The sequence below is a fragment of the Serinus canaria genome, chromosome 3, assembly GCF_022539315.1.
Source record: "Serinus canaria isolate serCan28SL12 chromosome 3, serCan2020, whole genome shotgun sequence".
NCBI lineage: Eukaryota > Metazoa > Chordata > Aves > Passeriformes > Fringillidae > Serinus > Serinus canaria.
This window is the reverse complement of record NC_066316.1, coordinates 33203289-33439410: the sequence shown is the minus strand read 5'-3', so window position 1 is coordinate 33439410 and position 236122 is coordinate 33203289. Positions and strand designations below refer to the sequence as shown.

The 236122-nt window shown below is 39.3% G+C and overlaps 1 protein-coding gene across 7 annotated transcripts; it reads left to right on the top strand.

The window, feature by feature from the left end:
• The first annotated feature begins 34429 nt into the window (after nt 1-34429).
• Nucleotides 34430-223003, top strand: LTBP1 (latent transforming growth factor beta binding protein 1). Of its 7 annotated transcripts, none has more exons than XM_030236100.2 (33): nt 34430-35028; nt 35442-35512; nt 50909-51197; nt 83002-83177; nt 101211-101378; nt 118990-119214; nt 122548-122825; nt 133762-133864; nt 139799-139870; nt 152469-152591; nt 154101-154268; nt 157290-157358; nt 158231-158253; nt 159240-159342; nt 159923-160021; nt 162101-162226; nt 163374-163499; nt 164181-164303; nt 167144-167263; nt 171392-171514; nt 173549-173671; nt 178396-178518; nt 181048-181173; nt 187437-187562; nt 189757-189900; nt 199452-199634; nt 200925-201011; nt 203377-203505; nt 204864-205004; nt 207295-207465; nt 217389-217511; nt 220798-220947; nt 222181-223003. In XM_030236100.2, exons 1-33 carry the CDS (start codon nt 34571-34573, stop codon nt 222348-222350), a joined length of 4839 nt encoding a protein of 1612 aa, XP_030091960.1. In that variant the 5' UTR covers nt 34430-34570; the 3' UTR covers nt 222351-223003. The 7 variants fall into 7 exon arrangements, with proteins under 7 accessions (XP_030091960.1, XP_030091959.1, XP_030091957.1 ...); XM_030236097.2 differs by having other exon boundaries at nt 34441-35028; nt 157125-157358; XM_030236098.2 differs by having other exon boundaries at nt 34883-35028; nt 157125-157358; nt 159926-160021.
• The last annotated feature ends 13119 nt before the right edge of the window (nt 223004-236122 follow it).

Below are 236122 nucleotides of genomic sequence, written 5' to 3'. Positions count from 1 at the left end.
TTTCACATGCTAGCAGTGAATACCAGAGATTTTGACCTTCAGAAATGGGAGCCACTTCACCTCTGTGGTTCATAAAAAAGGGTGTCTGAACAGTAGAAGGAGCTGGAGATTGGCACCTTCTGAAATTCAGACAGCTTGCACCAGTGTGCTGGCAGTGTGCTGCTCGTGTGTCTGCCTCTATTAGGAGGAGGCATGCATCCATGCCTAAGTCCATCTTCACGTGGTTTTTTTTCTCTCACTCAATGAAAAAATGCTTTTGAGGGTACAGAATGTGGTTGTACTGTTTTCTTCTGTGTTCAGCTGTGATGGAAGCTCTCATGGGAGAATGAATTACCCTCCCTTTCCTTCTGTGCAGACACCTCATGTTCCTTTAGATACTGTCTGGTCTCATATTTTACTAGATGAGTCATGACATCATCCTAATCATAACCTAAACAAGCTGGTTTTGTCCATGTGTACCACAGTAAGAGCCTGGGCATAACAGACCAAATTTTGAACTTCTGCCCTGGATTGTGCTGTCTTACCTGTGTAACCAGAGGTGGGAGAAGTATTTGTGTTGTTCTTCCTACATCCAGTGCCTCAAATCACACCTTTTCAGCAACCAGAGGTTGAACATATCCCATAGGTTTTTTGCTTCTCTCACAGGCTTCCTCAGACAGAGAGGTAGGCAAAATAACAGCTTTACATATTCTTCTGCAAAAGGGGAGGAACAGCAAGAAACTATAGTGGGACTTGATGAGAAACTCCAGACAGAGAAACTCAGTTCTGATATATTTTTAAGTGATTCTTTTTAGCTTATGGCATTCAGAATGCCAGTGGCACCCATTATATAACATGGTCACAGCATAGGAACTGAAATGTGAACTCCAAACAAACAGTAGGGAAGGAGGGGATCTGTTTACATCTGTTTTAAAGGAGAGCACTGTAAACATAGCACTGAAATCTTCCAGTGGAATTTTCTTAACAGCAGTGAAGGGGTAAGTCTGTATAAGGAATATTGCCCAACAACAGCTCCTACATGTCCCCATGTCCTAAAGCTGTGTACTGTTGTTTTGTGCTGATAAACCCTCTTGTGTGTCTACTCAATTATTTTTTTCCAATAACATCCCAAACTGTGGGCCAGGGGAGATCAAAATCAGGTTTTTATTTCATTCAGAGCTCTGGAGTCCAGCCCACTGGAACTTGTATCTTTTGAAGCTCTAATAATTAACATTCCTACATTCCTTAAACTGCAGCACTCACCAAAATGTGCTTCCTGCAGAGCTGAATGAGGGCAAGGACATTGTTCCACCAGCAGGCAGAAAAGCATGGCAGCCCTTCCTGGAAGGAGTCCTGCTGGTATGGCGTTGATGGAAGAAGAGGATTCACCTGAGCTGGGAGTGTCCAGAAGGCTCCTGGCTCCTTTACAAATACAGGAGGTATGTGTGATATGGCTCTCTTTAGTCCTCTTTTTTTGACTTATCTAAGAAATAGTCTATTTCTTATCCCAGGCCTCTGCATATTGTAGACATGCTCGGTGTCCCTGTTAATCTAAATTTGGAAGCAGATTTAAGAGATTTGTCTCGACCCTCCAAACAAGCTGTGATTTCTAACAACTATTGTGAGGATATGACTTTTTTTTCCCAGACCACTTCCTCCCTCGTGGGAAAGGAGGCCAAGTGAGGCCCTAACAGTGACCTAACAAAGACTGTCCTCTGAATCAGCTCCCAGATAAGCAGAAATCACTTGGAAATTGCAAAGGGAAGGGAGTGTCAATAGGTAATGTTTCACACACATTAGAAGAATGTGACCAAAAGAAGTACCCACAGTCTTCTGCAGAAGTGCCAAGGAATCCATTTGGCCTTTTGGTAGGGCATAGTCCTTGCTGACTTTCATTCACACGTGGTGTCTCGGGGTCTGTAGTGTGACCATGACACACAGTTTACCTCATTTAGAGTTTTCTCAAGCTATGATCTCAGAAAAGTTGTGAAGTCCACTCCCTGTCCCAAGGAAGGATCCGTTAAACCAACGTCACTCTGTCATACAAATCTGTCTGCTCTGTTCCTAAATACCACCCATAATGAGCTCTCCAGACTAACTTGCCAGTGTCTAGTTTTCTTTTTTGTTAGAGGATTCCTTTCCCCAGATTTCTCATTCTGCAAATGAAGCATATTGCTCGTTATCCTGTCTACACTGGACCTGGAAAATAGTTTGTTCCTCCTTTTCTTTTTGCAACCTTACACACCAAAGATTGTTCTCAAGTCTCTTCTCAGCTTTTTTGTGTTAACACCTTGTTTATTCTGTCTTTCCCTGTATGTCAGGTTTTCTGAACCTCAGATTAGTTTTCATCGCTCCCCTCAGGGCTATCTCCTTTTGGCTCCATCTCTCAAGTGTGTAGTCCAAATGGGGCAGAGTACTTCAGCTGAGCTCTTTCCCATGCTGAGAAGGAAAAGCATCTAACATTTCTATGTGTTTCACAGTCCTACCAGCATTTGCCATTTCAGCACTTAGGCCAACAACTATTCCCCAGTTTGAGGCTGAAGCAGAAATCTCTAACCTATAAGCAAAGCAAAGCAGGTATCAAACATCACATTTCAGATACTGCTGGCTCCAGGTGGACTGGTGGCTGAACCCACAGAGGGATCTCTCTTGGCTCCCCTTCTTTCTTTTCTGTCTGCTCAGAAAGGGTGACAAGGTGTGGCTTGCCAAGGCAGGCTGCCAACAGCTGAAATTTCCTGTACAGCTGTAGAAATAAATAGCTATTGAGCATGCCTGGTTCCCATCACTCCCTTTCCCTGGCTCTGCTTTGCCCTTTCTAGCTGAAGTATCCTGCTTTGCCAGCTACTTGTGGAGGGAGGCACCTCGGATCACAGAGTGTGCACCCAATCTCTTCCATCTCTCTTCTCATGCCCACCTTTGTTTTTGGAAGAAACAGATGAGATTTTTGGGATGTTTGGTGCTGCATGGCTAGTGCCCACCTCTTGATATGCTGGGCTTTTTCTGGTATGACCTGCTTAGAATCACAAAAACTATGGCTTGCATACATATCTAGGGCTTCCCAATGCCAGAGATGGCTTTTCCTATGTCATCTTAACTAATCAAGAAAAGAAGGAAAGTGATGGCAGGATTAATGCTTTGACTGTCCATGCTCTAGATGCTATTAGAGACTTTAATTCCATTCCAATTGATAGCAAATATCCAGTGACTATTGATGCAAATATGCCATGATTTACTCTCACCATGGGCTTCATTTAGGTACCTAATGTCAGTCTGTGGTACCATACACAGTCTTTGAAATGCAGCTTTTATAACTATTCTTTGCTGTAATGAAAACCAGAATTCTTTCAAGAGCTGAACAATAAAATTTTTAGGCATTTGTTTTTCTAGCTAAACTTCTAGTGACAAAATATTTAAGGCATATAGTGCAATTGGTTTTCATCTGAGAGATGGGATGGATGATCTCAGGGTATAAAATATACATTATTCTTTGCACATACAATTTTGTATTATGTAAGTAAATGTATTTTTAAAAATATAGTGGGAAATCTTTCAGTCAAAACAAATATTATGTTCTATGTGTTTACAGAATCTAAGGATCTGCTCTTTCTGCCGTTTTATTTTAAATCTCTGTGGCTTGAGCTTGATTTTCTAAGTTTCCATAAGACTGTCCAAATTGGTTTGCTCTTAGAGCCATATTTTAAAGTTTATTTTCAATTTCTCTTGCAGTCTATCTAGTATTTATCAGTTCCAGGAAAAATCTTGACAGAGAGACTGTGATTTTTCAATTCAGTGTGTTTTGAGTGGCTTTTTAGTTCTTATAGATAAAGCATAATTGTATGTTTTTTAGCTGGCAGATGAGAACTTCACTTACAAGAAAAGAAGGTAGAGACACAGAATTCCAGTAGCCAACCAAAGCTATAACAATGTAATGAAATAATGCAAATATAATTGTGATTAAATTACTGCATGAGATTTTATGGCTCATGTGATTAGCTGTCCAGCTGTTTTTGGGAGGCAGGGCTGGAGACCAGCTGTGGGACCTGCTCACAGAGTGTGACATAGTGATAAAGGCTTCTGGGTTGAAGTGCCTCACAGCAGTAGAACTCCAGGTCCTCTCCTAAATAAGTGGGGAAGATGGAATGGCAGCAGTGATTCCCAGGTGGCAGAGGCAATATTTTCTCTGGAATTAGCAGGCAGCCTGGATGGCAGATGCAGGCAGCCATTTGGTGTGCAGCAGATTGGGACTACTCAAACACTTTTGTCTTAAAAAAAAATGTAAAAATATATCAGTCATTGTACAGAAAACAGTTTTGTGGGCAGCAACATTACTGAGGTCTAATCCATAACTTTCTATCTTGTGGGTAGATCTCGTCTGATCTACAGTGCAAATGCCAACAAAACCTGTCCCAGACCTAGGATTCCCACAATATTTCACATTTACTGATGTCTAAAACTGTTGCCATTTTCCAGTGGAGCTTCTCCTCATTTCAGTTTAACAGCCTTGTGGAACTGAATACATTTGACATCTCTGTTCCTCTTAAAAGGTGATTGAAATTGGCCATGTCCATAGAAGTTATGAGGGGAAGACACATGCAATGATTACACTTTTTCAATAGCTTAGGAAACTAGGCCCAGAATAATAATGGGATGAGTTTGCTGGATAAACTCACATCAGGATGTTTTTAGGTACAAACTCTCCAGGTCTGGCAGGATCTTGTTTGGAAAATGAATTATGCATTTTAGGGGTTTGCTGTAAAGTCAGTTGTCTGCAGATTCCTTTGTAGGACAGATCTTTACCTTCTGCTCTTCCCCATATGAAGGAAGTGATGAAAAAGATATGCATTTACTTCTTTAGATTATAGGACGTCAAAGGGGAAATTAGTTCAGATGGTTTATTTACTTTGAACATTAAATACAGAGTGTTATATGTCCCATGTCAGAGGGAGCTGATTCACTATTTGTAAAATTAAGAATAAAAACAGTAAAAAGTAGAATAGGTGTCTACTTTTTCAAATATTGAGTAAATCCTTAACACAGTAAGCAATGCCTGCAGAGATGTTTAGCACATGCTCCCGTTGAAGGATCTTTTTACTGCTGAAATAAGTCACCTGAAAATCTTTGAAAAAAGATACTTAATTGCCTTTCAGAACAAAATCAAAGTTAAGCAATAGTAAGAAATTCTTTGTACTATTTTAGAATGAATGCATAAAACCCAGGGTAGCATCCAAAGTAGACAAAGTTGTGTAGTAGTTTAAGCAGATATTTTGGGGAAAGTTGGGGGTTTTTAATTTCATGTCCTTCCCTCTCCCTCCCCTGTCCCTCCCCACTGCCCCCCACCCCCACCCCCCCAGAAAAAAAAAAAAAAAAGGAAAGGAAAAGTGGAGCAAACACTAAAAAACAGGCGCATGTTTTCAAAATTACACAATTTTAATAGTCTGAAAACAATAGGTTGGAGAGAACTCTTCCAAAAAACTTGCTGGCACTCTGATCACAGGTCAAAGATCTGGTAGATTTTAAAACCAGGAGAGGTTATAAATATTCATCTCTTTCAGCTTTCCTTATAGGACAAACCATAGAATATCACCCGGCAGTTCTTGGTTTGTGCCTAGAACATTTGAGATAGGTGTAAAAAAATCAGTATTGACACAAACTTGAATTAAATGCTTCATTTCCTCACAGTAGAAATATGCATGCTTTACAGTTTGAACTTACCTAAATCTCTTTCTTAGCCATGGGATCTTGTTATGTCATTATGTCCAGCATTAAAGCATCTGTCTTTAAAATGTGATCACCAGTGCCTGCACTGAGGTGAGGATATGAGCTCAGCAAAATGAGATTAACACCAAAATGTGTGTCACAAGCTCAGAGTACAGGAACATTTTCCAAAAGCTGAAGTATCTCATGAAGCCTGGAAATGGGGGATCTGTTGAGTTACCAGCAAGAGGGATGACGGATCAAGTTTTGGTACCAATTACTGGTTTTCCATGTGCCTCTCTTTAATGATAATATCCTGTGAGAGACTGTGATTTAACATAGCCACCACACTGACACATGAGAATTACATCTAAGGAGAGAGAAAACAGTGGTTCAGCTGTTTGTCTCTGCTTTCCAGAGCTGAGAGAGCTGACTGTGACCAAGTATGTCTGGTCACTTTTATCACCAGAAACATCATCTGTCATTTTTGCTGAGGTTACAAAGGTAACTAACATGATTCTGTATCTTATGTGATTGAAAATATATTTTGAAAAATATGCTTCATATCTCTCATCTCCTTTCTAGCATACAGAGCCAGCATAAATATGAAGTCTGAGGTAAGCAACAAATTTTTGATGAAAATTCTCCATCTAGAAAGAGGGAAAAGGCAGAAAAGTATTCAAGAAATAGTTCCAGCGACATTTTGATTTTGAAGCTCAGGATATCAGAGGACATCAGTGATCTTCAAATACTGCAATTAAAAACATTGGGCACACAGAATTCATTAATATTTTCTCTGTGAAGTCTCCAATTGATTGGTCTTCAGTGCTTTGCCATTTTCATTTACGTGGTATGCTTCCTATCTGGTAACACATGCAAGATTAACTGTGAGCTTTGAGCTTCAGGTTCAGCCCCATGAAGGCATAGGTGTTCAAACTGGAAATACCAAAATACAAAGCCACAAAGCCCACACTTTGCTCCTCCCATCCTTTAGTCATCAAGCCCATCTCTTTTTGAGGTCTGGATTTCTATTCTGCACACCTCTGACTGGAGCTTCAGAAGCACTTGCTTTTCTGATAGTGCTTGACGTGGTCCTGCAGCCCTCAGAAGGGCCCAGTGCAATCTGAGCACCTTTAACACAAAGCCAGTTGGATCAGGCCAAACATGGATTTGACTCCCTCAGATGGTGCTCATTGGGACCATGTGCCACTTCTCACATTAGGCTGAGGGTACCCACCCTCAGCAGATTTTAGACCAAAGCTCAGGCAGTTAAGTGAGTAAAAGAAGCTACAAATGATCTCTGGTACAGATACCAAGAGCAGAACTCTCCTCCCAAATGACTGCCCTGACCATTAGACAAAGGTAAGCTCTGTTCTGCACTTACTGTATATAGCTTGACCTGAAGAAAAGCCTGAGCTTGTGTCTGGCCTCCTTGGCCAGTGCTCCCAGTGGAAACTTGGCAGGAGGTGTGTATCAGTGCAGCACTCCATGGGCATCTGATGTCCTGTTCCCCCAGGTTCATGGGTAAAAGCCTCTGGAAGCCAGGATAGCTGCAGGATGATATGGGACACGTGGCTCTGAAGACACCAGGTCAAGTCATGCTGGGCTTGATAGCTGTCCTAACAGGCTGGTCCATAGTGCAGCTCTGGTCACTGCCTGGACCTCGGCAGTGGCTCCCAGGATGTGTTAGCTGGGGTATCTTGCTGTCCAGGGTCTAAATGTGGTCAAGCATTCCATTCCAAAAAGGAAAGAATAAATTGTGCAGTTTCGTCATCTGAAAGTAGGGAAGAAAGGGAATGTAATGAAAATTGGGGAAATTAGGGTCTTGTTGCATGTGTGGGTCAGTCTGCTTGTTTGTTTTCAACCACTTAATTAAAATTGTTTAATGGTTCCAAGACAATGTGTTCTTCTGTGTTCAGGGGGAGTTTGGGAAAGTTCAGGTGACAAGTAAAATTTGAGTTGTACCCGTGTGGCTGTGACTGAAATAGGAGGGTTCTGCCTCCTACAAGGTGAGTTAACACACACAGCATAGTGTCATCATTCCTCTGGTGCAGATGGAGCCATTCACCTGGGGAGCTCGGCTCTGTGTCTGTGTTTGCCCTGTCACATAGCCAATGTTTGTCTCTACAATTGCTTTTCACTCGTTTTGGTTTCTCAGTAGTTTTGGTTTAACCCATCCGCTGACAGCTATGGCATCCTCTATCCTGGAGCAGGAAAACAGGGAATGCTTTTCAGTTTGCTCAATCTGTCTCCTCCTGTATATATTGCTTGTTCTGTAGATCCTTTGGTGCAGCAGCAGTCATGTCAGTAAAAATAGGAAAGCATCAAAATTTCCTACTGCAGGCAGGGACTCGCACGCAATGACTAAACTGGATTTGTCCAAGCTTCTGCCTTTTCATTCTTTCTCAGATGTTTTGTGGGGAAGTTGTTTGTGTTCTGACAAGCAAACTATTGTGTTTGTTTGTTTGTTTGCTTTTTAAGCGTTAGGTATTTTAAAAAGTTCATTTTTTTATGCTCCAATGACTACCCAAATTGCTACAATCCGTTAGTATTTGCCTGGAGGATTAGGACTAACATTTAGAATAAAGTGCCTGGAGTGTCTCTTTGATTATTACAGAACTACCACATGAAGTATTATTTGGTGGCAATTTTATGATGTGCCTAAGTGGAATAAAATGTCAATTTTATTAAAAAAGGAATGCACCCAAGGATACTGCAATGGGACCCTGATACAAATGTTTTGCAATAGGACACATTCTCATGAAGTGATTTAGTGTCTCAGCTGGGACTTGACTCCCAAGGAGAATTCCAGAATTGTCACTTACTGACACTGGTTTATTTTCAGTGGAGAATGCTGACTTCTCAGAAAAGGAGGAGGGGCAAGAACCATCTCATTTGTTTTATCGTTGTGTTTGGTGGGTCAGGGCAAAGTTATTTGGGGGCAATTGTGCTGCATTCCTTGTCAGATACTCATTCCTCAAGTGCTGAGCAGGGAATTTTAGTGCTTTCACTTGGGCTAGTTAAAAATAAATTGTGTCAGAGGCTAGGAGATGCATTTTATATGTCTCTTGTAAACCTTACAGTCAAAAATCTCCATGAGCTGTGCAAATGTGCTGCAATCCTGTTAACATCTGGCAAGCAACAAACGGGGAAAAAAAAACAGTTAAAAAAAAATCTTTACCATAGTATTGCAAGGCAAGTTTTTAATTAGCTGGGGTTGTTTTTTCCCCCTTATTTTGCTTAGGCCTGAAGTGATCAGCAGTTTCTTAGTTGAAAAATATGCTGCTTCCACTGACAGTTCTGGTTACAGTGTAACTCCAACTGCTGGACTGTCTTGTTTGAAATGAATTGTTATTTTGGAAACCAGTTCTTGAGACTGCTGGGAGTGGTGGAAGCTTGCAGGACTGTGTCGGCAGTCAGCACGTGCCAGTAGGTGATGCAAAGATGAATGACTCCTTGAATTTCAAGTGACATAGAATGTAAATCAGGTAAGTCACAGGCAGAAACACTCATTTCTGAAGAGCTATGTCAAAACTGGAAACCATTTGAGTTCTAATTAGTCAAATGAGAAAAGCCACTTTTGGCATTATTTTCCCAGAGAAGGATGCTTTTTAAATGATAAAACTTGTGTTACGGCTGCTGGTCTTGTATGTAGGTGTGTCCATGTATACACAGACCTTAGCACAGAGGAAACTGATCAATTTCTTCTGGTTTTGACTCATGCCTAAGAAAAAGACAAATTCTAATTTTTAAACCAGTCATGTTTCTTTATGATAAATTCAACTTAGAGTTAAAACATGCTTTGGAATTTTTCAGTATTTGTATCTTTTTGACTGAAGATGTCCATGCTTCATGCTCAGAAAATTCAGATATCATTTAAGTGTACTTTCTCATATGATAGAAAAGACTTTCCAGGTGGGTGATCTGTTGCACCTCAGGAGCTCTGAAGATTGTCAGTACCTATTTTACTTAACAAGTGTGTGTCTCCTCAGTATCCAGAACTGCCCATTCTCTTCTTTTCAGTGAATTAATGTTTAACTTTAAGCCCAGCATGAATCTAGCAGGGCTCAGGCTGGACACTTCCTGAGTGCTGTGCACATGCCTGTGTGAGCTAACACACTGACTCCAGCAGGAGTCACTGCCTGGGACGTGCAGGTGGGTATTTCTGGCAATCCTGACTCCACATCAGTGTGTAAAGTTTGTGACAATTTCTCTTTAGATAGCAGTACTTTCTCATTAGTTTAAAAGAATTTACTGACAACGTGGAGCTCGGTTACTAGCATTTAAAAGTAATAAGCTTGCTAAAAGTGCTGGGCAGGATGTTTCTTGCATTGTTAACTGAAGGGGGTCCACAGAAGAGAATTATTTTGGTTTCCCCATGCCCATTGTCTTCCCTTTCCTGCCCCGCAGACAGACTCTCTTGCTGTACAGGGATGGCAGGGGGGAAGTGCAGAAAAGTTTGGGCAGAAGGGCAAAAGAAGAAGGGGTGGAGATTGAAAGGTACTGAGCATTATTTCCACTGCCTACATTCTTCCATGAGACAGCAAGAGTTTTGAGAGAATCCCAGCTGCTTGAAGATATTTGACTTCTTAAAAGGCTGCTGAGAAAGAAAGGGAGAACTAGAGAGGATGTGCACATCCTTACCTAATGGAATGTCCGACCCTGATGTTGGGGGAAAGTCTCAGTTTTGAGTCTCCCTTAAGCAGCTTCAAAATACTGGAAACTTCAGTTGAGGGGCATTAGGGTTTATGGGTTTTGGAGCAGGTAAACCCCAAACTAAACTCCAACTAAGTAAGCCACTTGGGTGTGTAAATGAGATCCTTCTATCTTGAAGGTGAATATGTAACTAAACGCTGGTGAATCAGGAGATGAATTATCATAAAATTAGTCAGTGATGCTCTTGTTTCACTGGAATGGAATGTGGTGTGACCAGTTCAATGTATAGTGTGATACACTGAGGGACTGGAACTGCTTAAAGTCCAAAGAGTCATCTGCAGAGCTTAAAGTAGCAAAATGCAACAAAAGTGTTTGGGAGCTGCAGTTCTTGAAAGAAAGCACTCTCCAGTGTGTCTGTGCTTAGGCAATTTCTTCTTTCTTTTCCCTCACTATCTTCAAGGTCCTGCTGGCATAACTGTGAGGTGTCGCTGTCCTTCATGGTCCGCTGCCTCTGCAAAGCCTTCTGAGCATGGAGATCAGGCAGGTGTATCTGTGTCAAGTCACAAAGGATGGGGGAGTTAAATCAGGACATTCTAAAGGTCTTAGCAGATGCCAAGCAGCCATATTCAGAATTACCAGCACCTTTATTTTTATCTTACTCAGTTTGTTTTCAAGCTTGAACATGTGTGTACACTAAGATTAGAACTATTTGCATGCCAGGTTCTAAAGTTCAGTTATTTTTGAGTTAACTCTATAAAAATAAATATTTTTTTTTTTGAAAGTGTGTGGCATTTGATCAGGAGAAGAAAGGGAGATGTTTTATTTAAAGCAGAAATAAATTTCTTTGTTTAATTAATCGATTTTTTCTTTCAAATTGGTTAATTAAACAAAGAAAAAGGAAAGCTGTGCATGGACATCAAGCACAAAAAAGAAAGTGGCATTCTATGTTGCCTTCCTCCCTTCTCCAAAGATAAAAATTAATCTAATTTCTGGATCAATGAGAGCTGCTCCTCATAGCCATTATGTGATGTCTGCTATACAAGGAATCTGCAGCACTTCAAGGGAAGCAGTGGCCCAATGCACTAGTGCCCTATGCTTCTATACCAACATTTATCTATTTTATTTTTTATAGTTTTCCAGTTCCCAGACAGATTGAAGTACACTTGAATCAAATATCTAACCAAACTTTTCTGATATGTAAGATATTTAAGGGGTAGATTCCATATGCCTTGCAGTTAACGCCTACTTGCAGATGTAGCTCGTGTTTGTGCATGTAAAAACAGAGCTTTCCACTCAACTAATAGATTTCTTAATAGGGTTTCTGATGGGATAATCTATCTTTATAAAGTCCAATGGCTATGAATTCTTCTTGGGGCTAATCCTGAATTTATAGCATATGAAGGTCAGAAACAGGAAGAAATGCTATGTGGATTCAGGGAAGTAGTAGAGCCACTCACTGTGGCTGCTACTGTGTTGGACTGGCTGCAGTTACAGCCAAGCCCCTGTAGAAGAGGATCTCAATTTCTATTTGATTATTAAAAACAGTGGTCCAGATGCGACATCTGGCTCAGGAAATCCCTAAACTCCTGATTGTTGGAAACACAGAGGATATTAGAAGAGGGGGGTGTGTGGAGAGGGAATCTCTCTGAATGCACATATTCTTATGTTCTTATATTCTTCTCCTAAGCATCTGCCTTTGTCTGCTGTCTCAGGCAGGATATTGGGCTGCATGGACCTTTCATCTAGCCCGGGGTGGCAGGGTTCCGTGTCTGGGGGGTGGAGTGAGCTGTGCCTGTGAAACCCCATCATCCAGGATCTGATGATCCCAAATGTGACTTTCCTCTCCTGCCTAAATCTTTATGGCTGTAGTGCTTCATCTGCTTTCCCCAAATCCTGCTCACAGCAGAAGTGCAGCATAGGGGGAGGGAAAGAGTTGCCCCCCTCCTGAAGGGCTGTGTATTTTTATGTATTTATTTTGGCTTGGATGGAGATTTTTTTTTCCCCCACTCTGAATAGGAAATTCAGAAAAGTGACATCATTTTTAATCCCTGACAGTTTATGGGCTTTGAAAAAGATTCTGGATAATACTGAGCAATTAAGATGCCATTTTAATAGTTCTTTCAAGTGAAATCAAGTGAGTAATTAAATAAAATTGAATGAGGACCATGTCAGGCCACCCACAAGGTCTCATATCCGCTACAAATAGATGAATAAGTTAGAGTGTGGGACAAATGCTGTGTCTAAGTGGTCCTGTTTATGTGTTATTGGATGGCTCTAGGAACGAGGCTTTCAGCTGGAAGATTTGTTTCCTTTGAACAATGTTTCCAAGCAAGAACATGCAAGATTGTCAATTTCTATTCAAACAGCACTAACTTTCCCATTTTTTAAAGTTTTTTGTGGTAGTGTTAATGCCATTGTTTTGTATAGATGGTCTGCTGTAAAAGTCACAGAACATAAACAGGATTATTTGCATTAATTGCTGGATTAGAATTTCTGCTGCCTAGTTATTAGTATGATGGTATATGAATGAGTTTTGAAAGTTGCTTTGGACTGCAAGCGTGGGGTATGGCATTACACAAGGTTTGTATTCATTCTACACAGATTAAAAAAAGCAAAATGGAGACAAAGGGAAAACAAATACGTTTGAGATAGTACAATAACTAAGTAGGTACTGGAAAATGGTATCTCTCAGTTGTAGATAAGTTCATTTTCTTAGGGTGAAAAAACCTTCTTTTAGGCTTTTCCAGTCTTACATGTTAAATTTTGTGCTAGGATTTCTCACTATAATTAGAAGTATTTACTGGAAACTGTATTTCTGAAGTCTGTTCTTTGTACTTTGACTGGAATACCTAACCCTGTCTTAAATCTATGTGAAATATTGATAAAATATTGATGTTTTTAAAATGTCCCATTTGAGGTTAAGACAGAGCTATTAATACCATGACATATGATAGATAAGAACCTTGAAGGCTTGACTTGGATCTACAGCATTGTTTGTACTGAAATGTGCGTGGAGGAGGCAGCGGTTAAAAGCAACAGCCAAAATAATCTCATTGTATCACACATACAGATTCACAGAAAAGCTCGTGTTATTCCTCAAGAATTTCCTCTGTAGGATACCTTCTGAGCACAGCTGATGGAGTGGATACCAGATAGCACTCCCTGCTCACCCCACACAAACTTGCTTTCCCGTCATCTCAGGGAATGAATGGATCATTGCTTCATGCCTGTAGGTGCTACCCTGGTACAAACACATACTTGCTGCTTTCTTTCTCTCCTAAAACATGCTTTTCTGGTTTTACTTTAAATTTGGGACAATACAGGCCCCCTCTGGTGGTCAAAATATCTTCTGTACATTTCTAGAGTATTTGACTCTAAAGATGTTTCGCTGAGGGGCCAAAATGTCTGCTTTACATTTTAAAGTAATTCGACCATAGTTTGTTCGTTTTTCTAAGAAAACCACTGGAATGAGCCAAAACTGGAGGAGAAGAATGCGTAGGAGAGGTGTTCCAGTGTGTGTCAGGTCCCAGGAATGTGGTCAGTGGCACTGACGGGTGCACACAGAGAGGAGCTGCAAAATTCATTGCACCAACTCTCCCTGCCCGAGAGTAGGGATGGTGCTTGAATGCCACGGCTGGGTCTGCTTCTGGAGGCAGGACAGTGCCTTAGGGGAAATGGGAAACAAAAGGCTACTGCTGAGTTAAAAATACCTGTTTAATTTCACAGGTTGCCCCTTCTCTGATCGCTGGAAACCACAGGCATATTGGATGTGGCATGGTGAGGTACAGAAAGCAAGCATAGGTTGATTTACTGGTTTCAATCCCTCCTCTTAATTTGGTAGAGTGGTGCTAAAAATACCCAAACATTTGGACTTACAAGAGGGTTATGATATGCAACATTTTAATTTAGAGGAAGATTTTTCTAATCACTTTTCCTCTAATAGGTTTGCATGTGAAAAAGTGGCATTTCCCTTTGCTGTTGTGTTGGTGTTGTACTCTGTGGCAAGGTATTTAAGCAGCATCTGATTTCCAGGAGGGTGAGATAGTTTCTGAAACTGCTGGGGAAATCAAACATTTGAAATCACTATGGCATCTTTAAAAGCAAGTGTGTCATGAGGAAGATAATCCCATAGGCTATCCCAAATCAGTCTCCACAGACACTAGACAGGGCTTCTCCTTCCCTTCTGAATCTGGCTGGTTCTTGCACAAGCTTCCACTGGCATTTCTTAGCCTGTTCCCTAAGCCCTGGCCTTGACTTTCTGTCTGCTGTCTCCCAGCAGCCACACATACCATGTGCCACTCCAAGGATAAAAGAGTCCTGTCAGCACAACAGCTGACCAAGAAAAAGAGTCATTCACCAATGTGTTTATTCGCTGAAGAGCACTCCATCAATTCCATCAAGGGTGACAAAGAGGATTTAATAGGAACATACAATAATTCTGTTGTTGTTTTAAAACCCCACTAGTCACAATAATGGTTGCTGAAGCACTTATCATTGTCATGTGATTCCTATTAGCCTATTCTCAAGAAAGCCAAGGAAGAGGGATTGTGCTGTTTCGTAAAAATGCATTTAATGTTATTTAAAAGTTTGTAATGCAAGAGTTGGCTTCCCAGAATCCCCTGTTTTTCTTCATCTCCTAGTAGCTCTTCTGCATACCTCTGGACTGCAAAAACAATTACTGTGTGCCTCAATCCACTGTGACATTTTAAAACTGCTAGTAGGGGTCATCCTGTCCAAAGGCTTCTGAACAGTTGGGTTTTTTTCTGTAGTAAGTCTGAAGGCCCTGCACAATTTTCTGGTAGGTTTGTACTGTCAGTAGCTGTGTGCTACCATCAGAAAAGAGACAAGCTGCCAGAGTAGCTGGACTGCTTAGAGTTTAGGGTATGGGGGTTTTATTCCAGTTTAATTAATTTCTATGTCATAAATAGGTCATTCCAAAGTAGAAAGTTAGAAATGGGCATGAAAATTTTTATTTTCGTGCCCATTTTTATTTTCATTCTTTCCAATGTAGGATTAAGAAAATAATATTTTTAATGAAATTTCTTTTAGGTATACAGCTACAGCCATTTACCATGTGAATAAGCAATACTTGCTCACAGGGCTGTGAAGAGGATAATGACTTTAAGAAAGAAAATGGAAATGAGATTATGTCTGCTTTTATGGAACTTTCTTTTTCAAAATTTCAAACGCTGTATTATGTTCAAAAAGTTTTTTCACCTTAAGAAATGAAGACAATATTCATATTCAACCTTCAGAGTCCTTCTCCTTTACTGAGTTGAAACAGTTGTTTTCAAAGTCTTTTCTATGTATCAGACTCTAAACTCAGTCCTTAACCTCCTTTTGGTGAGCTAAATAGTCATAACTAATGGGCTTTCTCATAGATGATGATTTTCCAGGTAACTGATTAGCAATGCTCCAGCTACATGGAATGGAAGTGTTAAGGTGCAGCTCATGCCAGGACTGTGGCCTGGTTATGGAAGAGGTGAGTGCCCAGCCCATCTTCTATCATGGCCTTGTTTCATCTTCCATGCAGTGAGCAGTAGGATTCCTAAGGCACCACATTTGTCTTCTTCCGATTATTCCTGGCCTTCCCCTTTGCTGGCTTTTGTTCAAACAATGATTTTGTATGGAGCTTATAGGACAAGGAAGATTGGTCACGTCCATGTTAAACACTCTTGTGGCTTTTCTCTGAAGTTACTATAATTTATCAGCATCCCCTTTGAACTGCAGGCACTGGGCCAGGACAGTATTCCAGCAGTATTTGCTCAGGACTGCGTGCAGACATCCGATATCCTACTGGATACAAGCCCTGGCTATCTGCTCCTGTATCCAAGAGCAGCATTGTCTCTCCTAGCAGTGTGTCACACTGGGAGCTCCTGTTCAGCTGACAGAGCAGCATGACTCCAATATGTCTCCAGCAACCTAAGGCTCATGAAAGAGATCCCTTTTTTTCCCAACTTCAGTTAATCATGAAGGGAAACAAGATTACATTGAGGTCTTTTTAACCTTTTTTTTTTTTTTCTGGGGACTAGCTTCATTCCTGTGCCCCAGAAACAAAGACCTTAGGTATGAATGGCTATATGGCTGAAAAGATCCATTCTCTTTCTTTGTTCAGGCAATATATAACAGATGCCAGCAAAGGTATTGAAAGAACTTCTGGAATGGGCATATGCATTCCTTTGACTGGGTGCTTGCATGCAAGAAAGTTTGTGTAATTTTGATAGTAAGAGCTGATATTTTAATACTATCCTTGCTGCAAACTACTAATTAAAGTTGAATAGGACTACCCTGTTTATCCTACTGCTGGTACTGAGAGCTGTTCAAAAGATCAGTGAAAAAAAAATGCTAAGAAAATACAGGATGTAAGTGAGTAGTGAGCAGAGTGTAAAGGGCATGTATATCCAAGCTGCTGTGAGGTTCCTAATTACTGTAAGATAGTGTATTCATGTGACAGAATCTGGCTGAGATTCACCATCCTTCTTCCTCATTACTGCTGTTGGCAGCTCCCCAGGCTCCTGCCAGGGAAATCCAGCCCCAAGGTGCTGTGTGCTGCATGCCCAGCAACCTGAACATCAGAGGCTGATAAAGATGTCAGGTCATGATCAAGGGACAGAAAGAATTAAGTAAGGAATTTCAGAATTTCACAGCCACACACGAGGGTGGTGCTGAGGAAGAGAGAATAGAGACAAAAAGGATTTTTCAGTAGAAGTGCCCAGGTTACGAGCAAGATCAGCTGAGGAGAGAAAAGGAAGTTGAGTTGAGCTGCTAGATCTAAACAAAACAAGCCAGGAGCTGGGCTGTAACATAAGGATGATCCTCCATAGCAGCAAGCAAAGGAAGGCAGAAGCATGCACAGGCTTCATTGCTTCTTTATAAACTCCCTTGTAGTGCTCTGTACTTGGCAGGCTCCTGACTCACCCTCTGTGCCAGAGGATTTTCCTGGCAAAAGCAGTCTGCTGGCAGATGCTCCCCCACCTCAGACCCAGAGATACCATCTCCCAAACAGCCTTGTGACTAAGAGGAGGATGACTATATTATCATTAGGGTATCCTTAAAAATGTAGGTAGGAACGCTGGTCACAGAAAAAGCTTTGAACATTGCCATGCTCACAGGAACAGAGAGCTTTAGTGTGTGAGGTTACTCACAGTGAGATTTTCCCTTAAAGACAGGGCTTGCTTCAGACCATCAGTCTGTAATACCAAGGTAGGAAAAAGTAAAAAAACCCTCCCTATTAAAGCTACATTTGGAAAACATCCTCTTCAAAGCCTTCATGGGCTCATGATGCTGCAGGCTGCAGTATCCCAGCTGTGGTGTGCAGTGTGGGCACTCAGAGACATTGTCTGGGCTTTTCAGCCTAGGCAGAACCCCTGCCTTGGTAGAGACAGCTTTTCCCAGCCAGGATGGCAGGACTGCTCTCTTTCTGCCTGCCTGTCCCCTTTTTAAGGGCACTGGAATATCACATGGTACTAAGGGGATTATGTCATGTCTTCCCCCCTTCCTCCTCCCTGCTTCCCACCCTTAAGTTCACTTGATTAATATTTCTATTGTATACTTTAATTAACACAATCCTGGCTGCAGGCTGCCTTTCCCTGTTCCTGGCCTCTTTTAATCACAGCAGTTTATATAATATACATTATTTTTAAAATGTTAATTGTGCAAGGACCTGTTAGGATTTTTAATGTTTAGCTTGCTGTGACCTTTGCACAGAATCTGCCTGTGACATAAATTCAGCATACACCAGTTTGTGGTGGCAGGCTGCCAAAACTACCCTGCCTCTTATCACCTCTTCCCCTCACAGTTGGTTAGATTTCTGGGAAACACTGCCACAGGTGTTAATGCAGTGAAACCCTGTCTGTATCTGTTCCTAAACACCTATCCTGTGCTGTGCCAAATTAAAAGGTTGCCTTTGACTGGCATCTGAGCGGGTCTGCATTTGTGCCACAGCAGAGGCTGAGAACACAGACTAGCCCAGTGAGCTGGAGTAGAGGTCTCCATGTCTCAGGAAAGGTGCAAAGAGGGGCTCCTGTACCCAGAGGGATTTGCCAGCCCCTCGAGGTGAGAAGTGCCTCCAGTGACTTTGTGCTGCTGTAAACTCTGCACTCCTGCAGCAGCCTGGGCCACAGTGGTGGGTGCAGGTGTTAGCAAGCCCTGGCCAAGTCAGTCCACTCTGTTCTTCCCTGTCTGTAATGTGAGTGCCTGCTGAGAGCTACCAATGATAAAGCAATCATGACGGTGACAAGGATGTCATTTCACAGTGCCAACCTAAGCATGCAGTGACAGAGGCAGATCTCAAAAGAGGGTAACCTCTGGCAGTGAAAAAGACAAGAAGCAACAGTGAGCAGCTGGGAGGGTGCCCAGGAGCTTCAGTCTCTGACCCAGTTCAGCTGCAGATACAGCAACACACCCAGGCAAAGCCTCATTACCATCTTTATAAATTTCTGCAATAGCTGGGTGTTGTCTGAAGGTTCGCCTTGAGCACGCCCACGCAACTGAGCCTCAGCTGAGCTGGGCTCTAGAACATACAGGGAAAAGTAACAATGCTTCTTTTTAAGAAACAGTTCAGCATCTGAAATAAGTCACTGTGCTTGACTTAGCCAAACCAAATTCCTGGTGTCTGGAGTTTTGTCTATCTGGTGATAGCAGGATTAGCTACAGTATGCATGAATATACTGCGTGACCATGCAAAACCAAATAGGGCCACAAAGTTAATTGGGGTTTAATTAATACAGTCTGCTGCTCCACCAAGTTTTTGATTATTTGTCCATCTTTAGATTTTCAACAAAGCATTCCTGCACTGTTGGATGCCTTCAGAAAATGAAGAAAAAAAAAATGTATCTTCCTTTCCATTTTGGAAGTTTGGCTTGATTTCAAGCCGTTTTATTCAATAAAATGATTTTTTTTGGTTTATTAACAACATATTTGGCATGTCTATTTTTCAGGACTTTTTAAAGATTCTAATTTTTTGTGAATTTCGAACTGAAGAACATGACATATTTTTTACACATAGCATAAAAAAACTAAAGCAGTTTGAAAACATGTTTTAGTTAAAGACACAAACATGTCCCTGAAATATTAAATTGACTTATAAAGTTTGTTGAACAATTTCAATTTCATGTCTCAAACTCCAGCTTTTAAAAACAGATCTGTCGTAACTACAAGATGGTACTTTTGCCCACTCACAACATTTGACACTGGGTATTTTTTTCCTCGTGGTTATTTGGTAGAAAAGGCTAAAAATAAAAGCATATTGTTCTGAGCATTGTGGACAGCTTTTCCAGACGGGGAAAACTGAGGGTTTTATGACTTAGGAAAGCGGAGTTCCCAGAGGGCTGGTCTGCTTTTTTTTCCATTCTTCCCTTTAGGATTTTCTGAAAACATTTCACTCACTGTTGACTCTGCAGTACATTTACAGTCTCGTATTTTTAGGGTTTTGTGGGTCCCACGCACAGAGAGGTATTGCAGCACTTCTGTACCATCACTCACTCAGACATGGCCAAGGATTCAGACTGCTGCAGGCGCCTGGTTTTGGTTTTCTCCTTTCCAACCAGTAGGCAGAAATTTGCTCTCTGCTTAGAATGGGTTAGGGGGAATGTTCAGGGGGCAGCAGCCCTGGCAAGGAGGGCAGCTCTTGGAGGTGTCTGCTCCAGCCTGGGGTGTCCCCTCATCCAGCTCCCAGGGCTGTGTCCCAGCCAAAAGCCTATGCCCTCCCAGCTTTTCCCAGAGCAAAAGCTAGGCAGAAGCAGTGCAGCAAGGTTTGAAAGGGTGAGATGTGCCTTTGTCTGCTCCCTTGTTATCCCGAACAGCTGGGTTAGAGCTGCACACAGCCCACGGCCATGAATGGCAATATTAACTTTAAAAAGAAAATCCTAGTTTTGATTGGCTGAGCCAGCTGTCTGATGGCACAGCTTTCCATCAACTTAGAATTTCTTTGTAATTAGGGAATTGTTACAAAATAGGGAACAATAACATTATATGGAGACTGATACTTAAACTGGTATAGCCAAATTTACCTTCTAGTTGTATCTAAATTAATAATCTAATTTTGAAAGGAAATCAGAACCTAACAGCTGCTGTGACTTTTCTTAAACTGTTTTAGAAAGAGTCAGATTATGATTTTTTCCAGTATTTGGATACCTGATAGCTTATTCTTAAAGTATACTTGTGCTCATTGTTAATTTTTTTTTAACCTAGCAGTTTAACTGGTAAATGTGCAAATCCCTTAAAACTTAAACCACATAAAAAGCATTTTATTTTCAATAGAGGGGTCCAGTGTGAATTTCATGTTCTATACATGAGCCAGAATGTGATTACTTGTCAAGTAACTGTATGGCAATATTTCATGAGTTCTTAAACTGATAAGCTTCACCATCAGACTAAACATTCTAATATTTGGTGTTTTCTAAAATGTTATTGAAGTGTGTTTTCTCTAATATATCTAATTATAAAAGTCTTGATGTTAAGGCTATTTTGTTTAAATATTTTTTTAAGGCAAAAGCTTTGTTGTTTAAGTGATAAATCTCTTAGTCTAGTTAATAATTCTTAAACATCACACCCTCTTTAGTGATTTAAGACAAGACCATTGTCTACACCTCTGTAAAAGAAATTTATATTAACAATTACAAGGTACTAGGAAGTACACTGGATATAAAGTCCTGTATAAACATAGAAATTGTTATTAATCTGTAAGTGAAGTGCTAATAGACTTGCAGATAACTCGACTTACATGTTATCCACTCAGGAAAGGCCTGGACTTTGCAAAGGTGGAAGGAAAATTGTCACACAGAAAGCAGGGAGTGGGTATAAAGTGGTGGTGCATAAATGGAGGCTGGGAATGAAAAGAGTGTCAGCTTCACAAAGAAGTGGTGGGGCAGTGAAAATGAGGCTATGAAAATGACATTGGTATGCCTGTGCCCCAGGGCTGATTGAGTTGCTCCTGACAATAAGGACTGCACTGCTGGCAGTCTCACCCTGGGATCTTGCTTTATGGTCCTTCTTGTTCTTGTATAATGAATGGGGCTGGCTTCCTGTCCTGTTAAGCTTCCATTTACACGGGCATGGTACTCAGGAGAACTGGACTATAATTCTGGGAATGTTTCCAGCACAGGGCAAGAAAAGAGACAGACATATGGGTGGAAAAGTGTTAAGACTGCAAAGCTCAGGCATCTTTGTATTCCAGCTGCTTGAATGTGAAAGGACACCTAAGCAGTGCTTATGTTCTTTGCTGGATCAAATCTCTCATGGACGAGGTGCAGCGTGTCCCACCTCTTCTTCCCTGAATGTGTTTTCTCACTTTGTCCTGGAAGTTTCTGCTCCTTCCCCTTCTCTTTTCACAGTCTTCCCTCCACGTTCCCTCTGATCCCATGCCACCAACATTTCCGAGGCTGTGTGTCTCTCCCCTCTGTGTTTCTGCTTGTCCTTGTAAGGTGGGAGCAGGCAGTGGTTGGGTGCAGCAGATGTGCTGTGCCCAGAGCTGTGGCAGCAGGGGGTTTTCACACTTCAGGCTGAGCCCCTGCCCCCAAAACACAACCAGCTGTGCCTGCGAGACACAGGAACCCTGTTGAGCCTTCAGCCCCATAAATGGCTGCACACTTGAAGTCCACTGTGCCTAATTAAATCCTTTTCCAGCACACCAGGGAAAAAAACCAAGTAATATCCGACATCCTTTTGCCACCCAAACTGCTGTGTGCGTTAGAAAGTCCAGTGCTGGCCTTGCTTTCCTTGACTTGTCCCCTGTGTAAAATGGGGGTACAGCTGTGCCAGTGTGTTGAAGTCTATAAATGAAAAGTATTGCATAGGTGTGAGGATTATTAGCTGCTTAATAGAACTAGACAGTGTTACAAATGAACCTGATACAATGAGCCACAGCAGTGTCAGCTTAAACCCAGATAAGGTGACATTTTTGCTGAGAACTGCTAAAATAAAAGAAAAAAAATGCTGTAGTGTTCCTGTAACTCCATCAAAATTTCTGTCTACCTGAGTCAATGCATCAATTGCAGCAGAGACCAAGGCTGAAAATATCACCTTTTGGCTCACAGTTTTTCAGTGTCTCTTTCAAAAAAAAAAGTAATTTTGACATTTAAGGATCTTTTCTTTCCCTTAAAGCCTTACAGAGATTTCCTGACAGGTTAGTACATCCTGTCATACATGCTGGCAGCTGTGTGCTCAGTGCCTTAGTCCTACACAGGTGCTTTCCTTGAGCTGGGATGACAAAATCAGTTTTGGAGACCAACAAAGCAGAAGTGTGATTTGCCATCAAGAAATAAGCTTGGAATGAAGCAAAACACACCAAAACCTTTCTGTTTCACAGCTGCTCACTGAGAGTGGCCATGTGCAGAAGTGACCAGACTGTAATCCATGTAGAGTTATGGAAGGGAAAACTGTGAGGCTAAGCTGGGAAAATGTGGGGTTTTCCAAGTCAGCCTCTCTGGGCTGAGGAGCACCAGGCTGTGTTTGTACAGTGTGTATCACAGTCTATCACAACTGCAACCAGCACAGGGAACTGGCTTCTAACAGGGACAAATGTGGGGGTTTTTCTCCATTACTTTGCACTGTTGCTTTTTGGTACAGTCCCCTAACCCCTTTTCCTCTGACTCTGTAACACCTCATAAAACAAAGTGCTTGGTTGACTTGCTGGCTTGTAACAATGAAACTGGTATTTGTAACTTAGAGATTTTTCTTAGCCTTTTTTATTTGTTTGTGTTCCACCTGCCACTTCTGAATCCACAGGCTACTAAAGCATTTCCACTGAATTTCAAAGATTTTTCCCTAAGTGCCAGTTGTACCTAAGCTTTAATTTGAAGATTTTTTTTTAGAGTATAATGAGTAACAGCTAATTGAGAAATAATACACTGAATACTTTTCTATAGTATCTAGAGAGGTACTATGGTACCAAAAAAAAAAAAAAATAGTGATTTTTCCTAAAGAACTTGGAAACAAAACAGTGTAGTCATTGTATTTCAAACATTAGAGCAATTGTTCAGTAAGTGTGGTGCAACCCTAAATTTCTGTGTCAGAACACGGTGCCAGCTCTTTTTCTGTAAATTGTGGTGCTGTGGGCATGCACATGTTTAAACAAGTGCTTTCCTATCTCCAGGTTATCCAGTCATATTTATGTATATGGTTTGGAAAAGCCAGACAGCACTCTAAAGCAATAAAAGGGAACCTTAACCATGTCCTTGGCTTTCACACCATTGTAATTTTAAAACAAAGCAAAACCTGTTATGGGGCTTTGATTTTTCCTCTAAGTACATTAGAATGTCTTATATAAAAACCCTAATGAATTTATTCTTGCATACCATAAAACATATAGGTAGAAAAAAGACCTAGTAAAACAAAGAGATAATCAGAGAATGATTTGCAGTTGAAAGTGTTTTGTGACATAGTTTCTGCTACTTCAGCATGCTCGTAATCCTGTGACTTCAAACATCTTTAAATTACAGGCTTATATTGGTGTAACTTGTAGTTTATATTGTAGCCAGAATATTGGTGTAACTCCTTTTGGACTCAACAGGCTACACAGTGGCTTAACCTACTACTGAAGGTCAGGAGAATATCATTCATCTTCCACAATGCCTGTACATCACCAGCTACACTTCTGGAGATATCCTGGAAAGCGAAACTGTGAGAACATCCCAAGCAGTTCAGTGGGATTATTACCTTTGACAAGATTCTCTTGACAACACACAAACCTTTGTGTATGCATCACCATCATACCCAATAAAAATCAAAACTCCCCCTTGGGACTGCTCTGCTTGCTGTGCACAGTATTTCAGATAGGCTAGCAATATGAGGATTCAGCACTACAGTGAAAACTAACTCATGGTTTCTCACCCACATTTTCAGTTTAAGCAGTCTCTGTTACTTTGAATGTTATTTTCTTACTTTTGAAGAAAGGTTTCTCATGTAGCCTCCTAAAATAACACCTAGGTCTGGAAGATGCTAATCATTGTACTGATCATCCCTCTTTGGATAAAACAGATTATTCCCCAAGTCAGCATTTCTGGTTTAGTAAGTCACAAAAGCAAAAACATTTTCTTATTTATAGTTCTTGCTGGAATTGTGCTATGGAAACAATGGTTGTGTGTAATAGTTAAGACAATTGTTAAGACTATGCAAGACTAGTTGATGATAGGATCAGACAGTACACTCACAGCATTAGGTTTTCCCCAATATAAGAACCTTTATTCAAATTAGAAGTGGGCTTTAGCAGGCAGTGCTAGCCCTTGAAACCAGGTTCTGTGTCCTCCAGCACACTGCTGTGGTTTATGTCTAAGCCTTGTACACTGGAGTGCTGTGAGGAATGACCACATGCCACAAGCATAATTTCCTAATGGAGACATGATCAGAAAGTATAAGAAAAGAAGAGCATCTCCTTGACTGAAAAACATTAAGAAGATTAATGGCTGCTTTAGAAATAATCAATGTGAGAAGGTAAGCATGTTGTTTTGATTAGAGAGCCAGACCTAGGAAAAACAGCAAGAAGAATAAGAGAGTGAAGAAAGCTGCAGAAGGAAAGGAGAAGAAATTTTGGGTTGTTACTGCAGAGGGCTTTTATTCTCATTAGTTTTAGGGTTTAGTATTGTTTTCAGCTACGAAGGGTAATTTAGATTATGCTGATCTTATATCACTGAGACAAGGAGCTGGACAGATTCTGCAGAACAGAAGTGTGTGACTCATGGAAAGAGTAGCTAGAGAAGAACTTGCTCAACTTGAACTCTTGCTTATAGGGATTTTATTTACCCCTGGGGGAGGGTGAAGTTTTCCAGCTTGGCATAGAGCTAAACTACTTTACCAGTGAGAGAGAACTTGAAGCCTCATTTGCTGAGAAGATAAGCTTTCATGATACAGGCTAACATGTACTGAAGATTATTGCACAGTCAGAGAGGAAAAAGATGCTTTAAAGCATGGGGATTTTTAGCTGTGAAAATTAGCTAATGAAGTATTCAACACATACACCTAACTAGATGATCACATTAACTCTTTTTTATTCAATACACAAGACAAACCATCAAACATTTATTTACAGCAGGCACACTTAACAAAAGAGGAGAAATTCTCCCTGCTTTGAGGATCTGTAGGAGCTCTTCCAACAATATGATACCCATATTCTCCTTCACAAAATGCCCCTTAGAGAATTCACTCAAAACCATTTTATTATTTTTATTTGTAATGGGAATAATAAGCTACCTGTCTAGTGACATCATTATGGGTACTTGAAAAAAATTAGCTGTGGAAGCATTTGGAAAGTGTTATATGCAAGAAAATTACTTACTAAAGAGCATTGTTTAGTTTGAAGGCAAATTCAGCCTCAGCTCATCTGTACAAACAAGTTTTAAAAGAAAGAGAAACTGCTCCCCACCCCACTTCCCTGATGTGCTGATCAGAGCTCTTAACAGCAACCTAAAACATGCATAAGTTAAGAAAACTCTCCAGTTTCTCCAGAACAGGGTAGAACTTAATCCTCAGGCACAGCATGCCTGAAAAGTTGGAGATGACAGAGACAAGATGAGATTTAGATGCAGGGTCAAAACAAAGACTTTTTAAAGGTAAGTTATGACTATGAATCCTCTTTTTTTTTTCCTTGACAAACCCTACATCAAATTGTGAGGAAATACTGAAGCTGCTTTTGTTAATATTTTGTTCAGCATAACTATTTGTAAAAAGACTTTGTTCTACCGAATTGCATTGTCAGGTAACTGAGATCCTCTCTGCAATAAAAACGAGCCCTAAATTCTTTCAGAGGGAAAGGGCCCACCTCATTTTAAGACTAAGAAAGCCTAAGAAAAGGTAGCAGGTGTGAAAATTCAATTTATTAGCCCAATCTTTGAGAAGAGCTAAATCAATTAGTATAAATCTATTCTAGTCTTTGAAAGATACATGATAGTAGATGACAAGAGAAGACTGAAGAGCTGTACAATTTTGGCTTGGAAAAGCTGCTTTAAATGCTGCAGCACTGAAGATGAAAATGTCATAGTACTTGATGAGTTGAACTGTAAAGAATCACAAGAGATTCCTGCAGACCCTAAAAATGTTATGTATTGTATCTTTCACAAAACTGGCAAACACTCAAAAAAACTACTGGTGGTTTTGCCAGTCAGCATGAAAAACTTACATATGGCCTTCGTTCAGGTTTTCTTGACTGGAGAGGCTTTCTCTCAATTTAAATTGTTGGCAGTCATAATTTCTGATTTTCATAATTGCAGTTGCCTTTAAATCAGCTCTGGAAATCATCAAACTTACAGTCCTGGAGCAGAATCCTGATCCTTGTCAGCCATGGCTACAACCCCATAGAAAATGAAGGGCAACAAAGGTTAGTTCAGCTTTGAAGGAGTAAAGGTACTACTTGATTTTAGGTCAGTGATGGACATCAATGTGCTTTGAACAGGAACAGATGAGAAGCTTCTGTGCAGAGGTAGATCATTCTTTTTGTGTTCAGATTACTTCTTTTCAGTTCAAGATTGTACGTACACTGATAGGTCAAAACTGTGGTCCTTGAAAATTCTACACTTAGTTTTGGAAGAAAAGAACAGGAATCTGCTCCCTTTGCTTTTTTCTTCTTTTCATCAAATTTTAAACTGTAATGTGAACAAAACACTAGGATCCTGAATCTAGAGAATTTGAAATTTTTGTCTGCTGCTGGCTAAAAGTCAACACAACCAAAATGAGAAAAAGAGGCTGCGTGAGCTGAAACTTCATGCTGCAAATGCCTGCTTTCCTGGATGACCCTGTTCTGGACAGATAATTGTTCTTTGCAGCCCACCTACATGTGACTCAGAGACAGGCTCTTTAGCGCTGAGGCACATCCTTCAGACCTTTTTTTCTCTGGAATGCTGATGTGTAGAGCTGAAAGACTGTCTGCCTGCTGCTCGTGTGTGCCGGGCGTGATCCGCTGTTGCCCGCAGATGTGCGCGTTCGAACGAAGCAGCTGTGCAGCCCTGGGGCCCGCCTGCTGCTAGGCGCGGAAAGCTCTGCCGGGACACGGAGACAGCGCCGGCCGGAGCCCCGCCGGGAGGGGAGGGACTGGAGGCTCGGGCTGCCCCCCGGGTGGCTCCGGTGCCAGCAGAGGAGCTGCGGTTCGTGACTCAGGGGCACGGCGGTGTCTGCCAGCAGCACGGCGGTGTGGCCTTGCTGGGCACGGAGCACAAGCCCTCTGCTGTTTAGGTGCATCTGCTGCTGCTTTAGGGAAGCATGGTGAATTACAATGGCAGGTTTGAAACAGTCTGACGGTCGTAGAGAGTTTTTTAAAATACAGCTGTTAAGGGAGGATAAAAATTATTATTTTCATAAAATAATAATTTGGAATTATTATGTTCATAAAATAATAATTTTGGAATAATGCCTTTTCTTTTTTTCTTTGGCTCAGGTGAACACTGCAAAACTGACTATAACCAGAGAAGGATTCTAGTCAAGTAGTCACTCACATCACTTTGATCTGGCTAATTAGAGACCATGTTTAGATTTTCTGGTGCAGTCAGCCCCTACCTCCTCAGCTACAAGGCCAGACTGAAAAAAAGTTAAAAAAAAGCCTCTTTTCTACAAGGCCAGACTGAATTTGTATTTTCTCAATGCAGGTGCTTGGCTGGTGTGTCTCTCTACAGTACTGCTATGTTACAACCTGCCTGGTGGCCAGATCAGTTCAGGCTGTGCCTGGCGTCATCTGTAAGCCCAGGTGTTGAGCCTTTTCCTGAGGTCTGCTCATCCCATCCAACTCTTCCAGTCCTCAGTCTCCTTCTCACCTGTAGCCTACACCAGGAAGTTTTCTACATTATTACCCTGCAGGCTTGCTTCTTGAAACTGGTTTCTGACCCAGATGGGCGGCAGCTGGACCTGTTTCCACCTGAGGCTGCTTGTTAGGCATGATGCCACACCTCATCACAAATGCTAATAGTAATTAAGGGTGAATTAAGGGTGGAGGGGACCCTCAAAGGTTCTCCTGCTCAGACCAGGGTCAGTGTTCAAGCATGCTGATGCAAAACACAGACATGCTACAATCTGACATTAAATAGCTCTGCAGACACATTTTGCTATTGGAGGAAAAGTGCTGGAAATGAAAGTCCAGCATTTTATTACCTACCGACTTTAAAAAGTGAAAAAAAAAAAAAAAAAGAAGCTTGTAATTTTCATTTTGTCATCTTATTCCACAAACCTTGAAGGAGCACCAGACAGAGAACCTATACACAGTCTCCCAACCTCTAACATTGGTGTTCTGGGAGTTGCTCCAAGTGCATCATGAGAAGTAGTATTCTGCCCTTTTTTTAATTCAGAGAGCCAGGATCTGCTGCTTCGTGTGCCCAGCTGGTTTTTAAACAATTTTTTACCCTGACAGTCAAGCTCAGGTGCTAAGCAGGGCTGGGTTCCTGTCTCTGTGACATGCAAAGCAAGGTTAAACTGGACAGTAGATACCCCAGCTGTCCACCCAACTTCATCCTAGGCTGTCAGAGGGGGAGACCAAACAGACAAGGCTGTGAAAACATCACCTTTCAGGTTATTCAGCAGCTGCTGCGGGGTAATCGTGGCTGGTGCTCCCACGAGCCATGGCTCCTCTTCCCATAGTTTCATACCACTTCTGTCTGCTTCACTTCCACTTCCACATTTGCTGGTCTGCCTAGGTTATGTACAATTATGAAAACTTTAGGACATTCTTCAATGCTAATTGCAGTCAGAAGCAACTTTATTTTACACAGACTCTTTTTCCTTCAGCTTTTAAAAATGCGAGCAGCACATGGTGCAACACTGAAAAATCAGGATCCATTGCTGAAGTTTATTTTTGTAGAGATTAGTATTCTTGGCATACAACATAGTCATACTGTGAGAGTTCTCAAATATTAGTTATAATATTTACTTTGCTTTTGTGAATAATGTTAGTTTGAACATGTCTTCTCCTAAGGTAAAGTGAAATAATTGTATGTATTTTCTTATTTTTGTGGTCCTTTCCACCTAATTTCCTCTGCAGTTTATTTATTTTCAGTGTACATAGGATTGTACAAAGAAACAAACAATTGTAAGGAATAGTGTAATAAAAAAGTTCTATAGATATTTTAATTGTTTTGTAGACAACATATATTTATTTCCTTGAGGGGAAGAATAATTGCAGCAACACAGTGAGGATATTTTCATAACTTGAAAAAAATCTTGTATTTCTGAATCAGTTATTTTCCATATGTGAGAATGACTGTGAAACTGCCAAATATTCTAGAAGAGATTTCTGCTAGTTTGGTAAAATGGAATTTAAGACTATACAAATCCACACAACTTCTTTTATTACAGCTATTGTCAGTAACTTATAAAGGAACCTACTCCTACTTGCCTTAAGTGTGTATTTTGTTGGATATGGTGGTGGTCAGTGGTGACAGACTGGCATCAGACTTTTGCAAAAAAGGATCCAACTTTCAGTGTGACTTAATGCAAGGGAAAAAATAAAGTCCCTATTGCAATCTTTTTTGTAGTAGAGTGGGAATGATGACCCCCCCTAGCCCCTCTATCATGACTTTGTTTTCTTTTCCCATCCAGACTTGTGGCTCTGGAATACCTGCATGCTAATCTGTCTGCTTCAGAAACTGAGTGCCACACAGGATCTGTACTGCTCCAAAGTGTGAATTCATGTCATGGACCAAGATCATCATAAAAGTTCCTTGGCCCCTGAAGAGCTACTCTGCTTCAGGACCCTGTGACTGCAGTCAGAAGAGCCGGCAGGATTTGTCACCTGGGGTGTGTGGACAGTGCCTAATGCAGCAGTCCCCAATTGCAGTGCCAGGGGGAGTGTGGCCTTGGGAGATGATGAGTTCTTTCAGAGAAGGTGTTTGGGAAAGCACATCCATGCATCTTGGATTCAGCAAATCCAGCAAGGGGGAGGCTAAAGGTCGGTTACCCAAGGTAATGTAGTGTGAGACTGGAATTACTGGGATGTGCCAAGTGCAGTCATTAGAGACCTCCAAATCACAAGGAAGGTCACCAGGAGTGAATGGATACAGCAAAGCTCAGCTGCTTCCTTCCAAAGCCTCACACATCCATCCAGGCCTAGTCTGTGTTCCTTGGAAGTAAGTGCCTACATTAATAGAGTGAGCAGGACTTGTCCTTTTCTGAAACATTATTAATGATGTATATACTGTGGTAACACTCAGGAACAGTTGAGGCTTCAGGATATTAGACAAACTGTAGAGTAATTGCAGTTTCTGCCTGAAGGAACAAACAACAATCAGGGTTGGAAGGTACAATTCTGTTTGTAAAATAGCATGCAGAAATTATATCTATATGGTCTTCCTCTGCAAATCACATTCAGAGTCATGTGTGACTTACTTTAGTGACATTATAAACACCAATTACTTCTTTTTCCTGCTCTGATGACAGTTAGACTAAGCTGTTTTCTTTTGTTCAAAAGAAATACTCTCCACATTAGAGTCATGTTACCTGTACAGAGCTATGGCTAAAGTGTAATTTAGACTGCAAAATACAGGACTTTTTTTTCAGATAATTGTATAGTACAGAAAAGGAAAAGAGCAAATACAGGTCTCCAGCTGATTCTCAGCTTACAAGAAATTATAGACTGCTTTTCCTCCTTTAGCTCAAAAGAAGTTTGAAGTAATATTACTCAAGCTAATCGAAGTACAGTAAGAGTTTTCTTAAATAGCCAAAATTGAGGCTAAATACAGCATTTAGCCTTGTCAAACTCTAATGTTAAATGTGAGCTTCCAACCCAGCTCTGCTTACAAGCCAAGACTTGCTGATCTACCAGATCACCAGGGCTGCTTACTGACCCCCTAGCTGGACACATCCAGCATTGCTGATCATTCAACTTACTGCCTGGCTAATGTGGACATGGAGTCACAGGGACATGTGGTGGCACTGTGGTGCTTATTGCTGGCTCAGCGATCACCTGTGCTCAGATGGCTTCACCCTCTGCAAAACACAGAGCACATCCTCACTGAAGCATCCTGCAAAGGTCCCTGCACTGCCCTGCGAGCCAAGGCACCAAACACATCCTCCATGAGACAGGGCAGCAGCTGTTTGATGAAAAGAACAGTGGAGGTCTGAGTGCTGCCAGCTTTGACCGCTCAAAACTATTGTCCTTCCTCATTCAACTCAAGGGACTGACCCCAAAGTTACAAAACTTGAGCAAAAACATATATGGCAGCTTAGTTCTTCTTTTGGTTTGACTAATGCTATTTTGCTTCTTCTTATAGATACTCACACTCTCAAACTGGCTTCTCCCCTGTCCATTAAGCCTTCAAACCTTGAGGCAGTCATGCCATCTCATCAGGGCAGCAGTTCTGCCTCCTGGATCTGTACTGCTCCCAGTCTTCCAGCCAGCTCTGCCCTTCTCAGCCTCACCCTTACAGCAGAGCATCCAGAGGTCTGCCCCTCTGGTGGGTGGTGTACAGACTTAGGAACTTTATGTTCCTTATGTCCACCCTTTAGTCACAAACCACAGGGGACAAGAACAGAAACAGTGCAAACTGCTTTCCCAACTCTTCTTCAAAGAGGGCTGCTCCTGAAAGGTGGTGTGAGATACTAATTCCTGTTTGTCACTGTTTACTCAAGTCAGTGTCTTTTCCACAGGAGCTGGGCAGGCAGCCAGGGCAGGTTTCCCACAAGCAGTGACACCATTTACTAAAGAATCCTCAGAACTTTAGTAGTCACCTGGCTTGATTTTAAAAGGTCAGCATCTGGCTGATGCTGATCTGTGCTGGATGAACTTCTTGTCCTTTGAAAGCAGAAACTTCTACATGTGAAGAAATTTTGAGCTGAGATTTAGTCTGCAGTGGTGATTCACTGAAATCCTCTTTTAGCTGTTAAAACTTAATGCAGCCAACCTGATGTGTTACTGCAGCCAAACCTGACATCCAAGACCTTGTGGAGAAGGAAGGAGAGGGAGGAAGGAAGCAAAACCAGATAGCAGACAAATCAAAAAGTGTGGATTTCCTTGCTAGAGGGGAGAAAATAAAAAGAGACCACTGAAAATCAGATCTGGCATATAAATATGTGTAGAGTGCTTGACCTCTAGCAATTGATTTCAGATAATACTAAATGTTTTTTCAAGAATGGTTTTTTACCTCAGTGATTCTATGCAAGGCATCCACCATTGTGGCTATATTTCCCTTGAGGTTCCTTACCATTTGCTGTACAGTAGCCAGTAATACACCACATTTGCCCCCTGCTTGACATGACTTAAACCTCACATTTCTTAAAATGCAACTGACTTCTGCTATGGAATGATGCAGTTTTTGCCCTCTGTTCAACAAACCCAGCCACACACAGAGTTGTGATCTCATTCTGGAAAACTTCTGAAGGACTGCGGCCTTGTGCAGGAGTACCATGTCAGTTTCTCACCACTTACTCAGTCCTCACCTCCCCACACTGGTATCAAGGTGTTTTTCTGTTCCCTAAACACTGTAAAAACAGTTAGCATAGTTGGGATTCACAATAATTAGCTTTTGGACGGCTGAGCAGTTCACTTGCTGGGAATGTCTTCCAAGTTAAAAAGACAATAGATGTACATATTTGCTATGAGAAGAGGCAGTGGTCTCACAGTTATCTTCCCTGCAAACTTCAACCTGGGGCTTGGAAACTTTTAGGGTTTATCTCAGGTTTTCTCTGAAGCACCACAGAGTTTCATTCTCATTTAACCTACTGTGTTTAGAATACCTAAGTACTTGTGGCATTTTCTTTTCAAACACTGGGTTTCAATTCAGACCATTGGAGGCACAGGAGCAGAAGCCTTTAACATTGATGTGGATCCCTTACACTGTGACTATAGCAAGCTCCAAACTCTCATCTATTTAAAACATCTATTTATTTTTGAGCAGTTTTAAATAGATGAGAACTAAAGAAGAAGGGACCGTTGTGCTCTCAACACTGGCTTTTGCCTAGAATCGAGTCCACGTAAAACCCTCCTGCTCCCCTTGCCGGCTGTGTAGCTGTGCCAAGAGCATTTAAGAGCAAAATCTCGTCAGTTTGGAGCTGGGGTCAGTGTCCTTAAAGCTTTGGAAAAGAGCAGAGGAGAATCCTGGGAGGAGGACCTGAATTCCAAGCTATTGGATTTACAAACTGATTCTCCACAAAGTTTCTTGGAAAGAACACGGACACATCAGCATCTGAGTATTTTAAAAGATGTACCTTCGGGTTATTTTGTGAACTTTGTTTTTTTGTTTACAGCGCTAAAGGGTGAGATTAGTGAAGACACACTGGAGAAAAACGTGGGCAGTTTTGCTTATACCTTAATTATGAGTATACAGTTGTGGTTTGTATTTCATTCTTTATTAATACATACTGCTTTATGAACATAAAGAAAAACAAGGAACAATACAGTCCCTCCTAATTCTGCTAAGATTTCTGCTAAGAGCAACCTCTGGCTCTCATCAGGCTGAGACGGAGGGATGTGCTTACCTTTAACGCGTATAGGCGCTTTTATCGAGTCCCCACCTAGAGAGTGAAGCACGTCTATTACACTTTTGGGGCTTTAAAGCCTCACCTCCACTGAAATACAACAGAAAGGTTCAGCTGTTGCCGAAGCACAGGTACGCTGCCCCAGCAGCTCGGGCGGCTGTGCGGGCCGGGTCCCGGGCAGTCGGCAGGTCGAGCAGGTATTTCCGAAGCTCGCTTAGCGAGCTCCGGACCCCGCGGCCGCCCCCTGCCTGCCCGCGGTCACCTGGCCCGGCCGGGCCCCCTCCCCGGCCGGGAGCGCCCCTGACGTCACGGCGGCCCCAGATTGGCTGCGTGGGGCCGGCACCGGGGCAGGGGCACCCTCCGCCCGCCCCCTCCCCTCCGCACACGCTCACTCGCGGAGAAACTCTTAAAGAGGGGCTTGGGAACAGCCCGCACCGGCTCCAGGGCCGTTCCTTACACACGCAGGCAGACCCCTGGCAGCTCCGGCACCGAGACATCTGCTCTCCATTGCGACCACCCCCCTCCAGCAAACACCCTTCCCCTGCTGCTCCTCCTCCCTTTCCCGCTCCGGCTCGCAGCTCGGCTCGCACCCGCCGCTTCCTTTCTTCCAACGATGTTTTCCTGCTCTACGGAGCGACGAGTTTGCTGAACTTTCCTAACAGTTTGGGGGGCGGGCGGGAGGATCCTGAGGCTTTTTTCCTCCTCCGCCCCGCCCGGAGCAGGTTGGGGGGCAGCGAGCGGAGGAGGGATCCGCGCCCCGGGCGCAGGTCGCACGCACACCCGCGTCCTTTGGCGGAGAGGAAACCCTTGCGCCACGGCTCCGCGAAGTTCGCCGGCTGTAGGGGGTCCCGCTTTGGAAATGGGTCGGATCAGATGGGGCTTCCTCCTCCTCCTCGCTGCCTGTGCGCTTTTGTCACCAGGACTCGCAGCTTCCGAAAAGGGCAGGCTAAGGAGGATCACGTACGTCCTGCAGCCCGGCCGGGGGAGCTCCTCTGGCAGCCGGCAGCAGCGCCCGACCCTCCTCGGGGGGGAGCAGCAACAGCAGCGCACGTTCAATGTGCAGCTGAACACGCGCTACGGCGGCGGCGGCGGCGGCCCCCCGGAGCGGACCCGGCGGATGAGCAAGCCGGGCAGCGCCGCCGTCCAGCTCCGCTTGGGCCCCGCCGGCCAGGTCCACCCCAACTCCGCCGCTCACGCCTCCTCCTTCGCCAAGCCGGCCCGCTTCAGCCCGCGGCTCAAGGCGCCGCCGGGCCCCCACGGCAACAGCAGCGCCGCCCTGCCCCTCCGCCAGAAGCACCAGCTGCCGCCGCTGCCGGGGTAAGGCGCCCTCCTGTCCCGCACGTCCCCGCTCCACCACCGCAGCTCCCGACCACTGCCAGCATCCCCGTCGCGGCCGCTGTCGCCCCCTCGGGAGCGGGGAGAAGGCGGGGGGCTGTCCCGGGCTCCGGGGCACCGCGGCGTTACCTGCCCGGCCCGGCGCTACCTGCGCAGCCCCGGGGCCCGGCGCGCCCGGAACGCCAGCGGCGCGTGAGGTCGGGCGCGGGGCCAGCTCCCCTCGTGCCGGCAGCCCGCGGCGGCCCCGCGCCCGGCGTGAGGCGTCGAGTTCCGTCGGGAGGGTTCATCCTTCCCGCCTTTTGTCTCCCCGGCCCAGCGCCCGCCCCGCGGCCCGGCTCGGGATGGGGAGCGGGGGTGCCCCGCCGGACACTGGTCCTTGTTTGCTGTTCCCGCAGGGTCAATGTGTGCGGGGGACAGTGCTGCCATGGCTGGAGCAAGGCCACGGGCTCCCAGCGGTGCATCAAACGTGAGTAGCCGTGCGGTCGGGGAGGGGCGTGTGGTAGGAGATGTGGTGGGACCCGAGGGGACCGGGCTGGCACCTGGCGAGGTGGCGGGTGCTGGGATCGTCTGTGGGCAAAGTGGTGCTGGCTGAGCTACAGAACCCACGGGAGAGATCTAACATTCTTCCATCCTTAAAGCCCTCCTTCCTAACCTTCACCTTTGCTGAGGGTGAATCGTGGGGGTCTCTTGCGTTTATTCGTAGCACACATTTTTGGAGAGGGCTTTGTGGAGGCTTTGTACCTGTGAACATGCCCTCCCCATCAGTTCTTGGGTTTCAGGAGTCTTTAGAATGGGGGGCTTAACAGGGTAAAGAATCTACCAGAGGAGCACAGGTGGGAAGCAAGGAATCACCATCTACCCACCCTGTCCCTTCACCAGTATGACACATGAATGATCCTGTGCTTACCACATGGAATTTTTGAAGCACTGAACAATGTGAAAGAAGTGGGTTTGGTGATGGTAGAGTGATGTACCTTTACTGGGATAACTAGAAACACAAAATAGGTGCATAAAATAACACTGATTGAGCCAATCCTGCTATGCTCCTGTAGTTCTTTCTCATGGGAAAGCAGAAGAATTTCTGCTCCTTTAGGCAAGACTCAGAATGATTGCTGGTGGCTAAAATGGAGTGATGTCATGAGGTCAGGAAAGACTGGAAGGGCCTAAGTCTTCAGGAAACTCCTGTGAGCATCAGTGAGATTGGGCAGATTTGGGAGTATTGCTGTAGTTCAGCAGGACAGATTGCTGTCCCTGAGAGAGCTGGAATAAACACTGCTTTTGAGATTTATTTTTTTCCCCCCAATGGCTTTTGTCCCTGTGTGGGATTTTTCACAATGGGGAGCAATCACTTTTGTAATCCTGACTAAGGTCAAGTACCTTTGACCTGCGTGGACCTGTTGCTAAGAAGCAAAGACTTTATGACAGTAGTTAAAGACAAAACTTCACCATTTCCCTACTAATTTAGACATGTATTTAAGATATTCTTCTAAATTAACATTTTCAAACACATGCTGCTGTGTTAGGTTAGTCACGTTTGCTTAATACCTTACAAGTACTAGAATATTTTCCTTCAGCTTACAGTGGTATTTTGAGGATAACTGCAGAGCTTAATAAAAACCTACCTTAGCTTTAAGACTAATAAAAAAACCCCCACCTCTTATTACTAAATTTCAGGACATTAAGTGAAAAATGTATTTTAACTGTGCTACTGTCAACCAATTTTATTTTCACTATTTTGAACAAAACTCAAACAATATTTTGGTTTTTTTCTCAATGTCTTTTTCTCTGTCTTCTAGTAACTTTCATTTCCAGGCAACTTTTTTGTTTGTAAATTAAGTCATTTTCTTTGCTTTTTTCCTTTATGCTTTGTCTTTTTCACTTCTCTGTTTATCACTTATCTTTTCTTTTTTATTCCCTTTTATTTTTAGAGTCCTCAGTAAGGACCAAGTTAGACAATTGGATTTGTATGTGATAGCTGTGTAGAATTTAATTTAAATCCATTAATTATTTGGCTAGTTCATACAGTTTTTGGAGGAATGGAGCAGCAGAGACAAAAGAAAGAAAGGTTGGGGGGATTTTCTCATTTTTGTGCCTCTGATATTAGACTCTCCTTAACATTAAATATTTTTATTCCCTTCTCTGATGCTTCTCTAATTCCTCCTAGCAGTGGTATAATAGACTTGGCTTGGATTTGCTCAGTTTCACCCCTCTCTTGGCAGGCCAAGGGAAGCACTGAATGTACTGAAGTTGTCTGTTTTGTAACTTAGGCAAACCATGAGATAGCACTGACTTGATTCAGCTCACAGTCATAAAAGCCAGATATCACCTTTTCTGGAAGCTCCTGATGTTCCTTTCAGAAGAAAAGAAAATCTATAACTGAACAACAGTTAACCCCTTTGTCTCCTGTAAAATTATAAGTGAGTTTTTAAAATTCAGATAGCAGGCTCTGTTGGTTTTGAGTGCCTTATTGCAGCAGTGGATTAACTGTGCCACAGATGCTGGCACACCTGAGCTGACTTGATGCAAAATAGGTTTGATTCTGTCAGGGTTTATTAGTTCAGGCTCAGTATCACTTTAAAAAGCTATTTAGTCTCTAGGGCCAGATTTTATTCTTTTGCATGGTGCAAAGCCTGAGTTAATAAACCCCAGACCCATACTGGCTCTTTCCAGAGCCAACTTCCATTTGTCTGCATCATGCTTCCAGAACCAGAGTGCTGAGAGCCAGCTCTGATCAGCGAGGTTTATTAGCTCAGGTGTAATCCCAGGCTGGAACAAGCAGCATGTGTTTCTGCTCTGCTGCACCTGTGTGAATAAGCCTGCCTGGAATCCTCAGAGAGAGGGGGTGAAGGGTAGAGGTTTGGTCTTGCAGCCAGGCTCCTTTCCCTTTGCCTTGCTGGGTGGTGTTTGCCAGCCCTGCTTTCTCGTGGGGGAGGCTGTGGCTGCCGTTCCCTTGGGTGACTTCTGTCTGGGCAGTCTGGCTGGGAGCAGTAGCAGCCACATCACTTTTCCCTCAGTAGCAGCAACAGGAGGTGTTTGAAATGTCTCTGTGCAGGTCAGAGGGCAGCATCTGTACAGAAGAGGCAAGGGAACTTTGTAAGTTCTTTTATTTAAACTTTAGTCTGAAGCTGAACTGCCTGTTGTGTTTACATTTGTTCATGTTCTCTTGGAAGCCTGACAGTCCTCAGAAGGTGAACTTCTGTCTTTCTGTGAACTGTATGAGAGTGTCTACCATATCCAATTTAGACATCTAGGGTTTTCCCCCCTCTGTCCCTAATATTTTGGTTCTACATTGTAAAGTTTTAAGAACTTTTTTCAAACTCAGAGTGACTTAAATTATGAAGAGCTGCATCATTCTAATTAAAAAGATGAAACGATAACACTCAGTGTTAGAAGTATTCAGAATTGCTTTATGCTGGGCATATGATGCCTAACAATCAAAACCAACATTTTTGAAGCTTTCAGAACATCCACCTTTGGGTAAAGACAAAGGTGGGAAAAATTGAACCACAACAGTAAACATCTTGGAAAGTCAGAAGCACGTGACAATATTTAGGACAAGGATTGTCTTCCAGTCATAGTTATCTTAGGTTATGATCTGTGCAAGTGCAGTAATGAGATACCACTGAGGCTGGAGACACCATGTTTTGTTAGTACTTGTTGCATAACAGTGCTTTTTAGAAACATTAATTAGCTCTGTAACATGTCTGTAAGGCAAGTAAAGCTTAGACTGTGGGGTTTCTATTATTTCATTTAGGGAAATTAAACCATAGGTTAAATGTGGTCTTGGACAAGTTACAACAACTGTCAGGAAGGCCTGTGCTGGAAATCAGGAGTTCCCACCACCCAAATGCGTGTTTATCCTGTTGAAATCTGTTGTCTCCTACTTCATTACTTACTACTAAATTTCTGTTAGTTAAAACTGCTTCTACAAAATTTGCTCTTCTGCTTGTTCTGATTTTGTTTGCTAAATGGTACAATGAGTTGTTTTTCATGTTGGGAATGTAAGAGAAAATTACCTATTGTATGGAAAATCTGATGTCTTAAAAAGATAAATGAGAAGAACCACCTTGTAGTAGTAGTAAACCCCTTGTAAAATGTGTAATATGTTTTATTTGGAGTATTAATAGCAGTTGTTTGCAAGTGATCTCGATGTAAACTGGATGATTAAAAAAATGGAAAGGAGAGAGCTTGCAGTTTTTAATGGCATGAGTTTCTTACTGCAAAGGTGGAAGAAAGGCTCATAGGTCAAAGAGGTGAGGAAGTGGATTTTGGAGGAACACATTCAGAATAGATTTCCTCTAGGGAGAGAAATTGCTGTGTATGTAGAACCCAGGTGTGCCATCATTGTCAATTAAGATTAAAAGGGAATTAAGTCTTTCTTAGCTGAAGGTGTTGTGTGTTTGCATGCATGTATTCTGTGCATAGGGCTAGTACTTTGGTGTTGTAACTGGACTGAATTCTATGAGTTTGATCTGTCATGTGCTTGGGCACTTTGGGAAGGTCATCAGAAAATAGGAAAGCAGTCTGTTGGCTTTTTCTTCATATTAAAAGATTGTCTTGAAAGTTGTCTTTTAAGAAAGACTGCCTGACTCAGTGTTAAATAAAGACTTACAGAGGCTTAATTTATTTTTCAGAATAAGAAAATATACAACAGTAGATCCTTGCTGCTGTAGAGGCAGGAGGCTAGAAAGTTGTGTGAATACTTGCCCCGAGGAAACATCCCTTTTGTTCAGTTTCTGAATCTGCTTGGCCTCTGCCTGTGCACTGCTGTTCAATTTGAGCCACCTCCTCCCTAAAGTTCCAGAGCTGCACTTCTTGCTGTGGCTGAGTAAGCATGCTACAGCTTTGTATCTCCTCCAGGACATGGGCACCTGACAGTGTGACCAGTGGCTCCAGATCACCTGGATGGAGTGTGCCCTAAGTTGCTTCCAGCTTGTGCTTCTCAATTTCTTGGGGGAAGGTGAGGGCAAGATTGCATGCTTAGGTCTTGTCCTGGAATAGGTTAGGATCCAGACCTGGAAACTTAGAAATATACATGAGTCCTCCAGTTTAGATGTAAAACTCTGGATCACTAAACATATTAGTATGCTTGAAATCTGCTCTTTTTCTGCCTTCAGTTCAGCTCTTAGAAGGGGGTATCCAGAAGAACTGTACTCTTCATCATTGGAACTGAGTACTTCAAATGTTTGCAGCTGTGCTTCTTGGTGGTTTTCTGGTCACAACCGGTTTCTGAGGCTTGTGCTTAATCAGTTTTGTGGCTTTGAGTTTTACCAAGTTCTGTTTATTTACATTGTGTATACAAAGCCTAACTATAACATACTGTCCCCAGATGTTGTTTCTTCTCATTCTAAGACCATCATCTCAGTAAAAGCAATATCAATCTCCTTCAAATTATGTCTAAATCAAAATTTAATATCTGAGTTTTAAAGAGGCAAACTACTTTGACCCATGTGACTGACCTATACATTAGTCCTTTTTGATCTATCCATCTTTTGATGTGGTTTTTAAACAATTCAGAGTTGAAAAACTAAAAGTTTGAGAAGCTTGGTTTTGCCTTTGCTATGCTTGCTACTGTACTATGTAAATAAAACTTTTGAATTTCATGTTAATGAAATTCAGGGAATGGGCTTTGGTAGTGAGAAAGCGCTTATTAGGCCTTGGTAGTAATTCTTCTCTGCTTTATTTTTCACTTACTGCCCCCTTGGGAAGTGGGTACAACGACAGGGTCCAAATTCTTGTAGTCTTTATCTACAGTAGCAAGCAGCATGGAGCTGACCTATAGACAAAACCCTTTGGGTTTGATGACCTGAGGCCCAGGCCATGTGTGTTTCAGGGCTTAGTGTTTTATTTTGGGCAAGGTGTAGTCTGGTCTTGTGGTATGAACACCAATATGAGGCTGAAATAGATTAGGTGCGTTCTTGGAGTGCTCATGTTTTGAGTTTTGCTTTTTATTATTTAGATATATTTTTTCTTTGCATCTTAAAAGAAATAGAGTGCCCACACCTAAAGATAGTCCCACAGCACAAACCGTACCTCTGTAGGCACAGTTGGTACGACAGCTTCAGGAGAGGCTGACCTGAATCAGCAGTAATGCAGACTTTGAGCACAGTGCCTGTCTCCTGGCCATGCCTCCCTCCTGTGAGACCCGGCTGTAAAAGAGCTGTGAGCAGATGGGGGAGCTGTTAGCTGCTGCCTGCTCTACACATGACTGTGCCATGTGCCATTCCCTCATTTTGGTGAGGAAACTTAACTCCACAATTAGTATGAAGTGAAACCTAGCCGGCCTTCTCTTTGTGAGACACTGGGGACTTCACTGGAAACAAGCTCATAATGGTACATAGTCTGCTTCATACAAATACTACAAGTGTGTATGGAATTAAGATGGAAGAAAAAAAAAAAGAACCTTAGAAGAAATTTGTCAAGATGGAGCAGATGGCAGATTGATAGTGAACTTGTTCAGCTCATTGCAGCAGTTAGTGTTAACAAAAGAAGTAGGACCTGCAGTAAAATTGTGGTAAATCTACAGTAGATAAAAAGTCCTGAACACTTTCCTTCTTAATAGAGAATCAGAATGAACATGGAAAACTGAGGTGTTTTGGTTTAATTTTTTTTAACTCCCTTTCAGTTTGTTGGCTGTTTGTTTTCAGTGTGTAACTCGGAAGCGGAGTAGAAAGCTGTGCATGTGCCAGGGAAAGCTGTGGTTCATCCCTCAGTTGTGCATTGCCTGGTTGTGCACATGTGTAGGAGCAAAATGATGTATTGACAGAGAAGTGATGCTTTGATTCTCACAGTAGGAGTCTTACACCTCTCTCCTTACAGCCACTCTTCCTGAGCATGGAGAAGGGAAGAGCTGGAAGGGAGCATGCTCCCCTCTCCTTCCTGTCCTGCAAAGTGGCTTTGTGTTTGGGATCAGTGAGCCTCTCAACCTTGGGAAAAGCAGGGCTGTAGCGAGGGGTGGGGTTCTGCTCTCTGTGAGGCCTTCACCACGAAGGGCAGCTTGTGCCAACTGATCCTGCCTTAAAGGAAGCTTGGATTGCCTGGGAGCTCTAGGATTTGTGGAGGGTAGATGAAAACTAAAAACTCCCTAAACTGTCTCCCTGTTCAAACTCTGGAGTAGTGTGTGTTAACAGATTATTGATGGTTCGGGTGGCCGAGTCAGTCCATGCTCTGTAACTGATATGTTAGTTGTTAGACTGATGTTGGGCTGGGTTTGAGGTTTCTTTCTAGTTGGCTTTTTATTCTGCCTTTAAAAGAAGCAGTACATGGGTAGCCTAATTTGTTCCTAGAAAATAGATCCTATGCATTGACTAAAGAAAGAAAACAAATCTTGAGCATTTCTCCACATCTGTGGCTGCACACACAGTGGGTAAGAAGCATTTTACATTTAGTAAGGCAAGATGTTCATTTAAATACAGAGCTAAAAATAGGTCTGCTTGGGCATGTTCTTTTTTTTTTTTTTTTTGTGAAGTGCATATAGTAATCCCTGCATGTGGGAAATTGTTTTGTGTCCTATGGCAAGATTTGCTTTTTTTATAATTGAGATCAGGTTTTTATTATCCCTTTATGGCAGTTTAGGCCTGGAATTTCAGAGAAGCTCAACCAAATTGGGAACTTTTATTGAGAATTGGTTGAATTTAGGGAAAAATTTATCGTACTTACTGTTTTGCTACTCTATTTTAATTAATAGTTTTTTCTCTAGTCTTTCTCTTTTTTGTAACACTTCAGTTGTCTGAATCCTACATCCAGTTAAATATTTCCAGTTGCCTTTTTACTGAGCTTGTCTTAGTTTGTTCAGTTTGCTGCAAATTTATGATGAAGGATTTTGTAACAAAATAAGTAAGCGCTTGTGGAGAAATGTTAGGAGAATGAAAAAGGATTGCATACTGGAGTGTTAACCACTCAAGCAGCAAGAACAGTGTGTAACATGTGAATCTGCTGGTTTCCTTGGCTTAGTCCATTCTGTAATGAACAATTTTCATTTTTATTTGTGGGCACTGGAATGATAAAGGGATTTGTAGCATGTGAAATGTTTGTGTTGTCAGAATATGCATAGTTATGATCTCCTATAATTAAATACTTTAAAATGCCTCTCAGATTGTACAGGCTTAAATATTTATGTTATATAAACTCCAGTAAACACAACATGAATGAAAATGCCAAGTATGAAACAGCGTGTTATATTCTTGTTGCTGATAGACTAATGCATCCTTTTGCTGAAGTTAAGCTTTTGAAGTATTTGAGTACAGTTGCTATTCAATTCTACTGAGTCTTGGCATTTAGAGATTATACTATGGAGATACATAGAATATAATATTAGTAAAGTACATTATGTTGCCACAAGGTTAAGAGAAAAACTGTGTTTTTGTGTGTTTGCATTAAAAGAAATATGTATGCTAAAAGCATTGTTTTTTGTTTCCCTCCCTTCCTGGAGGTCATGTTTACATGCCATTGTGGGAATGAATCTGATGGTTTGAAGTGGACAGCAAAGAATTCCAACTCATGCTTTTATTTGAAGTGTATTTAGGGAAAGAATTTCCTAAGACCGTAGAGTTATGATAAAAACAAGTTCCTTTGTAGAAAGACACAGATGGTTGTAATGCTACCTCCATTAGTAGTGTAGAGGTCACACAGGTTTTCTGCAGTTAATGTAATTGCTTAGGATTGTATAAAAGGAATTTTAACTTTTTTTTTTTAATAGAATGGTTTTACAACAAGGTTGTATCAAGGTTGCAACCCTTGGTTGCAAATTCCTCTCTCCTTCATTCTCAATGAATAGTTAGAGTTATTGGATAAATTTCTGGTAAACTTCTCAATTTTTGAAACCCCTTTGGTGTGAGATACCTAGACAGAGAACTAGGTCCCCAGAAAAACATTAGCTTCAGTGAACTTTTGGGTTTCTGGACTCCAGTTGCATCCTCAGTCCTGACAATGACTTGATACTCAGAAGGGTTTTCAGAGTAAAAGGGAAAAATTAAGTGGTGAGTTAAGCAGTAGGGTAGTTCAGAGAACAGGAAATTCTTAAAAAACATGGCACTTCTTCAGGATGTCAGCACCATATTCAGATTTTTCTGAGGCAAACTGGAGTATGCCTCTTTGCTTTCAGAACCCACAGCTTTTTGCCTTCCAAGGAAAGCACTTCACTGCTTTTCTTCTGGAATCGGTGGGGGATCATCACTCTGTCTTTCAACCCAGCAGGAGTTAAAGGTGCCTTTGTATTGCAGCTTTTTGTTTAGGATGTGCACTCAACCAAGATGAGCTTTGGTTTGGTTTCCTTGTGTGCTCGAGGAGTAAAAATCTTGCATTCATGGAAGAAGGCAGTATTTGTTATGCCTTTAACAGTGTTCCTATGTTGCATGTAAAGAAACATGGATAGGTCTGTGCTGAGGGCAGAGTTTTCATGTCCTAGCGTTGGTTTTTCCCCTTTGTGTAAACTTGATACATGTGTCATTTCTCAGCCATTTTGTGCTGGAATCTGAAACAGCTCTGTGCTTAAAATCCTCTTTCTAATTGCTGTATTTTCTATTATTTGCCCTCTGGCTTGTATTGTGCCTGACAGAATTTACACACTCCTGTGGAAGGAGTTGATACATACTGTGCCAATGTGCACGGTGATGAAATTTGTTTAAACTGGTGCTGAACTATTATGTGTGCTCAAGAGGAGAAAAAAAAAAGGTAAGTTTCACGTGGGAAAAGAAAGAAACCTTGGTAGATGGGTGCATTAGAGATAGCATAAGACTCACAGCACTGTTATAACAATTGTGTTGAAGTATTAGAAGTTCAGGAATGACACTGAAAAATATTTGTGGACATTCAAGTACAAACCAACAGCAGTTGCTTGTTAAAGGAAATACGTGAAGGTGGAGCTGAGGCTAAAAGGCTAGAAACTTGAGTGCCGAAAACTTTTGGGATATTTAAATTTGTTTATTTTGAGTTTCTCACTGAAAAAAAGATTTTTTTGTGGATTTCTGTTCCCCACAGGGAATTAAACTTGTAAATGTGTTGCTACTTTTCAGGAAGTTAAAGGAAGTGATTAGCATAGGAATGAGATTGTAATGATCTTAATCCAAGAATTAGTGTTAGTTTAATTTTACTTTAATAGAAACATTTTTAGGACAAGTGGAGTCGGTTATATTTGTATTTTGATTCATTTGAAAGGAAAAAATATAAATTTTTATCTAAACTTCCACAAATGACGTTTTATACTTACTGATTCAAGATAATAAATGGTGCTTAATTTGGAATGTAGTGAAACAAATTACATTCTGTATACGTAGAAATTTTAAAATATTTATGTGGTTTGAAACTATTATAAATCCTTTATTTTAGGTCTTGCTTCTGCAAATATTTATATACAATTAAACTGTAATGACATGAGCACACGGACTGAAAAGTGTGTATGTATAGATCAGTCCCAAACCAACATAAGATGTTTTGGAAGGAGTGTGTATAAACCTAATGTTAATGTTATTTTACCCTTGCTATTCTGAAAGAATGTCCCCATTACAACCATGCTGGGCCTGATATACATTTGTAAAAGCTGGGACTAGTCTGTCTTAGAGAGTGGTGAGCAGTAGTTGATTAGGGAAAGATGTATAAAAAGGATGAGCATTTTGGGATACAGTTTTGGCCTTTTTGTGACTTATGTACTTCCGAAGCGAATGTGTCCCTTGACTTTATTTTTAGTAGATACAGATTACATGATTTTAAAACATAAACTAACCCAAGACAATCCTTGTCCCTTCCCCACTGTATTGGGTCTGGCTGAGCTGGAGCAGTGCTTTGCAATTGTACCTAGAAAGGTGTTGGTAACACTCCAGGGTTTTGGCTACTGCTGAGCAGCGCTGGCACAGCACCAGCAATGTTTCTCAATGTTCCCTTCCCCCCATCAATAGGCTGGGGGTGGACAAGATCCTGGGAGGGGACATAACTGGGATAGCTGACCCAAACTGACCAAAGGGATGTTGCATACCATAGGACATCAGCTCAGATAGAAAAGCTAAGGAAAGGTGAAGAAACAGAGGGCATTTGTTATTTACAAGGCTTGCCTTTTGATGCAACCCCTACACATGCTGAAGCCCTGCTTCCTGGGAAGTGGCTGAACATCACTTGCTGATGGGAAGTAAAGAATAAACCTGGGTTTTTTTCTCTTTACTTGTGTGCACACAAACTTTTTCTTTAGTAAATTGCCTTATCTCAACCTGTGAGTTGGTTTTGATCTAATTTTCTTTCCCCTGTCTAGCTGGAGACTGATAGAGCAGCTTAGTGGATGTGGGAACTCAGCACATTGCTCCTGATGTCCAGAGCTACCGAGAGAACCCTTGGGGGGGGGCTCAGGAGTCCTGGAATGTTGCCAGAAGCACTTGGTGGCTTGATTTTGATCCATCTAGGGATGTGCCACCTATGTATGAGGAGATGAAACCTGTGAGAATCACTCAGGTGTGAATGGTGAAGGGAAGACATAATTATAGGGTGAAACACAGATTTTGGGGTTTTGGTACAGGGGGGTTATGGAGACAAGATGGAGGAATCAGGGCGTGTCACAGGGCTCTTCTTTCTTCTTCTTGTCATCCGTCTTCTGTGGTGATGTTGGCACTTGTGGATTGGTCTGGGGTGAAGGTGTACTTGGTGACGAGGGTGATAGGTATTGGGAATTAAACATAAATATCATGTACGTAGTTTTTTCTATAAAAAGACGCAACCGCCTCATGGGCGGTCAGAGTGCCTTTGGCTGCCGTGGTGGTCAGATCCAGGTCGGGCAGAGAAGGGACTTTGTAGATAAGAAACAATAAACAATTTTGAAGACCAAAAAACCTAGAGTCCAGACTCCTCTTTTGAGGCCCAGCGTGCAAAGAACCGTCCTACGCATGTGTGGGAGCAGAGACGGACATCCCCCATAGGTGGACACCTGGCATCCAGCCCAGGTCAACCTTACCACAAACCATATTTTGGAAAGTGAGGGAAGATTGGCTATGTTGTCTATGCCTGGCCTTTCAATGTGGCCGACTTCCATGGCACAGCAAGTTTTGGATGTTGCAGCAAAGTAGCTCAAAGAGCAGATCAATCAACCTCTGACAGAAAAATCTGTTGAGACTTATTAAACACAAAACCAGCAGTCTTGCTCAGGAAGTTGCTGAGCCTCTAATTCTTAAAAGCTGTAGTGGTATAAACTTTTATTGTGTCTCACCCTGTCCTTAAGCATCCACCTCAGTAATGGAGGGAGAACAATCCACTTAAGCGAATCTTTAATCTGACGCACTAAGCTTAGTCTCATTATTTGCATCTTTGCCAAGCTCCATTTTGAATTTCCAGTCATGACCTCCTTGAATTGAATAGGATGAAGCCAATTGCCTTTAACAGCAGTATATTGGCCTGCTTTTCAGTTTTGAACTTAATACTTCCACGCTGCAGGTTTTGGAAGCCTAGCTTTATGGAAAATACTGGTGTTTTCAGTTTTATGGGCCATTATTGTTGTCTTCAAACAAAATAATTAGGTCATTCATTTGGCACACTACAGCTGTCTTGAACATTTTAGAAACTAAACTCCTGTATTATGTCAATTAAAATGTTCATTTTAATTCTTTCCTAAAAAGGTGATCTTCTATTATGCAACATTAATGAAGGACTTCAGTGAAAAGGTTCATTGCTGTGAGGATTTAATGGGTGGGGTTTTCAACCTGTTGTCACGGGTCTTAAAACATGGTTGCTGGATCTCTTGATGGTTCTTTTGTTAAAGGCCAGTTAGAGTAATGCAGTTTGTCCTGCAGGGCATTTGCTTCGTGTACATGTCATGTATTTCAGGGTTTTCTTTACTGCCAGTGAAGTAAGAATGTTCAAGTCTGTGTGGGCAAAAAAGATTAGGTAATTTCAAAACAGGTTCTGGTTTTAGCTTTATAGTTTTAGATTCACTGCAGCCTTCACTTTAATCGGTAGAAGCTCAAGTTTTTGTAGGCTTCTGAAGCACAACTTTGGTTCTTAACTAGAGGAAAAAGAGTTGCAGTCTTTCCAAGGTTGTAGTTTGTGTATGTATACATTGTTACTTCACCTTTGATGGGAGGTAGGCCATAATCAGTGTCCTAGCAGAGTGGGTGTTTTTTCCTGCTGACTTTTGGTGTGGTCTTCTTAGCTTACTTCTGTGTTGAGCCATTAGTTTTTAAATAATTTCTTGAGAAACTTAGAGGTTAATATAGGCACATGTCCATAAATCTCCACAAGTATATGAATGCTTTCTTAATGTAAAAATGGGACTTTTGAAAGTCTTACTTTTTTTAAAGAATTTTTTGAGTTTTTTTTCTAAAACACTCTCAACTGGGCCCTAATTGTTTACTGTGATTTTTGCACATTTCATACAGATTACCCAGGTGATGGGGTCACTCTTCTGGTCTTAAGAGTCTCTCCAAAGCTGGTGAAATTTAATTAGAATTTAAGGCTCCTGAATTTATTTTCCACTATATGATTTCAGTCATGTGCATATAATTGAATTTTCACTGTTTCTAGCAAAATCTAAGTTTTAAAATAAGGCACAGGGAAGACTTGGCTTATCTTTTACAGCATATGCTTGTTGCAAATCCCTTCTCAAGTTTATAGTGAAAATGGTCTTCAGTCTTCCAGCAAAGACAAGACAGTCTCAAAAATAAACCAGTAGAAGTGAGCAGATGATACTTTTGTGTTGCCAGGGAGGTGCATAATATTCATTTAAGGTAGCCTAGCTAAATATATGAGAAAGAAGATAACTTGCACATGGTGGGGAAAGTGTATGTGAAGTAATTCCATGCAAAACTCAGGTTTAAGTTGTAGGGCAATTCTGATGCTGTGTGCAGTTGGTATATATGATACGTTTGCCAGTGGATAACATAGGCCTCCAAACTAACACAGTCCCATCCTAATTAGTTAATTTATATATATTCTTGTGCATTTAATTTATTTTTATGTATAGAAGAATGTATTAGAACTTGATTGAAGTGTCAAGTACTCTATTTGGGCCAGGGTTGTGGACTGATTTTTTAAAAATAATATAATTGTTCAGTTGGATGTATGTGAATATGGTGCAGAATCCCATGTTATAGTTCAAGATACTATCTAGTAAAAAAATTAACACCTGACATATAATTTTGTTGATGTTAAAAGATCAATAACAATATTAAAAATTTGCTTAGTTTGTAGGAACAAAGTAGCTCAACCATGTTTTTTTCTTATACATGCTTCATTGTATACCACCTTTAATGTGAATAATGATTAAATTTTTTTTCTTTAATATTAGAATAAAATCCCAATATTGCTGGGTGGAACGTGCCTGGGCTCGTCCGGCCCTGGTGCTGGACCAAAGGCGGCAGCTGTGGTGTTTCACCTCAGAGACACCTTTGGCTGGCTGGAAGTTGCAGTTAGGCACTCGGAACAAGTCCAGGCATGGTAGAAACTCAGTTTACCTCTGGTGGAAAGGGTGCAGGCAACAGTGAAGAGTAAAGAGAGCGGATTCCGACAGAGGGTTAAATCCAGAGTTTTATTCCAGGGTCACAGAGCTCTACATCTTGGTAACAACTCTCAACAGAATACCGACTGTATGGTCTCCGTGATTTTTAAGCTCACAGGGAGGGGGGAGGGAAAGGATAGGTGAGCCACCAACCAGGTGGGAGGGGAAGGGTCTCAGGGGACAATGACACCTGGACAGGCCAATGACCCCAGGTCTGAGAAGCATCTTTTTAATTTCTGCCAATCACACAACGCCCTTGCTGGAATATGGAGCTTGACGGACAGCATTTAGGAAGGGGCCAAGGGGGAGGAGAAGGGACAGGTTGGCACACCTGAAGGGGGACAGGATATTGCTTCGCACTGCAACACTTTAATATTAAATTGTGTCCTTTAGATAATTAATTTGTTTTGCCATCTTTAGGTGATGTAAATTTCAAAATAAATCCTCAAGGTAGACACGCCTTTGCAGTATTATCTATATACATAATCCAGAGTTGCTTTTGCTTTACTTCCTCCCTTCCTCCAGGTTTTTGATGGGATTTGCTGCTCCTCCAAGTTTCTTGTTCATTCAGAGTGGAGTTGGTACTGCAATATCTGGGTGTACAAGCTGGGTGTTGAGTCTAGGCTGGTTATTCAGACTCCCTCTGTAGTCACTGGATAGAGCAAGGCAAAGCAGTGTAATCAATCCTCTCAGAAGGCGAAGTGTATTTTAAAGAATCTGATCTCTTTTCACTCATGGCGCAAAGAATCTATAGAAGCTGGTCTGGGATAATCACAAGCACCTGTATGTTTCTTCCTAGGTGTGGCAATGTCTTGGTAGCAGCAGCTCACATCTCCTGTGTTGTTACAGGGGGGGTACTGCAGGGAATGTCATTTGGGATTTAGAGGAGGAAGAGTTGAATTGCTTCACGCTTCTCTGCTGCGTTTTGGTGATCTATAATGTGGCTGTAGGGATTCATTCTAGGCACCTATGCAGCATCTGATTTTAAAATAGTAGTAAAATGAATCCCAGCCCCAATCAGTAGTAGAGTTGTGTACCTGTGTAGTATTGTTTCATCAGATGCAGTTTGGGTTTTTAAAGCATGAGAAGGGATGCTGAGCAGAAAGGAGGAAGAGTTGAAATAATGCTATATTTCACAATTTAATTAGTGTATTTCCTAGTTTTTAGATCCAGCATTTTACTTTTTGAAGTTGTTCAAATGTTGTGCACATCTGTTGTGCTAGAAATCAATAAAAGCTGTACCAACTTGTATATTATCTTTTGTAGAGCTTAGCAATGTTGCTCTCTCCTACTCCAATTAACATTAACAATTAATGCCTTTTTTTATTGTGGGGAGGGTTTGCATTTCCCTTCCTGCTTTGTTTCACAGGTACTTTTTAAAATGTCTTTCCTTAGCTAACTGTGCACCACCGTGCCAGAATGGAGGGATGTGCGTGCGACCTCAGCTTTGTGTGTGTAAGCCAGGAACAAAAGGTAACTCCTGTGAGGATACAGTCGTGCAAGACACATCTTCCACTGGCAGCCGGAGCCCCGTTGTTCCCCCGTGGCCCATACCCCAGCAGGCTGCCCGGCAGACCTTCTCTCAGAAGGTGCAGGTCCCACCCAAGGTTGGCCCTATGGCTCAGATGGCATTCACAATCAAGCAGAAGCCTCCTGTTGGGTTAACTCAGCAAATGCAACCACAGTAAGTGTTTTCTTTGCTCTCAAAGAAGTTCAGTATGTCAGATTTATAAAATGTTGTTCCTTGCAAAAAATTGTACTTGGGAACGGTCACAAATTTTTTAAAACAGCTTCTTGTTTTAACTGTAAGATTTCAGTGGATGTTTAGACTGTTATTACTTATGAGCTGGATTTCCTTACCTGAAGAGAATATGATATCAGTCCTATAATATCAGTCAGCTTCTGTTTTCCTTAGAATGATAGTGCTGTACTAATTTTGGAGGAATTATTCTTAATTTACAGTGGTAACCTTTTGAGTTTATCCTTGAACAAAGTCTGACATGGAATTCTGACACATTGTGTAAGTGAGGAGAGTAAGGTTTGGTACTTCTGTTCTGGTTTCTTCTATTTGCATTATGTTTTCTTTTTAACAGAAGTGTGTGTGGCTGTGCTACAATGAATACCTCTGCTTGTTTGTGTGTGAGGTTCAGGATTGTATCTGACTGCCATAAGCAGCGAGGAAACACCCATCTTGTTAGAGAATTTTTTCTCTGCCTCTTAGTAGCTGGTGACTTAGCCAGCCTTTGATATTATTTCTCTGAGCTTTAAATACTTTATGTGAGTCTGAAATTTCTCTAATTGTACTGTTGTTTCTATTGATGTGTGTGACCTTAATTTATTTCAAGACCCCATTTGATATGGGGGGAGGGAGGAGCACAGGAGGGTGGCAATTAAGTGGAATGTGAACAGTTTTAGGTGTTTTCAGTTACTGCTGTCCTTCCACTTTCAGGTGAAGACATTGACAAAAGGTGTTTCTGTCCTGTAAGAGGTGTTGCTTTTGGAGAGGTTGCTTTTGCTTTTAAGGAAGGTTTAGTCTGTCTTGCTTCTAGTCTCCAGAGCAAGATAATCAGGACTAGGAAATAAATTGTGTTTTCCTGTGTTGAAAACTGTGAAAATGAATGTGGAAGGGTAGTGTGATTATAGAGTTCCGCACCTGAATCATCATAGGCTCCTGGCAACAAAGTGCCACTTCCTTTCCAAAGCTACATCTGAGAGCAGAGATCATTGGACACTCCTCCGGTGTTATTTGCCATCTTATAACCCCTTTATAAGGTTTTTTTTCCATCCTAAACCCTTCTAATTCTTTGTACTAACTGTGGATCCACAAGTTCAACTAGTTTCCTACATGTCATGTGTAGTAAGAGAAATTTACATTAATTCCCTTGGAGCTCTAAGCCTTAAGCCAGTATCTTCTTTGAGAAGGTAGCACACTGAGGGCTTTATGAACAAATACATCCACAGTCTTGAAAGACAGAGAAATTGCTACCCAGTTTTAGTATTTCCTCGTACTCTGAGTCCAGTTTTGTCCTACCAGTGAAGCAAGGCTTATTGAAGTGACTAATATGAAGGGGAAATTTCCAGTGAAATCATCAGGCTTTTTTCCTGTTCCTTCCTCTCCAGGTCAGCTGGACTCATCACCTGGTGTCTGTGCTTGGCCCCATAAACAGCAGTGCAACAGATCAGTGCGAAATGGCCAGACAGTTCCTGTCATATCAGTACTGATTCCTGTAGAGTGTACTTTCTTTTTTCTCCCTCCCTCTATACAAAAGCATTCTCAAGGAATTTTTCTTTATGTTGCAATAAAGGCCAGTTGTCAAAATTGGGTAGTAAAATATACTTAAAAAAAAAAAAGAGAGGGGGAAGGAAGATAAAAAATGTAATTTGTTCTTGCCTGAAAAAAAATTGTCATCTTTTAAGCACTCTAAAACTGTACTCAGAAGGCTTGTGACGGCCTGTAGAAAAGCCTTACTTTCCATTATTCCTGGAATAATGTCATGGATAAAGGGTTCCTCTTGTTAAAAAAAAAAAAAAAAGGGAGAAGATAAGTTGATTTTTTTCTGTGCTACTATGATAGTTGTTAGGCTATGATGCTCAAAGTATTTCTAGACAATACCTACAGCATTTTATGCTTCACCAAAATCTCTTTACCTGCTTGCATGAGACATCATCACAGATGTAGAGGAAGCAAATTCAGACTGACAAAACCAGTCACCTGTTACCTGCTGTCCAAAGAGCCTCTGCATGCTTTCATGTGCAGTGGGCTTTCTTGTTCATGTCAGCCTTCTCAGCCTAGGATTTTCTCCTAACTGTGGAGAGACTTTTTCAGGTAGAACTGTTACTCTTTGGGGATCATGTGAAGAGAAATCTATTTCAGTCAGCTTAATATTGGCATGGTAAAGTGGGAAACTGAGTCTCTGGGGTCCTGAGAATGCCAGCCTACAACCTTGGCTGAAGCCAGGTGTAAGAGCTGGAGATGGGAGAGGAAGAGCACTGTTGCAAAAACCAAAGCTGTTATATCAAGTGCAGCAGAAGGTGGATGATTAGATACAGCTGTTGAAATGAGTGGCAGTGATAGTTCTCATGTATGACTATTAGGACAATTTACAGGGCTGAAAGATCCTTCTGAGGTCAGGTCTCTAACACTGAGAGGGGCAGACAGGCTAGTTCCTGTTTCAGTTCCTTTTTGGATATGTTGTGATCTCGTGTATTGTGTGAGGCTGCCCAGACAGTTTTGGAATGGCTTTTCCAGTTCCCACTCCTGGAAAGTGGAGTCATCCACACTGTCAGTGTAGTGGGTGTACTGATCTGGATACTGCTGCTGCGCAGTCAAGGACTGGACTGGTGAGAGCCAGGGCAGAACCCAACCTGGAACACCTAAATTAGCTCCTAGAGGAGGCTTGCCTCCACAGAGCTTCTGTTTTGCCATTCTCTGACAATTTTTTCTCTTTTTTATAGCAATGCAACTTTTCCAACTTCAGTCATCAAGATGTGTTCATGCATGCTTTCTTAGGATCATGGTGGCAATGATATTTAGGAAAGCAGGGAATTCATGTATTTCTTTCCAGATACCATTTTTTGAAGAATAAGGTGATGAACAGAAGGAAAGCTGGAGAGAGATTAATTTCCTGGAATATACTGGGTTCAGCAAGTCTGTCATAGCTGTGCTCTGGAGATGGATATGCTGTCAGGTACAAGGTCTCATCTCAGAAAAATGTTAGCAGAAGGTATAGACGACTGTAATTGAAAACAAGTGGTGTTTCAGAAACAAAAATCTGCTTCTTATTGGAACCTGTAGGGAATTCTGATCTCAGTAACAGGCATGCTTTGTGGGCCTGAATTCCTGTGATAGCTCTCCAGTAACTCTGGGTGTTCCTTTCACATCTCGTGTTCTCACTTGTTGGCAGCAGGATAGCTCCAACAGCTTGATTTTGTGCATTTACCATCTGTGTGAGCAGAACTTTTTTTATTAAGGGATCTTTCTACTACAGTTTTGGAAATTATCACCAGAAAGAGTATAGCATCAACCAACTGGAGCTCAGTAACACACTGAAGTGTCACAGGATTGCTCCTTCAGCCTCCTTTGGAGGCAGGTGGTGATGAAATGGGAAAATCTGCTTTAATGTTGGACAAAGCAAAGCTCATCAAAGGAGTGGTGAACTCACAGACTCCAGGTGACAGGTTTGGGCTTACTGGTGTGCCTTATGTGCCCAGAAATCTCTGCTGAGAGATTGCTTCCAAACTTGTGTTCCTGGGTCACTGCCTCTAGTCCTGTGCTATGACAGGCAGATGTATTTCCTGCTAATTTTAGTAAGCCTATCAACTGATGTAAAGCTGTTCTTTGACTTCCGTTCAAAGATGTAGTGTTTCTTCCAGTTTAAACTATTTTTTCCCAATTTTAACTAGTTGATGGCAAATCAGTGTGAATGTAGATTGGAAAAAACATGCCTGACAGAAGAACTGGGCATACTGTTGTGACCCTACTGAAATCAACAACATAGGACAGTCATAACAGAAAATTGAATATGTGTTTGGTATAATATATGATTGTAAGTTAAATGTTTACATATATATTTTAAATCTGTAGAGATTATTGACTTTCTGTTGTGCAGACTCCTGTAGTCTGAGGATCACTGTAAAGCATAAGAGACTGATCTTTTGGCTATTTCGTCTCTTGCATGCCAGTTCTTTTTTGTATCTTTGACTGCATGTAATTTATTTTTTAGAACTTCTGGTTCTATGATTGGTTATATGATGATGTATCAGCTGATGGTCTAAAAAAGATTATAGAAAGGCTTTTTGAAGCTAGAGTGAAAGTAGCATCTGGAGGAAATCCTTTTTCACTACCATTATGATGATTTTGTACTAAAGATGTACAAAGCAAGAGAAACTCTTTATTTTCAAGAGCCCTGCACTTGAACTTAAGTGTGAAGTCTGTTTGAAAATAATTTATGGAAGCTCTTGATAATATTGAACTTCTGTCCAAAAAGACCTTGACTTTTTTTTTTTTTTTAAGGAAACCTTTTTAAGTACGGCAGGGATAAAACTTATGTTGGAAGTACAAAGCAATCGGATCCAAACCTTTGCTTATAGCAGGATGACTTACAAGAGGTTGCTCTGGGCTTTGTGTGGTTGAGCTTTGAATGCTTTCAAGATTGCAGGGTTGGAGATCTCCAGTATTTACAGGCTTCTGTTGCAGTGTTTGACTACCCTCAGGAGAAAAAAGTACTCTCCTTTCATAGTTGAAGTTTCCATTGTTGCACATTTATTGTTATCTGTGTCTTTTTGCTGTATTCCTCTAAGTCTGGCTTAGTCTCCTCTACAGATTCTCAAGAGGCAGTTGTAGATTTCAGTATCAACCCCTTGAGCTATTATTTTTTTTTAAGAATTGGGAAATCTTCCTCCTCTTATGTTGTGAGTCCAGTCTCTTACAGTCTTGGTGGCCCTCTACTGGCCTTGGTCCACCGTGCTGCTGTCTTGCTTTGGGGAGTCCAAAACTGGTCTCAGTATTTGAGATGCAGTTTCACGAGTGCGTGATGGAGGCAGTAATCCTCCCTTGACCTGTATGGCTATGCAGCTGCCCAGTATGAGATTGGTGTTCTTCATGTGAGGATATGTGCTGACATGTGTTCAGCTCATCCACTAGGACCTCCCCTTTTTGTAGGACTGCTTTCCAGCCATTTTGGTGCCAAATCTACACTCTTGCACAGGGATGTGTACATGGATTGCTACCTGGTGCTTCAAAGCTTTGGTCTATGGGCTTCTGGTTCTGCCCTCCTAGAGCCCAGTGACAGAGCTGTTTGAGCTTATATTAGCACCGTGTGTTACTGTTCACAGACTGGAAAATTTAGCTCTAGTGGCTGGAGGTGAGATTTTCCCAGCAGTTCTTGAGCTCACTGCTCTGTGTTAGGGAGATGAAAAACTGGTGTTCTGTCTGCAGGTTATGCTGACGACTACATCCCTTCAGTGTAGACTTCTAACATGTAATGAATTCATTGCTTGTCTTAGGATTCCTAGGTGGCTCCAGGGCAAATCAGGAAAGTGATTTTTACATTGTGAGCTCTTTAGGGTGGATTCTGAGATGCCTTTTGCACAGTGTTTTCAACAAGAGACTTGCTGCAAGGAAGCACAGTGTACCCTATTAGCCATCAACTTATTCATGCTCTTCCTAATTGTAAAGAGTTTGTAGAGAGTTTTTCAAGTTTGTAAGACTTGTAAAGAGTTTATGCAGATCAGTTATCCATATTATCCTGTAAGGCACGTTATTTTTGAGAATGCCAATGTACACTTCCCTCTCACAATCCCAGCAACTTGAACACACTCTATGAGGTAAAGTTAACTTTTAATTAACTTGTCATTACATTTGGAGGGGTTTTTTTTGACTGCTGATGGAATATGTTTATGCTCCTGTATGTCAATACAGCAAAATGAGACTGTGATTTAGGCAAATTCCATGTATGTAGAAATCATTGTCTTGCTTTCATGGTATTTTTTTTCCTGTAAAGCTTTCATGCTTTTCAGGAAAAAAAAATGCCTCTATAGGGGCAATTGCCTTTTTTTTGGCAATTACCAAAAAAAATTGCCTCTGTAAGCTGTACTGGTGCTGTCAGCTCAGTTGAAAAGCAGACAGTAAGCCACTATTTCAAGCCATAGCATTTAAATTTTTTTTTTCTAGTTTAAAAACGTATGTGCCTGACCATTCAGTGTTTGAATGCATAGGTGGGGAAGGCTTTAATGAGGAGTTCTTAAAGTTACTTGTTACTATGTTGCAATATGGTCTGTTCTCTTCCGAAGTGGCTTTTTCAGGTTGTGGTTTGGGTTTTTGGTTTGTTTTGCTTTTTTTTCCTATAACTATTGGAACTTACACTATTTATCATTAAGCAATTATTTCAGGAGATGTTGGGAAACTATCAGAAGAACTTCTTTCCTGGGGCTTGGTGGGGCTGAAGGAGCACAGCTTTTCTTGGAAAGCATGACAGTATGTTTTCAGTTTCACAAAAATATATTTGAATTGTTAAAGTTTGGTTTGATATATTACTGTTGTGTCATTCACAACATTGTGGCATTCAGAACCTTTGCTATTAAAAAGGTTTCTCTGTTAGCAAGTGTTTTTGATTGTAAAACAATTATGCAACAATTTTATACTTAACTGAGATTTTTTTAGCCAAATAGATAAGAATAACCCATTCAGGTTACTCTAAGCAAACTACTGTGCAGCAGTAATTATTTTGGGGTGTGACTCAAATAAAATCAATGCTGCAAATACTATTTTCCCCTGCAGCAAGTGGGAATCGTTTTCATGTGATTTTTCATTCCCTTCTTTAGAGCTGTGACTAGAGCTCAGTAGCTTGATTGGGAAAACTGTCTCCTGTCAAAATACATCTGTACCTTTAACTTGCAAAGGAAGAAAAACAATGTGAGAATAATGATCAAGTGATCACTGAAACAGGGACATTTACCTCTGTTTCAGCTATTTTGAACTTGAAAATGTTTGTAGATATCTTTGGTCTTTGTATCATAAATCTTGCTTAATATTTGATCTAAAGCCCTTTAAATTATTAGCCCTTCCAATTATTAGCTGCTCCTATTAGCTGATTTTTGTGTCTTGTGTATCAATATAACTTTTGATATTGTCTTAATTTCCAGTTGCCAGTGAGACTGTGTTGTTATGAATCTTATTAAACTGATAACAAAGACACAAAGAAGCCCTCTTCAGGGGTTTTACTTACTCTTATCTGCTACACTAGCAAAATGTTAACTAGATGGATTAACAGTCTTCATTATGATGATGGGGACTGGCCTTAGACAAAGGCAGATGTATCTTCAGGCAGATGTATCAGACAGTATCTTAATCAGTCTGTCTGATTAATTACAAATGCCTCATTGATTTCATTGTTATGAATAGCCTGTTCTGCTCATGATTTAGGAGCCCTGAGGGACACATATTTCATCTCCAGTGAGCTTATTTTCTTCAGTGCTAGAGTCCAAGTACTTGACTGAGAAGCAGTTTCCACTTCACCTAAGCTCCATAACGCTTACTTATGCCTTGTACCCTTGTACTTTGATCAATTTTGCCCAGGAATCCAAAATTACTGTTTTATACAAAGTGTAATCAGTTGCTAATCTGACCACTTCTAAGGAGGTTTATTGCTCATGTCATCTTGTGCTGAAGTTTAGGGGTTACTGTTCATCAGTACCTGTTGAGACTGGTATTTCTTTTTTGTGTAACTGGTGAAGAGCGCTAGGCAGATGGAGGAAGTGGGCTCTTCCCCTGGTGTTATTGTTCAAGTACACATTGAGACTGTAACTAGCCAGCAGTCTATTAGAGACACTGCAGTAAATCCTTGTTTGTTTCCCCTTCATCTAATTTTCCCTGAATTATCCATGGCCTTAGAGAGTGGTGCTGGAGGGCCAGAATGTGAACCAATTTCAGTGTGCAGCACAGTGTTGTTGCTGAAGATAAGTCTGCAGGTGTACTCAGAAGTGTTGTAGGCAACTGAGTTATGGCTACTTGACATTGAGTTAAGCAACTTCCTATGCTAGGGAAAGGACCTATTGTTGTTCAGAAATGACTTTTTATATGTGATATACTAGGAAAATTAATACTTTTGGAGTAATATCTCAACAAAGCATTGTAGTTACTGAAGAGAATTTCTCTGTACTTGAAAACATAACAAAGCATCATTTCTGATGCTGAGACATGAAGTTTGTAGAACAAATAAAGTAACTGCAATAAGCCAATGTTTGCTACAGCCCTGTTTTTTAGTAGTGTAGTCTATAAGTTTGAAAATATCTCCTCCAGATGTGTGCAGAAAAAAAAATCTTTTCTGGTAGACTTTATCTATTGTAATTTTTTTTTTTTTTTTAAAGTTTAAAGTACGGTTTTTAAAACTTACCATGCAGCTGGGGGATAGACTTTATTAAAGGCTCTAGCACCACTGGAGGATATTAATAGGAATTCTTTGTCAGCTTGGATGCTCTGAGAAATTAAGCTTCAGGCTTGTCAGGGATTTTTATAAGTGGTTTTATAGAAAAGACTGCTTTTGGATATTCCATGTGCTGGTTTTGTATTTTTTGTTTCATTAAAGAAACAACTGAAGATACAGTTCTGTATGTTCTGTGTCAGGAAACGAGATTTTTGTTAAACGGAGATACAGACAGTATTAGTAGATACTATTATGTCATTGGGCAGTAGGTGGCAAGCTTTGCTTTTCCTTCTACTTAGGGTTTATTTTCATGTTGCAGAATGCCAGAATTTTTAGAGGAGTGGTTTAAATTCGCTGGATTATGTCATTTATTGGCAGCACATTTCTTTAACAATCCTCTTTTGTTCATTGTGGATAATTGTCTTGCTCTTGAATACTGAAGGAAAGCCTCTTTTCAAATGATGGATGCAAATCAAGAAATGTGAGCTCTCTTGTATTGTCTCTTGACTTCTGTGGCAGATGACTAATAGACATTATACAAATGAGGTGAAATCACAGGCAATCTGAAATTATTTGGGATCTTCCTGTTCAATTCTGTGGTGGACTGCAGTACAGTTAGGGGCAAAGAGGAACAACACCCTCTTTTAGTACAATATTTTCCTGTATTCTATACCTGTATTGTATCTTTTAGTACAATATTTTCCTGTATTCTATACCTGTAACTAGTAAATCTAAAGAAAAAATAATAGAATATTTATTTGTCTTTCTTATGATGTGTCATATCCTGTTCCATTCTGTCTCACACCCTCCCTTCCATTCCCCCTGAACTGCTGTAGCTGTCCTCACAAACTCAGCCTGCTCTGCTGATGTTTTGGATTCAGCATGGGGACGATAAAACAGCAGCAGCAAACTGTCCAGCTAAAAGTAAGGTTGTGTAGAAAGGGCAATGCTGGAGTGCTTGTCTTTAGGAACTTTCTGTTGGGGGTAACTGACAGTAGCCTTTCTCTGCTTATACTTCTTGCCTAGAGCAAATGGCCTGGCAGCTGATGAATTAGTGACCAGCTCTGTATCTTTACCAAGGATACCAGGGATGTTGAACCTGTGCTTCTATGCCATTCATCTCAGCTGTTTTCCACCTTAGACATTCTAAGCTGTTCTCTAGAACAATTTTTACTCATTAGCCAAATTAATTATTTGAGTTTCCTCATAATGAATGAGTTGGAGTTCTTCTTGCTTTGCTTTTGAAGTTTTGGGAAAATTTGTTCTGGATTAAAAAATTTACATGCCTCTCTTTCTCAGTCACTCCGTCCTAGATGTACTTTATAATAATTGCTCTGAAGAAGATCAGCTGTTTTGGATATCCTTGATCCCAAACATCAACATAGTCATTCAATTATGCTGTTCTAGAAATTCTAAAACAATAATTAGCCTTTTCTTCTTATTATGGTATGGCATTCTGCAAGGAGAGGTCTCCTCCTGTACATAGAGACTCCATATGAATTTACATTTTCACTGCTGAAGCTTTCTGTCCTCATGAGAAGGACTATTCTTAATGAAGATCAGAACTGTCTGGGAGCTGATAATGCAGACCTGAGCTGTCAGTTGAGGCCATGGTTAATTTCATCACTGCAGGAGCACTAGGCTAAAAGGTTCTTTGGCATCAACTATTGGTAAATTGAGACCAGTGTTTTGAGATCCTGATACTGTGGTTAACTCTCGCTTCTGTAGTCTTTGGCAGCGCTGTGATCTATGTGTGCTAGAACAAAAACTGGTTCAAAGGTAGTTACTCATCTCTTTGTGCTGCCAGGCACTGAGTCAGCCTTCAAGAGCACCTCCATTCATCATTCTAGGGAAATGGAGTCATCAGGCTGCAGGAGCTGAAGTCACTGTTTAGTTCAAATGGCTGGTCTCGCTCAGGACTGGGATCATTTGTGTTGGCAGAGAAAGTGGAGATGATTTTTTGATGACAATAATGTCGGTCTTGTCTTGGTGTCCTTTTTGAACACTGCTAGTGCACATTTTAGTGCTAATCCATTGAACTAACAGGTAATTTGTTGTTACCTCTGTTGGACTGAATACTTTCTGTTAATTGGGTTGTAGTGGACTTGGGTCTAAAAGGCAAAAACCTCTGGGACTATTACAAAATGGGCTAATAATTTGATAGGTCTTGTTAGCTCACAATGGTGTGAGAAGTGGGCAGATTATGGCAAACAGCCTTGAGGAAGCCTTTAGTATTTAGTGTTTTAGTGGATCAAGTCCACTCTGTTCTAATGACTGGTTTATAAGGCCTTTTGAATGTGAACATTTGTGGTATCTACCATTGTTTCTTCAGATTTCTTCAACTGTTTGGGTTGAAATCTTTGAGGCTGCAAGTGTCCACTTTACTTCTGTTGAGAGTTCCACACAGATTCTTTTCAATGGACTGGACCCAGATAGCATCTGGCCATGTCAGGTACTGTGTGTGTGCAGTGAACTTGTGTCCACCAGAAAAGCAGAGGTGTCTTGAAAGAATGTTGAAAATATAAAGTATCAGTACTGCAGCAGCGTGCAAGGCACTCAGGGGATGCAGCTGCAGTCCTATACGTCAAACTATTGTTATTCCTGAGATGACATAGCCTGCCTTTGCAGGAATGTCTTGTTTTATCCACACTTTAGCTATCCTCTAGTTAAGTGAGCATCTCTCAAACAGCTGTTAGAGGATATTCAGTCTTTTCATTATTATCTTCGACAGGAAAAGGATTCTCAGAAATAAAATCTTCTTGATACAGAGACTTAAATTATAGGGATCCAACAGGGATCTCAACCCAGCCAGAGCTTATTCCAGACAAAAGAAGGTTATTCTGTGTGATGGCAACAGCCAGTTTTATGGTTTTATGTGTCTGTGTGACATCACTGGCCTGAGTGAAGTTTTGGTGCAAGAAAAGGGTGGTCAGTGTACTGGCAGGGAAACTGTTGCCTGCCCATGCTGTTGAACAATTTCCACTACTAATTTTATTTGAGTGTGAGGGAAGGATCAACTAAATGCTTGTGGGAGAATCCTCCTCCCCTTCCCCTGTCATTCATGACTCCTCTGTCAGGAAGCCAGCACAGACAAGCTTCATTACAGTAAGAGAGAGAAGACAGCTCTGTTGAGATTCCAGTCAGTCTCTTAAGAGTTTACTGTGTTTGATTAACCTCTCCAGGCACTGTGCATGAATTGTAACAAACTATACGAAAAACCTGTGTTGCACATGAACACTAAGGAAAGTTAAAGCCCATCTAATTTTGTTGTGGGTTTTTTTGTTGTTGAAAGTTACTGTATTCTTCTCTATTGGGTTTGTTGTGCCCAGAGTACTACAAAATAGAGTGAATAGGTAGAATCTTGTTTAAGTTCTACAAGTTTTGTATGAGAATTATCTGATCTAATGATCTATTGGTGTTGCCTGTCTGTTCTGCCACCTTCTCTTGTGCTTCAGTCTGAAATAGATCCTGAGAATCCCTCAGAAAGAAAGGTGTAAGAATCTTTCTAAGTGCATTTGTGAACTTAGATGAGAATAATTAATTGAGACTGTCTTTTTGTCTTTTCTACTGAGTGTGTTCCTTTAATAGATTTCTTAATTGAATTGAAATACTTTTGGACAGTTTTTCAGTTCATTAAACGTTTTGAACTAGCTTCCATTTTATGTTCGTTCTTCTATTTTGGAACTCTGAAGTGCTGTAGAGAATCTTAGGCTTTTTTCCCCTTCAAGATTGTTAGCTCTGTTTTGCTTACTTTTGAAAGCACCTCTTCAGTGGTAATATCTGAGCTGGATCCTGTACACAGGTTAGGCCAAACCAAGATTTTACTATTTTCTTCAGCATTCCTGAATAAGCTGATCCCTGAAGATGGTGTAAATTACATCTAAATCTGTTTAAGTGTTGTGCTGCTCTTTGGGGTGGTAACTGAAATTTCATACTGCCATTGTTTCCTGACTCTCTACCTTCAGTGAGGTAGAGAGGTGGCACCATCTACGATAGCCCTGCAATCGCTGACACCATCTTAGGCAGCTAGTAACATAGTCCTAATGCTGTGTTTTCTGTCCTTATTGAAATTACAGATCACAGAGATGTTCTGTTAGTGACTGGTACAGTTAACTTGCTGTTCTAATTTGACATGCTGTTCTTTGAGAAGTAGCATCACTCCTTCACCAGGTGATCTGTTTCATATCCAGGATACTACATGGACTTTTCCCAGCCCTCCTGTTAATTTTACTTTCCTAAGATAGGAATGATTCCTTCCTGGTAAGTCTGGTCATTCTTTCTCAATTCTAATTCTTGAACTTATAATGCTTCATGTAGAAGCACAGACACATCTGATTTGGTTGCCTCCCCTGTTTAAAAGCACACTGTTTAAATAGTTTTCAGTTTTTTCCGTTTCTCACTGTTACCAACTGTTTGTTATCAACTGTTGCTTTGTTCTTTACTTGAGTGTGCTGACTTGACTAAAAGTTGTGGCTGCATCATTCAGAGCTGTACACTTTCTTTCCCAGTTTCTGACTTTAAAATTCTTCTGTGGTACTTGTAGTTTCCATCAAGCTTTAAGCAGAATTTTTTCTTCCGTAGAGAAGCATTCTGTTTCAGTTTCTGACAATTCTGAAGTGCCCCCTATGTTTATACCATTTTCTGAGCCATGCAGCAAAACTGTCAACCTCTCTGGCACCTTGTTTGTTCAGACTTAGAAAAAAGTGTTAAATGTTTAGTACGTGGGACAAATGCGCTGTAATTTGGCACTTTCCCATAATCCCAGAATGGTTTGAAAGGGACCTTTAAAGACCATCTTGTTCCAACTTCCCTGTCATAGACAGGGAGCCTTTCACTAGAACAGGTTGCCCAAAGCCCTGTCTGCCCTTAAACTCTTCTAGGAATGGGGCATCTACAACTTTCCTGGGCAACCAGGTATGCTGCCTTAACACCCTCATTGTAAGATGTTGTTCTTTATGTCCCTGTTTCAGTTCAGTTTCCCTCTGCCCGTTCAATGTTTAAGATCATTATAACGCATGAGAAGTAAATGCCTTTATATAATATACATGATTCCAAAATATTTAATAACACAACATGTTACAAATGCCGAGTTCTTAAAAAGTAGTCTAAAGTTGTGGTAGGGGGAGCATTCAACCAGTAAGTACTTCTGTTCTTAAATCAGCTTCCTAGTTATAAAATTTATAGTCTTAATACGTTTATATATTTTTAAAAAAAATTTCGTTGTGATTCCCAACACACACATTCCCTAACAGGATACTGCTCAACTGCTTTCTGAACCACACTCCCAGATTGCTTTGGAGCAAAGTTAATACTTTGGTGATCTTCAGTAATTGCCTCTGGGTAGCAATATCTGAGTCTAGAATCCCTTTAGCTTCAAGCGCTTTTTAAAGTACTTTTAGAACATGACAGTTTTTGGGAGCTTAAAATTCTTACCTTTTATGGGTTTTACACGGGGTGAGCTCTTTCTTTAGGCCATTTTGTGTTTTATAACCTCTATATGCTTCTGGAAAAGGTAGCAAACAGACTTAAACTGTGTTCAATTGATATATAATCTGATCTTAAATACTACTATAAAATGGAGGCTGTTCTAGTTTCTGCATGATGGACAAGGATAGTTATAGAATCGATGTCACTGCCAAATTAATAATGATGGTGAAGCAGAAATACATATATACATTTGTGTACCGGAGCAAAAGCTTTGGTGTCTGTCTTGCTTCCTGAACTGGAACCTCAAAACTGAACTGAAGGACAACTGGTCACTGGAGTCCCAGCTGTGCCTCCTTACTGCTTCGAACAGCTTCTGTTGCTATTATGTAATGCCTGTTTGGGCATTCCAGCTGTTGCACACATGCAGATCCTTAGGAAGCCAACTCCCCCCATTCCCCCTTTTGCTATTCCAGTGGCTTATAGCGGCTTTTCACTGTAGAGTACGCTTTGAATCCTGAAGAGTTTTCCTTCTGTTATACCCTGGAGGGCTGTATCTTTAAACTTTTTTTGTTCCAATATTCTATTTAGAAATCCAGTGAATTCCTAAATTGGATTGTCTTTTGATGTGCTTCTGGAAGTGATATTAGGAATAAATATAACCCACAGCTGTAGAGTCAGAACATTTCTAATGGGAATTCAGATGATGAAGACTGAACAACTTCAGACTGTAAAAGGAAAAAGAGGTGTCTAAATTCAGCAATGTAATTATTTAATTTTTTTCCCTTTCCCTCCTTCCGTTCTTCTCTGTCATTGCCAATTTCCAGAATAATTGAAAGAGTAGAGGGTAATTCTATGTGCTCCTTGTAAAGGAGCTCATTTTGGGCTGATTCCAGAGTAGTCGGTTAGTCCTTTCTATAACAGTCTCCTTGAAGGGATGGCATCACATAGGTTTTCAGGTTATCCTTGGAGGAGAGGGAGACACACAGTCTTCCTATCCAGCCAAGTGAGTGGAAAGTCCCAGGCTTGCTGTCCCTGAGGTGAATAGAAGTCGATGGAAGCCCTGAGTTCTGTGAAGTTACACACTGTCAGGATTGCTCTGTACAGTGCAGCAGCACATTGTTGTGTGTAGTCTTGTACTGTGTTGCTTTTTCTACATGATGCATAGTTTATTCATGCCAGGATGAGACTTTATAGCTGCCATCTGCTTAATTGATAGTTCCTTGTATTGTGTTGAAAATGAAGCAAACACAAAAAATTACCTGAGAGAGCTCTGGTGACAAATTTTCACTTTGAGATGTTTCTTATGCTCTTGAAGCGTCTCTTCTTTAATTCCCACCTGTTGTAGTGACAGTGTGTCCTGTATGATCCTCGCACTGTAATTTCAGAAACACTTCTGGGTGTTTCTGAAGTGTTTCCTGTAGCAAGATTGGAATCCAGGTTGAGATGCCTGAGGCTTATACTCTATACAAATAATATTATGGAAAAGGTAGATGCATTATTGACTGTTCTTTTGTATTTTAACACTATTAGTCTTCTTTAAAAGTTTAAAGCAGCTGCTGATGATGATGATTGTACTTTTTCTACATGCTTTTAAGTAGCTCTTTCTGGGAACGGCCGTTTTAATGTTGTTCATAGTAAACAAGGTCGTTCTAAGAAATGATAAGAGCATGCAATTGTTTAAAAAGTAGCTATGGGAACTAGATTATTCTCAATTTAAAATGAACATTCATTGCTTTCATTGGCTGTGCTCCCTTCTTGAAACTGACATGCTTCACAGGCACTCTACAACATTTCTAATTAATTTAATTTTCTTTAAATGGGCAAAATATTCTTCCTGATTAAGACAGAGTTTTAAAACATAGGACAGCTGTTTGCTTAGCTTGCTGTTTGTTTTTTTTAAGTCATAAATAGAATCTTTTTTCTCTTCCAAGCTGGAAATATCTGGTGAAGAAACTTTTCTTCTTGAAATGAGACCACGAGTGCCAAATTACAGCTTTAAGTCATTTGATACAAAAGACTTGTCTTGTGTATGTTACAAAACATGTCCTGAAGACTACAGGAGTTGTGTACCTAGATTTGAAGGCTCAGAGTTTAGTGGGCATAACTTCCAGTTTCTTAGATTACGTTATTTATGCTGCATGTCTAACACAAGGGTTAAAAAGTAGCATTTTACTTAGGTAATGACATTTAAAAAAATACTTGAGTAGTTACTTTCTCATTAAACGGGTGGGGGGAGGGTAGATTCTTCCAGTCTAAAAGAATGAAACTGAAGAGACAATAAAAGCTGCTGATTGCCACACATTTCTTTCTGTTAAGTCTGTGTTGGCTGCGCAGTTCTGGATAGAAAATACCGTGGGAAGGCTCGTTAAATATTTCTATTTCTGCAAGTTTGCTTCAAAGCTGGAATTGGTTTTTGACGCTGAGAGGGGTAGATCATAAGCTCTGAACATACTATTTGTCAGGTTCCATGACATGTTGAATTTGGTGTGGCTCTCCTAGATTTGTGTCTCTTGAATGTAGTTGTGAAGTTCTAAAATACCAGTGGCTCACATTGGAAGTTGTTGCTGTTCTGATTCAACATCCTCCTGGTACATTGAGTATAATGCAGTTCAAGTCATTCAAAACAGATTTATTAGCTTTCCTAACTGTATAGAAAACAGTATGCATGTGTTCTTAAAATCTTTTTGACATGGTAGTGCTTGCTAGAAAAGGCTTATTTGTCAACTTTTAGCATGCTTGACACAAGCTTCCAGAGCTATTACTTGTGCTCTGTTCTTAAACACGTGCTATGAGGAACCATAGCTGCTTTTGGCTGGGGCTATGAAACTCACATAAATAGTTTTAGGTTCAGTTAAACTATGAATTACAGTGGTTGTCTTCTGAAAACATTTAATTTTAATTGTCATACTTGTTACAGAGAACTGAAGAAGTACTATGTGCCTCAATTGTAAAATTCAAATGTCAGCTCTTGGCTTTTTGGATCCTTTCTGCTTCCCTTCCTCCCATCCCCTCCTGTGTTACTGGGGGAAAAACCAAATGAAACCAGAAAACCCCAATATCCTATATAGTTTAAATCACTTGCAGTTGTTGTACACTATATGTATTGTAATTGTTTGTTTAAATTGTTTTATAATTTAATAAAATTAAATTATTGCAGTTTGCATGCAGTACTCTGTGTGTCAGACTCACACAGAATGTTTTGGCATTCACAGAAGCTGTAGTTAAGAACTGAAGTTCTTAACTACACTAGGCAGGAAAAGTAGTAATGGCTAGAAGTACAGCCCAAATTTTACCCTTTGGTATGTTGTTATAAAATACTGTTCTCTTTACTGTTGTGTGTTATTTCACAGCTATTAATATAGCACTGAGAACTGGGAAACTGCAGAGCTTCGTATAGTACAGAACAAGAGCAGCTTGTAAGAATTACAGCAGCTGGTGGTTTGAGCTACAGAACAGAGAGCATGAACAAATTTAAGGGTACTTTGAAAATCAAAATACTCTCAGCATCCAGCTGATTAATTACAGTAGGAAATTGCTGTGTGTCCTGTAGTTTGAAATCAGGTATTTTTTCAGATGCTTGGTGCATTTTATATTCATTTCTGTCAAGGAAGATAGTTGGGATATTTCTTGGCTAATTCGTAAGTGTATTTGGGCTGTATCAAGAGTCAAGCTGAACTAAAAAAAGCTACTCTTTGATAACAAGTATGCACAGGAGATATTTTGCTGTAACTAGGTTGCTTTAATTGTGAAAACAAGACTCTACTATTACAGTTTCTACTTCCATGTATGTAGAACTCTGTGTATGAGATAAAACTTCTTACAAGCTAAGAAGCAGCCGGCTGTAAGGATTCCAAAAGGTCAGAAAGTCAGCTCTGCTTATGAACATCTAAAGCCAAATAACCATAGGTATGTTGTGGCTCCTATGTGGAGCCTTTTGCCTTTTTCCCCCCTCCCAACCTTGTGTTTCATTTCCAGACCCCAGTCCCAGGCTGATACTGGCAGCAGAGGGTTGTCATCTGCCTACCTAACATTATCAGTAGTTGCCTATCATTATCCTGAGCAGGGTAGTTGGGCAAGCACTGTGTGCAGATCTCTGTGTGCAGGATGCTTCTGGGATCTCCCCATGGCTGGAAGGAAGTGGATTTTTGGACCAATGCATTTCTGGGTATCTCCCCAGGCTACGGGTTTAAGAAGTGCCTGTGGGTGATTCAGCCATGTCCCACCTCTGAACAGGAGCCAATCTCTGCGTGGCAGGCTGCAGGAGGGAGTGCAGGACTTCAGTCACTTCTAGTCAGCTGGAACGGCAGAGCCAGGGCCTTCATCCCCCGAGCCCCTTGTCTCTGACTGTGCACAGTGGCGCTGAGAATGTTTGCTCTTTGGTCATGGATGTGATCAGCTGGGAGAATGAAGGCAATTGAACAAGCTGAGTCCAAAGTAGTGTTTAAAGTATTGGAGATGATTAGCAACCCCTCCATCTTTCACTCTTTGTTTAGAAGTAGTGTGTTAAGCCCGGGGATTCTGAACAGCTACTTCTTTTCATCATTAAATTATGTATAAGAGTAGGTACCTATGGTATTTATTGCTGGAGTTTCCAAAAATAGCACTGAGCAGTAAGTCCTGCCAAAAAACTCAAAGTGTTGAGAAATACTAGCCAATTACAGGAACATTCAAGTGCTGGAAACAGGAAGAATGTGCTCAGTGTCATCGTGATTAAAATTAGTGAAGTGGCCTGGGAATGTGTAATGTCGGTTTCATAGAAGTATCCAGATTTTTCTGACATCCTGGTTGCTTTACCAAGGTAGAGGTGGATTTGCCTCAGGCAGAACCAACAGTTCTCTTTGGCAGGAATACCAGTTTCCAAAAGTTCAGAGGAACAAGTTCAGCCAGGCTGCTGAGGTTGTGTAATTCACAAACCAGCTGGCACCACAGAATATTTCCAAAATACAGCCTACTATCAGTGATCCTGAGATGGTACCATGTTATTTATATTCCTACCATCTCAGTAGATTTTGTTTGCAGGTTGTCTGTTTTAGTATGTTCATGAGGTTGTTTGATCAGTTTTGTGATTCAACATATATTAATCTATGCAAATATTGTGAATAGTAAGTTTTCTGTTTGTTTTGGCAGGACGTTGTCAGCGTCAATCATATTATTTAAAAATACAAATTCTTATCTTGTTTATAATTAAGATGCCTCTTTTAGTAACAGAATAATTTTATCCTTTTCTATAGCGCCCAGAATATGGCCAAATAAAGGATGGCTTTTCAGTTCTGTTGAAACCATGTTTTCAGAATTCTATATTAGAATTCTAGAGGGTAATGCTGTACTTAAATTTTTCAAGCTAATAAACTTAGTTTTAACACATGGTCTTTCAAATTATACCATAAACAAATGAGTTTCTAGAGGTGAATTGTACATCTGAATTGTTTCTTTGTGAAAGGGCATAATTGTTTGCTTTTTCTTTTATTTTCCTCCCTAGCAAATAAAAAGCACAAATAGTATTTAATGAAAACATTTAAAAATAATTAAGAAATAGGTACTTTCAGTTTTTAAATTTACTTTTAAATTTCTATGTTACTGTGATGAATAAGCAGCTTTAAAATATTGAAATTATATGAAATATTTATTGATGGTATTCTCTAATTAGATGTGTTTATTTTGTGATTCATTATGCATGCAGTTCCCTAGCTAAATGGTGTGCTATTTCCAGAAGTGCAGTCTGCTTTTTCTGATTTGATGAGCAGTCACTGGATGTTTTAGGATAATTTAAATTAAGTTTAATATATTTAGGAGTTCAAGCATGTATTTCTTTGAACTCATTAATGAGATAGAAAAAAGAACTCTAGCAGACAATTTCAGTAACGAAGCACACAAATCAAAAGAATGTGAGGAGAAGATTCTAAATTGAGCCCTAAGGATGTAATTTCAAACACTTTATAACATGTCCTTTTATAGTTTAGACTTGTTGGAATGACAGCATTCAGCTGATGTTTAAAAACCATCCCTTATGCAACAGGGATAAAAAGAAATAAGTATTGTGAAATGTGGTTTACTGTTATGCCTGTGTATAACATGAGCCTGTAAGTCACAAGCTTCAGCAACTTAAAATAAATGCCTGGTATTGTGTATATGTATTTGGTATATTGTACCAAAACTGAGGACTGGGACAGTACCAAAAAGAAGGAATGTATTGAATTATGTTTTCTCAAAAGTCACTCTGAAAAATATTTCATAATACAAAGCCTGTAGTTCTAAGGAGATCAAAATTTTACATGTAGAGAAAGAAGCAGAGTGAATTTTTGAGGAGAAATCAGAGACATCCTTAAAAACCAGAGGAATGCCTCACAGACTTCAAATTTACCAACTGCAAATAGGAAAACAAGCTATTCCTAGACCTCTGGAATGCAGTCTGGGCTTTTGGTCACAGTATTTTTTTTTTTTTTTAAGTAGGCAGTGGTTTGGAATAGGAGATCCAAGTTCTTCCAGACATTATTGGTTCAGCCGTGTGTTAGAAATGCTTCATAGCTGCTTTCTTGCAAGCTGAATTTGAACTGTAGGTGGACTTATTTTTATAATAATGAATTAGATGGCTTTCACATACTTCATCCCTGTGTTGATCATGGGTTGAAGTCAGGGATACAGTGTTCTTTAAGTTTGTTTGCATTTCACTGCCTTCCAGGGTGACAAATGTGGGTTTCAGGAACTAGAGCTAGGAACCACGAGGAGTCTCTGCTTTGGCATTCCAAGGCTGGGTAAAGACCACTGAACGTAGCTTTTAAAGTCCAAGGATGCAAAGCTGTGTTTGACAAGCAACGAAGTCCTGGGATGAAATCATGGCCAGCAATGAAATAAATGAGAGTTCTGCTGTTGACTTCACTGAAATCAGGATTTTATGTTAGTGTCTGGGAAAACAGCTTGTATGAAAACCAGTTTTAATTGTTTGGTTTTCTTTTATGTATGAACCAAACAGTGCACCAACATTTCAGTGTTAAAATCTTTGCAGTCTCTTATGAGATGGTGATGTAGATCTTTATTTTACAGATGGGGAAGTGAAAAAGAAAAAATGTGTGCCTATTCTCTGCAAACTTCTCTGTCTCTGGAGCAATCTGTATAGCTCAGTAGAGCACTATCAGTAGGAAAAATGAGAATTTCATAGAGTTTAACTTTTGTCCTTGACCTCAATGCCCTAGAAAATCTTACATTTTTACCTAATTATTTTAGAAATAAAGCTAGGGCATAATTATGATAGTAATTATAATTATAGCATTTGTGGGGCCCATTGACAGTGGTGGGCGGGGGAAGGGTGAGGCACTAGTGAGTGCCTCACTTTCAGCCCTGTAATTTTTGCTGAAAATCTTGAACATTTCTCAGACAAAAATATTACTGTCTTTATATTATCTAGGTTTGCTTTCTGAATGATTATTTTAAGACAGTTTTCAAGCAACCAGTCTTTTTATGGCAGTATTAAATTAAGCAAGTAAATGAGGAAAACCAGGCTATTTTTAAATCTAGATTCCTTGCATGCTGTTTTTAGATTTGCTAGCTGTATGAAATGTTGCAGTCATCTATGTAAGCTAACAGCTACTGTTGATATACTAAACTTATTTTTTCCTTTCTTTAGTGTCTGAAATGAAAAGGAATATATTTTATCTCTCCTGATGCTGGGACACTAAGACAATACAGAAATACTCCTAAAGTGCTCCTATTAAGCCTTGAAGTGATTAGTCATGTAGCTAAAATTTACCCTAACTGGTCTCCATTATCAAACAAGCTCGATAAGCTGATAAATAGCATTGTGGTGGAGTTTGATTTTATTTTTTTTTTTTGGTATCTCTAATAGAAATAAATAAAGCATGTGGGTTTTTGTTAATCTGTTGTCAAGGTTCTTAGTCAAGGTTCTCTCTGCAGATAAATTTCTTAGGTCATGACAGTGAATAAATACTTTATCAGTTCTGTTAGCTTTAGTCTGTTCTTTAGCTCTACTGAAGTGACCCTTTTACATCAGGGATGTTGATGTAGGCAAAACCACTCTATTTCTCTGGATGTTATTTTTCTGAAAATACATGATGATGAGCACATAGTTATAATGCATCATTTATATGTATTTTTAGTGAACAAAATGTTATTTAGCTGAATTTCAACAAACTACAATTCACTAACAATTTTTCAAAATGCTGCCCTCTGATCCTGCATAAGTTTACTCTCTTAGTTAATTAGAAAATCTTTTTCTGTGTGATGTTATGTTCAGACTATTAGTGTATATATGTCTCAAGGTTTTGGAAGCTCCTTTACCCCAAAATTAGGCTTCTGGTAAGTGTAACTGCTTGCTGCTGGCTCCCCTTTCTCTGGTTCTGCCCACAGTTGGAAGCATTTCATTTTGGTGGTGATTTAATATGAAGGACAGTCTTTATTGCTCAATTATGTGGTATGAAGAAATAGATCATATGAGTTATTTATCTAGTTCAGCTAAGAAAGTAATTATACATTTAAAAACTTAGATGTTAAAAGTATTCTTGGCTTAATGCAAATATTGTTTCTATGTCCAAAACTTTTCACCACTTATCTTTTCACCCTCTGGAGTACAGCACTACGTATCTCTGTTCTTGTTGCCCATCATTTCCAGACTTCCCAGATGTGGTAGGAAGCTTGCAATTGTTTCATCTCTTGACTTTAGGTGACTGCTGTGGAGGACTTGGGTAAACCTTGGGGTTTGGGGTTTTTCTGACCCTCCATCTTTAGGATTGCTAAATTTTATGGTGTAACTTAGGAAGAGCAGCCCCTATGGTGTTTCAAGGAGCATATCCTGTAGCCAGTACAATCTGTTAGAACTTCTTACTGCTGATTTCATATACCAGAAAAAGCTTCTGCTGATGAATACACATACTGAAGATGGAGTCTGGATTTAATCTTGAAATTTTCAAGGCTTGCTCATAATAAATTATGCTTCCTGTCAAGTAAATTTAGAAAGCGTTCAGTAAATGTGGTAAAGATTCTTAATGTGCAGCAACCATTTTCCCACTCAAACATGAAGACGTAATTTGTTCTCCTGTGAACACTTCTTGTCTCTAGTACTTGGGCAAAGTCAGTATTGTATACATCTGCTAGTCATTGCTTATGTAAGAAACCAGTATGTATTACAGAGGGATCAAGTGCTGCAACTTGCACACCTGGCACTTCTTTAGCAGGAGAAAAGTAAGGTCTATTTACATTTTTTGTGATGTTAGGAAACTGATAGCCTTGAGCATAAGGATTTCTGACTTTTTTTTTTCTGTGATCTCAATCAAATTTGAGGTTTTCTCATCAGCCATTACACTGGCATTCTTGAAAGCAATAATGATCAATTATATCTTGTCATAGTTCTGATTATGCATTATGTGGAAAAATGTTTCTTTTATTAGTCTAAAACTTACTGAATTTTCAATTTCAGTTTTATGTCCTTCTCTCATGTATTCCCTAAAGAATTCTCTCTGGAATCAGAGTTGGGCTCTTCTCTGCTTGTGCACTTTCTGACACTCTTAGCTTTGTGAATATCAATGTGTTTCAAAAGCCTTCATTGTTATTTTGCCTCAGCTCTTTGCACCTCAGTAATGCTTTGAGTTTTATCTTTTGATCCAGTTTTGTATGCTGGAAAATTTGGGGTGATGTGTTTGGCTGGAGTCATCATAGACGTCACTTATGTGTGTGACACGTGCTGGTTGATTCTGATGCACACTGTCCTGTTCATCTGTGCTCTGGTTCCTCTGCAGTCCAGGTTCTCAGAGTCTTTGTCTTTTCTTGTCTAGCCACCATTGATTGTCTTGGGTATTTGTATATTTTCCCACTTGTCCATGGGTCTAATTTATAAAAAGGTTATAAACCAATGATGTGTTTTTTTATATCTGACTCCTTCAGAGAAAATTGGTTTATACCAGCAAGATCATACTTGTAAAACATTTTCTAGACATAACAAGCAGTAGTGAGAAAACATTTTTTGCTAATCCATCTTTGCAAAAACTTGATGGTGTTGTTACTTGCTCTTTGCATTTATGTTTTTTGTAATCATGAATTAACCTGTCAGAATATCAAAGATAGGCCAAGGTTTTCAGTTCTTTACTAGCATTTTTACTTTTATTTAGGTATTATATTCCTAAATGACAGATTTCTGCTTAATTCAGACAGAGATGTAAATGTATTCCCAGAGAGCATTTATCTTGTGTGAATATAATTGCTAATCCAGAAGACAAAATAATAATGGAGGGTTTCCTGAACTACTGTAACAAAATTGCATATAGTTTTAAGTTACTTATTAACCTGAACTGAGGTATAATAAAACCATATATGTGTTAATAGACTTCAAAAGGATATATTATAATTAATATATATTCAAGAAAATTAATCTGTTATGTTCCGTATATTTGCCCAGTTTAAGCTTACAGCACTGTTTAATAATCTAAGATTTCTTAGTAGTCTTAGTTGTAATATAATTCCTCAAAATTATTTTCGAATTTCAAATAAATTACATCAACCTACTGGGCTCTGTGTCTCCTTTGTCTCTTGTTTAACATGCTGAAGAATTTGAGTAGATTAGTGATGCGTGGTTTTGCTTCGCAGCAGCTGTGCTCACTTGCCTTTATCGTATAACATCCATTGTGGGAGTTTGTTTCTATTTTTAGTTGTCATTTCAACATGATTTCTAATACCAAAGTCTGTCTCACGAGTTGACAGATTAGAAATTATCACTAGTTAATATGTCTTGATCCAAGTAATTTTTTTTATGACACGGTGTCAGTGTGACATGCTACTAGTTCTATGGAAACAAAAGCAATTTTTCTGTAGAAAATAAAGGGAAAAACATACATAAATTTACTGAAGACAGTATATTGAACTGACCAAGTGCTGTGGTTAAGTAAGTCTGCTGCTAACTAGCTAATTTAATCTTGACTCAGTGCTGCAACACAGTGAATGCTTGGAGGGCAATTTCTTACTACAGGTGTTGGTGACATTAGCAGCCACTCTTTTAAAAGATGAATTTGATAGTGGCAAAATATCTTACCTGACTGCAGTATTACCAATGTAGCATCCTGGAAAACAACAACAAAAAACCCCAAAATGAAGAGTTAACCAGTAAAAGCAGAGGAACAAGAACAAGTCAGCAATCCATGTAGGTTTTCTGTTGTGGAGTTTTTTCTTTTTTTGCCTCCTTAAACTTTATTAATAAGAGGTGTCTGGAAAGATGAAGATATATGTATGGCTGGCAACCTCTACAGAATAATCCATGTGTCAAATTAATTCGTCTGTCTTTGTGAAGAGCTTCATTGGTTAAGTGTTAGTGAAAATATGCATGAGGTAACAAATAATTTGTAGCGCCTAGTTGTTCATTTGGTGCGTGGTGAAATGGAAAGTTTATGAATTGCTGTTACTGGGAGACTTAGACGCAGCTGGTTTGTGTTCATTGTTGTCTCAGACTTCTCTAGCCTTCATGCATACTGTTTCTTTAATGGAGGTTTAGGATACTTAAGACTTAATGCTGTAAGAAGATTTTTTAAAAATTGGTGTCACTTGTATCTTGACGGCACTTTGGGAGTAGGGTGGGGCAAACTTTTTATATCTCTTTTAATGAAAAGATGCAGTAGGCAAACGTTGCCCTTTTTTTTACTGATAGAATTACCATTTATAGCTTAAGTTTTTACAGATGTTTTTCAAATTTAATATTTGAATGCTGCATTACATGAAGAATGCTTGCCTGCTGCTGTATAACTTGCAAGAACTGTAGTTTCCTTCAGCATGTGTGACTGAGCATCTGTAGTGTTGCTCTGCATCTGAATATTTAACCAAGAGATACATTTCTCCAGCTTTAAGAGCTCTTTCTGCTTTTTGACATCTAGGAAACGAATCATTGCTCTTGTGATTCTGGAAAACTCAGTGTATTTCTTTAGAGACCTAGAAGAATATTTGTAGTCTACACATTTCTGTTTGTGTTGAACATGAAAAATGAAGTGCATCAATGGAGTCATAGTTGGGCTCGTCTCAGAAAGTTTTGTTTCACAGAGCTTTAGTTCATCTCTTACACCAGGTTATGCTGGCAAATGGGATCCAACCAATGAACAATTCAGTTGACCCTGCAAATACAGGACTAGCTTTCTGAGAAACACTAAGGAGTTAGATAATCCTTGAAAGTGTCTTGGACAAGGCTTTTATCACAGAAATTATATATAAGAGGGGCAAAACTGGTGCTTGTGAATAAAAGTTAATGTTTCACATTTCTGTGTGAACCTTGATAAACAACTTTGAATTGCTTTTTACCCTTTATAGCTTGGTGTAGATTAAATATATATATTAAGATTTGTTGTATTTGTTGTATCTCATTTACAAACTAAATCAATTTGATGATAGTTGAAGAAGATTTTTTTTATATTGTAAATAATATTCTAACTCCTTAAGTGGTAAAAAAATATGAATTAATAACTTGATGGTATTATTTGAAAACTATTTAATCATATCCAAACTATGTCTTTGCAAAGTTTTGCCTGGGGAAAAAATGCATTGCAAAGATATAAATCAAGGCAGTTGTATAAAGAAGATATTAATGCAACATTGTAGGGTTGTTATTGTAAGACAGGCAGGTCTCAGTGTTTGTTTTGCAGTGTTTGCACTGTATTTCAGGGATAGGACTTTTAAATATGCACAAAAAAATACATGTTTGCACATAAAATCAATTTTTGCAGATCTCTTGCAATGGTGAAAGTAAAGAAAAGCTGAATGCTTCTCTCTTTCATCTTTGGTTACTGGTAGGACATGGTGAAACAGGCCATCCGTGACTGATGATGGGTATGATATTGTAAAGGGCATTGGAGAAATCCCATCTGTTCAACATCAGCTGAGAAGTTAAACTTTTTCATGTACCTTAAAAAAAAATTTAAAAAATATATATCAGAGAAGCAGTGTAAGTAATTAGGAAACAGCTGGCAAAGGTCAGGCCGAACTAGCAACTGAATTTTAGCAATTTATGTGGGGGTAGGGGGTTAGTTCTATTTCCATGCCTTTTGACCTGGCCTGCATATTTTCTTTACTATCTCATACTTCTAAAAAATACTGGTTTTCTTCTCCTTTTGATTTTTCATTGTGGCTTTGGGAGGAGGTAATTAAGAAGGAATTAATTTGTACGTTTGCATGAAGCAATAGTTAATGATGAATATTTTCTGAAATGTTGCTACCTAGGAACCAGGCATGGAAGCATCAGGCTTACAGTAAATAAAAAAAAGAAAGCAACCTGAATGAGATTTGTCTTAGTTTAGTCTAGACAGTACTTTTCATGCCACAGTACTTTTCAGTAGTCATGACAGTACTTTTCAGTACTTTTCATTTTCAACTTTTCAGATGTTGTCAATCTTATTTCTGCTTGCCAGAGTTATTCTAATACATCACATTCTTTCTCTGGTTTATCAAGCAAGAGAGCTTTCTTTTGCATGATAGCTGAAAATGTTTCTTCTTCCTCTGCAGTGCTCTTGTAACCTTATTAGTATTTATCATATCGTTTGCTTGTGGAAGGTGCAGTTAAACATTTGTTTTTCTGCCTGGTGTATGCTTCGGCAATGGAAAGTTTTTGTCAAGTTTATTAAGTTAATGTCAGTTATATACCAAGTTCATCCAAACTGAGCAGAAGTATTTAAGAAAAATGGTCTAGACAAGTCTTAACTTTGGTTTTTTGTGATTATTGTAAGCAGATAACTTGGTGATTTAGATTAGGTGGTTTAATCTGCATTGAAACAAAAATTAACAACTTGTACATTGTGTGGAGGTGTTTCCACTTTAAAGAATTGGATTGATAACGTTTACAGCTTTCCTGTGTAGTACTGAGTAAGCCACTCTTGGAAAACAAAGCCATCTTAGCAGTAATTTATTAACATTAATATTTAATGCAAACTAAATTAAGGAAGAAAATTATAATACCTGAGAAGGATGGAAAAGGCACATTTTGTAAATTCTAGTTGCTGAGATTTTGGCCTCTAGCATAGGGCGTTCATGGTTTTGGTGTGGCATGGTGTGTTGTTGGGTTTTTTACATGATTTAAAAAATGTGGTTTTTTTATTATTGCAAGTGTTATGATGGACTTTGATAGGCTGACAGTTGGGCTTCAGTGTGGCTGGATGGGTGGCAAGATAAATGGTAAATAAAAATAAAATTACCTAATACGAACAAACAAGTAAGGTCTTGTTGAACATGTGAAGATTGGGGCATCCTTGGCTACAGTGACCAGGACATTGTGGAACTCAGTATCTTACATGAAGGAAGAGGGACAGCAATTAAGATTGCAACCCTGGACTTCCAGAGAGTTAACTTTAGCCTATCCAGAGACTTTTTTTTTTGACAAATATCCTTGGAATGTACCTTCAGGGAAGAGGGATCCAAGACAGCTGGTCAGTATTCAAGGATTATTTTTTTCGGGCTCCAAAATGGTGTATCCTGATGAGAAAGAAATTGAGCAAAGTGGGAAGAGACTTGCGCGGATAAAAACGGAGCTCCTGTCAATACCCAAGCACAAGTGAGAGATAAGCAGGGACAGATCACTTAAAACATAAACAGAGGTGTTGTCAGAGTATGCAGAAATGCAACAAGAAAGGCTGAGGCCCATCTGGAATTAAAAACCTGACCAAGGATATCAAGTACAGGAAGCAAATACATCAATAACAAATAGGCAATTAAGGAAAATGTGGGCCTGTTTTTAAATGAAGTGGGAACTCTGGTAACAGAGACTACAAAGAAGGCAGAATTACTGAATGCCTTCTGTCCATCAGTCTTAGTCACTGACAAGAGCAGCCCTTATGAATCTCTGACCTGGAACATCAGGGAAAAGGAATGGTGGAAGGAAGACTTCCACTTTGTCAAGGAGGATTGGGTTAGAGATCACCTAGGCAAATTTGACATCCAGAAGTCCATGGACCACAAGGGGATGCATCCATGAGGGCTGAGAGAGATGGCAGACATCACAGCTAGGCCACTCATGGTCATATTTGAAAGGTCATGGCAGTCAGAAGTGGTGCTTGAGTACTAGAGGAAAGCAAATGTCACCCCAGCCTTCAAAAAAGGCAAGAAGGAGTCCCCAGGCAACTACTGCCTCAATCTCTGGAAATGTAATGGAGTGCTTTGTTCTGGAGGCCATCTTTAAGTGTGTGGAAGACCAGAAAGTGACCAGTTGTAGTCAGCGTGGATTCACTAAAGGTAAATCATGCTCCACCAACCCAATTGTCTTCTACAGTGACAAAACTGCCTGGATGGATAAGGGGAGAGATGTGAATATTTTCTACCTGGGCTTCACCAAGCTCTTCAACACGGTCTCTAACAACATCCTCATAGACAAACTTGGGACGTGCAGGCTGGAGGAGTGGACAGTGAAGTGGTTTGAGAACTGTCTGAATGGCAGAACATTTGATCAGGTCTCATATTGTTCACTCATTCATCAATGGCCTGGATAAAGGGGTGGTTGCCTCCTCAGCAAGTTCACTGATGACACAAAACTGGGAAGATATCTCTGGCTGATACCCCAGGGTGCTGTGCAGTAGGAGCCTGACAGGCTGGAGGATGGGCAGAGAAGAACTGTCTGAAGTTCAAAGGCAAATGAAGGGTCCTCTACCAGTACAGGCTGGGGTCTGACCTGCTGGAAAGCAGCTCTGTGGAGAAGGACATGGATGTCCTGGTGGACAACAAGCCATCCATGAGCCAGCAGTGAGCCCTTGTGCCCAAGAAGACCAATTGAATCCTGGGGTGCATTAGGAAGAGCAGTGCCAGTTAGATCAATGGAGGTGATCCTGCCCCTGTGCCCAGTCCTGGTGAGGCACATCTGGAGCACTGAGTCCAGTCCTGGTCTCCTCAGGACAATAGATGTGGAGCTCCAGGTTTGAGCAGGGGGCAGCAAAGGTAATTAGGGGACTGCAAATCAGAAATGATTAGGAAGACCCTGCTTGAGCTGAGTTTGACCCCACCAGTGGTCCCTTCCAATCTTAACCATTCTGGGATTCTCTAATGCTTTACAATTGATTTTAACCTTAACAGAAAACACTCAGTCACTTAAATGGCAGCATCTCTATCTGGTATTTTGGTCTCCGCTGTCAAGTCCTGCTTCTGCATTCAGTATAGACACTCTTTTATGTGCAAAACCAGAGGTGGATGTCTTTATGTGTAGGCATCAAATGGGGTCCATTAGAAAAATCAGGTTGTGCAGGAGTGATTGCAGTGCTTCTTCAAAGAAATTAAATTCATATGTAAGCAGTACTGAAGGCAACAACTTCAGTTTTATCTCAGTCTGAGGGTGGTCATTCTTCATACCAAACTGTGTTGGATTCCAAGCCTGACCTCTAATACCAGTGAAGGCTCTCTTTTATCTTCTAGTAGGAACCCTAAAGACAACATAGAAAATACAGTATTTTCTCTTAGTCTGGCAAAAAGACTTGTACTGAATGTAATGAGACTGTGTAAGTACTGTTTTAGAAATACTGACTTTCAGACAGCCTGAGCAGTTATGTTTCTGTTCTACATAGGAGGCTTAGAACGTCACTATTAATGAATGCTCTTGTTAACTTGGATCAGCTTGAGAAAAAGAGCATCTGTGTAGGACAAAACCCCATTGTTTGTTCTAACCACAAATCCATTGGCTACAGCAGTTACTAAGCATCTTGAATAACATGACCAAGGAGTTAGGCATTGCTTTGGAGATAGGGGCTGGCTCAGGCTCCACATGTCAGAAAACAATGCAGTAGTAGTCTAATTTCTTAGCTGAAACTCTGCAGTGTCACCTCTGTGGGGAAGTGCTGCTCAGCTGTCCTTTATAATATAGGGTTCATGACGTATTTTCAGAGGACAGTTATGTACCCTGCAGAACTGTGGCTCTGAGGGATGGTTGTTTCAAATCCCATAACTTTTTTCCCATTTTTCAAGACTGAACTAGTTACAGACTCTCAGCTGAGAATGAAGTAAAGGAGGCTTACAGCATCCCACTCTATGCCTTCATTTGAGCAAAGGATGATGTGGTCCTGATAGCCACTGTTATATTAGGCTAGTAATTGATTTTACTCTCCAAGGTGTGTGTGTCATTACAGTCTGATCTGCACTAGCTATGACTGCTTGAAGGCATGTTATTAGTAGGTCTGTTACTTGAAAGTGTGTAATTACTTGCTGGATGGTGGGATTCTTCAGCCTTGGGGCCCCAAAGCAGCTTGCAGTTTCATTGCATGTAGCTAAGAGCTGCCCAATCTGCTGCCTTATAAATTGCTGGAAGAATGAAGGCCAGTTTGTTAGTGAAGAAATTATTCCTACTGCTGATGGTTGCTAAATAACCAAGGACTTTTTGATAGGGAGAGGAGGGAATTGTTATTGAAAGTTGGTGAGGCCTTGTGCAGTGAAAAGCTGAGGTCATAGGGAGGAATCTAAACATATGAGTCAGAGTAGCAGTGAGAGAATCCTGAGCTTGAAGGAATCTTCTTGTTTAACAGGAAGGGAAAATGGTTTTGGTGTTAAGGGAGGCCATGTGGTTATGGGACATTTGTGATTAGGGGACATTTGTCAGAGATATTCAATAGTGCAGGCAAAGAGGAAGTGGATGGGCAAAGTAATGTGACTCTGGGACACAAACCTTGTGATCAGGTGGGAAACATCCGAAAAAGGGGAAGAGGAGCAGTGCTTTGCTCTTTTGCTAGAGGGATATGGTGAAGAAGAAAATGATTTCTGGGAACAGAAGGGGAAAGTCAGATGGGTTTAGGTTCTACTTAATATACCTTCTCTGGAATGAGAGTTGTAAGAAATAGAAGAAGGTTTGAATGCATTATTGCTTCTCTGACCTGTCTGGAAAGCTCTGTATGTTAAAAAATTTGAGCTGCAACTCATTTTGATCAGGACTTTTCCCCGTTCTTCCCTGTTTTCTGAGCTGTCCGTGATATTTCTCTTGCCTGTAGTCTGTCTTTCTTAGGAGTCTGAGCTGACAAGACAATGAGGGTGCTAAATGCTTGGAAAATTAGGTGTTTACTTCTAAGGTAGTAGGTTTCCCAAACTGTATTTTGAGAATTTGGAGTACAGTTGAATTTGTCTTCAATTTTTTTACAAGTAGTTTCTAAGTCTAATTTATTAATTCTTACATTGTTCTGTCTTTTCTACCTCTTTCCATAACAGGATGATACCCCTTTCATCTCAGACATTAATGATGAATCTTCATCATGGCCAAACACAGGAATATGTGATTAAGCCCAAATATTATCCAGTAAAAAAAGTGATTTCAGGAGAGCAGTCCACTGAGGGCTCATTACCACTGAGGCTGGGCCAGGATCAACCTGCATCCCCTTTGCGATGTGAGTACAAAAAGCATATTCCCTTCCCTCCCCCCACAAAGCCCCCACTCCCGGTTGTTTTTTAAGATCTTTAAATTTTCTGCAGTAATATTGAAGAGAGAGAAAGGTTAAAACCACTATATGTGAGATTTCTTAGGTTAGAAAATGCTCCAGTATTCTGCATTTTGTGCAGAAACAAAACAGATTTCCTGGATGAGAAAAAAAAATTGAATCTGATTTGCTGTTGAAAATTTATCATGTTGTTTCTAGATAATAGTTTTTTCTTCAGAAAAGGGTGCTTTGTGAATGCTTTGCTAGAATAGGCACATCTATGAGTGTAGTCAGTGTCAGTATGATGGATACCATTTTGGAAAGCTGGAGTTCAGGACTGTGGTCTCATTGGTGACTATTTTTCTCTATATTTAATTTATTACGTGTTTATGAACTTTTGCACAGTATGGAGCTGCCTGAGAGTTTCTGCTTCATATTTATAAAAAAAAGATTGTGTAGGTGCCCAGCTTGTGGCCTTGGCTCATGCCCCATTGTGTGCAGAGCTTGAGGACAAGTTTTGGCTTAGAAGATTAAGAGCTTGATGAATTATGGGTTAGGTATTACAGAACGTCTGCTGGCTTGATTTGGAGAAAAGTTCCTGCAGCTGAATAATGGACTTATTAACATTGAGACCTTAAGGTACTTGCAGTCTCCTGACAGACTTCCTTTGCTGTAGCACAAAGAATTATGTTCTGCTGAGGTTTTAGGGAAGAGCCTTTTCTTCTAAATCTTTACCTAGAATTCCTTTGTGTATATTTGCATTTCTGCATTGCACATCTTTATTGTCTGTCCATTTACACTTAAGTACAACTCCCTGCTTCCTTTTCTTCAAGTGTAAGTTTGTTGATGGTAAATTAGAGTATTGGCTCTAATGGGAAGAACAGTGGGCAGCTGGAGTTCTTTCAATTAACATTTTCAGAGTGGTGAAGTATACTTCTTGCAAAGCACTATCTCCCTTTCTTAGAAGTTTCAGAAAGATTTATTTTTCTTTAGTCACGCTGTCAACATCAAGCAGTAGTCTCTTTAGTAAATAAGATAATACTGCTTTTTTTCCAGTCAGCAGTTGTTTTCCTTCAAATAAAATATTAATGGCCACTGGGATTGGATTGTGACCATCTCTCATGACTCTTACTAGTCAAAGAGTTTACAAATTCCAGGTTTTATAGTTCTCCAGTATTTGGTGTGACTGTTTCAGGTTGGATTCTGACCAAAAAAAAAAAAAATCTTTCTTTTTGGCTACATTTTTCAGGCTAAGTCATTCTACCTTCAGTACACTCAGTGGTACTCACAAGTATCAAGCTGCCACTAAATGGATGGATTCTGTGAGTTGGGTTTTTTCCTTCTATGGTAGCATAAGGAGAAGACTATATGCAGCTATTAGACGAGGGAGCCAGTACTTCTAGCTCTTTCTAGCTTATTTGAGTCCCACTGTTACTTACAGTGCTCTGAGGGACATGACTAGGTGAAGGAAAACCAGGAGCTGAAGACTGGAGTGTTTTTTATCATATTCTAAGCCCCTTATTGAACAGTGCATAAGTAAAACATTCTACCCTTATTGAAAAGCTCGTGAGTCCTAAAACAGCTAGAGGACAAGTAGAAAAAAGAGTTTCTATGGCCCGATAAGGTCAGCCTCAGCCATGATTTAAGTGTTGACTCAGAGGTAAAATGCAAGCTATTTGGATGGTGTCAAAATTTCTGATTCTGAGCTCTCTGTCAGCCTAAAAACTAGTTCCATTACCTGTTTTACCTGTTTTCTACATCTGTGAGGTGGGAGTTGGGGACAGCAACTTCTGATGAAGCAGTTTAGATATCTGCTAGTACAGAGTGCAGCTCGAGCTGTGTGTTGTTAGTCAAGGACTATGTACTGCTAGCCTCTACAGGAGACCTAGAATGTGGCCAGCCATATCTGTTTGGGTTTTCTGGTTTCTGGAGGTACTGGGATTAACTTGAAGATTAGAAGACTGCTTGTTTACATAAAAATGGAGTTCTAAATTTCAGCTGTCGGGCTGAAATTTAATGTTAGGGATGTTTGAATTAACTATTGTGAGGTAAGATTAGGATTTGAAACCTCATGTCAGGTGTCCTGTGATAACCACAAGTATGCAATTCTTAGTCCTGTCTTGACCAGAGATGGACTGTGTGAATTAGTTCATGCTTATGGTTGATGTTCATTGTCTAGCTAGTTTATGAGTGTGGCTGATGATCTCATGGTGTTTTGTTATTGCTCTTAAATGTATAATTTTATTTAATGGGACAGGCTCTTACTTTATTGCGCAGAGGAATTGGTAATGGCCATATGGAGATACTTGAAAAGGAAGAGGGGGGAAATGTAATAATTTTATTAAAAAGCAGAGGCCAGAAAGTTAGTACCGAATGCTTCACAACTTTTTTTTTATGATAACAATAAATAAAATTTCTTTAGAGATGAGAAGAAAGAGTAGCCAGGTGATGCTTGGTAGCATTGCCAAAGAGTTCATAGCTATCAATAAACATGGAGTGCAAAGCTATTCATTCTGTTGGGTTTTATTAGCATTTCTATGCATTTTACTTGAAAACATTAACACTGTGCTGTTGCAGTGAGGGAGGCTCGAACGCTCAATATGAGTAATCAGCAAGCTTATTTTATTGATTAGAGCATCAGACATTTAAGCACAACACGTAATAAGCTCATGCATATTCTGTAAGCTAAGCAATCTATTGGTTATTCTTACTTCCTCATTCTTTACAACTTACATCTCCTTTTTCTTATGTCTCCTTCTTAGCTCAGTATCTTGTTATCATACTTCAGCTATACCCAAGGCCACAGCGGCCTTGCAGGTGCAGGGACTCAGATTAGCTGGGTCCGGTACTTTTCCAGTTCTCAGCTATCCAGAGCATGTCTATGTGGCTTTTGTCATGTAACTATCATCTCTCCACACTGTGCCAGAGACTGGAAATTGTGAATAATATACCCCATAGAATAAATTTACTTCTCTAGCTGTAGCTGCAGTTGGTTTTGATTTTTGTGGACTTCTGTAGATTGTTTAAATCCAGCGATATAAAATGGGTAGTCTTGAACTTGGAACAAGTGTCAGTCTTTTGTTACCTTTAGAGACAGGTCTGTCATGGTAGAAATAAGTGAGATGTGGGGTACTGGAAGAAAACTGCCAAACATGACCAAGTGCTTCTGAGCATCTTCTGATTTATAGGAAGTCAGTCATGTTTAAATGCCCCATCACAGTGTTGTCAAATGAGCTTTTGATATACTGGGGTAAAAAAACTTGATGTTTTAGTCCCTTAAACATTTTTCAACTAAAATAATTCAAGATGCCTTCTGGAATTTTTACTCTGGTGCATTTGTAAGCAGTTTCACTTCTCTGATAATGTTCAGAACATGCAGTAGAGTACTTTTATTAAAAATTTTGGCTTTTAAGCTGAATTTTACTGTAAGGTTACATATAACATCAACTTGAAAGAGCTTGAAAATTCAGCAAGCCACTGGAGTTGCAATTATAGCATTTAAAGTCACCCTGGGATGTGAAATTGAGTTACCTGCCAGTAGCAGGTAGCATTTCTGCTGTCAAGCATTTTGAACTTTTGCTTTAGAGTACATAATGTCACACTTCTCCTGTAATCTGCTTGAATACTTGGAACCTCAGAGTGAAAAATTCTCTAGTAGTAGCAATGGCAGCAGCACAGAAATTTCAGCTGTAAAATTCTATTTGCAACCTGGTAGTCCATAAAACAGTAGGAATATTTTTTTAGTAATTCAGGTACATCTACCTCAGACATTTCCCACTAGTCCCTTAATGGCACTGTTAAATAGTAACCACCAGTCATCTGAGAATGAATCCTCTGAATACCAGTGCTTGTATCTCTGGATTTATAAATGTGGTGCTGAAGAAAATTAGTTAAAGGAATTTTTTGTGGTTTCTATTGGTCTAAAATGTATATGATAGTAAACAAATTCTAAATGTAGTCTTTTTGGAATTCCTTTCAACATAGCTATTGTGAGAACTGCTTATTACAGTAGGAGAGGCTAGGAAGTTTTTCACTCTATCCACTTCTGCTTGCTGTATGGTTCTTCAGAAATGCATTTAAATACACACTTCATTTTCCAGCCTGAGATATCTGTAGGCTAGTGTTTAGTGGGACTATGCATTTTGCCCATTGAGCTGAAAATAGTGAAATTTCAGCTTCTGAAATCAATTGTCCGGTGTTGCCTGCATGTGGAAGACAGTTTTGTACACCCTCTCACCAGGATACAGTTCCTCATAAGCACAGTGATGATGTCACTACTTCCCTGGTTTTGAGGCATGTTGAGAAAATGTATTAATTAGGGACTGAGGCAACCACAGAATGCACTGAAAGCAGAAGAAAAACTCAAGAGTACTTTACCTACATCTGGAATTGTATTATGTGAAGTAAATAAGGCATGTGTTTGTATAATGAAGTTATCCCAAGGAAGAATATAGGATAAGAAAGAAATGAGACTACTCTCTCTATTCAGGAAGACAATGTGAGAAGTATGTGAATTTTGGAATTAAAAGTTACGTGTAAAGTTGATAAAATTAGGTACTATACAAAACTATTTTCTTCTAGGTTGTTTTGTTCTAGGTTGAGTTGTTTTGGTCTTCACCAAAATTCTTCATAAAATTCATTAAAAAGAACTTGTCTCTACTTTAGGTAGTAAATGAAAATATGTCTTGAATTTAAGTAGTAAAGGTTAAATAAGGTTTAGTGAATTTGGGCTTGCAGCACCTTACTATGTCTTAGTTGTATGTGTTGTGGCTGGAAGTTGGACAACTGTGCCTCTATGGCTTTTGGACTCTTAGGATCTGGCCATGGTTCTGTGGACATGGTTCTGTTCTCTTAAATTCTTGTGTAAGAATGAAGCTGAAACAATATGAAAGTTGCTTAACGCCTCTAACTGTGGCTACATTATATTACATCATATTTTGCATAAGTTTATACACATGAAATAAGCTTAATGTGGAAGAAAATGAACCAGCACTTAAAGTTGTGATGTGCTGAACAGAATACCCTGTTCCAAATTTGGCATAACAAGAGCTTTCCTCTATTGGCAGCACAATACACTGGTAACTTTGTGAAGCTCTTCTGTAAGTTAATATGTAATTGCATGTGCTGGCTTCACTGATGACTTCAGAGATTGATTTGAGCAAATCCCAGGTGTCACTTTGAAATTCCAATTTAAACTATTTTTGTGGAACTGCACCATCCTGACTTCATTAAGTGACACTTACTTCATAATAATAGTATTTCCCTGCCAGGAAGTGTGGGTAAAGAGCTGCAAAAGGCATAAATATTTTACTGCTTAAAAAGGCGCACACAGAGATATGATATGTGTTGCATATAAATGCATCTGTATGATTTGACATTCTACCCAAGTTCAGACTTTGGAGGAAAAACTCCCTGTGATCTTCACTGGGTCAGATACTCTTTCCACCATTCTTGTTATTGATTTGTGGAACTGCTCTTCATGAGCAGCAAAATAATTCTCTCTCTGGCATGTCTTAACTAGATCATTGCATTGTGATCCTTGTATCTTGTGCCTATGAATGCATTTATGGATATGAGAGTTAACCAGTGGTAATATTCCCAACTAGAAGTTTTGGGAAATTTGGAGATGAGGGAGGATCTTATGGCTACACTCTGAACCAGGTACAGCCAGCAGAATGGGGTGAGTGAAACCAGAATGAGCACTTAGAAGATTAACATTAAGGAATAACTGAACGATTACAACATAGTCTGTTTGGTGGGAATGTAGAGTCAAATTGGCTTCAGTCACTCATGGCAACTGACATTCATCCATTGCTCCTAAAATTGTACATAGTCAGTTGCAAGGGAATGGGGTAAGTGTATAAATGTTGGGGACTTCTTTGTTTCATTTTCGTGTGTTCAAAGCTGTGCTCTCATTCCAGAGCAGAAGGGATTTTTAAGAGAGAAGCTAAAAAGTTTAAGATAAAATTTGTTCCTGTCAGCATCAGGGTCAAACAACACTGGAGCTTTTCAGAGAACAATTTTAGTGTGAAGCATTCTTTTCCTCTTTACCATTTCAGAGCATTATTCTTCCTGCTATTGAACAATATGGTGATTCATAACAGCCAGTTAAAGTTTACTTTTGATTCCAGAAAGACATGGAAACAACAGGCTAAATTCTAGGCATAAATTGAGTTATGTAGATTCACATTAATGCAGCTAACTCTAGCAAACCAAGCAGCACATTTACTTTTCTTTTGCGTCAAAAAAGAGTGACAAATTCTGAAAAAATAACTAACAAATGAATGCAGTTTATTTAGCAATTATAAAAGACTATGGAGTACTTTGGAAACCTTGGAGACAGAATAGCTCTGTATAAATACAAGCTATTTCACTCAGTATACTGTTGCTGTAGGCATTCTAACAATACCCTTGCTAAGCTGTCTTCATGATTGTTTGTGTGTCTATTAAGGGCTCACAATTGAGGAGGCCAGAAAATCAGCACCCCCCCCAAAACATACTGTATTTTTCTCTCTGGACTCTGAAAAGATTTTATAGCCCTGAGCTCACTAGAAAATAAATGTCTGCCTGACAGGCAAAGGCTGCTGGTGCTTTTATAGAAACTATTTTAAATGTTGCATTCACCCAAAAATGAATTCTCATCTCCATGCTTTAAAGTACAGAGACTGCTATACAGCAGAATGAAGACGAATGTTGGAAAAAAATGGTGATCTGGCAAACAGAATTAAAATCAGTTCAAAGCATGTAATTGCTGGGGGAAAACACAGACTGAGACAAATGCATCTGAGCTTCTGAGATGAAAGAGTATTGGCTCCAAAAGCAAAAATTTCTCAAGAAGAGAAGAGATTTTCCAGAAAATTCTGTAGGGGAAAGCCTTTATGATGTTTAAAAAATGTTAATTTAGGTAGATATAGAGACCTACTGAACCCACACAATTAAAGATTAAAAGTCCTTTAGCCTGGCTAACTCCAGAGTTGCTGTAATACAAATCTTTGATATCAAGAATTGATTCTGATTGTTGCAAGTAGCTGAGTCTGGTTTTCTTCATAGGAGATATGAAAGTGCTCTTCTGTCAATGCCATTGCCTATGCTAGAAGGAATGAACAAATGTTGACAAAAGAATTACTGTACAAAGGTTCATACCCTGTGAAGCTGAGATTTCAGAATTAGTGACATCCTTATGTCTGTTGTCATTTTTTCCCCTCTTCAGAAAATTAAGGGGAAAAAAGATCTTGGCTTCATGTACTGCTAAGAGAGAAGATTTTTAATGGTGATTCAGCATGCAGAGGCGGCTGTATTCATTTATAACTTAATTCCATGATGTCCTGTCCTTTGTCACTGTTTACAGTTTGTTGATTTCCCTAGTGCTTTTTGGTTGTTTCTGTTCAGGAAATGAAATGTCAAGTGGATATACTTTAGTAAGGTAATATTAATTAAATTTTTATTCCCTATTCTTCCTAGAAATGATGAACATTGACTGTTGCAATTTAGACTTTTTTCTCATTTGAGGGAGTTGTATATGTTGGGAGGGGGAAACTCTATCTCAAGAATTTATTTTCTTGAGAAGTGCTCTTCCAGCTTGAGACTTGTAATGCTATTGTCTAATATTTGTATTATTGTTGTGGAAGAAGCCTAAATAATAACCTTAGGCAAAAGGCATAATTTGAGAGTAGTACATAATTTCAGGTGGCAATGAGTCTCATTCTCAGTGTCTAAGACCAAATTCAGACCACCTTGTGAAAGAGTCCTGTTGATAAAGTGGGCAATGGCATAGTATTTAGCTGGTAATATTAAAGCTCCTGTATGGTTGTAAGTTTGTGTGTAAAGATGTTGACTTCATTATCAGAGTGTGCATTGCAGCGGCTTTCATCAGTGGAAAATTTCTTGTGATGGGCTGTAAAGTTACTTGAAATCTGAAGTATGAGAATTGTGACCCTAACTCTGTGCCTTAGATGATGTCTGATGTCTGTGTCTAAATGCGGCTTTTGGGCCTTTGTTACCCTATCACTCAAGTGAAAGCCTTTTGGGTCCAGGTATGCTTAGGTACCTAGGAAGCTGGATAATTTGAATGGAAGCTTAAAAAGGCTTATTCACCTGAATGCTGTGCTTACAGCTGGAGTAATATCTGACCCCAAACCTGAAGCGCTGATGTGAACTCAAGCATGAGTCTCTTGAAGAGCTTGAAGTTTTGTTTCAGGACAAGTACTTCACTCTGGGAAGGACAGGCCATCTGGGTGCTCATATTTTGTGTAATTCATATTTGAAATTGCAGCTGAAGCACTTGACTGCCTGCCTATCCTTAGAAGTACACTCAGCTGAACTCTCCTGCAGGATTAAGCTCCCCAAGGACTGCTATAGCAGTCATAGTGGTGTCTGGAATGCAGCTGCAGTGAAGTCACATAGTTCTTCAAAGAAAAGTGGCTGAGCCCTAAACTAGGCAGTCTTGAACTAAGGATTTGAAATGAGCAATGTTAGGTCATCAGCGTTTACTTCTGGATGGGTTGGGCACACTCCTGTTCAGTGTTCTGCTTGCTCCATGTAATTAATTTCTCTCATCCCTTGGAAAAGAGACCTAGGACTGGTAAGTGAGTATAACTCGAGGCTAAAATTTAGCTCTTTATCATCATAACCATTTGTGGGTCTAGTTTAAATATAATTTACTTAAACAAAATAAAAGCAGTACAGATTAAAAGAATTATTGCCCAGTAAGTTTATTGAAATGAGTTGAAGCCATTCCATCAGATATCAAACCCACACTGCATGCTCTATTTGGGTTGGGTACCTTTTTCTGGATCACTCTCAACTATGGGAAGGGAAACAATAGTTATGTATCTCATTACCAGGGAGAATGGCTGTAGTTTAAGATAGGATGTAATTGCCTGAGGATTGTATATAAAGAATCCTTGTAGTGGTCAAAAAGACAAGGAAGACAAAAGGTCATTCATAAAACCTGCTGGCAGAGATTTCAGATTTCAAATCTATTTGTGATTTGTACATTATGGGTTTCCACAGGACAAAAATGAATGTAATTTCTGTGAATTTCTCTCTTGCTCTAAAAGACTGTCAAGGAGAGAGTTTATCAGCAAAGGGTTTGTGGCATGTAAACACAGTTAGGTCTTTCTAAATAATCTCAGCACTTGTGCCTGCATATGCTCCTTTGGTACTTTTGAGTGAAGCCATCCATACAAAACACAAAAAAACCTGTTGCAGATAGTAGAGATCTTTTTGGAATTTATTAAAATTAATAGAGGAAACCTACTTGAATGAAACAAGTGTTGCTGTAGTAAATGACTTCAAACAGTACACTCTTCACACTCATCTCTATTGTCAACTGAGATTAAGATAATTGAAGAGTGGTTATTTGCCTCTCCTAGAATAGACTGCTAAAAATTTTGAAGTGTTTTGGAGGGTGGTGAAGGTGGTGATGAGGAAGATAGTGGAATTCTCTGTTCTATTCCTTGACAGGGAGCACGGAAGAGATTGTATCCCTGGGATAATCAGGAAGAGGAAAAGACTTTCCCAGTTGTTTTCTTTTCAGTTACCTTCTCCCTTCCTGGAAGCTTCCTACCTGATGCTTCCTGGAAGCTTTAAACTTTCTTTTGAAATTATTTCTTTTCCTGTTTGTCGAGCATGCTAAAGAAGCAAGCAGGGCTTAAAAAGAGGGTAGAGAAACAAGGGCAAGATAGAAGCAGGAAGTCTGAAAGCTCGGTTCTTACTGCAGGGAGAAGATTGTGGTGGAGCTTCTGAGCAAGACAGAAGTAAGAAGTGATGTGAAGATTAGAGACATGGCTAGTCAGAAATAGGTATCTAGAGAAGTGCAATAGTGGCAATAAGAATGCAATAGTGGCAATAAGAATGGCAACAAAAATATCAGTGCATGTCTCTTCAGTTACTGTCATATTAGATAGGTGGGTTGTGTTTTGATTTTTTTTTGGAAGCCTTTTAGTTTGCTTTAAGACAATAAAACTGAGTACTTTTTGAAAAGTGATGAAATATCAAAGGTTAAGTTTTATTAATTCATGAAATACATGAATAGCATCATACAAATGCAGCAAAAATATGAAGTACAGAAATAACAAAAAGCAGGAATGCTAAACTAATTACATTTCAATAATGTGTTCCTACAGCTGTCTAGACATGTTAAATCAAGTACAGCTTGCCACGCTGTCATGTCGCTCAAAATGTGTGACTGGGTGGATGTGTGCACATAGACCTCACCTCATGCACAACTGGGGGTGTACTCTTAAGCATTAGAGAAGGCATTGGATCTTGGATGAAATAAATCTGGATCATCTTATTTTTAATTTTATTGACATGTCTAATTTCTCCCAATGCTTGTGAAAAGGGAACTGGCTGTGAGGTGATCTAGGGAACAGTAACCAAGTTTCTGCAAAGAGCAAAGGTAGGCATTTTATATTGAAGCCAAAAGTCAAATTACTCAACAGCTGTGTATTGCCTTTATTTAATCCATGTAGTTTTCAGACTTGTCTGTTCTTGTGACTTTTACAGAAAGATTAAGACTTATATTTTGCATGATTTTTAGATGGGCAAGATTTCAATGCAGGAGATTTTACTCCAGTACTCCAAGCAGAGTAAGGGTTGAGTTCGGTCCTGCTACGGTTGTGCAAGGGATGTTCTACGTTTCTTTTATTGGGATGATATCTGTATCAACAGATCAGAAAAGGATTTGGGAGATGTGTGCCCCTTTGGCCTACCTACAGATTGGTTCTGGGTGTGAAGTATCAGTGCATTGTTGGGAGACAAAAATAAATTTAAATCATAGAAGCATTTTATGTAAGGCTGTGTTAAGTAATTCTGCTGCTCTCCCCACCATTGATCAGCCCTCAGCTGCAGTAAAGTGTGGTTTTGGACAGGGTTTGTGAAGAAAGATGAGGACCAAGTGACTGGTATCAAAAGCAAAACAAAAAAGATGTAGATCTGCAAAAGATGGGCTGTTAGACGGTGTTTTGAGGTTTTGGTCTGGTCAAAATGAGACTGAGGGAGGTTGATGGCAGTGGTCTTCAAGCTTCAAGTTTGTTAGAAAATAATCCAGAGAGGAATAATGTTTTGGTAAGTTTGCTGTAGATAAAGCAGAGCAATAGTTTGCTTGAGTTGCTTGAGAAGAAACATGGGTTACATGTTAGGAATACCTTTACAATAAGAGAGGCTGAAGTTCTGGAATAAATTTTTCAGGGAGACTGTGGAATCTGCATGATAGAAGGGGTTTGAGGATAGTCTGAACAAACCTTTTGTTTAATGTTGCTGTTTTATCCTGGGAAAATGAAGATTGGGGAGATTAAGTGATCTCTCAGAATCTCTTTCAGCCATTTCTGTGCCTTTTAAAGCCTGTATTTCTCTCCATGTGTAATCAAAAATTTAGGGAAGATCTGCCTGTGGCCTATATGCCAATCTAGTGTGTCTTTATCTTTTTATTTTCTTTTTTTAAAATTTATTTTCTTTTTTTTTCTGGTTATTTTTTTCTTCTTCTTTAGCTCCTAGCATTATAAATCTTCTAGATGATGCTATTTCTAAGTTGTATGACAACTAAGTTCAATTTGTTTTGATCTTTGTAAACTAGGTTTTTATTGGTTGGTTAGGTTTTTTTTAATTTTATTTTAAATTGATGACTAAGTGGTGACAAGACAGAACTTCCTCATATATTGTCAAAAGTGTGAAAAGGTCATTTGACAATAGTTCTAAGTGCTTAACTATCTTACTTGTGTGATTGATTTTTATACAATGTCATCTTTTCTTCTAGCTGAACAAAACTTGTTTAGTGTAAGGACTAAACCAGGTGGATTAGTGAAATAACTGGGAGACATCTTTATTAGGAAATAAGTAATTTCCTTCTGCTTTTTTTTTTTTTTTTTTTTTTTTTTGGTTTTGGTTTTGTGTCAGCATTTAGCTAAGAAATAAGAGAGACGGTGTTGGTCATATAAGAATTTAAATGTTGTATGTATTAGCTGCTTAAAAGCTAATTTGGTTGAGTTTGGAAGATTCAATTTTAAATGCTCTCCTCATGCATCACGATTATAATTTGAAAATGTAAAATAGCCTGAAATAATCTATTCTCATTGTGAAGAGAATGTAATTTTAAAATAGTCTTCCGGTCTGATGACACACTGTGTAGATAAACATATGAAAACATTCTGGGATCAGTGCAGAAGTAGAATGTCATGGAAAGACATGACAGTAGTATATATCATTACTGGAGGCACTGATGGAATGTCTATAGTTCTGCTAGTTCTGTTTCCTTAGATTTGCCTCGGGATATTTGTCATAAATGAAGGCATGTTAAAAAAAAAAAACAACAAAACAACAAAACCAAAACCATGAGAACAATACCCACCGCCCCCACAAAAGCTGACTTCTTAAAATAGTTTTAGAAATCTGTGTACAAGGAATATGGGAGATGTGTCCATAAGCTACACTATGTACCAGTGTACTCAGCTAGTAGAAGCCACTGCTTGTGTTTTTTTTTTTTTTTTAAATTGTGAATCCTTTTGGTTAGATCACTGTGAAGCACCAAACCATCACACAAATAACATCAATCTGTTTGACACATTAAAAGATTTTATTCTCTTTGCCCCCTTGACCAATGTAGTTATCTATTTAACTGAATACCAATCCTGCTTTCACTAGTGTTGCTAGCTCATTGTTTTCCTGCAAAACAGGGACATACCACACATCATCTGAGCTCCACTGCAGCTATTGAATACTGTCAGAATGTTGGAGCTGTGAGAGCAGCCATAAACCCAAGGAAAAGAAATGTTTATAGAACTTCTTCTAGGAAGAAACAAAGTCTGAATTGCATTACACAGCAACTCAGGAGGTTGAGGAGGAATCCTTCCCCTTACACAATTCTTTCCAGGCATGGCTGTGTATTATGGCCACCTGAACATAAAACCTGCCACCTGCCCTGTCTTAACTACTTCACCTGTTTTGTTAATGCAGGGGGGAAAAAATTGTCATAATGAATAGTGGGGGCAGAAAGGGTTCTATTAAGAAATCCTTTTGCTTGCATTTTCCAGTTCTCCTGCAGTTGTTGCTAAATCATAAATTTTTCACAGCAGGAGTTTCCTGTGTTCATGATTTTATATCATAGTGACTTACGGAGATGGAAAAAAAATCACATGCATATCATGCCAACTTTCAACTAAAATCTCAGCACTTCACCCAGACATCTTTTTTTTTTTTTTTAATCTGGCTCAAGAGTTTTACAGATTTTGGAAATTATGGGTACATTCTTCCACGGATCTCTTTTGACAAATGTATCACAGAGCTCTTAAGTATAAGTGAGCCTGGAGTAGGAGGCAGGATGATGGCGCTGTTGGCTGAATCTCGTTGTGAGTTTGCTGTCTAGCTGAGGGATGAAGTTTTATCCACTATTATTCATCTTGACCATCCTGTCTTTATTAAAACAACAATCTGTCTCTAATTTGGACATTTTCTTCAGTATTTTTTCTATTTATTTGGTGTTTGCATCTTCTACTTTTTTTTTTTTTCATTAGGCTTGTTTGTTTATCTGGTCTCATATTTGTATTTCTTCAGTCTGCTCTTATACTTAGGAGCGTAGTGAGGTGTTTCATTTCCACATGTTTAAAATTGGTCTAGAAGAGTTTGATTTACATTTATATATATATAAAAATTATTCCAGGTGTGTTGTTGTAGCACTATCAATTTTTTTCCAAAAATGGATTTGAGGTAATCTAAGTTGCAGATTTTGTTATGCATGTGTCACAGTGGCATCATCAGTAGAGGCTCTGGAGTTTGAAGAAAATACTCTGTATGCTTCCTTAAAAATATACTGTCCTTTAATAGGAGCTGGTCCAAAGTCAAAAGAGGTCAAGGCTGTAGCAGTACCGGTCATTTCCTGGTGTGAAATTGTGGGGTTTAGCATTAATACTGCAAAATCCGCTAACAGATATTGAAGCGTAGTTTCTCATTTAGAATTGACTTTTCCTCTCTGGAGAAGAGGAGGGAGGAAAAAATACAGAAGAGGAGATTCAAAGAAGTCCTAGAGCCTAAACTTGAAGTTTCTGCTAAAAGCTTTCTTTCAGGAGAGGAGCTTGTGGTCTTTTTTCCAAATTGAACCTATGTGTATTAAGCTCATTGTTAAGGTCCCTAACCCTCAGAATCTGTGAGAATAGTACTGTTTACTTCTCTGTAACTGCAGAAAAGAATGGTAGTGGCATCTCTGCCTTGAATCACCTCGTCAAATGCTGATCAGTTTTTAAGCTCAGAGGCTGTAATTAGCTTTGTATTCGAACTAAATGTCTTCAAAAGAATTGAAGTTAAAAGCTGTGACCTGCTAGGGAGGGAGAACAAACTAAGTGTTTTTACAGTCTTCATAAATCTAAGAAAGATGGAGAAAATCTTCCCATGTCTAAAGAATATGAAGGTGTCTTATTTCTGTCTCTTTGCAACTATCAAAACAGGAATATCTGAGAGTTTGCTTTATAGCAGAATAACTAGCAGACAGCTAGATAAACACATAATGTAATGGTTCACCAACCAGCTGGCAGGTCAAGCACAAAGGGTTGTAGTAGATGGGGTTACATCAGGCTGGTCACTGGTGACTACTGGGTGTCTATAGGGCTACATTTTAGGGTCAGTGCTCTTCAATGCAGTTTTGGGTGCCACACTATAAGATGCCTATAAAGCAGTTAGATAGTGTCCATAGAAGGGCCATGAAAACAGGAAGGGCCTTGAGGAAAAGCTATATAAGGAGCAGCATACTTGGTCTGTTCAGCCTGGAGGAGACTGAGGGGAGACTTCACTGCAGTTACAGCTTCCTTTTGAGGGGAACAGGAGGGGCAGGCACTGATCTCTGCTCTGTGATAACCAGTGACAGGACCCAAGGGAATGGTCTGAAGCTGTGTCAGAAGAGGTTTAGGTTGGATATTAGGAAAAGGTTCTTCCCCCAGAGGGTAGTTGGGCACCAGGGAAGTGGTCACAGCACCAGCCTGACAGAGTTGAAGAAGCGTTTGGACAAAGATCTCAGGCACACGGTGTGACTCATGGGTTGGTCCTGTGCAGGGCCAGGAACTGGACTCTGTATAAGTACCTTCTAACTCAGGAGATTCTATGAAAAACTTTGCTGAATAATCACTTGAATATTTGTAGGGGCTAGAGCTTCCATCATGTTTTTTTTAAGACTTCTTCCTGAAAAACTCCATTTAAACATTGTTTATTATTCTTTATCTCTCTAGGTATTGATCTGTGTTTTTGAAAGTACTGTTTGACTACTAGTACTCCCAAATTTAGATACCTGTATTTTCTTATCTGAAAGCATTGAAAAGCAAGTATTGCAATTTCTGTGGACTCTGATACTAAGGTATTTCTTCTACTAGAATAATTGTGCTACAGGATTTTCTGCTAAAATCTATACTATGTGATAAAAATTATTTTAAAATTTTTGTTGTTGGGAACACTGTGCCCAAGTGTTCCTACTATAGCTCAGCACTCAGCAACATAATACAGAATATTGTGAAGGAGAATTAAATGATGATTTAATGTCATCTTTACTATTTCAAAAACATAACTATGGGGCTGATGCTGGGTGTGCAGACAATCTATTGCTCTTTAAGTTGGGTCACATTCAAAAGAGCTGCTTGGGTTCACAAACAGCACATTTTATTGAATGCAACACATATGGATGTTTCTTCTGGATTGCTGTTGCCAAATGTATTAACTGCAGAGTAGGTGTATTTAGCACTAATGACACTATTGTTTTCATGAGCTTCGTGTCCCAAGTCAACACTCAGCAGAGCTGAGGGGACAAGACTTACTGAAAGGTGTCCCTGTAGGGGGGTGAGGACAACAATACCTGTCAGTCTGTCCCTGTCATGTTGAATTCGCATCTCCTGGGTAGACAGAAAATGGCAGTACTTCTTATAACTCACTAACCATGTTTGTGCCAGGTGCTGTGGTGGGAATATGGTCAAACCTGCTATTCCTTGTGGACATGTTTTACAGAATATTTCTTGGTAGGATGTGTACTTGGTTTGTACAAAACATCTCTGGGTGTCAGGTAGAAGAATCAGACCCTCATGGCCTTCACTTTTCTCCCATGTTCCTTCCTGATGCCACAGCAACACAAACCATGTGACCATTCAGTTTCAGTGTTTTCTCTCCATCTCCTATTGAGCTCTGCATTTTCTGCCCTTCCAACACTGACAAAGTGGAGTTGGTTTTTTTTTTCAGCTAAGCCAGGAAGCTTGTCTGGGTCCCCCAATACTGGTTTCTATAGTGTAGGCAGGACCGACTTTTCTGACTCAACTATTCCTGTTTTTTTAATTAGATCACATCCTAAAGGAAAAGTATTGCTAAAATGTCTGAAAATATAATACATAAAAAGGACTTTATAGGAAAAAATATATATAAAAAACTTTGCAAGTAAAATACAAAGATGGCAATCTTGCTTTTGAAGCTATGCTTTAAAAAAGCAAAGCTTCAAAGTTATACCCTCAGCAGTTCATAAGTCCCTTATATCTGTTTAAGGTGTATTCATTTTTGTAAGAAATGCATGGCATCTTAGAACCCAAGACGTCTTCTAAATCACAATATTAGCCATTGCTCGAAGTATCTTATTCTTGTATCTGCCAGGGCTCTTCCTTTTCTAAGCATTGTTTATGGAGAATAAGGTGAGAGCATCTGTACTACAGCTGCTGTTCAAATAGAGTAATGCCTTTACTGTAGACAAAACAATCAGCACAATTGCTTAAATTTGTTTGTTTATGAAGAGCCAGAAATAAGGAGGTTTTATATTCTTTCGAAATAGGAAGATTTGTAAGATTTTCTTGATATTTTCAGAAAAGTGTTTGTCTGGAAGGTATTTCATGAACTAGGTTAGGCAACTATCCAGCAACTTTTTCATTTCTATGGCATCAGGAAGAAGGAGATTCTTCTCTTTCTGTGTGTCATATCTTGGCATTCTTAGGTTTGATATGAAAGTACTTATTATTAGTGTCCACAAAGATGCTCTGATATATTTTCAAGAACTTGCTTAATTTATTAGTAGTATGCAGAGGACAAAATATTTTCTTTTTAAACAATTGCAACTGGAATAATTGCAAACTGTTATTTTCCCCGTTTTTCCTAATAAGTAGTTTTAATACAGTTTTTGTCTTCAGCTGTTTAGATGTAGGCTCAAATACATCTGGTTTTATATATAATTCTCTAACAAGAAATTGTTATAACTAGCTTAATAACAAATTAGTGCTTGTGCAGTCTTTATTACATTCAAGTTTTTTAAAATGACTATAGGGAAGTATATAAAAAAGGAGAATCTAGCCATTTTTTATCTTTGATCTCAGTACCTTAAAGCACTGATACTTCTCACTCCTTTCTCTGAGCTATTTATTAATAAAACAAAGGCTGACAGTAGAGCTCAGTCTAAAATATGCAAATTCTTGTGGAAAAATAGTGCCAAAAAACCGTGAAGAAAAAATGGGTCCAGGCAGCTGCGTCACAAGGTTTGACCACTTCAGGCTGGGGTGCCAGGAGATTTGAGACAGATGTTTTCAGACATGCCGCATGCCTAAAACGTTTCCAGGGGTTGAGCTACAAATAGTGACTTAATAAGTGCAGAAACAGGAAAAGTATGTAGGAGTACACAAGAGTTTATTCACCTCTAGGTGCAGAGCCAGCTCTTTACATTACATCTGCCTGTCAGGGTTGGCTATTTAAGCTGTCATGCCCTTGGTATTGCTCTTTGTCTGCCTGTGAATAAAGTGCAGCATTGTGATTACTAATCCCACTCCAGTGACTTGACTTTAAATGTGGTTTTGGAGCAGATCCCGGAGTTCTGTTTGCTAAGCTTCCTACTCCTGTTTCAGAGACACCACTGGAGATCTATGAGAGAGCACTGCAGACTGCCCTCCTGTAGACCTGTCGCCTTCCCCCCCGTGCCTTTTTTTTTCCTAAGAACTTTTTGAAGGAAATCAATGGATACCAAAGTGATCTGTTTATTTTTCTTTTTTTCTTTGCCTCCGCTGACAGTGGGAAATCACACTGGTCGCATCAAGGTGGTCTTTACACCCAGCATCTGTAAAGTGACTTGTACCAAAGGCAACTGTCAGAACAACTGTGAGAAGGGAAATACAACCACCCTCATCAGTGAAAACGGCCATGCTGCTGACACTCTGACAGCCACTAACTTCCGAGTAGGTAAGTACCCTGAAACTGTGTTTGTCCTTAGCTGTCCTCTCTTGACTAACAGAGGGAGGAGATATTTTGTTATTAATACCAGTTGTGCATCTGTTACTCTTTGTTTGGAGGGCTCTGCTGAGTAGGAACCATTGTATGCTAGACAAGCTTTCTGGTGTCCTTCGGAAATGTTCCCAAAAGTTCCTTTTGTGTCAGAGAAAAAAAGCTCCCATATTTTTCATCTGAATTTTCAGCTGCAGGGATGCACATGCTGAACTGAAGCTTTCAGTAAAATTCCTCCCTCAGAGTTTCTGTTAGTAAATAGGGAAAATGACAGATTACACATAAGGTTGTGTTTCCTCTTTTTTACGTGTTTCATATGTATCAAATGGACATAAAACCTAGTGAACAGCTAACAGTGACTGTGTCTTCTAAAATTTGATAAGCAGCTCCTTAAAACTACAGCACTTCTTAAATATGCAGTAGCTTAAATCTTTTCTTACTTCTGAAAGTAAGTCGGGCTTCATATTTGGCATTTTTAGAAACTGAAATAATGTTAAGCCTAATTAAAGTTATTGAAGCCAGTAATTTCTTTGTTAATGTTTATTCTTTCTGCTTGCTCAGTAAGAGTATCAACAGAATGCTAGACTAAACCCCACAAGTCTTTGACTCTGTTGAAACAAATCCTGAAAGCTACTGAGGATAATGATTAGCATATTTTAACTGTATACTAATGTGTGTGCAATTATTTACCTTGTAAGTTAAGATATACAGCTATATGGGGTACATACCTAAACACTTCAGATTTGTCATTTCACATTTGATACCCTGAGCTGCTCTTGGAAAGTAATTTTGTAGTTGTCCTGAAAATATCCTAGTGTTGTTTTCTGGGAAAAAAAAATTTGTGAATTTCTAGTCAAAGAATGCCAAATATGAACACTGTAATTTTAGTCTCTGTCTAGAATAAACATAGAGTTCAGGCAGTGCTGAGGCTGGCCAATATTGCCATTTTTCAAGTGCAGTGTATTTCATGCTCTGAGGGTGGGGGGAAAGCCGTTTGAAATTATTATTTTTCTGGACAAATGATACAAAGAGCAGTTCCCTATTTTAATGCTCCTACTAGGCTGTCGGGGAAAGCCCTTGAAGTTACTAACTCATTCCTTCATAGTATGCGTGTCTGTAAAAATGTATGCCCTTTGGACTAATAATAAAACCAATGTTTTAAAACAAGAATAGAACAAATTTTGGGGTTTGTTTGTGGTCGTTTGGAGGCACCAAAAAAAAAAAGTATTTTGTAAAGGAATGGTGAATCTTATACTTTTAATTTGTGTTTACTGCCAGTGCAGATTTTTACCAAGGTTTTGGCAAGAACCCCAGCTAAATAAGTTTGTTGTTTCATTTTTCTGACTAGCATGAAAGGATAGGGTTATTCTTCCCCCCTTTCATTTGACCTAATTTTTCTATTGAAATTATGCAATGCTGGGAACAGGCAGTCATGTAATTTGTCTGCTATGTAAATCTGTGCTGTAACATGACCTTCTCTCAAATACTTGAAAACTTGGAGAGTGGAAATTGACCTGTGAAGACGTGTTCCACACCTTCCTTCCTGGCCTCAGGCCACGCAGCTCTGGTGCACTGGGTACAATGGGCTGCTAGAAACGTTCAACAAAAGCAGCCTATTGTGGTACTCGATAGAAAGATAAGGGAATCTTCTGCTGAAAAATGTATAAAAGCAAGTTGCTACACATGGATGAGGATTTTTAGCTTGCCTGTTAGCTGTCTTCCCTAATACATTTAGAAGACAAGAAGTGTTTAGTGCAGTTATTGTCATTTTATTTAGTTATCTAGTTATTGTCATTTTCACAGAAGAATAAGAAGGTCTGAACTAGCACTTAAAGGCTCTCCAAATAAAAATGCTGCATGAACTTCTCTAATAACTAGAGACGAGGAATCCTATACCTGTAGATTGAATTCTTTCACCACTCACAGTTTTCAGAAGCTTTTGAATCAGAGTTTAAAATACATACTACTGAAATATTTTTTCATATATGTTCTCTAACTAGTGCCTCTCACTAGCTTAGGCTTGTCCTGGTATCTCCTGACACATAAAGCAGAAGTAATTTGTGTCTTCCAAGATCATTAACTTTTGTTATATTTTTAACCGTTGAATTATGTTTAACTTGTTTATAATTTTCCTTTGAAGTCCCTGTTCTAAACTTCTTTACTTACTGTTAATCCAAAATGTGTGGAAATTCTTATTTAGATGACTTGGTATTTAAAAATGCAACCATGAAACAGAATGTCATGTCAGGAAATACATATTTAAAGCAGTGAACAGCAGTTTTTTAGTATGTTTTTTAAAACTATTTGTTCTTTCTAAAACCAGAGAAAATAGTCACATGCTCTACTTGGAAAAGTTTAAAATGCATTTCTGTAACAGGAGCAACATTTTAGTACACAAGGCTGAATTCAGGTTCTCAGATGACAGAGTAGTTAGACATCAGTTTGCTTTGTTCTTAATAATAACTTATTTCTAATAATGAGCCAGAGTAAAATTTTTTGTTTCTTTTCAACTTTAAGCTGAACTTTGGAAGCACTGCATTTTCAGAGAGAATAAGTTGCAATACCTGTACTACAGCTACTCAAGCTTTGTCATGGATTATTTCAGATTCTTAATATGGGCTCAGTTTGTCAGTTCAGCTGAAGTTTGGTAGCAGCGAGCCCAGGCAAGGAACAAATCCTGTTTCCTGAAAATTTTCTGCAATGTGGATAAGCCATTAAAAACAAAAACCCACAATAGGGGATGGACTGTGGGGATTGCTGCTTTTCAGGTAGCTGAGATTTTTGGCTGTGATGAAGAATAGCTCCTAGCACAGCAATTTAAGGTGATGAAAGCTTGGTATTTAAAAGGAATGACCTCTTTGATTGCCAGGCTGCTTCAGTGAAACTTGGGGGTTTTTTGCAGTTTCATTTTGTGAATGGGATATGTTGCAATTAAACTAACCAACCTCCAATATTTCATTGACTTGGAGAATGAAAGCATTTAATCTTGAGTGGAAACTTCTGCTGAATAGATGAATCTTATCATTCTGTTGGATTGAAGCATATGCAGTTTGTGTGGTGTTCAGTCCTGCTGAGGCTTGTAAAACAGGGTCGATATGTGTGCATAGGAAAGGATGGGAATAGAGTAGCACATGAGTTTTCTCTCTTTCTCAGTGTTGAAGTTAGTCAATGAAGTGTCCTGTTTCTACTCAAAATTATTCCACATTCCAATTTTGAAATGAATTCTCTTCCTGTAAGGAGTGGGAGGACAATGACTAATTTGTAACTGTAAATGAAGCAATAAGGAATTAGTAAATGCCCAATTTAATATTTTCATGCCTTCTCCTCCCCCCCCCCCCCCCCGGTTGTGTATATTTATGTAATTATAGGTTTACATTCTATTTTTTCCCAATGGGTCTGTGCTTCATTGATTGAACAGGAATGGCAGAATTTAGTAAAGGAAGCAGTTATTTAATACTTAGGTTCATAGTCACTGTTCGCTTGCAGCCCTGCACCTCCTTTAAAGCAGTTCATTCAAACTGTTATTAATGAGAAGTCAAAGTCCCATGCTTGCCAGTGAAAGTGCATATCTTGCTGTAAAAATTTTGTCTCTGAGCACTTGGCAGTATCTGTGTCAAATAAGGAATTATAGAAGGGTTTACCATAGAATTATAGAAGGGTTTAGGTTGGAAGGGACCTTTAAAATCTTAGAGTTCCAACCCTAGCCATGGGCAAGGACTCCTTCCACTAGACCAGGTTCCGCAAAGCCCCATGCAACATGGCCTTGAACATTTCCAGGGATGGGACATCTACTGCCCAGCTTCTCTGGGCAACTTGTGCCAGGGCCTCACCACCCTCACACTAAAGAATTTCTTCCCCCGTCTAATCTAAATCTACCCTCTTTCAATTTAAAGCCACTCCCCCTTACCCTGTCCATGCCCATGTAAAAAGTCCCTCTCCAGCTCTCTTGTAGGCCCCTTTAGATGCTGGAAGACTGCTATGAGGTCACCCTGAAGCCTTCTCCAGGTGAACATGGTGTCTTAAGTAAAAATGTGTCTGGTCCTTCATTTTTAATCATAAATTCTGAAACTTTCAGCATGGATCACATTGACCTGGATATTCTTTACTCTATTACAATAATGCCCAAATTATGTAGCCTCTTGAATTTTGGTGTTTTTCCTATTGTAATTTTATATCAAAAAAATTTCCAGCTTTACTGTGTTGACTCTTGTAAATATTTTTAGATAATGGAGATTGTCCAGAAGTTTCCAATTACATATAGACTGAAACTTCCAAGAAGCAGCAGAAGCATTTTGCTCAAATTTTATTTGGTCTTCTGTTGAAAGCAGTGAAAGAAATTTTGACCAATATATTTTAAAATAATAGGTTATTCCAAGGAACTTTAGTAAGAAGACCCACTACGTAATTATTATTCTAACAGAATTTCCTATCTAGGATAGAGTTTCATAAGCATAATTATTTAGAATGGTGAAAATTTAAAGCAGTTATTTTATAGAATGTTGACAGAATTCCTGAATTTTATTCAGACCTATGTGATCACGAATTACTGTTAGTGTTGTAGGAGTTGGCATTGCCTTTTCTTCAAGCACTTCAGGCATTATTGAAGAGTGGTGTTGGTTAAAAATTGCAATTGCTTGCAAGCAAGGCAGCCTGTTGGCAAGCCAGCCAACTGCCTTTATCTGTAGTTTGCATATGACAGAAAGTCCAAGAGAAATGATTGGTGCTTTCTTGCCACCATTTGGTGTTAAAGTTGTCAATTCTCTGTTCCTTATGATACATACCATGCGTGTCCTACTACACTGAAGAGGAACTGTAAGACTGATATTTGAGCAGGATTTTCTAGTATCCTTTTGCTGAAAAAGAGTATTTTAAATAGTATTGGAAAGCTAATTTGATGACATGTAAAGGCATATAAAAGACCAACATCTTGTGGAAGTGTTTGTGTAGATTTATTGGAATTTACCATCACAGTCTCTTCTGGCAGCTTGTGAGTTACACACTGTTCACTTTTTTACCCATCACATTTTGCTCTTTTGGTTTGCTGGGTTTAGTAAGAGTTGCTGGAAAGGTAACATGTTAGAAGAGACACTTTCTGTTTTGAAGTGATGTTTACTATTTGGTGAATGGTGTCAGCCTGTAACTCATCATGTCTGCCCTGTGTAACTCTGCCCCAGCAAAACACTATTCCTGTGGCTTCATCTGAGACATAGCAGACAAACATGTGGAGGATTTAAAATAATTGCTAACACATGTCATGCAGAGACCTTAAAAATCTCTTTTTGGTAACATAAGTGAGAAGTGATTTTATTTCAATTTTTTAAAATGCTTTTATTTTCAACTTTGTGTTCCATCAGACAACCTAATTGAAGCTTATTTCTGGAATAACTACATAGCTCAAGAACAGCATGTGATATAATTAATGGGGTATTTTTAGTAAATGTTCCCTTTAGTAAATATTATTCACAAAAGAGTGAAGTGTTACTTTGAAATATCCGTGAGTTTGTGCTTGAACTTGCAAATATGAAGAAGTTGTGATGCAATAACTTCATTATTCCTTTAGCATTATCACTTTTGTCCTTTTACTGTCTCTGGTAGCTACCTTGTAGCCTTATTTGGTAAAAGTTTTGGTTTTGTTTCTTCTGTTCTTGCAGTAATTATAATTTGTGCCTCATCAGGCTTTGTTGGTTTATGCTTTTTTTACTGCCAGATTAAATATTATTTCCTGTAATATGCACATGAAAACTTCAGAATTCTTGGACAACTTAGCGAAAAGAATAAATTTTTTAACTTTCTTCAACAGTAGTCAAAGAAGTTGGTCAATCTGCCAGTGTATGTGTCTCAAGAAAAAAAAATACTAAAAGACATTAGGATTTATCCACTGCTTTATCTGGTAGTTTGAAGTTCAATCTGCACAAATGATGACTATGCTGGAAATATTCTTGCAGCAAGATTGTAACAGCTGTAGCAAAATGAAGGCCACTGTCTTTTTCCTCAGACAGTGAACTGAGTAGCTAAAAGAATGACAATGGTGGGATTATTATTTTAAGTTATTCTATGCCTTATGGAAGATAGCAGGAAAAAGGTGTTTCCTAGCCTGAAGAGCCATTGCAAAATTATTTGGGAGGAACCAATTATGACCATGAATTCAAAAGACTTTTCTTTTCCAGTCTCTCTTTGTTCTATAAATAAATCTGAGCTGACAGCAGAATGAATTAATTTACTTACTGTCCAGGTAATGTGGTATAGGCTTTTCTAATCTGAGATACTGGTGCACTACAATTCTATCCTGTAATGTAAGAGTACCATTCTATAGGCTGAGCAAAGCTCAGGGTTTTAATGCATTTTCAATTAAGGGCCTCCAGTGCTCAAGTTACTACGAAAAATTGTATTTTAATGATTTTGTTGGGTTTGATATCCACATCTGTTCAAAAAGAATTATTGCTTTCCCCCATGTATTTATCAGAACTTGTCATCAAGAAATAATTCTGGTTTCTGCCATAGAACTTCCAGCATCTGTGAGTTCTTTCTTAAAAATCTTAAAAAAATAATTTAAAATTGACATCTTTGAGGTCAGATGCTAATTGATAGAAAAGAGTCAGATGATTTTAATGAGGTTGAACTCATACAAGTCTGTTAGCAACTTGTTTCTGCTCCCTTGCTCACCTTAAAGACTTCAGACCATCACCATGAAGCAAAAGTACATCTGCTCTCAGAGTACTCCCGAACTGTCTATTACAGAGAACACAGTTTTGGACATGCAGTCATAGGAAAAACCACAAATGGAAATGGTACAAAATCCACACCTGCAGCCATTCAAAAACATGTGGAGTATGTTTCCCTCAAAGTTAAACCAAACCAGAACACAAAGTTAAAATGCATAATGTTTTATTTTGCTGTATATGGTTTTAATTTATAGAGATTAGTTTACGTACATCTGACTTGAAGTACTGTAAAAAGAGAACTGAGTGCATTTATTTGAATGATTACATTGTTGCATATTCATGTAGACACACTACCTAGTACAGCTATAACTATGTTATTGCTATACCAAATGTCTTTGCACACACCTCACTGAAGATCAAGTATATGCCAACTTTGACTTAAAAAAGAAATTGCCTCTAAATTGTGCATGTACAGAAGAAAGAGTTTGGAAATTTTCTCTACATGTTAAAATATGGCATTTATCATTAATAAATGATATTATTAATATCATTAGCAAAAGGGTTTGTAGTTGATGTGTCCTTGTGGGCTTATCACAGTCAGAAGGAAGCGAGCAGCCATTGCTGCTCTGTTGATCAGTCTTTGCCCATTCAGCCTTTCTACTGTTTTTTTTGGTTTGTTATTCTGCTCCAGATACTTCTCATCTCTGTGCCTGTAAAGTGTGTATAATGTTCATCTATCCATTCCACCTGTAATTCCACCTTAGATTTGAGTATCACTGTAATTGAGAGTCCTGTTTTGTAGATGCACTGGGATTCCTGGATTTTTCTTTTGGAACATGAACTTTATCTTCATTGTGTACACACTTAAATTTAGTGAGTTTTCTATATATCCATAAAAACATGTTAAGAGGGTGGACCATGAACTTTCAACCAGGGATTTGTGAATGTGAATCAAGTTGAAGTCCATGGGAGATGCAAACATTTTTTTTTTGCCCACGTAATCTCTTGAGGGATTCTAGTCAATGAAAAGAAGGACAATCGGATTTTTTCTGGTTACACAAGAAGAGGACTGAGTTTTACCCAAACAGACTATATTTTATTCATCCAAATAATTTGTTGATTTCTCATTCTGGTTGGATTTTCAGTTTAATTTAAAGATGTTAAGATGTTAAGATTAAATCAAATTTTTGATATTACTCAGGTATTTCAAGTTTAGGGGAACTCTTAGCAGCTGTTCATCTCATAATTTAGAAATTACTTCTTTGAATTCTTCCTGAGAAGACTGCCTCTGTCTGTAGGATGTATAGGGCAGTGGTGCCCAAATGACTTGTACATTCCTATCAGTAAAATATTTTCTAACACTCTCTCCAATATGTATATATTTATAAATTATATACACCTACTACTGTATATATCATCTACTTGTCCCTTATAAACCATAAACAAAATACAAAGTAAAAGTGGGTGAGGAAAAGACTACGTGAACTCTTTTGAGAATTCATTTTGTTTATTTATGGTACAAAATATAGTTCTTTCCTGCATCCCAGTGCATTTTCTGGCACACTGTGTGGGATGAGCACACCCTGCTTTGGAAACTGCTGGTATAGTTAAACAGGGGAGACCAGCTTCATAACATAAGTTGTAATACTACCTTTCTGCAGTGAATATGTCCATTGTATCTCTCTTATTTATTGTTTGAATGTATTCACTCTGTTATGTTGGAAGCTATAAATGTAGGTGCTATAACATCTTCTGTCTAACCAGAGTTACACAGAGAGCCTTTTGTGACAAAGGGAAAAAGGGATTTTTTCGTACTTGTACGCATTTCAGCACAGAGGGTTGGGTACAAGACTGTGGTGTGAAGCTTCTCAATGAGGTTGTACACAGCTCAGGGGAATTTGGTGCATGGTTAAGTTGCTTAGAACGGGACATGACCAGCATTGATTGTGTTTCAGGTTTGCACAATTTGTGCAACAATTTATACATCTATTTTGGTTATAAGAACCACAATGGATGGTGAAGTTGTGGTTTTTTAAAATGAATTTCCAACTGTACATTCTCTGCAGAGTAACCTTTGTCCTTCCTATTCACTAGCAGTGACTTTTCTCCTTTCCTCTCTCAGAATTACAGGATTTGAGTCTCTAGCTTTTCACTGGTCTCCGATGACCTAATTTATGACTCAAACTCTGAACAATATCCATCCCGTTCTCACATTGTGTCACCACCACAAGGTCAACTCCCTAGAAAACTTTCCAATTTCTTGTGATGTAGCCAGTGCCAGAAAGTCATAGCCTATATTTTTCATGTTTTTTAACTCTTCCATGAATGCCTGGATTATGAGCTGCTATTTGTATGCTAATGAATATCCACTTAAAAGAGTCTGTTCTCATTTTATACTTCTTGTAGATGTTTTTACACCAAAATGAGCACTGTGGTAATGCTACAGTAATCAGAGGCCAGTCTCTTGATGTTTGGAAATTTTTGTAATGACTACGGTTTCCGTGGCTTTTCTTTTTCTATTTTAAACATAACTTTGTTATTGGAGGATGTCTTGTGGTATGGTGGGATGAGTGGATCAGTGTTCATAGACCATTTGGGTCTAAGTTTAAAGGTTCATCTGGCTCACCAAGCCATACCAAGATAGCACAGTCAGGAGCCTACTTGTGAGTGGGTGATGAGCTGCACCTGTATGGCAAGTTGGCTTGTGGATGTCCTTACTGGCCTGCTGGGCCAGTCTGTCTTCACTGTCAGACAAGGAAACCTCAGATAACAGCACTCCTAACTTGTGTGGCTCAAGAAGGCACAAAAGGTTAAATAGGAATGAATCTCAGCTGTTGTGGTTTAACCCCAGCCAGCAACCAATTACCATGCAGCCGCTCACTTCCTCATCAGTGGGACTGGGGAGAGAATCAGGAGGGTAAAAGCTGGAAAACTCTTGGATTGGGATGAAGGACTTTAATAGAGAAAGCAGAAAGCCATGCATGCAAACAGTGTAAAACTAGGAATTAATTCACTGCTTCCCGTGGGCAGGCAGGTGTTCAGTCACTCCCAAAAGAGCAGGACTTCGTCACATGTTGTAGCAGTGACTTGGGAAGACAAATACCATCATCCTGCATGTCCCTCCCTTCCTCCTTCTTCTCCCCAGCGTTTTACATTGAACATGATGTTGTTATATGGTCCGGAATACCCCTCTGGTCATTTGGGGTCACCAGTCCTGCCTGTGTCTCCTCTCAGTTTCCTGTGCATCCCCAGCCTCTTTGCCCATGTGGAAGTGCACAAAGAAGAAAAGCCCTTGGCTCTGTGTGAGCTCTGTTCAGCAATAACCATCTCTACATTATCAACACTCTGGTCAGCACAAACCCAAAACACAACCCAATACCAGACACTGTGAAGAAAATCAACTCTACCCCAGCTGAAGCCAGCACATCAGCTTAAATATCTATTATTCACTTGCCAGAAATTGCAAGGATGCTGATGTCCCTGGCCAGTGTCAGCTTTACTACACTACTTCTGTGGTCTTCAGAGCCTTTGCAGAACAGAAGCATGGCCAGTGTTTCTCAGAAGGTGTTGCTGTGTTGTCTGATGATAATCAAGTAGTCAGATGTCTAGGAAGAGCTCTTTTCTCAGCCTCATGCTACTGGCTGTTATTCCATATGCGAGTCCAATCTGCTTTTTGGAAATAGCCTAATAGGACAATAGGTGTCAGAGCAGAGAAATCATTTACACTGATGTCTTCAGATTGTAACAGTGCATGAGCAATGACAGCGCAGTGTCATGGTCAAATTACTCATTAATCCTGTTGTCCTTAGAGGTGGGTAGGGCTGCTCAGCTGATACCTGAAGGGAAAAATATAGTCTAGAAGGATCCTGTAGCAATAAAGATGCTTGCTGTTTGTTTTTACCTGACCTTCTCTTGAGTTCTTGTTCCATTGAAAATGGGTATGTTTCAACAGCATTAACTAATACATGTTAGTATTACACATGCTCAGGCACATGAAACACTATACAGAATAGTAAGCCTTAAAAACTTTGGGAATGTAGGAAGGGTGGTTTTCATCTGACACCATGCACCTTGCTGTCAGTATTCCTATTTTGACAATGACAAGAAGTTATTCAGGACTTCTTAAATTGATACCTATGAAGTTTTTATACTGCAGTACGTTTGTTTTAAGCAAGGGTGCTAACTTGTTACCCTTCCAAAGCCAGCTTTTCCTAGTTATTTTATTTCTGAGGAAAATAAATATCAATACACTAGAAATCCAAAAAAGTGTCTGGAATAGTTTTTTTGTATGTGTTAGCATCTTTCTCAAAGGTCTGATCCTGACCATTTGTAAGGCATTAATTCCTGATAAACAGCAACTGGTGGGGGTTTTTGTTTTTCTTAGTATACTGAGTCTAAGCCTAACTGTTGTGTTATACTCAGTATATCAGGGTGATGTCCAATAAAGTCAATAAATTTGCCGCCTATGATCAGTGTAGGAGTGACTCAGATGACTCCCTAGCAGTGTCTCCTTGCCTGCCAAAATAGTGTCTGAATCATCTCAGATATTGAGAATATTAGAAGCAGGGCTAGCTAGGATTGATTAAGCATCGTGCTTGTTTGTAAGAATCCTCCTGTCAATCATTTTGCAGCTACCATAATTTTTGTTATACCCTTTCTATATTGAGTAAGTACAGCTTTAGGCCATTTTCCATGCCACAGCATACATTGAATTTTTCTGATAGTATTTGAATATTCCAAGACTGTTTTTCATCCATCCTGTTCTTTCCAGACTGTAACAATAAGAGTTTTATTGGCAGCTGTTGGTCAGATGGTGATCAGGCACCTACACAACAGGCCTATGATGCATTTGACACATCTGAGGATAGTTGACTTATCACATGAGTTTGGAAGGATGTGATACAGGGCCAATGAGACTCCTATCCCATTGGTACCTACAATGAGAGATGAATGAAATACCTGGGGACATATTGGATGTCTCTTGGTTGAAGTTTTGTACACATCTTCAAGTTGTGTACTTGAAGATGTACATCCAGCTTTTCTTCCTGAGTTGTTTTAAAGCAGTGAGTTTAAAATGGAGGAACACAGATAAGTAGTGCAGTGAAATTATCTAGTGCCTGTTCATTCTGGATTTCTTGCTGATGATGTTGCTCACTCAAAAGTATATATCTCTATAACATATTGTAGCCTTGTTCTTTATGATCTGAACTTGCTCCCCAAATTTCAGTATCAGGATGTTCCATAGTTGACAGTGTAGCCTCCATTAGCTCCAAAAAACATGCATGATCCAGACTGGAATAGCACCATAAAGCTTGCTTATTTTGGCAGTAATTTGTTTTGCTTATCTGGTTAAATAGCAGTATTTATGATCCCATACCCAAGTGGGGATGCATTACTTTTTTTTAAGATCTCTTGGTAAGATTAGTTTAAAAATAAGGCAAATTCTAATGAAGTCAGCTGTGTTAATTTGCAATAGCTGAGAACCCAGTTTAGCTGTGTATATTGTAATCATGCAATTAGATTTCAGCTAGGTTCTTGGTCGAAGTTTTTCCCTGCAATATTGCAGATTTTACCTCTTTCCAGAAGAAACATCTCAAGTGCCTTCAGAATCATGGTTATGTAACTAGGCCAGTCACAAGAGCAGGGCATCTCTTTACTATTTTTAGTGGTGTTATAGAGATATTTCAGTGGTTTAGGAGCAGAAAAAGTCATATCTGGTGCTGGAGCTCTTGCTATCAGATCTACTTTTTAAAATTGCTTTTCCTTGTTGCAATGGGATGTTTATATTAAAAGGCAAACTACAAACATTAGGATAAATTCAAAAGTGAATGCAGATGTATCATAGTCTTAAGGCCATTTGAAGATTTTCTTTTCTCCCTTTGCATCCCCAAGCAGAAGTTTGTGATATCAAGATTATCTGAATCCTACTAAAGTAATGAAATTATTTATTTTTAAACTTGCAACTTCTTTACATAATACCTCTGAATTGCAACCAGAAATCTGAAGAGAAAAGAGTTTAGGATCAATTAGTTAGAAAGTTGAGGTACCACAAGTTAAGAAAAAAAAAGGGAAAAAAGGTAGGGAAGAGTCTGAACCAGAGAGATAGCATCGCTGCTGTAGTTCACGCCTCTGTGCCTTTTCTGAATTACTGTAAGAGCTGGTGCAATTAGAAAGTGGAAATAAGTTTAGAACAATTGTGCAGATCCCTATGTGGCACCTCTGGGTTTCAACTTTTACCTAAAGCTTGTGGTGTTTCAGAGCACTGTGTTATAAGAATGTTGCATATGGCAGTGTGACCATTTGTACTCAGTAGGTCTGCGTAGGAGTCCCTGTGCTTTCTGTGTGCTTAGTAACAGGATGGATGAAAGATGCCCAAACAGCTGGGGGGCATGTAGTAATGCTGGATAACTGCAGTACTCAGAGACAAAATTAGTCTGTTCTTTGTGATGCATCCAGTGGAAATACTGTAATCTACATGAGCAGTTCAAGGTTTTCCTTGGCAAGCCTATTGGTGTGATTGAATAGTGCTTACGCTCGAATTGTTGATAGCATGTAAGTAGAAAAGGCAAAGAGTGGTGAGGGAAACTCATATGTTCCCTGAGGTGTAAAAGAAAAGGAATTTAGCGAGTCTGATGAGGAACATTTCAAAACCCATCTTTATTTTCCCTAACACTGGTTACAGGAAGGGAGTTTCCTTCCATCCTGAGGGCTTGTTTGGGTAAGCATGGGCTATTTTTTAAGGATTAGGAGGCTTTAGGTGCTTGGAATTTGTTTTGTTACACATTGTTTTGATTAAATGAAAACATTTGGACTTGATTAAATTAGTTTATCTGGAGCTGTTTGAGGTTGTTTAAGTATCGAAAACAAATTAGATTATGTAATTACATGAACAAACTGTATTTATCAGTGGTTTCCTAGCTGCTTTGTTGATGATTTCATGCCGTGTACTCATGTTTCTAACCCATAGCTGTGGCAACTTTATTGGAATTGATCTTGCAAATGTTCTTTTTCTATGCATTGAGCTGTTCAGAGACTCCTTGTTTAGGCATCTTGATGCACCTTCTCTGCCTGACTCATTTCAAACAGTGCAGGCTGTGCCAGACTGGAAGATTTAAGGCTTTTGGATGCCAAAGGAATCAAAGCTTGCTATTACCAATTAAATGCCCAAGGATGGGAAGAATACTTAAAGTGTTCGTGTTTTCTTAAACCTGTCTCCACATTTCTAAAGGATGTGTGTTCATTTATCGTAAAAAAAATAATTCAGCTAGTTCAATCATATGTTCCTTAAGAGACCATTGAGAGATTTAGCTTACAGGAGACCTCAGTGAGAAAACTGTTGCCTTTCTTAGATCCATTAATACTTCCTTTTCTTAGTTTGTAAGATACCTACGTGTGAACTGAAATTTCTTCCTAGCATATGCAGACCTATCTTCACATTTTTATCAAGGTCTGAGCTAGAGAGTTTCACTCTATAATGGATATTTTCATTTCTTCTATTTTCATATTTTCAGAGGAAATGGTAACAGCCCAGTGAGAATCAGGCTTCAGTGTACCCTTTTTCTGAATGTCAGTTGAGAACTTACCTGCAAACCCAGCATCTTCAAATGGTCTCTACCAAAAAGCATGGGTCTGGCTTTTGTCAGGAATGTCTCTTATGCCTCTGGCAGTATTCTGCCATTCTGTTTAGGTTTTTTGGCCTCAATGACAAGACAAAACAAAGCAAAAAACTTAGAGGAGGGGTTGAGCTGTTCAAGCTGTCCTGGCTTTATGACCTGTTTCTATCTTAAGTGGTCCTTTCCCTGGGGCTCTTTGGTCTTAGTTAAACAGAGATCCCCAGAGCCTTGTCAAGGAGAAGCAGTGGTTCCGTCCTCTGCCTTTTTGAAGGCTTATGCTCCTCCAGCTCACTTTTCTCAGAATGGTCTGTGTGTATGTTCCACTTCCAGTGAAGTTATGTACCTGTGATTTCCAGCACCAGTGTCATAATCAAATGCAGCCCCTTCTCCTGGCCATAAACTATCTGAAGAAGTCATGCAGCAAGAGTGTGGGCTGCTTATACCTATTTAAAATAATCAGAAATTTTATTTCAGTGCTGTGGTTTTGGGTTATTTTATTATTTTTTATTTGGTCTTTTGTTTTGAGTTTTTTTTTTTTTAAGTTCTCATAATATTTGCCATTTGAGATTGTCAAGTTTTCAGTTTAGCCTGGAGATTACGTCCTATTTGGTTTTGCATGGCTAATTTGGACTTAAAATTGTATATTTCAGAATTTAGAATTTTTATTACAGAACTTTATATTTTCAGAATAGATTTCACGTATTCTCACTTGAACTTCCTTCATTATTTGTTAGGCCGGAGATGCAAATCAGTATCAGTTAACTGAGTGATTTACACCACATGTTGGAAGCTTGGTAGTTTATCTCCTGTTATGTTTAAATTCTGAGGCATTAAATATTCTTAATTATTTATGTCATGCTAGACCTTTTAGTGTCATTTGTTCACACTTATTTGCACAAATTATTTGGGTGGCTATCTGAAGCAAACTGTTACGAGAAGGAATATGAACCAACTCTTTTCTGTTGGCATCTTCCTTCCCGGTACTTTTTAGGACAAACTTGCTCAAAAACAAAGCTTTTCATGTGCCTATTCATTCATTACCACCAGATTCCTGAAGGAGAGGAACATGTGAAAAGTGCCTGGTGGTGTAGCGATACCCAGGCAACTTGGCCTTCTAGATGTCAATTGCTTTATGGGAACAGGAGCACAGAAGAAATTATTTTAATTGGGTGAAATTCTGGATACATTTATGTTATTTATGAGGTGGATTTTTCAATGTTACCTTGTTGCCTCCACCCTGGAGAGAGGGAGAAGAAAATCTATAGCGTAGACCTCTTGCACTGAAGGAATTCCATGGTGAAACTACTTTTGTTAACCTTTGTTTCACTGTACTTCCTTCAAACACTAAACTGCTCCCCCCTTAATGCTATTTCATATTGTTTCATTGTGTGATTTTATTTTGCATGAAAACCACCTTGGTGTTCAACCTTGCTCAGGCACATCTTAAAAAGCACTAAAATTCTTTGTATGTTGTCTCTATTACAGCTGCTTTTTTGTGGCTGCTCAGGAAGAAATGATACCAGAGTGATAGAGAGGTGTCTGTCATGCTTTAGTTACTGCTGTGGTCAACCCTCCATCACTTTGCTCTGAAGTAACAGCAGTACTGTAAGGATGTCTTTTATACCCTCAGGTGAAGTCCCAACAAGGGTTGGGACCCAGTAAAGTAATGCTTGTGCTGTTGTGGGTAGCCTTCCAAGGTTGACTTAGTACCATTAGCACAATGCTACAGCTTGAAGTGCTTTCAGTCAGTTTATATTAAATGTAAATATAAGATAAGACAAGAAAAATATGAAATATACTTTTGCAGAGCACAGTGAAGAAACAATTCTGGCACTTTGCATTGTGGACCTATCCGGCAATCAGGCAGTGGTGTTCCAGACCCTCTCTGGAACACCTCTCTGGACCCTCCACAGAGGCTGCTCTGTGCTGAGCCTGGCTGAGTGGGTGTTGCTTGAGCATTTCCTGGGCCAAGGGAATCATACAGCTGGCTTGTAGAACTCCTTGGGCTGCTGAGTGTTTTGCTTTGTCTTCTTGCAGCACACAACACACAGGTTCCTTTTCCAACACTAGAACCAACACTGGGATGATATTCATAATACCAATAGCCTGTGATTGTCCAGAGGTCACAGCAATTGGAATAATGAACACTAGGTTCTTCATTACTTTGATTTACCTACAGTTTGTTATTTTTATTGTAATTCATTACAGACCAAGCAATACCAATCCAGCAAAATGCCATGATTAATGTAAAGGTTCTTATTTTTTTAAGTCAGAAACGTATCTTAAATATGACAAATGGATACTGAACTCTATTTCTCAAATACTATTTGATTCCTGACAAAAATGACCTTTGTTTGTCTTGAACAAAATCTTATGATATTATTCCTGTTGTTTTCACATCATTTAGTTCTTGGAAATTCTGACAGCTCTTTTACATTGTGATTGATTATAGCATCCTACATTATATTTTCAGAAAGTGCTGAACCATGCCTATTACTGCCTCTATCTCTGAGTTGAGAAATATTTTTCATTTGATAATTTCATGTTTCATGATATTATGTTTCATGTTTTATCTGATAATTTATATTGCTGTAAATGTGCAAGTGCTAGCTAGCACAGAAATAATTACCCTTGTTTTTATATTGGACTTACAAGGTTTTAATGCTTTGGAGTTTGTCTATGAAATAATTTCAGTAAAATCTCTTATTTTTATGATCTTTATGGGTTGGATACAACAATATCTGAGAAATAAATGTTAAGCAAAAATCTAGATCCTCTGCAAGAAATAGTTTTCTAGAGAACAGCCAAGACTTAAAGTCAAAATGGAAAATTTGTCCCAGTACTTTGTATTCTCGGGTGAGTTTTTTCACAGACTTCCAGGAAAGGGTAAGTAATCCAAGATTTTCAGAAACAGCAGGCTGACAAATAAGAGTATCTGTACTGAAGTGTGAATAAGAGTTGTAGCCAGGCACCATATTAGTTTAATGTCTTGCTTAATAGCATCATGAAATAAAATAGCTGGGATAGCTAAGGAAAGAATTGCTTTCTGTTTGTCATGGAGAGAAGATGAGAACGAGGCAGAGCTCAGAGACCACAAGGAGGGGAAAGGGAAGTGGTTCTACCACAAGGCACTTAAAAGTTCATGTCAGATGGATAGTCCTTCCTCAGATGTCTGAATGAAGAACGAAGCTTTCCAACCCTATTCCTTTCCACTTCAACTTGTGCATGATATGTGATCAGCTAATACTAAAGCTAAAGTCATTAACAAAATTTTTATTTCTGTTTTTATTTCAGTTATTTGCCACCTTCCATGCATGAATGGAGGCCAGTGTAGTTCTAGAGATAAATGCCAGTGCCCTCCTAATTACACTGGTAAACTTTGTCAGATTCCTGTGCAGACTGCCAATTCTCCAAAACTCTACCATCACCCGCAACAGGTGAACAAGGCTGTAGGATCACAAGTTATCCACTCTACTCATACTTTACCACTGACAATGTCTGGACAGCAAGGTGTAAAAGGTAACTTCTTTCTTAATAGGTATTTTTAACTTGTTGGTTTTAGCAATTTATTTTGAGTATTCAACCAGTAACAATAGTGCTATATCTCCATATATCAAATATTGACACCACAAGTTGAATCATGAGCTCACCAGAATGCGAACATGTTTCCTCAATGACTGAAAGAATAAGAAATAACAGTGTTATTGAAAAGAGTTTACCTACAAACTCTTTGTAGGTAATTTGCTTTATGGCACAATCTAATGCGAATTGCAGAGTCAAGGGATAATGCAGGGGGTTTCTTCCAGAAGTGTAGACCTGTTCAAAAAAACAATGATCGTGGTTGAACAGAGTCCATAAGCTGCAGTGTACCTAGACAGAGAATTGCAAGTGGTTACTACTGGAGGGAAGAGACCATGCTTTTTAACATAAAAAATCTTAAATCTAATGCAAAACTAAAAATACAAGCTGTGTTTATCTTGAATGACTTAGTAGAGTCTAGTAAGTTAGTTTTGTGGTGAACTATTTAGCGTAGATAGGCCATGATATGACTCAAATAGAACATTCCTTCCAGGTCAAATAACAATATCATTAAAAAAAAAAAAAAAAAAGTAGGGTTTTCCTCTTGCTAATGCTGTGAAGAAGACAGCATTAAAGTCTGAAATGCATGAAAGTTCATTCAGCTTTGGATTACTGTTTCCTCTCATACTTTTGTTGTGAGGTGAAAACTTCTGATTACTTTGAAGAAAAGTGTTGAATTTATTTTTTATGTGTCTAGGTAGTATTTTATCTGGGTGAGATCTTGTCCATATAAAGTGATTTTCAAGCATCAAATATGTATGTATTTCCAGTATATTTCACAAATGCTTGTTAGATGTTGGCAGCAAAATTATCCAAAGAATTCACTAGCACAGAGCATGCCTTCCCCTGCAGCTCAGATTCTCAACCTAGGACCTAATGTGAATTTTGTTTGCTCGTTTGAATTGCCAGATTGATTTTTGGTCAAGGGTCATTTTAAAATTACTTCTTCAAGGTTGGTATCTTTGAATAAAAAGAAAATATATGGGAAAGATGTGAGGAGGCTCACTTACTGGCAAATAGTTTCTGAAAAACATTGCTAAAAGATATTTGTGATAAATTTAATCTACCATAGTAATTCTGTATTCAGAAAAGGACAGAACTGTGAAGGAACTGTTGACAGTATCCTGGAAATGCAATGTTTTATAAGTACTTTTGAGTATCTCCTCCATCCGAAGAAGAGACTATAATTACCTAAACATTTAGCAGAGTGTCAGTTTATTTGTATGCCTATGTAATTCCAGCTGAAATAATTTTAGACAATATAGTGGACCACAACCCCCAAATTTTTAATACACAGTTATTCTTCAGATTGTCTCCTAAAATGCACAATAGGTTTCTCATTGCTAAAGAGTCTGACCTCTTGAATATTTTTCCCCAACCTTCAAATCCTCATAGGAATCATTAGCAGTCACAATGCCTTTTCTTCTCTTTACGTGTCCAAATGAGGATATTGGATTGTTGAGAGATGAATATTTTATTTCTTTAAAGGAAAGAATAAAACAATTCATCCTGAAATGGCTGGCAAAAATAAAAATGAGCACATCTAGGCAGTGACCCAAGACCTGGAGAGGATTGTGATAATAATACTGCATGGGAGAACCCAGCCTAAATTTGATGTTTTCAGCATCTGAACATCTCTGGATGGATTGAGACACTAAAGCAGAGAAATTCTGTGATTTCTTTTGAGAAACTATATTTTTGAATCACTATTTCTTTTGAATCACTATATTTTTTAGATTTAGCAGCTAGATAAACTAGTTGAAGGGATCCCTCTTCATACATAAAAATATTGGCGCAAGTTTTGTTCTTTTTACAGACAGACTAGGCTGTCTTGTCTTGCCCTCCAAACCCAGTCTAACAGCCTGAAAAGGACCTCACTGCTGCTGCTTGTAACACTGAAGCTTTCCCCTGTGGGTTTGCCTCTGGCAGACCTCATGTAGCATACATTTTGCTTGTGGGTTGTTTTCAGCTACAGGCAAGATCTTTACCCTGCAGCCATATTCTGCTGACCTTCTGCCATCTTCTTCCTGATGTTTCTGTCTGAGTATGTTGAAAATTTTCATAAATGAAACAATGCAGTCAGTGTAAAAAGAAGTCTGTTTAAGGAAGTCCTGTGTGAGACCAATTAATACTGATAGTGTTCCTAGAGAAATGAAAATAATGTCAAAAAGCAAAAGCACATTCTCCAAAATATTATAATTTTACAGTAGCTCCAATAAATTAAATATGCCTCCTGAGGAGTGGAGCTGAAAATACCTAATCAAGTTCTAAAGAACAGTTCAAACTTCAGGAGACAAGGAGATAATCCAGAAGACTGAACAATGCAGTGTGCATCATAGAGAAAGCTGTGTCAAATGGTGTTTTTGGTTCTTGATGTTTGGAAGGGGTGCTGCCTCTGGTGGATTGTGTGGCCTCAAGCAGCCTGTGTAGTACTTGCTGATGAGAGAGGCCCAGCCAGACACAGGAAATGCTAACTTAGTTCTGCAGCTTACCAACTCCACGGCTTGTTACACACCTCTCCTCCCTGCCCAATAATAATTTGAATTACTCTAAAGGGCATTCTGTATTGCAGTGAAAAGAGGCTTAAGGGTCACAAGCAGTTCTGTGCAGATTGCATTGACTGGAGGGTCTCGGTCTACATACCCAGACTTCAAACTGCAACCATGTTTAAAAACGGAAGTGTCTGAAAGTAATTTCCTCCCCCTTTATCTGCCAAACCCTGAATTCAAAGTTCAGCAAAGGGAGTGGTGATTTTAGATGGTTGAGATGCTGGCAGCTCTTGCAGGGGCGAACTTGGGACTTGGCAGGTATAGAAAGATGAAGGGATGAAATCTGAAGCTTTTTCTGTGTTCCAGAGAAAGATGATGGATCTGAAAATGAAAATAAAGCTTACTATATATCCAAAAATAACCTAGTAGAGTATGAATTCTGGAACTTTGAATGGGATTCTTATTACACAGTATGACCACAAATATTAATGTCATACCAGCCAATTTAGACATCCATGTTTATCTAGCAGTCTTTACAATCCTATAATGTTGTTCTTTCTTTCATGAAGATTTTTCATTTTCTTGCTTTGTTAATGAGACTCAATGTGTTCTTTAGCCTTCCCTCTAACCCCCAAATTTAGGCTTCATTTATATTTCATTCACTTCAAGGCACTCTGTAAAAATTCTGATTTACAAAAAGAAATGTCTTAGAGGTGCCTAAGATGTCTTTTTCACATATTTTATTACCAATTTCTCTTATGTGTTTTTCCTTCAATTATTTTAGTGAAGTTCCCTCCTAACATAGTGAATATCCATGTGAAACATCCCCCAGAAGCCTCAGTTCAGATCCATCAAGTGTCAAGGATTGACAGCACATCAACAGGACAAAAAGCGAAAGTACCTCAGCCAGTACATCCACAGGTCTCTTACCAAGGTCTTCCGTATCAGAAGACCCAGAAAGGACATACAGCTTACACAAATCAACAACCCATTCCTCATATGTTTCCTGTTTCAGTTAAAACTCAGCTTGGGCGCTGCTTTCAGGAGACTGTTGGGACACAGGTAAGAAATGTTTGCTAAGGCTTGCTGCGACAGGTAGCTTTAAAACTCTATTATAAAGGAATGAAAAAATCCAACAATTAGAGGGAAAGGACACATTTGACATTCTTTTCTGCAAGAAAATTATTTTGAGAATGTAACATTCTTATTAAGTAACATTTTTCTTAACCTCTTTCTCTTTTAAGATAATGTCTTTTAGTTTCTGTGGAGTTGGGTCCCTGACATTTTGGTTTCAATTATTTTTTCCATAGCTTTTCCTTTTTCTCCTGGAAATTCCTATTCAGCAACTTTATATGTTTTACAGTATTTCAGACTAATATTTTGAGTCTGTTGAAATGTGACCATTGAATGGAGTAGAAAAATCATGAAAGCCAACTGATTGTTCACTAGAATATTAAAACCTTAGTTCACTTTAAAATAGTATGTTCACATAATGTTTTTCACATGACTATTCAAAATTGTGTGTCTTCTTTCCATCCTGAAAGCATTTAAATAGCAACACATGGTTTTATATTTGCATATATATATATATATATATTTATATATATATATATAAATGGAGATTATAAGGATATGTGAAAAGATGATTAAGTCAGTAAAATCTTGTTATTTATTGCTTATTGCCTTTCTGAAATTTGGCTTTTCAGATCAAATGTCTTTAAGGTGAATGCATGCCTCAGACTGAAATAATGTGTGAGGTTTCAGGAAAAATCACTCGTTTTGGGACGTAATGTTAGAGAATAAGGATGTTGTTTTTCAGGTTAAAAAATACTTGACAACTCTATCATTGAAGATGTGAATTTTAAGTTTATCACAAGGGTTGCTTTGCTTTTGGTCCTTCCAGTAATATGCACCTAAAGCTAGCCAATTTTCAAGCATCAAATATTGTATGTATTTCCAGTATATTTCACAAATGCTTGTTAGATGTTGGCAGCAAAATTATCCAAAGAATTCACTGGCACAGAGCATGCCTTCCACTCAAAGGGTATCACCCATCGCTCCTGAGATGTAGGACTGGAGCAAAATGCCCTTTACAAGTGTTTATTGTGGCTGTTTCTTCCAGCTGAGAGTGAATTTTTTTAAAGGCTCTTAAGTTGTGTGCAACCCCTGCCTTCACCCCACAGAAAAAAGAGGGAAGAGACCCCAATCCCTTACTCACAGATGGGCAAGGAGTTTGGAAAGGATCAGTAATGGGGAACAGACAGGAGCAGGAGTAGGATGCAGTCAGAAGTAGGGTAAAGGTGACAGGGTGAAGCTGTCAGGTCCTAAGGTACTGAACTCCACCTGCTAAGGGCAGAATGTTGAAATCAAAGTTGCTTAGTCTCAGTCTCCTGCCATCTCCAACAAGTTGACAGTTAGAAGTAAAAGTAATCCATTCTGCAAAATGCAATGGAAGAAGTTAATTTAAATGTCACACCCAAGATTTTTTTAGAAGACCAGAGATAAGTTTGCGTATGGAACAATAAAGGCTAGACTTTACTGATTTTAGAATGATTGGTTTGGGATCTACAGCTTTAATTTACACTGGTGAGTTCTTTGTGTTTGTCTGTTTCAAGTGTATTAAAATCTTCTCTTTTTTTGTTTCAACAAGTGTTAAAGCACATGGTCAAATGAAAATTCATGGATTTTACAGGAAAAAAATGAAACAGGGCCTGTGCTTATGACCATTTCTCTCTATTTCCTAAAATTATCAATCTAAGAAGCATGGCATCATAATGTGCAGTCCTAAAATCTGGAAATAAGTGTGATAATTAATAGTTGTTTATTATTTTTTTATATTTCTCTTTGTACTCATATATAAAGGAATACAAATTTGCTTCCTTGGTTTTACACTTTGCAGTGGGTGCTGTTTTATCTCTTATCTCCTTTTAAAGGGGGAGAAAAGTGAAAATAAGCTTGCATTACCCTCATGTCTGACTTGGAATCCTACTAAATGCTTAGTCCCCAGTTTTTATAACTTTTTTCCAGTATTTCCCTGGAAATACTCAAGAAAGCGTAGTGTCCCCTAGTTTAGAACAGTGCATGTTTTCAGTTTTTACAGATTGCATTGATCAGTGTCAGCCTTGAAGAAGAGCATGGTAAGGATTTCAGAGGCATTCTGCTGCAGTGATGGTTCAATTTAAAACTGGAGTTGTAGAATGGCATGTTGTAGAACATTCATTTAAGACCTTGCCATAAATACAGATCTAAGTGACTCATTTGCCTTTCAATTTTGAATTTGAAATGTTATTGTTTTTCTTGCAGCCAGTCAATACTTATTATTTATGTTAAATATGCCTTGAACTGGGAAAGACAGCTTTCTTTTTTTAAGTGCTTAATAGACCTACTCTTAAAGAATTAGCTTTACAGTTTCTTTCATATCTGCTTTGCTGTGTCTGTGGGTTCTCTCTGTTGGTTCAGATGCCAAACTAAAATGAGCTTTCCCTATTAGTAGCAATGTATTGCAAGTCCTTTCTGGAGTTGATTCTGGATAATTTTGATACCCATACTTAGTTCAACAATCATCAGTGTTTAAACATTTTTTTGCAGGGTGGATTGTGTATTTGGCTTCAGAAATGTTTTATTAAACATCCTGGGATCCTGAGACGACTTTACTGTCTGTAGAGCAGATTGGTTGAAGGATTTGTGTGTGGCCTCTTGTAGACAAGTCAACGAAGTTGATTAGGGCTTTGCTGAACTTACTCTTGGTCCACACTAAAAGCACAGGATTAAAACTGTATCAGGATCTCTTTTGTGGTTTTGTGTGCATGTGTAACTTCTACCATTCTGTGTTTCTCCCCATCCCTTGTTCTCTCCTCTTTCTTCCTTGAATTTCAGCTGCTCTTCTGTTACAGGTCCTTTGATTTTAGTGCTCTGAGGTTTTTTTCATAATCTTCAGGGGAATATTTTTCATCTCCCAGCACATTCTTCCTTGCCCCACCTTAGTTAAATTCCCTTAATGTATCTCATTCAAAACCAGTAGGATATTCAATTTCCAAGACAGAGAGAGTGCATTTTCTGCAGTGAATTTCCAAGCAAGTGCATACTGTTACAGTTAGCAACTGTGGAGCTACCTTGAACTGAACTTCAGAGGACATTATGGCACAGACAGTTGAAAATCTGGTCATAATGCCAGGCCTACGATCACTTTTCATTAATGACATAGGAATGCTTTCAGACCTTCTCTTCCTAGCTGTCTGTAGTATCATAAGTGACTGTAACCAAAGACAGCAACCATGAGAAAAAGCTAATAAAAGGTGAATGGAAAGATGTCAGTCTACCAGCTCAGAAGGACAGGGAGAGTCGAGGGACAAGAGGAATGAAATCTCCCAGTTTAAGAATAAATAAAGACATAAAATTTGTAAATACATGTATACATGTACGTATGTGTTGTTTAATTGTGATTGTTTTTTGAAGTGTCCTCACCACTGTGAAGTAAAGTGGAAAGAAAACTACGAAGCAACTTTACTATTTGAATTTTTAAAAGATATTATAGGAAGCAAATAGTGTTTTGGATGGTTCTGTTTTGTTCTCAAGTCAATTCACTTTTCCTGGCTGTCTCTCTTTTCTCCGAGTGGAACACTCAGCATTTATTTCTCCTCTGGGAGATGTTAATGGTGATTGCTCCAGGATAACTTATCATGTTACATGGTAGCCCACAATGATAAGACCCACAAAAAAATTGTGGCTCATCAAACTCTTTCCTAGTACCGCAAACAGTTTTGCAGGGTATATCATAAACCATGTTAAGCTGCAGCCCATAAACTTGCTGTTGACATGATGATATAGGAAACAAACCTTTACCTAAACTTACCCATTGTTGATGTAGAGGAAATAGAGACTTGAAATTGGGAAACAGACATAATGGAAGCAGTAGGACAAAAATCCCAGTTAAAATGGAGAGCAGTAAACTTTTGAAGAGCACTCTATAATGGTGCCTTCAAAAGCTGGAGACTGGATGTAGTGTCCTGCAGAATATTTTACAGCCATGTAGTCCTTTATTCCTGAAATCCAAGGAGTTGGTCATCTTAGACCACTGATTCACTAAGTCCTATTTAGAAAGCAAGCAAATAAGGATGATTTTGTTTCTCTTTCATTCCTCCTCTTCAGATGATTTTAATTTTAATTCTGATAAAAATGCCTTTATTATGACACAGGATATCTTATTTCCCAAAATCCTTCTACAGCATCAGTGGTGTACCTAGTAAAGTTTGTGTGGTATTCTTGAGTCCTGTCGAATTTGCATATAATTTTTTTGCATTTAAATCAAGAAAAGAATGCACTTGCCTGCTGTCCATGAAAATCCATATAAAGATAATTGAGCACTACTTTTTTCACCCCTTAAGATCATTTTGAAGTGTTTACTAAGTATATTCATGTGTTTTCTGTTTTCCTATGGTTACTGCTTTGCAGTATTATCACTAAAAAATGGGGGTTTTCCTCAAAGTTGTTTGGGTCTCTTCATTGCTTCAATGTAAAAAAATTTGCAAAGCAGCAAGAAATTGGAGAAGCTGTTACTGGAAAAAGTTCATCTAAATCAGGCTCTTTCTGTCTAGATTTACATGTAATGCTGTGCTCTTCAAGAGATATTTTTGGGTATAAGGTTTACAGAAGGAGACTTGTAGTTATCCCAGCATCTGTAGTTTAAAAACAAAATTAAAAACCATTGTTATTCTAGAGAGAGACAGATACTTAAGTTCCTTACCTTGATGAAAGGAACACATGGCAAAATGTCCAGAAGAGAAGCTGGCTATGAAGTAATGTTTGCCTATGCTTGTTCATTCCTCCTCTTGTAACTGCTGAGAGGAGTTGGACTGCTCTCTGAAATGATCACTGCAAGAATTTCAGAAATACTGTCTTCTGATCCCCTCTTCTTGTTGTGGTACTTCAAGTCCGTTCCAGGTTGCTTTGTTGGGGTATGTGTTCCATTCCTCAATTTCCAGTGGTTTGCTGCATGATGCTTTGTGCTTCGCTTGCAAAGTGCTTTTAAAGGTGTTGCAGAAAAGGTCCATACTTGTTACAGCTCTGTTCAAAAGGACACCTGAATTAGAGTTGTTTTGGTATCATGAAGTGAAGTTTGGTGCATTATAGTGATTCTTTAACAAATCATCTTAAAGAAAATCACAATATAGCATCTATAGCAGATAAAAGAAGCATCTTTTGATAGATGAATGCTTTTAATTAATTGATTTTAATTATTTAAATGGTTTAATAAATACCATTAATGATGAACACTAGGAAAAACTTTTGAAAATTATAAGGATTGTCCATTTTTCAGTGCAATCAAAACACTCACATATGCATTCAAATGTGTTTCAAACACTGCTTAGTATGTCTGATCAACAGATATAAGTTAACCAGCATCTTAAGTGGGATAAATTTCTATGGAGACAGTTTATTTAATACTTTGTTTCAGCAATGTCTTTTACAGGAAATGTTTGTTTTGGCTTTAGCAACACATTTCTGTCTGCTGTCAGACTTAATAGAATACAAAATAAAGCCAAGTGATAGGTGGCAGCTGGAAAAGGTCAGAAATTATCAACATTGTATGAGGATCAAGATTCTGACTGCAAATCCTTAAGCATTTCCTTCATTCAGATATGGGCATACACTGACTGGGTATTTAAGAATATGCATACAGTTTTTAAAAACTGGGCCTAGATAGTTGATGAGTTTTTCATGATGTAAAATATTAAACAAAGACATCAAAGTTTTTGAGTTAGAAATCAGAACAGCACAATATTTGATAGCCCTTAAAGTCCAACCCAACGTATTGATGCTACTGTGTGCAATACAATCATAGTGTAGTGTGGAAGTGATGACAGCAGTGATATGCCTGTTGAAGTTATTCATTCAACTGTATAAACATCCCTGTTGAACTTCAGATTTAAGAAAACATTTCCTGGGGAGGTAAATTTCAGGTATTTTCTTTTTTTGACAACTGTATGAAATGAACTTTAGTATTTATCTTCTTTAGGAAGGAGAAGTGAGACAATTTTGTGCTTCATACTGGTACTTTTTCTCTTAGAGCACTTTTAAAACCTCTTTTCTTTAGAATAGTCTTAAAAATACCATCTCATAAAGTAAAATAGCTGTCTGGAATTCCTTGAAGCTCATGGTTTGGCTTCTGAAGTTCTTAAACAAATAGACTGTCAGAAATTGGTGTGGATTCATTTGCAGGATTAATATTTCATTTGCAGTAGTTTCTTTGCAAGATCAATACTCTGAAATATCAAGATTAAAGATGTATCAGATACCAAAAACACTAAACATTGTTTTAATTACTCAAATAGAAGAAAGCTGGATAATTTTACTTGCTTATGAAGAATGTTCTGCTTAAGCCAAAACAAATTCTTTACCAGTTCTTCTGGAAAGTCTGGAAGTATTTAAGTTTCTCTCCTGTGCTTATGAGACAATGCCTGTTAGTGAGCCAGTGCTACATGGGATAATACTCTTCATTTGTAACAACCTGTCATTCAGCTGGTCAGTGAGCTAATTATGTATGTCTGTTAATCGTTTCAGTAATAGAGTGTATTAAGTTTGAGGTTTCTTGCTCTGCTTGTCATTCCTATAGGAAAAAAAAAGAAGCAACAATCCAAGGTCTGTGCCTGTTGAATAGTTTGCAGAAAGTTAAACAGTGTATCCATTCACTTCTGCTATTGTGGTATGTGAAATGCAGCCTTTTGAGCTGAATCCCAGAGTCATTAGCTCAGGCAAAGCACCTATCAATTTCAATCATAGCTAATCATGTGACACTCCTTTATTTATGTCTGTATTGTGGTTTTAACTAACAGCTTGTGACAGGGATTTGTAGATGGGTCACGCAGGAGTGGGAGTCCCAGGAAACCTTGAGGTCCCTTGGCCAGAATCCCCTGCGGTTGCCTTGAGAGTAATTGCCAGACTGGGCTCCCTACTGCACTTTACAGGGAGCTGAATAAATTTCCTTTACTGCCTTAGCAGATGAGTTGCAAGGATATAATCCTTCCTTTTTTCTGCCATTGGAAATGCGTGCAGCACTGGTGGCAATACACAGCTTAGCACTCTAGGACTGTGGAGATATGGCAGAGGCTGGAGTCTGGACAGGGTAACAAGGGGATGATGTGGCTTGGGGTGGCTTTTGTGCACCAGCACAGGGTCAGCCAGAATTTCAGTCTTCCAGTGGGAATATTCAGTACTTCCTTCAGTTATATAAAATATTGGCATAGGAGGCCAGGCACGCATGAGGAAAAATATGTGGATTTGAAACAATACTTTCAGTGTCTCTGAGCGCTTTACCCAGGAAGAACTTTGTTTTATAGCAGTACCATGTGTGCATCATACTGCTACTACTGCTGAGCCTCTTTCAGCACAGTTGAGCTCTTTTATACCAAACCTTCATGACTTCTTTGCCTTCTGAACTAGTCAGACTTATTTCCAAATCATAAGCTTATGACAGAGATATCATTCATGAAGATCTGTATTCTTTTCCAGGAGCCCTCAGGAATACCGACTGGATTAGTTTAAAATATATGTAGATGATGGATAGAAAAGTGTAAACCTAAGCTTAAAGAATGGCATTATCTTCATGCATAGTCCAGCATGCCTGTGTTTAGCTTTCCTGCTTATTTTAGGCCTATAAGTCTGTGTTGGAGTTGTGTAGAATAGTGAAACAAACTAAAAATTAGTTATGAATTTCTCCAAGTGACTTTTCCAGTCACTTGTGAGTCAGAGACTGAAAAAGACTGTCTGAAGAGCTAATGAGTTCGTCTTGGTAGTAGGAAGTGTGTTAAGACTTCTGAAGTGGAAAGGAATTACATGTAAAAGTTTTTGAGACCTGTAAAAATAGAGCTTCAGTATCTATATGCTTAAGGCTGCTGAAAGGAGTGAGCATCTTAAGAAAACATTGGCCAGGGAACAGTTTGTGCAGTGCCATGAATGTTTAGAGTATCTGAAGCACCACTAGATGTACCAGAGAAATCAGGGTTTAGTAGCCACAGAAGAACTCTGTTTCTGCTTGGATTAGGACTTTGCAGAGCACTCATGTTTTCTGATGCATATCTCCAAAATTACACAGATCCTAAGGCAGTAGGAGCCCCACGTGGGAGTTGCTTTTCCTTGTTGCCCAGTTTCTACAATTATCTGGATGTTAACCAAATTATCATTGATTCTTCAAGCTTTAATTCACTATAGAGGCAGTGGGAGCAGCAGCTTTAATCATTGCCAGCTTTTACTGACAGAACTGCAAATCGCAGTTGCCAGATGACTCAGACTTTGGCATCCTTATTTTTGCTCATGATTTTTATATGGAAATTTGAAAAAGTTATGACCACAAAGATCATGATTTTCAGTAGAGTGCAAATACTGTAGCACCACACCTAAATTATAAGTGGGCTTTAGTCCATCTTCCTCCTTCTCCCCTCCCTTTTTTTTGCCCTTCTTCTCTTTTAGTTTGTTACAATTAGGTGACACGTTTTCTATTTTGGGTAGAAGGGAAAAAAAAGTCGGGGGGGGGGGCAGTTCATGGTGATATGTTGGCTCTCATGTTAGTGGAATCTTGCCTTGACACATGCGAGCTCCTGGGATGTGTCCTTGAGGTTTTGACCCTGAAGAGAAACACTGGGTGTTAGGTAATGTGCCTCACTGCCCAAATGCTCCATTTCTGAGATCATAAGGGGAGATGCAACCCTAGCCTTGATTCCTCCCATTTCTTTTTGCAGAGTGGAGAGTTGTAAAACTGAGGTACAGTGGGGGGAGAAAAGCTGGATGCAAAATGCTTTAGCTGACTCTTCATAAGAGCCACAGTGTACAACTTTAGCAAGTGGCTTCTCTGTCTTTGAAGAAGCTCTAGAAAAGGGGTGGAGCATTTGTAACTATAAAGCAAAGGTAGCTGTGGTTATAAAGTAAAATGGTCCTTCCTGAAGCATGCCTGCTTGGGATGCAGGTTGAGAAAACCAGCATTGTGTAAAGATGTTGCTTGAACTCTCTAAGGTTTTAGGGTAACATAGAGGAGGCATTATGAGTACTCTCCAGCTGAAAGATTTTTTTGAGCTTCTGAGATGTGCAGCACAATCTGTGTATCCTCTAGCTTGGGCAGTTAGAAGAGTTTATTTCAGTTTTGAAAACAGCAGAGCTGCTATGGCAGAGGAAATTGTACAGAATTCCCCATTTATTCATCTTGATGGTATTTCTGAAGTACCAGGCTGGGAGTTGCTTATGGAAGCAGAACTCAGTGGACTCTGACTGATGGTCAGATGGTCAGTGGTCTGCCTTGTATTAATCCTAGCAATGCCTAAGCCAGAGGAGTGCAAGACAGCTGAAAGATAAGCATTCACCTAGGGTAAGCCTGGGCCGTCATCTGAAAGGTAGGACTTGCTGAGATACTCCACTGTTTTGACACAGCCAAATACCATCCAGGCAAGGACTATTTCCCATCCCTTGCAACATAGGAAAATTTGTCATCAGACCCACTCCAGACAGTAATGTGAAAATATACTCCTAAAGTTGCACAATAACTGAGCAGTCTATTTGAACCTGTTTGGCCACTCTGTTCTTTTTGCTGTTCATGTGCCATGCCAAACTGAGGCTCAAAGCACAGGTGGTGCTAACCTACCTGTACATGGGTAGTGGGCAGAGGCACACCATAGCCATACCAAGTTGCCCTGGTGCTAAAAACTTGGACATGTGTGGCTGGCTGTCACTGAGACGGGGGACACTTCAGACTTCTCACATATCCCTTGACACAGATCTAAGCTTCACGTGCTGCACATGCTGAGCTGCAGTCTGATGTTTAAATAGTGAGCTGGAGCTGCTTTTAGTTTGTTGAGATACTTCAGGATGTGTCTGGGGAGTATCTGTGAGAGAAAATGGCTGGGATGATGCTTTGCTGGGCCTCCTCCCCATGCAGAGGGGACCCTCTGATGAGTCAGAACCCTTGTAGAGTAGCTTGCTATCCTGTTAGTAGTCACACTATAAAGCTACACAGGGAAACTTTGCTTTAGAAATATCATTGGCTTATGTATGACAGTATGATTAAGAACACATTGGAAAAATTTTGGGAAAGCTGGAGGAAGCTGTCAGTGCCTGTGCATTCAGCATGTTTGTGTACTGCAGAGTGACTGTGTTACCAGCTAAGTGAGAGTCACCACAAGGCCACAGCCTGTGGCATAGGATGAGCCAGCTATCTTGAGCTGAAAGCTATGTGACAATGAACATTTGGGTCAGAGTCAGAAAGCAGAGTTAGATTATGGAAAGTCTATTCACGCCATACTGAGGATTCACACTTCAGCACATTAGAATTGTTTGCTGCAGTGCCTATTTATACCACATTTGCTTTGAAAGTATGCTAAGTGCAGCTGTTGTGGTCTTCTCCTGGGCTTTATGTGTTCCATTGTATACCTAATTGGCAGGTTTAGATGTTTGGGGGGGTCTTTTTAATGTCTGCAACTGAAATACATTTAAGCTTTCTTTAAAATGGAAGAAAATTGCAAAAGAACATAACCAGTATGTTGTAAGCTTCCAAATATTAATAGTCTTATCATTATAAAGCAGAATAAGTATGTTATTGATTGGTGGGGAAATGGAAATTGACCTCAGAAATAATAAGGCATTTGAGATAATTCATATAGCTTTTGAAAAAGTGGACAAGCATGTTTTTATGATGAAAACGGTAGCTGCCAGTGGTGAGTTACTACCTTAGAAATATGCTCATTCATTCCTATGACATACTGTTTTCTTCTGGTTTTTTCTCCTTGTCAAGGTGGCATGGGGTAAGATAACAATGTCACTTAATTTATTCATGCCTGTGTAGAGAGCCTCTGGAATGTGTGAGCACCATTTTAGTTTAGTTAGGAGCTCCATTGAATCCTCAGTCTCTCAGCAAGAGGTTGACCCAAAATGACTGAAAAAGAACATTGCACTGGAAATGAGTGTTGTCAGTAACACAGTATCACTAACCAGAGTATTCTTTACCTGACTATTTCAGTGTGGCAAAGCACTTCCTGGCCTTTCCAAGCAAGAAGACTGCTGTGGAACCGTGGGTACTTCCTGGGGTTTTAACAAATGCCAGAAATGTCCCAAGAAGCCGTGTAAGTGCTATTTTATTGTTATTCTCGTGGCTTTTCCCCTCAAGTAGTATTTTCTTTTTTTTCAAAGGGGAAAAATACCAAAGGAGCCTAGTAGAAAAAAAGTGCTATGATTTGATTAGGGACAGGTTGTAGAAACTGGAATTCCCTTGCATGCCAGCAGAGTTACAATATGCAGGCACTTGGTGCAGCCAGCAAAGTTGACGTCATGGGGTTTTTTCCCCTGCTTCTTCCTCCTTTGAGTCAGTGATGGACTGTTGCATTTACTCAGTGCAGGAAGAGTAATCACATTGATTTTCCAGCTGGACTTTTTTTTTTTTTTTAAGTTTGCACAGAAATCTTGAATTATAGAGGCGCCAGTTTCTGCTTGGAGAGAATGCAGTGACCTCTCGGGACTGCAGATGAAATTTCATGTTTGGAGCCAAGGTCTTCCAGGCTCTTAAATGCTGGTTGCTTTTTTTTCCTCTGCTTTTGAAATATCTTCCCAACAATTAGACAATGACAAAGACTTTCTTCAGCATTTTATTATGATTTGACATCATATTATAATGAGAAAAGAATTCAGAATTATTTGCATGATTGGTGAGGATAATCTCTTGAACTTTCTGTGAATTATATTATTGTTGTGCAGGAATAATAATAGTTCTGTGTCATATCATATTTTCGACATTAAATGAAAGATGGGAAAAGATAATGTGATCTCTGTTTTTGCAGATGGAGTGGACCTGCATTTACTGGGCCAAAAATAGGTCATCAAATTGCAGTCATTGTTACCTAGTTCTCCTAGGACCCTGTTATTCAGATAGCAATGCTGGCAATATGTTCAGTGTTTGATTTTTTTGGAAGCGTTTGTTTCTCTGAAAGTCTTAATGTGGATGTAAATACAATTCCAGCAGAAAATATGCTATTACTCCTATTTCTCTGACTCCTTCTTCCATCGGAGACTCTATTTGTCAAATCAGTCTGATTTGCTAGTTTCTGAAACATTTTGTGTGTTTGAGTATGTCTATCTTCTGACATGCTTTAGAAAGAGAGCCTCCTTGGGTATTTGAAGGTCATAGTTGATAAGACTCAGGTATCTATTTTATTCCTGTAACATGTAAACACAGTTTCTAAAAGGAGCATACATGCCACCTGTATAAAATTTAACAAAGACAAGTGACAGATTCTGCACCTGGCCCTGGGCAGCCCTGGATGTATGTACAGACTGCAGAGCGCGAGGCTGGAGAGCAGTGCCAGTCAGAAAGTTGAACCTGAGCCAGCAGTGCCCTGGCAGCCAGGGAGGCCAGCCCTGTCCTGGAGGGCATCAGGCACAGCATCACCAGCTGGGCAAGGGAGGGGATTGTCCTGCTCTGCTCTGCACTGCACTGGGGCAGCCTCACCTCGAGTGCTGGGGGCAGTTTTGGGTGCCATAATATAAGAAAGACATTGAACTGTTAGAGAGTGTCCTAAGGAGAGCAACGAGGATGGTGAAGGGCCTTGAGGGGAAACTGTATGGGGAATGGCTGAGGTCACTTGATCTGGTCAGCCTGGAGGAGACTGAGGGGAGACCTCACTGCAGTTACAGCTTCCTCATCAGGGAAGAGGAGGGGCAGGCACTGATCTCTTATCTCTGCTCTGTGATAACCAGTGACAGGACCCAAGGGAATGACTTCAGACCCCAGGCCTGAAGTTGTGTCAGGGAAGGTTTAGGTTGGATGTTAGGAAAAGGTTCTTCACCCAGAGGGTGAGTGGGCACTGGAACAACTCCCCAGGGAAGTGGTCAGAGCAGCAGCCTGGCAGAGTGCAAGAAGCATTCGGGCAATGCAATTGAGCTACAACTGAAGTCTAGTTCATCAGAATCATAGTGACGAGTGAAATGTTGCTTATTTGGGAGGTGGGTGTGCTATGAGAAAAATCACAAAAGCCTGAAATGTGTTTCAACCAAAAATTGGTTGGAACTACTAATACAAATTTTTGGTGCCAGGTTTGAAAGGAATCGCACTCGCTAGTTTTTCACAGTTTAGGTAAAATATTGATTGTCTCAGCCTGGAATCCACTGTAGATGTGTAGATGAGGCAAGCTGCTTAAGGGCATGGTGCTCAGCACAGTGTTAAAAGGAAGCAAACAGGAAACTGTGACAAACTTCTGATCCATAGGTGCTACCTAAGTGGGTACAGAGAAGTGCTTGAACTCAACCTAAAAACCTCTACTAAAGGGAAGTCCACCACTCTTTTTTCAAAACACTGAATAATTTGTTTAAATGGTAATGAGATGAACAATGTCCTTTTGTTATAAAAAAGTTTAATGACTAGCATGCTTGCTCAAGATGGGTCACTTCAGAGTTCCTTTATCTGCCAGAATAATTTCTAATCTACATTTTATACCTATGAGGAGATGCCCGAACCCATAAAATGTAGAAGCAATTCTTGGAACAGGTCTAGGAACTCAGTCTCTTTCCCAGAGCCCTTAATTACTCACAGTATGAGTCATGCTCACTCCTGCTTTCTGGTTCAATTTGGAATTGTTTTTTTGAATGTAACTGTATGATTTCAAGAAGAGACAGAGAATGGTGCCACTTGGAATAATCCTCTTCTTCTGATTAAAGCATTCCTGGAAAGTAAGGATTTGTGTCTCCTAGACATAATAGGACACATTTCTCATCTTTCGAGGTGGGAGTTCTCACTGTATGTTAGTGTTTTGAGAAGGGTGCACTATATATTTTATCCAGATGAAAATACAGTGTCACTATATCAAGAGTGTCATTTGGTAGTATGAGAGTAAATATTCATTGAATCTGTCAAGAAGGTTTAGTAACAGTGTATGTATTTTCTCTAGGCTACATTTGATTTAGGAATGATTCTAAGCATGATGCTATTTAATCATGCCGTGTCTTATGGCAATTCTATGTGGATGCAAATGGTGAATTTTTAGATTTTTAAGAATTGAAGATGATACATTTAGTGTGTTGCAGGTGTTTAAGTGCTCTTACAGCATCTTAAAATGTTATAGGTGTTCAGTTTGAACTTTGGCACAAAACCTGAAAACCAGAAATCTCTTCTGGATCTGGGTCAAAGTATCTTTTGAGCATAGGTGTCAAACTAAGACTTGTGACAGTATTGAAATGTTATGGTTCTGCAGAGTAAACAATTTTCAAAGATAAATTTAAATTTGTTAGAAGATTTAATAGAAGTCTAGAGTGGATGCTGAAGGATTTATATTCACAAGTGTTTTTATTTTTACAACACTGAGAATGCTTCAGTGATAAAAAGGATATGCATATATTATATACATAAATTTATATGATATTGGATGGAAAAGCTTGGTGTCAAATAAATAAATAGTAAGTTGTCAGTTAAGTGATATCTATACCTTTTGAGATGTGTCTCAAAAGGTTAAGTTAGTCCCACATTCTTCCCATATAATTCTGACCTGTTCTGATATTTCATTAAATTGGTATTACCCTTTTTATTGTAGATATTTTGGAAGCAAACAGAGTTCCTTTTACTTTTATGGTTTTATGCCTCATAAACTTCGTTAAAAGTGGACATGCTTTTATAATAATATGTAGTCAGGTTGTGATCTTCTGCCTAACCCACTTCAGCAAAATATTTAAGCCTATACTTTAGTGTCACTAGCAGGTAGTTCTCTCTTCAATCAACTACTTAAGGACATGCATAAGTTTGCATATATTTTGTTCCCATGGTCTTACAGAGGGCTCTGTCATCTCTGTAAGGACTTGAGTATTTTGGGTAACAGCCACTGCTCAGTCAGGGCTCCTGACCTGTTGCAAATTTAAGTGCCTTGGCCTGAGACAGCTTTCATGTCTGTAAGTTTATGGGTTGTTCAGTATTACTGAAAACCAAAAGAAGGTTTGGAACACATCTCCATTTTTAAGGGCTTCTAACAGAAGACAGCTCTTAAGAAGAAGGGTCTTTCTGTGTTACATGGGAGATGTTGTGATTGGTCAGGCTTCTTGCTAACTTAGTAATTACAAACATGTTGTTTAGGTGAGTAAAGGGTAAGTAATGTTTGACTCCATCCAGCTCCCACAAGGATCACCAGCCATCACTGAGCAAGCTTCTTCTCTACTGTGACTTGCTTACATTTCTGCTCTTTGTTGAAAGGAAAAAACCAGCTGCTAGTAAGCTGCCAGTTTCCTGTTTGTTGTGGGAGCAGGAGGATGAGGAAGGAGGGAGAGGTTAAAATCTCTGACTTCAGTCCAGCACCGCACTTTGTAGAGCAGCTGAGTCACCCTGGGAGGGAAAATGTGTTGCAGCACTGGAAATGAGCTGGCATAGGTTACGGGCTGGTCTCCATCTACAACTGGAAGCTGTTTTCATTCAGCAGGCTGCCCTGCAGGGTACCATTCCTGCCCACAGAAAGTTACAGACTCTCCTGGTTTTAGTGTGGATTCAGTCAGGTCTATTATGGCAAGCACAAATCAGTTAGGACATAATGAGTGCAATTATGAGTTTCAGTCTGCCATCATGTGTACTAGGAGTTTCATTGACACTTTTGGGGACCAGAAGTAGACTAATGCATTGTGCTTTTGGAAGTCTCCTTAAATTTCAACCAGTTCTAATATTAATATTAGGAAAAGACTGAAAAATCTGCCTTGGAAACTAAATCTGTAGCTGACAGTTGAGTAGACAGACAAAATTTTCAAGTTGTAGTTGGTATAGAAGGATTGTATTCAGTGTAAAGATGGAAAAGTATGTGTTCAGAACTGTAATCACATTGCTGCATTTTTACTATACGTGTTTAACCATTTTACACTTTATGCAACATCTAAGGACAATTTCAATGTTTTATTTAAGCAGTTATTTTAAATAATTCACTGATATTGGAAATAATACTATCTCAGTCCAAAGCCTGCTACCCAAGATCATCACTTAAATTTTTCCAAATAATAGGCAAAGCTTTAGAACTAGTTAAAACAATTATCCTTTTTTTTTTCCCCATCATTACAGTCAACCAAGTGCCAGTTTTAAAGTAAGCAGCAGGGATAAATGTGTAATTCAGGCATTATGTGAAGGGAAGCCAATCAATGGCAACTTGGTTGTTCTGTCTTGACAGTTTGTATACTCTAAAGATGGAAACGAATGAATCTGGTGTGTTTTGGGGGGTTTTGTTTTGAACATTTGGAACACTTTTGAAATGAAGCAAAAGATCTGACAGAATGTAAGGTATCTCTGTTATAACATTCAAATTATGAAAAACTCTCTTGACTCTTATTAAAAGCATTTATGTGATCATAGTGCCAAAAGTTTAGTTCTATATGCTTAATAAAGTACTGGGCTTTGCCAAGAAGTTAGCTTTGAGTGCATAACTACACAAAGTTACTGCTCGCATTTCTGATGTTTAAGAAACAATAAATGGTTTTCTGTAGTCTGAAAAGCAGCTTTAAGTGGAGGAAAGAAACTATCAATAGAAATAAAAAGCTGGTTAACTGAAAACTTTCTAGTTTGGCAAAATTGAATTCAGTATTTATTTTGCAGTGTTATTATATCTGTGACTGTTTACACTGATTAGCCACTTCACAAATGAGGTGAAGTTCAGTATTCTAAAATGCAACAGCTGTGTTAGGTAAATCCTAGATGTTTCCATAATGAATCTTCAACTTTATATTTTCCAAACATGATATTTGCAGCTGGTTTCAAAACTAGTTATTTGAATATTTCAGAACAAATAGGATGAAAGATATCCTGATTTCAAAGATTTGTTTTGTTTTTTAACACAAATTTGACTGGATAACTGAAGAGTTAAGTGGCAGACATATTGAAAAACATTGAATTAAGGTTGCCTGTGCAATCTTTAATTTTAGCTTGTCTTTTTTGCTTAACTATTTTTCAAAAAATCTTATAATTTTTAAAATATACTTATATAATAATTTAGCTGTCAGGCTCTGCAAGCATATAAATGATCAGTATTTAACTGATGTATTTTTTTTTTCAGCTTACCATGGATACGGTCCTATCATGGAATGCCCACAAGGCTACAAGAGAATCAATGCTACCTTTTGTCAAGGTATGATAGCACCCAAATTGGTTGTGTTTAGTTTCAGTATTGGCTTTCTGTGACAGCTTCTTTGATATTGATGATTTAGATGATTTAATCTGGTCGATTGAATTATATTTGGGAAAAAATGTTGAGTATACTTTTGACTCTTTCTAAATATTGGCAGCTCTGTAAGAGTGAGTTTTTTCCTCCAGGGAAAATAACTTCTGAAACTTTTATGTATACCCTCATTTTCTTTGATGATGTATAAAGATGGTTTCATAAGGATTCTTTTACTTTGTTTTTCTGTAGAAATACATTGTTTGACAGATTTTTTTGCTAAAGAGTGAATCTGTGGACATATTCTGTTAAGTCAGATGAAACTAGCAATACAGAACAATTTTTGTTATCATGAAAGTGTATAGGAATCAGAGAACAATACTTTTGGACTCAAGAGGCTAGGCACAATAGTACTGAGAAAAGCCAGATAACATCCCTGACAAGTGGAGATGAAAAGAATGAGTACCTGGCTGCCATGTGAAGTGATCCACCTGTTTCCAGAATGTGCATAGGGCAGGTGAGATGTATGGAGTTAGACACAGGCTAGTTGTGTTTCTCTGAGACTATTATTGCCTGCTGGCAAATATAGAAGTTTTCAAAAGATACAGGTTGTGGGGTCTGCATGATCATGCAGCTACTAAGCAAAGCTTGGGACATTTGGATTCTCCTGGTCTGTAGCATCTCTATCTGACCAGCTGAAGAGATGACCACAGACAAATGCTCATTCTTTCTGTGTATCTTGGAGCACTGCACAGAGGTGCCAGGTGAGGATGTAGGAAAAAGTTTAATTGCTTGTCTGACTGGTTTGGCACAGCACAAGAGCAATCTTGCACCAGTGTTCTGGAGAGAGGTTTGGGAAGAAAGGGAAAAATTCATTCAAGTGAAGCTGATACTGCTGTGGCCAGGATTCTTGATCAGTGTTGATACTACAAGCGATAAAAAGGTCCAAATAAATAGTAGTGCTGGTGAAGAGCTGGATAAAATGACAGAATAGATGATGTTAAAGGATTATGTATAGGCATTTTGGACATAAATTTAATTTAACTGAAAATTTTCACTTTGCATGTTAATGAGGGAATGTGCAATAGCCAGTTGCATGAAGAAATTATTTGCCCACCAAAATAATAAAGTTTGTAGAGCACTAAACACAAACATCATGCTGTTTCACTGCTGAGGGAGATGTGAGCTGCTCTCTGCCTGAGCCTGTCTGTTGCTCAGGTCTCTACCTAGTGGTTTACCAGCTTGCAGGGCAGGGATGTTTGGAGGACTGAATGGGTCAAAACACTAAAAAAGTAACTGGAGGAGAGCTGCCAGTTGTGACTCAAGAGCTTGTTCCCTGCTCTGCAGTGGAAGACTGTAAAGTCCTCTTAGTAAGTAAAAAGGGATGGGGAGATGTTGATGGCAGCATGTTGCTAATGAGTACTGCAAAGTGAAAAGGTGAAGGAACTGAGTGTCAGATGTAAATGGGCAGCCTTTTTATGCCTCAAATTAAACATGCAGGGGATGCATTTCAGCAAGACAGTCCCAGTTATTTTGAAAGAGTTTGTCTTGTTCCATGTATCAGTCACAAGGTTTTTCAGCATCTGCAAAAGAGAGGTTTTCGAACTTTGACCCTGGAAAGTGTCTAGAAGATGCCATGATGGATTTGTGCCCTCATGCAACCCTCTGAGCATGATCCAGGAGAGGCAGGAGCTTTTGATATCTTCAGTAGTCATGTGAATACCCCACAGAACACACAATGGTTTCAGAGAGCAGCAACCCAGCAGGCATTTCAAGGCAAGTAGGGCATTCAGCTTGGTTCAAGAGGTTGAACCTAGGTGTCAGCAAACCTTATTTTGTGGAAACTGAGATCCGTTTTCAGGAGTTATGGACAGTTAGAAATGGTCTGCTGCTTGTGAAGGCTGCCAGAAATAGGCCAGGAAGTTGTTTCACTGAGCAGTGACAGGCTGATAGAGAGAGAACGTATGTCTGTGGGTAGGAGCATAAGAGGGAACTGAGTACTGCCACAGTAGTATACAGAAATAGATCTGTACCTGGTAGGCTATTCATTGGGTTTTGCACTGGATTTTGGTAATTCTTCCCCTGACACATTTTTGTACTTCATGACTAAAATTGCAAGAAATATGAGGCTTTAAACAGTTTGTTTTATACTGCTGTCACTATCCCAGAAGAGAGTGAGCTGTAGACTCTAAATATAACTTGTAGTTAATACATGGAAATTTATCATGTAGTGTTTAATCATAAAATGATAGTAGGATTATCTTACTAGACTGTTGATGAATTTAGGATGGGGACAATCTCCTAACTTTCTGGAGAGGGATTTGGTTGTGGCTGTTGAAGATTCCCCTTACTGCTTTACTGAGGTTGAAATTGCTCCTGTGTAATTTGCTCACTAACACATTCCAATAAGGAGACACAAATGGGAGAAGGAATCCCCATGAAACAAAGCCACAATGGAATTTTGTCCTATTGAAGTAAGTAACAAGATTACCATTTTCTTTCAGAGGGTCAGGATTTTGACCTCTATTTGAACGTTCTTCAGGAAAGCTAGCTTCATATGTGAAAGCTGCTGGCAGGGTGCATTTCAGCCCTGAAATGGTCATTAGCATGTGCTTCTCAATGGGTCAGCCAGAAGTGTCCTGTTTGTTTATCTGAAGCAGACATGCTTTTCTGTAAGAGAAGAAGCCAGGGCTAATGAAGAAAGAGCTGTCCGTATCACTAACACAGACAGCCGCGGATGGCAGGAGAAAACTGTGGAAGCTGCTGGCGTGGGAGCATCCATATTCCTTTAAGAATCCTTACAATTAAATTGGAAGGGAGTGGAACAGCATGTCCATATGCAAGTGTAAGTTTTAATTAAATTATTCTTTGCTGAAAGGGTACACATGCTGTGTCCATGCTTAGAAAGGGCCAGGGCTGCCAGACCACATAGTAACGAGGATATATTTCTGAATCCCTGCCTGCAGCTAAAAGAGATTGGTTTTTTCACCTAGATGTTGTCCAACTTTCACTGCCTTTGAAAACTCAGGCCTAAAAGCCTAATTAACCTTTTGTTCTACTTTGGTTTTGCAGTCAAAAGTCTACATAGGCTTCATCAACTAAGGAGTATTAGTGTGAATAATTACCAGATCATTATTTTTTTTCCTTTCAAGTGAGTGAACTAATGTAATCAAGCATTCTTCTCTCTAATGTGTAAGTAGGACCACAAAGAACCATCTGTGGGTATGTTAATTCAAGCAGTTTAGTGTAATTACTATCAAGAAATCTTTTCCCCCCTCAGTAATTATCTTTTCAATGGGGTGATTTATTACATGTACACACATGGATGCCCTAAGGCTGTCAGTAGAGCCAAAATACGGCTTATCAGTGTTGCAACTTCTTTGTTAGAATCCACATGCAATGCTAATTTCTGATTCCCTGCTTAAAGTTATACTTACCGTTTCCTTAGTCTGCTAATGGTTTTCTTGGAAAACTGAAATAGAATGGAAAAAACAGCTGGTGAAAAGGTTGGATTCATTTTTCAGGAAACTAACATATTGCCAACAGAGCACTTTAGAAATCTTATCTTGAAGAACTGGAAAAATACCTGAACGCTTGCTGTTTTGCAATGAAGTAAAAAGTGCATGGAAATTCTTTGAAAGTTCCTATGTTCTTAAAATTAAATGTTTATGAGTTTGCAGAAACTAGTACTTGTATGTTGATAGATCAAATTCTATAATCACATGCTCAGGGGACTTAAAGCACTTTTCCCTTGGCTTCATCATGATTTATGATAAATTTTGAAGGTATATTCTTCCCTCCTACATTTGTCCCTAAAATACAGTAATAAAATTGTTTTCTCTGCAAGTTGTATATTTATTTCACTACTTTTAAGTAATGAAAGAGCTTCATTAATGAGAAATGCTGTTTAATGTTACTCACTAAGTCAACAACCATCTTTCAAAGAAGTTCTTTTGTGATGATCGTAGTGAGAAATAAATATATCTCCAGAAACTGGGCTGGGTTGCTGTTTGGACACTGATTATGTGTTTGAGAAGTGCGGCTCTGCAAACTGGTGTTCCGGTAAATTCCATGCAAAAGCACAAAACGAGTTGGACTGATTTCTTCTGCTGCTATTCTGCTAGCTCACAGAAATCAGTGGGTCATTTCTTAGAATAAGCAACTGTTTTTTCTCTGATTTAAAAAAGCATTGCAATAGTTTATTTAACAACAAAGTCTTGCTTTTTGTTTCTTTTACCTCTCATTCTCACTAATCAAGTTATTATTGAAACAATCAACTATAATGGAGGTAGTATAATCTGGATATTGTATTTTTCTTAGAGGATATTAATAGTGGTTAATGTAGCTATAGCAGAAACAATTGGAACAGTATTTTGTGTGGTGTTAATAGGTTATTGATTGTAATTTATATTTCATAAGGAGAATAAAAGCTGATGCCTGCATATTGAGTCAATTTGGAGGTCAACCAGTCAGATGGCACACAGTGAAGCCTAGTATTTACCTTACCAGAATGTATCAAATTTTCACAATTGACATAAATTATGTGTTCCAGTCTAAACTTACAGCATGATTTATTATGCATATTAAAGCACTTAACCCATGAAAACATCTATCAAGGCAGATATTACTAAATAACATGTAATGACTGACCACTAGGTCATTTTAAATTAAGAAGTTGCCTAAATACTTTGGCAAATTCTAATTAGTATATAATTGATCTAGACAGCTTTCTTTGCTTAAATGCAGCAGAGTGTTTTAAGGGTGCATGGTACTTATTGAAAGTTGTTCTCTTTTCATCAGAAGGGGACAAATATTTTCCATTTGATTTTATTACTTAGTAATTTAAACAATATCAGTCAGTTTTTGATAAGCATGGAGGTGGGATTTCAGAGTTAACTGTAGAAGTCCCCCTTCAGAAATTTATCTTTCCATAGTGCTTAGGCCTGTAGTCAGCTATTGAGATTGCTTGTGTCCTCCAGCACCAGCCACTTGGGACAGAGGGGGTGAGATGGGCTGCAGTGCATCTCTAGCCACAAGTTTATTCTGAATAGTTCAGTGAAGTTACCAGGGCTGTGGTGATCTGACTAGAAATTCCTGCTTCTAGAAATTCCTATTCTTGGTCCAAATTTTATAAGAACCTTCTGGATATCATGACTGTCTTAGCTGAAAGCAATTGCATATTTAGTTTTTCATATCTTGTTATGTGCTATATTAAAAATTGTGAAATTATGTATTGTTTTTTTCTAGTGCATGTAATATGGCCTTGAAAATCGGACTTGTTCATTGTTTTTTGAGTCATATTAATCCATGTAATCAAAAATCACCACTAAATTTGTAATATAGCAAACTCAATGATACGAGTGTGATCTATTGTTTCAGAAGAGGGGTTATTTTTTTAATTTATACTAAATCACTTAACATTCTTCAGCCTTTTTTATGAAAATTTTAAATGCCTTTTTTAGTTACTTCAGCATAAAATAGTAATAAAATCAAACCCCAGTCCCATTTTGATAGTGGAATTTATAATTTCCAAGCTGTCAGTTCTCCTGAAAAGAAATTTGACTGCATTATTTACATCAATAGTAGCAGTGATTTCTTTCAAAAAAGGCTATTTTTTTTTGCATTTACATTGTTCAAAATTCTTGCAGTTACCCCTGACCTATTTTAATTCATAGACCACTTTTCTTGAGTAAAAGTGGTTTCTTTAAAATGAATAGATAGATTTAAATAACGAAATATCAGAAGATTGCAGAACACAATAATAAACATGTACATTCGGTTGTAGAATTTTAAGATAATACTTAAATGTGGTTAAAATTTCCTAGCAGCAATGATTTTGATAAGCATAAATTCAATGTGCTAAGCCTGGAAATGAAAGAATGAATTTAATTTTATGGGAATGTTTCAAATTCCTGCATTGTGTGACCAAATATGGGCATTGCTCAGTATCTGAAAAGGGTGGGCAGTGGCCTTGCTCTGTGTGTCCGAATGACTTACTAGTCTGGAGGCAGAGAAGACAGCTTTACACCACCTCAACATTTCTGCATGAGGCCAGCTGGGCCTGGGTGGTCTGAGAAGCTGTTGTAATGGTTACCACAGCCAAAACACAGTGAACTTCTCTTCCTAAATAGCCTTACAGCTGGAAGCTGCCAGAGGGAAACACTGCAGAGCTAATACTCCAGCCATCAGCTTTTGTAGGGTGCTTTGTAGCAGAGCAGCTCTCTGCTGATCATTAGTCCTTCTGCACCCCTCTGCTTGGCTGTAGCAGCCATCACCTTCAGGTTGTTGGCCCGTTAACGTGTAGAACAGAAGCAGGCTATGAGGCATTTCCATATTTGCTTGCTATTTCAGTAAAAGGGGAAATTAAAGGAACTTTATGGTGTAGTAAATAACTCGGCATGTTTTACAGTAACCAAGCAAAGCATATTCTTTCAACAGTAAGTGACAGGTACAGATCTCGTTTTAAGGAGGCACAGGAATTTTTCCTAGGACTGGATGTTTACACTTAGCATGGTTTGTTATTCTTGGATAAAGGATACTCAGGCTGCGTTAAATGTCATTAATCCTAGAATAAAGCTGATATGATTCATTTCCTGGATGTGATTGAATTAGGTATAACATTGCTCAAGGAAATGTGAGAGAAGTTGCTTGTAGGTTTCCAGTAAAGAACCAAAGTACTGTTGGACAGCAGCTGATGCAGTCACAAACACTGTTTTAATCTAATTTAAAAGCCAGTGTAGAATTGAAGAATGCAAGCAGAATATTGGAGGTTAAGACCATCTGCAGCATGTCTTCCCCTCCAGCAGAGAGTTCTGTGCAATGTCATTAAGTTGAGAAAGAGATTCTACTACATTGTACTTTTCTGTGTACATAAATACCTCTGCAACACTGAGAGGGAAACCTTTCATTAGGTGTGAAAATGTTTGTCACTGAAATTTAAGAACCTTAGGACATAATTTGAAGTTTTGATTGATGCATTTCTTTTTTGTCATTGCAGTTCCCTAGTGTGCAGTGTATGTAAGAGAGCTGAACAAGTAAATCCATACTTGAGGAAATACAGGTGGAGATGTTGAAAAATCACTGGGGGTTTTGATCTTTAGGCAAGCAGGAACTGTTTAGAGAAGAGTAACAGATAAGGGTCAGGTTGTTTTTCAGAAGTTTCCTGCATTTTTTTTTCCTGGAGTATTTAGTCCTTCTCTAAATCCCAGATATTAGAAGAAAATAGGTGATATTAACTGTTGCCTGCACTTAGACTGAAGGAAATTTTGTTTAGTATTGTGATACTCAGCCCATCCAAATGTCTATATGTGGTCATGAGTAAAAACAGTTTGTCTGATTGTGTTAAATATATGTGGACCAAGATTCTAGTAAAGTGCTTTGGGGTATTTTTGTATGAAGCCTTGATGATTGCCTTACACTGGACAAAAATCCAAATAAAATTTCTTTGTTAACATTCCTAGAACGCAAGCATGGAAAAACATGAGCGAAGTAAATTTTCTTTTTGTTATCTGGCTTATCCATTCATTTCCATCTTTTATCTTCTAGTAATGGATGTAAAGTTCTTTGAAGATGAATCTGTTTTTAAACATAGTAAAGCTATATAATTATCATTGTTTATAACAAGTTCAATGTTACTGTGTGCTTTACTTGATTAAATGAACACCATCTTATATTGTTCCCACTTTCCTGCTTTGCTTGGTTGGTTTTGAAGGTTTTTTTTTTTCTTCTTGTTGTTGGGTTTTTTTAATTCTCAAAGGTAGTATTGTGTTCATAGTTGTACTCTCCGCATAAGCAGGCAGGCATGCAGTTAGAAAATGGCTGTTATAGCTTGTTTTTTTTTTCACCAGGAAATTCAGTGGCAGTGAGTCATTAACACATTGCATTTTCTGAGAGCAGGCTGACCTAACACCCAGAAGACCTATAAAAATGTGTGGGGAGGTATCAAACACCAACTGTTGTTGTTACGAGAGCCTGTTTTAAATTCTCCTTAGTGGGACAGATTAGCAGCAGTTTGGTTACAGTGTCTGGGTTATTTGAAGCTGGGAGCACAGTGGTGGCTCTGGAGAGCGTGGTGGCTGACCTCACCATATATCAAACTGGGCTTAGAAAAGGGTATAGGAGGAACTGAGACACAGCAGACTCAGCTGTGTGTGTACAGTGCTTCAGCATCACTGTTAAGACCCTGGTTGTGGCAAAGCTTCTGTGTATTTGGGTGAACTTGTGAAAGCAGTCACCACCAGGGCTGCTGGGATGGCATTTGGCTTCTCCTGCCATCTCAGCTGATTGTAAGGATGAGTCAGACTTTCATAGACTACTAAATCCAGGGACACAGTGTGCCAAGGACTAGTTCCACATATTTGGCATGGATAATACTAAAAGGTAACAGCAGAGAGTCAGACTGTCAGTCAGTGCAAAATTGACAAGGCTTCTTTCATGCCAGTGGGATTATACCCATTTTTTACCATTGAGAAAGGGTCAAGTCATCCATAATATCAAACACCAACTGTTAAAAAATCAATTATTTATTTACCAGTTCTGTATAAATTATTAATGACAGTGCTTACTGTGAGAGTTCTTTATGGAGCCATGTGAGGTGCTGTGTGGAATATTTCCTGGTTTAAATTCTCCTTTTTTTGTATCACTGGAACGGAGGCTTTTTACCAATGGAACTTCATTGTTCTGCTTTTCTCAAAAACTGAAAGTCTGTAATGAGTTGGTCTTTGAAAAGCTTTATTTGCTAAATATGGTTTTATATATATTTATGAATTATAGGAAGATCCCATGTATCCACAAACCAGCCACTCCAGGAAATAATGCCTTGAAACATTTATACTTCTAATATTCAAATAATAAAGTTTATCCATATATAGATTTTTTAAACATTCTTTAAAATGAAGGTGGTTGCAAATGAGTAAAGTTTTATTATCTAATAAGTGAAGAATGCAACATTAATAATTTTTAACATTTAAAATACAAATGCACTTATGGTAAGCCATGTAACTACTTTCCTTGCTTAAAAACATGTAGAAAGGTAGAATTATTCTCCAAGATAGAAAGAAAAAGTGCCACCCATTTCCTGCTAGCATATATGTAAATAGCAATGTATTTTAATGGTTAACAAACAAGAGACTTAGTCTTTTGTACTGAAAATAAGAATTTTAAAATCTAAGTCAAATTATCATCATTTAAAATAAGCTGTCTTCCTTACTGATGTAAAACTTAAATGCTGTTTTCATGAGATAAAGCATTTCTGCTAATTCTAATTGCGGAAAAGGTCATCAAAAAAGCGATACATTATGAATGTCACTTGGCAGACAGCTTCCATTTTCCCCCAGTCATATATGTTAGTTTTCCTGTAAAGAAAAACATATTCTGAGAATTTGGAAAGGGAGAAAGTTGTTTAAAAATGTCTGGGTATTACAACGTAGGAAGTAGAGAAATTATTTTCATTATGTGTATCAATTTCTCCTGTGTTTTTCCTCTTCCTCCAAAATCTGTACGTGGTTTTTGTTCATAAGTGTATGTGTAATTTGTGTAATTGTGCTAAGGATTTTCATTTTGAAATGAACCCAGATAATGCCATATTTCCTGTACTCAGAGTAAAGGATACTATCTCTTCCTCTAGCTTATTTCTGGCAGCAGAGAAAATGCTTTATCAAAGCAAGTAGAATCGTTTTGTGGTTCAGCATTTGAAGACTGATCTGACGACCCAAATTGCCAACAGATAGGAAATTCAATAGAAGGCTCTTGAGTGTTTCAGTATTTTATTGTATTAGCTTCTAGATATTTTAGAGTATTTTGTTCCATCAGGTTCTAGTTGAGCCTAATTTTGGAAAATAACACATTAGTAATATGTCCTTTCCTCCCAACAATTTTACAGCAGTATCACTGTGTTTCTATTTAGGGATGTTTCAATAATGTCTTTAGTTTGCTAGGTGTTAAGATTTAAGTTCATTTCTTTAATGCTCACAAATTATAATGGTATTGGAATAGTGATAAACTTTCTTCTGGGGTCAGTTGAGACTGTGTAGATGCCTTCGATCATATTTTGAGATTTCAGGGTAAAAGAAAGAACCTAGTCTGATGAAGAAACTTCATAAAATTCAAGTACATCTGAAAATGTCTAGCTTGATAAATATTCTGTATTACTGCAATCCTTAAACAAGTTCCTCCTGTTCTTATATGGGATGTCATCCTGCTTAAACATTGGACGGGACAAAAAGTAGACTACTGTACAAAAATATTTCAGCTGTTTTTTCTACTCTTTTCTTATACCATTCTCCTCTTTAAATAGTCCACTCCCTCTGAGGTCAGAAAGTCATATAGTCTGGGAATTTCACTTGAAAATTCCTTTGAGGCAGAGCTGCTCCTTTGTAATTCATGTGGTTTCCATCACATTTCATCCGAAGTCCTAGGATATAAATTATTACTCCTTGTCACGTGCAGCTAAGTGCATAGAAGTGAAGTTTATCCAGGTGGTGTCAAGATATTATATTAGGTAGAGCACTGGAAGAGCTGAGGAATAAGCTCAACACAGTATTTGGAAAAAAAATATGCCTGATATGGCAACTGCCAGAGTCTGCTCTACTGTACACTCTTGTGTCGTGGGACAGGTAGCCAAACTTATGGAGAAAAATGAAGAAGAAAGAATCTTTCTGTAGATTTCCAAATGCAAACTTTGGCACATCTGTTACATTTTGTATATTCAACCTCTTACCCTGAGTGCTGGTGTTGAATTACGAAGCAACATACAATGAGGTCAAATATAATGAGGTTGGTATTATAAAAGCTAAAAGGAAAGATAATAAATATTATATATTTTGGATAAATGATCACCTATACCCGATTTTTAAAGAACTAGCTGGAATTTATAACTTCCACATAAAGTTTGTTTACCCAGCAGGGTAGGTGTTTTTTCCTAGCCTTGAGGATAGAGAGGAAAAGTGTGATGGAAAAATAATAGATGTAAATATTTTAAGGTAGCTCTATTTCAATCTACTCTCTCAATTTTTCTGAAAGAGGAGATCACAATTTATGACACAGATAATTATGAATTAGAGGATTTTTAAATTTTATTTTTGTTACTATTTTGACATTTGGATTATCAGTGCAAACTCTGTTGTTGTCCCCTGAAATAGAAACCTAGTTTGGCTGACTTAGTTCCAGATGGTATCCAGATGATTATTAGACAGGTCCTGTTTTAAGAGTAAGTGAACTACAAATGCAACCATGAGTGTGATATAGACCTGTGGCCCAGTGCTTGGGGAATGGGAGGATTACTCAGTCAGACCCTGAAAGCAACACTTGCACAGGTGGCCTAATAACAGCAAACTTTATTAGAGCAGTTCACAGAATTACAGAGCACACACAGTTGGAAGGGACCCACAAGGATCATGAGTCAAACTCCTGGCCCTGCACAGCACCATGCCCAGGAATCACACCAGGTTCCCAAGAGTGTTCTTCAAACACTTCTTGAGCTCTGTCAGCCTTGGTGCTGTGACCACTTCCCTGGGGAGCCTGTTCCAGTGCCCAACCATCCTCTGGGAGAAGAATCTTTTCCAAATATCCAACTTCACAACTTATCCCTGACCCAACTCCAGGCCATTCCCTTGGGTCCTGTCACTGGTCACCACAGAGCAGAGATCGGTGCCTGCCCCTCCTGTTCCCCTGATGAGGAAGCTGGAACTGCAGTGAGGTCTCCCCTCAGTCTCCTCCAGGCTGAACAGACCAAGTGCCCTCAGCTGCTCCTCATATGGCTGCTCCTCAAGGCCTTCGCCATCTTTTCTGCACTCCTTTGAACACTGTCTAATAGTTTAATGTCTTTTTTACATTGTGTCACCCAAAACTGCCCCCAGCACTCGAGGTGAGGCTGCCCCAGCTCAGAGCAGAGCAGGACAATGCCCTCCCTTGCCCAGCTGGTGATGCTGTGCCTGATGCCCCCCAGGACAGGGTGAACCCTCCTGGCTGCCAGGGCACTGGTGACTCAGGTTCAACATAATTGTTAAGAAGTTGTGTTGCCGCTGCCACAGCTGCAGTTTTTTCCATGTCAGGTGTGTTCTGTGCTCCCTGAAGCAGGTTCTTGCGATCAGGTTCCTTGGGGCTACAGATGATGTTTTTGCATTGTGCTTCTTTCAGCATAATGAACCACTGAGTACTCTTAAATATAGATACTAATAAAAACTGTATTAAATGTGGCAAGCAGTGTTCTACCCTTTGTAAAATATACTAGATTGGTTAAAACTTGTGTCTTTGAATGTTCTTGTGAGCTGTGTTGAGCTGTGCAATCATCTAGTCAGGAGAAGAAGGGTCGATAAGCCGGTCAAAGTGTATTTGTTTTTCTAATTCAGAGTACTTAAGAATGATGTATAAATAGAATTTTGTTTCTGTTATGTTCTCAGCAGTGTTTTAAAGGGTTATAAATCACATGTCAATATGGGGAAAAGTGTTGATTAAAGTGTTAACTTGTAACAGTTATCCTTCATATATTTTTAAAAGAAGAGAGAACTTCTGAAGAACGGAAAATATTAGTACGTGTTTCAGCATCTGATTTTTTTCAATTTTCCCACAGATATCAATGAGTGTCAGTTACAGGGAGTATGCCCTAATGGTGAGTGCTTGAATACCATGGGCAGCTACAGATGTACCTGCAAAATGGGCTTTGTTCCAGATCCTACCCTGTCAAGATGCATACGTAAGTATTTGGTACTGCTAATCGAAGTACCAAATTAGATACTTGGTTACATTTCAGATGAAGATGAAGGGCCCGACTATTCTCAGCTGTCATCTTTTTTTCCTATCCCCAACTGATATTCTGAGATTATTTTCTTTGTTTACTCAGTGCTCCTGCCTCTTTTCTGTTTCTTTGTCCTGGAAACCTTGGTTTCCACCAGTGGCTGCCCAGGATCCTTTCTATCTTTTCCTGATATTCTTGTCACCAAATCTTCAAGGCCATCTCCAGCTCCCATGTACATTTTTCAGTAGCCTGGAGTTTCCACTTTTTTTTTTTAACTCTCCTCTGTGCTAGTTTCAGCCAAAATCATCTTTATGTCCTGCTCTCCCTTTTTCCAACCTCTGCAGCTTTGATCTGGGTTGTTCATTAATAAAGATTTAGCCCAGGATGGTCTTTGGCACATTTTCATTTTAATTAAGAAGAATTAAAAATTAAGAGATAATTAGGAGAAAAAAAAGTTGTGAATGACATGAATGCAAATATTTCCCTCTATTAGTTAGCTTTTACTTTGGTTATAGTCAATGACCTCTGCAAGAAGAAAAGACAATGTAAAGAACAGCTAAATTTTTCACTTTTTTTTCGGTGAAGAATATGTACAAGTGAAAAATAGCTATAGTCCTAAGTTCTTTCTCTGAGCTATCTTTACATTTATAGAATTAAGTATAGTCTCAAGTCATAGGTGAGTTCTTTTTTTTTTTCCTTGGTTAACTATCTTATGCTACTAGTTAATGACACTCAATTGCTGAGAGAGTTTCTCAGCAGTTTGAAGAACATACTGCTTTGCAGTTGAACAGCAGCATAAAGGAGTTGGTTGTTGGGTTTTGGTTTTGCTTCTCCATGTCATGTTGAAAATCAGGTGTCTGTATCTTTTGAGTTATGTGAATGTGTTACCCAGAAGTGTTAACTTTATGTTAATGTGGATGCATAAATTAGAAAGCTGGATGGAACTTAGCTTTCTGTTACCTCATCCTCATCACAGTTTATGGCCTTTGGCTCTTCCACATTAAAACTAAGCTTAACAAAATGTAGGTGTGTAATTGTCTCTTTTATGAAACAAAAAAAATCATGTATGCTACTTAAAGTTTTTGCAGACTTATTGACATAGCCTACTTATAAATGGACATTCCTTTGGCTTTACAGCTTGACACAACTGTGTAGTGCCAGTGGCTGATCTGCAGCAGCTGTGTGCAAGTGAGAGTGATGATTCTCACTCTTGATTGTGGCAGCATGGCAACTGCTGGTCTTGAATTTACTTTTTGTTGTTGTTGTTGTTATTTTTCTTTCAAATACTTCTTATCCTTGATCTAGAGTGAGCTGGCATTCAGGAGTGCTTGATGCAAAATAAGATTTTTCTAATGTTGTGATTCTCATCTGAGATAGGTGTTTGAAATGGTTTTGGAAATCTAGTGGTGTTTCTCTGTTATGCTTTTCATGTGAACAGTACCATCCTCTCTTCCCCTTTCATTGCAGCTGATAACCCTGTAGTTGCTGAAGAGAAAGGACCCTGCTACCGGTTTGTTAGTGCAGGAAAGCAGTGCATGCATCCTCTTTCTGTTCAGCTCAGCAAGCAGCTTTGCTGTTGCAGTGTTGGCAAAGCCTGGGGCCCACACTGTGAGAAGTGTCCACTCCCAGGAACAGGTAAGCACTTCCCACTAAAAATACAAGCTTATGCCCCCTGCCCCCTAATTTGTTATGCATGCTTTTAAAAAAACCAAAACAACCACCAGAGTATGTGGTTGAGGATAGAGGAAAAGTAACCCAAAATGTAGTAATACTCTTCAGTTGTTAAAGGCTCTGGCGAAACGATGGCAGCTTTTGAGAATGCAGTTACAGAGCAACATGGGATGTAGTTTGTATTACAGATAGTAGGATATGCATGGTAACGTCTCAGCTTTCTCACTTTCCTTCATATCTTTACCATCCATTTTGAGGAATGTGCTATTCCTTACTAGATACATGAAGCTCTCTTGTATTATCAGTGTTCCCTTGGAGTTCTGCTGTTATTTAAATATATAAAGAGTTCAAAAACATCAGCCCGTTTGGTCACCACTCTCACTTTGGCAGGTTATAGATTAAGATACCACACACCAATCACTGTTTTCAAGTACTTTTTATTCAATGATGTTGCTTAAAACTTAAATGCCCATGGAGTCTTCAATCAAAATCAATTGAATATTGCCTTTTTTCCCAAATGTATGGTCAAATTAATTTGTTTTAGCAGCATCATTGCCTGTTGTAATATACATGATGTCCAGTCTCTTGAGTATTTTAGCCCAGGTATTTGTAGTGACAATCCACTGTGCTTAATTGAAGCTGCTGCTGCAGATGTCTCTGTCATGATACAGGTCATGTATTTCTCTGAAGTATTTTATAATTATTTACATTTTCAAACCAGCTAGCTACTTTGGGAAATCCACAGCTACTATCAGAAATATTATGAGATATGATGAGCAGATTCCTTACTTTCTGAAGTTTGACTTACAGAAGTGAAAGTGACCAACAATTTTGAGCATTTCAATAGATTTTTAAAGCCACTGTTTCCTGCATAACCATTGGGTCACTAGATCATTGATCAGGATTTTAAAAATCCTGTTCACTTTTGGATAAATAATATTTCTATGGCTTTTTAATGGAGAAAAAATATATTCTCATGAGATGACTTGCAATTTAAGTGCAGGTGTTTCACATCTGTGAGAATATTGCAGGAGGCTTTATGCCCAGTAGTGTGTATAGTGGAGCACAGAATACATCCTTTTGCTGACTGCTTTATAGTCACAAAAAATATTTCGAGTATCTTATAGAATTGGTTATTTTAGTGACTTTTTTTTCTTAATAAAAAGACTTTAGAAAGAAAATCTGTTAGTAGAAAATTCTGATGAGCTTTTCCCATTTAATGACTACTTGCATGATTTAAAAACATGTTCCTTTCTGTAACAGGTTAAATTCATAATGTTTCAGAGTTTTCTATGAAAAATGTGTGAAAGTGGGATACTCCAGAAGGGGGTAATGTATTTACTGCAGCATCCCATGTTAGTATAAAAGCCACTAAAATAAAAAGCTTCTAAAATATTCACACAAAGTAAATCATCTCCTAAAGAGACACTGAGAGACCAGATTTGTATGCCCAGGTGTTGAGAGCTCTTATCAGAGCTGTAGTAGAATAAGGCTCACAATTCTATTTTGCGTTTGAGAGAATATGACCTGAAGCAAGATTTCCTATGTCCTAAGTATGCATCTGAAGGGACAGACATCAAATTTTCTGTCTTACTTTTTTTGACCAGAGTTCCCACCCTCAGTTGGGTATTAGGGCAAGTTTTGATATTAGATGTCCCAGCAAAAAGTATTTCCCTATTCTGAATCCACTCAATTTAATTAGTTTGACCCTTCATATTTTCTCTTACTAAGACACCATCAGAACACATTGTGCAGTTAATGCATACTGATTAATGTATAGTTTAACTCATCTCTGGAGAGCTTTTAGCTTGTACTTTCTGCTTTTATTTTAGATGCTAATTCATTTTAAAACCCTGATGTATTCAAAGCAGGATTTGTGAATTTACCAATGCCCCACTTGGCAGATCCCTCAGGCCGCCAAGAATTCCCACACAGGAGACTAAATCTTTTTTCTTTCATCCCAACATGGCTTTACCTAGAGCAATAAGGACAATGAGGCACTGCCCCCTCAAGACTCCTAAAGGTCTCCCTGACCCTGACAGGAGTATAACTATTCTCTTTGATGGGGAGGAAGACTCACTTGTATTTCTTTCTCATTTTACCCTTCTGGTAGAACTGCAAAACATGATGCTTATATAGAGCAGCTGTAGAGATAGAGCAAGTGCTGTTGCCTGACTTTAATTAACTTTTTCTGTAGCAGCCTTGTAAATAAGGTTATTTCCCCTCTCTTCCAGTAGTGATTTGGCTTCTTATGATCCCCATCATGTTTTTAGCCAGCCTTTTTCAATTCAGTGGAATTTGGATCTGGACTGTTATGAGGCCTCTGATGTAGTCAGGTGGGATCCTGTGGATCAGTGTTGATTCTGGTTGATAGTGTTCTGTTCCTCTAGTACGGGGCTGGTGAGGTTTCTCCATTTGATTTCTACAAAAAAGAAAATTATAGCAGTAGTGGTCTTCATTCATTATGCAGTATAGATGATAAAAACTATTTGCACATTTAAATTAATACATAGAAGGGATATACTGCTTGAAGGGAATTAATTAAAAAAAAATCTTGATATATTGACAGATAAGCATAACTGAAGAAAAATGGTAAACTGGAGTGGAAAGCTCCAGTGAAAAACAGCCAGAACATGCTTTTGGGAGAATGCTCAGTCATATTAGCATGCTATGCATAGCTTCTCTTTAAGAAGTTTTTTTATAAATATGTATATACAAAATGAGATTAAATTTCTTAGTGGTAGTCATTATATTTTCCACTATGTCAACATATTGCACTTTTAGACTCCTAAAAGGAATATTTTCCCATCCCAAATCTAGCTGCTTTTAAGGAAATCTGCCCTGGTGGAATGGGTTATACGGTTTCTGGCCCTCACAGAAACAAGCTATATCATCACCCTGCAGTTAGAGTACAGCCACCTGCCATTGGCAAGACCCCGATTACTCAACCTGTTGCTAAAGGTACTTCTCCTCCACCTCTCCCAGCAAAGGAAGAGCCAGTGGAGGCACTGACCTTCTCACAGAAAAGTGAGACTGAGATGGCTGTACAAGAAGGTGAGAGTGGGGAAATGTAGTCTTTCTCTATTTCTGTGCATGTGTCTTCCATGGTTTGTTTCTTTGCGTGGCAGCTGCGGACAGTGCCGGGCCTAGAGGAGCCGCTCCCCAGAGCAGAGCATTCCATGATGCCCAGTGTGTGGCATCACGGGATTTACTCCTCACAGGCTGTGGGTAGGTCCTGCCAGATGCTGAGACCATGGAGAGAGAGCGAGACTGCTTTAATCTCAATCATTTTTATTATCAGAAATAATACATATTTGTTGTAAGACTTAAAAAAAAATATATATGTATTTATGAATTCTAAAAAGAAAAGCTGCAATGGAAAATAAGAATTTATATGAAATTTCTACCCCTCCTTCCCAGAAAAAAAATCACATCTGTGGAGGAAGAAAACCCCAAACTACTCTTACTTGTCTAAAGGAAAGACAAATTTTAAAGCCTTTTATTTTGCAATAAATCCTTGCAAATTTGTTAGTGGCAAATTATATATTATTATGACATTAATTTATCTTTAAAGTGTTTACAGATGTTGATATCCCTTGGAAGGAATTGAAAAGGTTTCATCAGTGAGTTAATAACCCTTGTGCTTGTCAAATTGTTTCTGAGGAAGCAGGTAAACAATTGAGAAATCTACAAGGGAGCTGAATACTGAGTAAATAAACATTAGACAATGTGTAGAATCTTATCCTGGTTTCAGGTTAGTTTTTACATTTGCTTCAGGAACACGATTTCATGTTTCCCCTAATTTGGAATGAGGTTTGAGCCTGAATTTTTTGTGCGATGGCAGTGACCATTTTCAAATGTAACAAAATATGTAACAAAATGTTTTGTGAAAACTGATTGATTCTCTTTTTTCTTTCTGGTTTTAGTGGCAACTGCAGCTCCTGATCAGGTAAATGTGATGTAATTTATGTAGAAATTAGATGCAGACCATGTATGAGATGGGATACAGATAACTGAAAGGATTTAGAATTTATGATGACCAAACAAGTCACTGTGGACTTACTGCTCTAACCCTGAGGCAAAAAGAGCTCGTGTTGTTCCAATGTACAACAGGCAGGTAGTGAGGTACAGGAAAGAGATTACTTTACTCTAATTTCTCTTAGAGGCATTTGCTGGGGGGTCTGGTATATACTGCTCTGTCCCATTTCTGGAGACTGTATTTTACTGAAAAAATGCGGAGTATGAAGAAGAGACACAGATACTAACAGCTAGAGAAACTAAATCAGAGATAAATGTTATGAAGCTTTGAGAAGCATTTGTGACACCTGCTTATGAGACTGGTATTAGTGCCTATGTTAATTTCATTGTTTAGGGTGTCCTGTGTTCATTGGAGAAGAGCAAGTGTGTATCTGTGTGAAGTCCCCCATTCTGGAGGTTTCAGGTTCTCTGTGCTGGAGATAATGGGATTTGTTGTGAATAATTGCAGCTCCGCTCCATTTCATTTTCTTACAGATATACAAGCATCTAACATTTCTGTGACAATAAGATGATGGGTTTGGTAGCTAAGAAGGAACATTTCACAGTTGTCAGACACCTAGATTAATTGTATACTTTTGTGTGATGCTGAACTGCATTCAAATGCTATTTTTAAGCAGTTAAAGACCAGAGAATGGAAGAATTACGGAGGGACAAAGCCAAAGATACAATTAGAAGCTCCAGGAAATGGCTGCTTCAAGTAAAATCAATGTTGAATTGTAAGCTATTCTATAAACATAGTATTCCATGTTCATTCAGGTTTAAATTGGTGGTGATTAATGATCTGCTATCAAAAGCCACTCATGTGAGAATGTTAGCAGTGTCTCAAGCCAGGAGTTTGTGGGTAGCTATGAATTAAGAGAATGTTTTGAGAATGTTATATTTTTTTTATCGTTCTAGGAATTAGCTTCCATTGATCAAGAAAAGCAGCCTTATTTAGAGCCCGGGCAGCCTCAGCTTTCTCCTGGAATTTCAACAATTAACCTGCATCCACAGTTTCCAGGTAACTTATTTTATCTTTTCTTTCAGTGTGAGAGAGTGCTTACAGTTCTTAAAAGAATGGGAAAGTAGTAATTCTAACAGAGGTTAATGAAAAAATGATTGGAGCTTCAAAAGCAGTTTCTCCATGATCAAAAAAAAATCATGGAAGCAAAAGTGGGAGGAATTGAGGGGTTTGCATTGGCTTGGTGACTTGTTTAGGAGATAAAGACATATGTTAAGAAGTGGTGGTATCCTGGATTATGTGTGTGAGAACTTTAATGTCAGCATGAGTGAAGCCTTGTACTCCTTTCAAGAGGAAACCATGCTTATGTGGCTTTTACAGATTAATGCATAATTTTTGCTCCAAAAGTTTTGCAACTGTGTTTGCTTTCTTTAGCACCTCAGTGGCTTTTTTTCACAAGCAGTAGAAAGATGGAAACCCCGATAACACGGGCTTTTTTCTACTGTAGGTCAAAGCAGAATAAACAAAAATCTCCATAGCACCTAGCTTATTCATGTGTGAATTCTTAAAGGGTTGTGGTTTTTGAATGCTTTAAGGTGGGTTTTTTAGATGTGATTGATTTCCATTCCATGTCACACAGTAGTGATTGAGAAAACATCCCCTCCTTTGCCTGTTGAAGTTGCTCCCGAAGTCTCTACTTCAAGTGCAAGTCAAGTTATTGCACCTACTCAAGTTACAGGTATTGTACCTCTCTTTCAGAACCACAATAAATTAAGAAATGGCTGAGTTCCTTACATTATTGTTATGTGCTGTTGTTGAATTATCATATTGAAGAGAGCAAGGTTGTAGAACAGAAGGAATATTCTGGAGAAAGTGCAGAACAGCACAACAATGAGGCTCTCTACTATCAAGAGAGCCAGGACCGGACCAGGTCCTTCCAGGATGTACCTGCCACAAGAAAAGGATAGAAGATAAAAGATAAAGATAAAAATAATAGAAGATAAAAGATAAAATTAATCATTCACGTCAAATTCAGTTCTGGACTTTCTTTGCAGATCTGCAAGGCCAGTCCAGAATTGAATACTTCTTGAATACAAGTCAGGTTGTTAGACAGTCTGAATGTGTTTTCATGAAGTATACATGATGATGTTCATTGGGCAGTATAGAGTTCAAGGGATGTAGACTAGAATGTTCTACAAAAAGCAGGTGAGACATTACTGTAAGATCTGTTTTGAAATGTTCTTTTGATGTTTGTGCTTCATCCTTTTTTGATGTATTAGAGTTGCCTCATCTACATCTGTGTCAAGAAGTGAAAATAACAGAAATGCAAGTAATGCACCTGCCATAGCTGAAATTTGTCTAAATGACAGCTGTGTCAAAAAGACATCAAAATTTCTTTTGGTATACATTTAGAAACCAAAAGGTGAATGTACCATATTTGTATACATGAGTGTATTACAGCTCACATTGGTTAGAATGAGCCAGAATGAACACAGGCTTTGAAGTGATTGCAATATCCTGGTATATACTGTAATGTGCATTCTTGTATATTGTAGAGATATTTAGGCCTACAAAGAGGTACTACTTATACTGGTTTCCATTCAGAGGGAGAAATTTCACATACTTTAATAAAAAATGAACTCTTGAAAATGGCTTTCCTTCATGCAGGAATGGATTTTTGAGTTGATGCAGTGCACGCAGGGTCTAAATTACCCAGTTGTTTGTACAATTCTATCTGCAGTTAAATCCTCCTGAATGTACTGTAAGAGTAGAGAAAGTATCCTGTCTGTCTGTAAACATTCAACTGCTGCCTTCAGTTTGCTGTAATTACAGTTTATCAATCCCATGCAAAGGTTAAAATAGTTGTGATCATCAAACCAGAACTTGGAAGTCAGCTCTTCTCTGACTGTGCCCCTTCTGCCAGCCAGCTCCCAGCTTCTTTACAAGGAGAGAAAGTTACCTTGCTAGGAGCTCACATCAATTAGTAAAAAGAAAATGGTAATTTTCCATGTTCTGTTTTTTATTTCCTCAGGAAAATTAGTTGAACTAGAAATTGCTGTGTGCTATAAATCAGTATGTTGTTCAGAGATAATAAAGTAAAGGTGCAGTAAAATTTGTAGGACAAAATCCTAAACAGGATTTAAAAAACTGACTGCAGTTCAAGCTGACTTTTTGAGTGCCTTATTTCTGTATTTTAAAATTTAGTTAAGTTTAAATGTGACCTTTTTCTAAATAGTCTAGATAAACAATTCTTCTTTACAGTTAATTTCTCCTATTTCAGGAGTTACAATTCCTACTGCAGTATAACCTTAGTTTGTTGCAACTGAAGACAGTCATTATTTCTTTCCGCAGTAACGCATATACTTCAGGAATTTCTAAAACTACTGTAAGGATTTAGCATCCAATGCTGTCTGTATCTGAATCTCCTTATCTTACAAAATACATCCAAGACATTAGTAGATGAGTGTTCTGTAAATCAGGATACCCACTCTATTCAGAAATTCACTGCAGTTATTTTCTTAATGTGCAATGCAAAGACTGAGCCATACATAATTTTTTTTATTTTATCTTATCTTCATTTTACTTTGAATTTTATGTACTGATTTATAGATCTTGGATGGGACATAAGATTATGTCACTAGGAGAAGTGCAGATGGTTTCTAGATTCTTCCAGATAAGGTATCCATTAGAGAAATTCAGGAGTTGCCGACTTGATTTACAGTTGTTTTCATGCCTGAACTTTCTCCTTGGATTATAGAGTCTTGTGCACTTACTGAACTGTGTAAGTTTAACATTAAATTTCTCTTTGTTTGCTTAGAAATCAACGAATGTACAGTTAATCCTGATATCTGTGGAGCAGGACACTGTGTTAATTTGCCCGTGGGATACACTTGCATCTGCTACAAGGGGTATAAACTTAATGATCAGCAGACGAAGTGCATTGGTATGAAATGAAGCTTTCAAAAATCTGAAATAACTGTGCTATGAAATGCTTGAAATGAAGAATGTGGTTAGGGGAAATCTCTACAGAGAAGTCAGACATTCTTTCCTCTGTTGAATGCTTCTGAACTACAAGGCATTTTTCTTCTATGCCACATAAAATCTGTGAGGTTGTCTCTAATACAGCCTTTCAGCTGCTCTGAAATGAGTGTGAATTTAATGAAATGGAATGAAAACATCTCCCATTGTGATGTGAGAGAAAAAGTGATTAGGCAGACCATCTCCTCTCAGCTGTGTATTAGGTACCTAAAAGTCAGACTACTAGGAAGAAATACACTTCTGTTTGGAAAGAGAATTAATTTGTGCCTGTGTCTCTGTGATTTACCCAGCTACCAGCTCTGCAGGCAGACTAAGTCCAGGCATTTTGTTAGGTCATTCCTTTCAGCCTGCTACTGAGAAGAGAAAGTATGTCATAAACAACCCAGAAACACAGTGAGAGATCTGCAAAGTAAGGTCTCCATCCCCTTTTAAGCAAGTAAATTCTAGATGATGATTTTCTGATGAACATAAGGCAGAGCACAAAGGGGTCCTACATTAGCCATTTCAGATTTGGAAGCAGCTGTATTGGTATCTTTTCTTCATTCAGAGTATACTGGTTCCTCTGTAACTTGGATCAGAAAGGGTGTATTGTTTCTACAGATGATATGCTAGAAAATGTTCATGCCACCAAAGCTCAGCAGCTTCACGCTGTAACACATGCTGTCAGGTGCAACTACAGTATTGAAAAATAAATTATGCAACACAGCCAAATAGCAACTTAGAATCCCATTATTTCATCCAAATTTTATTAACATTCCATGCTTGCACCTTGTGCTCATGTTGCACACAGTGTAGTGATTTGAGCTGTAATCATGTCACATTCTTCAGGCCAATGCAATATTCTTACAGTCTAAGCCAGTAAGAGCATTTTTTTCCAACCAAAACTATTCAATGCATCTTTTTTTCATCTCTGAGAGAAAACACATATACCTTTTCCAATAGTTAAAATAATTACAAAATCAGTCTTTTCAAATGCATGGCATAGAATGCACAAAAAAGAATCACAACTATATACGTAATTCTTTAGTCTTCTGTTTTCATTTCTTTTACAGATATTAATGAGTGTGATCAGGCACCACATCTCTGTTCCCTTGGACGCTGTGAAAATACAGAAGGAAGTTTCCTATGTATTTGCCAAGCTGGATTCATGGCCAGTGAAGATGGAACTGACTGCGTTGGTAATGACTAGTCTCCTTTATAGAAAATTAAAAAATCAAAATTATTCAAGAAGCGTAGCTAACCCTTCCAAAAGTCCCCTTTTCAACTCTTGTTTCCTCAATGTCAGTGGTCTGGACTGATGTCTGGAAGTATATTTCACTGTCTCTCACCAGGTGTTGTGGTGAGCAAAGCACCTCTTAATCTGATATTCCTTTTCAGAATGTTTGTTTGTTGAAAAACAAGAATTTATTCAGTATATCATTGTTTAGGAAAACTATCAATTTATAAAAACGCCTGCTGTGTAAAATACAAATATTCAACACTCTTTCAGTGAGTAGAAGCTGAAGCAAACCATATTTTTAAATACAGCTGCAAACAGCCAGAGACTTCACAAAGCAACATAAACAGCCTGAAGGGGCTGTGGTCTGCCTTAGGTTAGTGCTGGCTTGGGCACTGCATACATGCAGCAACACACACTGTGTTTGCAGCCATAGGGATGCTCCCAGGCCACCTTCTGTACCTTGGCTGGTTCTCAGACTCACTCTCTCTCTGATTACAAGCAGTGAGGTGGCTTGCAAACATCTTCAAAAAATACAAGCTTACTACTTAATGTTTAGTTAAAGCAGAGTTTTGAGGAGATGCAAGCATTCGATACTCTGATGGTGAAGCAGCTTCTCTGAACTTCTCATTGTCATCTGCAGATTTTGATGAATGTTCAAGACCTCACATTTGTGGAGAAGGCTTTTGTATAAACACTCTTGGCTCATACAGATGTGAATATTGTGATAGTGGATACCAAATGAACAGGAGAGGGGAATGTGAAGGTAGGTCTGGACTCTTCCCTCATGGTGATGATGGTTGATACTGATAGCACTTCATTGCACTGTTTATTGATAGCACAGAACCAGTGCCAAACCACTGCTGTTTGGGATGATTAACATTCCCACCTATTCAAGGGAGGCTTTGCACTGCAGCTTGAGCTGCAAAGGGACAAATCTCAGAGGGTGCAATCATAAACAAGAAGCCTTTGTGAGTACCTTCAATCTTTGTCATTATTTGGTGTCTGGAACTGCAATTCAATTCCTGCTATTTGAATTTAAGGTGCTGCAAAGTAATTCCCCCACTGTGTACAGAACCATCATGGAACAGCCATTTTATCATCTCTTGCCATGGAATCACTAACTTCATTGTTAGTCCTTACCTGCTTGCCAAGTATTTGTTTAAAAAAAAAAATTACCTTTTCCTATATTATATGAGGTAGCAAATGGTAGGTCGACTTTTTAATATCCATATCAAGCAGATATTTCATGTTGCAGGAGATCCTAGCACATCTGACCTTCAGGGCTTCAGATTACTTTTTAGTGTGATATTTTGGTCTATTTTCCTGATATTTTTTTCATTTTCAACTTGAATGGTGAGCTAAAAACCCCAAGAAATCATTTAATTTTAAACATTATTTTGTTTATGCTTTAGTCTTAGTTACATAGGATAGAATAAAATTGCTAACATGTTAGGTTGCCTGGAAAATAAGCAACTTTAAGTTGCCATAGATATATTTGCTGCTCTTAGCAATGCTAAAAGAGTCTTATTCCATTTTTTTTTTTAATGTATTTAAATGTTTCACAGACTCCACTCTTACAACTAGTCTTTGCAAATCTTCTCTGTGACTAGGGAATCTGTAATTCAATTAGGCTAGAAATCAAACTATTACACTACATCAAATTTGTTATTAACTTGTATTTTAAATAGTGTGGTGGTAGTCCTCTATAATTTAACTTAACAAAATGTAATTTCTGAAACCAAATTCTCTGTTGAAAGTTATTTAAGGTTGCTTAAGGGGAAAATGCTCCTACATTAATACATCAAACCAAGGAAATTACACATTTGGGGAATCATTTCACCATGTTTTCTCTCTACTGACAGATTTCTAATTTCACGAAAAACTTCCTTCCACCCCCTCCACAGTTCAAAAACAGAGGCAAGAATCCTCCAAGCTGCATACAATACTCACAGTTCACTTGCACTTCCTCACCCCATCCTCATTCTGCCTTCAAGCTGTACTCACACAAGCTCTGTCACAGGCCTAGCCAGGGGAATGTAAAAAGTGCATAGATATTGTTGTAGATTCTGTTGTTTCTGTAGAACAGTGCTGTAGTCATAGCTGAACATCATTGCATAGGATGAAGAATTCTTATAGAATCTTCTTGTGATTTTTTTTTATGCTTTGTCGCATTTATACTTTATTTTGACTAAAAATTTCTGTACCAGGTACATCATTCGTGTTCTGAAGGCAGACACAGTCCAGACAGTTCTGAGAAGAAATTACAGCAGAAGTGTAATTTTCTTTGTTAATTAAGTTAAAAAAAAAAACAACACCAAACTCCCACAGCAGTTTAATGAGAAACTTTTTCAGGTCTGCATTGTAGCAGCTGAAGAAGCCTGTTGGTGTTTTTATGAGCAAGTATTCTAAGCTGGACAACTGTGATTTTATGAAAAATTGTGATTTGCCTACATCCACTGAGTTGTTTGGAGCTGGAATATTCAATTCTCTCAACCTTGGAGCATTGTCCAGTTAAATTATGAGTGTTGGGAGCTCCTTGAGTTCTGTGAGCTTGTTCTCAAAATGAGGAGTGAACTCCCTCCCTATGATCTGCGCTCAAGTTGCAGTCCTTAATTGCAGAAGACAAAACTGCTAGGCCTGGGGCAGGAAAAGGATGGAAACTTAGGAAGCTGAGTTTAGAGGTGACTGGCAATTCAATTAGTTCTGTGCACTGCATGAAGGAAGTATTTCATGGGAAAGATTATAATTATTGTGTAATAAATACCATATTATAAAATGATCTCACACATGCGAGCAGACTGCAAGTGGGCTGCCTACACAGTTTTAATTCCAGAATCTTCTGATCATTGGTCACTTAACAGCAGCTTGTCTTTGAATGTTGTTTTTTCTGTGCAGTCTCCTGTAGATTGCATATGTTGGATGTCTGGGTTTCCTTGTGGCGAGATAAGAAGTTGTTCTTGCTCAGTGCCTGAACATGAGTTCCAAGACTTTTTCAGGACCTATCTCTTCTTGTCATGGGCAGTCTAGGACCTTGCCTGATGCAGAAAGTCTCTCTCTCACCCTAAACATTGCCAGCCTCAGTGATGTGGCTCTTTGATTCTCATTCACACAGTTATGTTTTTGGTCCAAATAGCATTTGCATGCTGAATAACTCTACAGCATTGGAAAATACCAAATTGTGCTTTGCTTTTGGAAGCCAGAGTTACAATTTTACTGTTGTTCCAATGAACTTCCAAAGTTTTTCCATAGAAAGAATATCAGGCACTTCAGTTTGATAAAGGAGTAACATAAGGAAAGTTATTTTTACCTCTGGTAGCCAGAAATCTGATATGCTGGAAGTATGTTCTGGAAGATCTACCAAAAATTTTTAGTATAACAGAGAATTCAGATTCAGTTGCATTATTATGAGCTACTCTATTTCTGAGATGCCCCTTTGCTGGTACAAATCTGTGAGAACTTGTTCTTTCCAGTGCCTCTGCCAGATAAACTACACAACTCTTTAAATGCTTTAATATCTCAGGAGGAGAGTTAGAGTAACCAGAATATTGTTCAGTGTTCTACTATGACTTTGATGAGTATTTCCTTTTATCTTCTCTTTCGAAGACATCGATGAATGCCTGACTCCAACTACCTGTCCTGATGCACAGTGCCTTAATGCTCCTGGCTCTTACCAGTGCCTTCCTTGCAGAGTGGGGTTCAGAGGCTGGAATGGACAGTGCCATGGTATGTTTAGTACTCTTTGTGTCTCTAGTTGTAGTTCTTGTTCTGAGGTGCTGTGTTTCATATTCAGTCCGTGTTAAGACCTGATGACAGCACTGTGTCCTGGGTCCCCATTTCATTCAAGAATAACTAAAAATATGAGATTTTTGAAATTACTTTATATTCTCAGACACAGTACGTAAGTGGAAATATTGTTTTACTGTAGATAAATCTAGACTGCAAATGATATAATTACAAAACAAAATTCTTGAAACAGGAAGTATGGAACAGAAAGGGAATGTATTGTCAGTGAAATACTAGTAGGCTGTTGTTTGGAAATGGAAAGACAAGTGAGTGCTCATACATCAGTGCAACTCAGGTTTTTCAGTGGAATATGAGAGTTTGCTCACGGAGCATGTTAATTAAACTCTTTAATTATCTGTACTTCTAGCAAAACATTGGCATATCTTAAAGCCCCTTGTCTGACTTTAGTTAGAGGGTTTAGCACAGATTTCGCACATTTTACTTTTGTTGATTTGTTTCTAAATGTTGGATTTTTTTTTTCAATATCAGTTTTAACTATTTGAAATAGAGGTGAAAAAGAGCAAATTAATCTATTGTGCAAAAGGAAATAATCTTTTTGCAGTTTTGAGTGCCATGTTTTGGGACACTACCAGAAACTTAAACTTAGCATCAGTTGTGAAGGATCTGCCATCTCTTGTGAATATTCCAACCCACTCCATGTAACGCGTGCCCCATAATTTGTGATGGTTGGAATAACCATGTTACCTAAACAGGTGAACAATAACCTACACAGGGGGTGTTTGCATTGCTGTTGTAGGGCAGATTGTCAGTGTACTTCCATGGCTTATTTTGCAATGGCTCCCAGTGCTGTGATTTGGTTCAGTTCACAAAGCAGTCTAAGAGCAGTGATTGGTTGGAGCAGTTCTGGTGGCTGGGATCTGCTGCGCTCCAGCTGCAGGTGTGCTGCTGATCTATGGATCAAGATTAGAGCCAAGTTGCAGTGAGCCAATGGTGTGGCTGTCAGAACCTCACCACTAGTTTTGCTGTGCAGATTACACCACTTTCAACTACCCTAATTTCTGAAGAAGTCACACTGTCTGAACAGATCTGCCATGTCATAGCTGCATTTTTGGTCTTTTGACTTACTGTGGAGGAATGTATTTCTCAGGTAATTTCATGGATTTTAATGGAGTTGTAGCAAGCTACAAAATGTTTACAACAAACTAATGGGTTTCTTTTTGCACTGATTAGTCCACATTGATCTTTGTTTCATTCCTGCCCACCTGCCTGCATTCCTGGTGCCCTTGCAAAGAATGTGGCATATGTACTCTGTTCGAGTGCTCTTACTTAACTCCCCACCCCCCCCCCCTTTTTTTTTTTTTTTCAGAAATGTTGGCCTGTAAGAAATGTTTCCACATTTCTTACATATCTAATTTTGCCTTCTTTCCCAATATTAATCTTTATTTCTGTACCTATTTATGAAAATAGCCTGGTTGAAAATTCCCTGACAGAACTTTCAGTTGTTTCTTTCTTGTTAACCAGGTTAGTAGGAAGGAAATGAGAGAAGTCAGTTCTTTGCTCAGAGCTAAGTCATGTAAGGAATATGTCTTAGTTTAAAGTGATATTTTTTTTCCTTGTATTACTGCATGTAGCTTCCCTTTATTCCTTTGTTTTATGAAATGTTCTAATCCTAGACATTCTTAGTCACTTCATTAGTGATGTGATCAGTCTGTTTTTTGTTTATCCTAGGCTTACATCATGTTGGAAATGAGCCATACATATTTTAGAAAATGTAAGGCAGAAAATTTTTCTTTTTTCCTAAATCTGTAGTTCTGCAGTATGGCACCATTTAAATACACCCAAAAGGAAAATATTTCCCATTATCTGTGAAGGGTTTTTAATCCATTGTTCCATAAATTCATTTGTTTCTCCTATTAGTTTAGATCAGTTGCAGCTCTTCTGTTTTTCCACAGTGCTGTTTTCAGTATTTTTTCACCTCACTTCATTCCTCTGCCTGCACTTCATGCCATAGAAAATCTATGTAACAATTCTATAGATAGGTCTTTGCTGCCATTTATATTGTAAACTTGCAGGATTTAAAGCCAGGAACATAGCCACTTCTGTTTCATTAAGCCAAGTCCATCAGTTCACTTCAAACTGGGGTAGGCTACATTTAACTGGAGTTTAGGTGGGAATGTTCAATGTGTGTTGGAGGAAATGGAGAAGGACACTTGCACAGTCTGACACCTTATGGTCTTGAAATTGTCACTGTCCCAGGTCCTTCAGTGCATTTGAGTTGTACAGGGACTATTTGAAATAATTAATTGGTTTTTAAGTTTACTTTCAACCACTGATTCATTTTTATTCAATTTTTCTCTCTGCACATTTTCACATTCAAAGTCAGATATCATGATGTATCTAGAGCACACTTCCATGTATTGATGAACTAATTAAAAAAATAGGTTGATGAAACTTTCTAGATCACTTCATCCTTGTGCCCAGCACTGTAGTGGATTTTGAAGCTGCATGGTTTAACTATCAGTATTCAAATTGTACAGTTTTAAGGATCCCGTTAGAAGATACCAAAACTAATATAGAGGTAACCAGAGCTAATCCAAATACCTCTAGCCCTACTGTAGGGAGCACCAACAGAATCAGTTATAACTCTGGATTTCATCTCAGAAAATTTAAGTTCTGTTCCTGGCTTTTCTGTTGGCTTTATGTGGAAGTCTCTTTATCTTTGAATCCCATCCAAAAATCCAAAATAGGATTCCATGTTTCTTTGTCAAGCAGCTTGGAGTTGAAAGTGAATCTGTAAGAATCTGTTTTGTTGTTCAGTTGGAAATTTGTGTGCTTGAATTGGATTCTCTGTGTTTGAGCAGATTCTTCAGTTAGATCATTGATCATGTACCTTGAGAGCAAAGATTGTGTTTTGTAGAGCAAGCACATTTTGCAACACTAGTGAGTGGGAGATAAGCCTTGGAGAAAGCAATGAGGAGTAGCACCTACTAAATGCCATAGCACAGCACCTGTGGATCTGTGCTCTCATCTCTCTGGGGATGTCACTCCTTCTGCTTGGCCAGGCTGCAGCAGGGCATCTTATTTACAGAGCTAGAGGCTCGAGTGAGGAACTGAGAGTTGCAGGTCACTGGGAGTGTGGGTGATAATGGTGATTTTGTTTGTGTCTGGAGGAAAGATGGGCTTTGTCAAAGGCAGGTGGTTGCAAAGAGCCATGCCTCTAAATACATGTGAGGAAAATAGTTACTGCACATATTCACAATAGCTAATAAGGGTTCTGATGATGATTTAAAGATCTTCCAGCTCTCCCTGTGCTACAGCTGTCTAAATTGCTCAAGTGCCTCAAATAATTAGCACTTCTTTATGCTGATGGATTTTGTGTGCTTTGTGGTGGCAAAAGACAGGATAATTGGGAGTAATATGATTTCTGGCACATAAAAACAAACAAAGGGTAGTTCTTTTCCTGCATCAGTGAAGCTAAAAAAATACAGCATTTTTCCATAAAACAAGGACACGTGCTGACTGCTGCTGCCCTGAAAGGAAGAAATAAAATTTGAAAACTAATTTTTTTTTTTCTGTGAAAACCACTTCTAGAAGAAAACCAGTAATTGTTATTTTAGAATATAGAATTAATTCTGGCTGGATTTATAACAAAATATGTTTCTTATTTAATTTTTATGTTTGCTTTTTTGCTTTGTTGATATATACAAATTTCATTCAGAAGGAATTCTTGAAAATTACTGTTAAGTAGCCACACAGCAATTGTCATGTTGGCTAAAGAAAGTGGCCCATCTAATTAATACCTTTCAGAGAAGAATGAAAGAAGATGTCTATGGGATAGCTTATAGGAAATAAAAGCTGCTTTCAAATCCTTCTAAAGAAAGGGTGGTTTGTGACTAGGAGGAGAGATTTTGCATAATCCAGTTAAGTTCCTTGATGAGTATGTAGAATAGCCTTACAAAGGGACCTGGATGAAGTGCTAAAATCGCATTGAAATAAATTCCTCAGGAATAATAATCATGCTTATGATGTAATTTGAATATATTCCCAAGCTCAACTGAAAGGTGATTGTACCCCAGTTATTTTCTTGCACTTCCTTTCTCTTCATAGATATAAATGAATGTCAGTATGGCAATCACTGTACAAATGGACGTTGTGAAAATACAGAGGGATCATTCAGGTGCTTTTGTGCCCAGGGTTTCAAACTCTCTGCATCAAAGGATCAGTGTGAAGGTAAGAAAGAATATTATTAACATTTGTAAGGTTGCATTTACCTCTTAGATAATATTTTTCTTTATTTTTTTTTAAATCTTGCTTTTAAATGTATAACACTGATGCTAAAAACACAGAAATATAAGTATGTGTATTTCCATTTTATGGTTTCTATGATCACATTGTATATCTTGACATGTGTTATAAAGCCAGTCAAGAAGATGTAGTAATATTTATATTGCTAAACCAGAATTTTTGCCAAATCCGTGGCATATCTGGCATTTCAGAGGTTTAAGAACAGTGGCTTTTGCTTTTCTTTCTATCTTTTTTTTACTACCATGTGGATGAGTGAAATCAAAAAACCTAGGCTACTCCCCTTTGGAGCCCAGCAGTGTCTGTTACCACTGAGCAGTTAACTCTGCCTGCACTGGTGTCTCTGTATTTCCAGTAGTACACTGAGAGAGAGAGCTTGGTGATGTATTTCTAGGAACAGCTTTTATGCCTCCAAAATATCAGTTTCCACATTTCTTACAAATCTAAAATTCCCATCAGGACTGCTCCAGTGGAACAAAATTAGGTCTGAAGTTAGAGTGAAGTAGTCTGAGGGACTAGAGCATGTACAGGAGATATGAATATTCCTCTCCTTTACTAGAGGGTACTTGAAACTTTTCCCTAATGGTGAAAATCTGGGACAGTGTCTCCAGGCTGTGGAAGTACACAGAAAGCTACATGTTTCTTGTCAGATGTTGGATTTCCTTCTTTTTCCTTTCCCTCAGGCTTCCCTGAATGTCTCTGTACAGCACCAAACACTTTCAGACTTCTGAGTGCTAAAAATAATACAGTAAAACTAAATGATCGTTCATATAGATTTGTCAGGAAGTTTGAAACAAAACATCAGTGTAAGTTAAGTGTCTTGAGTGAGTTAAATGTACTGTTCAGGACACACAGAAGACTGATCTTGGGGAAAATATGTAGACAAAATTTGACTGCTTCCTCTGAGCCTTTCATGGAAAAGAGCCCTTGCCAAGCTGAGCTGGCATGTGCAGACTGTTCTTCTTAAAGTGCACCCTTCTAAGTAAGGACCAGTACACATGCCCAGCTGCTTCAGGGAGCCTCACAGATTTCAGTGATCCTTAAATTCTAAACTTCTGTGGTTGCAGGGAACCGTTACTTAGGAGGTCAGACTGTTCAGCCATAACACAGACCTGAAAAACCTCATTGAGTAACATTCTCCTGTTTGAATTGAAGTGTATTTCCAGAAAGACATTCAGCTGTGCCAAAATGCTAGAAGTGACCAAGAACTCACCATGTCAATTTAAACACTGCTTCTTAATGAATATTTTACAAATAACAGAGGGAAAATAGGCTTCCTAGCTCAAACAAGGCATCTGCTATGTTCTGAATTCAAAGTGCCACTCGCCTCCAATACTTTGAGTTTTCCATAGGAAAATATAAGTTTGATGTTCAAATCCATCTGTTAGCTCAGGCTGACCCCAGTTTATGAGAACTGAAGTGCAGAGGGATTAGCAGTGTTGTGGAAGCTAAGAGACAATTCCCCACAGTTAGATGATTAATACTGCTAGACGGCAAGAATTTCAAGGAGCCTTAACTTAATAGGAGATTAGCCTGTCAGTGTGCATCTGAAAACCACACCCTGTTAAAAGGTGGTGATCCTGCTGGAAAGTATTTTGTGGGTTTTGCTGATTCACTGGAGTGGCTGACTTGTTACCTCTGCCAGTATAACAGAAACAAAAGAAGCTCTCAGGCAGCATGTGTGTGTATTTGTGAGTCTGTGTGTACCTGATTTATCCCTGTGCAAGAGGGATAAATTGATGTTACAGGAGAGACTGTTGAACACAGTCATCTCAAGGAAAACACACTGTCTACGGTTTCATATAATTTTATGCATTACATTGTCTGTATTTAATAAATACAAACAAGTTAAGCAGTACTGGATACTGATACTGTGCTTTGCTGTTTTTTGTTCAGACTCTTTGTACCATTTGATGAGTAGTTGGTATTTTCAGACATGTAACAGTTTCACTGTCTCTGCAGATATTAACGAATGCCAGCAGCGATCAGTCTGTACGAACGGACGCTGCAGGAACACAGAAGGATCTTTCAGATGTATCTGTAGCCAAGGCTACTCATTGTCATCTACTGGAGATCAGTGTGAAGGTAAGCTTAGAGACTTCAGCTAATGACTAATTTTATTCAATAAGATCTTGAGTATTTCAGCTATAGGAGGGAACTCTTAAAAGAGTGGAGTAGAAATATATGTTGCATCTCTTTCTTTCTCTACACTGCCAACCATTCGTTCCCACCAACACAGACGCATATTTAATGGATTCTTAGAAATAGTCCCTGTCACCTTTCCACATACAAAAAGTTAAGACATGTGCTTCCAAGAGAAAGACTGGAAGACCAGTTGATATTATTACCGAGAACAAGTCAGCCTTTCCAAACCTTGTTGTTTAAATTCTGACACAGAGGCTCCGTATTACAAAAGCTTCTGCCAGTATATGCTATTCTCATGGGGCCCTGCTAGTTAAAACTTCTTCTCCAGCTGGTTTTGGGAACCTGCAGCCAGCCACCACAATCACACATGTGCACTGGCAAGAGTGCACATGAAAGAAAAGTATTTAGTAGATGACAAGTTCCAGCAGGATCTACTGGAGCTCACAGCTTGCACTGTCTCAAAATGCAATCTGAGCAATACTGAGCTTGCAAAAACAAAAGTAAGAAGTGAAAGATGTACAATATATGTAGCAAGAAATGCTGTGTTAAAGAAAAAAAAAATCTCTTATCTCTCAAGTAAGACAATTTAATTGTCCACTAATTGGCAAACTGCTGGTTTTTTCTACTGAAACATTTCAAAACTACTCCCTCTTCTCTGTTGTTGGCTACCATCTGATATGGTACATCTGGTGCACTACTCATGGTCACCTTGAGAATGCAAGATTACTTACTAGCAAGCTCCAGGAAAGATTGTATCTCAGCTTTCTTATCTCACACTAGCAAGGAGAAGTAGCTCTTTGTTAAGGTCTTACTGTACCTGGGGCATTAGCTCATAAAAGCTTTTTGGTCTCTGGTGTACTTTCTGTAACTGCTGATACCTTGCAAGATGCAGCTTCTTACAGCTGCTTTACCAAATAGTGTTCTGCTGCTAGGTTATCATCCACACAGCACTTGGAAGGCAGTCCTCAGCTTCTCCCTCACAGCAATAGGTCAGGAATCCTCCCCTTCAAGTGATGCAGGCAGAAGAGGAGTTCCCCCCGGGCTAACCAAATGCTGTTTTCTCAGGACAAACTTGTGACAAACTTTATCATAACTAATTACACTGGATTGTCCACATTCCATGAGTGACAATCCAGTGTAAAGTTCTCATCAACAAAGAATAAGAATGTCTTATAAAATCTCCTCAGCACACTGATACTCTTTGGTCCTGAGCTATTTGGAGAATATGTTCATGGAAGAACTTAACACAGTCTTCTCATCACTCATGCTGAGTACCAGCATCTCTTGCATCAGCTTCAAGAAATGTGGGCTGATGATGCAATGCACTAGAAATTTGCATCAAGTAATTTTGCTCTCATCTGGCTTCAAGATCTTCATGAATTGCAGCAGATGTGGAGATACTCTGTCAAGAATCAAAGAAAAATGTGGTGCAATGGATCACAGGTCCTTCTGCCTCCCAAAGACAGAACATATAATACAGTATCGTTTGTGACAGCTGCTCATCTAACTTGCTCTGAGTAGACTTCAGATGAAATTTCAAACTTCTCTTCAGACTGCTTTGGTGCATTTCAAACAGCCCAAGAAGTCATGGTAGCTGTTGCAGCTCTCCAACACCTGGCCTGTCACGATAGGTCCATACTTTAATTCTTTCTTGATCCTGCTCAAAGGCAGTTTTCAAGACAAAATAGTTTCAGACATTTTCAAGGCAAAAGAAGAGGGATTGTATCAAACAAGGAAAAAGAGTAAAACCATTCCCTTACCGCAGGATCTTTGTCTAATTTAAAAGTCTGCAACCAAATTTACAGCTTCTCCACCCAGTGACAGAATGGTTAATTTCTGTAGCCATGGTTTGTTCACCGAAGACTTCTGTAAATATTGCAAGTCCTGCAAAAATAATTAATCTCTTGAAGTGGAAGTTATTCTGTCCTTTCATTATATCCCTTCAAAATTTTCTGAAGTACAGGATATTATAGAATGCTTTTTGCACCTTGGAAACTAAAGAGAAAATCACCTTAAGAAGACATCCAGTGTTTCTCCACATAATGGCCTCTGATTATTTTTGGATTAGCCTATTTACCTCGATGTTTTATAACACTTCACAGAAAAAGCAGATAAGAGATGACAAAAACTGTGAGCATAGCACAGCACAATTATCTGGAAAGAACCAAGTGGTTCAAATTCTGTCCAGTTTCTCAAAGAGCCAGATATGGACATTTGTCACATCAGAGGATACCCAAAAAATGCGTGATGCTGTAAAACAAATGTGATTAGCAAAACACTTGCAAGAAATGTGTTTGTTTAATTAAGTTTTCTTCTGGTGCAGACATTTTCTTAAAGATCTTGCATGCAAGAAGCGTTTTACTGCTTTGATCATTATAACTTGTGCAAACTTCTAGGGATATTGCAGAATTCAGCAGAATCATGCTGTGGTCATTTTCAGCTGTGCTTTTTGCAACTCCCTGGCTGAAGTTTTTGTCTGGAAGCCCTTGTGCAGTGTTTTACTTGTGTAAGAATAAAAGTTATTTGCAGATAACTTGTATACATCGATGTATACAAGCATACATGCAGTATGTCTTCAAGATACACACCCACATGTGTGTTTATCTTCTGCCTTAGTCTGTCATTCAGCAACTTGTTCTTGAGATGAAGTGACATTGAGACTGTCTGCTCATTGTTGCCCTGAGTAAGAGGGAGCACAAAGTGTGAGGGCACCTGTGAGGCCTTGTCTTAACCAAAAGGGAGTGGGAATATGCTCCAGCAGGACTTATGTACAGACTGTACATTTTAAACAACCTGTGTTACTGCAAGAATGCCTGAAGCATAAGTCTCTGCTGTTCTCCTAGAGCTTTCAGAGATTTTGCTAGCCAAAATGTTCAAGGCATGCATGTGTAAAGGGTGGTAAAAAGCGTTGAATGCCTCAAGCATGAGTTACTGCCTCTGATTTTTCTGGGGATTCTCATGCAGCACTCATAGGATCTATGTAGAGTTGCATCAGAGAGAGGGAGGTTTGCATCCTATATGGAAAAGAATGCATTTTTACTGAATTTGGCAGAAGACAACTTCTTGTTGTGAGACTTGGCATTAACTTAGCACAAGGGAGTTATTAATTTTTCTCATGCTCCTAGTCAAAATTAATTGCTTTTTAAATAAGCCACAATTTATTTTGCAGTTAAAAATGGTTATAAAACATGTGGTTATCTAAAGGTCACAACTTTGTCAACATTAAGTGCAATTTTATCTTCAATAACATTCATTTGTGTAAGAAAGCTATCCCTATTTCTTACTTTTATTAAATAGATTAAATTCCAAGGAGAATGATATATTGTGGGCTTCCAAAGATAAATGTAGAAATGAGGTCATGTCCTCTTTTTAATTACAATTGCTATTCATTCTTGCAGCACAGGAAAAAGTTACAATTCTAATCAGCTAAAATCCATACTTAAGAAATCAGAATAATCAAAGGTACTGGGATAAGTCTTTGATTACTGTTTTTCAAAGGAAGCTAACTACATTATCAAAGCAATGGACTGGGTAGATTCTTAAGTAGGGCTCTGTGGAGGCTGAGGGAAGTTGCTTATGAGACAGTATTTTTAATTCAACTCTCTCTCTTTCTGTTTGCTTTTAAAACTTAGAGGCACAGGCACCAAATACCTTGTGATCTTTAGCTGCAGTGAAACCAAAACTGCATAATGTCACTGGAATGTCAGCACTTGCTGACTTAATCCTGTACCCATAGTAGCTGTACTCTGTTTCCTCTGCTGGGCTAGGTTTAAGCTTTTGAAAGACAATGGGAAGAAAAGACTTTAGGTGGAGACAGTGGCAGTGTCCTGTTCTTGAATATTTGATTATCTTGTGTCTAGTTTGTATCCTGAAACTTTCCCTGCTGTGTGTCAGCCCTTTATCCCAAGGATATTGAGACACTAGGGCAGAGTGTACAGGGCTGAGGCTTGATCCTGAACATGGATCTGGGAGCTGGGAAACAAGATCCTGTGTGCCTGGACTCTGGAGCTGGATTTATGGCTGGGGTGCAGCACTGTGCAAAAGCAGCCATTCAGCTGCATGACCCAGCTGCAGCTGCTAAAAGCCTGTGAAATTGGTGTGTTGTATCTTGGGAGCTGCATGAAAAGCCCCCATTAGCACAGCAGTGCCCACAGTGTGGGCCCTGTCCCACATGGCTGTGGTGTGAGCAGTCTCCCCAAGCACATCCTGTCTGCTGTGACACACCAGCTCTGCTTGGGCTTGCCCACTCTCAGGGGGATGCCTGAGTCAGGTCACTTCCACACCTCCTGTGTGGAGGTTTAAACATGTCCAAAGAAGACTATTTTAAGTTTGCATTAGTAGGTAGTTTTTGTGTCTGTCTTCTAAGTGTGCAGCTGCTTGGAGTTCTTTTTAACTGCATTACTGTTAAGATGTGCTTTTGTGAGAGATGCAGATGGCAGATGAGTCATATTTGCTAGGAATAAATCACATACAAACTCAAATTTCAAAGCCCTCTAGAAATGTGAGAAGTTTGATGGCATGATGAAAGGAAAATAACAAAGAATCCTAAAGCGGAGTAAACTTCATTCCATGTATGCACACAGTTGCTTCAAGTTATGTTAGAACTATTAAAAGTTTAATCAGTTTTGACATCATCTAATAATTCAGTTGCCTTTTTATTTCAGATGTTGATGAATGCCTTCAAGACAGCAATGTTTGCTTAAGAGGAAGCTGCATAAATACTGAAGGGTCCTACAAATGCACTTGTCCGGATGGTTTCCAGCAGATAGCAAATAGGGGATGTCAAGGTATGAAATAGGTGTAAAAAAACCCTGGATCATTATTGTAAATGTGCAGGTTTGTAAGTGTAACTTGTGATAGTCACAGACCATGCTAAGGAAGAGAAATTAATTTATCATTTGTAATACTTTCTTACTCTTCTTATTTTCTATTCTCATTCATTCTCTCCTCTCTGTAAATATACGCGGAGAAATTATTTCAAGAGGCTGAAGTCTCAGCCTTCCTAACTTGGAAGAGAATCTGTGTTAGAACTAACAGAGATGCAGAGCTGCTTTTTTCCCAAATCCTGGAAATGTTTATTTTGACAGAACATTCTGTGTGTTGTGAATCAGAGCTGTAACAAGAAGAGCTGCATTGTTAGCATTAAGTCACATTAGATATTGCCTCTATAAAACACTTGCAGTACTTTGTGGAGGATGGGTGGGGATGAAGAGAATGCGTTATCTGAGACTGAGTCAGCATTGCCAAACCCAGGAAAACACTTCCCAGGTTTTAGTTCTGAGCAATCCCATCTTCATGTTGGCGCAACACCCAGGCATGCCTCATCACTTCTGCCCACCATTTTTGTGAGACAGAAACCATGGTAGTAGAGCTGGAAAGTGATAACATGTTCATGTTCTAAATGGCTGAAGGACCAGAATACTGGACTTTGTTTGGCTGCTCACTTATGCACAGTTTAGACTTGAGCTGAGAAACTGGATTCCAGCTCATCCACATTGAAGATCTTCTGCAACAAACACTAAATTCCCTGTAAATGTTCTGAGTATTCTACGAGACTGCTTTCTAATTCAGAAAATGCTGCATACAGCATACAGAAGTGCTGTATTAGACCTTGCTTTAGCAGATAAAAGAGAATTGACCACAAGCTGAAATCAATGGCAGCTTTGATACCCCTCTAATCTCTTCACTTTGCCATCTAAAGAAGAAGATATATGCCTCATATTTTAAATGAATAAATATAACAAAACTGAAAGCACTTATGAGCCAGCCAGGGGACAGACAGTGCAAACAGAGAGCTATTGAATTAAACTGGCAAATTTATCACAGAGCGCAGTGTCTGCAAATTGAGTCTGGACTAGACTAGAAGTTGGGGATATGCATTTTGGTAAGGAGAAAGTTGAAAAGACTCCAAAACATGAGAAACTGCAGTTTGCTCTTTCAGAGGTATTATACTCAATTTCCCTAACGCTGGTAATTTTGTTTTCCTGCCTTTTAAGACATCGTTCTACCTTGTGTAATCAGCTGGTTCAGTTTCCAGTATTTTTTGGCAGTTTTAAGACAGCTAAATCTTGAGTACAGTATGAGAAGGTACAGTCCTGTCCTTGTCATTGCTGATCTCCCACCATTCCCAACTTTCAGAGGGCTTCAGAAGTAGTTGATGGTTTGCATTTGCTATGAATTAGGAGAAAGCTTTATACATGTAGGTGTTGTGTTCAGCACAGTGCACTTACTTTTCCTTAGGTACCTCATGCAGATACAGCTTCCCCGAGCTGCCTGCCTCTTTTATTTCCTCTTCTGGCCATGATTTCAGGACACAGATTGGAAGGTCTACACACAGGCTAGAATCAGTTTGTAGCTAGAGAAAATTCTGTAGTGGATATCATGGTCTTGAGACGGTGATATTGATACTAGAGAAATTGTAATTTCTCTAGTATATCAGAATTGCTGGCTACTTTAATACATTGCAGATGGCTGTAAGCAGAAAAAGGTTCAGTTAAGAATGAGAACTTCTAGTGTTTGAATAAGGGATGAATAAGCCTCATGGGTCAGTTTTGTTTGTAAATTTGTGTTCGGTTTCAGCATGGTACTGAATGCTTCTTAAGGGGTTTTTGTACAGCAAAAAGTACAAAAGTACAATTACAACATAATGATAATTTATACGAAAGTAGTAGTACCTTAATGAAATAATAAAGTCCTTAAGTTCTTAGGGCAGATTTGGTTGCTAACATGAGACATCAATCAAAAGGAAATACTTGTTTTTCAGATTCACAAGTTTGAAAAATGCTTTCTAAGCTAAAAATAGAACCAAACAAAAGAGACTGTTATAAGCTCTTATATAGCAATCTTTTGGGATCATTCCCACTCCCCATCAGCATAAAAGAGCATTTGGCTTTAAATTATGTAAAATCAGCCTTCTGGGAAAGATGCAGCTCCAAACCTGCTAGTAACATGTGGAGTCAGATGCCCAAGTTGACCAGTGTGCAGCCATGAAAAAGCAGTGAGATGGGGCTGAGAACACCTGTTACACAGAAGAAATGTGGGTTAAGGTGGTGCTTAGGCTGATTTCCCACACATCACTCTCTGCTCATCCTCATCACAGAGTGGTGAAGCAAGAGTATGATGCAGCAGAACGTATTGACATCTAGACAGAGTTTAAGAAGGATCCCAGGAGATTTGGTTACTCTGGAAGATGAGCCATTCACACAGCTATTTACATAGCCAGTAGAAATAGAATCTGCTTTTAAGATTAATTGAACTTAGGCTTAATATTAAGGTTGTGATGATTTGCAAATTGCTAAATGTCTCTGTGCTTTCAGATATCAATGAATGTGAGAGATCTGACCTCTGTTCACCACACGGAGAGTGTCTAAACACGGATGGTTCCTACCAGTGCATATGTGAGCGGGGCTTCTCTGTGTCTGCAGATGGCAGAACGTGCGAAGGTGAGACAAGTTATAATAATTCATTCCCATGGATTTGCTGTTGTTAGGAGGGTGAGAAAGTAGTCAGTCAGTCACTACTAACTCTAAAATCTGCCACTTGGGTTTCTGTGGGTAAGACACACATGAATATTTGGGATTATCTAATTTGAAGCTTAAGTGCATTATCAACAAGCCTGAGCTACCTGAATGTTCCCATTGCTGTGTGGAAGACAGCAGAACCTTGCTTGTACAAACTTTTATTTAAAATACACAGATTAGGTAACAGAATAGTAACTGCGGTGATAAGTTGTATTGAAATCCAGTAGTTCTATTACAGAACTTCAGGCATTTTGAAATGGCAGAAATAGAGTAAACAGCAGTAATTAGATCTTTATAGAAACATTAACCAGGAGCCTGGGATTTAGGGTAACTATGGTTTTTATGTTGCTATGTCATGAGACTATATCCTGTTGCTAATGGTATACACATGTTTGCAAGTGATGCTGCTCTCCTGCACTGAATTTAAAACAGGACACTTGTGCCCAGTGATACCAAGAAGGTATGTGGCTTTGTGAAGTCAGTGATGCTGATAGAAAATGAACTCTCCCCTAACTAGATCAAGAATAGCTATTCTTATGGTTGAGAGGATTGTTCAAGACAATAAGGCTTGTTGGAAAAGTTCAGAAGGGGAAAAATCATTATGGTAGTATTTCAGCTGGATGCATGCTGAGGAGATGTACTGAGCAGATGATAGCTCAGTCTTAGAACCAATGGGTAGTGGACCTCAAGAACCCAAGAAGTAAGCAATATTCTCTCTCCCAAATTATAGGCCCCGAAACCCATATGTGGTTGGTTTTCACAGGCGAATTCTTCTCATAGTTCACTTAGTGAACTATAGTGAAAACATTTGTCCTTTGGTGAATGAAGTACACTGAAACTTGTGTCTGACTGTTGCATCTCCCTGCTTATACCAGAGGAAAATGAGCATTACAGCTTTATTACTGAAGCTGGCATATAACCTGCCATATATTTAGTAATGTGATCTCTCATGAAATGAAATACTGTGCTAGCAGGAACACTGTAACGCTTTATGTCAGGGAATAAGTGCTGTATATTTAGATATAGCATAACATCAAACACACCATTTGTGTTTTAATTATTATTGGTAATTATAAAAAATTCTCCAGTGTTCTTTAGTGCTTTTTTCTCTAAACATTTACTTCATTTTGTAGTCATGGTGTTAGTTGAAAGAAATATTTTCTTACTGCCAAGACAAAAGCCTGGTCAAGTAGACTAGAGAGAGTGAATCTGAGTAACTCCACTAATTCATGGAGGAGGCAGTACTTTATAATTTGAAGTAATGAGGATAATTCTGAAGCATGTTCATGGACTCTTTTGTCAGCATGTATACATTTCACCCAGTGTTTGGGAAGGATATGGCCACATATCTTCAATTGCTTTGCAAGAAAAGTAGTAGCAGGTGTTTTGCCTCACTCTTGAGCATAGCTATAAAAGAGGGGGGAAAAGTGGCTAGAGAAGAGTACAGCCTTCTCTTTGTAGAAGCCAAACACTTTATTTCAAAATGAAGCTAGAAGAACACTTATTAACCTTGTAAACTCAAACTCCCAGAAATTAAAAAAAGCACAACTGAAAAGGAACACAACTTTAAAAAAAAAAAAAAAAAGTCTGAAGTCATTAGCATCTACTGTTAGGAGATGTACCAGAAACAATGAGCTCCTTTGCATCTCTGGCATTTAATAAAATAGCAGTTTCCAGGGAAAGGCTGCTATCATATACGATGAAGTAATACAAAGTTAATCTCCATTAGAACAAAAAAAGCCAAACTTTTACTGAATAGAAAAAGATGAAATCACAAGATCTTATTTCCAGGAGTGTGACTAGTTTTGGAACTTTTTAATGAAGAGTAAAAGGAGTACAAAACCAGTTGAGCATGCTTCACAAGTAATTGGTGTTGTGTATGGAATACAGATCAGACTTTATATTCAGCACTTGGAAAAGTATTTTAATAACTTGGCAAAGCAAAGGTACTTCTAGTCTCTGAAGCAGCAGCACTCCTTTTCCACCACAATTAGTTTCTCCATTCTGTCATTTTAATAAAAACAACTCCATAGTTTTGAAAAAACTCATTTTAAGGGAGTACTGATGGCGTTGTCAGTGTCAATATTTGTAGTGGTGTCAGCTTCATGCTAAAAGGCAAGACAAAACAAAAGGAATGTGTGATGTATGAGAAAGCATGTGGCTTCCAGCCGCAGGAGCTACTGTTCTTTACACTAAGTGCCTCTGTGAATTTAATTCTAGTTAAGTGAGTGAGAATAACTGTTTATACCATCAGAGGAAGAAGCTGAGAAAATTTTCCTGGATTCACACACCTCTCTGTACCTGGGGAGCAGATTTTCCATATCTCCAGACTTTTTTTGTATGAGTTTGACTTGGGTTTTTTTGAAGTTTGAAACAACAACAGCATAAAACATTTAAGAACCTCATGTGGTTTAGTTCTGGTGTGGAGTTTTTGTGGCCATTGGCCAAAGTAAACTGAACAGCTGTGGAGACTGTGTCTTCTTCCAAGGTGTAGACAAACTTTTGTTGCAGCAGGGACATTCCACTGCAGCCTGGCCCCAGGCTCAGAAATTTGACTTCACCGGGCTCTCTGAACTGGAGGCTCTCCGAGTGCTCCTTAGCTCCTTGTTGAGCTCTCTGGGGTTCATGTAAAGATGGTGTTTTACCCAGCTGGCTTCTAGTCAGATGTGTTGGGAAAACCTCAAGTTAGAGGTTCTCTGATGTTTAAATCAATACCCTGCCTCAAGCATCTCTTCTGTCTCCATGTCCCATCCCATATGTCTCTCATTGGCTTCTCACTGCTGCAATAGGCAGTCCAAAAAAACTTACTCATCCCACCAGAGCTCTCTTCCTTTATATGTATGCCTGTTATGGGTAGCCCTGGAAGTTTCAGAATCAGAGCTCTGCTGCTCTAATCACTTTGCAGGCCTGTCTTAGGAACCAGTTCCTCTTCCAGACATATTGCTGTGTAAGTAGATTTCAGTGAGATTTAAATATCATGCTTGAGGTTGAGGTTGCCTTCATCTTGTTCAGGTTGTCAGAAAACAGGAGCACAGTGTTGAACTGCACAAAAGTGTGCGTCTGTGCACACATCTTGCCTTTTGATTAAAGCAGGCAGCATTGATTAATGGATTCTGAAATAGGTTTTAATTACAGAGAACTGCTTTAGTCACTCTATAGACATAGGATATATTAGTTTCATACTTAGTTTTTTTCCCCTGACTTTGCTTCCATGTAGCAAGAGAACTGCTGATTACAAGCCTCGCTCTTTATGGGGTGATTAAAGAAACAAATGTCCTTTCCGGCTGTAAAAAAAGAGTCCTTTGAGTGAACTGTCTAGACAAGAAAAAATATTTGGTGCTTGGACCTTCTCTATAATATCCCATGCACTGAAAGATGTTCAGACTGTACTTTTTAGGAAAAAAACCTGTCTTCTGTGGCTCTGTTATGTACTGAATTAGGACACTTGCTACAATCACAAGTTTTGTTTCTGTGGCTTTTTTAGTCAATGACCTTGTTTTACCTGTGAAGATCCAGCTGCATGAACCATTCCCCTGTTTCCTTTAATATTTGGTTTTAAGTAAGAAGAGTTCTGTAATTTGGGTCATTCTAAAATCCCCAGATGTAGTTTCTTCTGCATAGGTTTTTAACAGGAACTGTCCCATGGCACAGGAACTGTCCCATGGCTCAGGAACTTTTTGTTATTTAACCATAGTTGCTCATTGAAAACACAAACGCTGTGTTATTGTCTGTTGTCTGAAATTCCAGGCTGTCAAGCCACCATTGTTTACTCATTTTGAATTCCTTTTCTGAACAGAGCTTTCTGATTAAGAGACAGAGTATTCAGATTTTTTTACTAGATTTGTCAATCACATGGGACTATTAATAACAGATATGTTATGCAGGTACAGCAGCAAGAAGGAGGGACCGGAAAACACAACTGTAAAAAATTTTTATTTTCTCCCTCCCAGTAACTGCATATGCATCTTTTTATAATTCTGTCACTGTGGGGACTTGAAAAGGAAAAGGTATAAAAGGTGACCCTTCACTTCTGACAGTCTTCAACACAGATCAATTTTTTATTCAAATTGCTGAATTAATTCTACTAGGAAGGGTTTGTGGTAGGATTCAATAAGTTCAATATCCAGAAGCCATCCAAATTTTTGTATTCAATTCCTTGAGAATAAGCATACTGGCTATTGTATTCTTTGCCAAATACAATAGCCCTTTCTAAAATAAATTCTTTGAATATTTTCCCTTTGTTTAATAAATCAAGATGTAAAGACCATTAAAATCTTAACTACAAAACTTACGAACCAAATAAACTTTTCTGCCAGTTCCATCTGCAATTAATTTTTATAACCATCAATTATACTCACACATGTGTCCTAGAATTTGGTGTATTTAGTATGTACAGTTTTTGCCTGCATTTTGTATGTGGGCTGAAGTTTGTTAACCAGTGGATCAGTTCAGTAGGAGAAGTGAGTTTTCCATCACTTAAACATCCTAACATGAAACTACATGCCTTTCTGAGAAAAATGTTTGTTCCATTGCTACAGAAATTGTCAGAGACAGGTTTTTTAGCCTTTTTAAAATCTGTTCAGACCCCACCACAGCATGCAGGAAAAGTTGGTTTTCAAGATCCCGAAAACACTGGTCTCTGAGGCACACAAAGCTTGTGCAGGTGAATTTTGAGCACTTGGGTTGCAGGAGGTCAGCAGAAGAGGTAACAGGTGTGGATGGTAATGACATGCTGCTCAAATTTTGGTAGCCTGGGGGGCTGTGACCAAATGGTTCAAAGACGAAGAGTTCCCTTTCAGCTGAGCATAAATCACAATTTAAAAGTAAATAAGTCCTTGGTTGGTGAGTACTGTCAGGATAAGAATGCAGTGCATCTTTGCTGAGTTCTCTAGGTTTTTGTTTGACCCAGCTGTGGACAGCTGGAGGAGTAGGCAGGACTACATTTTAGCTCTGCTCTGTCCTTACAGAAAAGCACCAGGTGCTGCTCACCTGTTTGGAGAGGCCTTCTCTCTGTGGCACTGCAGGATTCAGTCCCAACAGTTCTTTAGTTCAGGGAGTGCCAAAGGCCTTCACTGGAGGTAAAATGATGATAGGCTCCATCACATGAAGGGCTACCAAAAAGTGCAGAATTAATGATAGGAACAAACAGATAAATCACTTTATTCCCCATTTAAAATGCAATTATCCCTTGAAGAAATGAGTAGAAGGAAAGCAGCAGGTTTACTTAATGTTTTTTAGGAGAGAAATACAGCAATATTTTCTGTACTTCAGATTGCAGAGGAATATAGAAGGTAGAAGGTACTAATCCTAGTATCCTGGCAGGTTCACAGCTAATGTTCTTCCTCCTGAAAAGCACCTCATGGCATCTTTAATGACCACATATGGCCAGGGCTTTGGGTTTAGGTCTTACTTTGAGTGGAGATAAAAATAATGCATTCCTAGCACTTGTAATGTACTTACAAAAATAAACCACAGTCTGCACAAGCAGCTCTGCTTCATTGTAATTTGATGGGCAGCTGAGTCAAAGAACAGACTTACACATACAAGTGACTTAATTGTAAGGCCAGCAAACCAAAACTGGAAGTACAAATGAAAAGGCCAGTGCAGAAAGCATTCTGGCATTGGAATTACTTTGTGCACCTGAGTAAAATGACTTGTATGTGTAGATTTACAGGACTTCAGATAGCAGGCTCAGTCCACAGATATTTACCACTAACACTATGAAACTGTGATCTGTGCTAAGAGCCAGAATGAAATCTGTGCAGCACTTCTGCACAGGGGATGTAGCTATACCCTTGAAGTCTTTTTGTAGGCACAGTGAGTTCAGTTTCATTCATGTTGTTGACTGTATAATAGTACACCAGTCAGAGAAATTATTTAAACTATGCCTTAGTCTGTGCTATGTAACATCATGCTCTGGTTAGCAAGTTGGGTGAAACTTGATGGGTGGATGCAGTTGACCATTGCTGACACACTTACTGCAAAACTAACACTGAAAGAATGTCTAAAATTGTTTGTGTGCTTCCATTAATTTTTGTGTCTTGTCCTTGTGTTCCTTCCCAATGTGTTGAGGCATAGCTGCATGTGTTTGCAAAGTGGCCCATCTGTGGGTGTTCTGCACTCTTTGTGAATGTGTGCCTTTGGCTGGCACACAGCCTGGCTGATGTTAAAATTCTCCCCTGCAGATGTGGATGAGTGTACGAACGGCACGGTGTGCGGCACTCACGGCTTCTGTGAGAACATGGATGGCTCCTACCGCTGCCTCTGTTACCAAGGCTACCAGGACACACAGGATGGGCAAGGCTGTACAGGTGAGCTCATGGGTGCTAGCAGTCACTGCTGCAAAGTTCAAGGGAGCAAAACCAGCATTCCAACAAAGCACATTTCACGTTTTTGTTTTCTGACTTTTTTTATTAAAGTTATGCCACTTACTAGTAAAATAGAGTTGGGCTCTTCTTTTCTCACTGAACTTTGTGGCAGATGGAAACTTTATTTGTATCTATTTAATGAAAACCTGTTATAAGGGCAAACAAAAGGCAACAGCAAATGAGCTGAACCACTTATTTTATTTCTTTTAAAAAACCCATGAAACCTCCTTGTGCATGTCAGAGCCATTCACAAATATAATAACATGAATTTAATATCTTAGCCTATTTAAGTTCTACATCTGTTTAGTAACCAGGATCCTGCACTACCCCCTGCAGGAAATAACATCTGGAATGTGGCACAGCCAGGCTGAGTAAGATGGCACCTCTCAAGGCATATGGTGTTTAAACAGATTTTAACATTAGCTTTCAGCTCCAGGAAAGACACCTATCACCTTGAAATGATGTGGGATTTTTGTAGATGTGTAAATACTGCACATTTCTTTTGTGACTAATAGGTTTCCAGATCTATTGTTAATAGTGATGGCTGGAGAATTGAGGCAGCACAAGTCTGTAATATAAAATTAATACCAGATCAAGGAAGAGGTATTCATTAAGCAATTTCTTCAAGCCAGACTCAGGATGAAACACATTTACTAGTAACAGAGACCTAAGTGTAATACCAAACAGAGAGGAGGAATTAAAAGTGTTACAGAGCGTTTGTATGCATTTTCTAATATATTAAGTAGTTTTGTTACAAAATTCTTTATGCCATTTGACACTTGCTTTGCTTTATAGCAAGGTATATTTTGTCCTACAGTGACTTTTCATGGATGAAAACAAATGAAGCAAAGAAAGTAAAAAATAAAAGGGGAAAGTAAAGGATGGTGTGAAACTAAATTTAATTTTGAGCTCCCACTGAAGTAATTCTGAACCACAGATTTTTTTTTTCCTGTATAATACTGTATAGTATAAAATACTCTTATAAATTTTTAAGCCAGTTATCAGCCAAAACGATTTAAGGGAAAATCAGGTATCTAGTTCCTGACTAGGCAGTGTTCCCCAAAGAAGACTTACTCCCTATGACAGTAAGCCAGTAAAAAGATAAAGAAAAATCTGAATGTATTTTTTAAATGTGAGCAAACTCGAAGTTAAAATTCATATTTACATAAAAACACACAAAAATCAACATTTATTCACATAACTAGATTTTGATAGGCAAGAGGTAAAAAGGATGAAATACTGCTTCACAAGTTAGACCACACTCAGTTATAGGGATTTCTGAATTGTGATACAGAAATTACTATTTCTGATACTAATCAGCATACTTTTTGTCTACTAATGAGATTCTGTCATTAGAAGCAGATTTTCCAATGTCATCGTTAGCAACTGAAAAGAAAGTTGAGTTAAATGATCTTGGTAATATTTGGTCCTTGTTTAAACAACAGACAATTATTTTAGTCTATCAGACAAAAGCGTTTCAGGTTGGCCAGTTAGCAGGTGTATGGAATCCAAGTGAAAAATATGTGGAATTTTTTGAAGGGAGGAATTTTGCAGTGTTCAGCGGGGGTCCCTGGGTTACCTGGGCACAACTTCTGTGGATCCCAGAGCAGCCTGTGAGTCCATGCATAGACATATGGTCTCAGTGGGGCTGGGGAATTCTCTGTTTGGTGCTTCTTTACAAGAAAAAATGGTATTTTGGGGAGGAAAATGAATTCTCTTTTTTGAAGTGCAGTCTGAATCTCAACAAAACCTGTTCATTTTGCTCCTTGAGTTTAGTGAAAGTTTGATAATAAAGATAAGAAAACAAATTAAATTACTCTGTGTCTTAAATCCCAATAAGAGAATACACAGAAAAGCAAGTATTTAACAATGAGAAGCACCAAAAAAACTGTGTTCTGGTCTACAATCAGCACCTAATCAACAGTAATAGTCTATAAACTGTACTGTGACTTTCAGGGGTCTTTATTTCAAAGGACTTACTACTTGTTTATGTATCCACTTAGGTATTAGTGAGTTTTTAATCCTTCCCCAGAGAGCACATCTGTAATCTGGCAGACAGTGTTGGCACAGATACAGCAGATAAAAGAACAGTCAAAAGTGGGTCTCAATTGATTTCTGTTTTGGATTTTTTCCCCAGATGTGAATGAATGTGAAATGTTGAGTGGAGTATGTGGCGAAGCCCTCTGTGAAAATGTGGATGGTTCTTTCCTGTGTCTGTGCTCCGATGAAAACCAGGAGTACGATCCAATGACCGGACAGTGTCGCTTCCGTACCTCACCAGGTAAAACGTCAGCGGATTCTTGCTTGGCATGATTTCAGCTGCACACTGAACCATTGGAAAGGCAAAGCTGGCTGCAGTATTGGTGTTCCTTTAACTACAGCAGAAAAATTGCAAACTTCGTCATTGTCTTGAAAGTGTGTGCATGAGAGGAGGTTTTTCTAGGAAAGAATATGTTATCAGTGAATCATTAGCAGGCAAAATATAGCAGAAACACCTTTTAAATGTTATACATCAACAGACTTGGCAGTAATATTGAGCAATTACTATAGGTAAGAGTAAACAGTCTTGCTGACTGTACTGTATGCTTGAAATCTGATATGGAATCAAGTCTATGGCCTGAGTGATTTTGGTTTTTGTCCAGACTTTTACAGACACCCTTTAGTATGCTTGGACAATGTTTAAGGAAGCATATTATTAAAACCAAGACTTATATTTAGTTGTGGTTTGACCCTGGATGGCAACCAAGCCCCAAGCAGTGACTTAATCACTCCCCTAGAAAGCTCTCTCATGGGTTGAGATAAAGACAGATTACTAGGGAAAGCAAAAGCCACACATACAAACAAAGCAAATCAAGGAATTAATTGACTGCTTCCCATGGTCAGGGAGATGTTCAGCCATCTCCAGGAAAGCAGGGCCCCATCATATGTAACAGTGACTTGGGAAGACAAAAGCCATCACTCCTAACATCTCCCCTCTTCCTCCTTCTCCTCATTTTATATAGTGAGCATGATGTCATTGCGTCTGGAATATCGTTCTGGTCAGTTTGGGTCACCTGTCCTGGCTGTGTCTCCTCCCAACCTCCCATGCACCCCCTACTTCATCACCAGTGTGGCAGAACAAAAAGCAGAAAAGGCTTTGGCTCTGTGTAAGCCCTGCTCAGCAATAACAAAAACTCTATGTTATCAACCCTGTGTTCAGCACAAATCCAAAAACCAAACCCATACCAGCAACTTTGAAGAACTCTGTACCAGCCAAAATCAGCACAATAGTCTTATCTTATTAGCATTATCTAGAATTAATGAGTCCTAAGAGAAGGTTGTTGGAAAAGCAAAAATCCAGACCACTACATTGATGTCAAACTACCTCTGTTGTCAGTCTCTCTTGAAGTGTCCTTGCCTGCTTTACTCCTTTAGTCCATTGTACTGGATTTTTGAGCTTTTCTTATAAAGTGTCTTGGGTCTTGAAAATACTACTGGAAATACAGTAATTGAAAATTAGTTTAGAACTCTTATAGCTGCCTTCACATTTCTACTGTGATCCAGTTTGGAGAAAAGAAGAAATCCACAGAAGGATGAACAGAGTACAAGAAATGACAGGGTTTACTTGCATAGCTTTTTTTCCCTTCCAGAATGCAACTCTTGGTATTTTTTCCTTGTTTTCTTACACTGCAGGCTGATGTAGCTTCCAGAAAGCCTTAGAGGAACTGGATTTTTTGCCCGGATGCTCTCTTTACAGCTTCCAGGCTGTGGCTATTTTCTCCTATCACTCGTGATCTTTCAGACTTGTAAAGAGGGTTGAAATATCCATGACCTAATTGTCACAAAAATTTAGATCACTGAATGTAGCACTCAGCAGCATTCAAGAAGTTGCCTGTGAAATATCATTAACAGCTGATTGATGAATGTTTTGGGCCTGTGAGGAGGCAGTACTCAGGAGAGTTCAGCTAACTGATGAAACAAAACCAGAACTAAAAACATAGTCACAGGACCTGAGTCATGTAAAAAGAACTCGCATCCAAGAGACATTTGAGGACATACCCTAACATTACTGTGGGGAGGAAGGGGGATGAAGAACACAGTATGACTGATTGTGCTGTCAACAGATGGATACTCTACTGTCAGTACTAATTCTATGATGCTATCAGCAGTGAGCACAGCTTTGCACAAAACACATGCTTTGCCTTTGTCTCTTCTCTGATAAGGTCATCAAGATTTCTCATAAAAAACCACAAGGAGCTAATGAGAAGTATTTTACGTCATATGGTTTTGGACTAGAGTAAGGCAAAATGGCAGTACTTGGGGCAGAGATCTTACTCTCCTCTTTTCTTCCAAAGTAAAAGGAGAAAAGACTGTTGTTAGTTCTTCTTATAAACTATTCTTGCTGCAAAGAATGCTGGAATAGCCACACATCCTCTCCAGCTTTGACAATCCACATACTCAAGTTAGGTGTGGTGCTTCCAGAGCTCCCCTGGTACATATGGATATCATCTGTCAGCATTAGTTTGCACCAAACTAATTAGTTAGCTTATGAAAGGCACAACTTAAAAGGCAGAAAGGAAGAACTTAATCTTTGTTATCCTGTTACAGATATCTATAGTTCAGGCTGGCTCATCTAGCTCTTATTTCTCATTCTTAATTTTTGTGCATAAAGAAGTGTTTGTTCCCCTTGTATGAAGTGCAAATAGGTAACAATTGTTCAAATGTTACTTTAATTTGGGACTTTTATTACATGTGGTTAAAGGCCAATAGATTTGTGGAGTGCTGTGTGTTCACGCTTTTCTTTACTTACCCTTAGGGCTCTCAAAACTTCCTTTTATTCAGATTCCACTTGCTGGAAATTAGTCTGTTGTTAGCTGTGCCTTGAAACAATCCTCCCAGTGTATGTGTGAGGCATTTAAGCCCGTACTGTCACTCTCCAGTCAAAAAACCCAAAAAAGTGCCAAAAATTGTGCGAGGATTGATTGTCTCATTCCCTTCTTCTCTGCTCTGCCATTCATAAAATGTAGGAAATGTTTCAGAAATAAGAAAATATAAAGGAGGAAAGAACTTTATTCTGTAGGAGATGTAAATCTGCTGTTCTGTACATCTTTGTACCTAAGAGAGAAAAAATGCATGCTTTTATTAAAGTCTTCTCATTTATTCTTTTAACAAATTATAAAGCTATTTGTGATTAATTTCTAGCAGGTGCCAATCTCTATACATTTCAAGTAATAATCAATAATAGGAATAAATAATAATAATAAGTTTGAGTATAATTGTGGTTTTAACTGGCATGTTGTAGTATACATTTGAACTACTGATGTAGACTAATATACTACTAACAGGTAACATTGAATCCAGGAGCTGTAATGGACAGTGAATATCTGAGGATTATAACAAGTATCATTTGGGGTGGCATGCCAAAACTTGAAATGTTTCAATACCAGTGCTTGCAGACATACAACATCACTGGCATAAGGGAAACCTGGTGGGATGAAACTATGCCTGGAGTGCCACATTGAATGTTTACAGGCACTTCAGGCAAGCCAGATGAGGCAGGGAGGTGGCTGGAATGTATGGAGCTTACGTTTGGCAATGGGACGGTTTGAAGTCTCCAGGTAAGGATAAAGGGACAAACAAATAACATGGATGTCATTGTGGGACTCTACTATAAACCACCTAGCCAGGACAATGACACTGATGAATTTTTTATTTGAGGAACTAATGGAAACCTCCAATCAACTACCCTTGTCCTTTGAGGGGACTTCAACTTGCCAGATGTTAACTAGGAACAAACAACTGGCACAAACAGATCCAGAAAATTGCTCAAAGAGGATGCTAACTTCATGGTTACAGGTACTAAGGGAGCCAGCTAGGAAGGATGCCCTTTTTTATTTATTGCTTAATTAACAACAAATTAATTAACAAGGAGGGTTTTGTGACTGAGGTGGTGATTGATGTCTGTCTTGGATATAGAGATCATGAAGCAATCAGATTTAAAATCTGATGACAAGAGGAAACTGCCTGCTTCAGCTCTGAAAATATGAGGATAGCAGACTTCAGGCTTCTCAGGGAGCTAGGTAGCCAGGTCCCCTGAGAAAATGCTCTTGGAGGTGTTGGGGTCCATTTGGTGCTGGTTGCTTTTTAAACTCCACTGCCTAGGAGCACAGGAGCAGGAAATTCCAAAACAAGGAAAGCCAAGAAGGTGAGTAGCAGACCACTTGGCTGAGCAGGGGTTTTCTTTTGGAGCTAAGACAAAAAAAAGAAGGTATATGTCCAGTGAAAGGAAGGTCAGATAACATGAGAAGAATAGAGATGCTGCTCACCACAGCTGGGAGAAAATTTGTGTGGCCAAAGCTCAATTGGAGTTGAAGCTGGCTATTTCTGTGGGGGACAATAAAAGGAAGGGGGATTTAAATACCCTACTAGACAAAGGCAGTGCAGAAATTACATGGGCCCATTACAGGATGAGGATGGTCACTTCATAAACAGGGACATAGACAAGGTAGAGACATTTAATGCATTCTTTGCCTCTGTCCTCAACACAAGGGGGTCCTCTTGATCTGAGCTGGAGAACCATGGCTGTGAGAATGATAAACTGACCCTGAACTTGGGCAGGATCTGCTGCTCCATCTGGATCCCTGTAAGCGTCTGCGACCTAATGGGTTTGAACCAAGAATACTCAAAGAGCTTCTAATGTCATTGTGAGGTCTCTCTCAATCATTTTTGAGCAGTCTTTGGAATATGGAGAGATCCCAGCTGTCTGGAAAATGGCAAACATTGTCCTGATTTTCAAAAAGGGCAAAAAGGAACTGCCAACTACAGGTCTGTCAGTCTCACTTCAGTGTCTGGTAAAGTTATGAAGAAGATTATTCTGGGAATTTTTGAAAAACACTTGAAAAACAACATGGTCATTGGTCACAGCCAGCATGTCTTCATTAGGGGAAGGTCCTGCTTATCAAACCTGATTCCCTTTTATAACAAAGTGCCCCACCTAGCTGATCAAGGGAAGCCAGTCAATGTAATCTTTTTTATCTCAGTAAAGCTTTGGGTACTGTCTCTCACAGGATCCTTCTGGACAAAATGTCCAGCTCACAGTTGGATAAACACATCAGGGGATGGCTGAGAAACTGGCTCACGGGCCAGGCACAAAGGGTTACAGTGAATGGGGTGATATCAAACTGGGGACCTGTCACTAGGGGGATTCCACAGGGCTCCATTCTCAGTCCTGTGCTCATCAACATTTTCATAAATGACTTGGACACAGGGCTGGAAGGGATACAGAGCAAGTTCACAGAGGATACGAAACTGGGAGGAGCTGTTGACTCCCTTGAGGGCAGAGAGAACCTGCAGAGACACCCTGACAAACCAGAGAGCTGGGCAACCATCAACGGTATGCAGTTCAACAAGGGAAAGTGCTGGATTCTGCACCTGGGGTGGGACAAGCCTGGATGCATGGACTGGCTGGGGAATGAGATGCTGGAGAGCAGTGCCACAGAAAGGGACTTGGGGGTCCTGGTTGATGGCAATTTGAACATGACTCAGCCTTGGTGTGGCAGCCAGGAGGGACAACCATGTCCTGGGGGGCATCAGGCACAGCATCACCATGGAGATCTTCACTAAGGTACCTGGGCCCACTTAGGTACCTACAACTAATTTAGATGTTGCTTTCTCCTGGCTACATGAAATCCAACCACTTATTTATGGCAATATATTTAACAGTAATTGATGGGATTTATAAGTCAAAATCATGGTTGTGGTGTCCAAAACCATAAGTCCCTTCTAGACTGATTAATATTAAAACAAACTCAATCTCCCCTGCAATCTAACCAACCACCAGCACAAAAAATTTGAGGCTGCCAAGTAACAGTTACTAAATTTGATCCAAAAGGTTCCTTAAGGCTAGAAATTTGGTGTATGACTAGATTCTAAATTTCCTAAACATTATGGGCTTTCTAATTGTTAAGTGAATTTCAGTTGTCTGTGGACAAAGTATTAGCTGTAAGTTTTAAGTGTGCATCACTTGCACTAATCCCTGAATTGTGTATATGCATGTATATGCACTGTACATGCATGTGTTAGCTTGTCATGTGTGGAGTGAGTTGGGAAATCTAAACAAGTGCACCCTGACAATAGGCACATGCCAGTATACTTTTACTGTATTCTTGAAAATCAGATTCTGAAAGTGAGAATTCTTACTCAAATTCTTACTCAAGCTGTTTGCTCAGTCATCATTTTCTGAGTTTTTAGAAATCATGAAGTTATAATGAGTATTTTTCATTTTTGCAACCAGTTTTCTGATTGCATCTGTAAGCATTGTTGGTGCACAGTTGCAGTATTTAAGACCCTGTCAGTTCTAGATTTTGGTTTTTTCAGATCACAGTTTTTAACGGAACCCTGTTTAGGCAAATATTTCAGTGTATGCTAAAGTCTAAGCATTTGCTAATCCATATTATCCACTGAATCCTATATTACTGATGGTTTTGCATCAAACATTTGTTAAGGATCTTGTAGGATTAAGGTTATACTAAGGTATATAAGTCTAATTCTAAGAAATACTTTAAAATACAATCCAGCAGCAACTACACAGATTTTCTCTCATAGGCTGTTAATAGAACAGTTATATCAAAAATGGGATAAAATTATTTTCCTTTGCCAGCATGCCTTAGATATAGAGATATTTTACATTTTATAGCAAAAAAAAAAAAGAAGAAACAACAATACAAAAAATAAATATTAATTTTCTGTCATATTTTCTCAACATACCAAGTGAAATCACTTTCAGAAACAGCCTGTTTACTAAGTGGTTAATAATCTATGATAGAGAAATTAAAAGCTTGTAGACATAGACTGGTCTTGATTTAAAAAGAAAAAAAAAGGTTTGTGTCTCATTTGCTTTCCAAACATTCATGACACCTTCTTGACTAACCCTCACTTACAGCTGTGTAAACAAGAGCCATTTAAGCTGCTGAACAGATAATGGGAGGAGAAACCAACACATGATATGTAAAATGGGATCCCCTTCCTCCCAGGGCAGCTTCTGGTGTTCTTCTTCTGATAAACAGTATGAAAACAGCCATGCTTTCTCTTCTAATGAAGATTTGGCTTTAATTCAGTTAGACAGATGGCAAATGGCCAAGGAAAATGTATAAATTGGTGACTGAAGTACTGCTCTCTAACCTTAGAATGGCAGATTTAATTCAGCTGCATTTCTGTGACATGATAGTCTTAATATAGTTCCTATTGGATAGCAACTGGTACCACAAAACCATCTCAACTGATGAAATTCAACACATTATGGAAAATTGTAATTATCAGATGACGGTTGACCACAGGCTAAAGTAACAAAGCTGAAATAAGCAGCCAGCTGGGTGTATCCTTTAAAGTATGATTTAGTTATATTGGCAAAAGTGCAAAGCCTTGTAGGTGGCAACATTATACTAAATTTGAATGGAGGTGTCTGCCAGCCCCTCAGCCTCCCAAAACTGAAGTCACTTTTCTGAGGAAAATAGAAGTAAATCCAATTGTCTGTGTCTAATTAGAAACCAAAAGAGCTATTACAAATGTCCATAGTGTTGAAGTGCAATAACAGGCAATCCATGCTGACATTTTTAAATCTGCTTTTCTCCAAGTGGATCTAGTATTTGCATGCCCAGTAAAGTTCCCTTGCTCCATCTGCTATGGGGAATGTGGGTGGGCAGTGATAATAAGATTGAAATAACAAGAGCTGGAGTTCATTTAATTCCTTCAGCATTTGTTAGACATCACTATCTTCAAGCTCCCACCTCACTTTTTAAGTGAGATCTTAAACTCTCCAGAGCTGCTTGCCTCTTGTTTCAAAGGTGATTCGCTTTTTTTTCCCCCAGTTCCAGCCAAAGCTCTCTGTTCAGGCAGGCTGGTCTTCTTCCCTCCTGCCCCATCTTTTGGCACATGAGGATGGCCTGCTCCTGCACCTTTAAGATTTCCTTCCTAAAGTACATCAGCCCTCCTGGACTCTTTTGCCCTTCAGGACTGCTGCCTTAGGGAATCTCTCGACCAGTCTCCTAAAGAGGTGAAAGTCTGCCCCCTGGAAGTCCAAGGTGGCAGATCTGCAAGCACCCCTCCTCACTTCCAAAGAGTCACAATCACTATCATTTCCTGATTGCTTTTCCCAGGATGGCCTCTGACCATCACATCACCCACCAGTCCTTCTCTGTTCACAAACAGCAAGTCCTGTGGGGCACCCCCCACCTCCTAGACCGCTTCCTCTCTGTGTTGTATTTTCTATCAGACATCTGGTATGCTGAAGTCTGCCACAGCAGTAAGGGCCAGGGATCGCAAGACTTATCCCAACTCTTTACAGAATATTTCTTGTGCCTTTCCCCTGATTCTTACCCATAAACACTCTGCCATAAACCCTGTCATCATCATCGTTCAGCTCCAGACAATTGAGACTCTCCCTAACACACAGGGCTACCCCACTGCCTCTCTTCCCCTGCCTATCCCTTCTCAAGAGTTTACAGCCGTTCATTGCAGTGCTCCAGTTGTGCGAGTCATCTCTGTCTCTCTGGTAGCAGCTCTGTTTCAGTTTTCCTGCTGCACCATGGAGCCAACATTTGTTGCAGTAGCATCTTGAAATGCACTGCCACTGTATAAAGTAGAGGTTCTGATTCCTGTCTTAATAGCTGTGTTTCTTGAGAAATGTCTCGTGCTTACCTTATCATACAAGAGCCTGGGTACAAATCAATGAAATCTCAAAGAGTGAGAAATCAGCTAACAAGCAATAATTTTAATAGGTTTTTTGTGAGTTAAACATTTGTTGAGTACTAGGCATAAAGAATTTCCTTAGATAAAAAAGGAAATGAGCTAGTCGCCTCAAGATTTATCTATCTAAAATTCCTGAATAAAGTTTTGGATTTGATTGATAAATGTGACCATATGAAATTTTAGAACTTCATGGCTTTACTCATGGCCTGAGAAAAGCTTTTCATAGCGATCAAGTGTGAATAGCAATTTTACGTGGTAGTTCCCACTTCTGAGCCCTTGATGATAATTTTTGTGAAGTGAAATGTTAGGTAGACAGAGTTCTGCAAACACAGAAGCTTTAAATAGGTTTTTCTTTTAAAATTGCTTCTTGGTGTATTTTAGGAGTGCCTTGCTTTTGAAAGGTCTTTGACTATTATAGTAATAGGGTATTTATTGGATCTGTGGGACAGACTATTTTGCCTTCAGTCCATATAAATATTGTGAGAGGACCGACTCAGTGCTTAAGGCAATAAATCTGCCTTCTTGGCTGGATTGCTATTTTGAAGTAAAACACAGAGTCAGTTAACTTGACATCTGTATTATATTCCTCTGCTTACCATGGAGTCAGTAAGTTACTTTTGCAAAAATCATAAAGGGCATTGTATTCAAATGTGGAGCGTGCTTTTTCACAGTGAAATTAAAAGGGGTAGTAAATGCTCATTCTTTTGAAAATTGAGTCTTTTCAGTTTATGCCTTGACTCCTTTATCTGAAAAAATGAGGTTGTAATATTTGCTTATCTCTGGGAAGAGCTTTTGGATTCATATGTGAAGAGCATCATGTCAAAAGCTGGCCATGTCCATTAGTAGCAGAACATGAGAGCAGGTACTTCATGCATTACTTGAAAATGAGTGGAAGTGCAAATTGGAGGAATCCTTTTATGGTCAAGTTGGAGAACAGGTCTGAAAAAGCCAAAGGAGAGTCATCGACTTCCATCGTTCTTTCTAATGTCAAAAAGTTAAACCAAAATTTGTACCTAACCATTTTCTTCTCTACTCTTTTGACCTCCTGGAAAAGTGACTAATTTTAGGTTTCATCTTGTGTGGTTTATGTTTTCTTTTCCACCTTAGAAATGCCAGTAGAGGCTGATCAACAGGAAGATGGAAAGAAGGAATGCTACTACAATCTGAATGATGCTAATTTCTGTGACAACGTGCTGACATCCAATGTAACCAAACAGGAATGCTGCTGTACCTTGGGTGCTGGCTGGGGTGATAACTGTGAAATCTTCCCATGCCCTGTCGTTGGAACTGGTGAGAGGAGGCCTTCTGTCCCTTTGCAAGCTTTTGAAGCATTGTGTTCATGTTAGCAGAGTTTGCTTTGCCTTTAGAGAAGGCTTGCCCATTAAATCCCTTATTTTGTAATATTTAGTCATGACTTATCCATAGGAACCCTCTGCAGAGGATAGGGTGATAAGAATAATTCGTACCTGTTGTAAATCCATTGGCTTCTCTGCTGCTGCCCTAGGGATTAAAAGAGCATGTTACTGAACAGTGATTTTAGGCAAATACAGATTCTCACAAGAGCTTTTTCCAGATGCTATGGTAACACTTCAGATTTTTTCCACAAGCTGGAAAGCAGGGGTAACCATTATAATATTTTTGAGACTGCAGATATTCTTTGTAGTGCAGTTTCTACAGCACTACAGCTTACCATTATATATTATGGCATTAGCTTTACATTTTGCAGTTTACAGAACATCAGTTAATAACGTTCTCTGCAGACCACTGTTTAACCTCTAAATATTAAATTAGACAAACAGGGCCATGCGGTATTTGTTACAAATTTTGAAAAGAGTACTTGAAACATAAACAGAGATAGCTGAAATTCAGATTCCAGCTGGAAAAAAAAAACATGTAAGAGAGAACATGCATAAACCTTGACATTAAATGCTAAAGATTACTTTTCTCAGAAATGCATCATCATGTTTAATTCCTGTTTTAACTATACCTTAGAATTGCTCAAATTGAAATGAAATGCAAAATGAAAAAGGGGCCTCTCTGCTTGGATAGGTTTGTTTGATTCTGTACAGTCTCCAAGACACTTGAAATAATTTCTCTCTGTAATGCACACCATGTTCTCCTGTTGCAGTCAATTAGTGTTTTTCCTGTATGAGGACTGAAGAATGTAGACAGGGGTTTGTATCTCAGTTGGAGTATGCCTAGATTACAGCTTGCAGCATAGCTCAGAGAGGCCCATGCTAGCTTTAATTAATGTAATTTGGCTACTGGTATTGTTATAACTGCAGTGCACAATGAAACCTAGTAAGTACCACATTCTCCTGCCAAAAAGCAAGAGAAATGAGTTTGCCTGGAGCTGTGTGATGCTGTAGGCACCCTAGTGAGGTTTGTTTTTTTCTCTGCAAACTGAGAGCAGGGGCAAGTCAGGCTGTGGCATTTAACATCTCCCATTAAATTAGAGGGGTGTATGATTGCCTGATAGATGCAAACAAGGCTAATATCTCAAAGTACCCTGAAATACATGTAACACTACATATGTGAAAACCTTCTTAACAACATAATTTTTTTTTCTTCCTCTCCCAGCTGAATTTACTGATTTGTGTCCTGAAGGAAAAGGTTTCATTCCCTCTGGAGAATCATCTTACGGGCTTCTTGCTCAGAATTACAAAGGTCAGTACTGACTTGTATTAAGTTGAATTAGTTCAGAAGTTCTATTAGTTGATTGACTAGAAATGTGGGCCAGCAATATAAGCATACTAATTCGGATTTTATTAGGTGATAAAAACAGTTTGTAGTACAAAACATTGCTGAAAATCATTCTACAGGTTGTTAAGAATGTTAATTACTCGGTCTCTGTAATATTCTGGTTTAATTTCTACTAAGTGCTATATGCTGTGAGGATAGGTGCTGTGACCACAAACCACAGATACTTGTTTACATATGGAATACAATGCCAGCCTAAATTTATAAATATATGTATGGGGAATTGGAGGAGAGGAGAGAGTTCTGTTGAACATTTGGCCTGCAAGGACAAATGAATATTAAAACTGAAGAGAAGTTCAGCAACAATATTTTCATTACAGACCTTCACAGAATAATTATTGGTGGTAGTCCAGTGGTAGTAAGGAAATCAGAGTGATATAAGTTGGTGAATGTGGGTGGGAGGGAGCTGGCATCCCCAAGAAGGAAAAGTGAGATCAGCAAAATTTCTTTTCCGTTTTGAGAAGTAGCCATCAATATTAATAATTTTTAAGAATGTCAGAGAGCTCATCTTAAAGTCTCTGAGGGTATTTTTGTTGAGGGGTTGTTTAAGGGGGTTGTTTATCTTTAAAGATCTAAGATTTCTGTATATTCACAATGGGGGTTTGGAACTTGCTGTGTGTGCAGCATATCCAAATTAGTCTCAGATAAAATCTGTGTTGTTTTTGTGCTACCTCAGGATTGGTAATATCTCTAGCTGCTGTAAATACTGAAATGTATACTAAATAAATACTGAAATATTTAGTTCATCTGGAAATATCTTCCACAAATCCCGGTCATAATAAGACTTTTTCCATTTACAGTAAATTTATGTTCTAAAACCTTAAGAATAGCACAAAGGACAAACACTAAACAGATAAATAACTTACTAATGTGCTCTTTTCATAATGTGATCTTTCTCTGTTACACTAACTTAAATGTTACTGTTGCTTTTGTCCACAAGCTTCTGCTTGTAGGAGCAATTCGTGTTTTCTTATTGGAATTATCTGTCAGAAGTGAATAGCCGGGTAGCCTTCCTTGGTTTTGCTTCCAGGCTTTCCCATTTTTCTCCAGACAGAAATCCGTGTTCCACAGGAAAAAAACAGATGTGCACATGACATTTCTTATTAATCTTTGCGTTATTCTTGCTGCTAAACAGTCAAAATATTTAATGTTTGTAGCCACTTAGTGGCTGGAAGAGTGGATGTAAAAATAAATAGTTTTCTAGATCTTTCAGTTCTTCTGGAGAAAAGGAAACATTTGAATGATTTCCCTTTAAAACTACTGTACAGCTGGAAATGATAGCTTTGGGATAAAATCTGTGGTGCCAGAATATAAATGGGGAGTAAATATATAGAAAACAGTGGATTAAAACAATTGGTATTGAGAGAAGAATGACCTACTTTAAGTTGTGCCTTTTATTGCAATTTTCACTACAAACCTAGCTTTAACAGATTGCTCTAAGTAGGTCTAGCAAATGAAAAGTAGGCTGGAAAAAAGGAAGTGAATGGAATTCCAACAGTAACAAATACATAAATATAAGACTGGGAAAAAATGTGTACAACTGTGAAAAGCAATGTATGAGCTGGCATATATTTTCCATTAAACCTCCCTGAACACGTTTAGCCTCATTTGAAAGCGTGGTCGAGTCTCTTTGTCAGCTGTCACTAGTTCTGTAGTGATTGCCACCCAGTGTTCAGCCGCAGACACAATTGGTCCTGTGAGGGGGAAGGCTGCACTGATGTGCTTTGAGCCACAAAGCCATGAGCAGTGCAGATAGGAAGATTTCCTACCATGCTCAGCAGAGTCACCAAACTCTATGCAAAGAGAAGAGCAGTCACAGAGTCCATCCTTAAGCATAACTGCTTAGTTAGTTTGGTAACCACATGGTGTGCTTAAATTAGATCCATGGTGGGAATACCTTCAGTAAAGCAAATTATATGGGAAAATACAGGGTATATTGTTCATCTGTTTTGCTTGTAGTTAGGAGCAATGTGATACCAAAGGAATAAAAGGGAAACTGCAGATTATTCCAGTCTCTCTGTGCCACAGGACTTAATTCTGACAAGGGGAAGTAAGGCTCCACCAATTTTTCCTTTTCCATTCTGGCTACATAGCCTCTTCCACACCAGTTGTCTGAGGGTTTTTTTTTCCTGTGGATATCTGTGCTCCTGGGATTTTCTGTTTAAACTGAGGTTTGCTTGAACAGAGAAGTGTATAGGATTTATTCCATCTTGCTTGTCTGCGTGGCATCATAATAACAATGGTAACACAGCCTTTGATGTTTTCTCCCCAGATGCTGATGAATGCCAACTCTTTGGCCAAGAAATCTGTAAAAACGGCTTCTGTTTGAATACGCAGCCAGGTTATGAGTGCTACTGCAAACAAGGCACATACTATGACCCTGTTAAGCTCCAGTGCTTTGGTAAGTTTATTTAAAGTGGTCTTGTCACTATAATGGTATGCAGATGGGCAAAACAAGCAGACTCCTGCAGCAGGATTCCCATCACAACTGTCGCATTTCCAGTAAGGGGAGAAACACTGGGCCTCCGGACTCCTGAAGCAGTTTTGTAAGATGCATTGGGTCATTTCCCTTCCTTCTGCTTGGCTGAGCAGCAATTCTGGATGACATGGCTGTGGCATGTAGAGCAGGGTTTGCTTTATTTCCCTCCTTTTTCGGCAAATTACTCCCAGGAGTTTGCATCTCCAGAACAGCCGATTGTGCTCCTTTGAGTGCATAGTCAAGAGCTGGTGCCAGCCTTAATGCAGGCAGCACAAAGTGATCAGAGGGGGCTCCCTCCTTACATGTGCACTGCTGCTTCACTCTGACAAGGTGCAGTTTAGCCTTCTGTTCTTTGTATATGGGGTGAGCAGTGAAAGCCTGTATGTTGAAGCTCACCTTTCATTTCGTAAGTGTTCTGGGTTTACTATATTTAGTCAAATTAACACAAACTTTTTTTTTTTGTTTCAAGGACAGCTATTTTCCCCAAGGAGTTAATATGCAATGTGAAATTACATATTACAAATTACAATTACATTGAGGTCATTGATAAGCCCATTTTAGCCTGCACAACCTTGTACTCTTTTGGTTCTGGTGAAAACTGAAAATTACTTATGACCATGACCCTGGCTTTTGCTTTGTAAACAGAGACCATGTATAATGTGCAGAATAGCATAATGAAAGGAAGCAATTTTTGCAACTGCTATAAGAGAGCCTTTTACCGTGGGATGCTATGATTATTCTTTACAAAGGGTGGGATTTTAGCTGACTAAATGTAATTTATCTGAAGTGGCCTGCTCTTCCCTTTGAGCTAAATTTCAGCTTTTGCTTTCCAAGACAAACTAAGAAAAATAATACCATGGCTAGATAAGGTGATCCCTTCTTCTGACATGCTCACGAGAAATCTCTAAGAGTATGCCCACCTCTAATGCCTGCGGGTATTGTCCTAAAGGGAGACGAATGTGGGAAACAGTGGCAGCTTTACTGGGTGCAGAGTATTCCTGGCACTGCAACCCCTCCAACAAGCCTCTTTAGCCTCCCTAGTACTTCTCTGTACTAGCTCCCTAAGACTTAAGGATCAGAGGTCAGCATCCATCAGAGGTCTGTCCTTCTCCATGGGCACAGGCAGGATTTTTTTTTGCCAGCAATGGGTATTTGTGGTAATTTACAGAAGGACATGCAGGGAAGTCTGCTCCTCTAATATAGGAAAATAGAAACATAGATTAACACAATGCAAATACTTTGTGCTGGCTTTCCTTGATACATTTCCTTCCATTTTAAAGACACGGATGAATGTCAGGACCCAAACAGCTGTATTGATGGCCAGTGCATTAACACAGAAGGATCTTACAACTGTTTCTGTACACACCCAATGGTTTTGGACGCAACAGAAAAGCGATGCATCAGACCAGCAGATTCAAGTGGTATGATCCATTATACATATTACTGAAGTGAGTACACCTCTACGAGGTGGTGCTGACATGGCTACAGACCCGAGGTCTAAGCTTAGGTCATCCTTGGATGAGCCTGCTCTTCTCGAGGATTTTGGAAGGCAATGCTTGGACCGTCATCTGTTGATCCAGAAGGCACCGAGATGTAGGACTCCACAGTGCTCCACTTTGCCCATACAGACAGGACATTGCTGGAAGTATTGTGAGATTAGGCTCGGGCTGAGAAGTCTTCAGCCAGTTCACCAGCTCTGCGTCTGCCTTGTCCAGCCTTGTAGGTAATGAGGCACAGCCTGCTTGCTGTCTCAGTAAGGCTGGGGTTTGGCTGCAGGCTAAGTCTCGAGATTCAGTCCTACCAAAGTAAAATAAAAACAGGAATGACAGGATATAGGAGGAAATAGCTAAAATTGTATGTGTGCTTTCAACTGATTTACTTTGAAGGTACATTGAGCTCACAGTTTCAAGCTGTGGGCTACAACGTCACTGTTAAAGTAACATTTTTGTATGTGCTTTTAATTTCAGTAGACACTTATTTCAGAAAAAAATGTTAGATATATATGAGATTCTTGGAAACGTCTCAGAAATCCAGAGCATTATGCAGTCTGCACAGCTTTGTCTATGCCACTCATGTCTTCGAAAGAAGTGTTACAATGGGTTTGATTTAGTGCTGGCACTGTATAGCCATAAATCCAGACCTCTGGTTCCTGCAGCTTGCAGTGAATTTGCCTGAGATGCGTCTGTAAAAGGAAATGGAAATACAGACTGAATGCCTACTTTAGTCACACCAAATTGTAAGGCTGATATTTTGAGGAGCAATGCGGTCACCCTGTTGTGTGGAACTGTGAAAGAACCACAGCATTTCTTTTGTTCAATCTTCAGTTAAACAAACCAAGAGCAGGATTGTGCTTTGGGTTCATCTAGGATGTGAAGAGAATGCAAGAGCCCAGAGGGTCTTCTGCCATGAGACATTCAGCTGACACAGCAGTGATCATCTCAGCCAGCACAGAGCACTCAAGCCTTGTATTGCTACTGGCAATGTCCCCTCACACAGAGTGAGTGGGAGCAGGCTGGTTCTTTTGCTGCCAGCAGAATTTGGAGTCAGTTGCAGAGAGCCACTGCTGCTTTTCACTGCATATTCTGGCAAGCTCTTAGTAGAATAGGTATCTAAGCTGTGATCACCTTCATGTTTTCAGAACTCAGTTTTGCTCGTGAGTGAGTTTTTGGTTCTGTACTCACCCATGCATAATGTAAAAATGCAGTAAATGGATGTGCACAGACAAAACAGAACCTTGGTTTGTGGCAACACTTATTTTTCACTCTGTGTTGGCACAAAATCAAAACCTTGCAGATGTCTTCACAAAACGATTGTGCTGAGATTTTTACATTCCAAGTGAAAGATTAAGTTTACAGTTCCTTTCCTGATCAGCAGTGATCAGAACTTGCTGGGAGCGGGCATGGTTTCTTCTGAGATCTGTGTCAAAACTATTGTGCCTCTGAAATATTCCAGCCTTGACAAAAATACAGATTTTTGTTAATGTTCATAAGAATGCAACAGTAGTTCACAGCAGTGTTCTGTCTTTAACAATAGCTGTAAGTGGATGATTGGAGACCAGGAGGGCAGATAAACAATACTTCTCTTCACCCTCCCCAGCACTCTCTCAGCCTCCAGCTATTTTCAGCTCAGGGGATTTCCTGAGACTGATGTAGTTTGTCTGTTTAGTTAATGGGACTCTCTCTTCCAAGTATTTGTCCAGTCTCCCAGGGAGACCATGTAAGATCTTTGTTCAGCTCTGCCCTAGTTGTAAAAGTTCTTTCAGATGCATTGGTTGCAATATAAGAAAAGCAAAATAACAACTTTTAAAGATCTATTGTGTGGATTGGGTTCCCCAAACATTCACCTCTGTCCCAATGCTGTTTTTTGTCCAGCTCTGTTAACTTCCATGGGAGCAGAGCTGAATCCCTGTTAAGTGTTCAGCAATGACTATGATTTAGAAAGATCTGGTTTTTGGTTATCCAACACAATGTGCTTTTAAATTGGCCTAATGTGACAACTTAGAACCTTTTAAGATTTTTCCAAAGCTGAACATTCAAGGGATGAGCCACTTCAGGCACTTAAAAAAGATCATGACTTCTAAGCTAAAATTTGTATTAAGCAAAGTCTGTAAAGCTATGTTTCTAATCTAAATTTACAAAATTTATCATTGTTCCAGTGTCTTGTTTAAATAATATTGCTGTGATGATGACCTAATCCTGTCTTCTCCATCAGAACAAACTGAAGAAGCTGAGGTCTACCAGGACCTTTGCTGGCAGCACCTGAGTGACGATTTTGTCTGTAGTCGGCCGCTGGTTGGAAAGCAGACGACGTACACGGAGTGCTGCTGCCTGTACGGGGAGGCCTGGGGCATGCAGTGCGCGCTGTGTCCCATGAAGGAGTCAGGTAAGGACGTGCACACGGCGCTGCTCGGAGCCAAACCCAAAACTCTCCTTCGCCGTCATCCCTTGCGTTCGTGCCTGCGCCAGTAACGCAAGAAAGAGCAAAACACCCCCAGCCCCTCTAGTTAAGAGGAATGGGATACCAATAAGGACTGAAGAATTTCCTGGGAATAGAGTTTAATGTGCCATTCACATTCTCTGAAAAAATTTCTTCGCCCAGGATTTTTCTCCTGGGAAGCTGAGAGGCCTCAGAGAAAAGGGAAACAATTCTTATCTCATTTGCTTCTCCTGTGCTTAGCTCATCTGGAATGTGTTTGGAGATTGTTTACCCACAGGTGACATTGTTTCATTGGATTCTGGTGTGAGTTGTTTTGACTCATTGTCCAATCGGGGCCAAGCTGTGTCGAAATTCTGGAAAGATTTTTCCACGAGTCACAAGTTTTCATTATTATCTTTTTAGCATTCAGTAAGTAACCTTTATGTATTCTTTAGTTTAGTATAGCATAGTATTCTTTAATAAAATATAGTATAATAAAGAAATAAATTAGCCTTTGGGAGCAGGGAGTCAGATGCATCATTCCTGCCTTCGTCAGGGCATCCTGGCAAATACAATAGTTCAGTGTTAAAAAGAAAGCTGGCTGTTGTATTTTTTAAAGACTGTATTTTGTTTACATGTTTGGAAATGAGATTCTCTTCCATGATATTTCAGGTAGAAGGTGTTACTTGTGGTGACTACAAAAGCTGAATGGATACAGAGAGAAATGTCTTTGACAACACACAGATTTATTTCTGGGTTCTGGAGAGGGGGCCAGTGGAAGCAGCATAGGTATATGTTATGCTTTGCCTGAGATACATCAGGCCTGGTTGTATGATACAAACGTCTTTCCCCCCCCGTATAAACTGTTTCCATGGTCTAGTTTGGATGCAGCTTTCTTACTATAAATGTGTCTTTCAGTGACATATCTTTCCATGTAGGAATACCAACCTGCACTGGTAAAGCATTTTATTGTGAACAATCCTGGATTTTCACTTGGGCCTTTGTTACTCTAATGGTAATGTTGTGGCTAAAGCAATACATGTTTTACTCGTAGGAAAAACCCAGGAATTAAAAAACTACATAGAGAAGTTCAGTGAAGAATTAATGTGGTTGTTTCTGTCTGCTTGGGTTGTGTGCTTTTACAATTTACTTGCGAGGTCCCTGAACCTGTTCTTAGATATCTTTACTTGTTTGAGTTTGCTTTGGAAATGCAGCAGCTGAAAAAAAGCATCTGATTTTGATGATGTTGGCTGGAGTAACTGCTGGCTGATGCTTAGCCCAGGAAGAGACCAAAGAAGAAAAACAGGGCATGACAGCAGCTTGATTTATAAGATTTGGAAATGTCTGAAATTTCTTTGTCAGAACAAATCATACATGAGTACATCAAATTACTATACCTGCTAGAATAACAAATGCAGTGGAAAGAAATGTAATGTTGCCCTGTATTTGAAAGACCAATACAGGGCAACAGCTAATAGCAAGAATCATTGCTATGGCCTGAAACTCCTCAAGTGGAAAGATTGAGCAGATTAAAGGAGTTTTTCTTCTTACAAAGTTCATCCCATGGTGAGAGTGACCCATCTGTGTCATACAAGCACGCAATCCTGAAGGAGCAAAGAAAAGCTGTTGGAGCGAGTTAAATTAGGTACAAGATTTACTTCTGGAGATTTCTAGCTAGTTGCATTTAAAGCAGGATAAATCTGAAAAGAAGGAGAGAAGGACCACCAACATGGTCAGCCAGAGAACCTGCCTCACAAGGGAAGATGAAAAATTTCAAACATAGCTGCAGAACAAAGGCTGCAAATTCTAAGACTCTCCTCTAAAGCACAATCATGGAGGATTCCCAGAAGCTTTTAATTTAAACAAAAGTGCAGGAAAAGAAATTGGAACTATTTCAGTCTGAAAATACTAGATGTACTTTGATCATTAGGAACACGGGATTCTGGGTCCTGTGCCAACAGTGGAGTGCAAATCCCCAATAGCTCTATGAAGAGAAATGAGAAATTCATTTTAAAAATTACATGGAGGTTCCCAATGGATAACATTCTAAACATCAGTTGGATGATCCTTAGTCAAAGTTGAAGAGCATTATGTTATATAATAAAATCTTTCTCCCTCCAGACACAAGATAATTTTTATGTGATTTCATTTGCATTTAGAAGTATCTGCTTTAACTGAAACTGAGGCATACTTTGATCCCAAATACTTTAAATTATCCTTATAGATTGGAACATAGCTAAAAAGAAAAGCATATTTAATGCTTATTATTTCAGAACAAACCTTCAAGCTCTCATTTCTTTAGTGGAGATGGTATGTGCTCATTTGTCCTCACACACATGTGCACTCACCCACACAGAAACCTGGAAGCCTTTCTCTGTGTTCAGGAACGTTTACCAAGAAAAATTTAAAGCTGACTGAAGTGAATAAATGATTCATTTGACATGTCTTCAGCCTGTAGAACTTACAGTGATATCATTGGCTCAGGAGAGTGCTTTCACACCTCCAGGCCATCAGGTCACAGGTTCAAGTCCTGGCTGGGGAACCTGGAATTCCTCCATTTTTAAATACTTAGGTATTATCTTGGCTGGGTTTACTGCTGAAGGTGTTTACTTCTTTCCCCAGTTAGGGGCATTCTGAAGATTTTTAACACATGTTAAAGAAGACCTGCCGATGTGAAAAGCATTATCACCACAAGACTTCACCATGAAAGGAGTTGGATCATAGTACAGATCTATGGTTTCCTTTCACCTTGTTTATAGACCCAGTGTATTTGAAGATCTAGTCACCACCCTTAGAAAGAAGGAAATACAGGCCTACCACCATAAGTGATACTTTTGCAAGTCCCTTCTAAAGATATTAATGCTTTATTAAAAAATAACCTCTAACTTTTGTAACCCAACTTGTCTTTAAAGTGCTTCCATTTTTCATGACATGATTTAAAGATGCTGTTTCAGTAGGATCTAGCAGTGAGAAGATAAAGCACTCTTGTAAGAATTTATCCATTTAAAGCAAAAAGAAATACAATCTTATATCAGCCTGAAAATAGAACTTACATGGTTGCTACTGTTTCTAAAAACTTCTAATCAGTGCTTAAGTAAACAAACTCCACTGAAATTACTCCAAACATTCAGAGACTGAGACAAAAATAAGGAGCTTTTTTTGATATTGCAATGAATATCAACAGCAGCATCCTAAAAACAGTAACACTGATAAGTATTTTGATGACAACATTGAAGAACAAACTCAAAATATTGGTTCAAAGTCCTGATCAAACTACTGCAAACATGAGCTGTAGTGCTGTGGTTGAGTACATCTGACTCATGCAAACAAGGGATGTAAAGACATTGTTTTCAATTATCTTGTGATTAATTATTTAAATTACCTTACTATGTCATATTCTGGATAAAGACTTTCACAGATTTCATCAATACCAAAATATTGACTACTGAAATGTATTCTCTCTGAGCTCACAGTGTCATTGCTCTGTATTTGCCCAAAGAACAGTAATAACTGTTTAATAGTTATTCTTAAAAAACTTCTGTGTTATTTGAGGTTTGTCATTTGCAATCTGTAGAAATTGACCAGTTGAGGAAAATTAGAAAATTGGATACTTTTTTGGTTTAGAAAACAACAGCAAAACATCCTTTCTCCATTGCACCCACCGAAAAAAAAATTTATGTTGGATTCCTGGCCTTTGGAAATTCTGCCTCCTTGGTCAATTTACTGTTAGTGCCTACCAGCCCAGCTCTCTCCATCCAGTGTCCATGGTCTAGTAACTGCTAGCAGGACAGACACCAACAGGTTTAGCAGCTGGGTCAAAGCCTCCATGCCAGAAAATAGAGCAACTGGCCCAGACTGAAAAAATCTGAAATCTAAAATAAAGCCATATACACCTCAAGTTAACTTGAACTTGTAGGACCTGAACTATAAATGTTCTGAGACTCCAGGAACTCCTGTGCGACTCTTAGGGGACTGGGATGGATTTTAGGCAAGGTGTATGGTTACAGGAAATTTGAAGAGAGGAGATAGAACTAACAACTAGAAAATGTTGAGTGATGTGGTGTGCTGGGTGGGGTCAGCATTTATTTTACAGAGACAGCCTATTTTTGTATTTGCAAAATCACAGTTTTGAGGCTATTGCGGTGCAGTACCACGTTTGCTTCAATAACACCTGAAGGTGCTGGTAAGGTGGTATTAGGTGCCCCTGAACCAAAGAGATGTCAGTCAGTTAAGGATGGTGCTTTCTTTTCTGTAGCTGGCTGCCTGGAGAAGCTTTCATACAGAAAACCAGGGTGAGGTAGGTCCATGACTCAGCAGCTTTAGCAGATGTTTTAATAACTATTCAGAGTGGGGTTACATTACTGTATCTGTAACTTAGACTTTTTTGTTGGTGTGACTACTAAGATAATGTCATGAACACATTCTGAGGCAACTGGAAAAGGCACCAGCATTCAGTTTATCAGCCTGCTTATTTGTGTATCCTTAGAAATATTTTTTCTACTCTTAAGTTTTGAATTCTATTACTTTGTGGGTTTTATGGAACCACTTTACGTTTAGAAGATCTGCAGAAAAGACAATGATAGATCTCCAGTCAGTAATGTTTCAGATGTTCTGTGGGATTAGAAGTCACATAAAGAGCTGCAGTTCATATTGTAATTGAAGTTTCCCTTTATCTCCACCTTACCATTTGCAAAGCCCATGCTGGGAGAACACTGAGAGTAGTGGGTAATGTGGATCACCTGGGTTGTTTAATGTAGGATTTCTCTTGGACAATTTCAAATTTTGGTTTTTATACAGAAACCCACATCAGTGCTGCCAGTTTTTCCTTCCATCAGGAAAGATAAATCAGCCCCCTGAGCAATATATTCCCCTGACTTGTTCTAGACACATGCTTTACAATGAGATGCTATCCTTGAAGTGTTTCTCTCTTTCCATGGATTAAAATGGACAATGAACAACTAATTCAGATGCAGACCCTCAGAGATGCCTACATGGAGTTGAATACTGCCCATTTCTGGCAGAACAGATTGTTTGGATTGCATTTTTGTTGCAAAGGAACTCTGTGTATCCTTTGTAAACATTATGAGTAAGTTCTGGGCTGAGCTTCCATATTATGAGAACATAGCGTTCCCTTTAAGTTCTGGCTAATGTCACTCATGAAGATCTGGAAGTACAGGGAAAGCCAATGTGTGTAAAGGATGAGTTTTCATTTCTCCTGTTTTGGGATGGTAAAGATCAGCAGGAAGGCACTGGATTAATTTCTGTAGATCATTGCTCATCTCTCCATTTAGGATGGCATTGTGGCTCCTTCCTTGGTGGTAAGGACTCTGGTCAAATGGATTCTGTCCTCTGGGCTTAAAATATTGCAGTGATTGGGCCTTGAATATTCAAATTCTTGTGTTCAGTTGTGAAGATTTTTGGCTGATTTAATTTCTGTTGATGAAGAGTTTCAGTGCTTTTTCTGAAGGTTAGGAGAGACATGCAGAGTAGTTTTGGCTAAAGGTTCTTTCTCATGTAGCCTCAGATTCCAAGTGTACATGGAAATCAGCAAGGAGTCAGAAAGCCATGTTCAAAGTTGTGTCAGAAACAACCTGACTTTTACTACAACTTTTAACTATCTACTTGGAGCAAAAGGAATGGGAAGATCATTTTAGGAAACTTGAGCAGCCTTAGTTTAGGAACAAAAGGTCACTACCAAGAGGTTTTGAAACAACCAATTTGGTAATTATTTCAGTTTAGCAAAACATCCCCTGTGAATCTTTTTCAGGGATTTCATTTAGAGTGTATTCATGAAAAGATATGAACATCCTTCTTAACTAATAAAAAATAACCTTTAAGACTGACACCCTTACCTTTTTTTGTGCTGTAGAATAGATATCAATGCTATTCACAGCAAACCTTAGCATCTAGCCATTAGCAACATCAGTGAAGTTTTCAAAATTGTCAAATAGCACAATCTAAATATAGAGCAGAAAAACCTTTAGCTTTGGTTCTCATATGATGCAGTCTCCCGAGACAGCATAAAATTAACCAGTTTAGATTGATGTCCAGAACCTTTGCTGAAACTATGGCATTGTTAAATAATTGGAAGGGTCTGGTTTGGTTTCTTAGTCTTGGCTTCTTTTGTGTGTGTGATGGTGACAATTCTGAGGAGTTGGAACAGAAAAAAATCTTTCTTTATGGGCAGGAGCTGGACTGGCTGCAGTGTAGTTGTTTCATGGTTGTGTCAGGAAAAGCTTTTTATATAATATTTTGCTTTAAATACATGAAATATGGAATAATGTTTCTGAGATTAGGAATTTTAGGCCTCTGGGTACAAGTAAGGCTCACAAGAATGTGCTCAGTTACAACTCTGTATGCAAATTAGGTGCACATTTGCACAGCTGCATTTTTGCTAACAAGCACCTGAAAGCCAGTCAGTCCATACTATTTATATTGTGTCATCTCTGTCAGCCAAACTTTCATCACCAATTACAGCTGACATCTGTGCCAGTACACATGTGTGTCTAGATGTAATCCCCTAACACTTGTTTAATAGGCAATATTTCTGACTTTAAAAATGTCCTTCACATTTTTGGAAGCATACATCAGCTTCCTTTGATAATAGCCACCCTAAGTTATACAACAAGCTGTCTCTATGCTTCATTTGCAAGTTATGAGAAATACTTTGAAACACATGGACCAATGTAGACTAAGCTATATTAAAAACAAAGGGTTTTTTTTCTCTTGAACTGTAGTTATATTGTCCCTAATCACAGAAAAGAGATGAGTGAACAGAAAAAATAAACCCCTATATAAAAAGGTTTCTTCATTCATTCTAAATTATAGAGTATTTCCTTTAAAATTTACTTGAAAGATTTGTTTCAAAGTGAGCATTAATTTCTGTGACAGCTAAAATGCTTCTGTCATTCAGGGGTAGTTACATGTTCTGTCTTGGTCTCTGTCCCCTTACCACCCTCTTGATCTCAGTCATTTGTTGTCATTTCCCTTGGGCAATGTCATGCTGTTCTCCCATTTGAATAGTTGCCTGCAAGCTTCTGTGCACCAGTCATGCTTTCACCCACAAATCTTACAGCACTCTGTTCATGTAGTTCCCTCCCCTGGAAAACTGTGACCAGCACACATCACAGTGACCCAAAATGCATTCTTTTTAATTTGAACTGTAGGAACATAGCATAACAAGGGGAAAAGTTTAAAACAACAGAAAGTGTCATTGCTGTAACTTGTCCTGTCCTCCACAGGGGGACTCTGATGGGTTCATTTCTGTCAGGGATCCAAGTCTCAAGTCTACCTTATTTCAAAACACCAGTTCTCATGACCTTTCCAGAATGTGGCCCCCCATATACCTTTCAGTCTTTGTCCTGTCCTCTCTGCATACCCTTTTTTCCCCTGGGGGAAAAAAAAAAAAAAAAAAAAAGACAAGCTGAGAAAGGTGGAATAGATAACTTACCATTGTTATTGGTCTTGAATTTCTACTGTTAGTTTCTTAGGTGAGTTGCTGTTGCTCCCCTTGGGTTTATTGCCTGAGCACCTGGTGGCTGAATCAACACATTATAAAAGACAAGGGATTTAGTCTATACTACTTGGACAGCTAAACAGAATATACAGTATTAAGAGAGTATTACAGGTATAAGACCTAAAAATACAGACATTCAGAACTTGGTTTTTGAGGGACCAGTAGGACAGGAAACAAGTTTCTGTTGTCAACTTTTCTTAATTCTTCCTTAGATGTTGAACAACGTTGCATTGGCAGACATGCAATAAAAAATACTCTGTCACAATCAAACTGCACAACACTCATGTACATGAGAGCTCCAGCTCTATGGGTTTTCAAAAGTTCCAACTGCTTTCTTCAGAACTAAAACATTGTTTATACTACCAGTATCACTAATGGCAAAATTAGCCCTGAGTAATCTGGGAAGCTGGTGTACAGGTTTTGCTCAGCCCTTCCCATCAGATCACATTCATGTGGAAGAGGCAGTGATCCCTAAGAGCTGCTTGTCTTGTCCCTTTGCCTTTCACTGACTGTTTTTATGTGGTGGTTTCTTCCACACCAGCCAGATGAATTAGTACTTTGTGGTAGAACACAGATTTCTTTTGCCAAGAACATTTGTGGGCATCTGTGAGAAAGTGCTTTTACTGTTCTGCATGACTTTCCTGTGTGTCCATTCCATATGAATGAAGGGATCGTTCTGAGATGATAACCTGTCCCCATGCAAGGATGTTAATCTGGGATTAGATGTGGGGTGTTTCTGGTCCTATGAGGACTCTTAAAACTATGCTCATTATCACAGTATCTCAGTGGTAAGCTGTGCAGTCGGGGATGTAAGTAACCTTTGCTATATGTCGTTTATTTTGCCATGCTGGCTTTGTTTCCTGTGCCCTGGGATGTTGCTCTTGGGCAGTGTACTTTGTTCTCTGGGAGAGGAAAGTAGTGTTTGGATATTATTACTGTATATAAATATATTCTGGAGGACATACCTCAAAGGAAACCACTTTGCTCTTGCAGCAGAATGTGGTGGGATTTACAGTGATTTTTTTTTCAGTTCTCTGGGGAGTTCATGCTGCAGACTTGGACTGCCAGCCATGGCAGCTCTGGGTGTGCACAGACAAGCTTTGCCTGTACTGCTCCGTCTTGTGCTCTCAAAGGGCCAAGTTGTTGACCACAGAATTCAAACAGACTATTTGAACACTTTGGTATTTTCAGTACAAAATAAAATCGTTCCAGGTGGAGGAGATACTACCTGTAAAAATAAAATTACAGCGCTGGACAGCAAGTAGGGCTGTGCTCTGTACTGTCTAGAGGCAGTCTGGACTTATCCAACTATTTGCTGTCTGGGACAGTTCTACACAGCATGAGGTTTCTGGCTCTGCAACCATCTGCAATTCTTGGATTCTGTATCTGCTTAGGGCTTTTTTTCCTCCCTCTCTTTTGGTGGTTTTTCTTTCCCTTCCTTTCTCTGCCTGATTCTCAGAACACCAGGCAATTTTCACAGAACCAGAAGCTAAATAGACTGTAGCAAAAGTAAGGGAGCACCTGGGTTGCTGTATTTTAACAATATTTCTGTTTTCAAACAAATTGTACTGTATGTCTTTTAGTAAAGGGTAGTAGAAACAGAGTTGACACAATTTTTCTTTGATTTATAAAAGAGTCAAACTCTGCGTAAGCATTTCAAACATGGACTCTGACACCGAAAATGAAGAGTTGCTTTGGTCTCAACTTGTGGTGTTCAGCTTTTAGAGACAGGCACAAAATCAAATGTAACTCTTTCTCCTATTCTCTGAAGTTCACGGCCAAGGAGACTTTGAACAACACTCACACTTTTAATCCTGTGGGTTTAAGATCCAGTTTGTAGATAAGTGTGGGCTATTTTAGAAGTGTTTTTCACTCTGATTTCTGCAGCTTGGCTGATAGTGCCAGAAATATTGGCTGTACCTGCCCCAATTTACTTCCCTTGAGGGGAGGCTTCTGCTAGCAGCCATGATGGTCTGGGAGAGCCTTTGTTCCACAGAACGAGGAGGATAAACAGAGATAGCCCTGGAGAGAAGCGCATCAGCAGTGGGATACACAGCATCCCTCGGCTCTCGCTTCCCATGCAGAGCAGAAGAACCTGACCTATAACTTTTTGTACAGTTATTGACTCAAATCTATCCCTGGTGTTATCCCTGTTATGACTTAATAGTATATATTTGGCTCATTAACATTTTAATGACATCCTTCTTGAAGAGAGAATGCTTTCTGGAAATTTTCTTTTCTGCAGATTTATGGTGTTTCTAGGAAGAAAAGTTTATTTCCAGCAAACATGAACCACAACTCACTGGGACTAATGTAATGCAGCCTGTGTTACAAGTTTGTTTACTTTTGTATCTTATTTTCTTTCCCCCCTCAGAGGATTACGCCCAGCTGTGCAACATTCCTGTTCCAGGATCTCGCAGGCCATATGGACAGGATGCTTTGGTTGACTTTGAGGAGCACTACACTCCAGAAAGCAATCCATACTTCGTTGAAGACCGTAAGTGAGAGTCTCTGTTATGTAAAAGACTTGAAATGAGATTTTTTACTTCAGTTTTTTTTCTTTGTAGCCAGTTTCATTCTTCTCTTTGCTTCTGGGTATTTATGCTTTAGTTATTCCTATGACACTAGCTTTCAGTCAGGTGTTCCAGTTCAAGAGCCAGGTTTGTATGAGAGTCCAGTTGGGCTCAGTGTACAATTAATTTTTAATCTAGTGAAACAGTTTGCGCCAAGTATACTAAATTTGTGTTTACCAAAAGTTTTACAGATCAAGGTCAAAAGGCTTGCCAATTTTCCTTCTCCCAAATTGATTTTCCTTTGGAGCATGGGACAGATTTCTCCAGAATGCGTTTAATTTAGAAGAAAAAAAAAATCTTTCCGTGATTTCCCAACAGAACTTGTATGGGTGAAATGAACATACAAGTCATTCTTGCTCAGCAGAGAAAATGTACAGCACAGTGTGATCAGAGAATACAGAAATGTATGGACTTCAGGCTGGATGCTCTGGCCTGCCAAGCAGGGTGTGAGGGATTGTACACAGCATCTCTCTTGTACCTGAGGAATATCAGGGATCTTTATGTTGGGTTGGGCCCAGCTCACTGTTAACATTTGCAGGAGATAAATGCTTACAGATTTCAGCATCTTCCTCAAAGTCAGGCACCCTGTACAGGTCCAGAGTATTTCATCACAGTTTTAGAGAAGAAAAGTGGAAGTATCAGAGGGAGCTGGTAATTTCTCATGCTTTACAAACGCACGACCTGCAAGCTGCCACTCTACTCTTCCCCAGTCAGTGTTACTGAGTGTTGATGTGTGACTGAAATGTCCCACAGCTCAAAACTACTGATTACACCATGAAAAACCCAAAACAATGACTGGGTCAGCAATGTTAATGTACTGGTAATCTGGAAAGAAGCATTTCACAAGGTATAAACAAGGTATATAATTTAATAATAAGTATAATTGTGGACAATTTTGAATCCACATCTGAGACCACTTCATAGGATGGCTGCAGTGGGAAGGAACCTTAAAGATCGTTTAGTTCCAACCTCTTAGGGACAGAGGCTTAAGAGCTCATGGCTCGTGCTCCTATCCTATCACTGAATCAGATGGGACATTCTGTTTAGGGCATTAGAGACTTCAGGTTCACAATCCTGCTGCAGGCTGTGTGAGGAATACAACAATACATCCCATCCCATGGCAGGGCCAGGTACTTCAGCGCAATATTTGTTATTGTGCAATCAGTTTCTACAGAAGCAAATACATAGCTCAGAATTACAATACAGGTCCCATCAAGCTGTTTTGAACTAGAGTATATTTTGTGAAGTAGAACTTGCTGTGAGTGATACATATATTAGTTTTAGCTAGTTAAAATTACAACATACTGGATTCATGAGAGAGAGAGAGAGGGGGAGAGAAAAATATGTATATATGTGTGTACATAAGTTTATGCTCATGCCTATATGCCCACGTATAAGCTATATTTCTAATAAATTTTTAATTTAAAAAATACCTGTGTATTTGGGAGGACACCTTTGGCTTTCTTGGTACTGTTTTCTAAAGTGGAAAAGGTCTTTACTTTAAGGGTCTCTCCTGAGCTCTCTACAAGCTCTGCCAGAGGACTCCAGCAAGTAATGAAACTTGGTTACCTTCATCATGACAGTGCTCACTATCCTCAATACTATTGCACTGAGAAGTGATTTACAAGGCTCATGAAAAAGACTGCAATGTTTCCCATTTAATGTGCACTTGTATACATCCTGTGTATTATATATGTTCTTGAGATGTGACAACTGTCAGCAAGTACTTACCTCACATTATGTGTTCAGTGTCTTCAGAATCCACTTAGCACATTACTGACCAGCTTGATCCTTACTCAGAAGTCCACCATGCTAGAAAATCCAGGATAGGAACAGGATTTGTAGTCAAAGAGAGGGGGAGTGGAAATGGCAGGATGGAAGTTAAATGGATGAAGTTATGGAAAGGGCAGAGTAGGAAAGGAAAAAGCAGGTCAGTAGAAAAGAAAGCCTCAAGGACCAAAACAGGATGGAGTAAATAGGAAAAGACAAGAGAAAAAAACATAAGGAAGGGAGAAATTCATATTCCTAGGTAGCTTAGCAAATACATGTATCACATATCACAGCTGTTGCAATATGAATCTGTAAACAGTTTTTCAGTAAGTTCCTGGCTTGTTGGAGGAGCCACTACCTGTTACAGGACAGATGGGGAGATATATCCTTCTCTATTCCACTCTAGCTCCAATTTCCCCTCTTATTCACTGTGCTGTTAAACTTATGACTCAAAGATTCTCAGCTTTTTCCACAGAAGTCAGTTTGATGTGATGGGCTGCCATCTGCAGTCCTGTTACATCACTGCTCCATGAGCAGATAGCTAGTGAAAAAAATCTTAGGACTTAGAGGAACAGTTCAGTCCTAGAGACAATCTCTGAACATGTAAAAATGTAAAATAATTTTGTAAGTATAAATTCTTCCTTATATATAAAAGCATAACTGTCACAAAAGCCCTAAGGCAGGGAGCACAAAAAGCATTATGCAAACCACTGAATACAAAGACAACTCTTTGTATAAGAGGTGAAAAAAAAAAAGCTCAACTCTTTGAGCTTTGACTCCTCACCATCTAGAATTATGACAAGGAGGAATTGGTAGATTATAGGTATTTGTACTGGCACCAGTCATTGAAGCCCAAGCCAAAGGGCTGTTAACAAAAAACCACAACAGGAAAGCAGTCTCTGATTTCTTCTTATTTTCCTTATGGCAGCTGGGATTGATTTTTTTTTAATATGTTTTCTTCTGGATAAATTATAATGCATCTCTTACCCCTCTATACACACACACTCACCTTATTTTTCTAGAATCCTGTTTTAAGAAACTTTCCCAAATGGCGTGACCACTTGTTTTCTTAAAGGCTGATAAACATAACAATTGAAATAAAAGGTGTTAGTTAAAAAACACTGACTTACCCTTTAAAAAATAAACAATGAAATTATGGAGTTTCTATTCTACAAAAAAAAAAATCACATATTTTTAACACAAAATAAAACTTAAGAGTTAACCAAGTTATTCAGTTTCCATCTTGAAACATATCACAGAACTTTTCTGTTACCTTTAAAACTCCAGATGGTGCAGCTCTGCTAAAGCTGACCTATATTCTGCAAAGTCAAGTCACATTCCAGTAAACTTCTGAGAGAATTTCAGTCTCCCACTAAATATTTGGGTGTACTGATTCAGTAGCTTTGTAACCTACTTGTTTGCAATTCTTTTTCCTCCCAGGATTCCTGAACAGCTTTGAGGAGCTCCAAGCAGAGGAATGTGGTATTCTGAATGGATGTGAAAATGGCCGATGTGTAAGAGTCCAGGAGGGCTACACCTGTGACTGCTTTGATGGTTATCACCTGGACATGGCCAAAATGACCTGTGTTGGTGAGGATAGCATATCACCTGTAGTTATCTCCTGGTAGTCTGTCAGTTTACTCAGTCACTTGACCTTAGGAGGCCTTGAACAAAGGGTTTAAGGATGATCACCTGAATTGCATTAAAGATCCAAGCTTTGTTTTATTTACTGCAAAGGCTAGTAATTATTACAAAAATATCTTGGTGTTTCTCAGTGCATCTTGGTCATTACAGCTGTGTTCAGTTATGGGAGTAGAATTGAACAGATACACATTTTTGGAATGAAGATAAACTTATATCAAGACTTTAATGTACAGACCAAATGTTGTTCAAAGGCTTTAGTAAGCTAGGAGGATGGAACTGGATCCAGAGCAGAAGAGTGATTTTAGGAGTGGATTTTTAAGAGTGAATTGAGAGGGATTGCCTAAATATGCATATAACCAGCTGGTGAAGTTTGGTCCGATTTTCACTGGCTTCAACAGTTAACACACTCAGCTATTTCTCTCACTCTCAGACTAGTAAGTCTGCACGTTTACTAGCCAAGACATCTATATCTTCAATTAAAACAACTAAACCTGGAAACAGCAAATGTCAGTGAGGAGATGAAGCAAAACAACCACCCCTCGGTGTAGAAGCCTAGTACAAGCAGTGAGATTATTTCAGTCTAAGGTCTGCACTAGCCTTGTTTAGCATTTTGCTTTGTGACACCCAGCTGAAATCTCCCAGCTCTATGAGGAGGAGCTGCCCATGTGCCTTGTAACCTTCAGGGCTTTATGGCAGGCTGGCCTCCATAGCAAGAAAAGATGTAGCTGCAGTGTATGTCAGGCCAAAGCTGCGTGGTGTTGAGTGCAGGTAGTTTGTCCTCACAGCTATTCAGTTGACAGCACCAGCAGCTCCTAAAGTATTCAGCTGGTAAAGTACAGATGGTATGCTGAGAACTTGGAGATTCTTTCTTAAAAGTCACTCTTCAGTCATCAGATAAACACATGTAAGTGGTTACTTAATTTTGCTGTGCAGCTGGACTGAGTTTGGACTTGGTAATCTAACAGTTTAAGGCCCTATTGATTTCCTATAACTTCCACCTCTTCCCAATTCATCTTTTAGGGCTTTTGGCCCAGCCTAATTCCACCCAGTCGGAACTGAAAATCAAGCTCCCAGGGCATTTGTGCAGATTGTTCTAGTCCTAACAATGCTGGAACTAAATGAGTATTAACTACACACCAGACCTGAGCACATGTGTCTTTTGATGTCTCCTTTTTGCAGATGTGAATGAGTGCAACGAGCTGAACAACAGGATGTCCCTCTGCAAGAATGCCAAATGCATCAACACAGAAGGCTCCTACAAGTGCTTGTGTCTCCCTGGGTACGTGCCTTCAGACAAGCCAAACTACTGCACACCACTGAACTCAGAACCAGAGAGTGAACTGGAGTAGAGGAAAATCTCCACATCCTAAGCCCATACACTCTGCACTGTATAAAGAAAAGGAAGAAAAGTATTTAACTTGAGGAGAGAAGGCGCCAGAGTAGCGAACAAAAGGGGAGAAAAGGGTTAAAATGTATCAAAGGTGAGACGTGATGGGTGGGTTGGTTGTTTATCAGCTTCACTGAAGTTACAGACCAAATGGACACATTGCTCTGTATGAAAGAAACAAGTATATAGTGTGTTCATAAAAAAAATTCTTTGAAAATTATCAAAAACAGTGCTGTTATTTGAAACAGAAGAGCTTTGGTTTTTGTTTTTAGTTTTGTTTTGGATTTTTTTTTTACTATTGCTTGATTAATTTGGCATTTAAATAGTGATGGAAATATTTTATATTACTATGTCATTTTTTTGATTGTTCATCTCCTTGCCTACTGTTTCTTTTCAGACCTTTTTTCTGTTCAGTACAAATTCTATGATACAGATATTCTTAGTCAATTTTATAAGAACTGTTACACAGGGTGATGCTCCTCCTTCCCTGGAACATTGGTCAGTGACTTTTTTTTTATTTGCTAGTTGTCTGCCCTGTGGAGCAGGCACCATTTGTTTTCAAATGTTTATATACCTTGGTGAAAAGTCCTTATATTCATTTTGTATCCTCTATGGTTGTTACTGCACTTAAAGTCTTTAGAACCTTTCTTGCCAAGTTCAAAGCTGCTAGTGGACAACATTGGATTCCTTTTGTACATTAAACCAAAAGATTTTAGCTCACATCTCTATTGTAATGTGTAAATTGAACACAAGAGAGATCTTGTATGATTACCCTAACATATTAAAACTGTATATTAAAACTCAATAAAATCACCTTTTTTTAGAAAAAAAATACTATTTACTAATTTTGGCTCCTTTCCTCCCTGTCCCCCCCTTTTTTATGTGTGTGTTTGTATTACAAGAATCAGCCTCTCAGTACTAGATTTAATTTACATTACAATAGTTTTAGGGAGTTGTCTGGCTGGTTTTTCCTTCTCATTCTGTTTTAATACGACCAGAACCTGAATTAGTTAATGCCTGAAGTTAGGCTTCCAGGGGGAAGATTTCAAACACAGACCTACAGAAACTGTTTGATTTGGAAGCTGATTCACATGGAATTTTTTTTTGCTTTCCTGGTTTAGGCATGTTTCCCACTAAATCTGCAAATAACACTCTACAGGATGATGGCCTGGTTTTCAGAAATGCCGAGGAGAAGGGGGAGAATTTCCTTTTCTTGATGAACTGTACCTTCCCATCAGCTCTTATTTTTCAGTGGAAGGAGAGAGAGATTAGGAGACCGACAGATGTTTCACTTTGACCTTCTCCAGAGTGAAAGAGTTTCTTTCAGAAATCCTGAAACAGGTCCTTTTCATATTTTTGAAATGAAATGTTTTGCTATGTCCTCTAGACCTGCCCTGCATTAAAAGGAGAAGGATAACTTGAGATTTTTAAAAGTGAGTCAAATTCAGTCCAATTGTCCAAATATTTGGTTATTTCTCATTAAAAAAAAAAAAAAAAAAAAACCCAACAACAAAAAAAGTCAAAACTTGTTTTGATTCTGAATAAAAATTATTTTCCAATATTCAGGTCAGCCACTGAACCAAAAATATCATTAACTCTGTCCTTTTCAGTTCGGCGCACTGCAGTAGATCTTACTAAAGTCCATGTGACTGTAAATGTGCAGTGGCATCTGTCCTTCCCAGGACACTTCTCTCTGTCTGCTGGAACCTGACACTAGGACTAGTGGAGATACTGTCAAAATGCAGTAAACATTCTCAATAAACTCTGGAGAGAGGGATCTTTAGGGAAGAGATCCTTTGTGAATTGCCAAACTCTCTACTTTTCTAGAATTAGGCAGGGGAGGCTGGAAGGCCAATTACTCTTCTAATCAAAAAGAGGTGGATCACAGACACTAGAGCTGGTCTGTAATTACACTCACAAAAATAATTGTTGCTTGCCTGCTGTGGTTAAGGAAGAAGGAGGGAAGGTCTAGTCTTATTAGTGAATGCTGTAACTAAAGAGCTCTTAGTTGTCCTGCTTGACATTAATCCTACAATTTTACCAAAGAGCAAGGTCACAGTGACAGCCTTTCACTGGGTTCAGGATGAGCCCTGGGCTGCTCTCAGCCACCATGAAAATTTATAGACAAGACAGTGCTCTCCTGACTCCCACCTCCCTCTGCTTCAGTACCCAGCTGTGTTCATCTCTGTAAGACAGCCTGGGGCCCCGAGCCACCACTGCAGCTCTCACCCTGGCCCCAGATTTTCAGCATCCCAGTACACTATCAATCCACTCACAGGTAGCACCTGTTTGCAGGTGTGAGTGCCAGGACAGGCTGGCAGGTGCAGATGCACTGGCACAACTGCTGCCAAACTAAAAGTTGTCTATGCTCTCAGCAGGGAGGATTAGTTGGCTCTCTTGTCTCTAGCTGTTCATCAAAGTTCACAGACCTCAGGTTGTGCTGGCCTTTTGCTCTAGCTTGTCTTATAGACATGGTGGAAATTGGTCACAGCATAGAAAGCTACCAGTAGGTTCAGACTGATGCCTTGTGCTGGCTCTGGTTCCATGGAAAACAAATCCCCCAGCAAACCTAAACCATCTCTTCACCTATCAGTTTCTGTTGGCAGCAATTCTCAAAAAACATGTTGGTGTGTCCAGCCATCTTCCATCTCCCCTTCCTAATTCAATAGGGCAGCAGTTGACTCAAGTCCTGAATGAAGCTCGAAATGTTCTGCTGGTTCAATAGCCGTGTGCTCATTACAGCCACACACTTTTATCAATCACAGTCACTGTGTAAGCAGGCAGCAGACTTTGTGCGTGCTTGTGCCTTTCCCTTCCACCTTCCTGTACCTCTAATATGCCTTAAAACACACGCAGGGAGCCAAAGGCAGACCAAGCAGCCTAAATCCCACTTACATCCCAGTGCTTAGTATTCCACATTGCCTGGCTCCAGGCCTTCAGAAATGCTTGACAAAGGAACCACAATTGGAGGAATTAAGTGAAATTCAGCCTCTGGAGCCCACCTACTTTGCCCCAGTATAGTGAGGCTGGTTCTGTCATTTCACCTGAAAAGCTGCAGGGCTTAGGAATGCAATTTTGATTCATAGTTAAACAAACATTTTCTTAACATGATTAAGACAAGGGATTGGACACCATGGCTGTAGCCATTTTAGTTGTTACAAGAGCTGCGGTTTAGGTGAGAGCCTTCAAAATACAGAAACCACCACGTACAGCTCCATGATTCAAGTTTCTGAGTACAGCAGAATCTGGAACTGATTACAATTTATACCAAATGGCACCAATACTTTATATATCCATATGGATCCTCTAAAAAAATCAGTTCTTTTTCAGGCAGACATTTCCTTGCTACAAAAAATAAAATTGCTGACATGGTAGAACTGAATTCTGCTAGTTCCCTTTTAATGCTGCTGTGTTCATGACAATGAAGTGACTATGGAACTGGGGTTACATGCATTTCAGCTAGAAAGGTATTTGATTTGAACAGATACTTTCATGTTGGGATGCTATTCAGTGAAAAAACTAGCCAGTGTTAAAACTATCACAGTGAACACTAACATTCCTTGGGAAAGGAACTCTCACAGCTGAACAGATTGTTTGGGTCCAAGAGACAGAGCTCACAGTGATAACAAATATTCAGCTAGTAAGTGGCAACTGACATGCTCAAGTAAATTCCTGACTAAGAGAAGTGCTAGAATGCAAAAGGCACCAAAGGAGTTGTCGTGACCCATTAGCTCACATTGATCGTTACCCTCGTGTGGGTTCAGTCTGAGTTTGGCAGCAGAGGGGCTCCTGGCTTTGGCACTTTCCTAATTCCTCAAAAAAAAAAGGTGACAGACCCAATTAGAGCATGTCACAGGCCTGATCTGGGCAGCAATTAAACCACAGTGCATTCCTTCAAAGTGCATGGCAAACTCAGGAACCCCGCTGCTACCTCTAGAAGACACTACAGTATTGTTCTTTTAACAATGCCACCCACTTTGAGGGGCAGTTTGTGCATGCTGGGGTCTCTTTTAACACCAAGCAGGCCAAGGGAGTTATTAAGAAGCCATTCAAGCAAAGAAAGGGGTGAATTGCTGTGTGTAACAGAGGCTACTGTTCACTTCTGAGACCATGGCTGGTGTAGTCACTGTCCCTGAGAGCACTTAAGGAAAGACTGGATGTGGCACTCAGTGCCATAGTCCAGTTCACATGGTGGTGTTTGATCATAGGTTGATCGGTGATCTTAGAGGTCTTTTTCAAACTGATTAATTCTGTGATTATTTGGTATTTGTATAGATTTTTCTATCAGAAGATCTGAAATTTACCTAGGGAAGCTGAATGTGATGCGTCCAGAAGAGAAACAGAATAACTGAGGGAATGAGGAAAATCAGCCCCTTGCTGAAGGTTTCTCAGTGAGTGACAATGTCACCTTGTGACAGTAACAGAGGCTGCTGCAGGACTGGCCTACTGTCACTACTTTCAGCTGCAGGAATAACCTCGCACAACAGAAGGACTAGAACATCTGGACCCATCTGGGGCACCGCCTCCAGAGCTGGCACAGCTGTGCAAGATCTTGAATCCAAGCACCACTTTGCTCCTCACCAACATTTACCACTTCAGTGCCCTTGTGCCAACAAGAGAACATGTAATGAAACAGGATTATCCTGTGACAACCTGTATTAGTAAGAGATTTTACTACCTGAGGGGGAAAGAATGTCATAAACGAAAGAAATGCAGGATGTCAGCTATGTCAGGTTTCCTTCAAGACCACTGGATCACCAGATAGACATTTTTACAGTCTTCAGGCTGCATGTTTTTTCTCACATACGTCTGAGGTCTGTGCTCACTTTGCTCTTTCCCCTCTAGACCAGAGAAATTACTGCTGTGCCTCAGCACCTGAGCAACCTCACTGAACTCTCAAGTTTGCCCTGCCCAAGGTAGGAGATTTCATTAGGGACCTCCAGAGGTCCCTTCCAAGCTACATTTTTCCATGAGACCTGTGACCTGGCATGGCAGCCTCTGCTGCCTGTCCTTATGTGAGATAGGTAGGGGGACAGAGGGGACATGACCTCCTTCCCTACTTCTCCCAGACCTGAGCATGTGTCAGGTGCACTTTGGAGAGAACAGAGCACCAGCCTGCTCAGCCCTCGTCAGGAGAATCCCATCCAGGAGGAGCAGCATGCACAATGTGTGCTGCTGATTGCAGTTAACCTCTGTGTTCAAGAGTTAAGTGGCAACCTCAGGAAGAAGGGAAGTTCTGCAATTTTTGTCCTGATAAAAGACACAGAGGAGAGAGGAAATTAGGGTATTCTTATTTTATTCAACTCTGACTTTCCCTTCCCCTCAAGTCATGCTATGCCACACGCTGCTTTCCATTAGCTCTGAACCGAGGAGGATGGAGAGGATAACGCTAGCCAGCATGGAAAATTTCTACGTGACAATTTCAGCATCACCTCCAATCCCTATCTACTCAGGCTGCCAGGATCCATTCTGAGCTGCATTTTTCCAAAGCACTCCGTATTGATTTAGCTCTCCTCCCACTGAAACCTGTGGCACCTACATGGATTCCAGTGGGAGCAGGGAAAAGGCTGTGCCAAACTCTTTTGAAAAAAATCCCACCGTGTGTGTCTAATGAGGAATGTCTCTGGCAGAAAAGTTTTGAGTGCAGCTAAGCAGATTTTTTTGTTTCTTTCACATTAAAAGTTCAATTTCTGCCACTTCTCATCCAGGCAGTAGCTGCCCAGAAGAGTGGGTAAAACATGTTCCAAAATCCCCAGCAGGATATTGTCTGTTTTCAACTAAGGAAACTTTGCTGTTATCAGGGCAGTCCCTGTAACTTTGTGAGTGCACTCTATTCTCAGGATGTGACACACCTGTCCTTCTTGCTGCAGGCAGCCACCCAGCTCATCTCTGGGCACAAGGGCATTCCCCACTTTCTGTTCCATTTGATACCCCTTTCCAGGAGCTGTCTTCACTGAAGTCCTGCTTTTGCTATTTTGCCTCCAGCACATCCTGTCATTTGCTCATGATCCAAAGCCTCAGCCTCTCATGTATCCCATGCTTCCTGTTCACTGGCATTGGAGGCCACAAAAGCAGTTTTCAGTCACTAAATAAAGATTTGGCATGCGGTGAAATTGATAGCTGCTCTCCGGTGCTTAGGAAGACCAGCCAAGGTAAACCGATCATTTCCCTCACAGAGATCCCTCTCCTCACAGGAATAGAAACCACCACCATCACCAAGCAGCAAAACTACCCAGAGAGATGTGACATCTGTGTCCTTCTTTTACCATAAGCAAGACATCTCAAACATGCCTTTAGCAATGAATGTGTTCTTTGGCCTGCAGCATCACCAAACCAAGCTGAACAACAAACATAGAATAAGGAAGTTTCAAAAAAAAGACAGGAAAGGGAAATCCTTTGCTTTGCACAACAGTGAGCTGAATGAACACAGAATTTTCATTCACATTTTCTCATGATTATACTTTTTTTAAAAAAAGGAAAATTATTGTTTTTAAATTCCCTTAGACTGCTAAAGAAAAAAAAGGAACTGCATTAGCTGTTTTACTGATTGTGGTGTTGGTTCATTGAAGCCCACTGGAGATAAACCAAAGCAGATGACAGGGAGCTTTTGAGGATTTCACTGCTGAGTGCACAGTGCATTCAGACATATATTTTAATTTCGCATCTGGTAATAGTTCTGGTATTGGGTTATTCCACCAGAAGGCAGCAATAACTATTTTTAGCCAAAATGGCCCTTACCTCATCCAGTAAAATTCAGTTTATGTTTGAGGGTTTGCTAAACACATTACATCTCCCACATATGAGACCTAAGAAAACACTTGCAAACATGTACCCCAAGGACAGTAGTCTAGGAGAATCTAACACTAGGGGTATTTTCCCAATCTAAACACCTAACTCAAATCAGGTCCCAGAGACCCAGGAGCATCCAGGGCTCACTTGGAACAAGAGCCTCTTGCACAGGATCTACCAGCCTCCAGGGCAGGCCAAACAAAAGGTCCCTGCAGAGTCTCTCTCACATTTTGATTCCCTTCTACTTCTAATGTCTCTGGTTTAGTTCCCTCCAATTTCCACTGTCGTCTCTTCATTCTTCTGTACAAGCACAGTTGACAATATCTGTTAATATGAAGACTGTCCCACCTAACTCTGGTGCAACTCAATTTTTGGTGCACACAGCTGACTTCAGAGACTCACACAGGGAGTAACTCTGCTCCCAGTTTAAAGGCAGTTTTCTAACACTTCAAAATTTTAAAAATTAAAACCATTTAAAACTGTGAAGCATGAAATGTCTAAAACATTTTGAAAGAGATCTAGCAACCCTAGATACATTTGCTAATTACAAGATTTTTCTCTGTGTTTCATAACAAGTAGAATCTCATTTAACCCTTCCAACTCCCCTGTTGGCAGCAAGACATATGGATTGAAATGGAGTTAAAAGGCAAATCGTAAGAGTAAAAACAAGATTTTGTAAACTCTGAGTTTCAGGGGTTATCTTCATATAAATAATTTTATTGTAGGATTATAAATGGAATGAAATATCATCAGCTTGCAAAATTTGTCTATTTTATAATTAATAAGCATTAATAAAAGTTAATAGAATTCTGCCATTGCACAGCCAGCAGAAGATCGGAGTCCCACACCAGCTGTTCAACAACTGGACAGAAATTTAATCAAATATGATAAAGGCTTGGAGATACTGTAGGAGAGATTAAGCCCTTGGGATTTGTTTGGGCTGAACGCTGCAGGACAGGGGGATGCTCGGAGGGAAGCTGCTGGTGGTGGGTGTGAACAGCAGAGACACTTTGTGTCCTCCCGAGCTGTCACTAGAGGTCAGCGCAGCTCCTGCTGTGCCACGCTCTTCTCCTCAAAGGAATGTTAAGGAAAACCCCAGCTCCGAGAGGCAAACAGGGGTCTTCAGAAACAGCTCCGAGAGGACAGAATTTGTGTTTCTGCAACGGGAGAAAGGGGAAGCCCCGGAAAAAGAAGCACAGAGCTGGAACGGAAAAGCTTGAGCCTCAAATCAGCATAAAAGCGCGCTAGACGCCCAAAGTTTCCCGCGGAGCAATTCAGTGTAACCATGGCTGTTTTTAAAGCAGCCATTGGCCTAAGGGAGAAGTTGTCACCTAACAAGTCCGGCTGACACTCCGAGGGCTCTTCCTGATCCATGAAAAATAAACTGCTTAATCTCCCTGCATAACAAAATTCCTAGCCCAGGCTGAGAACAGCTGGTCTAGCTCATGTAAATCTAGCTCGTACATGCAGGACAAGGAGACAGGGAAAGCATTAACTGCTTTGGAACAATTCCTGAATAAAAAAAGGAGCAGACACTCATCTTCCCAACATAACAAACAGCTATCCACTGTGATCCTTGGTGTCACTGAACAAACCTCGTGATTTGGGGCTCTCTGCCATTAGTCCTGTCCTGGGGGGGCTCACCCTCCAGCCAGGAGGTGCCAGCTATCACTGCACTGGATGGGAATTGTGGTGGAGCAGCTCTTCCTCTTCCTTTTAGAAGAGGAAACTGCAGCAGTCATCTGCTCTCGAGACAGGTGCAGGGGAGAGAGATTTGGCGCCGAAGAAATGTCACCTTGTGGCAATCAAATTAGTCACTTCCCCTCCTCGCACATGTTCTGGTAGGATTTCTGGTGTTCAACCCACCACTCTAGCAGAAGAGCACAAGTTTTGTAAGCATGACTCAGGCTCCAACAAAGAACTGCCTAGCAATACCCCAAAAAGCCATTTAGAACAGGCTGCCCTACCTCAAATGGCAGCAAAGAAACTTGGGCTGCAATCTGCCCATAAACTCACATGAAGACATTTAGCACAACTTTACCTAACCTGTCTCCCCTGTTTTGGCAGATGCAGGAAATCAACACCTTGAAATCCAAAAATGTTTGGTCCACAGTTGGTTTCACCTCTTGGCATAGTGGCAAAGGAAACCAGGAGAATAAATTCATACAGACACATGGGGGAAGGAACTCATCTAGGTCAATGAACTATAACAAAGTGTAAATAAGAACCTAATTCCACAACCCAAACAAAGATCAGAAATATTTTAGCCATTTAAAAATATTTCTTCCCTAATCAATATCTGACTCTGAGGATAAGTAAAATGATATACACACAGCTTCTAGCAACCATGAAAAAGTCAGCTGATTCCTGCAGGAAATATTTTTGCCAGGGATGCATTAGCTGTAAAACATATTATCACTCTTTCTTTAATACAGTATATACAAAAGAGGAAAAAAACTGTCACTGCTACATGCTTTCTCACTTTTATCCTTGGAAACTTCAGTTCTAAAAGACACACATTATAATAAATGCAAGAGTAGAAAAGATCTAAAGTTTGAAGTGCAGGACTGTATTGCCTGAGGTCATCTACCCATTACTAATACCTTTGAGTCATAGTGCTTGGGAGTCAGAAACGGGCACCTTGCTGAGCCAAGTGCTGTAAAAAAGGCTTTCTCTCAACAGAGGTATCAAATGAGAAAGTAAGATGGATAGAGGTGGAAAAAGCATGCAAATAAATGGGATAACACTGGTAACAGTGAGAGCAGCTGCCCACCCTGTACAAACAGGGGATGCCATCAGGAATGGGAATTTCTGCCATGGCATCCTGGGCAGTCAGGAGATCAGAGACATCATCCACAAAGATGGGCACTGCCAGAAGAACCTGTTTGAGATAATTTCTGACAGTCCAATAACTTGTTGAAATTTTATGTAGCCCCTTTTACATTCCTGGAACAAAACACCACCTGCTGCCCTGCAGCAACAGTGTGGACATTTTTGGAGGGTGGTGGCACGAAGGAGAGTTTTGCCAAACAGTGCTGTAATGTGGCAGTTGTTTGTAGCAGCTTTTCAGAAGGGGGAAAGAAAGCACATGGGTGCTTACATGACAATTTTACAAGTGGAAACAACATGAAATTGTGAGCTGTCTGGAAGCAAACCAAATTACACACCCTGAGCAGGACAGAAGTAGCACACAAAGAACCCTGATTATAGGGATGTGACTGAAAATGGAACAGGAGAAACACAAAATACAATTAAAAAAAAAAAAAAAAAGAAGAAGAAAAAAAGATTAAAAGCAGGAACAACAAACAGCATAAGCTTTCCAAATAAAAGTATTACTTCCTGTGAGACCTTTGGCAAATTACTCTATTTCCCCATCAATATCATGGAGATAATATTTCCTGCTGTCACCATATCCATAAAAATTTAAACTCCTGATTGTTTGTAGAGAAATCAACCACAGAGAAAGGTGGTGGGGATGTACAGAAGGTTTGGGTTTAAGAATTTCAACATTCTGTAAGCAAAGTTTTAACTTTAATCTTCACTATTATGCTGCCATCAGGTTTAAGGCATGTTCTTTAACATATGGAATGGAAAAATATGCATTCTGTTTTGGTAAGCAAGCAGGTGAAGAATAAATCAGACTTCTATTTCTAACCCATCAAAGGCACAGAGAGATAGGTTATGGTATAAGGGATTGCAGCCCCCAGCTGTGCTAAGCTCAGGACAAACCCTGGGCAGACCATCATCCTTTCACTTCTATGCTGACACACAGCCTGAGTCTGACCTGTGGTTTTCCCTTTGTTTTTTAAGAGCACCATGAACATCTCTCCCCCTTGCCCCGTGGCTGTAAGCAGCAGATCTTTTGGGATGTGTCTTTTTTGATGGTTTGTTTGAGTGGCAGAGGGGAGAAAACCAATAAATCTTCTATACAGTGAACATAAGCCACAATTAGAAAGGCCCTTAAACCCACAGCTCCTCAGCTGCTGTGAATTGGCACAGATACATTAAAAGCAACTGGCAGGATTCCTCAGGCAGCTCAAATCAGTGTCACTCCACTGAAGCTTATGAAGCAACCCCAGTTTGTAGAAGCTGGGGATCTGGCCCACAGCCTGTGCTGCAGTCCAGAAAGACCATCTGTGTTTAACAGAATCAGAAATCAAAAGGAAAGTCTTTACAATTTCCTCAGTATTACTGAGACAAGTGATTTTCATGGTGTAAAGTCAGGTAGACTAAACAAGAGCTATAGAAGATAAAAATTGGTTCTTTGTTTCTGCCTCTGTGTAGTTTTACCAGGAAAAGTTATGCAATTTCTTGCAACATGTTCCATGAGGAAATGAAATGTGAAGGCAAGAAGGAGACAACTGAGGAGGTAAGAGAGACAGGAATAAGAGAATAAGGAATTCAAGCTACTTAATGAATTACAGGCACTAAAGTGTGCTTCCCTGCTCCTGTTGAATTGATGTCAAACCCATTCCCACTGATGTCAGTGGAAAGAGTGGCCCAAGGGAGCCAAGGGAGTGGCAGCATAAAAGGAGAGGAGAAGGTTCAGGTAGTTCAGCTTTTTGTTTTGGAAGCTGGACTGAAAATCTTCCATATTCAACTTTTATGGCAATTTGGATACCATTGTTAGCATTTTAATTGTTAAAAGCCAGATGCACAGTTAAAACTAGCACTGCAGTCAGGGTGGGGAAGTGGTGAGGGGAGATCACATCAATGCATCTAAATTCCTGTTTAGATGAATAGTGGTGGGGAATAGTGAATAGTTCATGTTTAGTGCTCTGTGGTAGAAATCAGTAGCATTTGTGCAAAGCCCTTCTGGGATGTCCAGCAAAAAGCAGTGCTTCTGTCATGCTGCCATGAGATAACTCAGTCTGAAGTATCCTGTGGTGAGGGATTTATGTTTCTCTTTACTTTGAAGAAGCTGAATCTGCCCACAGGAACTGACTGGAAAGAAAGAGTTTGTTTATGTTTGTAACACATGCACACATGCATGTATGTTCAGGGCACGGAATGTAAATGAACTGCTTTGAATTCCAGGGGACCAAGCACATCCCAGAAATTCTGGGCACCACAGTGTTGCCCTGTATCTGCTCATGCAGTCCCTGTTGGTCCTAGAGGCTAATGCATAGGGACAAGTAAAGATAAGACAGACAGAGAAAATACATCTCTTCAGCTTTGACACAGGGAAAATTCACTGCACTTTACAATCATCTGCCCTTAGCAACAACTTCTCACCCTGCTCCAGGCTCACTTGTGGCTCCACCAGCTACCTGATCAATTCCCAGGGGAAAGTCTGCAGTGAAAACACTTCCAGACAGACTCTCCTCAAGACTGGAATGGTGAAGTGGGAGTGAGAAAGTTTGCACACCAGGTGAGAACATCTTCCAGTGTGCAAAGTCAGAAGGACTGAGGAGAGTAATTCTGCTTTAACTTTGCAACCTATTTTTAATGTTTAGAGATATTTTGAATGACACTGAGAAAATATGTGTGTGTGGTTTTGAAAGAAAGGCTACCAGCAAAATCAGTGCAAGCAGTCTTGTGCAATTGGGCTCTGCTGGCACGGGGCAGGCACCAGGCAAGCAGCAATTCCAGACTAAGCCTCTCCCAGGCTCTGGCACTGCTTGGTGCTAACAGCACACAGAGCACGTGTGATGCAAAGTCTGTAACCACTGGTAACTCATTGAGAGGATTTAAGATTTCAGCTGAACTACATCTGAATAAAAGTATGTGCAAGTTTATTAGTGCTAAGCAGCTTTGCATTTCAGTGCTGTTGTACTGTGGAGGCCAGCTTTGCAGAAACAGAGTTAGTAAGGCCCATTCCACAGCTGCTCAAACAACCTTTGCACATTGCCAGTCCTTCAGCTTGGTCTGAGGTCCAAAAAAGCCAAAAAGACTGCAGCTTGCCTTCAGTCATCTCCATGGCAGAGTCTTTTAAGCAAAATCTGGTTCCATGTTTCAGCTGAAGTCGGAATTTGATCCACTGTTCACTACAAAGAATTGTATTTCTCTTAGTCAGATTTGTAGGACATGATCTGCAAAGATCTACATCCTCCAAAGCCTTTCTCCTAAATATGATTATTAACACAAGAAAGAAGTACTGTAAATATGGTAACTTTCAAGTCCTTCTATAAATTGAATTCTTGATTTTGAAAGGAATTTTGCTTGAAACACTCCATTTTGGTTTAACTTTATTTTAAAAGGCACTTTCAAGGAAAACCTTGGTCCTGGGTGACTATTAATTCTCAAAAAATCAACAACAATGTTTATTCACACATCACTAGTATGTCTCTTCTTTTTCATGAACAATCACATTCTTGTCATGGCAGACAGGATCTTTGCAAAGTTCTCAACAAGGCAGGCACTTTCCTGAAGATGACTTTTATATAAATTGCTCTGGCATCATGTAGTCTGCCCAGTGTTAGCACAGATTTACTAGTTTGTATACAAAACAGCATCCTGGCTAACAAACATGATCCTTGCCTACGTAATGTCTGAGACAAAAGGTTTAACATTCTCCAAATTCCTTAAGTGCCACAGGTCCTTAACTCTCACCACTTTCATCATGACCCCTCAACTGTATATTTCAGATAGAAACCTTAAATAGAAGGAACATTTTTCATCCACATAGCAACAGCTCTCTTTCTCTTTCAAGCTTCCACCTTCCCTCTTAAGTAATCACCAATCCCAAACCATACATTAGGGTCTTCAGTAAACACTCAGCTATTCTAACATAAAAACTACCAATGGAGAAAGCAGCAGAAAGGTTTTTTACTGCTATTTACTTAATTTATATAAAGTGAAGGAAAGGCATGTACCCTTGACAACAGAAAATGTTGGGATAGGGCAAAGAGATAAAGAAATACCACACTATATTCCCATCTTAACTGAGTATAATGTGAAAAACCTCAATTTCTTTTTTCAAGCTTGAGGGAGTCTTGGAAGCTT

Excerpts from the sequence above, each read along its gene's own strand:
- LTBP1 (XM_030236097.2), top strand. The coding sequence starts at position 34,571 with ATGGGTCGGATCAGATGGGGCTTCCTCCTCCTCCTCGCTGCCTGTGCG. Across the intron at positions 35,029-35,441 it reads CAGCTGCCGCCGCTGCCGGG|GGTCAATGTGTGCGGGGGAC; the intron begins GTAAGGCGCCCT and ends CTGTTCCCGCAG. Across the intron at positions 207,466-217,388 it reads GTGTCCCATGAAGGAGTCAG|AGGATTACGCCCAGCTGTGC; the intron begins GTAAGGACGTGC and ends TTCCCCCCTCAG.